Genomic DNA, 288,358 nt, shown 5'->3' with positions numbered 1-288,358 from the left:
ATAAGGAAATACTCAACCTTTCTAGTCAAAAATAGTGAGAGCTTCAAGCACTAATTAAATAAAATGTTAGGAAGAGTTCTTGCAGTTGCATCTATAGAGTATGTGTAAATTAAGAAATGGTCTGTATATTTTGGTAGATTTGCATATTTATTCCAATATTCGAAAAGTTTATATGTGACATCCATATTTTTTTTCAAAAAATAAACATTTTGCTCCTTCCATCTAACTTTGATAGAAAAGCTTCATCCAATACATGTAAAATGACTATTTTACCCTCATTTATGTTTTTTAAGTAAATTGTTTTTTCATTAACTTTATAAAGATACTGGTTACCACCACCACCTCACCCCACCACCCGACCACTCTCATTCTCTTTGGTCATCTTCTATTTCAATTAATAGTTAATTTTCACCCTTTATGTTTGTCATTAGTATTGGATCATGAATTACAATTCAAAAATAGATAATGATTTCGAAAAATATCAACAAATCCATAAAAAGTTTGCAATATAATCACATGGTTTCCCTCAAACATTATAGTGTAGTTCGATATGGAAGAAAAATTAAAGGCATTAGTGTTCTTAGGATCTTGGTTCTCATATAACTACATTTTTTTTAAGCATGATCTACAATCACCAAATATGTAATCGGAACCCTTCATCCAAAACGACGAAACAAACCTAAATAGATGAAATCCAAATCTTCAAAACAACAAATGATATCATACCTTCAAGATTTGGTGTTTGGTGGAAAGAAGTTAGTATTTGGTATGACATATATTAAAAAAACTAAATAAGAAATGGGTACCTATCCTCAACCCTAGAAATTATTTTGGATCCGACATTTTAACCAGTTTTGTAACACCGTAAATTTTCAAACAAAATTTTTGTTTAAAAATCACATTAATCGCATTAACATAAGTCAAAAAATCTCCAAAATCGAAATTTATCAAACACATGTCCATAATAACAAAATCCAGGATCCTTAAAAACATAACTCCATCTCGTGTGTACAATCAAGCCGACGCCTTCCCACAATCATGAGAAGTACCTGAAACACATAACACATAACCCGGTAAGCACGAAGCTTAGTGAGTTCCCCAAAATACCACACATATATCATTAGCCTCTCATGGCTATGCTCAAATAAGACCCTCCGGTCAATGTGTCTTAGTGGGACTCTCCGGTCCCACAACTCGGGTGGACCCTCTAGTCCTAACTCAGTAAACTCAATATAATACACAACATAAATCACAAAGACATAATGCAGGATATCACAATACTCAATATAAACACATAAGACCCTCCGATCATAGATAGATTACCACTCAAGGTAAGAATAGTGAGAAGACTCACCTCGTAAGAAAGCAAGGAAACCGACTACTCCTCGAACAGTCTAATCCCCGCCTATATGAAATAAGCATCTCTCATTAACACTTAAAGATCACAACCATAAATAAAATCATGCTAGATCCTCTTTAAGTCTTGGGATGGGTAAAAGACCATTTTATCCCTCCATGACCTCGATCACTCAAGTTTGACCAAACCCTAAAGTCAATAGAAGTAAACACTCGAGTCAACAACCCATGTTGACCCAACTCATCGAGTGCATCTATGCAAATCGTTGAGTCCCTTCGTTTCCTCGGAACCCTCAAGAACGTCCAACTCAACTCGCCGAGTTGACCTGTCAACTCGTCGATTTACTGCATGTTCCGACTCATCGGGACAAACCCTAATCGACTCGTCGAGTCGGCTGATCTACTCGTCGAGTCTCTTAAGTCAAATTCTCATTCAGACGTTTTATGGCAGAAATAATACCCCCATACTCTGGATCTATCTTCCTAAGACTCGATTATAATGTAAAGCTGCAAGCTTTACGTTCATGCATCGCATATTAGGCTCATAATGCCAATACAAGCTCCAACAACGGTTAGATGCATAAGATCTTGTCTCTAGCTCAATAAAGCTCGGGTCTTTGGACTCACAAGACCTCTTACAGTACAAACCTAAGGTTTCAACCTCAAGACATGCTCAAATGTGTCAATGACACAAAATGGATGGGAGAAAAACCTAAAAACTCCGTAAACCAAGATCTCATAAGGAAATGATCATGTTAGCATCTTTTTACCTCCAACTGAAGCAAATATCTGAAAATCTCTGGATCCAAAAGCCCCCTCTTGATCCAAGCCTTGGTGGTTTCCACTTCTCTTCCAAAAGTGCACTAAAATCACAATATTAGCTTCTCTCCCTCTCTTAGCTTAATATGGACGATTAGGGTTTCACACAGGGGAGTAGGGTGGCTGGTGAGGCGAAAATGAGGGGTTTAGGTCCTCTAAATAGGACCCAACCCCATAGAATTAGGGTTTCCTCACCCAACACCAACTCGCGGAGTTGGTCCCTCCGACTCGTCGAGTCAGTGATAAAACCGATGTGGCCAAATCCATCTCTACTCGACGAGTTAAGGCATCATTTCGTCGAGTTGCTCGAAAAATCTTAAAAATAATTATTTAAATAATATACCTGGCAATCAGGATGTTACAGGTTTGCAAATTGGATTGCCACTAAGAGTTTTAGACAACTGTTTTAAGAATGATACGAAAAGAAGGGCAGTGGGGGAGGGAATTTGCAAAACATAAGCTATATAAATTATTTCTCTTATAAAATGTTGATGACATTTGGTTTTGCTTAAAGGAAATCCAAAAGAAGATATAAAACGAGATGGTCATAAAATGAGATCTTTTATCAGTTAAGCCATACATGGTGACATACTCTAGATGAGTGGACAATCCCTAGAAGATCCTGATTCTGATGAAGTAGTATGCCATATTGGAATGAAAGGAAAGTAAGTTGCTTCACGCCCCTTTCACTTTATTAGTTTTTAGGCCATGTAGAAGGAGCTAACTCGACCATTTACTGAGCTCTTTTCAAAATGGTAAGACTTTCTTGCTATATGAGAATGAACTCATTTCAAATGCGAGTGGAAATCCTCCTTTTAATCCAATGCGCCAATATATGATTATAAAATGGGCAAAGCCTACAGACTTGTGAGTTCTCCCCTGTCAGCTTGCAGCTTTGTGTGACAACCCGAAATTCTATTCTGTACAAACAATAGCACTTCAATAGAAGTCAGAACAGTCGCAGTAAATTTTCATACTTTTCAGTATAAGTTTGAGTATTTCACGATTTACACTTAAGGAGATATCAGGAGAGTGGATGCACTAGGGTTTTGTGCAACTCTGTTATTCCAAAACTCTATGATATTAGAGTTCATTGCGTGAATTAAATATTTTCTGCCAAAAATCCCAGGACTATATATAGGATTCTGAGCCATATTTATTCATTAGTTACATTTCCAACTAGAGAAAAGTCGAATTCTCTCTCAAGCATCTTCGAAATTTCGTTCCAAAACGTGAGTACATCTATCTAGTTGTTTTATATAGCTTATTAAGTGCTTAGTAACATCGAAATCATACCAAAACAGCAAGACTTAAGAGTTTACCGCCCAAGAACACCTTGGACCGTAAACCCTTTTATAAAGGACAAATGAGTGCCTAGTCCTTTCCTCTTGATATGTAACTAGCTTAGACTCGTATCCTATTGTATATAGCACTAGAAAACATCCAAAAACACCAAGAGTAATGTGTTCATGGCCCAAGAAGTTCTTGGACCGTGAACTCCAAACTCAAGGGCCAAAGGGTGCCTTAATCACTCCTAAAGCCTTGGACACTAGCTTAGATTAGTTCCTAGTTAATTTAGGGACTTGTAATCACCAAAAACCCATCCTCATGAGAGATTACGGTTGTAATCTCTAAGGGAAATGGTCCCAGGGCCGTGAACTCCTCAAAGGAGTGTATTAATGCCCTAAACCCTTCCAAAGATTAAACCATCAAGTAGAATTGCTTCTAGGGATCATGTAACACTTCAAAACACCAAATAAACCTAAGCTTAGGAGCTTACGGCTGTAAACTCAAGAGTTTATGACCGTAAACTCCTTGTTGTAATGGCATTGAAGAGCAAACTCAAGAATGGGGTCCTTTGGAACCCTAAACCCACTAGCCTTGTCCTACAACTACTTAGATGCAATCCTTAGGGCTTATAAAACTTATATAAAGTGTTTATCATGTTCTAGGATGTCTTAACATTTTCAATTAGTAGTTTAAGACTAATTGGGTGCATATATGTGTGATTATATGTTCATTAGGATCATAGTGTGTGTACAAGTCCTCACTTGACACCTAACAATCCTACATCGTTCAGTTCATCCAAACCACCATTTTCAGGTAGTTCATACCCCTTAATCAATGTTTTAAATGATTTTAAATGCTTTAATAGGGGGGGGGGTAATACAAGTAGAAAATAGCATGTTGGTAAATCACTGATATGTATTTATATTAGTGTTTTCATCCAACAGATTTCACATACTTCAAAATATGATGCATGAAATGGTTTTCTATCTTTAAAATACCTTGGTAGCAAAAGTATTACGTTTGAAATGTTTATTAAAATGACATCAAGTCATTGTTAATTATTGTTCAAAACTCTTAGATGTCTTACAAAACCATTTTTACCTTCTTGAACAAAACTATATCGATACACTTATGTTCTTGTATATATGTATTGATGTTATAGTTTTCATCCTTCATTTAGTTTCCCACACTCTTGTGTAGCAAGGGTGTATAAACCTGCTTGCACAATCAATTACCTTGCAGTTAACTATTATAGGGATAGTTAAGAGATACAAAACATTATTCCTATTAGAAGGAATTACACCAGAGTCAGTTCATTCATAAGTCTATACTATACATTACATGTTACATGAATACGTCTACATCGATACGCTTACATGAATACATTTACATATATACATTTATTTGTATACACTTACATGGATACTTGTACCTAGAATCATTAGGATGATTTACTAGTACATTATGTGTAAATTGTTCTGCCTATCCTAGCTCAAAAGGATAAATGGACGGGACTAACCATTTCGGAACCCACCTGTTAGCAACAGAGGTAATGAACATCTACGGATGCCTACGGTTAATACTTATATTAGGAGTACCTTTACGAGACTAACCATTCCTTAAACCTACTGCTGGCTACAGAGGAAAATGAACAATCTACGGATGTTCAAGGTTATACCTTTCGGCAGTCGCGATGTCGAGTTGATCCTAATGCAAAAAGGACAACACCTACATGATTATATTTTTCCTATTACTTTATTTTGTGATATATTCACATAAACGATGAGTTAGACTAAGTACTGTTAGTAATAGTCAAAAAGAAGGAAAACTATCATTGTTATAGCAAAACATTCGGGTCTTGGTAGAAGGCTACATTTCATACTAGTAGGAAATATGGGATTTTCTAGGGTTTTCATACTTATATCAACTGTTTCATTCAAAGATTCACATGGCATTCATAACAGCTTTCCAAAATAAGACAATGACACTTAAATACTTATGAATTCACCAGCTTTACGCTGATACTCGCTTTCAAAATAACTTGTATTCTCAGGTCACCAGTAGACAGGTACGATGGCCAGGTTTGAGAAGACGGAGCATAGTCAAGACTCGTCTTTTATTTTGATTGCATATTTTGGTGTCTTATTATAATGAAAGAATACACATGTATTAAAACTTTACTTTTATTGCAATGGATGATGTTGTTGCTTGTTTACTACTTTACACTGTTGTGATACTGTACATGACGTCCTCCACCCCGGAATGTTTCCGCCGTTCTCGGTTTTGGGGTGTGACACTTTGTGAGAGCACATGAAGGGCTCTCCCTTTGTCCTTTTTGTCCCGAATAAAGGGATATGTAAATGGGAATGAGGAATGAGAGCATCCCTGTGCTTCCCTCTCGACTAAAGCCCTTGATAGCATGAATAGATTTAGGTTCAAGGATCAACGTGTCTCTGTTCTCTTCCAACGATAACAATCCTTAGAGTCGGATTCATTAGAATACGGGCATATGCAGCTGATGAACTTCGATTTTGATCAAATTCCCTTTGTAAGGACAATGAATCGGACTCAGAGTCTGATGGAGCACTCAATGGAGATATTCCTATTTGCTTTTCTCATTGGCCTTATTGAAGATGATTGATTTGAACGCGAGAGATAGAGGGAAGAGAGTAAGGTTTGCTCGTGGATGGCAAAGAACTCCTAGGTCCACACACATTCTAGAAAGATTCTCAACCAAGAACACCAGAATAAGGTTTTAATGACCTATGTCTTGTTTCTAGAGATGAATTAATGTACTTACCTTACCAGACTCATACATCTTCCCTGGTCCCTACTCATTGGAATGAGGAACGAAGGACTTTTAATGTTGTCCTAAGGCCAGCTTGGAGGGATTCCGATATCGATATGCTCTGCCACAATATACATATAAAAATGGATCAGATCATGTCCCGATACACTCGTCTTTTCTTTCTCCGTCTAGATGCCTAGAGAGGATGAAACTAAAAAGGTTTAGACTTGTTGTTCATTGTCTCGGTTCGGATCAGATTTGTCTGACTTCGGGGTTGGGAGAGATTGAATATCTTTTGTCATAAGATTAGATGGAGCTATTTATGGTGAAGAGGAATGAGATGAAAAGGTCCTGCATGGTTGTTCCAAACTTTAGTCTAATTCATTTCCGTCAGATGTTCTTTCGTTAGTTCGATGCCGATTAGTAACCATTGGTTCTTAAGAAAGAGGGATCACTAGTGTAGGTATGCTTGCAGTTAGATGTTCAATACCTGCTGTGCCCCAACAAAATTCAGGTGAATAAGCTTTTCTTTTCTTGGTTTTCCCCATCCTCAAAGTCAACCTTAGAGGGGATCTACCAATTTCTGACGTCGCTTCTCCAGATGGTGGTTCTAGTAAAGTGATAAATAAAACTTCTAGAAAGGCTCTAGAAGTTAGGTCAAATACGATAAGAGGTTGAAGATAGAAGAAGCAGGGTTCTAGTATAGGAACAAAGCCACTCGACCACAAGGTGCAAAGCCACTCGACTGTAAGGAGAGCGAGAGGTTCAATTTCAATATGGGAGGATGGAATGGTTTATTCGAATAGATATGACACCTTACACTTCGCATATAGGATGGTCGGAAAAGGGGGAATACGGTTATGTATAAACACATGGACTGAATCCCTAGTTCCTATAGATGATAGGTTAGTGGGAATTCTCTTTCAAGGCAGCCTGTTTAGGTTAAAAATTACACAAGTAAAACTCAACCAAATTATATGAGAGGCTGTGATGTTCAAGATAAAATAAGTACAAAACGATGATCAAAGTGACACAAGTGTTTTATGAGGAAAGCTCTTGATCCTTGCTAGGATCTTTGGCACAAAACATTGGGAGGTGATAATGATCACCTACATGAGTAATTTTGTTGATTAAGAATGGTTATTATCGAGATTAATGTGTAAATGTAGGTGTAGATATTGTAATTGAGCTAATCATGTTCGTTGTGTGTGTAATACAAGTGCTATATATAGTCTAATGCTAATAACAAGAATTCTGATAATTCTGGGATCCTCCAAGATCAGCTTATAGACGTTATTTGACTTGGTATTCCGGGTCTTTTGCATGGTCAAGATGATTCTTCATTGAGAATAAGTCTTTAGCTGACTATTTCTGCACATGTGAGAAAAATATAGAAGCATATAAACGTTATAAATGTTATGAAAATAATTGATAATAATCAGGATCCTGAAGTATGTTTAAGGATCCTGAGGTGTGAGGATCTTAAATGCAATTCTGGGATCCTGGCCCTAACAATTGCCACCAAATTATTCATGCGGAATATTTTGAAGTTAGTTTACCAATATTCAAAGGAATAATTTAAAATAGAAAAAGTGATAAGATTCGGAAGTTAACAGATATGGTAATCTGAATTTCAATGGTTAAATTTCTAGCCGTTGTAATAGGTCACATCAACCTTTTACCTCTTTGTGATCCCTGTATAAATAGAACACCCAGCCTTTTGGTTCTACCTTACTCTTTTAGCACTCAGTTCCAATGTTCATCAAATACTATTCGAATGTACTATTCTTGTTTCCTTTTCTTTTCGTCCCTATTTAGTTTCGACCATGACCAACAAAACAACTCGATGTCATGTAAACATCATTGCACACCCGACAATGATTTAACAGATCACAAGATCTTGTCCTATGAAGAAACTTGTACTGTAACACCCATAAAATTTACGCCAAATTTAAACTTTTAATACTAACAAAAGAGTCAAATAGTAATTGTTTTTACAAAACGTTTCCAATTCTTTTATCATCAGAGTGTCCCAAAATAGATCATGAGGATGAAGAGCGGTACAGTCATGCCTTCGCCTTCCATCGCTCTCCTGAAGTACCTGAAACAATAAACTGAAAACTGTAAGCCCAAGGGCTTAGTGAGCTACCCCAAAATACCAATACCACACTGGCAGAAGCCATAACCATAATGATCAATCAAACAACATACATACTGGGCCATCGGCCGGACTGGTCCGCCCTACTGGGCCTTCAGTCTATCTGAATCTATAACGAGCCTTCGGCATGACTGGTCCGCCGCGTGGGCCTATAGTCTCCCCGGACCGCTCAGAGGGTGTGTTGGCCTTCAGCACAAAGCAGGACCGCCTCAACCCATCCAACCAGCAACTAACCATGAACGCATACTATCATATACTGGCAAATACACATAGCAAACATATCTATCTCAATTACCATCAATCATAGAGTTTCACTTGTAACTAGAGCATTGACGTAACAGGTCACCATCATACCAATCCTTACGGATCATAAAATCATATCATGCTATCTATCCTGATTTCGATCTAACAGATTAGAATCGTATGCAGCATACTATGACAACCGATCCAACCGATCTCTAGCATAACAACTATCCTAAACAGGATGAATTCTAACATGGTAATCACATAACACCCATCCTAAACCAGGATGAATCTATCATGGCAATAACAAAACAACCATCCTAGACCAGGATGTGAATCATAAAGGGCCGACCTTGGTGCCATAGACTCTATCGATATAGTGAGGATAACTCACCTCACAAATGTCGATTGAAATGCAAACCCCAACTATCGGATCACTTAACACCGGCTCCACCACCTATAACCATAGCACAATATACTCATAAGTTCTTACTCTTATGAGACACCCCATAACCCCTTAGTAATTCCTGAGCAAGGTTAGAGTCCTCAGTCAAGGTCAACAGTCCATGTTGACCACAACTCGCCGAGTGCACTCGGCAACTCGCCGAGTCATCGGAGTGACTCATCGAGTTCCTTCGAATCCCAATCAATCCTTAAGGGCCACCCGTCGAGTTTCCTCCTTGCAACTCGACGGGTACACACGCATGCCTACCCAAGGGAAAAGCCATCCGACTCGCCGAGTTGTTTTTCAACTCGTCGAGTTTTATGGTGATCTTCATCGGACTCACCGAGTTGTTCATCCAACTCGCTGAGTTCAATGACCATCTTCATGTGACTCGCCAAGTTCACTCTTGCGACTCGCCGAGTCCATCCAGTCCTCTTTCCATACAAACTTGATTTGAGCCATGCAACGGCTCCAAATCACAGATCCAAGCTTCTAGGGCATACTTACTGTTGGGTCTATTAGATTACGTCATGGGCTCGGTCCTTAGCCCAGTTTTATTGCCGGTATTGGGCCTGTCCAACCATGCATATTTTTGTACTAGGGTTTAGTATATAAGTTGCATGCATGCAGGCTTAGAAGTTATCGCTTTCATTGTTTATTTTCTCTAAAGTTTTGTAAACCCTAGCTCGCCTCTACAGCGGAAGTTCTTCATCGAGCTCTGCTGAGGCGTGACTTTATTTTGAATCATAAGCATACGATAAGCATACATTTGATTCTATTCTATGTTCATTCTTTTACTGTTCTCGACTTGTTTGATTTCAATATTCATACCTATGAAAGATCTAATCGATCTAGCGATTAATCTCATCAACTGGTATCAGAGCAGGAGACTGTGTAATTCATACACATCTCTTCTGTCGAAGAAGTTATTAGGGTTTTTAATTCCGCATTGATTGATATTTATTAAGCTGTCACTCTATATTGAAGTATCTCATTAATTATTGATCTAACCCTAACAATATATTACAAGTCTGATCTTATACAGGTTATCGATCAAAAGTCTTTATAATGTCCATGGAGGATTCACAAACCAATCCGATCAATATTTCCAACAGCATAGGGTCAACAACAAGAATACCAATCTTGTATACACAAGACTATGAAGTTTCGACGCATCACTTTGAAGATTACGTGATTGGATCGGAGGATAATGGATACTTAATCTGGGAAGCGATTACTGCAGGCCCATTCGCTCACTCAAGCACATATAAGATTGTTAAAACACAGAAAGAGTACAATTAGCTTGTGAATGATGTCAAAGATATTCCTCAGAATGAGAAGGAGAAGTTTCAATGCAACATCAAGGCCTTGAGGATGATATGGTTTGCGCTGCAGTCGGATACGTTTCATTTAGTGAGTTCTTGTGCTACAGCTAAAGAGATCTGGGATAGATTGAAAGAATTATATTCCACTGACGAAGATTTGGAACATTCAATCCAAACTCTCTTGCTGTCTGAATTTGGTGACTTTAAGCAGAAGCCTGAAGAGAAACTTGTTCAACCTTTTGATCGCTTCAATCATCTTTTAAGTAAGATGATAAAGCATGGGATTGAAAGGAAAGTTATCGAACAAAAGGTTACTTTCATGAATGGCCTCAGACCCGAATGGATGGCTGTTGTGTCAACAGTTAAGGCTCATGAACAATTCAAGTCTTATTCTCTGGCAAAACTAGTGGGTATTTTGAAATCCCATGCGAGTGCGCTATCTAAGGAAACGAATGTGGTTTCCAGTTTGGGTCCTTTATCTCTTGTCTCTAAAGGAAAAAGTTCGGTTGAAGATTAAGAGGAATTGGATATTGCAAATTATGATCTAACCGGTGATGAATACGCCATGATGGTGATGGGTTTTGGTCATAAGACATCCTATGTGTTCATACAAACCCTAATGCTTGGATCTAGGTTTCTCTATTGTACATGCTTTGAATCCAAGACTATAAACCCTAATTCTAGCATATGGAAATCAATATTAACATATAATTAGGTTTATGATATTACCTTGATTGTTATGTAGGAATAACAATTCCAATTCCTCCTTGAATTGACTTTGGAAGGCTTAGAGTCACAAGTGTCACACCTCTAATGGTTCACAAACACCATAAGCAAGAGGATGAAGACGAGAGAGTATGGAGGCTGCCAAAACCGTGTGAAAACCCTAGAAGGTTGCTTATCCACGTTTTTGAGCCTTAAGGGTTCTATATATAGTGAGGCTATTAGGGTTATCTAACAAGGAAACCCTAATTTGGTTGCTTAAGCCCTAAGCAACCCATAGACTCCTTTAATCAAGCCCATGGACGATTTCCTTATGGGTTACCCCATAGAATTCGTCCACCTCTTGATTCAAGGCAATCCATGGCCCAACTTGCAATTATCCTATAATTACAATTCCAGTCCCTTAAGTTTAATTAATCTATTTTAGTCACAAAACTAATTACCAATTAATTATTGACTAATATTAATTAAACAATATGATTTCTCCTTCAATATATTATTCCCATAATATATTAATAAATGATATGTAATCCTTTCTCTCCATAATTCATCCTATCAAGTTGCTTTGGTGAAGGCAACCCAAAAGGACCATGCACCATCGGGTCAAGTACATACCAAAATAGTTATGGATTTAGACACTAATCCAACAGTCTCCCACTTGGATAAGTCTAATAACTATTCTGTGTATGACTTCAGATCCCGATCTGCAATCGTAGCTTTCCAAAGCCGCTGTCAACTCTGATCATATCAGATACGCGTGTCCTTAGATAAAGGATCATATATTCCTCCATTCTAGATATCATATGAGATATGATTTCAAATCATTCTCTTTGTACTATATCTCGATTTCCGATTTAGGACGACTGACTAATTGAACAAATCAAATTAGCCCTAGCCCGACCGAGCATTTACGTTTGTCATCACTAAACCATCGAGGGGCCCAAAGATATCGCTTTTATCCTACCTTGGATAAAAGGAACGGATAAACTTTGATACAATGCTTGCTTACCCTTACTAACCAAATCACACACAACAATATGTTTTATAACACCAAGTTACTAGTGCGTTTACATATTATCAATGTGCAACCGATTTGCAAGATACAACTCACACATCTCAGTTTCAAGAATATAAGATGTTATCGTCTCACCAATCACTCGTGGTACAATTCATGGAGTGATCCAAGTGAGCGTGGGTCTAATCCAATGCTCAAATCACATTCATAAGCACTCATGAACGTTGCAACAAACATTTGCTTATGTCTAATACTCTTTTAGACAATCCACACACCAATTCACGACAGTCTTCATTCATATCTACTTCCAACATATGAACGACTGTGGCCCGTTTGAATAATTCGATTATTCTTAATAAACTCAATTATTCTGGAAGTCAAAACATGCAAATGTGAAACACAAGAATAATACTAATCCCATATGGCCTCAACCCTTTGAGCATAAATAAAACACTTTTTATTTATCACCATATTGATTACTCATTATTTGTCGTTTCGGGTAATCAACTTCTTACTTGAATTACAACACTTGTCCCATGCTCCTAGCATGCACACAATGTTTACCTATGGTTCTTACTTTGTGAAATAGATCACATTGAACACATTTCCAATCATTCTCATTTCACAACTCCAAATCCATTTTTCATAAGTTTAAGAATGTCAAATTCTTGCCACTTATAGAATATGCTTGATTCTAACATTCCATGCAACTATCCTTTCGTAATGTCACTGCACCAAAGTCACAAAGACTATTGCCAATGATATTACAAAGTCCTCCATCGGAGATTGTTACAAGACAATTCCATAGACGTGATGTCTCTCACTCAAAGTACATTCTTTGAACATCCTTTTGCATAGAAGTTTCTAATCTAGTCATAGATTTCTCAATATTCATATCCCAATTTGAACACGCTTCCATATTTTCCATATGACAACTCATTCTTAATAGAATCTTATCTATTCGTAATGATGTCAATATGGTCCATCCGGTATGTAAACATTTCCATAATTTTCCAATACTATACTTCCAACTACTCACAAGTGACCAATCCTCGTCGAACTTTGGATCGTCCTTTGATAGTTGTTTAATTATTTTAGTCAAAACTGATTCTAGTCCTTTTTCCCTCTAAATGTGCTCGACATTTGGAAAATTTTAGAATGGTCAAACATTAAAGCATTTGCAATTGATCCTATACCCGAAGCGTATGGGACACGACGCATAATGTTTTATTTGCTATGTTCTCAAAATTCGAATTGTGAAGAGGGATGCCGTAATCATAATCGAAATTTTAAGAACACACTTTGTACCTTTGACTAAGTTTTATTAACATTTCTCAACCTAAACCTTTAGATTTGAAATGAAGCATAATATTCTCTCCCTTAATTATAGCAAAACAACTCTTCAACTATTGCGACTTTGCAAATTATGACTCTTGTTTTCTATAATTAATATTGCTAACCTTGCAATACTTTCCTTAATAATCATACAATCATAACTTTTATGCTCCCACTATCTTGATGATTATTATAAAACATAACATTTATGCTCCCACTAGCTTCGACATGTATTCATAAACATCTTAACTTTCAGAAAAACAATGCTTATTGAATTTCTTAAGTTCATGTTTCTAATACTTAGTGCTTTGATAATCTTTTATCAAGGCTTCTTGAACTTATACACATTTGCCTTCGATAGTTCATATGTGTGTCTAAACAATTAAGACTAATTGCCAAACCTCACAATTCAAATTATGGAAAGGGATGCCGTAACCATAATTGAATTCGAGAATGCAATTTTACAATCACTATCTTCTTAAAATCTGTCTTAGTGAAAGCATTTCCTCACAATCATTTTCATGAAGGAGGAAATCTTATGACACTTAGATTTAAACAGTGTATTTGTTCCTATCCATGTGAATTTGTCAAAACCAAAGTTTACGACAAATTCAAACTCTTATGGATCGAACTTTCTTGATCTCGATTTCTTGCCTTTATGGTAGCACAGCTGCCCACCATGTCTTCCAAGTAGTTAAGCAGCTCACCCTTTCCTATCAATGTACCTTTCATTGATTAAGGTGCTTTGCCTTTTATGCGTTCAAAATGAGAACTCATAGAACTCACATGCATAATTAACTCGATTGGATTGGCACAGAATCAAAATAATGTCAACACGATAGGTTGTAAACCTCAACTCGTGTGCTAGTGATGATCGATAAGGTTTATTTGATTTGTTCTTGAAACCTTTCAAGACCATTAAGACTCCTACTGACTCCTTGACATATAAGATTCTCTTGTCAAAAACCATTTCTTGACAAACAAATATTCAAGAGTTAGTGTAGCTTTTAACAAAACACTTCATAAATTGGTCCTAGTTGGTCTTTGTCTTATCCAAGACATCACAACTTTCCACATTTGATGAATGTTATAAACCTTTCTTAATACTTTTCACTAATTGTCACAATCTTAACTTGAAGACTTGTTATTGGAACGAAGTATGATTGACTTATTGATTTAACCATTTCATCAATTCTTGATTCCTCTTCTTAGACATATAATTATACTAAGACTCACTTAGAGGATCAATTGAGATATGGTTCTTAATCATTAAGACCTATCATAAGGCATAAAAGCTACTCTCCCTTCTTCTTAGAATGGAGAAACTTTTATCTTTCTGCCTACTTGATTCTTCTTATTCGTTCTGCTATTGATCTAAACCCTTTAATCAATTTAGAATTACATTTAATCTTGTAAGTATAATAATATTTACTAAGCTTTTAGTAAATCATGACGAATATCTTTGTTACTCTTATGGTGAACTTGATCAGCACACAACTTTGTGTACTCGATCTCCAAGTCCTTACTTGATACTTTGTCAATGAATTAGTCTAAATTTCCAAATATGAAATTTCTCATACATCGTGCAACCAAGTTGCATGATTCTAAATTTCTGTCCAATTGAAACTTGGGCGATGAGAAACTCTCCCTATTTGGTAAATTCTCGACTTTCCATAAATAACATAATAAGAACCAAATCCATTATTGCTAATAATACAAACATTTTAACATCAATTTTTCATACACGCCATTGTAAGGATAAATAAATAAAATTTAAAATCAAAATTTATTTTATTGCGGAAAAATTTGTCTTTACAATGCAACTCATTGAAAAACTTATGCTAATACATCTTTCTTAGGAATCTAATTCTAACTCTAAGTAGTAGCTCAAGAATCTAATCTTCGAGAAATGCGATCGAAATCTATTCCTTCGCGGTTAGATTCTGCTCACTTCTTCCCTTAAGCTTCCTTTATTTTCTTTGATTCTACAAAACATCAATTGTAATCTTATCACATTATGTATTCAGAATCTAGAATGAAGCTTAAGAGTTAGTCAATGGATTTTACCTAAATTAGAGCCATACGTTTCGACTCTCCCATCGCTTAGATCTCTTAGGTAAATAGGGCAGCTTTGTCTCCAATGCCCTTTCTCTTGGCAATAAAAGCAAATTGACTCTTTTGGAACATGACATGGAACTACTTCAGACATTGCCTTTCTCTTGTGATCAAACTTTTCGATCATAACATGTCTTTCGTTGCCATTGTCTATATCCATAGAGGTCTCGAAGGCAGATTCACCAATCAACTTTGCTTTTTCTATTGCGCCAAATCATTGCTGATTCAGCAGCAATAAGCATATAGGTGAGATCTATAAGGGTCACGTCGTAGTTCATCATATAGTACTCTCTTACGAACTCACTATATGAGTTAGGAAGTGACTGAAGAACCCAATTAACAGCCATTTCCTCACAAACAACAGATCCCTGCATTCTTAACCTATCAATGTGTGACTTCATCCCTAGGACGTGTGCACACACCGACTTTCCTTCTTTATGTTTACTTGCCAAAAGGGCTTGAGTGATCTTGAACTTTTCAAGCCTTTGAACTTGTGGGTTAGGGAGAATAATTGGAGGAGGAGGAGGAAGTGAAGCATGATTTCTTGTTCCTCGATCGAATCGTGGAATATCATCTTCATGTGGAATGCTTGTTCCACGGGATTCGGGAAGACCATAGTTGTCAAACTTTGACACCTACAAAGCGGGAGAAAACGAAATTCAAGTTAGTTGATAGATTGAGTCCTTAGTAAATCACCCAAATGAGATACTAAGGCTAGGACCCAACACAATATTCTACAACTCGGGAGAGGGGTGCCGTAACCCTAATTGCAGAATATTTGAAGGTAAGTGAATGTCGATTCACTAATTTCCACCACGAAAAACGAAAAAGAAATTTAAGTTTTAAATCTATGAAAACTCCTAGATCCTTTGAGATTCATTGAACTTTCAATGACATGTTTAAATCTTGATATGCCCCACTTGTTTGTGACTGGGATGCCGAGGATCACAAAGCGGGTGTGAATAACCATGCAAACTACATGGTGCCCTCACATGTTACAGTCACCTATTCAATGTGCCGGTAAACCACACACGCTCCACCGAACTATGACAAACATTGAGTCACCCTTTGCTACCTTTTCTTAGAACCATTTAGTGTGCCGGTAAACCACACACACTCCACTAACGTCTTTGCAAGGGCACAAAGTGTAATTTCATGGAATTGCATCAATTCACTTTTGCCTAAGTAACTAAGATTGGGAATTTTATGAAAACATTTTTAGTTACTTTAATAATTCATTATACTTTTAATGGAAGGTTTCGTCCTATCCTACCCGTTCGGCTAACGACCCTCCACTAGTCAAGAGTGGGGTGGGTAAGAGTGGATACCCATTCAATCGCCATTTTATAGGCAATTTCCTTAAACACCCCTTATAGACCAGCTTCGTGAATGAGGCCTACTAACGGTAAGACTGACTTTTACTCATACATATATATAATGTTAAACTTTTAATGTTATATATAGTATAGGGTGTATTTTATACTTTCAAAATACTAGGTGGTCTAATTTAAAAATTATACTTTTAATTCAATTAAATTTCAAACCAAAACTTTTATGGATTTATTAAACTTCTTTTAATTATACACCTTAATTAATTAATAAAACCATAAGGGTGTGATTTGAACTTTTTCAAAACTATACTAGAGTTTTAGAATTTAACATTCCTAATTAAACTTTTAATCAACTTTTAAATTCCAAAACTTGAGGACAAGTTTTGAAACATTTCAACACATTAGGGTTTAGAATTTAAATATATATCAAAATTAAACCATTCAATCAAAATTTAAATTCCAAAACTCGAGGGCAAGTTTTGAAACCTTTTTCAAAACATTAGTGTTTTAACTATTTAAATTTCAAAACAACAAAACTTTTGGGTTCAAATTTAAACTATAAAACCTAAAGGGGAAAATATGAAACATTTCATAACAACAAGGATCAAATAACAAATAATTCAAATTAACATTTAATCACATAATTATTCATATTTGATTTATTTAATGATTTCTTGCAAAACAATTTATCAATTTACTCAAAATAATTAATCAATTATCTTATAAGGAAACAATTAACTTATTAATTGATAAATATCTTCAATTAGATCAAAAATATAGTCATATATATCAAAAATCGGATTTATATTGATCTAATATGATAAGGTAACTATCCATAAGCAAAAACAGCAAGAAATCGCGAAATACCCTCCATCTGACGAGCTGACTCGTCGAGTCAGGCTTGGACTCGTCGAGTCTGCATGGACTCGGCGAGTCCAGCCTCCAGAATCCAAAAAAATCGAATTTTCCAGTTATACAATGCATCAATACAATTGAAACCAAGCTAGGCTCTAATACCACTGATGGGTTTTGGTCATAAGACATCCTATGTGTTCATACAAACCCTAATGCTTGGATCTAGGTTTCTCTATTGTACATGCTTTGAATCCAAGACTATAAACCCTAATTCTAGCATATGGAAATCAATATTAACATATAATTAGGTTTATGATATTACCTTGATTGTTATGTAGCAATAACAATTCCAATTCCTCCTTGAATTGACTTTGGAAGGCTTAGAGTCACAAGTGTCACTCCTCTAATGGTTCACAAACACCATAAGCAAGAGGATGAAGAGGAGAGAGTATGGAGGCTGCCAAAACCGTGTGAAAACCCTAGAAGGTTGCTTGTCCACGTTTTTGAGCCTTAAGGGTTCTATATATAGTGAGGCTATTAGGGTTATCTAACAAGGAAACCCTAATTTGGTTGCTTAAGCCCTAAGCAACCCATAGACTCCTTTAATCAAGCCCATGGACGATTTCCTTATGGGTTGCCCCATAGAATTCGTCCACCTCTTGATTCAAGGCAATCCATGGCCCAACTTGCAATTATCCTATAATTACAATTCCAGTCCCTTAAGTTTAATTAATCTCTTTTAGTCACAAAACTAATTACCAATTAATTATTGACTAATATTAATTAAACAATATGATTTCTCCTTCAATATATTATTCCCATAATATATTAATAAATGATATTTAATCCTTTCTCTCCATAATTCATCCTATCAAGTTGCTTTGGTGAAGGCAACCCAAAAGGACCATGCACCATCGGGTCAAGTACATACCAAAATAGTTATGGATTTAGACACTAATCCAACAGATGGTGTCCAATCCTAGAAAATTCATTATGAAGAAATTCCTAGCCAACAAGAACCGAAACTGGCAGGGTAGTTACAGCACCGAAAGGGTCAAGGAGGAACCGAAGATGGGGTGAAAGTCTGAAGAGTCAAAGAAGGAAGCAAAAGTTGGAGGAGACTCAGGATTCGACTGCCATTATTGTTGAGGCAAGAATCATTTTGCTAAAGACTGTATGCTGAGAAAGAAAGAAGAGAAGACAAACGAAGAAGATGAGGAAGCGAGCCTCCTGAGAAGACTGGAGGAAATAAAGAAAAGAAAGTCTGCTGCTAATAATACTACCAAGAATGCTTTAATTGTTCAGGATACAAACAACAGTGATGAATTTGGTGGTGTGGAGGTCTGGTCCACAGATTCTGAGGATGATGAAGTCAGGAAGCCCACTCATGGAAAGGCTATGCTGGCAAAAGAAGAACATACAACAGGAAGATGCTTTGTGGTGACCGAGGGTGTGTCCCAAATGAGAGGATACACAACCGATGGGGGAGTTGAAGATGAAGGGGAGCGAGAGGATAGGTGTTTTGCTGCCAAGCCTGTCAGTGCACAAATCAACGAATGTGATTAGTTGATCAAAAAGGTACAAAATATTCTTGCTTCTCTAAAAATTCCTGTTACTAATTATGAAAAGGAATTTAATAACTTAAAGTCAAAATTCTCGAGCATAAGTAGCAGTCTCACCCAAACCCATGTCACAAATTCTAACCTAACTAATCAAATCAGTAGGATTTCATCAAAGAGTGAGGAACGAAGGACGTGGATCAAGCAAAAGGAAAAGGAGTTAATTAGATCTAAGGATGATTCTATTTATTTGCAAAGAGACAATCATAAACTTCTTAAACAGCGAAATGTGTTTTGTTTAATTGCTAAGAGACTCTATTTTAACATCACTCAGTTGCATCTTGATTGTGAAATAGGAAAGAAGATACATTGCATGATTTTACCCTTCCTTGAATTAAAGGAGGAAGAAATCCAACTGTGAAAGCGTTGTATCTTTTGACGAAGTTTCTCCAGCGTATAAAATAGTTCTGGACAAAATTGAATCCTACATAAAGTCCAAAGACCACAAGGACATGCCCAAAAATCTGTTAGATGAAAATGATAGATTGAAATTGAGAACCGAAACTGTACAAAAATTTGACTCTTTGAATGCCAAGTTAAGTTCAGAAAATAAAATTGATGTTGAAAACACATCTGAACTTAATGAGGATGATGATCTGAGTGAAATCTCTATAGATGATTTGGTGGACTGTTCTGAATTTGCCAAAAGTGAACCTAAGTCACACAAGAACCTAATTTCTGAAAACTCCGTTGAGTTTGCTCGTTCGTCTACCGACAAAATCAAAGTTCTCAAAGCCAAAGCTGTTGTATACCAAAAGGTGCAAACTACTCCAAACCAAGTCTACATAGTACCGAGTGTCACTCCACAACAAACTGCAGAGTTAACAACTATGGTAGAAGAAGACAATGCTGGAGGATGTGACGAATTTTTCTGGTCGGCCCCAATAGACAATGATGATGAGACGAAGGGTCTTTCTCAGAAAACTTCATGGATAGTGAAAGGTAGATACATACCTGAACCACTAAATGAGCCTACAAAGTATGATATGCCGAGCACAAGTGGCACTAAACCCCCATTGGATGAACCGATGCAAACCACTAGTGATACCTCTCCAGCAAAAAGTGAATGCTGTGCTCATACTTCGAAAAGAAAGGCCAATAGTCACAGAAATCCAAAACAAGTGGCTGATAGAAAGCATCAAAGAAATCTGAGATACAAGAAGAATCTCTCAGAAAGAAAACATTTTTGGAATTCCCAAAATCCTGAATTTATAAGGATAGAAAGGAAGCACAAATCACAAGAAGACTCAAGGAACCAGAAGGGAAGTTTCGGTCCCACGTCGGGAATAAACGAAAAGAGCAGTTTCAGTCCTCACCACAATACCAATCGAAAGAATGGTTTCGGTCTCTCTTCTGAAAGGAGCCGAAAAGATGGTTTCGGTCCTTCAACCAATAGGAGCCGAAAGGGTGGTTTCGGTTCCTCGACTGAAAACAACTAAAAGGAGAGTTTCGGTCCTTCACCCAATAACAACCGAAAGAACGGTTTCGGCCCTTCACCCAATAACAATCGAAAGAACGGTTTCGGTCCTTCGTCTAACAACAACCGAAAGAACGGTTTCGGTCCTTCATCCAATAACAACCGAAAGGAGAGTTTCGGTCCTTCATCCCGTAGCAACCGAAATAGTGGTTTCGGTCCCCATCCATACAAGTCCAATCAGAAAAACAGGGATTCCAAAGTCGGTTCTAAATTCAACTCTTCCCATTCAAATTCTTGTCCTTCAAATACTTCAAAGGGAAAAGGAAAACTCTACCATGAAGATAACAATCTTCCAAAAAGAGAATCAAAAGAATACTAATGTCAACACCACAAACTCCAGTCCTACTAAATCAACTAAAATTAAAGTTTTCACCATTAAAAGAAAAGATGAAACAACTTTAGTTAAACGCGCATACATGGTTGATATTTCTCTTACTATTCCCTGTCCTGTAAAAGGCTCACAAGGACCCAAGAAACTTTGGGTTCCTAAATCTGCTTAATATTTTGCAGGTTATTCGTGACGAGCAGTTTGACAAAGAATGGTACATTGATAGTGGTTGCTCGCGTCACATGACAGGAAGGAAGGAGGAACTGAGGGAGTTTCATTCTCTCAAAGATGGTGGCATTGTAAAGTATGGCAACAACTCATTTGGAACAATCAAAGGCTATGGAATGATCACTAATGGCGATTTCTCTATAAGGAAAGTAGCTTACGTTGAAGGACTTCAACACAATCTCATCAGTGTATCACAGCTAGTGGTTGGCACTGGATTGAAAGTGTCATTCGACGTTGAAGGCTTAGAAATTGTTGAGAAGAGATCAAACAACATTCTTTTGATGTCAAAGTGAAAGGGGGAAATGTATCCTTTGAACCTCAACCCAATTCGAGGTAAACCAGCTGTGTGCTTACTCACAAAGGCTCACTCTGATGAAAGTTGGTTATGGCATAGAAGACTATCTCATCTGAACTTCAAGGATATCAACAAGTTGGTCTTGGGTGATCATGTTCGAGGTCTTCCTAAAATTTGATAAAGAACATCTTTGTGCAGCGTGTGAAATGGGAAAGCAGAGTAAGAAGATTCATCCTTCTATTATCAATACTAAGGTGATAGAACCATTGGATTTATTGCATATCGATCTATGTGGTCCATAGTCCATTGAAAGCATTGGGGGAAACAAATAAATTCTGGTTATTGTGGATGATCTCTCAAGATTTACATGGGTTTTCTTCCTCAATCAAAAGTCTGAAGCCACTCCAAAGCTTAAGCTCTTTATTAAACAGATAGAAACGCAACTAAGAAAGGTAGTTCGTAATGTGAGGAGCGACAATGGCCTGGAATTCAAGAACAAAGATTTTGAAGGTTTTCTTGCTGAAAAGGGGATGACTCACAATTTCTCAGCTCCTTATACTCCACAGCAAAATGGCGTTGTTGAAAGGAGAAACCGATCCTTGTGTGAAGCTGCTCGAACTATGCTATGCTTCACGTCCTTGCCTTTGTATTTCTGGGCTGATGCAATTGCTGTTGCATGTTATACTCAAAATAGATCATATTTGAATAAGCGGTTCTCCATTACCCCTTACGAGATCCTGAACCATCGAAAACCAAATGTGAAATTCTTTCATGTGTTTGGTTCAAGATGTTTCATTTTCAACTCCAGAGAGAATCGAAATAAGTTCGATGCAAAGGCTGATGAAGGAATTTTCTTAGGCTACTCTCTAAACTCCAAGGAGTATAGAGTTCTCAATAAACGCTCAAAGAAAATTGAAGAAACATACTATGTCACCTTTGAGGATAGTTATGTTAAAAGAATGAAATCAACAGAAGATGCATCGTAAGAGATCTTTCCAAAGAATGGTCAAGTTACTATCTCTATCTCGAATCTTTTCGACCAATTCATGCTCCTGTTTGATGAGCCTCAAAAGGCGATTGACTCTAAATCAACTACAAAAGAAAACAAAGTTGATAATCTAAAACAAGTTATCGACGACGCTGCTAAAAAGATGGCGGATGATCAATCCAAAGAAAACGAAAGAGCAGACACAAGAGAACCTTCAGGTGACCGTCCTAATGTCCAGGGGGAGGGTCCAACTCCTCATCACGATCAAGGATCTTCATTCCAGGGGGAGAACTCATCACCAAATACATCAAGCTCTACTGAAATTCCAACCAATGAAGGGGATACAAATGCTGGTCTTGAACAGGAGTCATTCTTCGAGGGGAAGAACACCAATGTCGGTGATGATGACATTCTGTCTGAACTAGAGGAAGAAATCAATGCTGAATTGGATTCTATCTATGATCCAAATTTTCCTCCACTTATCAAATGGACCAAAGATCATCCTCAAAGTCAAATTATCGGGGTATCTTCATAAACAGTATTAACTCGCTCTCAAATCAAAGCGAAACAGGCTGCACTCTTTTCAAAAGTTGAGTTTTGTATGTTCAATTCCTTCGTTTCCAAAGTTGAACCGAAGACTGTTAACTTAGCTCTTGATCATTCAGACTGGGTTCAAGCCATGCAGGATGAATTAAATGAGTTTGAAAGAAACAAGGTGTGGCATCTTATTCCAACTCCAAAGGATGTTTCGGTTGTCGGTCTCAAATGGGTATTCAGAAACAAGATGGACAAAGAAGGGAATGTCATTCGTAACAAAGCGAGGTTGGTGGTCAAAGGATATTGTCAGGAAGAGGGAATCGATTATGAAGAAACCTTCGCTCCTGTTGCAAGATTAGAGTCTGTTCGTATCTTTCTTGCATACGCCGCTCACAAGAACTTTGAAGTCTCTCAAATGGACGTCAAATGTGCCTTACTCAATGGCGAACTTGAAGAAACCGTATATGTTGAGTAACCTCCACGCTTCGTGAACGAGAAGTACCCCAATCATTGTTATATCCTTGAGAAAGTTGTATATGGCCTCAAACAGGCTCCCAGAGCATCGTATGAAACTCTCACTCGTTTCTTAAAAATGTCTAAATTCAAACAAGGTTCGGTTGAACCAACCTTCTTTCGTAAGCGATAAGGTAACCACCTTATGATAGTCCAAATTTATGTTGATGACATCATCTTTGGCTCCATGAATCCTAGCTTAACAGCTGAATTCAGAAAGTTGATGGAAACTAAATTTGAGATGAGCTCAATGGGTCCAATTAACTTCTTTCTTGGATTGAACATTAGACAGGGACCCGAAGGCATTTTTATTAATCAGGAAGCATATACCAAGACTTTATTAACCAAATTTGGGATGAAGGGAGACTCCAAAGTGAAAGTGCCTATGGCCTTTGGATCTAAACTTACACCCTCATTGGAGAAACCAGCAGCCGATATGACACTTTATCGACAAATGATTGGGTCTCTGATGTATCTTACAGCCAGTAGACCTGATATCGTGTTCTCCATCTGTTACTGTGCTTGATTTCAATTCAACCCACGCGAACCTCATCTTCATGCCGTGAAAAACATCTTTCGCTATCTGAAGCGAACCTCCTCTCTCGGTCTGTGGTATCTAGCCAACTCAGGATTCTTTGTTCAAGCATTTTCAGATGATGATTTAGGTGGCTGTGGAATAGATCGTAAAAGCACCACTGGAGGATGTCAATTTCTAAATGGTAAATTAGTCAGTTAGCAATCGAAGAAACAAACCTGTGTTTCGCTATCCACTGTAGAAGCTGAATATATTGCTGCAGCATCCTGCACATCTCAAGTCGTATGCATACAAAGTCAACTCAGGGATTACGGGCTAAACATGAAGAAAATCCCACTATATTGTGACTCTGAAAGCACAATTAGGATTTGTCACAACCCAGTGCAACATTTAAAGACCAAGCACATTGCACTGAGGTAGCATTTCATCAAAGATCACGTCGAAGACGATAACATAGAAATTCACTTCGTTAGAACGACTGATCAATTGGCAGACATATTCACGAAGGCCTTACCTGAAGCAAGCTTCAATAATATTCTACAAGGCCTAGGAATGATGCAAGCAGAATCTGTACCAAAATCGCCTTCACTTCCATAAACGTAACAAGCGAAATGGAGTGAACCGAAATGAACCGAACGTTCAGTCTATTTCGGGTTCAGTCTATTTCGGGTGAAGTTCGACCATGAACCGAAATGAACCGAACGTTTAGTCTATTTCGGGTTCGGTCCTTCTGAACTCGTTCGTTTTTTTACAAGGCATTTTGACTGTATTCCTTTGTGCATTTTTTAAATACTTCTTTTATATTTATAAAATCCAAAAATATTTTTTCTCTTTCGTTTAATTGGTCAATTCTCACAAAATACTAAAATATGTTTTTTATGTTTTCTGTTTATCTAATGTTCTTTTTTGTTTTGTATAAGTGTGATTCTAGATGGAGACATTAAGGCTGGTAAATGGTTTTCTTAGTTAGGAGTCCCTAGAAGCATGCTGTTGTATGTTGACTAAAGCCTCAAAATATTTTGAGTGAAGCCTTAATAACATTATATATACTAATCATGTTTTCCCAATCCAGGCTATCAAAATCACTCTAATCATGAGCTACCTTACTCTACTCAAATTGAGTTTAGAGTTTTCTGCTTGGTCCTTCTCTTCTTTAAAGTAGAGGTACATTCGCTTCTTATACCATCTCCATCATCTTTCTCCATTATAATTCGTTTCATCAATATAACCCCTGAGACTTTCAGTATTAACCACTGAGGTTTATGGTTATACCAAAACTGTGTTCATAATCTTAGTTTCATGCCACTATGTACTAAGTGAGACCCAAAGTTCAACACCACTAATGAATTGACGGTGAATTCAAATATTCAAGATCTTACTTGTTACCTAATGAAATCTCTTTTTTCTTTTGAGTGATCTTTATGAGCTTGCCTTTCACCAAGGCTTCTTTAACCCTAAAAGATCCAGTTTGATTTTTTTTTTTTGAGATTTCCTTACTTCCTTCGTCACTATAAAGTTTATCCTACCTACTTGTTCAACAGATCACAATGATCTCACAATTTCTTCATTCAATTTCGGTCTTATATAAAGTATCGAAATTATGAATTGAAGCTAAAGCCACCCTTTTCAAACTTCAAAAGATGCCTTTCAATACTTCTTAAAAAGTTATTGATCGTTATTCAATGGGAAACCAAGCAAGCACTTTAATGTCTCTCTTGACTTTGAAGGAAGTGATTTTTACACCCTATGCATGAAAATTTTTAATTTTCCAAACTCTAGTTCTGTTCAGATTAATCAATAAAGTGCTAAAGGCAACAGAGATTCAAACGCATTATGAAGAAATGCTTGGGATAAAGTGGAAGCTGACTCAGCGGCTATCAAAACGGTTTGTCAATTTGAAAAAGGGCATTTTATGGAATGACATGTAAAAAGGAAACGTCTTTTCTCTTTCCTGCGTCATCTTCGACATGCCAACTGTTCACCCATCAAGTCAGGCGCTATTTTTGAGATGATCCAAGATTTCAGCCGGATTTTTCTCTCTCTTCCTTGTACGTATAAAAGGAATTGGAACGGTACTCTCTCCACCTTTAGCACTTACCAATTTCTCTCAAAGAACACCGACGATTTTCTGCAACTGTTCATCATCTTCTCCAAGCTACTACAATGGCAGACTCGTCTTCAGTTCACAATACTTTAGTTCGTCAACCTCCTCTCACCCTCAAATCCCAACAGAACCTGATCATCGATCTGACCCCGTTCATTTATGAGCCATACATGATGTATGTGGTTGAGTGTCTCAAATACTCACCGCTCGTCGACGCGCTGACTAAAGTCGAAGTTGTTCCAGTGTCCTGCTTGTCTCTTGTCTACTCTACTGTCTTCTACGACAAGATTAGTGAACGAATTCACTTTGAACTCCACGATGAGAAGACCTCCATCTCTAAGAATCGATTCTGTGCCCTAATTGGTCTTTCTCAAGATCCATCTCTAGTAAACCCTGACTCCATTACAACTGGTCAATTGTTTTCTATGTTCTATCAGATGGGGTATACCGAAACCCTAACCACCATTACAAAGTTCAAGAAGTCCTGCCTTCCTCCTCAATGGAATGGCCTTTTTACGTTGTTGTTCAAGGGACTTTCTGAGCGAAGCGCTGGTTCAGATGGTGCAAGCAAGTCCTTCATGACGGTGTTGTATGGGCTGTACCATGGGATTGACCTAGATTATGGGTCTATTATTTGGCAACAGTTGGTTCAAAGCTTGGTCTCTTCATCCAGGCATTCTGAGATCTCATGTGGGTGTTTCTGGTCTCTCATCACCAATTGGGCAATGGACTGCCTTCGTGTTCCAATAATGGTGGATTCTTTGCTCTCATCCATTGCTACCTTTCATACAACAAAAATCATTGTCACTGATCCAACCAAGTTTTCTTTTATTGGATCCATTCCTGAAGCAATGCTCGGTCGTATCTCTGCGTCGAGTAACGTTCTCCAACAGTACAAGAAGCATCCATCGGTTGGCCCAAGAGAGCTTACGCCAGCTATGATTCGCTCTATTGAAGAGGCTGACAAGCCAGCCAAAAAAGGTAAGAAGCCTGAAACATAGAAGGAAGGCCCTACCATTAAACCAACTAAGGGGCAAATCCCCAAGAAGCGAAAGTCTGATAAGGCTGCAACTTCTCAGGCTCAACCGAAGAAGCAGAAGAAGCCTGCTAGGAGACTTATTCTTAAATCCTCAAGTGATTTGGATTCATAATATGTCCCTCCTAAGCACAAGAACGCTCCTCCTTCAGAATCTAAGAGCAAAAGCTCTGACGAAGAGGCTTCGGGCCGAGGTGATACTCGCTCCCCTACCCCATAAATTCTAGTTCGCTCTAATCCTCCTTCACCTCCACCTGTAACCATCCCAGTATCCATCCCTCCTATACCTCCCATTACCACCACCCAACCATTCACTACAATTCCTATCCCCACTCCCATTTTCACAGATACCACTACCACCACAAAACCTCACTTTACTGTTCCCAATCCACCTGTAACCGAACCACCTGTCACAACCGAACCTCCACCTACTTCAAAACCCTTATCTCCCACACAATCCACTAAACAACCCCTATTCTAGGCGGTGAGGACTTGGAATTTGATTCCACGTATTTAAGTCCTTACCGAGTGCAGAGCGATGATGACGACGATGAGCCTGTCACAAAGCGTCATCTCAAGTTAATAAATGAAAAGCTTGATCAACTGCTTTCATCCTCTTCCTCTGGTGCCTATTCTGAAGCTGCATTGAAGGCCTTGTTCTCCTCTGTCGTAACCGAACACAGTGCCACTTTATCTGCTACAACCAAAGCAATCGAAGCCTCTACTTCCCAATGTCAACAAGCCTCTCTTGCTGTTGATGCCTCTACTAAGGAGTGCAAGGAAGCGACCGCAAAAGTTGATAAACTAGTCTCCGAAGCTCATTTGTTTTTAGATTCCTTGCAGGCTGTTGCTGCTAAAAACGCTCAAACTATCAACGCTTCACTAGAGAACCTTCAAAGGTCTCTTCAATCTGAACGCTCAAACCTTGAAGCGGCACACCAAGCCATTGAAGAAGCCAACAAAACTCTGCATTCTAATGTCAATGACCGCTTAACTCAACTGAAGGCAGAGTTAGCTGTAGAGAATTTTATTATGGATGAGCTGGACAGACGTACCGCACAGCTTAAATTGCAAACCCACAAGCTACGTACTGCTAATGCTGAGATTAATGACCTCAAGTCAGAAAGGGAGGTCATTAGGAGTTCTGCTACAGATGTTCACTCCATCCTCCATCATCTCATTGAGGCTCATGATCCGATCATCACTATAACTGTCAGGCGTCATCTGGCAGACAAGCTTAGACCGACTTTGGACGTTCTTAGCCGTATCGAGGGTGTTCCGGTGACCGGGGTCCAACCGAAACAAGGGGGAGAGAAAGTGACAACTCAACCTCCTCCCTCTGAACCAAAACCATCTACTAAACCAAAGGGTAATGAAGCTTCGGTCAGCAATAAGGAGAAAAAGAAGAAGAAAATTAATGAGGACAACACAGACAATGAAGATGATGTCTATGCCAAGAATCCCAAAGAACCCTTCCATAAGGTTAAGACTTCTGAAAAAAGAAGTGGTAGAAAACATCAAGAAACAATAAGCTGAGCTAGAGCTGAAGAGAAAGGAGGCGGAGCTCCTAGAGAAGAAAAAGTCCATATTTCCTGTGTGGACCATAGACTCGCTTCAAAGATGTGCAATTGATGAGCCAAACAGTTTGATATGCCAATCACTCGAAAGGCATTTATCTTCCACTGCTTCAACTCGACTGCTGCTATTCCATCCCCAGACCCGAAGGTATATAGGGATCTTCTGGAGTTTTACTTGGAGTTTGCTCAACCCCAATACCTGACTTGGAGCTCAAAGAAAACTACCAATGTCAAGGTTATGAAGCCCTATTCAGCAGGGAAATTTATAAATGTCAAATTCAGGGTGACTCGAGGAACCGAAGGCTCAGTCTACCACTTTACCCTCGCTGATCTACCAAACCTTAATCCCCATGATTGGATACTCCTCAATAACATTCTTCTGTCGAATCCTCTGGAGTATTAGCCAATAATCGATCATGTCAAGTGTATGCTTGTTTGCTACACACATGAGGTAGCGAAGATGGACCAGGAGATTGCCTCTGCCATACACAAGCGAACAATGATCAAGACTATGGGCAGAGCTGGCAATGTCAATACCACGGTCAAAGGGAAAATCGATTCAAAGTATCACACAATTATGTTCCTCAGAGGCAAAGGTCAAAAATGCATGTTCGCTCTTGTTGACAAACACCTCTTCTCAACGTCTTGCATGGAGCACATCTTGGAGATCATTCAGAGGTGCGATCAGAATAGTGCTGCCGATAAGAAATTATTCACTGACATGCTGAGGTGGTACATACAGTTTAGACAGACACTTCTCGCTATAATTCCTCGTTTGTTTAAAGTCATAAAGACGGTGAAGCCTACTCAGTGGAAATAATCTCTCGCCTCATTTGACGCAAATGGGGAGATTGTTGGGTCTATTAGATTGCGTCATGGGCTCGGTCCTTATCCCAGTTTTATTGTCGGTATTGGGCCTGTCCAACCGTGCATATTTTTGTACTAGGGTTTAGTATATAAGCTGCATGCATGCAGACTTAGAATTTATCGCTTTCATTGTTTATTTTCTCTAAAGTTTTGTAAACCCTAGCTCGCCTCTATAACGGAAGTTCTGTTGGATAAGGTGTCTAAGTCCATAACTTATTTGGTATATACTTTACCCGACCCGGCATGGTCCATTTGGGTTGCATTTCACCCGAACAATTTATGGATAATTTTATGAGAGTTATACACATATGTTTATTAATATATTATAAGTTATAATATATTAATATGAGGTTATGTTATTTAATTAGTCTTAGTCTTAAATTAATTATGAATTAATTTAGAGATTAAAAGGAAGACTAATTAGATTATGGGCTATTGGTTTTATATGGTGTGGGCTAACACTCATTTGTTAATGGGCTAGGCTTGGATGGAAGTCCATGGATGATCCATGGAGCTTTTAACCCATGGATCCTTGGAAAAGGAAAGGTCATGGGTTATTAGGGTTTCACCCTAACCATGTACACTATATAAGCATGCTTATGGTGCATGAAATGGCAACTAGTGAACTAGTGTGTGTGCTTGTGTGTGGCCGAAATTAGTGTGTGTATACACTCTCTCAAAATTTTCCAAGTGTTTGTGGTGATTTGTGATTCCATTTGAGGCATTCACACTATTGGTGCTTGGCCCTCAAACTCCTCAAGAATCAAACTCATCAAAAAGGTATGTAATCTCTTCTAACTCTTTTATGTTGAAATGTTCCCCATGCCATGTTAGATAGGTTATGAACCTTGGAAAATTATTATTTTGCATGTATTTAGACAAACATAGATCCAAGGTTTATTAGGGTTGCATGCACACTTAGGAAGTGTTAGATTGCTCAAAACCCAACAGTGGTATCAGAGCCTAGGCTTGCTTGTTTGATACTTGATGCAAAATAGTTGAAAAAGTCGAAAAACTTGCTGCCTGCCTGATGAACTCGCCGAGTCCATGGGGGACTCGCCGAGTTCATGTGTATCTTCAACCTACTCGCTGAGTAGGTTCATGCACTCGACGAGTAGGAGCCACAGAGTGCAGATTTTCGACTTTTGCTGCTGGAAATGGACTAGAAACATTACCCTAAACTGTTTTGGTGTTTTAAAACTTGTTTTAGTTGGTGTAATGGTTGTTCTAATCCATTTACAATAGCATATATCAAAATTCCATGATTTTATGTGTTCATATAATTCTTGAAATTTTGATGATCATGTTCATGTTCTTATGAATTTAGAAGATGATAGGAATTATTTGCTGAATTGTTTAGAATTAATTCTTGATCATTTATGTGTTTTAATGGAGTCCATAATTTATCCTCAAGTTATGGATATCCAAAGGTCACTTTCTTTAACACACACATTTAAACACATAAGTTACATGAAAATGAAGAGTCTTCATTTTTATGAACCTTTAATTCATAAGTTATGAAATGAAAAGTTTTGGATAGTTACAAAACTTGCCCTCAAGTTTTGGAATTTGTAAAGTTTCACACACTTTAATAAACTTTAATTCCAACCCGTAGAGTTTTAATAGTTAAAATTCAACCCTTATACTATTTATAACATTAATGGTTAATTATTATATATATGTATAAGAATAAGTCGTTCTACCGTTAGTAGGCCTCATTCACGAAGCCGGTCTATAAGGTGGGTATAAGGTTGTTGCCTATAAAATGGCGACTTAATGGGTGTCCACTCTCACCCACCGCTTGCTTGACTGGTGGAGGGTCGTTAGCCGAACGGGTAGGAAAATGACTTTAAATCCTCATTAAAAGTATAATGATTATTATAAAGTAACTAAACCTTTTTAATTCCCAATCTTAGTTATTTTAGGAAAAATGTGAACATGGTGCTAGTCCATGGAATTCACACTTTGTACCTTACCAAGTCGTTGGTGGAGCGTGTGTGGTTAACCGGCACACTAACTTGGACTAGTAAGGATCACGAAGGGTGACTTAATGTTTTTCATAGATCAATGGAGCGTGTGTGGTTAACCGGCACATTGGTTAGGTGATAATATTAAGGGTACCAAGTGAATTAGCATGGTTATTCACACCTTGTTTTGTGATCCTCGGCATCCCAGTCACAAAACTTGAAGGGCAGAATCGAGATTGAAACATGCCATTGAAAAGTTCAATGAATCTCAAAAGAATCTAGGAATTTCAAGTCCAATTAAAACCTAATAATTCATTTTGTTTTTCATGGTGGAAATTGGTGAATCGTCATTCACCTACCTTTCAAATATATCATTACTTAGATTACGGCATCCCTCTTCTAAGTATAATATATTATGATTGGGTCCTAGCCTTAATATTACATTTGGGTGTCTTATTAAGGATTCTATATATCTAATCTAAACTTGCCTTCTTCTTTCAGATGTCTTCCAACACTAATGCTTCGGGCTCTAACCCAACTGGTTCTTTCTCTCTCATGAGTCTTTGTGGGAGGGTCATCTTTGATGGTTCCAACTTCATGGATTGGATTAGGAACATCAGGATGGTTACTCGTTATGAGGACAAGGAATATGTCCTCGATAAGGAGTTAAAAGAGCTTGATGATTCTACTGCTACTCCTGAGGAGATCGCTGAATTCAGGACACATGAGAGAGATGCTACTAAGGTGGCATATATCATGATGGCTACGATGACAGCCGAGCTCCAAAAGTCATATGAAGATTTCTACCCTTTTGAGATGCACCAAGACCTGATGGATACGTACCATCAGAGTGCTCGTCAGGAGCGGTATGAAATAATCTCCTCCATAATAACTACCCGCATGAAGGACGGTGATTCCATCATGGCTCACATGTAAAAGATGCAAAGGTATGTGGACCGTTTGCTGAAGCTGAATGTGAACATCCTTGAGGAGTTGGAAATTGACATCATTTTGCACTCCTTACCTTCTTGTTATGACCAATTTCGTATGACATATCATATGAACAAGGAGGAAGTTACCCTCAGCAAGCTTCAAGGACTCTTGAAGACCGCTGAAACCGGTCTTAAGGGCAAGGCGGTTGTTACCTCTACTACTCCTACTCCAACATCTACCCATGTTTTGGCTATCGGGCAAGGCAAAGGGAAAAAGAGGAAGCACCCTTCGAAGGGTACCAAGGGAAAGTCTCTTGAAGGCTCCTCATCGAAGACCAAGAGCGGTTCTGTCACTCCTTCTGCCATTCCCAAGGATTCTGAATGCTTTTATTGCCATGAAAAGGCACACTAGAAGCGAAACTGCCCTAAGTACTTGCAGGATCTAAAGGATGGGAAAGTGAAACCCACCCATGCAGGTATTTACACTATATTGTCTAATTACTCAACATATTCTAACTCTTGGGTGCTTGATACAGGATGTGGTATTCACATATGTTCTGATTTGCAGGGCCTAAGAAGAAGTGAGGATGTGGAGCACGGGAAGATAAACTTGATCATGGGGAACAGGAAGGCTTCACCTGTTTCCAAGATTGGAGTTTATACTTTGTTGCTTAATAATAGGTTGAAATTAGATTTGAATAAATGTGTGTACTCGTCTGAAATGGCAAGGAATATTATTTCTTTTCATGCTTTGTACAAACAAGGTTTTACCTTTTCGTTTGATAATGAATGTGGTGGTATTAATGCTTTCTTTAAAAATGTGTTTTATTTTAAAGCGTTACCTTGTGATGGTGTGTATGAAACTGTGTCGATTGTAGACAACATAGGAAATAATGTGTTGTATATTGATTCTTCTACTAGCCTAGATAAAGCATCATTGTGGCATTGTCTTGGACATGTAAACAAGAAACGCATAGGCCAACTCCAAAAGTGTGGAGTCTTGGAGCCATTCGACCTTAAATCGGATGATAGTTGTGAATCTTGTCTACTTGGAAAGTTGACAAAATCACCCTTCACTGGAACTTGTGAAAGGGGTGAGGATTTGTTGGACCTAATACATACTGATGTGTGTGGGCCATTCAAAACCGCCACAAGGGATGCTAATCGGTATTATGTGACTTTTATTGATGATTTTAGTAGATATGGGTATGTCTACTTAATCAAACATAAGTCAGAAACCTTTGAGAGGTTTAAGGAATTCAAACAGGAAGTAGAAAATCAATTGGGCAGGAACATTAAGATGCTTCGATCCGATCGAGGTGATGAGTATCTTAGTACCGAGTTCCTTGACTATCTTAAGGAGTGTGGGATTGTCTCACAATTGACTCCTCCCAGGACACCACAGCTGAATGGTGTAGCTGAGAGGCGTAATCGAACCTTGTTGGACATGGTTCGCTCTATGATGAGTCGAGTTTCGCTACCAATCTCTTTTTGGGGGTATGCCTTAGAGACTGCCGCCCATATCCTTAATCTAGTCCCTACAAAGAAGGTTACCAAAACACCTCATGAGATGTGGACTGGGAAGGTTCCCAATTTGAACCACATCAAGATTTGGGGCTGCGAGGCTTTCGTGAGGCGTGAGACTCATGATAAGCTCGAACCCCGAAGTGAAAGGTGTATTTTCATCGGCTACCCACAGAAATCCTTCGGTTACCTCTTCTACAGACCCAGTGAGAATGTGGCCTTTGTAGCGAGAAGAGGGGTCTTTCGTGAGAGAGAATTTATAAGCCAAGGAGACAGTGGGAGGCAAATTGATCTTGAAGAAATTCAAGAAGCAATTGGTGAGGGAACCTCAGACACTAGCAATCAACCTGAGAAGGAAACTCCTGTTGAGCAAGTTGACATCTCTGTACCTCCGAGGCGTTCCACACGGGTTAGGAACACACCTTCATTTTATTATGGCTTTCATATTACTACGGAAGGTGATACGTTTATCAGTGATAGTACACTGGTAAATTTGGATGAACCTAGTAGTGTTAAGGAAGCCATGGCAGGCCCGGAGTCTGCTAAATGGAAGGAGGCTATGGACAGCGAGATACAGTCCATGTATGAAAATCAAGTTTGGAACTTGGTTGACAATGTACCGGGCCGTAAAACAGTCGGGTGCAAATGGATCTTCAAGAAGAAGACCGACATGGAAGGAAAAGTGCATACTTATAAGGCTCGACTGGTTGCGAAGGGTTTTACTCAGACTCAGGGTATTGATTATGATGAAACCTTCTCGCCGGTAGCAAAGATTAAGTCCGTTAGGGTTATGCTAGCCATTGCAGCATTTCATGATTATGAAATATGGAAAATGGATGTCAAAACTGCTTTCCTTAATGGAAAGTTGGCTGAGGATGTGTACATGAATCAGCCAGAGGGTTTTGTCAGTGCAGAGCACCCTAATAGAGTATGCAAGCTTGATAAATCCATTTATGGATTAAAACAAGCATCTCGTAGCTGTAATCTTTGTTTTGATGAGAAGGTCAAGGAGTTTGGCTTCTCGAGAAGTGAAGATGAGTCTTGCGTATATGTCAGAGCTAATGGGAGTATAGTTAGCTTCTTGGTACTGTATGTGGATGACATACTACTTATAGGAAATGACATCCCAACCTTGCAGGAGGTTAAGTCCTGGCTAGAGAAGTGCTTTGCTATGAAGGACCTAGGGGAGGCTGCCTATATCCTAGGGATAAGGATATTAAGAGAAAGGAGTAAAAGACTAATTGGACTTAGTCAGAGTACCTACTTGGATAAGGTGTTGAAAAGGTTCAACACGCAGAATTCCAAGAAAGGAGATTTACCGATCCAAAGCAATGCCAAACTGAGTAAGTCTCAGAGTCCGAGTACAAATGCAGAGATAGCTGAGATGAGCCCATTACCGTATGCTTCCGCTGTTGGCTCGATCATGTATGCTATGACTTGTACCCGCCCTGATGTGGCATTTGCTTTGAGCATGGTCAGCAGGTATCAGGGAAACCCTGGCAAGGCTCATTGGACTGCGGTAAAGAACATTCTCAAGTATCTGCGGAGGACTAAGGATTGGATCCTTACCCTTGGTGGGAGTGATGACTTGAGAGTATTAGGGTATAGTGATGCTGGTTTTCAGACTGATAGGGATAACTTCCGCTCTCAGTCAGGCTGGGTCTTTACCTTAAATGGAGGGGCGATTTCTTGGAAGAGTTCCAAACAGGAGATGGTGGCTGATTCGACTTGTGAATCAGAGTATATAGCAGCGAGTGAAGCAGTGAAGGAGGCGATATAGCTAAAGAACATCATCGGAGACCTTGGAGTTGTACCAGCTATTAAGGAACCTATGGAGATTTTCTGTGACAACAATAGTGCGGTTGCCTTAGCCAAGGAACCAAGAGATCATGGCAGATCCCGACACATTGACAGAAAATATCACTTCATAAGACACAAGATTGAATAAGGACTCCTCGTGACAAGGAGGATATCGTCAGATGAGAATCCTGCAGATCCCCTTATGAAGGGACTGACGAGGGTTAAGCATTTTCAGCATGCGAGGCGCATCGGGCTGAGGGACGATATTAGTTTTACAGATTAGATAGTTTTCCTGAAACTTGTAAAATGTAATCGACGTTAGATGATGAATAAAATTTGTGATTTATTTATGACTAAAGTGTTACTATCATTGTCAATTATTTACTATTGTTTCAGTTTTGCATGTTTTGACTTCCAGAATAATTAATTTATTCAAACCTCCACAATCGGTCATACGTCAAAAGTAGGTATGAATCAAGATTGTCATGAATTGGGTTTGTAGATGGCTAAAGGTGTTTAGACATGGCAATGGTTGCTGCAACATTCACGAGTACTCATAAGTTATGATTATTGGTATAAACCCATGCTCACTTGTATCACTTCATGGAATTTATCTCGAGTGATCGTGAGACGATAATATCATATAAGTCTTCAAACCTAGAGATATGAGTTGTTACCTATGAGTTGGTTGTGTATTGATTGCACGTAAACGCATCAGTAACATGATGTTATAAAACGTGCCTTTGTGTACAATTCAACAAGTAGTAGAACAAGCATATGAGTCGAAGTTTATCTGTTCCTTCTAGAAATAGAAGCGATATCTGGGCCCCTCGATGATTTTGTGTTGACCCATGTACCGGGCCCGGTCAGAACTAAACTGATGTGTTCAGTAAAGTTCTCTGTCAAACAAATCGGAAATCGAGAAACAACTGCCAGGCAATAAGCAAGACATAGTTCCATGTGTTTGTCCGGCTGATATCATGAGAACAGAGGATTATATGATCACTTGTCTTAAAATGGCGCTTCATAGTTCAACAAAGTCTTCGAGAGCTACGATTGCTGGTTAGTTCCTGAAGTTATATAGGTAAATAGAGTTATTAGACTTATCCAAGTGGGAGTCTGTTGGATAAGGTGTCTAAGTCCATAACTTATTTGGTATATACTTGACCCGACCCGGCATGGTCCATTTGGGTGTTGCATTTCACCCGAACAATTTATGGATAATTTTATGAGAGTTATACACATATGTTTATTAATATATTATAAGTTATAATATATTAATATGAGGTTATATTAATTAATTAGTCTTAGTCTTAAATTAATTATGAATTAATTTAGAGATTAAAAGGAAGACTAATTAGATTATGGGCTATTGGTTTTATATGGTGTGGGCTAACACTCATTTGTTAATGGGCTACGCTTGGATGGAAGTCCATGGATGATCCATGGAGCTTTTAACCCATGGATCCTTGGAAAAGGAAAGGTCATGGGTTATTAGGGTATCACCCTAACCATGTACACTATATAAGCATGCTTATGGTGCATGAAATGGCAACTAGTGAACTAGTGTGTGTGCTTGTGTGTGGCCGAAATTAGTGTGTGTATACACTCTCTCAAAAATTTCCAAGTGTTTGTGGTGATTTGTGATTCCATTTGAGGCATTCACACTATTGGTGCTTGGCCCTCAAACTCCTCAAGAATCAAACTCATCAAAAAGGTATGTAATCTCTTCTAACTCTTTTATGTTGAAATGTTCCCCATGCCATGTTAGATAGGTTATGAACCTTGGAAAATTATTATTTTGCATGTATTTAGACAAACATAGATCCAAGGTTTATTAGGGTTGCATGCACACTTAGGAAGTGTTAGATTGCTCAAAACCCAACAAGTTCTTCATCGAGCTCTGCTGAGGCGTGACTTTATTTTGAATCATAAGCATACATTTGATTATATTCTGTGTTCATTCTTTTACTGTTCTTGACTTGTTTGATTTCAATATTCATACCTGTGAAAGATCTAATCGATCTAGAGATTAATCTCATGACTTACCATGTAAAGTTGCAAACTTTACATGCATGCATGGTTATAAAGGCTCCAAATGTCTATTTTAAGTTCTTAACGGAGCTTCTAGTCCAAGAGGGACTCCAACCACAATCAATACAACAAATTTATGACTCTAGCATCCAAGGAGGGTCCAGATCTGAAGTTACAACTTCAGATCTAGCCCATAGCTCAACATCCCAACTTGAAAATCCATAAAAAGCCCTAGAATCAACCAAAGGGAAGAAAAGGAAGTAAGAATGGTACTTTAATACCTTCAAACAATGCTAGCTGAGGAAAAAACCCACTTCCCACTCCTTTCTTGCTTCAATTTCCTTTGCACTCTTAGCTTCCTTCCTCTAAGATCCTCTTTCCAAAGCTTCAAACCCACACCAAAGTAGACACACACGAATTAGGGTTTCAAGGGATCTCAAAGACTATAAGGAGGCCCAAAGGAGGCTGAGGCTCCTTTAAATAAGGGTGCAAACCCTGGGATTTAGGGTTTCATCTGCCAACTCTTACTCGCCGAGTCCTAGTAGTGGACTCGCCGAGTAGGTCACTAAACGCGTGTTCTCACCCCGCTGCTACTCGACGAGTAGGTCGACCAACTCATCCAGTAGAGCATCATCCCTAAATTTTTAATTAATTAATACCTGAGGATCGGGGCATTACAATTCTACCCCACTTGAACTAGACTTCTCCCTCGAAGTCCGCTAAAGAAAACAATGTCGGGTAATGCTCGCGCATTTCTGCTTCCGGCTCCCACGTCCACTCGGATCCCCTCCATTATTCCCACCGCACCTTTACTAAAGGTATTTCCTTGTTCCGCAGAATCTTCTTCTTCTTTTCCAAGATAGCTACAGGCCTCTCCACATAGTTCAGGTGCTCATCGACCTGAATGTCATCCAACAATACCACTGCCTCCTGGTCCATGACACACTTTCGCAATTATGAAACATGAAATGTGCTGTGGATCCGGCTAAGTTCCTCTGGAAGCTCTAGCCTATAAGCCACCTTGCCAACCCTGGCAACAATCCTGAACAACCCGATGAATCGGGGACCCAATTTTCCCCTCTTCCCGAAACGGATCACACCCTTCCAGAGTGAGACCTTTAGGAGAACCATGTCACCCACCTGAAATTCCAACTCAGATCGGCGTCGATCGGCATAAATCTTCTGTCGACTCTGAGCGGTCTACAACCACTGCCTAATCTGCTGTATCATCTCGGTAGTTTGTAGAACTACCTCTGTCCGACCAATCACCCTGTGCCCAACCTCGCCCCAACAGACTGGGGTCCTACACATCCGCCCATACAACAGCTCGAAAGGCAGGGCGCCAACACTGGAATAATAGCTGTTATTGTAGGCAAACCCTACAAGCGGTAGGTGGGAATCCCAACTCCCACTGAAATCGATGACGCATGCCCTCAACATATCTTCGAGGGTCTGAATGGTCCGCTCACTCTGCCCATCAGTATGCAGATGGAACGCTGTACTAAAATGCATCCTTGTGCCTAGTTCCTCGTGGAACTTCTGCCAAAAACGGGAAGTGAATCGGACATCCCGATCATAAACTATGGAAACTGGAACCCCATGGCGAGAGACAATCTCGCGGACATATAGGTCGGACAACTTCTCCGCCGACGAACTCTCCCGTGTAGCTAGGAAATGGGCACTCTTGGTCAATCGATCCACGATGACCCATATAGCGTTGAAACCCTTTTCCGTCTTTGGCCACCTTGTGACGAAATCCATCGTAATCCGTTCCCATTTACACATGGGAATCTTCAGGGGCTGCAACTTACCATGCGGCCTCTGGTGCTCGGCCTTAACCATTCTGCAGGTCAAGCACCTTTCAACGTACCAAGCGATATCTCGCTTCATACCAGGCCACCAATAACTCAAACTCAAATCTTGGTACATCTTGGTAGCCCCCGGGTGAATAGAAAATCGAGACTTATGATTCTCCTCCATCACTGTCTGCCTAACTCCTCCGGTCATCGGAACCCAAACTCGACCATATCGGGTCAATAGCCTGCAACTGTCCTAAACAAACCGGGCGCTTTCTCCCTTAATCCTTTCCAATTTCCAGTTCTCCGGTTTCATACCCTCGATCTGAGCATCTCTGACAAAACCCACCAGCGGGGAATCCACTGCTATCCTCATACATCTGGCTGGGGTAGAAGACCCATCTAACTTGCGGCTCAGGGCGTCCGCGACCACATTCGCTTTACCAGGATGGTAAAGGATCTCACAATCATAGTTGTTGACTACATCCAGCAACCTGTGCTGCCTAATATTCAAGTTCGGCTGATCCATAATGTGCCACAAACTCTTGTGATCCGTGTATATCGTACAACGGACCCCGTACAGGTAGTGCCTCCAAATCTTGAGAGCGAAGACCATCGCTCCCAACTCAAGATGGTGTGTGGGGTATCTTGTCTCATGCGGCTTCAACTGCCGCGATGCATAAGCTATCACTCGCCCCCTCTGCATGAGGACTGCCCTAAGCCTGTGATGGACGCATCACAATATACCACGAAATCCTCCACTCCCTCAAGGAGTGTCAACACTGGCGCCTCGCATAACCGTTGCCAGAGGGTCTCACATGCCCTCTGCTGCTCCGGGCCCCACCAGAAATCCACTCCCTTCCTCGTTAGACGAGTGAGGGGTACAACTGTTAGGTTTTATACAAACAATCCTATGTGTGCATGCAACCCTAGTTGGATCTATGTTTTCACTATAAGACATACAACTTTATGAACACAAAATAAAACCCTGGCATGCTTCTATAATTTTCGAAAATTACATAGAAGTGTAGTAAACATACCTTTGTTGTTATATAGCAATAACAACTAGTTTCCTTGATCTCTTGAACTCTCTTGAACTCTTGAAAGCAAGCACCACAATTGTAGTGCCTCTAATGGCTCACAAACACCTTGAAGCAAGAAGGAAACAAAGAGAGAGAAGGGAATGATGCTAATTTCGGCCCTAGGGTTTCCTTGGAATCAAGTGGCCTTAAATTGAAGCATAGGGCATGTATTTATACTATAGGGTGCTAGGGTTTCAGTCAAAACCCTAATGGACAGCTTAGCCACCAAGCAGCCCAAGGAGCCTTATGGAATGAGGCCTTTGGACGAAAATATGATGATCCTTCATCATAATTTCGTTCCCCCTTAGTCCATTAGGTTTCCTAGCCCAAAACTCAACTATCACACATTTGACAGTTTATACCCTTTTATTTAATTAATCTCTTTTAGTCACCAAATTAATTCCTAATTAATTTATGACTAATACTAATTAAATAAATATGATTTCTCCTTTAATATATTATTCTTATAATATATTAATAAATCATAATATCTCCTCTCTCATATCAAATTACCTTGTCAAGTTGCTTTGGTGAAGGCAACCCAAAAGGACCATGCACACTCGGGTCAAGTATATACCAAATATGGTTACTGACTTAGACACTAATCCAACAGTCTCCCACTTGGATAAGTCTAGTAACTATATCTCACGTATAACTTCCGTACCCGATAGCAATCGTAGCTTTCAATAGCCGCTGTCAACTCTGACCAATAATCTGTCCTTCAGATAAGGGATCGTATAATCCTCTGTTCTAGATATCATGCTAACAATACTTATTGTCTAGCATTCTATTTCTTGATTTCTGATTTGTTCGACATAGAACTCAGTTGAACACATCAACTTTATCCTGACCGGGCCCGGCACATAAGTCAAACCAAATCATCAAGTGGCCGAGATATCGCTTTTATCCTCATAGAATAAAAGGAATAGAAAACGTTGACTAATATGCTTTTATCATTTACTAGTTAAACCACACACAATAATACGTTTTATAACATCAAGTTACAGATGCGTTTTCGCATTATCAATGTATAATCAACTAGTAAACAATAACCATATCTCTAGGTTTAAAGATTATATGATATTATCATCTTGCGATCACTTGTGATAACATTCATGAAGTAATACCAGCAAGTGTGGGTCTATTTCAATGCTCAATACAAATTTCATAAGCACTCATAAACTTTGCAGCAAACCTTTGCTATGTCTAAAACTTTTCAGACAATCTACAAACAAATTTATGACAATCTTCCTTCATATCTACTTCCAACATATGAGCGATTGTGAACTGTTCGAATAATCTTATTATTCAGGAAGTCAAAACATGCAAAATCGACACAATAGATAAATAATCAACACAAGATAGAAACTTTCTTATAAATAACACACCTTTATTTAATCATCATTTGTTGAATATGACATTATCTATTACAAGTTTTCTACCTATCTAATCTAAACTAATATCGTCCTTCAGCCCTACGCTCCTAGCGTGCTGCAAATGCTTGACCCTACTCAGTCCCTTTGTAAGGGGATCTGCTGGGTTATCTTCTGACGATACCCTCTTCACAACGAGGAGTCCCTCTTCTACCCGATGTCTAATAAAGTGGTATTTCCTGTCGATATGTCGAGATCTGCCATGATCCCTTGGTTCCTTGGTTAAGGCAACCGCTCCTTCATTATCACAGAAAATTTCCACGGGCTCTTTTATGGATGGCACAACTCCAAGGTCTCCAATGAAGTTCTTCAACCATATAGCCTCCTTTGACGCTTCGCTCGCCGCAATATACTCTGATTCGCACGTTGAATCAGCTACGGTCTCTTGCTTGGAACTTTTCCAAGTCACTGCTCCTCCATTTAGGGTAAAGACCCAGCCTGACTGCGATCGGAAGTTATCCCGATCCGTCTGAAAACTAGCATCACTGTACCCTCGTACCCTTAAGTCATCACTCCCACCGAGGACTAGAAACCATCCCTTGGTCCTCCGAAGGTACTTAAGAATATTCTTAACCGCAATCCAATGTGCCCTACCAGGATTCCCTTGATATCTGCTGACCATGCTTAAAGCGAAGGCCACATCAGGGCGAGTACAAGTCATAGCGTACATGATAGAGCCTACTGCGGAAGCGTAAGGTACTCGGCTCATATCAGCTATCTCTGTCTCTGTACTCGGGCTCTGAGTCTTACTCAGCTTGGTATTGCTTTGGATTGGCAACTCCCCTTTCTTGGAATTTTCCATACTAAAACGCTTTAGTACCTTTTCCAAGTATGTATCCTGACTGAGTCCTATCAGTCTCTTTTCCCTGTTTCTTACTATTCTTATTCCTAGAATATAAGCTGCTTCTCCGAGGTCCTTCATAGCGAAGCATTTCCCAAGCCAGGACTTGACTTCCTGCAAGGTTGGGACATCGTTTCCTATGAGTAGTATGTCGTCGACATACAATACGAGGAAGCTTACTATACTCCCACTGGCTTTGACATACACACAAGATTCATCTTCGCTTCGCAGAAAGCCAAACTCTTTAACCTTCTCGTCAAAACAAAGATTCCATCTGCGAGATGCTTGTTTCAATCCATAAATAGATTTCTCAAGCTTGCATACTCTATTCGGATGCTTCACATCGACAAAACCTTCTAGCTGATTCATATAGACATCCTCAGCCAACTTTCCATTAAGGAAAGCGGTTTTCACGTCCATCTGCCATATTTCATAATCATGAAACGCAGCTATGGCAAGCATCACCCTAATAGACTTTATCTTCGCAACTGGTGAGAAGGTCTCATCATAGTCAACTCCGGGAGTTTGAGTAAAGCCCTTCGCAACCAATCGCGCTTTATAAGTATGCACTTTCCCATCCATGTCCGTCTTCTTCTTGAAGATCCACTTGCACCCGACTGTCTTACGACCCGATACATTATCAACCAAATTCCAAACTTGGTTGTCGTACATGGACTGAATCTCGCTGTCCATAGCCTCTTTCCATTTTGCAGACTCCGGGCCTGCCATGGCTTCCTTATAGCTGCTAGGTTCATCCAAATTTACTAGTGTACTATCACTAATAAATGTATCCCCTTCAGTAGTAATATGAAAACCATAAAACTGGGGTGGAACGCTATCCCTAGTGGAACGTCGAAGAGGTAGGGACTCGTCAATAGGTTCAACAAGAGTTTCCTCCTCAAGTTGAGTGCCAGTGTCCGAGGTTCCTTCATCGCTTTGATCTTGAATTTCTTCAAGTTCAATTTGCCTCCCACTGTCTTCTTGGCTTATTAATTCCCTTTCTCGGAAAACCCCTCTTCTAGCAACGAAGACAACATTGTCACTCGGTCTATAGAAAAGGTAGCCAAAAGACTTCTGCGGATAGCCGATGAAATAACACTTCTCACTGCGAGGTTCTAGTTTGTCGTGAGTCTCTTGTCTTACGAAAGCCTCACAACCCCAAACCTTGATGTGTGCCAACGAGGGAGCCTTCCCTGTCCACATCTCGTGAGGAGTCTTGGAAACCTTCTTAGTGGGAACTAAGTTAAGTATATGGGCGGCAGTCTCTAAGGCATACCCCCAGAAAGCTATTGGTAGCGAAGTCCGACTCATCATAGAACGAACCATGTCCAACAAGGTCCGATTACGTCTCTCAGCCACACCATTCAATTGTGGCGTTCTCGGAGGCGTCAATTGCGAAACGATTCCACATTCTTTTAGATAGTCGTGAAACTCAAGACTTAGGTACTCTCCTCCTCGGTCTGACCGAAGCATCTTGATTTTCCTGCCCAGCTGATTCTCCACTTCATTCTTAAACTCTTTGAACTTTTCAAAGGTTTCCGACTTTTGCTTGATCAAGTAGATATATCCATATCTGCTATAATCATCTGTAAAAGTCACGTAGAAGCGGCAAGCATCCCTTGTGGTGGATCTAAAGGGCCCACACACATCGGTGTGTATGAGATCCAATAAACCCTCACCCCTTTCACAAGTGCCAGTAAAGGGTGACTTGGTCATCTTCCCAAGTAAACAAGACTCACACGTGTCATCGTCCCTAAGGTCGAATGACTCCAACACTCCATCCTTTTGGAGTTGGGCTATGCGTTTCTTGTTGACATTGCCAAGACGACAATGCCACAAGCATGCTTTGTCTAGACTAGTAGACGAATCAATATTCAAAACATTATTTCCAAAATTATCAACAATCATCACTGATTCATAAATCCCATTACAAGGTAATGCATTGAAATAAAAGACACCATTCAAATAAACATTAATAGAACCATTACTATTATCAAAAGAATATCTGAAACCTTGTCTAAACAACCCATGAAAAGAAATAATGTTTCTTGCCATATCTGGCGAATAACAGCAATTCTCTAAATCTATTCCTAACCCATTACTTAACACTAAAGAATAAACACCGACTTTGGTCACAGGCGACGATCTTCTGTTTCCCATAATCAGGTTCATCTTCCCATGCTCCATCTCCCTACTTCTTTTTAGGCCCTGCAAATCAGAACAAATGTGGTAACCACATCCTGTATCAAGAACCCATGAAGTAGCAAATGATGAGTTATTAGATTTAATAGAATACATACCTGCAAATGTGGGCTTGATCTTCCTATCTCTTATGTCCTGCAGATATTGTGGGCAGCTTCGCTTCCAGTGGCCCTTTTGGTGGCAATAGAAGCACTCTGCTTCTTTAAGATCGGAAGAGGGTTTAATGGGGCCTGCTTTGGTCCCACTTGATGACGAACCATCACGGGGTTTCCCCTTATGGTGGCTCTTACATGGAGCCTTCCTCTTTTTACCCTTTCCTTGACCTATCGCCATCACGGGAGCGGCCACAGCAGGCGACGGTGCAACGGATTTGTCTTTGAGGTTGCTCTCAGCAGTCCTTAAGAGTCCTTGGAGCTTGCTCAAGGAGACCTCCTCTTTGTTCATATGGTAGGTCATCCTAAACTGATTGTAGCAGGAGGGCAAGGAGTGGAGGATTATGTCAATAGCCAAATCCTCATCAAACTTAACATTAAGTTTGAGAAGACGATCAACATACCTCTGCATTTTCTGCAAATGAGAGGTTAGGGATTCTCCACTCCCCATCTTAGCGGTGATCATGCTAGTAATGATCTCATAGCGCTCTTGCCTCGCGCTCTGGTGATACCTGTCCAGCAAATCCTGATGCATTTCATATGGATACATGTCCTCATAGGACTTTTGGAGTTCGAGGTTCATGGTGGCCAGCATGATGCAGTGAACTTTCGTGGCATCATGCTCGTGGGCCTCAAAGGCGGCCAGTTCCTCAGGAGTAGCAACATCTGGGATGATCTTCTCAAGCTTTTCATCGAGGACATATTCTTTGTCCTCGTAGCGTGTGATCATGCGAATGTATCTCATCCACTCGTTGAAGTTTGAACCATCAAATGTCACTTTCTGACACAAGTTCATCAATGAGAATGACCCAGAAGCGTTGTTGTTGTTGTTGTTGTTAGCAGACATCTGAAAAAGAAAGGGACAAAGCTTGATTAGAAATGAATCCCTAATTAAACACCCAAATGAGAAATTAGGGCTAGGATCCAACAACATTATTTACAACTTAGAAAGGGATGCCGTACTCTAAAAGTAAATAACTTGAAGGTAAGTGAATGACGATTCACTAATTCTCACCATGAAAAACGAAAAAACAATTTAGGTTTTAAATGTATTGAAAACTCCTAGATCTTTGAGATTCATTGAACTTTTCAATGGCATGTTTAAATCTCGATATGCATTTCACATTTGCGACTGGGATGCCGAGGATCGCAAACAAATTTGTGAATAACCATGCGAATTAACGTGGTGCACTCAACGTCACTATCACCTAATCAATGTGCCGGTAAACCACACACGCTCCATTGATCTATGACAAACATCGAGTCACCCTTCGCTACCTATGTCATTCCCAAATTGATGTGCCGGTTAACCACACACGCTCCATCAACGTTTGACAAGGGTACGAAGTGTAATTCCATGGATTAGCATCATTTTCACATTTTACCCTAAAGTAACTAAGAGTGGGAATTTGTAAAACAATGTAGTTACTTTAATATTTCCATTATACTTTTAATGAGGAATTAAGTGCCCTATCCTATCCGTTTGGCTAACGACCCTCCACCAGTCAAGCAAGCGGTAGATGTGAGTGTACATCCATTAAGCGCCATTTTATAGGCAGCAACCTTATACCCACCTTATAGACCGGCTTCGTGAATGAGGCCTACTAGCGATAAGACTAGCTTATTCTTATACATATATAATAATTAATCTTATAATATCATAATTGTATAAGGGTGTATTTTAAAGCATTTCAAAATACTAGTATCTTAATGTGTATTTAAAATTTTCGAATATTAAGGCTATTTAATTTAAAAATTTTAAACACCAAGAAAACTTCGATTTAATAATTATCAAAATTAAACAATTAATTTGAACTATTAAATCTTTAAGGTTTATCATAAAATTAAATTATTAATTTAATTAATCCTTTTATCCCCTAGATTTTTTTAAATATATGGAAAGGATAATACAAGATCTTCAATTATCTAGTTTAAACAATTAAATGGATAATCATAAAGATAGCAATATCCAAATCCCTAAAATCTTGGGATCTTATCTTGGGGGGCAAGGGAATTTCGAAATCCCTAGGGTTTCATAACCCTAATTTCGAAATTTGGAGGCTAGGCAAAAAGAGTTTAAGAACCCTATAAAAAAAAATCGCCAACTAGGGTTTTGCAACCCTAATTTGCGAAAATCACCAAGCCTTAGGGTTTACTTGCCATAAACCCTAATATGTCAAATTCATAATATGCATCAAATCCAATTGAAAACAAAAAACCAATGGCTCTGATACCACTGTTAGGTTTTATACAAACAATCCTATGTGTGCATGCAACCCTAGTTGGATCTATGTTTTCACTATAAGACATACAACTTTATGAACACAAAATAAAACCCTGGCATGCTTCTATAATTTTCGAAAATTACATAGAAGTGTAGTAAACATACCTTTGTTGTTATATAGCAATAACAACTAGTTTCCTTGATCTCTTGAACTCTCTTGAACTCTTGAAAGCAAGCACCACAATTGTAGTGCCTCTAATGGCTCACAAACACCTTGAAGCAAGAAGGCAACAAAGAGAGAGAAGGGAATGATGCTAATTTCGGCCCTAGGGTTTCCTTGGAATCAAGTGGCCTTAAATTGAAGCATAGGGCATGTATTTATACTATAGGGTGCTAGGGTTTCAGTCAAAACCCTAATGGACAGCTTAGCCACCAAGCAGCCCAAGGAGCCTTATGGAATGAGGCCTTTGGACAAAAATATGATGATCCTTCATCATAATTTCGTTCCCCCTTAGTCCATTAGGTTTCCTAGCCCAAAACTCAACTATCACACATTTGACAGTTTATACCCTTTTATTTAATTAATCTCTTTTAGTCACCAAATTAATTCCTAATTAATTTATGACTAATACTAATTAAATAAATATGATTTCTCCTTTAATATATTATTCTTATAATATATTAATAAATCATAATATCTCCTCTCTCATATCAAATTACCTTGTCAAGTTGCTTTGGTGAAGGCAACCCAAAAGGACCATGCACACTCGGGTCAAGTATATACCAAATATGGTTACTGACTTAGACACTAATCCAACAGTACAACAACGTTGGAGAAATCACGAATAAATCTCCGATAATACCCTGCTAAGTCTAGAAAACTCCTTATGTCTGAGGGAGATTTTGGAGTCTCCCACTGCATAACCGCCTCCACCTTGGCCGGATCGACCAAAATCCCATCATGATTATCGAGATGTCCTAGGAACTGAACCTCCCGCAACAAGAACTCACACTTCGAGAACTTGGCGTAAAGCCGCTCTCGTCGCAGCACCTCCAACAACTCCCTGAGGTGCTCCTCATGCTGCTCTCGGGTCTTGGAATACACCAAGATATCATCTATAAACACAATGACTGAGCGATCGAGCATCGGTCTGCAGACTCAGTTCATCAGATCCATGAACACTGCTGGCGCGTTGGTGAGTCCTAATGGCATCACCACGAACTCATAATGACCATAACGAGTCCAGAACGTGGTCTTCTCCACATCTTCCTCCATCACCATGACCTGGTGGTAACCTGATCTCAAATCAATCTTTGAAAACCAAGATGCACCCTGCAGCTGGTCGAAAAGAACATCTATCCTTGGGAGCGGATAACGGTTCTTCACAAATAACTTATTCAACTCCTTATAGTCAATGCACATCCTGTGCGAACCATCATTCTTCCTGAAAAGGAGGATCGATGCTCCCCAGGGTGAGCTACTCGGACGAATAAACTGCTTACCCAACAGTTCCTGCAACTAAGATGACAACTCCTGCATCTCTGGCGGTGCCAAATGGTACGACGCCTTGGCGATAGGGGCCGCACCTGGCACTAGATCAATCCTAAGCTCAACCTGCCTCACCGGAGGCACTCCAGGTAACTCCTCTGGAAATACATCAGCAAACTCTCTAAACACAGGGACCTCTGAAACTGAGAGCTGCTCTCTAACCCGCGTATCTACCACATACGCCAAATAACCGGCACATCCATGCTGAATATACTGTTGAGCCCTGACTGTCGAACATAACCCTGATCCCGACCTGGTGCCCTCACCATATACCACCATTTCTCCCCCACTTGGGGTTTGAACCACCACCCGCTGTCCCTCCCAATTGATCATGGCGCCAAAACGGCTAAGCCAATCCATTCCTACAATCACGCATACATCCCCCATGGGGATAGGAATCAAATCTATCGGGAAAGACACCCCGGAAATCTCCAAATCGCATCCTCGATAGACCAAAGAAGCATAAACCCCGTGCTCGTTGGCGATCGAAACTCGCAACAGACACTCAAGATCATATATCAGCACACTGAACCCCCTAGAGAAGGTCTGAGACACGAACGAACGACTCGCCCTCGAGTCAAATAAAACCAAAGCAGGTAAAGAATTTACTAAGAACGTACCAACAACCACATCTGGTGCTGCCTTGGCTTCCTCGGCCGTGAGCTGGAAGGCACGACCCTGAGCCTTCAGAGGCTCCATCTTGACTGGCCTCCCATCTCCAATCCTCACAGTAGCCGACACAGAACCATGCGCCGGCTTGGCGGCGAGCTGCGGACAGTTGGTCTTCACATGACCAACCTGATAACAATGGTAACAAATCCTCATATCTGCTGGACGGGCATATTGACGGCAGTCCCTAGCATAGTGCCCCTCCTTGCCATATTTGTGGCACCACCTCCTGCTCGACAAACCCCTGAATGAGCCTTGCCACACTTTCCACAAGTGCGGCTCTGATGACCCCCGGACCGTGTATCAGCGGTCTTTGACCACTTAGGCGCCGGTTGAGACTGTGCCGGTGCCTGATGCTACTCCTTCAGCTGCAGATCAATCTCCAACTCACGCCGCCGCGCAGCTTCCTGTAGGTCCAGGAGGGTATCACATCGCTGAGTTGACACAAGTTGTCGAATATCAGTCGTGAGCATACTCAGATAACGAGTCATCTGAGACTGCTATGAAGCAAACTCCAAGAAAAACATAGCCCTCTCCGTGAACATATGGGTAATCTCTATCACAGACTCCCCATCCTATCTCAAGGTCAAAAACTCTTGAGCAAGCCACTCCCCTTCCATGCGCGGAACGTAGCGAGTGCGAAACACATCCCGAAACTGCTCCCAGGTAATAGCAGTCCTCTGATCATCAGTATACGACCCAGTCGTCAGCCTCCATCAGTCCTTCGCCCCAAGCCTCAGCAGGTTCAGGGCACACCTGACCTTCTGGTCAGCAGGGCATGAACTTGTGAAGAAACACCCCTCCACATCAGATAACCACCTCATAGCCCGAATAACATCCTGTGTACCATCAAATGTCAGGCGCTTCGTATTGTTGAAGTCTCGGTATTGGAAACCCTGTCGGCTCCTCCTCCTCCAACCCCTGCAGCAGTTACAGCCGAAGTGGCTGCAGCGGCAACAGTCTCTGCTAGAGTGCCATACCGCTCATCAAAATACTCAACCATCGCGGTCTTAATCGACCCAAACATCTCTGGTAGCTGCGCTCGAAACGCAGCAGCAATCTCATCGTGCATGATCTCCTGAATTCGGGCATCCAACTCCTCAGTCCCTATCTGAACCACAGGCTCAGGTGCTACCGGCACCTCCAATCCTCCTTCTCCTGACCCTGATCCTGATCCTGATCCTAATCCGGACCACGAAGCAACACGTCTCATCACCACCATACTCGTAGACACACTCAATGTCTCAGACAGATCATATAATGACGGAAGACCAATTACCCTCAATCCCTAGGGGTTGTGACTTCCTTGATATGTGTATGAGTCCTGTGCTTTTAGTAGTATGAGCCCTACTACCTTCCACACCTACCCATATTTGTCTCAAGTATCACCACAACGCCCTAAACTGTATTTAACATAATATGCGCTCAACACTCACTAACAAGGGACATCGCCTAACTAGTAACTGATCCTGCACTTCCGCACCACTCACACATCCATGAAACTTCCATCATCCCCTGCAGCACTATTGTACAATGGCTGCACATAGCGCTGGACTCGATAGACTTTCGAATATCCGATCCTACACTAAGGTCGAATCGGACATTCTCAGGCTATAAGATCTTGACTATCCACAGCCGTGGTGCATACACTAAACATCTACAGTTATGATGTCAATCCCATATACAAGAAACCCTAGGTTAATAGGTATCATACAATCAGGCCAATCTATCATCTGATTCCTGAAAATATGTAGCCTAACACTAGCATGATGTTCTAACATATTAGAATATCAAATAACTTTATGGTATTTTGGGGCTTACTTACAGGCTCTGACTGATCGTACCCTCTGCATCCTCCATCCTTTATTTTGAAAACCATTTTAAAAACTTATTTTCCAAAATTCTCCTTGGTTTGAGACTGGATTCACACGAGTGTTCCTCCAATTCACTCAAACAAAGGCTCTGATACCAACTTGTAATACCCATAAAATTTACGCCAAATTTAAACTTTTAATACCAAAAAAAGAGTCAAATAGTAATTTTTTTTTACAAAACGTTTCCAATTATTTTATCATCAGAGTGTCCCAAAATAGATCATGAGGATGAGGAGCGGTACGGTCACGCCTTCGCCTTCCCTCGCTCTCCTGAAGTACCTGAAACAATAAACTGAAAACTGTAAGCCTGAGGGCTTAGTAAGCAACCCCCAAAATACCAATGCCACACTAGCAGAAGCCATAGCCATAACGATCAATCATACAACATACATATTGGGCCATCGGCCAGACTGGTCTGCCCTACTGGGCCTTCAGTCTATCTGAATCTATAACAAGCCTTCGGCATGATTGGTCCGCCGTGTGGGCCTACGGTCTCGCCGGACCACTCAGAGGGTGTGTTGGCCTTCAGCACAAAGCATGACCGCCTTAACCCATCCAACCAGCAACTAACCATGTACGCATACGATCATATACTAGCACATACATATAGCAAACATATCTATCTCAATTACCATTAATCATAGAGTTTCACTTGTAACTAGAGCATTGACCTAACAGGTCACCATCATACCAATCCATACGGATCATAAAAGCATATCATGCTATCTATCCTGATTTCGATATAACAGATTAGAATCGTATGCAACATACTATGACAACCGATCCAACCGATCTCTAGCATAACAACCATCCTAAACAGGATGAATTCTAACATGGAAATCACATAACACCCATCCTAAACTAGGAAAAATCTATCTTGGCAATAACAAAGCAACCATCCTAGACCAGGATGTGAATCATAAAGGGTCGGCCTTAGTGCCGTAGACCCTATCGATATAGTGAGGATAACTCACCTCGCAGATGTCGATTGAAATGAAAACCCCAACTATTGGATTAATTGACATCGGCTCCACCACCTATAACCATAGCACAATATACTCATAAGTTCTTACTCTTATGAGACACCCCATAACCCCTTAGTAATTCCTGATCAAGGTCAGAGTCCTCAGTCAAGGTCAACAGTCCATGTTTGTCACACCCCCAAACCAGAATGGCGGAAACATTCGGGGGTGGATGACTTCACGTAATATCACAACCATTGAATATTGTAAAGAAAGTAACACAACCATCACATATATAATGAAAACGTATGTTGTTGCGTTATACATAATAGCAAAAGAATATTACAATGAAATGATAAATGTTCAATAATAAAACATCTTTAGTGTTTCCTTCTCCAAAAGCTGGTAGTTACCTGTATTACTGATTCCCTGAGAAATACAAGTGGTTTCGAAAAAGTGTCAACAATTAAGTTGGTGAGTTCATAAGTGTTTTGCATTGAAAAGTATGCCCTTTTTGATAGTAAATCGATGAACGAGGTTTTCAGAAAATCCAATATTTTCTATAAATGATTTGAAAAGTCTCCCGTGTTGGAGTGCATTAGTGTTTTCCATGCTTGAATAATAGTGATAACATTTCTATTAACAATAAAATGGAAAACTGAAATGCATGTATGAATCTCGTAAATCTAACTTGTTTCTATACTTTTATGTGAGTTTTATAACCATGCTAATGACATTGTTGGCCTGTAACAACGTTCTTCAGGCGTTGGAACTGTTATGACATTTGTCACCCCAGGCCTGCCGGCCTAGCTGTAGCTAACAGCTTAGGTGTGGGATTGTCAATCCCGTATAGATCTATACACAAGTATCACGCTCCCCCTACAAGGGATTATGGTATATAATACAGGACTTAATAATGCATACTCGAACGTACGTGAAGCTGTCTCACATTACTAGGTATAAACAGATTTACGATGATAAATGACTGTACTTCTTTTGAAAGCATTTCATTTGTCGAGATGTATATGTAAAATGTATGAATCACTTGAATACTATGCTCATTATAGTTTGTCAAAAGTATGTTCCCATTTAGTAATAACAACTTGGTGATATAATATCCCTTTAAAACATAAAGTTATTTTTGTATCAACACTCTATAAGAATGATATTATAAAAATAATACTTTGATTTGTAATGTACTTGTATTCCCCCCCTAAAACGTGAAAAGAATTGAAAAGTAGGGTTATGAACTCACTCGTTTCGAAGAGAGAGGCTAGGGTTGAGCAGAACTTCGTCCGCGGATGGTTGCGTCGTCGGGCTCTTCGGGGATCTCTGCAGCGTAAATCTTTCGTCGGGGCTCGAGTGCGGAAACCGAGGTCGTCGGGATAGCTTCTTATGCTTGGAAGTGTGTGAGAGTTACTGAGGATTTGAGAAAGGTGTGCAAAGACTCGAGCTCATGCCATCTATTTATAGTGCTGGAAAACCCCGTACGCGGCGCGTAATCTTGGAGTACGCGGGGCGTAATATGGCGTCATGGCTTACGACTCGGGTCTAGCTAAGCGTAGCTTGGGCGGGCCGATGGGACTCGACTCTGGGTCTAGTACGCGGGGCGTACTCCCAGAGTACGCGGGGCGTAATCCCTGCTTCCGACTTCTAAATTCCGTAACTTTCGCGTACGATCTCCGTTTTTCGCGTTCTTTATATCCACGCGTAGGTGAGATTATGCTCTACAATTTTCATTTAGACTCCGTCGGCTAGTTTTGACTTTATTTTTAATGATATATTTTTAATAGGCCGGGCCTCCTAAAGTTCGATAAAAATTCATAGGTTCTTTATTCGGCGTCGGTTTTCGTTTGTCTTTTTATTGTTTTATTACTACTGAGGAGATCTTCAACTTTCGTTTAGGTTGCGTTAGCTAAATAACACTCGATCTTCAATCCGAGTTTTTAGCCCTCTACTACCGTTACGAAACTTTGAAAATTCGTAACTTCTTCATACGATGTCCAATTTGGGCGGTCTTTTTATGCACGTTCACCTTTCAACGAGATCCACGACTTTTGTTTAGATACTTAAGGCTTAAAATGCATTTTATTGAGATTCTACTTTTTACGTCAAATAATGTTTTAACGTCGCGTCGTAAATATACGAGTGGTTATAATTTCTTCAATATAACCCGGTTTTGAGTGTTCTTTATGTTTTTGGAAACCTTGGCATGATATCTAATATTCGATGCATCCCAACTTAGATACTTGAACACTTTTATTTTCGAGGTTAATTTCGTTGTACTTAGCTTTCGAGCGTTACAATGCTTTTGGAAAAATATAGGGTTGTCACATCATCCCCCTGTTAAGGGAATTTCGTCCCGAAATTTACTCTAAGATAGCGTTTACAGTTTTGGAAAAAGATGCGGGTACTTTTGTTTCATCTGATCTTCGCGTTCCCAGGTGTATTCAGGTCCTCGCTTGGCGTTCCAGCGGACCTTTACAATGGGTATGCGGCTTTGTTTAGTCCTTTTGATTTCCCGATCCATGATCTCTACTGGTTCCTCCACAAACTGGAGGTTTTCATTTATTGCAATTTCGTCTAGAGGGACGACAAGGGTCTCGTCGGATAAGCACTTCTTCAGATTCGATACGTGAAAGGTGGGGTGTACGTTGTGGAGTTCCTGAGGTAGTCTAAGTTTGTAGGCCACTGGACCGATCCTGGCAAGGATCTCGAATGGTCCGATGTATCTAGGGTTCAGTTTTCCACGTCTTCCGAAGCGTATTAAGCCTTTCCAAGGTGAGACCTTGAGTAGGACATGGTCTCCAACTTGGAATTCCAAGGGTTTGCGTCTCTTATCTGCGTAACTCTTTTGTCTATCTCTTGATGCTTTTAGACGTTCTCGGATTTGAACAATTTTCTCCGTAGTCTCCCTTATGATTTCTGGTCCAGTGAGCGTGTTGTCAGTTGCTTGTCCTTTTGCTAGTTGCGTGTCCCCCACTTCGGCCCAGCACAAAGGTGACCTGCATTTGCGGCCATAAAGGGCTTCGAACGGGGCAGCCTTGATGCTGGTGTGGTAGCTATTGTTGTACGAGAACTCGACCAATGGTAGATGTGTGTCCCATGCTTTGCCAAAATCGATTACGCAAGCTCTCAGCATGTCTTCTAGGGTTTGTATAGTTCTCTCGCTCTGGCCGTCGGTTTGTGGGTGATAAGCGGTACTCATGTCTAGCCTTGTCCCCAAAGCTTTTTGTAACGACTGCCAGAACCTTGAGGTGAATCTACTATCTCGGTCCGAGATAATGGATATGGGCACACCATGCAGTCGTACAATTTCTCTGAGGTATGTCCTTGTTAACTTCTCCAATTTATCCGTCTCTTTGATCGGTAGGAAATGCGCTGACTTAGTTAACCTGTCGACAATTACCCAAATGGTGTCGAGTCCGCTTGTTGTCTTGGGTAATTTTGTTATGAAATCCATGGTTATCCGCTCCCACTTCCATTCAGGTATTTCTGGTTGTTGTAATAAACCCGAGGGCTTCTGATATTCCACCTTGACCTTGGCACATGTCAGGCATTTGCTTACGTAGGTAGCAATTTCGGCTTTCATGTTTTGCCACCAGTACATTTTCTTGAGATCGAGATACATCTTATCGGAGCCGGGATGTATGGAGTATCGTGTTTTATGGGCTTCGTCCATAACGATTTCTCTGAATCCACCAAACTTCGGTATCCAAATTCGATCCATGAAATAACGAATTCCGTTGTTCTTGGTCTCAAGGTTCTTATCCATTCCTCTTAGGGCTTCTCCTGTCACATTTTCGGATTTCAAGGCTTCTATTTGGGCTTCCTTGATTTGCGTGAACAAGTGTGAATGGATTGTCATAGTTAGGGATTTCACTCGGCGACCTGAGTACTCCTTCCGACTGAGTGCATCAGCCACTACATTAGCCTTTCCGGGGTGATATCGAATTTCGCATTCATAATCACTAAGTAGTTCTACCCATCGCCTCTGTCTCATGTTGAGTTCTTTCTGATTTAGGATATGTTGGAGGCTTTTATGATCAGTGAAGATGGTACATTTTGTGCCGTAGAGATAGTGTCTCCATATCTTCAGAGCGAAGACGACTGCTCCTAGCTCAAGATCATGCGTTGTGTAGTTCACTTCGTGCGTCTTTAGTTGCCTTGAGGCGTAGGCGATGACCTTCCCTCTTTGCATTAAGACACACCCAAGTCCTTGGTTTGATGCATCACAATAGACCACGAAGTCCTCCGTTCCCTCTGGCAAGGTTAGGATGGGCGCACTACATAAGGCTCGCTTTAGTGTTTGAAATGCACCGTCTTGTTTTTCTCCCCAGTCGAAGGTCACATTCTTCTGGGTTAGGGTGGTAAGTGGCTTGGCAATCTTTGAAAAGTTCGGTATGAATCTTCGGTAATACCCGGCGAGTCCCAAAAATTGCCGGATTTCTGTAGGGGTTCTTGGAGTAGTCCAATTATCTATTGCCTTTATCTTGGAAGGATCCACGTGTATTCCTTCTTTGCTTACAACATGTCCTAGGAAATCCACTTCCCGAATCCAAAATTCGCATTTGGAAAATTTTGCGTAAAGTTTCTCTGCCCTTAATGTTTCCAGTACTTGGCGGAGGTGTTTGCTGTGTTCTTCCTGGCTTCTTGAATAGATGAGTATATCATCTATGAACATGATCACGAACTTGTCCAGGAAAGGACGACATACTCGGTTCATCAAGTCCATGAACACTGCTGGAGCATTCGTCAATCCGAAGGGCATTACCACAAATTCGTAGTGACCATAACGTGTTCGGAAAGCCGTTTTGGGGATGTCTCCTTCCAGTACTCGTAGTTGGTGATAACCAGACCTTAGATCGATCTTTGAGAAGTAGCTTGCCCCCTGCAGTTGGTCGAATAGATCGTCTATGCGCGGTAAGGGATATCGGTTCTTGATCGTGAGTTTGTTTAGCTCCCGATAATCGATGCACATGCGAAAGGATCCGTCCTTCTTCTTCACAAATAGGAATGGCGCTCCCCATGGTGAGAAACTTGGTCTGATGAATCCCTTGCTCAGCAGCTCGTTTAATTGACTGGATAGTTCCTGCATCTCGGCTGGGGCTAAACGGTACGGCGACTTTGCTACAGGGGTAGCCCCGGGGATTAAGTCGATTCTGAACTCGACTTGACGTTCAGGTGGGATTCCTTGAAGATCTTCTGGGAAAATATCCGGGAAGTTGCAGACTTCCGGAATATCTTTAATGTTTTTCGATTCTCGTTTCTTGTCTACTACGTGGGCTAGAAAGGCATGATATTCCTTACGAAGATACTTTTGTGCTTTAATACAGGAAATGATTTGTAAACTTGAACTAGGTTTGTCGCCATAAATGACAAGAGTTTCACCGTTTGGCAGATTTAAGCGAACAGCCCTTTCGTGGCAAAGGATATCGGCATGGTGAAGGCTCAACCAGTCCATACCGATGATGACATCGAAACTTCTTATGGAAATGGGCATAAGATCGACTTGAAACAAGTGCTCGTTTAAATTTAGTGTGCACCCTACGTATAAATCGTTTGCGTGTTCTGTTTTACCGTTTGCCATTTCTACAGTGAATATTTTACTGAGTGGTTGGGGTTTTTTGAATAAGTAGGTGTTTGAATTTATGACTCACAAAACTTCTCTCCGCACCGCAGTCAAAAAGTATGCATGCATAAGTGTTGTTGAGTAGAAACGTACCCGTAACCACCGTGGGGTCCGCTATCGCTTCTCTCTGTCCTACTGCCAGCACTCTCCCCACACCGCCAATATTCCTTTCCTTGGGACAATCCCTCCTGAAGTGTCCAGTCTCTCCGCACCCATAACACGCCCGACTTATCCCAGTTCCAGGAACCTGAGTAATTGGTCGTGCCGGTGCTTTACAGAAACGGGTTGTGTGCCCTTTCCTGTCACAGTTCTTGCAGTGCATCTCGCGACAAATACCATGGTGATGGTAGTTGCACTTGCCGCACTTGGGCAGAATCCCTGCATATGGTTTTGTTGGTGCAGAGGTAGCAGGAGTTGTGGTGGGGGTAGTAGCAGCATGAACTGTAACCATTTGTTTCTTTGAAGGTTCTTGTGAAGTTTGCCCCTTCCTTTTGTTCCAAAATTTCTTCTTGTTGTTGTTGTTGGCATTGATTTCATTGTTGCTGTTCCCTTTGGTTGGTTCAGCCATAATCGCCGCGACTCCTTGACAGACACCATGATCAACAAGAGATTGCGCTAGTTCCTTGGCGCTGGCGAAAGTCAAGGGTCTGGAAGCTAGCACACTTCCTCGAAGTTGGGGTGATAGTCCCCAAATGTATCTCTCAACCTTCTGGCTCTCCAGGGTTAACATTCCTGGGCAAAGTGTTATTAAGTCACTGAACCTGTTGGTGTAGCCAGCTATGTCCGATCCTACCATCGAGAGGTTCCACAGTTCCTGTTCAAGCTTCTGAATCTCGCCTCTTGGACAGTATTCTCGAAGGAGCATTCTTTTCAGGTTTTCCCAACCCATGGAGTTTGCCACCACCAGGGTTAGTGTCTGGACGTGGCCGTTCCACCATGTCAGGGCGCGTTCAGAGAAAGTAAAAGCGGCGAACTTTACTTTGCTTTCTTCAGGACATGCACAGATTTCGAATACAGCTTCTGTTTTCTCTATCCATTGAGATAGAGCCAATACTCCCCCAGTCCCGCAAAAGGGAATAGGTTTTCCGTTGGTGAAGTCTTTGTAAGTGCATACCCCTGAACGGCTTTGACCTTGGCCATTTGTAAAACTGTTTGTTCCTCCCCCCGATCCGTTGTTGCTCATTTGAGCCATTGCTGCAGTTACAGCAGCGGTTACAGCAGTCTGGAACATAACGGTGTCCATAATTGGAGGAGGTGGTGGAGGTGGTGTTGAAGTTGAGTTTCTGCGTGTTGATCTACGAGGAGGCATGTTCTGGTAGAGAAAAATAAGAATGAATACTATAAGTTTCTAATGTTTTGACAATCGTGTGTTAGTTGTTATTTGTTTTGACTTTAGTTTATGGTTTCAAGGTAGGCATAGAAATTTAGAACTCGTAATTTTTGAGAGGTATATAATAAGAAATATTTCATATTCATTCATATAGGTCACACTTGAGGTGTGTTACATTACATATCTTGTTCGGGAAAAATTTGATCTTCCTAGAGATCTCCGATTGCAGATACTAAAGGGAAATAAGGGAAAAACTTTTATCCGAGATCCTAATCTATAACAAAATTGTTGGGCATCGAACAATCTCTACTTGCGGCGTTTGGAGCTAGACTCGGCATCCGACCGTTTGACTCCCATCAGTCGCCTCTCGAGATCTGCTTGTTGTTCCTTCATTCCTCTTATTTCTGCCAGAGCCACTATCATTTGGTTCTGAAGTGTTCCCGTGTAAATTTGGGTATTTTCATGTAGTCCTTCCAAACGGCGGATGTCAGCGGCGTTACCTTGGGTAGCAGCATTGATTTCACGGACTCTGGCTGCTTGTTGATCCGCCTGGTAGTTCTGGTTAGCTATAGCATTCACGACGACAGGAAGTGCTCGATCTGCTGAGCCTCCCCCACTGACGTTGTAAAAATCCCGACACATGCCGAATGGAGGGCGTACACCTTGTTGGCGGCTCCAGTAGTAGAGGTGGCTGCCCCAGATGGGGATGGGTCCCGGTTGATCTGGTCTGATTACGGGAGGATGAGGGATGGGAGGGTCGTACACTTCTGGCTCGGAGTCTGTCCCGCTAGAAATCTCCACGATCTCTTCGTCGACTTCGAACTCCTCTCCGACTTCGACTTCGAATTCTTCCTCGACCTCTTCTTCGATTTCCTCTGGGTCTTCCTCCGGGTCTTCTTCTATCCAACCGCCGTTGCCTTGGTTTGGGTAGTAGGGATCTCCTGGTAAATGGAACCCGGCCATTTGTCTGTACTAGGATAGATGTATGAGAACGTTATAAGAAAAGAAATTTCTATTTTAGCGACTTATTATTTTTAACTATAATTTTTATTGTACAACTATTTTTATTAATACTTCTATACTATTTCAACTTGGCGAAACTAGAACAATTTTGTATTTGGTAAGTTTTCGGCTTGTTGTCCACTACGACCATTCCTCGACGTACGTTGGTCAGATCCAGGATAAATATAGTTGATCAGGCTATATTTATTCTCGACATGATTACATACCCCGAGGCTCAATCGTAGTGTCGTAACTTGCCGCAATACTTTTTAGTAAAACTTGTTATGATACGAGATTTATGCATGCTTGTAAAAATGCATATCTTTAAAAGAAAGTATTTTGTTCATGAAAATGTTTCATCAGAGGGTTTTTGGTCCCCTTTGCATTTATAGTTTGTATATCGTATGTGGTTCGATATACTTAGTTCACTATAAACAATGCTCTGATACCAATCTGTCACACCCCCAAACCAGAATGGCGGAAACATTCGGGGGTGGATGACTTCACGTAGTATCACAACCATTGAATATTGTAAAGAAAGTAACACAACCATCACATATATAATGAAAACGTATGTTGTAGCGTTATACATAATAGCAAAAGAATATTACAATGAAATGATAAATGTTCAATAATAAAACATCTTTAGTGTTTCCTTCTCCAAAAGCTGGTAGTTACCTGTATTACTGATTCCCTGAGAAATACAAGTGGTTTCGAAAAAGTGTCAACAATTAAGTTGGTGAGTTCATAAGTGTTTTGCATTGAAAAGTATGCCCTTTTTGATAGTAAATCGATGAACGAGGTTTTCAGAAAATCCAATATTTTCTATAAATGATTTGAAAAGTCTCCCGTGTTGGAGTGCATTAGTGTTTTCCATGCTTGAATAATAGTGATAACATTTGTATTAACAATAAAATGGAAAACTGAAATGCATGTATGAATCTCGTAAATCTAACTTGTTTCTATACTTTTATGTGAGTTTTATAACCATGCTAATGACATTGTTGGCCTGTAACAACGTTCTTCAGGCGTTGGAACTGTTATGACATTTGTCACCCCAGGCCTGCCGGCCTAGCTGTAGCTAACAGCTTAGGTGTGGGATTGTCAATCCCGTATAGATCTATACACAAGTATCACGCTCCCCCTACAAGGGATTATGGTATATAATACAGGACTTAATAATGCATACTCGAACGTACGTGAAGCTGTCTCACATTACTAGGTATAAACAGATTTACGATGATAAATGACTGTACTTCTTTTGAAAGCATTTCATTTGTCGAGATGTATATGTAAAATGTATGAATCACTTGAATACTATGCTCATTATAGTTTGTCAAAAGTATGTTCCCATTTAGTAATAACAACTTGGTGATATAATATCCCTTTAAAACATAAAGTTATTTTTGTATCAACACTCTATAAGAATGATATTATAAAAATAATACTTTGATTTGTAATGTACTTGTATTCCCCCCCTAAAACGTGAAAAGAATTGAAAAGTAGGGGTATGAACTCACTCGTTTCGAAGAGAGAGGCTAGGGTTGAGCAGAACTTCGTCCGCGGATGGTTGCGTCGTCGGGCTCTTCGGGGATCTCTGCAGCGTAAATCTTTCGTCGGGGCTCGAGTGCGGAAACCGAGGTCGTCGAGATAGCTTCTTATGCTTGGAAGTGTGTGAGAGTTACTGAGGATTTGAGAAAGGTGTGCAAAGACTCGAGCTCATGCCATCTATTTATAGTGCTGGAAAACCCCGTACGCGGCGCGTAATCTTGGAGTACGCGGGGCGTAATATGGCGTCATGGCTTACGACTCGGGTCTAGCTAAGCGTAGCTTGGGCGGGCCGATGGGACTCGACTCTGGGTCTAGTACGCGGGGCGTACTCCCAGAGTACGCGGGGCGTAATCCCTGCTTCCGACTTCTAAATTCCGTAACTTTCGCGTACGATCTCCGTTTTTCGCGTTCTTTATATCCACGCGTAGGTGAGATTATGCTCTACAATTTTCATTTAGACTCCGTCGGCTAGTTTTGACTTTATTTTTAATGATATATTTTTAATAGGCCGGGCCTCCTAAAGTTCGATAAAAATTCATAGGTTCTTTATTCGGCGTCGGTTTTCGTTTGTCTTTTTATTGTTTTATTACTACTGAGGAGATCTTCAACTTTCGTTTAGGTTGCGTTAGCTAAATAACACTCGATCTTCAATCCGAGTTTTTAGCCCTCTACTACCGTTACGAAACTTTGAAAATTCGTAACTTCTTCATACGATGTCCAATTTGGGCGGTCTTTTTATGCACGTTCACCTTTCAACGAGATCCACGACTTTTGTTTAGATACTTAAGGCTTAAAATGCATTTTATTGATATTCTACTTTTTACGTCAAATAATGTTTTAACGTCGCGTCGTAAATATACGAGTGGTTATAATTTCTTCAATATAACCCGGTTTTGAGTGTTCTTTATGTTTTTGGAAACCTTGGCATGATATCTAATATTCGATGCATCCCAACTTAGATACTTGAACACTTTTATTTTCGAGGTTAATTTCGTTGTACTTAGCTTTCGAGCGTTACAATGCTTTTGGAAAAATATAGGGTTGTCACAATGTTGACCATAACTCGCCGAGTGCACTCGGCCACTCGCCGAGTCCATGGAGCACATTCCAACTCGCCGAGTCATCGGAGTGACTAATAGAGTTCCTTCGAATCCCAGTAAATCCTTAAGGGCCACCCGTCGAGTTTCCTCCTTGCAACTTGATGGGTACACACGCATGCTTACCCAAGGGAAAAGACATCCGACTCGCCGATTTTTTCTTCAACTCGTCGAGTTTTATGGTGATCTTCATCGGACTCGCCGAGTTGTTCATCCTACTCGCTGAGTTTAATGACCATCTTCATGTGACTCGCCGAGTTCAGTCTTGAGACATGCTGAGTCCATCCAGTCCTCTTTCCATACAGACTTGATTTGAGCCATGCAGCGGGTCCAAATCACAGATCCAAGCTTCTAGGGCATACTTACCACGTAAAGTTGCAAACTTTACGTGCATGCATGGTTATAAAGGCTCCAAATGTCTATTTTAAGTTCTTCATGGAGCTTCTAGTCCAAGAGGGACTCCAAACACAACCAATACGGCAACTTTATGACTCTTGCTTCCAAGGAGGGTCCAGATCTGAAGTCACAACTTTAGATCTAGCCCATAGCTCAACATCCCAACTTGAAAATCCATAAAAAGCCCTAGAATCAACCAAAGGGAAGAAAAGGAAGTAAGAATTGTACTTTGATACCTTCAAACGATGCTAGGTAAGGCAAAAACCTGCTTCCCACTCCTTTCTTGCTTCCATTTCCTTTGCACTCTTAGCTTCCTTCCTCCAAGATCCTCTTTCCCAAGCTTCAAACCCATACCAAAGCACACACACACACGAATTAGGGATTCAAGGGCTCTCAAAGAATGCAAGGACGCCCAAAGGAGGTTGAGGCTCCTTTAAATAGGGGTGCAAACCCCGGGATTTAGGGTTTCATTTGCCAGCTCCTGCTCGCCGAGTCCCAATAGTGGACTCGTCGAGTTGGTCACTAAACACGTGTTCTCACCCTGCTGGTACTCGACGAGTAGGTCAACCAACTCGTCGAGTAGAGCCTCATCCCTAAATTCTTAATTAATTAATACCTGAGGATCGGGGCGTTACATGTACCTTCACCAATGATGATATTGAGATGTTGAAGTCATCTAGAACTTTTCCTGCTGGCATCGCCTTTAGGGCTTTTGACGCTACGATTCAACCTGATTTCATTTCTTCTATTTGGGTGTGTCTTCCTGAGTGTGCTTTCACCATAGGGCTCTTTTATCACTTCTCTGAAATCAATTATGAATTATTCGAGATCACAAAAATCTCATATATTCAAGTCATGCAAACATTTTGGAGGATCCTCTATTGGATTGATAATTTGAATTGCTCTAGGGATCTTTTCGTTGGTCCAAATGAGCTAGCCTACGTTTACGGTCTAATAACTTTTGGTAACTCCCGCTTTTTGTTGAAGGTTAAAACTGATAGATTTCCTTGTGTTTTGAAGCATAATGACGGTGCTTATAAAGGAAAATATTTCTTCGTAAGACGTGACTTGATTCCTGATGGAAATCTTTTACTATAATCCTGGACAAAGAAGGGTAGTAATTCATATTTTTACATTAAGGATCCTGATATTCACTTTTCTTATCTTTTTTGATGTTTTACAGCTTTCAAGTTTTACGAGTTGGTTCCTCCCACTAAAGATATAGAAAACAGTATCAATTTTTTTTAAGAATTTCTAAATCAGAGAGGTCATTCAAGCTCAAACAATTCAAGCTTTAAGAGAGTTCGTCCACCACTGCCTCCATGTCAAAAGGTAAGGATCCAAACTTTTTTTTTCCTACGGAGGATCCTGGCCACTTATGATCTTTGTTGTTCATCCTAGTATCCAAGAGTACCCATTTTGGTGCCCACTTCACCCTTGATGACTTGGATACGACAATGTGAAGTGGTCAACTGGTGGTGAAGAAAGGGAAAACCATGCCTTCCATTCCTACATGAGAGCCTCTATAGATTTGACCATGAAGACTCCAGGATCCAAGAAGAGAAAAAATATAGGGTCCACTTCGTTGAGTTTGGAGAACCTTGGGGTGGAAGATGCACTCCGGAAGTTGGTTTCCTTCTCTTAGGCTACAAGAGAAAACATCCTTCTTCCATTTACATTTTTACTCTTTTCTATTTCTTATGTCTTTTTTATTTCAATTCTCGGACCACATCTCTACTGAGTTGACGATTCAGGTTGAAAGAGTCGAACAATCCGTCAAAGTGCAAGATAAAATTTGGAAGTAACCAACGGGGACCTCTTGAAGAAGGTGGATCCCTTGAGCAAGGATAAGGCTGAGATGGAACATGAGCATATCACGAAGATGGAAGAGGTGATTGCCAAGGCAAAGGCCAGTGCTATTGTGGCCGTCTGGGAAGCCAAGATCAAAATAGTTGAAGATGTGGCTAATGTAGGATCCCGGAACCTGGCAGGGTGGCGTGAAGCTCTTGCCCAACTAACTGGTGGACCTGTAAACACAAGTTAGGATCCTGAAGGGCAGCAACCGAAGGCAGGCGAGGAGGAGAAGATCCCAGGCGATGATTACCCGTCTCCGGTATAGGCCTGCAAGGAATTAGATTAAGTAGTTTTTGGTTTTAAGGGGTTTAATACAATATTATTATTTTCTTCTTTTGTGGGATTGGTGGCAACCCCCTTAAATTTTATGATTGTTTTATATTTCTATTTGTGTGCTTGATTGAATTGTGTGGTGGTAGCAGTAAGATTTCTAAGGATCCTTATAATTAGGATCTTAAGGAGTTTTGATTTAGCAAGAACCCTCAAGATCCGAATAACCTAAAAATAGTTAGTAATCCATTTAGGATCCCAAAATAGTTTAGATCCATCTAGGAGGATAAATCTTTGATCATCACATAAGAAATACAACTTTTGAGAAATAAGGATAGATAGAACGTGATCGTCCTGCGAGTTTGTGACCTTTAGGACTTACTTTAGGAGAAGCATAAAGTTATGATTCTTTTTGTTTCATAGGATCCTAAAGTATGTACATGGAAGGATCTTTGTTCATCAAGGAGGATTTTTGATTGGATTTAACTTAGTAAACTTTAGGGAGGATCCCTCCTTAGGAATCGATTGGAAACGACTCCAACTTGGAAAATAGATGAGGGAACTTTTGCAACATGACAATGCTACAAATCTTGCATATTTTATGGGGAATATCCCATCTTCAAGTAATGCGTTAGTATCATAATTCCTAAAAAGCCTTATGGGAAAATCCTAATTTTAAATTATACGCTAGTGCTATAAACTTTAGTAAATCAATGGATAAATCTCATTTTAAGGTAACACATAAACGCTACAAACCTCAGCAAATTATTGGGGAAAATCCCACCTGTGGGATAATATGAAAATGTGATAAACCTTAGGTACCTCCTGGGGAAGATCCTAGCTTGAATGTAACACCCAAAGTTTGGAAAGCCAAGAATAGAAAGAAAACCCCAAATTTTAAGGGGAGACTCGGCGAGTCCAAGGAGGGACTCGACGAGTCCGAGCGGGATCCGGGTTGAGGTGTAAGCGACCGACTCGGCGAGTCAGGCCTGAGCAAGGAAAACCCTAAATCCGGACTTGGAGCCTATTTAAACGTCTCATTCTCCTCCCTAGGGTTCCTTTACTACCTCTCTACCCCAGAAAACCAAACCGTAGCCGCCATATCCGTTTTTGAGCAAGATCTTGCCTTGAAGAGTGCACTAAAGCTTGGAGAAGGAAGAAAGGCCTTGGAGGTGCAAGAAGGAACTGTAGATTCGGGATTGAGAAGACATTTCAGACCAATTGGAGGTAATAAGTTGTTGCTTGGACTCCCTTTGCACCTAGATCTATTCTTATGTGTGAGTTTTGGACATTTTTGGCATGATAAGTAACCATTTCGAGTTAGAGGTCCAGATCTGAGGTTGCTACCTCAGATCCATGCTTGTTTTGGTCTAGAATCCCAAAAAGTATCAGCCCTTGGTATGTTGAAGAAGTATGTTGCCATAAACCCTAGTTTGAATGTGTTTTGAGCCTAGATCTCTTGACCTACACGTAAAATTTGCCACTTTACGTGGGGGATAGGCCTTAGAAGTATGGATCTATGAGTTGGAAGCCCTGTTTGGCTCGAAAAGCCACTGCATGGATTAAGGACTGGATAGACTCGGCGAGTCCTTCGAGTGGACTCGGAGAGTAGCTTGAAGATGAGGAGGAACTCGACGAGTGGGATGAATAGCTCGTCGAGTCGGATGAAGTTAAGCATGAACTCGGCGAGTTGGAAGAACAACTCGACGAGTTGGTTGAAGATTGCCTTCAACTCGGTGAGTCTATTAGTGGACTCGGCGAGTCAGGTCGCGAAACCCCAAACCCTTCGAGTTGAGACTCGAATCAGTGAGTCGGGTGGTGACTCAGTGAGTTGGTCAGGACAGGACTTGGAACTAGTTGGACTCGGCGAGTCATAGACTGACTCGGTGAGTCGAGTCGCGAATAGAAAGACCCTGAGCATACGAACTCGGCGAGTCATTAGGAGGACTCGGCGAGTAGGGTTGACCTGGAAGGTTGATTTTGACCAGGATTTTGACGTTGACCAGAGTTGACCTAGTTGACCTTTGGAGGTCGGTTGGACTAAGTGTTATATGGATATTGACAGCTCGGAGAGCTAGAGGAACATCGGTTCAGGAGATTGTCGAGTAGCAGCCAGAGGTTTATCAGCAGAGCTCAGCAATTCAGGTGAGTTTCCCTTCAGTAGGAACGGGTCTAAGGCCACAATGCCGGCCCGTTCAGCTAGCAGTAGTCTTCGGACTACGGTCTGATGTAGTAGTTAGTATGTTTGATGCCTTCGTGGCTCAGACAGGGTTTATGGTTTATAGTAGTTGATATGTTTATGCTATGTTCAGCCAGCTTCGGACTTCGGTCCGATGTAGGGGACAAGGTCCCAGTCAGCTTCGGACTTCGATCCGATGTCAGCTTTGGACTTCGGTCCGATGTAGGGGACAAGGTCCCAGTCAGCTTCGGACTTCGGTCCGATGTCAGCTTCGGACTTCGGTCTGATGTAGGGGACAAGGTCCCAATCAGCTTCGGACTTCGGTCCGATGTAGGGGACAAGGTCCCAGTCAGCTTCGGACTTCGGTCTGATGTAGGGGGCAAGGCCCCAGTTAGCCCGGACTTCGGTCCGATGCAGTGGGCAAGGCCAAGTATGTGCTTTATATGTTATTGTGTGGTATGTGGTAGATTGGGGGAGCTCACTAAGTTTCGTGCTTACGGTTTTCAGTTTTGGTTTCGGATACTCGGTTTTCAAAAGAGGAGCCCGGGAAGATTGCAGTGCACACACCATAGTCAGTTAGCCTGGGAACGTTTGACTCTGATAATGATGTTATGTTTTGATTTAATACTCTAGAAATTATGTTATGACTTATGATGCGATTTTTATAAATATGATTTTAGTAATGTTTTAAAAGAAATTTTTAGTCGTGATTTTTGGGTCGTTACAAGTTGGTATCAGAGCCTTGGTTTGAGGGATTCGGGCGCACTTCCGAGTGTGCCTGAACTCAAACTAAGGAAGTGGTATAGAGTTTTCAAAAGAAAAATCATAGTTACAAAAGGATTTTGAGAACAGAAAACAATTTTAGAAAAGTGTAAAGAAAAGAGTTTTAGAAAAAGCAGAAAGAGTTTTGAAAAGTGAAAGGGGTGTGGTGCATGCAATCAGCCGAGCTCAAGTAAGTACTCCCAATTTACCCATACAAGTTATATTATGAGTATCAGTATTAGTTCAGTTTCAGTTTCAGTTTCAGCTTCAATTTCAGTAGAACAGCATGCTAGAATAGGACTAAGGATCTAGGATGATGCCTTATGTGCCAGCTTTATGTTTTTCAGCTTGATAAGAATTTCATGCTAGTATTGAGTAGACAGCAGTAGGATAGCCTGTTTAGGTTATGCCTGGTAGCGCGAGCTTAGCATTGTATGCTAGTGCAGTTTCTTGTTATGAGAATAGTTTTGCCTGAGTATGTTTCCTTTATCCGAATGCTGCTTGCTTTGTGCTTTGTGGGATTCTAAGTGATGGGAGTTAGCCATTAGGTGAATACGTCACACCACATGTGATCAGGGTTGAATAATCTCAGAGTGCTGGATTTGGCCCTATTGCGCAGCTCTTGTTTGAGTCCAACCGTTGTAGGGACGAGACTTTTACTCGAAGGATTATCCGAGCCTCATTACATGTGATGGTATTCAGGTGGTGGCTAATTGGCATCCCAAGGAGACCTGCAGCAGCTGAGGACTGGTTTTAAGTGGAGTCAGAAGTTCCCTAGGGCAAGCCTAGGATGAGAGTAGCAGAGATCAGTATTAGTAGAAGTGATTTGGTGGAGTTGAGGTAACTCTTGAGGAAAGTACGGATAGATGTGGAAGGTAGTAGGGGCCCATACTACTGAAATCAGAGGATCCGTACTCGATTCAAGAGGGGCCAAGATGAAACCAGGGAATGGTGGAGTGAGTGAGAAATCCCTCAGCAGTAGTGTGTAAATTGACCAGAAATTGTTATATTTTCAGCATGGTGACGTTGTGCGAGATATCAGTTGGCAGTTTAGGTGCCAGGGAGGGATCTGGCTCAGGCTTTAGAGCCGGACAGCTTGATGATCAGATGAGGGATTTCATTTCCGCAGAGATCACGCGCAACATCATTGATCAGACTTCAATGATTTTCGGTTCGATTAGGGAGGCCATTGTGGAGCTCATGGACAATCATCTTGAGGCCTTTAAGGCCGGGATAGTTTCAGGACAGATTGGGGCACGTCTAGGTCCCGAATCTTATGGAGTTCAGGGATCTATCAGGGAGGGAGATCCCATTTCTAGTTTCTGCCATCAGGGGACAGGAGTGAGTAGGGCACCCTGTCTCCAAGAGAGACCTCTGTATGATTGGATAGTTGAGGAAGTTTCGCGAGCCATTCGCGAGGATCTGCCCGACATGGTCGTGAGGATCACTGATAGATTGATCGAGAGGCTCCAGGATCAGACAGCTGTTGTTCAGTCGGCGGGCAGGGAGTCAGAAAGGAAGAGGAAAGCGGATGAGACTCAGGTAGCCTCAGGTTCGGGTAAGAGGCCCAGGGGTTCGAATTTGAGGACGAGGAACTATCAGAACCGCAGTCGATGCGGGAAGTGCGGAAGGACGCACATGGGTGTGTGCAGGCGTAGAAATGGTGATGATTTGGGTTGTTTCGGATGCGGTCGAATGGGTCATATCAGCAGGGATTGTACTACTACCATTGCCCAGGAACTTGACCCGATATGTTGCCATTGCGGTCAGAGAGGCCACAAGAAGGCCAACTGTCCGAGTTTGTATATAGCAGGGCAGGTGCCAGCTCCTGCCCCTGGGACTTCGAAAGCCACCAGTGGACATCAGGGCCAGGCAAGGGCGCCTACGGCTCGAAGCCGAGTTTTCCGATAGATTTCAGCAGGGATTCGAGCAGCACTGAGTGATGGAGGTATGTATCTTTTGCTTTTCTGTCATCTATTATTGTGATATTATTGTTATGTTGCTGCATTGTTATCAGTAAGCTTAAGTGTGGAGGTATTATATTACCTACTAGTGGTCGAGTTTTATGCCATCTACATACCTTGGAATTTGAATGGTGAAATGGAGGTCGTTCCCTCTAGATTAGGTTACTTCGGATACAGTAACTGTACCATGTATGTGTAAGATGCAGTAGTGCTTTACTACTTGCGGAGGGCGTTAGTCGAGTAATGATCAGTTATATTCTCAGTTGTGATAGTTCAGAGTTTTTAGTGGAGTAGCTAGCGGTCAGTAAGAAAGTGGGTTGGGGTGGTGCACCCCAAACGCAGATTCTCGGGATGTAGTCCCTAAAGCAATTATAGTTAAGGATCGAAGGGTGCTCAGTTAGATAGCAGGAAGGGTGCGAATCTGGTAAGAGTTAGTTGGAGCGCTGGCAAGGATAAACGTCGGCGGACAACATATCGCCCTTTTAATGAAAGGAAGGTTGGAAATCCTTTCGACCAGTGAGCAGTAAGGATCTAGTCGAATCCAACTGGGGGAGAACCCTTCCTAGTATACAAGAATAAGAGCCACGTAGACTCAGAATGATTGCGCGGCCTCTGAAATGATTGTAGCACAGTGATCAATGGATTGAGGAGTTCAGATTTGGGAGTTCGAGGACCTTTCCAGCAGTTAGTTCATGTAATCGAGATGGTTAGAAGCTGGTTGAGAATCCAGGATTGGAGGACCACCTGTAGAGGCTCAAGTGAGTCGGAATGAGGATCTCGAGAACGGTTAGCAAGAGATGTCTTCGTATTGTAGCCAGTGGCAGAGTCAGCATGCAGGATTGCGTAGATTCAGGAGTTGGGAGTATGGAAACTTCCCAACAATAGCTTCTTGTATCCGGATTAGTTGACAGTTGGTTTAGGAACCAAGCCGAAGAGTTCCTCGACGAAGCACTAAGTATATCAAGGATATAAGATGTCGAGGATGATGCAGTATTCAAAGACTGAGGGCTGTTTTTGAGAAATCAGGATGAGGAATCACTAGCGGGACTAGGGATAGTCAGGATGTCCTCAGATAGTAGTAGTAGTGTTGTAAGTCTGCGGGGGTAGCCGTAGCATTCACTAGCAGTCAGATAGTAGTAGTAGTGTTGTAAGTCTGCGGGGGTAGCCATAGCATTCATTAGCAGTCAGGTAGTAGTAGTAGTGTTGTAAGTCTGTGGGGGTAGCCGTAGCATTCACTAGCAGTCAGGTAGTAGTAGTGTTGTAAGTCTGTGGGGGTAGCCGTAGCATTCACTAGCAGTTAGATAGTAGTAGTAGTGTTGTAAGTCTGCGGGGGTAGCCGTAGCATTCACTAGCAGTCAGATAGTAGTAGTAGTGTTGTAAGTCTGCGGGGGTAGCCGTAGCATTCACTAGCAGTCAGGTAGTAGTAGTAGTGTTGTAAGTCTGCGGGGGTAGCCGTAGCATTCACTAGCAGTCAGGTAGTAGTAGTGGTGTTGTAAGTCTGCGGGGGTAGCCGTAGCATTCACTAGCAGCCAGATAGTATTAGAGAGTTGTAAGTCTGAGGGTGTATCCGTGGCCTTTATCAGATTGGTAGGTAGCATGAGCGCGTTGTTGGACGCGGGAAAGTAGTAGTTCCCACCCGTTCGGGTGCAGCAGTGAGGATATGGGAATCCACGGGTTAGATTTCGGATTTCCCAAATGGTTCAGTTATGGCAATGTCAACAATTTGGCTATAGATCGTCACATCAATTATGAGGTCAGAGTAGCAGTGGACCGTTGGGGTTCATGTATGTTAAGGGCTACCGTCAGTCTGGGAGCCATCGTGTTGTTAGTCGTGGAATTGATGATGTCAGGAGGTGACGTATGGACCCGATCGGTTGGATCGGAAGGTTTTTAGAGCCACAGTGACAGGATAACTAGTGGAAACTAGTTCCAGAGAAAGATTTCGTCCAGAAGTCGTGGGAGCGACTAAGTGAGGAGTCCTTTGACTCCACAGTTGAGTTGGAACTCAGTGTTTCAGGCAGTTCAGTGTTTCAGGCAGCTCAGTGATTCAGTCAGTTCAGTGATTCAGGCAGCTCAGTGTTTCAGTCAGTTCAGTGATTCAGGCAGCTCAGTGTTTCAGTTAGTTCAGAGTTTCAGGCATGTTCAGTATTGCAGGTAGCTCAGTGTTTGGATAGTTTCAGAGTTTTGGACAATGTTAGTATTTGTGTTGGAATGCAAGTGCTGACGGTATAGTTGGTTGGTTTGGAAACGACAAATCCCTCTCAGCAGGATCAGTTGAGCCCTTCTGCCAAGTATAAGTGATATGTAAGGATAGCTAGGCAGGTATCTTATCTTTCAGGATGAAAGGCTCGAGTTAGTAGGAGTCTAGTAATCAAATGGGAGATAAGCATGCTGGTTCCAGCAGCATCGTTTCAGTATGAGTAACAGAGTGGACAGAACAGTTATAAATAGTCAAGGAATCTTGCGGAGTTGCTGGGAGCGACTAAGAGATTGCGATGGAGTGTAGTGACCGGTGGGAGTCCGGTAACTCAGATATCGGCAGATTAGTTAGACCTGGGTAGTCTCAGTGCATCCGGTAGGCGGATGAGGGGCAACAAGATTTTTCAGTCGGAGGAAGTAACGTTGAGGAAATTATGGAAAAGAGAAGGATTCAGTATGTACCTACCGTAGTGACCAGCACTACAAGTGGCTGGAGTGATGGGCAAGAAGGGGGTGTTAGATTTCCTAGGTAGAGAGTTGGAGGCAGCTCGCAGGACAGTTGGTCATAGCAAACTTCGAGGATGAAGTTTAGTTTGAGTGGGGGAGAGTTGTAACACCCAAAGTTTGGAAAGCCAAGAATAGAAAGAAAACCCCAAATTTTAAGGGGAGACTCGGCGAGTCCGAGCGGGATCCGGGTTGAGGTGTAAGCGACCGACTCGGCGAGTCAGGCTTGAGCAAGGAAAACCCTAAATTCGGACTTGGAGCCTATTTAAACGTCTCATTCTCCTCCCTAGGGTTCCTTTACTACCTCTCTACCCCAGAAAACCAAACCGTAGCCGCCATATCCGTTTTTGAGCTAGATCTTGCCTTGAAGAGTGCACTAAAGCTTGGAGAAGGAAGAAAGGCCTTGGAGGTGCAAGAAGGAACTGTAGATTCGGGATTGAGAAGACATTTCAGACCAATAGGAGGTAATAAGTTGTTGCTTGGACTCCCTTTGCACCTAGATCTATTCTTATGTGTGAGTTTTGGACATTTTTGGCATGATAAGTAACCATTCTTAGTTAGAGGTCCAGATCTGAGGTTGCTACCTCAGATCCATGCTTGTTTTGGTCTAGAATCCTCTAAAGTATCAGCCCTTGGTATGTTGAATAAGTATGTTGCCATAAACCCTAGTTTGAATGTGTTTTGAGCCTAGATCTCTTGACCTACACGTAAAGTTTGCCACTTTACGTGGGGGATAGGCCTTAGAAGTATGGATCTATGAGTTGGAAGCCCTGTTTGGCTCGAAAAGCCACTGCATGGATTAAGGACTGGATAGACTCGGCGAGTCCTTCGAGTGGACTCGGCGAGTAGCTTGAAGACGAGGAGGAACTCGACGAGTGGGATGAACAGCTCGTCGAGTCGGATGAAGTTAAGCATGAACTCGGCGAGTTGGAAGAACAACTCGACGAGTTGGTTGAAGATTGCCTTCGACTCGGTGAGTCTATTAGTGGACTCGGCGAGTCAGGCCGCGAAACCCCAAACCCTTCGAGTTGAGACTCGAATCAGTGAGCCGGGTGGTGACTCAGCGAGTTGGTCAGGACAGGACTTGGAACTAGTTAGACTCTGCGAGTCATAGACTGACTCGGCGAGTCGAGTCGCGAATAGAAAAACCCTAAGCATATGAACTCGGCGAGTCATTAGGAGGACTCGGCGAGTAGGGTTGACCTGGAAGGTTGATTTTGACCAGGATTTTGACCTTGACCAGAGTTGACCTAGTTGACCTTTGGAGGTCAGTTGGACTAAGTGTTATATGGATATTGACAGCTCGGAGAGCTAGAGGAACAGCGGTTCAGGAGATTGTCGAGTAGCAGCCAGAGGTTTATCAGCAGAGCTCAGCAGTTCAGGTGAGTTTCCCTTCAGTAGGAACGGGTCTAAGGCCACAATGCCGGCCCGTTCAGCTAGCAGTAGTCTTCGGACTACGGTCTGATGTAGTAGTTAGTATGTTTGATGCCTTCGTGGCTTAGACAAGGTTTATGTGTTTATGCTAGTTGATATGTTTATGCTATGTTCAGCCAGCTTCGGACTTCAGTCCGATGTAGGGGACAAGGTCCCAGTCAGCTTCGGACTTCGATCCGATGTCAGCTTCGGACTTCGGTCCGATGTAGGGGACAAGGTCCCAGTCAGCTTCGGACTTCGATCCGATGTCAGCTTCGGACTTCGGTCCAATGTAGGGGACAAGGTCCCAGTCAGCTTCGGACTTTGGTCCGATGTAGGGGCAAGGCCCCAGTTAGCCCGGACTTCGGTCCGATGCAGTGGGCAAGGCCTAGTATGTGCTTTATATGTTATTGTGTGGTATGTGGTAGATCGGGGGAGCTCACTAAGCTTCGTGCTTACGGTTTTCAGTTTTGGTTTCAGGTACTCGGTTTTAAAAAGAGGAGCCCGGGAAGATTGCAGTGCACACACCATAGTCAGTTAGCCTGGGAACGTTTGACTCTGATAATGATGTTATGTTTTGATTTAATACTCTAGAAATTATGTTATGACTTATGATGTGATTTTTATAAATATGATTTTAGTAATGTTTGAAAAGAAATTTTTAGTCGTGATTTTTGGGTCGTTACAGATAACATGGAAACGTTATAAACCTTGTGTATTTTTTTGGGGAAGATCCTAACTTAAGATAACATGAAAATGTTATAGACCTCATGTATTTTCTAGTGTAGATCCCAACTTGAGATAATATGAAAATATTATCAACCTTGTGTATTTTTTGGGGTAGATCTCAATATGAGATAACATGAAACTGTTATAAACCTTGTGTATTTTTTGGGGTAGATCCCAACTTCAGATAACATGAAAATGTTATAAACCTTGGGTTTTAACGTTAGGATCTAAAATTATGTTCAAAAATAAGAGGGTTGCCAATTCGTTGCAATGTGAAATCATCCCCTTATTCACATCCCATAGTTAGGTAACGTGCGTCCAGGCGAGGTGTAGAAACTCTAACTCGTATGAAAGATGTGATTAACTCTTTAAACCTTAGAGGGGATTAAGCACCCTTATTCTTAGGGGAGATGATCAGTCTCTATTTTTAGTTGTATTAAATATCATCGAACATATTAGCTACGGGACTCTCAAGTGTCAGGGTCATCAAATGTTAACATCCTTGTATGTCAGGATCCTTGTATATCAAGATCCTTGGGTCTTCAAGTGCTAAGATCTGTGTGTATCAGGATCCCTATGTATCGGGATCCTTGTATGTCAAGATCTGTCGATGTCAGGATCCTTGTGTTACATGATCCTTGTATTCCTGCGCACAACAAACATTCGCTAGGGATGGACGTTAGTCCAGCTAACGCCCCTCCGATGCTTATGTTAGTAATAGGATTTTAAGAGAGAAAATAGTAATAAAAATAAAGAGTAAAAGGTAAAGGGTATGTGTACCTTGAGTGTTTTGGAAATGACTACTCTTACTTACATAAAATAAGCTTTAAGATGTATATCAGTCCAGGATCTTGGCAAGACATCTCCATTCAGGGTAGCTAGCCAATATGCTCCCTTTCCTTTCCAACATGTATGGGATACGATTGTTTTGGTCAAAAATCGACTAGATGGATACCAACCAAATTGCATGAGAGGTTGTGGTGTTTTTATTAATGTAAATACGGAATCGAAATCAAAATAACATAGGAGCTTTACAAGGAAAGCCCTTGGTCCTTACTAGGATCTTCGACATAAAACCTTGGGGGGTGATAAGCATTACTTGCCTTTTATGATCTTATTCATTTGAGCATAAATTACAGAGAGGAGCTTGATAGTACGATTACAAATGATAAAGTGAGTCCAGATGAGTAAGGTGTCAGATAATTGTGCCCGTTGTGTGTGTTTTACATGGGTATTTATAGCCTAGGTTAAGTAACTAAATGTCTGATGTTTCCGGGATCCTGTTGAGCTGGTATTTACAACGTGCCTTGACTTGGTATTTCCGGGTCTTAAGCTTGGTTAGACTGATTCTTCGTTGTGAATGAGTCGTATGTTAACCATTTCTGCTCATGTGAGAAGCAAACAAGAAATATAGCCGTTAAACTTGTTAGGAAATAATAATGGCAATGTTTAGGATCCTGATGTATGTCCGGGATCCTAAGACTCCTTTAAGATCCAGGATCCTAGATAGGATTGAGGATCTTGGCCCTAACAATTGCCCCCAAATTATACCTGCAAAATATTTGAATTGATTTCAACTCTTTAAAGTGTATAATTTAATTAATTGGAAATAAAGGAATTGAAATTCAAACTCTAACGGATACAATTGTATCCGTTCAAAAGATATGATTATGCTGTCAAATCACTTTTCTATCCAAGGTTTGAGCTAAATTTCTTTATCTTTTCATCTTATTCTTCTTGTTTGTTGATTATAGGTAAAGATGCACTCCATTTTTGCTTGAGAATCCTTGATTTTCTGACGAGGACTTCATCGATCAATGGATCCCGTCTTATAAAGAGACCTGTTCTTTTGGTGATGATGACATTGAGTCCTTAAAGTTTGTCGGGGCTTTTTCTTCCAATTTTATTTTCAAGCCTTTTGATGCTAAGACCCAACCTGACTTCGTCCCTCCTACTCAGGTTTTGTCCCATCCAAACTATGCTCATGATCTGGAGGATCCTGCTTTATGTTGATCCATTGAATCAATCTAAGGATCTAGGCATAGGATATAGCTAAGATGGTCCATATTTGTGATCTCCAAATTTTTGGGTCTTGTCCTTTCCTGCTCAGAGCCAAAACAAGTAAATCACATCTAATTTTGAAATAAAAACAAAATGAAGGTTCTTAGAAAGAGAAATATTTCTTTATGAAACATGAATCCATCTTGTATGTGATCAATTTCTTTTTTTATTTGTTTTGATGCAACTTTGAAGCTCGAGGATCTCGTCCCAACTGTTGAAGATACCGCAGAGAGCATTGGGAGTTTTCTTGCTTCGCCTGAGATTAAAAGATCCTTTAGGTTCAAACAACCAAACTTTCAAGAGAGTGAATCTGCTATTCCCCCACGTTGAAATGTAAAGATCCTTTATATTTCTATTTTTCATTCTTCATGAAGGATCCTGAACCTGTTGAGTTCCTTTGTTATTTATAGGATGCAAGGCTACACACTCTAGTTCTTGGTTCACCCTTGTTGATATCGACTCCGCCATGTTCGCTGGCCAACTTGTGGTGAAGAAGGAGAAGACCTCATCTTCTCTTCCTCTAAAGAGAACCTTGATAAATTTGACTATCAATACTCCAGGATTCTGAAAGAGGAAATCAATTGAGACCTTGGATTTGGAGAGCCTTGGGGTGGACAAGGTGCTGAGGAAGCAACTCTCTTTTTACCAATCTATAAGGATCATTATGCTTTTTTTATGTTTGATTTTAATTCGCTTACCATGATGTTTTACAAGTTTCTTGATCATGTTTCTTGATCTACCGAAGATCTGAAGGATAAGCTTCACCAGGCGGAGAATGCACTAGAGACCAAGGAGTTGATTTCTGAGGTTAAGAGTAGTGTTTTTGTAACGACCCAATTTTCAAAAGAAAAGTTTCACTTTTGACTAATCAAATTACATTTTCATAAACCACAAAATCCAGATACAATTGTTTTTAAAACCCATATCAATTACGATTTTATTTCAAAACATCAGAGTATCCCATAAAATATCCGAGAGAGTGCACGCCGCGCCATCAAACCTTGCCCTTGCCCTTGGGCTCAAAAGTACCTAAAACAAAACAACAAACTGTAAGCTAATGCTTAGTGAGTTCCCCAGAGCATACCACACACATAATACACATATACACATATCATATCAACTATAAAATCTAAATGTACCACGTAAGCCATGCATATAACATATAGAGATGCTGTGGGCTCGTCCCCAAGGTCTTACTCTAGGATGCCATGGGCTCCCTCCATTGTCTTACACCTAAGTTCCATGGGCTCTTCCATGGTCTTTGATAGGAATGCCATGGGCTCTCCGCATGGTCCTACATCATGTTGCCATGGGCTCTCCACATGGTCTTTAGTAGGAATGCCATGGGCTCTCCACATGGTCTTACATCCAGGTGCCATGGGCTCTCCCATGGTCTTCAATACAAGCATACAACTAGCATACAATCCTAGCATGTAACCAACTACCATGTCTCATAATACAACTTCAGCTAGAGTATCACATAACATAAATGGGTCGGCCTTCGTGCCTTCGACCCATTGGTATGGTGAGGAGACTCACCTCTCACGAATGCTGAAATGACAAGCTAGAATCAAATATGTCCCATGTGCTGCTCCAACTCAGCTGCCTACAAGCATAAAAAGATTGACTTGTCATATTCCCGAAATTATCCTGAAAGTCAACACTGGTCAACCTTGGTCACAGTCAAGGTCAACAGTCCATGTTGACCTCAATTCGTCAAGTGCATCTAGCGACTCGTCGAGTTCCTACTGAGTCCAGAAAACCTGATCAATCCCTAGCCAAATCGTCGAGTTGTTTCATCAACTCACAAGTTTACTTGATATCTAGAAGGCGGGGAAACCCAATCTGACTCATCGAGTCCCCCTTCCTGCTTGCTTGTTGTGATGATACACTAAATGCAGGGACTCAAGGGCTTAGATCTGAAGCTCTAAGGTGTTTATAAGGATAAAGTTTCCAACTTTACCCTCTAGATACGTTCCAAATGCTCTAAGGCCCTTACCAAAGGTTGGAAAGCTCCAAAGCTTTGCCATCTGGTCCAAAACTCTAGGGATCTGAAATCCCTCCCTTCTAGAAGAGTTTCTAGTCCTCAAAATGTTCCAAATATGGAGGCTTTATGTACATGCATGTCTAATGCATGTCCTTAGGTCAAAATAGCCAAAAAGAGCGAAATATGCCCTAAAAACCCTTGCATTGTGTCCTCACTTGACCAAAGGATAAATCTAACCCACCTTGGGACCATTTTGCCCTGGAGATTCATAAATTTGAAATCTTTATGAACCCCATGTAGGAAATCAACAAGAAGGATAGGAAATGAATAGTAGACTCAAGATCTAGCCATATTCTAAGATAAAAATCGAATCTTGAAGACTACAGCAGTTCATAAGATGGTCAAGCTCTAGAGTGAGGGCTTGGTTTGCTGGATCTTCTCACTATCTCCTTCTTCTTAAGCTTTAAATGTCAATCTAGCTCACAAAATGAAAGAGAATGGGGATTAGGGTTAGCACAGTCGTTCTTAGGGTTTAGAGGCTGATGGAAGGTCAGCCTTAAGGCTCTTAAGGAGATTATATAGGGTGCAAACCCTAAAATTAGGGGTTTATGTTTACAGCGCCTACTCGTCGAATCTCCCTTCCAACTCGTCGAGTAGGGTGTAGATCCCGCGCCCTTGAATCCATGCACCAAAACCGTAAAATTAAGTAATTCAAGTAATATCTAGAACCGGTGTTACAAATATCCCCCACTTGAACTAGACTTCGTCCTCGAAGTCTGTTGATCCAAACAAATCTGGGTAGTGATCTTGCATCTCGTCCTCTGGCTCCCAGGTCCACTCGGAGTCCCTGAGGTGCTTCCATTGCACCTTCACCAAATTCACTTCCTTGTTACAAAGAACCTTAGCCTTCCTATCTAAGATGGCAACTGACCTATCGATGTAGTTTAGGCTCTCATCCACCTGAATGTCGTCCAACGAAATGTCTGTGGACTCGTCAGTCACACACTTCCTAAGCTGTGACACATGGAAGGTGTTGTGAATCTAGATAAGCTAATCTGGTAGATCCAAGCGGTATACCACCTTGCCCACCCGGGTCGTGATCCTGAACGGGCCTATATAACGGGGTCCTAGCTTTCTCTTCTTTCGAAACCTGATGACCCCTTTCCAGGGTGACACTTTCAGTAACACAAAATCCCCTACTTGGAACTGAAGATCCGATCGCCGCCGGTCAGCATAACTTTTCTGATGGCTCTGCGCGACCCGCAACCGGTCGCGCACATGCTGAATCAGTCAGGTTGTCTTGAGCACTACTTCAGTGCTCCCCATGACCCAGTGTCCAACCTTACCCCAACAGACCGGGGTTCTGCACCTATGTCCATACAACATTATAAATGGCGGTTGGTCGATATTGGCATGGTAACTATTGTTGTATGAAAACTCTGCCAACGGGAGGTATGTATCCCAACTCCCTCCAAAATCCAACATGCATGCTCGAAGCATGTCCTCCAGTGTCTGGATCATCCTCTCGCTCTGGCCATTGGTCCAGGGGTGATATGCCGTGCTAAAATGTAGATGAGTGCCCAGTTCCTATTGGAACTTCTTCCAGAACCTAGATGCAAACCGAACATACCTGTCAGAGACTACTAACACAGGTATCCTGTGTCTAGCCACCACCTCTCACACATAAATATCCTCCAACTTCTCAGCGGATATACTCTCAAAAATCAGAATGAAGTGGGCACTCTTCGTCAGTCTGTCCACGATCACCCATATGGTGTCCACGCCTCTCGTCGTCATCGGTAACTTCATGATGAAGTCCATAGTGATCTGTTCCCATTTCCACATGGAAAAGGGTACCGGATTTACCTTGCCATGAGGCTGATGATGCTCGACCTTGACCTTCCTACATGAAGGACCGCTCCACAAACTAGGCGATCTCCTGCTTTATATAGGGCCACCAATAACTCAGTCTCAAGTCTCTATACATTTTCATAGCCCCTGGATGTGTAGAGAATCTAGACTTGTGTGCCTCCTCTAATATCGTCTGTCTCACTCCTCCAGTCTCTGGTACCCACACTCGGCCACACTGTGTCAAAACAACACGACTATCGTTAACAAACAATGGATATTGTCCCCGAATCCACTCTATCTTACAATTCTCTTTCTTCACTCCCTCGACTTGGGCCTCCTTGATCATATCCAACAATGGAGAGATCAACGTCATCCTCATACAACTGTTCCCAATCGGGGACCTAGCCGTCTTGCGGCTCAAAGCATCGGCCACAAAGTTGGCCTTCCCGGGGTGGTATAGAATCTCACAATGATAGTCTTTCAGTACATCCAGCCATCTCCTCTGTCGCATGTTGAGGTTCTGCCGATCCATTAAATACTTCAAACTGTTGTGATCAGTATAGATGGTACACCGCACTCCATACAAGTAGTGCCTACAAATATTGATGGTAAATACCACTACCCCCAATTCCAAGTCGTAAGTGGGGTAATTCGCCTCGTGAGGCTTCAATTGACTTGAGTCATACTCTATCACATGCCCCCTCTGCATCAGTACCGTACATAACCCCAAAATCAATGCGTCACAGTACACCACCAGATCGTCTAACCCCTCGGTTAATACTAGGATCGGAGCCTCGCATAACCGTCGACTCAGGTTCTCAAAAGCCAACTGCTGATCCATACCTCATCGAAATGTCACATTCTTCTTGGTCAAGCAGGTCAAGGGCATGACAATCTTGGAGAAATACTAGATGAATCTCTGATAGTAGCCCGCTAAACCCAAGAAGCTATGAATCTCAGAAGCATTCTTCAGTACTTCCCACCTCATCACTAGCTCAACCTTGGCCGGATCAACCGAAATACCCTCCTGGTTGATGATGTGCCCTAAAAAATGCACCTCCCGCAACCAAAAATCACACTTGGAGAACTTGCCATACATCGTCTCCGCCCTCAGAGTCTCCAATACTTCCCTTAGGTGCTACTCATGCTACTCCTTGGTCTTAGAATAGATCAAAATATCATCAATGAAAACGATCACCGACCGATCCAATATCGGTCTGCACACACTGTTCATGAGATCAATGAACTCTGGCGGGGCATTGGTGAGCCCAAATGGCATCACCACAAACTCATTGTGCCCATACCGAGTCCTGAAGGCTGTCTTCAGTATGTCCTCGTCCTGAATCCTCATCTGATGGTATCTCGACCGGAGATCAATCTTGGAAAACCAAGACACACCCTGTAGCTAATCGAACAAATCATTGATCCTGGGTAAGGGATAACGGTTCTTCACCGTTAGTTTGTTCAACTCTTGGTAATAAATACACATCCTGTACGATCCATCCTTCTTTTTACAAATAGGATAGGAGCTCCCCATGGGAAATTGCTCGGACGGATAAACCCTCGGTTTAACAGCTCTTGGAGTTGCGTACATAGCTCCTGCATCTCGGACGGTGCTAGTCGGTATGGTTCCTTCGCTATTGGAGTGGCACCCGACACTAAATCAATTCGAAACTCCACTTGTCTTTCTAGAGGCACTCCCAGTAACTCCTCAGGAAAGACGTCCTGAAACTCCTACACGACCGACACACTACCCACATCCCTCTTGGTCTCAGCCCTCATATCCAAGATATATGCTAGAAATCCCGTACAACCCTACTGGAGAAACCTGCTAGCTCTCGCAGCTGAACAAAGGGTTGGCCCCTACGAGGCCCTTTCACCATGAATAACTAGTTCTCCCCCACTTGGGATTTGAACCCTGACTAGCTGGTGCTCACAATCGATCATGGCCCCCTTGGCCCCAAACCAGTTCTTTCTGATAATCACCTTCAGCCCTCACAATGGTATCGGGACTAGATCGACACAGAACCTCTCCCCCAGAACATTCAGAACGCAGTCCCAATACACCCTCGCTTCACTCACAGTGTGATCATTTGCAATCTCAACCTTAAGAGGGAAAACCAAAGTCCCTGGCGCATCCTTAAACTTCTTGCTAAATGAAAGAAATACGAATGATCAGGTAGCCCCCGAATCGAACAATGCGTGAGAAGACATACCATTGACCAAAAAGGTCCCTATTCAAGCATAATGTACACATAAGCAATGCAATTAAATAAATAAAGAGCAAGAAAATAAGTACATACTAGCCAGAATGTCAGGCGCTGCCTGAGCCTCCTTGGTAGTTAGCTGAAATGCGTGGCTCTTCACGGCTGGAGCATCCACCTTAGCAGGGTGGCCATCCGTGATTGTTAGTGTGGCAGGCGCATGCACCGCTATTGCTCCTCTCCCTCCCTGCAACTTCGAACAATCAGCCCACTTGTGGCCGGTCTGGTTGCATTGAAAAGAAATCAAGCTCTTCTTGGAGCAATCCCTGATCACGTGGCTGTCTGGCACCACCTGTAGCATCCCGAACCAATCGTCCGACAACCTCCATTGTGCGGTTTTCCGCAGTTGGCATACCGGCCTTGACCCTACAGGCCCCTACTAGATGATTCTGAGGTCTTAGGCTTTTTAGCCTGACCTACCTCTATCTGGGCCTGCTCCGGCTTCCGCTTGGTGCAAACGTCCAACTCCATCTCCCACTCACATGCCTTCTCCACCATCTCATTTTGGGTTTTACACCTTGTGAAGCTCACGAACTCACAAATGTCATCCCTCAGCTTGGAATGGTACCGTTTCCTCGCCATGTCCTTTTCGGTAGCATACTATGGAATCAACAATGCTTGTTCCCAAAACATGGCAGTGATCTCCACCATAGTCTTGATGGTCTGCTGCAAGTCATGAAAATCCCTCACTAGTCGTTGGACCTCAATCGGTGGTGCAAACTCCAAATCAAACTGTCTAACAAACTTGGCCCAAGTCATCTCAGCCACACCGACTGCTCCCACCTAGCTAGTCACCTCTCCCCACTAATCCCAGGCTCTATCTCTCAGCATGCATGAAGCCAAACCCACCTTTTCCATATCCGGGAAAGAACTCATGTGTTGGGCGTTCTCTATATCTGTCACTTAGTGTCGGATGACAATGGGGTCCCTGGCCCCGAAGAACTCCTGCACCCCACACACCTTGAACTCCCGAAATGAAGGATTTTGGGCCCCGACCTGGCCCGCAACAATCTCGGCTCTGAATGTTCCGAGCCTCTTCTCCATGATCTCCATCATACCCTCCTTGACCGTCCCAAAGATAATCAGGGTAGCATCAAGGATGCCCCTTGTAACCTCTGTTGCAATGAGCTCACGCAACCTCTCGTCAATGGGCTCGATAGTGTCGCCTGACCCAGACCTAGATCTTGACCCCAATCCTGATCCTCCTCCTCCAAATCATGTGACCATCATACTGAACTGTAATATCATACAATATAATGACCATGATATCAATAGAAGAGATCCTCCCACACCGGTCCTCCTTAGAGTTTCCAGGTCTATCATTTGTTCAGGTACAGGTCATGTGCTTTCAGTAGTGCGGGCCCAATACTACCTTTCACACTTACCTGTACCCTTCCCAAGGCTATACCTGATAACTCAAATTCGTTCTTAATTAAACCGTATCTCATATACTACTGCATAACTCAAATCCTAGGCTGTTCTAAGATGTTCTTGTTGGATTAATGTCTAAGTCCATAACTATATTTGGTATGTACTTGACCCGACCCGACATGGTCCATTTGGGTTGCACTTCACCAACACAATTTATATGGATAGTCTTTGGAGAATAGTATACTTATGGTTAATATAAATATATTATAAGTCCTAATATATTAATATGGAATCATATTATTTAATTAGTCTTGATCAAGAATTAATTTAGAATTAATTAAGTGATCAAAAGGAACTAATTAAATATGGAATCTTATATATATATATATATATATATATATATATATATATATATATATATATATATATATATATATATATATATATATATATATATGGAATGGGCCAAGTTCATTTAGGTTGGGCTAAGCTATCATGGATAGTCCATGGAGCTTTTAACCCATGGATCCTATGTAAATGAAAGCTCATGGGTATTACGGTTTACATGGATGTAACCCTAATCCTCCATAATATATAAAGGGGTCCTTGGCTAACAAAATTGGCTCTAGTGTATGGAAATAATAGTGGGCCGATTTTAGTGTGCATACATGTTCTCTCAAGTTCTTCCAAGGTGTTTTGGTGATTTTTGATTCCACTTGAGGCTTCCACACTATTGGGGCTAAGCTCTTAAAGCTTGAAGACATCAAGCTACACCAAAAGGTATGTCATCTAACTAGTCTTTGTAGTATAGTTGCCTCATATTATACTAGTTAGGATTAAAGCCTTGGAAAGTTCTTATTTGCATGTATAATAGAGAAAACATAGATCCAAGGTTTATAGGGTTGCATATACACCATAGGAGTGTTAGAATGCTCAAAAACCCAACAGTTCTCTACCCATATCAATCATAACAGTTTGCCTTATGCATGCAAATTATACACAGAAAAGGATCAATTAGACTTTCAAATAATCGACTCTACCCTAAGACCACAACCAAACAAGGAATAGAAAATAAGGCCAAATCAATCATTCTGAGGCCATAACACCCTAACCATATACAATTTAGGAAGCATACACATAACAAGGTTCTTACAATTATCATAATTCACATATTAGTATACATGGCTAACATATTGGGGAAAACACTTACTTGGCTCGGCTGATCACGCGCGTTGCACTCTCCTTTTTTCCGTACTTTAAGAGTTTTAACTATCATTTTATTTTTGAAAACAATTTACCATTTCCTCAGTTTGGGTCCCGATACCCCCGAGGGTGTGCCTGAATCCATCAAACCAAGGCTCTGATACCAACTTGTAACGACCCAATTTTCAAAAGAAAATTTTCATTTTTTACCAATCAAAATACATCTTCATAAACTACAAAATCCAGATATAATTGTTTTTAAAACCCATATCAATTACAATTTTTTTCAAAACGTCAGAGTGTCCCATAAAATATCCGAGAGAGTGCACGTTGCACCATCAAGCCTTGCCCTTGCCCTTGTGCTCAGAAGTACCTGAAACAAAACCACAAACAGTAAGCTAATACTTAGTGAGTTCCCCACAGCATACCACACACATAATCCACATATACACATACCATATCAGCTATAACATCTACATATACCATGGAAGCCATGCATATAACATATAGGGATGCCATGGGCTCGTCCCTAGGGTCTTACTACAGGATGCCATGGGCTCCCCACATGGTCTTACACCTAAGTGCCATGGGCTCTCCCATGGTCTTTGATAGGAATGGAATAGGCTCTCTGCATGGTCTTACATCATGTTGCCATGGGCTCTCCACATGGTCTTTAGTAGGAATGCCATGGGCTCTCCACATGGTCTTACATCTAGGTGCCATGGGCAATCGATCAATTTAATTAAAGATAGACTCGTTTCGCTAGCTTTTAGCACTGTTTGGGGTCTATTTGAGTGTTCTAAACCCAGTAAAATTAAGGTAGGAACCTAGAAATGGGATAACATAATGCATATCAAGCAAAATCGGGCCAAACACTCCAAAACATGGAGTGTGCGGCCGCACACTTGAGTGTACGGCCACACATAAGTGTGTGCGGCCGCACACCCATACCAGCCACACACTCTTGCCGATATATGCCATCCTTAGTCATTTTTTAACACTTTTCCCACTCCTTCAAAGCTGGAACATGTTTTTCTCTCAGGTACCATCCAAATCTTCATCTTGATCTTAATAAAAGTAAGTAATCCTTCCTTTGATTGTTGATACTTGAACTTAACTAGCTTTCTTCCCCACTTTGATCCATGAAAACACGTTTTCAATTTTAGATCTTCAAAAACACCAAGAATACCAAGAACACGTACTGAACTTGCTGGAGTTTAACCATACTTCTAAGCTTCTAGATTGTGTAAACACTTATCATAGCTTGTTATATGCAAAGAACACTTGAAGATATGATGGAAAAACGCCATTTCTCATAATCTTCAGGAGTGTACGACCACACACACCATGTGTACGGCCGCACACACCATGTGCAACCATACACACCCCTTTTAGATCCTAGAATGGCAATAAACTCTATATAAGGCTAGGACATGAAGTAGAAACCCTCATAGATGAGTCCTAAGGCCTTAAAATATGTTTCGACACACTTCATAGGGAGTGTGCGGCCGCACTCACTCCCTATCCGCACACCCTGGCCGTATACACACACAAAAATGGTGTATTTTGACCATACACTCCCTTGTATAGCCATATACCCCTTATATACAATCATATATGGTTGTAACAGTTCAATACAAGTGTTTACTAGTCCATAAGGTGGTCCCAATTCAATAATTAGTTGTTTCAAACACTAATTGTATACATACATATGTCGTTATATGGATAATAGGATTCGTTTGTGTTCAAGTCCGCAATTGACACACAACCTCCTAAACCGATCCTACCATCGCATCACTCACAACAGGTGAGTTCATACCCCTTAATTAACCTTTTAAATGTTTTTAAATTCTTTTATGGGAGTGGGGAGGGAATACAAGTTGAATCATATTAGTTATTATATCAATCAGATGTGATTAATAACTAGCATACAAATGGATTTACTATACTTTAAACTGTTTTGTCAACAAAACTACTTGAAAATGATTAGCAAACCCTTTTACATGTTAAACTCATTAGAAAACTTAGTTTTAGTTTCCAAATCTTTACTTTCAATTCTTTAAACTCTTATATTGTCAAATCATCCCTAATACATATATAATTATATAAGTAAGGTTTGAAGGACTTAGGACAGATAATACACTCTATTTCCTGTTCCTTATTTGGTTGTGGACTTACAGCACCCTATTATTTGTTCGAGTGTCGTTTGATCCTTAGTTATATATCGTGTATATACATATAGACATTAAAGCTTATTGTCTTATTTTAATACACTCAGATAATATTAAACTATAATAGGTATAGTTTAGAGGTATACTACTTATTATCTCTAGTACAAAGAAACATACAAAGAGTCAGTTGATACATGAGTCAATACATACTATAAACAATACATACACTCCACTATACAACTGAACATACTATAATGAGCGTCAGAAAGAACATACTACTCACTAGACAGAGAGAACATACACTAGTACATACTATTCATACACACTATACTAAAGAACTTACTATGATGAGAATCAGGGGAGACATACACTACACTAGTACATACACTACATACACACAATATCATAAATGTGAGGCACTACTTCAGGGCATGGCATCTCTATCATTGCTCGTCTTGTATCCAGAGTCTCCTGAAGGGAGAGCATGAATTCGTGTATAGATCTATACTGGACTGACCATCCTACACCTTGTTGCTAGCTATAGTGGGACCTGCAGGTCTTCGGGTGATGAATGTCATAACATCTTGACGTCTTCGAGCGTCGTGTTTCACTAGGTCGATCAACTATGGTTACAATTACACCACATTATACCTTAATTAACAATTGGTTTAAGGTAGTTAGTATAATAGTAATCATAATATTATTATACTATAGTACTTCATTATTTTACCCATTACATCTACCTTGTGACCTCCTCATATAAAGGGTAATGTAAACTATAGTTTTTACTAATGATACTCACATTTAGGAAAAATACTCACTTTTACAATGAAAAACCATACAGTACACCTGATGCCTTGGTAGAAGGCTGCTTTTAATGGAAAATATAGGATTTTGTAGGAGATACAAACAATTACTACAAACATTTTACATACTTTTACATTCAAACTCTTTCAAAAAATTTCATACAAATTATGACACTAAATACTTATAAACTCACCAGCTTTAATGCTGATAAACTCTTTCAAAATAACTTGTATTCTCAGGTCATCAGTAGACAGGTACCGTGGCCAACTTTTGAGGAGATAGAGCACGTAGAAGACTCATCGTTTATTTTGATTCATATTGTAGTGTCTTATAAACCACAAAACACACTTGTATTAAAATTATATTATTAATGCAATGGATGATGTTGTTTACTTGTTTACTATTGTTCTATGTTGTGTTACTGTACATGACGTCCTCCGCCCTAGAGCGTTTCCGCCGTTCTTGGTTTTGGGGTGTGACAGATTGGTATCAGAGCATTGTTTATAGTGAATTGAGTATATCAACCCATAAAAGATATACTAACTATAAACACAATGGGATTAAAATACTCTGACCAAGAATTTATATTTTTAAATAATAAAATATTTAACTAAGTATACATACCAGCATTCATACTAAAATCAGTGTCGCTAGGACAGAACAAAAGTATTACGATTGTTGAATATCACAAGTAGGCTTGGGGATGTATGGTCAGTTCTCGGAGTGGGATAGCCTGATCAGTTATGCTGGTCTGAGAAGTGATTAGCATATGCCTAGGAGTAATTGTGATATGGCAACAAGTCTAAAAACTTACCAATACTTCCACAATGATAGCATTAGAACAGAGCATAAACCTAAAATACTATAGGAGTATTTCGTGTCACAATAGTTACTTGGTTGAGAACTAAAGAGGTCCTTACTAAGTAGGTCAATAGTTGCTAAGTGGATACTCTAAGGTTATATGAGATTAAGGTGCCATAGACTTAGAATCTGTGATCTTTGCTTTACTTCCTGTTCCTTGTTTGGTTGTGGATTTGGAGTTAGGGTCGCTTATTCGAGGGTCTATCCTGTTTTGATTTCATATAACTAATATGCACTATACAAGTATTGAGGTAACTAGTAGGGATCATGTTATAACTATCTTAAGTAGTACGTCTATTTTAATAAGATTCTTATATCATTTTTCTCGCGTAGATATCATTGCTGGGTACCATCCTCCTGGGGACCTGTACTTCCTAAATCAAGGGAATGTCGGATGGCTTGAAGATGAGCCAGAAGATGAGCACCTCGTAGAAGGTTTTTCTGATGGTTCTGACGCCGAACCCGAAGTCAATAACCTACCTTCTGTGGCTCCTGTCACCCGAATCCTAACCTTCGTCCGGCTTTTCAAGGCCCGACGCCTGCATGAGTGGAATTCTTGGAAACATGGTGTGAAGAGCAAAATCAGCCCATGCCATTCAATGGAGACTGAAGTTTTTATGATCTGAGCAAAGAAGGCTCAATAGACAGGATTCTGCCAATCCTGGTCTGTAGAGTTGCCTGAAACGAAATCCAGGGCATGATAGCTCTCCATTGCATCACGGAGGTTGATGAAAATGCAAGAATGCATACCATTCGCACCTGCCATCTTGAAAATGCTCGGTAGAGGTCCACAGCAGACCACGAGGCCCTTCTACATGCACTAGCTAAGACTCGGGTTGAAGTCATAGAACTCTGAGTTCGCCAGAGAGTTTATGAAGGTCACCTTCTCGACATACAGCGTCAAATGCCAGACCTAAGGGTTCGCCCGAGGAATGCCCATCACCGGTAGAAGATGTCTGACTCATCTTTTCATTTGGTTTTAGGAATAGCTTTTCTTATCTAGGTTCTACGAAGCTCTTGTCTATAAAATATTCCTACCTTCCAAGTACTTTAGCTAGACTTCTAAAATTGTCAACCTTTTTCCTTTATGGTTTGATGTAAGACCTACTGATAGGTCATTTTTCCCGAACTTGTTACATTAATAATTCCAGTAGTATTGACAGTTATCTAATCTGTTGAAAAATCAGTACTCTTGTGTTTCTCTACTCTTCTATTGTGCCTCTATTTCAAAACATACACTCACTCAACTGTTGGACTATGGCAATTTAGCCCATGGATCACTCTCACTATTCTTCCAATTGATTCTTACTATGATGTTCATCTTTATAAACTAATAGTTGAAAGATGCCTCCTCACAAATCAGCAAGGCGTAATCCTCCACCTCCACCACCACCTCTTTCTAGTAATCGATACAGCAGCTCTGAATGTTGCAGTAGCTGCGGCAGTGGCAACTGCCATGGATCAGTATCGCTGCATTGGTGCCAATGTAAGTGGAACGCCGGTTCATTCTACTCAAGGTGAAATCCTTGTGCGCTCGAGAGAGTGCTCCTACAAGCACTTCACTAACTACTAGCCAAAGTCCTTCAAAGGGACTGGCAGAGTCATTGCCCTCTTGCAATGGTTCGAAAAGACGGAGTCGATCTTCGAGATTTGCTCTTGCCCTGCCGCGAGCAAAGTCAAATTTGTTGTGTGCACCTTCGAATAAAAAGCCCTTACATGGTGGAATATCCATGTCAAGTCACTAACTCTAGTAGTGGCAAATGACATGGGCTGGGAAACTCTGAAAGACCTCATGATCGAGCAATAGTACCCGAGGGGCGAAATCCAGAAGTTAGAACAGGAACTATGGAGCCTAACCATGAAGGGCTCCAACATAGTCTCTTATACCGCCAGATTTAGCGAACTGGTGTCCCTCTATCCCAACATGGTTCCCACTGAGGGAAAGAAAATCGAAAGGTACATCTGAGGGATGGTGCCTCCGTATCAGGGAAATCTCTTATCTTCAAACCCTACTACCTTCGACAGTGCCAAACGATTGGCACAGCGGCTCATCGATCATGGAGTCCAATCCTTATCATCGACAACAACCCTAGCCATCTCACAACACTCCAAAGCCGCTGACAACAAGCAAAAACTCTCGGATGACAAGAAGAAACATAAAGCTACGAAAAAGCAGGAGGTTGTGGCGGTTGATGCCATGATAGCACCTGACGCTACTGCTTCGGTGAAGCAGTACGCTGTAAACTTACCTAAGTGCAACAAATGCAACTTCCACCACAATGGACCTTGTCGGGAATGGCAGTGCTCCAACTACAACAAGAAGGGACACACTATCCGCTTCTGCAAATCCCAGGCAAGGACAATCAACCAGGTCCCTGGTGCTGGTGTGACTCAATCATGCTATGGATGTGGCGAAGTGGTCCACTATAAAAGGGACTGCCCCAAAGCAAGAAATGTTGGTGGAGCGAGAAGAGTTCTACCTATAGGCCACGGGGAAGCAGTTGCTAACCCTACGGTGGTGACTGTTATGTTTCTCCTTGAAAACTCTTATGCATGCATACTATTTGATAGTGGGGCAGAATGAAGCTTCGTAAACCAGGAATTTGCACGCTTACTTAAACAAAAACCACGCGCACATAAAGAACCATTCACTGCAGAAATGGCTAATGGGAAGACTGGGAGCACTAGTAGCATATACATAGGATGTACTCTAAATCTAGATAGCCATTCATTTCCAATCGACCTCATGCCGATCTCGATTAGAAGTTTCAATGTCATCATCGACATGGATTGGTTGAGTCTTCATCGTGCCGACATTATGTGTTACGAAAAGGCTGTACGCCTTAATCTTACCTCTACCGAAACTCTCATTATTTACGATGACAAACCCAACACAAGCCTTAGCATCGTATCAAGTGTTCAAGCTCAAAAGTACCTTTGTAAAAAATATCATGCATTCCTTGCACATGTAGTTGATACGATCCAAGAAACCAAAGAGCCGAAGAACATCCCCGTAGCACGCGACTTTCCCGACATCTTTCTAGAAGAACTACCAGGGTTACCTCCGCAACGACCAGTGGAGTTCCGAATCGACTTAGTTCCGGGAGCTACTTTAGGAGCCAAATCGCCCTATCGTCTAGCACCAGATGAGACGCAGGAACTGTCCGGTCAAGTTAATGAACTGCTCAGCAAGGGCTTTATAAGGCCAAGCTTCTCACCATGGGGAGTACCGGTCTCGTTTGTTAAGAAGAAAAATAGATCTTTCCGTATATGCATCGACTACAGAGATCTCAACAAGCTAACGGTTAAAAATCGTTACCCTCTGCCTCGCATAGACGATTTGTTTGACCAACTGCAAGGGGAGAATTACTTTTCAAAGATCAATTTGAGATCCGAGTATCACCAGTTGCGATTGTTGAAGGAGGATGTTCCGAAGACAGCCTTCTGAACTCGTTACGGACACTACTAGTTTGTAGTCATGCCATTCGGATTGACAAATGCGCCCACAGTATTCATAGATCTAATGAATAGGGTGTGTCGTCCTTACTTGGATCAGTTCGTCATTCTATTCATTGATGACATACTTATCTACTCTCGAAGTGAGGAGGAGCATAGTAAACACCTGCGGCTTATCTTGGAAACACTACGATCAGAGAAGCTCTACGCAAAGTTCTCGAAATGCGAATTTTGGATCCGAAGGGTCGAATTCTTAGGACACGTGGTTAGCGAAGAGGTAATCCTCGTGGACCCATCCAAAATCAAGGCCATTGAGAACTGGTAAGCACCGAAGACGCCTACCGAAATTCGTCAATGTCTAGGCCTCGGTGGCTACTACCGCAGATTCATATAGAACTTCTCCCAAATTGGGAAACATCTTACAACATTAACCCAAAAGGGCGTGGCCTTTGACTGGGAAGAGAAACAAGAAAAGGCATTCCAAACGCTAAAACGACCCTTGTGCACTGCACCGATACTCTCCCTTACCGACGGAATAAAAGACTTTGTAGTCTACTGCGATGCTTCAAATCAAGGGCTTGGATGTGTTCTGATGCAACGAGGTAAGGTCATCGCCTACGCTTCAAGACAGCTGAAGACACATGAAGTGAACTACACCATGAACGATCTTGAGCTAGGAGCAGTTGTGTTTGCTCTGAAGATCTGGAGGCACTACCTGTATAGTACAAAAAGCACGATCTTTATAGATCACAAAAGCCTGCAACACATCTTCAACTAGAAGGAACTCAATATGAGGCAACGACGATGGGTTGAGCTACTGAATGACTACAAATGCAAAATTCATTATCATCCGGGTAAAGCCAATGTAGTAGCAGACGCCCAAAGTTCGAAGGAATATTCTGGTTGAAGAGTTAAATCAATGAGTATGACTATCCATTTGCACCTGTCCACACAAATCAAAGAGGCTCAACTCGAGGCCTTGAAACCAGAAAATGTGGTAGGTGAATCCCTACGAGGGATGGAGAATAATTTGGAAGTCAAGGGTTGCGGAGCCTTATTCCTCATGGACCAGATCTAGATACCGAAGCACGGTGGCTTCATAGACTTGGTCATGACCGAGGCGCACAACACTAGATATTCTGTCCACCCGGGGTCAGATTAGATGTATCTGGATCTTAAAAAGCTATAATGGTGGCCTAACATGAAAGCAGAGATTGCTACCTTCGTGAGTAAATGCCTTACTTGCGCAAAGGTTAAGGTCGAATACAAGAAACCATCATGCTTACTTCAACAACCAGAAATATCGGAGTGGAAATGGGAGCGGATTACTATAGACTTCATAACCAAGTTGCCCAAGACGACGGGTGGACTTGATATCATTTGGGTCATCGTCGATAGATTTACCAAATCAGTGCATTTCTTACCAATCAAAGAGACTGAAAAAATGGAGAAACTTACAAGAACTTACATTAGGGAAATCATACGACTGCATGGTGTCCCTATATCCATTATCTCCGATAGAGATAGTAGGTTCACTTCGAGGTTCTGGCAGTCGCGACAAAGTTCCCTAGGAATGAGGCTGGGCATGAGTACAACCTACCATCTACAAACCGACGGGAAAACTGAGAGAACGATACACTGGAAGATATGCTGAGAGCCTATCTGATTGACTTTGGGAAGGCATGGGATACTCACTTACCCCTTGTCAAATTTTCCTATAACAACAGTTAGCACACGAGCATAAAGGGTGCTCCATTTGAAGCCCTCTATGGCTGGAAGTGCAGATCTCCTCTGTGTTGGGCTGAAGTGGGTGACACACAGTTAGCTAAAGGACGAGTTCCTGACAGCGCTCTCATAGGTCTGGAGATCATTCGGGAAACGACAGAGAAGATCATTCAGATTCGTGAATGATTGAAAGCCTCTAGAGACCGACAGAAAAGCTACGCAAACAAACGAAGGAAACCTTTGGAATTCCAGGTGGGAGACCGCCTTCTTTTGAAAGTCTCACCCTGGAAAGGCTTGATACGCTTCAGAAAGCGTAGAAAGTTAAATCAAAAATACATAGGGCCTTTCGAGATTCTTGCTAGGATCGGCCCCGTAGCTTACAAACTCAACCTACCCCGTGAGCTCAGTAACGTACATTATACATTCCACGTCTCGAACTTGAAAAAGTGTATGTCCGACGAGACTCTTGTAATCCTACTCTACGAGATCGAGATCAACAAGAGCCTCAACTTCGTGGAAGAACCTATAGAGATCATGGAGCGAGAGGTCAAGCAGACGAAGCACAGCCGCATCCAATTAGTGAAGGTTCGCTGGAACGCCAAGCGAGGACCGGAATTCACTTGGGAGCGTGAGGATCAAATGAAACTAAAATACCCTCATCTTTTCTCCTAGTTTTTGTAACTATTTATTGCTTAAACTCTAATTTCGGGACAGAATTCCCTCTAACGGGGGGATGATGTGACAATCCAAAATTTCCATCTTGTACAATAGATCAATTTAATCAAAGATAGACTTGTTTCACTAGCTTTTAGCACTGTTTGAGGTCTATTTGACTGTTCTAAACCCAATAAAATTTAGGTAGGAACCTAGAAATGGGATAACATAATGCATATCATGCAAAATCGGGCCAAACACTCCAAAACATGGAGTGTGCGGCCGCACACTTGAGTGTACGTCCACACACAGGTTTGTGGGGCCACACATCCATACCAGCCACACACTCTTGCCTATATATGCCATCCTTAGTCATTTTTGAACACTTTTCCCACTCCTTCAAAGCTGGAACACACTTTTCTCTCTAGTACCATCCAAATCTTCATCTTAATCTTCATAAAAGTATGTAATCCTTCCTTTGATTTGTTGATACATCAACTTAACTAGCCTTCTTCCCCACTTTGATCCACAAAAACACGTTTTCGGTGTTAGATCTTCAAAAACACCAAGAACACATACGAAACTTGTTGGAGTTTAACCATACTTCAAAGCTTCTAGATAGTGTAAAAACTTATCATAGGTAATATATGCCAAGAACACTTGAAGATATGCTGGAAAAATGCCATTTCTCATAATCTTCAGGAGTGTACGGCTACACACACCATGTGTATGGCCGCACGCAACATGTGCAACCATATACACCCCTTTTAGGTCCTAAAATGGAAATAAACTCTATATAAGGCTAGGACATGAAGTAGAAACCCTCCTAGATGAGTCCTAAGTGTTGAGAGATAAACTTAGAGACACACTTGAACAAACGTTAGAACAAGTATATTGCGGAAAAGTTAATCTCGAACGATCTAAAAGCTCAACAATAATATTTAGAGTTAGATGTTAGAGAGTTAATTGCAGAAAAAATAAAGAAATGTAAATGACAACAATTGCTATATCAAGTATACACTTAAGCTAATTTATAACGAGGAATGCATTCAAGCCAAGTTAATAAGTGAGATCAAACTTAGTGATTAAGTCACAAAAGACTTGCTCCGAAGAGAGATTGTAATCGATTATGAAAGTAAGAAGAGTGAGTAAGAGAGATTGAAGAGATAACTTCAGAGATGTGTATTAGAATTTGATGCTATCATTCTCAAGTTTACAAGAGAATGAGCTCTATTTATAGAGACTAACAAAGATCACTAGATTACATCTCTAAGAGTAGCCATGCAAGGCATATTGGACAATAGAGTGTATTACAAAAAGACAAAGTAAAGTAATCTAGTAAAGACTGTGGTAGATAGAAACTACGGTTGGTGACTGCTGATGAAGAGACTTGACTGCGGGGGTTTGTTGGCTGTGGTAGCTGAAGTTCAAGAGGGTCACTTTTTATGTTTCAACAATTTCCCCTAAGTGAGCTCTTTAACTTTTTGATCAATTATCAAGTTTAAGAAACTTGATCAGGATCCACCAAAACTTTATGATGTTCTCCAACCAGATGATTGTTCTTAAGATCTCGAACTTGACTTCTGCAATTGTGTGCTTTGATTTTTCCACAGCGTTTCGGCAGATGTCAAGTTGCTTCCTGGTGAGGCGATGCATGGCCGTCATAGGAATAAAATATTTTACATTAACGGTTTTCCTTTTGAGGATGACTCCAAGTTCAAGGTAGTTCGTTGCACCTAAGGATATTTCTTCATAGCCTTCGGTAGGCATTGGTGTGGGGTCAAATGGTGGCAGATCGACTTTCTTGGCAATGGTGGGGTAGATGTCTACGTCGATCTTGGCAAAGTCACAGACTGTTTCCTTTAAGAAAGTATTAGCCCTTTCAATTGCAATCTTCATCTTTGGGTGCTTCTCAGACTTATGTTGAAACACCTTATGGATGAGAAAGACTTCTTCTGGATTCATATAGGGAAAATCAGCCTGGGTGCGGACATAATCATGTTCCCTTCTGGTCAGAGTGTATTGGATGAAGTCAGCCTTCATGAACTTCCGGATTTTCTAGTTCTTGACTGCAGATGGTCTATCGTTGACTAAGTCTCTCAAATTCCATTGGCAGTCTTTTGGCGTCTGGAAGGCTGTGGTCGAACTGCTCAAATACAATGACGTATCTGGCATTAGGAGAGATTGGGACATCCCAGTAGCCATTTGAAGAGGGTTCCGCATAGGTGAGGTGGGGAGTGTAGTCATCATCAAGCTGTCTACGGTGAGGATTGATCCAAGAATTCATCAAGGACTCATCCATGATGGTATCAAAACTGCATAGTCTTCGAACTTCTTCAGCTAGTTTGGCTGCCTTCTAATATTTTTTCGTTTGGGTGGGTGCAGGAGAGTCATTTGAACTCGGAGACGACATGTACTCCACAAGGTTTTTGAAGTGAGGGGGAGTCTCTGGTTTCTCAGGAGTGTTTTCCTGTTGCACTGGTGAGTTATGAGTTGGAGTGTGATGAGATGGTTGCGGTGAAAGTTCTGATGTAGGAATTTTTTCTATAGTTATAGGGGAGTTTGATGTTGTGAGATGGAATGGTTGGAGTGATGGACTTCTTCTTCTTCACTTCCCCCTCTTGAGGAGTTCAGACCCGGAGCATCCTCAAGCCATTGACGAAGGCCATTAAGTCTGGCAAAAACTTCTCGGAATTCAGCTTTGAGGCATTCGGCCAATTGTTGATTGTTGGGGATGGTGGGATTGAAGAGTAGCCTATGGATATCCTTAGTGAGTTGAATGATTTTAGGACCATGGAAATTTGCAGACAAGGATCGCTGCAGGCGGTTGATTCTAGCATGAAGAACTAAGATTGCGGACTCATAAGCAGTGTGAGTCTCAGCAATCAGTTTTTCATTGTGGGAGGCTTGATCCGCAACGGCTGCTTGAAGATCTTTCTTGATTGCGGTTACCTTAGAGATGAGGTGTTCCACAATAGCCATGAATTCTTTGTGGTCAGCTTGACGATTATTGTCAAGGGACCGGATCCCCATTTCAACCTTTAGAGAGATACGCTCTGCAACCATTCTCTCACATGTTTCCAGGTGTTCAATCCTTTCTATTAGTGACTGCGGTCTAGGGATATCTTCTGGTTGTGGTTGAGTTGGCTTGACCGCAGCAAGGATTTGATCAACCTTGTCTTGAAGACTTAGAAATTCTTTCCTGGTAACAACATTCATCATCATCTTCTTCTTCTTCTTCTTCTTCTTCTTCTCTTTGGTTTTTGAAGTCGAATGATGAGAGCCACTGGATTCTTCTTCTTCATCGAACATCATGAGGTCTTCATCAGAAGGGGAGGGTTTGTTTACCTCTTGTAATTCATCATCATCAAAATCGGAGGTAGGAGCAGAGCTCCCTTCGATTTCGGGTCCTTCATCTTGTGATCCTTCAGCAGTGCGAGAGGGAGGAACTCTAGAAGTATGTTTGTCAATAGTTGCTTCCTGAGCCTTGTGGAAGGTTTCGACCATTTCGGACATCCAGTCTTGAACTTTCAGAATGGTGGCTATGGTATTGGCATTATTAATTGCATCTGCCCAATACTTAGCCACTGCTTGGATTTCTTGTTCCTTCAGCTGTTGTTGCTTGATTTGTTGATCCTTGCGTGCTTGGAATGCCCTTTAAAAAGCAACAAATTTTTTTACTTCAGCCTCATTGGAGGGTTGATACTTGCTCCATGAATCACTAGAGTTATCACCGTCAATTCCTTGAAATCGCACCAAGGTGTCCCTCGGGTTCACGGATCCTTGCACATTTGTGCTCACCGTGCCTAAACCACCTATTACAAATGTAAGCAGAGTAGGATTTCCTGAGCTTCCTTGGTCTGCTTGACTCGTGGTCAAGTTTGGTCTCGACTCAGTTCTGGCATAGGCGGAAGAAGTGCCCTGCGGTTGGGAAGGTGTTTGGGCGACATTTAAAAGGATGGAGTTCAACTCCTCAGGAGAAAAAAATGCATTCGGGAAGCCCTGGAGACTTTAGGGCGAGAACCAGTATTATCCTCTTGGAATTCAAATAGGAGGAGTCTCCTCGTTGCTGTCAATCAGACTCACTTTGTGAGTCTGAAAGGAAGAAGATGGTAGTTTCAAATGGATATGCGGGCATCCTAAGGACTACCGGAGCCCGTTGATAGGCTGAGGTATCAGTTCGGTCATGCATATGGCTAGAGGGATTGGTTTTGCGTTTCTTAAGGATTGAAATGGGTTTATCATCCTCATCTGAGTCACTGCTGGAGTCATGTTGGAGAGGTTCCACAATAGTGATTGTTGGTGGAGTTTTCCTTTTCTTGGAGGGCTTGGAAGCATCCTTTTTAGGTGTTCCTTGTTTCTTGGTGTTGCGGGGGCCATGAAGAGTAGAAACTTTGTGCTTACGTCTTTGGGAATGATAAATATTGGAAAGAGTTATGGAGGAAGGCAGTGCGGTGCCTTCAGGGTTAACGACTGTGGATGGAAGAGGCGGGGTAGGAAGGTATGGGTCAATACCTTCTGTAACCTCAATGTGGTCTGAGACATTAGCAGTCTCAAGAGCGAGGGTAGAAAGAATATGGACAGGAAGTCTACGGGTTGGGCCAAACACTTATTGATCAGATTAAGGATTGTACCTTTTGAGGTCCTTGGTGACGAAGAAGTTGATGTCACTGCATATGTCTATCCCTGCGTCCGCATGTAGGTCTGCAATGCAGTGGGACCAAAACCTAGCAAAGGTGAGTTCGGTTGGGTTCTCCCTTGGGCTCTCTTTGGGAATGTATTGTAGAAAATCGTCCCAAAGGATCTTTCCGTATTTTACATCGTGTCCTGTGAATATGCTCCATACCAATTCCAACCGTTTGAGACCCATGTTATCCGTGCCTCTGGTTCTGCCGAATAGACTGCGGATGACAAAGTGGCACACGAATTGCCAGACCGCAGGCAATTGGTTCTTCTTGAATTCGCCAATTCCTTTGATCTTTTTCTGATAACCCATCTGGTAGAGTGCCAAAGGAATGTCCGCCATTGATGGGGTGAAAATCTTGATGGAGGGATGAACAAGGAGGTTAATGGCGGTGAGGAACTTTTGTTTGGATAGAATGACCAAAGAATCATTGATTAGGTTTAGATGAACTTCTTGGGGGTTATCGAGTGGGCGATAGGCTGAGAAGGCACATTTGAAGAGGGTTGAAATTGGAACAACATCTGTGAAAGCATCGAATGGACCAAACAGAGGGTGATTTTTCAGGAATTTGATCATGAGTTTTGTGGGAGCATTGCAAAAAGGTTGTTCTTCAAATATGGCTCTGAAATTGCTTGAAGCAATTATGGGAGAGTCTGAACCAGTCGGGTTCACTGATCCAGAAGCCTTGGATTGTTTCTTCGAGAAAGCTTTGAAGAATGCAGAGGAAGGTTGAAGGTTTAGAGAGCGTAAAATTTTCTTTGTGGAGAAGAAAGGGGTTTTATAGTGACTTAATGGAGCGGGAAACATTTTTGACCTAAGTGAATTTGGGTAAAAAACGTTTGGGTTTATCTTTTGAATTTGCGTTTTTAATCTCAGCCACATATTGACAAAAGAGGGATGAAATCTGAATTTGGGATTAACCAGAAAAGGGCTCTGCATTTACTGAAATGTTAGATTTTGTATCACATTTGGTGAACGTGTGGTGGGGGAGAGATTAATCTGTTGGATAAAGGGGAAGTTGTAACAGATGTGATGGTTTGGGGTAATAGGAAAAGACATATTAAAAGGATTTCACTTGGAAAATCTTTATATTGTCGTCATACCTAAAATAGGTCTGGCACGAGGTTTAGAAAAAAAAAAAGAATGACGCAGTTTCTCAAAGGAATGTTTTTATTTAATGTTTTATTTAATGAAGAATCATTAAATAGCACACCATGTTTTTTTTTGTTTTTTCAAAAGAATGAACATTATGAAAATCAATTAATGTGACTGCGAATGGACACATCATTGCGGATGGCTCCTTTGCCATTGCGGATGACTGCAGTGGGAGAAACTGAGAAGAGCACTTGTATAAGAAGTTAGTAATAACAAACAAGAAAGACTCGTGAAAGATAAATACAATATATGGTTGTGGTACATAGACTGCGGTACATAGGATATACCAAAACGATCTATTATAAATGACTTTCAGTTAGGACCGCAACGGAGACCAAGAATGGTCTGCGGTACCTATTAATTCAAGAAGAATTGAGGGTCCGGATTCATCATCCCTAACATTTGTAAGAACACATTGAGTTTAGTAGAGTCAAGTGCTTTTGTAAATACATCAGCAATCTATTCATGAGTAGGGACAAAGATGAGTTCAATGTTACCTTTCAGAATGTAATCTTTTATGAAGTGATACCGTAGTTCAATATGTTTCGTCTAGGAGTGCTAAATAGGATTATGAGAAATCACTATGGCACTTTCAGAGTCACAATAGATTGGTATCCGCAACATTCTGTATCCGTAGTCTAACAGTTGTATCTTCATCCATAGAACTTGAGAACAACAGCTGGCTGCAACCACATATTCGGCTTCTGCGGTAGACAATGAAACACAACTTTGTTTTCTTGAGGACCAGATGACGAGTCTACCTTCCAAAAATTGACATCCACCAGAGGTACTTTTACGATCAAGTTTACATCCGGCATGATCCGCATCGGTAAATGCTTGAAGACTAAAATCATTCCTTGCGGGGTACCATAGACCAAGAGATTTGCTTCCTTTCAGGTATCAGAGAATTTGTTTGGCTGCGGTCATATGTGACACTTTTGGGTCAGCCTGATACCTTGCACATCCACCAGTTGCAAAGACAATGTCCGGTCGGCTTGCGGTGAGGTACATAAGAGAGCTAATGATACCTCTATAAGTCTTATGATCCACAGATTCGCCAGAGGGATCAACAGAGATCTTATAACCGAAGACCATAGGGACCTTAGCCGAGGAACAGTTATCCATAGAGTATTTCTTCAATAATTTAGTGGTGTATTTCTCTTGATGAATGAATATCCCTTGCTGAATTTGTTTGACTTGAAGACCTAAAAAGAAATTAATCTCTCTATTCATGATCATTTGGAATTTTTTGGTTATGAGCTTAGCTAATTCATCCACCATTCCTTGATCAATCGATCCGAAGATGATATCATCCACGTATATTTGTACAAGCATAAGGTGGTCACCATTTGGTTTTCTAAATAACCTGGGATCAATCACTCATCTTTTGTAACCTGAAGAGACTAGAAATTCAGAAAGAGTCTCATACCAAGCTCTTGGGGCTTGCTTCAGACCATAGACTGCCTTTTGAAGCTTGTAGCTGTGGTCAGGGAATTCAATACTTTCAAAGCCGTGAGATTGTTGAAGATAAACCTCTTCTTTCAATTCCCCATTGAGAAAATCACTCTTAACGTCCATTTGATGTACCTTGATATTTTTGTGGGCAACATATGCTAAAAAGATTCGAATGGCTTCCATTCGTGCCACCGGAGCATATGTTTCATCGTAGTCAACACCTTCAAGTTGATTGTACCCCTTTGCAACCAGTCTTGCCTTATTTCTAATAACCGAACCAGATTCATCTAACTTGATCTTGAACACCCATCTTGTTCCAACAATAGTATGGCCTTGCGATATGGGAACGAGTTGCCACACCTTGTTTCTTTTGAATTCTTCTAGTTCTTCTTGCATTGCAGAAATCCAATCAGGTTCCAATAATGCTTCTTTGATCGATCATGTCTCAACGGCGGACATAAATTTTGTGTAGTGACAATGATCAGATAAGTCCTTGGCAGATCAAGTCTGGATACCTGCGGATGGGTTACCAATAATTTGACCTGGTGGGTGGTCCTTCGTCCATACATGTAGACGAGGCATCAGATGATCAGCGGCTGCAGTAGTGGGAATGTCTTCAATATCAGAAGTTTCTACAGTTGGAGATGGAAGTTCCCCTTGGATTTGAGAACATCCTGCAGAGTCATCTTGGCTTGTTGGAACAAGAGTGAAATTTTCTTGATCCGTTTGGAGAGGTAACCCCTGGACTGCGGATGGGAGTTCCTCTGGAACCTGAGAAGGTTCCCTCTGGACTTCTGATGGGAGAGTGATGATCCTTGAATCGGCTCTAGTATCAATGTTCTCTATAAGTGCAACATACGAATCTAAAGATACGTTTGATGGTAATGATTTTATGCGGATAGGAACTTCAGCATCATCAAGTACTGGAACCTCGATGGTTGTTTCTTGATCCAGAGTAGAGCTTTCCACCTCAACTAGAGAGGTGAAAGTATTGAGAGATGGTAGTTCGGATAGATATGGACCAGAAACATCAGCGTGTTGTTATTGAGCGGCCGGTGACACAAGAACTTAGGATAGTTTCTCCATTTCAACAGGATCGAAAAGATCGTCATAATTAACTTCAACTAGATTTAAAGGACCTGAAGAAGCAGGAATGTCACTTTCCATGATTGCGGTGGTTTCAGTGGATGGAGGGGCGTTGCGGATGTAAGGGTCTTCAAAATTCACATCGAAGCTTTCAATGATTAGCCTTGTACGTCTGATGAGAAACCGTAACCAACCTTGTTCGTAGAGTAGCCAAGAAAGATTCCTTCATCAGACTTCGGAGCAAATTTGTTAAGCTGATCTCTCTTGTTGATCACAAAACATCTACACCTAAAGATATGAAAGAAGCGAAAATTTGGTTTTCGGTTGTTGAGGCCCTCATATGGTGTTTTACAGAGGCGTTTGCACACAATGCTTCGGTTTTGAACAAAGCATGCGGTTGCTACAGCTTCAGCCCAGAAGTAAAGAGGAAGGTGTGCGAAGTTGAGCATAGATCTGGCTGCTTCGACTAGTGTGCGGTTCCTTCTTTCTACTACTCCATTTTGTTGTGGTGTATAATTAGCTGAAAAGTTGTGAGTGATACCTTTAGACACCAAGAAGCTGTTGAGAGCATGATTAGTGAGCTCGGTTCCATTATCATTGTGGATACGTCTTACTGGCAGCTTGATCTGAAGTTCTATTTCTTTAATGAAGTTGATGAAAATGTGCGGTGTTTCAGATTTGAGTCTGAGGAAGAAGATCCATGTGAAGCGTGTGAAGTCATTTACTATAACCAGTATGTACTTTTTGTGATGGAGACTGGCTACAGTTGATGGACCGCAGAGATCAACATGCAGGAGCTCAAGTGGTTCATAAATTTAAGAGTCAATCACCATGGGATGAATTGCTTCGGATTGCTAAAGTTGAGAATAGGGAGTCCTCTGACCAGCTCTCCAGTGACCAAGGTGTTGATGTATCTGAAGTTGAGATGAGCGAGCTTGCGGTGCCACAGCCAGCTGACTTCGGATACAACTTTGGAAAGGAAACACAGTTGCGGTTTGCCAATGATCAGAGAGACATCCATAGGATACATGGTACCCTCGGATCGTGACTTGATCAACCAAATGCTCCTATCACTTGTCATTACATAACAAAATTGATCATCAAATTCAACTCGATGGCCTGCCTTACATAGTTGGCCAACACTTATGAGATTATGTTTAAGGCTTTCTACATAAGCAACCTTTTGAATTGAGAAGTTCCCCGTAGTGAGTACATCGTAACCTCGGATGATTCCATTTGCATTGTTGCCGAAAGTAACATTTCCACCGTTGCAAATTGGCCTGAAATCCCGAAGGTATTCTAACCTTCCGGTCATGTGCAAGGAGCAGGCACTGTCAATTAACCATTCATCTTCTTGTTCCTCCTTACACAAAGCTTGAGAATTACACGGTTAGTTTAGGCGTCCAAACTAGTTTGGAGCCTAGAACAACAGACGAGTTTCTGAGAGATACATGTACAGAGGTTACATGGACTGGTTTCGTGTCAACTTTTAAACCTAGTCCTGGGTGTTTGTGTAGTTTTGGAGTGTTGTGTGTTTTTGCAAAGTTACGAGGTTTCTGATTTTGGCAACTAAACTGACATTTATAGGTTGAGATTTTGTCTTTCGTTTTGACATCACGTTTGGTCAGCAATCTAAAGGATGAGTTGTTTGGCTTTTGACTAGTCTAAGGTTGAAAAGATCTATCATGAGTGTTGTTTGTTGTCTGAAACGTTGGTTTTGAAAAAGGTGATGTTTGAAAGTTGCGAGTGCAGCAACAAACAAAAGACCGCACTTGCGATTCCTCTGTTAACGTCTGGTGTGTTGAGCTGGTGGAAGTTACTAGCTGATTCGATGCCCAAGGGTGAAGCTAGTAAGATGTATTGGGAAGATTTTTTTGGTACAACTAAAATTGCAGTACTGCTCTGTGTAGGATCTTCTGGAAATCAACAATGAGTTCCAGAATTTAAAGAAAGGAAAGATCGGTGTTACTGAATACGCTGCTAATTTTATGGAAAAGGTGAAGCTTGTTCTTCATTTAGTTCCAACTGAACTCTCTAAGGTCAACAAGTTTGCCCTCGGATTACCAGCGGACTTTGGTCTGATGGTTAAGCAAGCAACCACTTTGAAAGCCACCATCTGGGCTGCTAAGAATGTTGAGGTTCAGATCAAAGAGAAGGGTCTAGAGAGGGCAGAAGTTGGTGAAAAGAGAAAATTTGAAGGAACTTCAGGTTCCAACATGAAAAGCAATTTTTCTAAGTCGAGGAAGTTTGGAGGAGGAGGAGGTGAAGTGAAATGGTGTGAGAAATGCACGAAAAAGCACTCTAGGAGATGTAGTGAGGAGGTGACTTGCTTAAAATGCGGAAAGACTGGGCATTATGCCAACGTGTTTCTGTCCGAAAAGAGGGTATGTTTTGAGTGCCATGAAGTAGGGCATGTTCATAAAGACTGTCCAAAGAGGAAGGATGCCGCAAAGCGCAATCTACAACCAAATCCAAAGGCGAGAGCCTTTCAGATGACACTTGAAGCTGCAAAAGAAGAAGTCGATGTCGCTTCAGGTACCTTTCTCGTAAACGAATTGCCTTCCCAAATTTTGTTTGATTCTAGAGCCAGTTACTCCTTTATATCGCATGAATTTGGTAGAAAGTTAGCTTTGCTTGTAGATAGGCTAGTTAATGCCTTATTAGTCGAGATTGCTAGTGGCAAGTATGTACCTGTTAGCCATCGTATGAAAAACATCCTCATTAACTTGGATGGGAATAAGTTCCACGAGGAATTATTGCCTATCGAGTTAAATGGATTTGAGATAGTTTTAGGAATGGGTTGGCTTAGCGCCAATGATGAAGAAATATTATGTAGAAAGAAGATAGTAAAAGTAAACCCACTAGGGAAAGAGTCGTTTATGGTGTATGGAGACAAACGCAGAGTAAATTCTGGAATCATTTCCCTAATGAAAGCCAGAAAGTGTTTGGCCAAGGGTTGTACATCATATCTAGCGTTCGTGATCGATGCTAAGATGGAAAAGAAGGAGGTGCAGAATATTCCGGTGGTGTGTGATTATCCGGAAGTCTTTCCCGAAGATCTTCCCGGATTGCCCCTTGATCGACAAGTAGAATTTCGTATCGACTTGTTACCAGGAACGACGCCGATAGCAAAAGCACCATATCGATTAGCACCAACAGAGATGAAAGAACTTATGACACAACTTCAGGAGTTATTGGACAAAGGTTTCATTCGACCTAGTTCATCGCCATGGGCAGCCCCTGTGTTATTTGTAAAGAAGAAAGACAGGAGCATGAGAATGTAAATCGATTACAGAGAGCTGAACAAAGTGACGATAAAGAACAAGTACCCATTGCCAAGGATCGATGACCTGTTCGACCAGTTACAGGGTTCGAGCTATTTTTCGAAGATCGATCTTAGGTCAGGATACCATCAACTAAAGGTGAGAGAGCATGATATCGAAAAGACTGCGTTTAGAACAAGATATGGACACTATGAATTTTTGGTTATGTCGTTCGGACTAACCAATGCCCCAACAACTTTCATGGATTTGATGAATAGGGTTTCTAAACCATTCCTAGATAAATCTGTGATAGTATTCATAGACGACATCTTGATTTATTCGAAAAGCAAGTAGGAGCATGAACAGCATCTGCGTGAAGTGCTAGAAGTCCTGAAAAAGGAGAAGCTGTATGCAAAGTTCCCCAAATGTGAATTTTGGATTCAAGAAGTCCAATTTTTAGGTCATGTGGTTAACCAAGAAGGAATAATGGTTGACCCAGCAAAGATTGAAGCTGTAATGAAATGGGAACAACCAAAAAGTCCTACGGAGATTCGAAGCTTTTTAGGATTAGCTGGATATTACGGAAGGTTTATCCAAGGCTTTTCTTCGATTGCTACTCCATTAACAACTTTGACCCACAAAGGAGCTACTTATGCTTGGAATGAGAAGCATAAGGAAGCCTTTGAGAAGTTTAAGAAGAGATTGTGTGAAGCACCGATTCTTTCGTTGCCTGAAGGAGTTGATGACTTTGCAGTTTATAGTGATGCATCTGGAGTTGGGTTAGGTTGTGTTCTAACCTAAAGGGATGAAGTGATAGCATATGCATCAAGGCAATTGAAGGAACATGAAAAGAACTATCCCACTCAGGATTTGGAGTTGGCAGCGGTAGTATTCGCCCTAAAGATATGGAGGCATTATCTTTATGGCACAAAGTGTAAACTTTTCACTGATCATAAGAGTCTTAAATATCTCTTTAATCCGAAGGAATTAAACATGAGGCAACGACACTGGCTAGAGTTACTCAAGGACTACGACTGTGAGATACTTTACCACCCTTTTAAAGCAAATGTTGTTGTTGATGCTCTCAGTCGGAAGGTAAACCTTGAAAAGAAAAGGCCAAGAGCGTTGAGAATTGAAGTTGTCTCGATAATTGTGGAAAGTATAAAGAAGGCTCAAGAGGAAGCTTTGGAGAAAAATGATCGAAAGGAAGAACGTTTGGGCAAAACGTTAGTCTTCGGTACAAACAATCTAGGGTTGAAGGTATTCCAAGATAGGATTTGGGTACCTAAGACGGGCGGAGTAAGAGATCTTCTGATGGAAGAAGCTCACAAGACCATGTACTCGATTCATCCCGGCAGTACAAAAATGTATAGGGATCTAAAACCCTATTATTGGTGGCCGGCGATGAAGCTCGATGTTGCTAAGTATGTGGCCGAGTGTGTAACTTGTGCTAGGGTTAAGGCACAACATCAGAAACCGTATGGGAGTTTAGAACCTTTACCCATACCCATGGGTAATTGGGAAGACATCACCATGGATTTTGTGACTAAACTGCCCAGAACAAGGAACGGTCACGACATGATTTGGGTGGTCGTTGATTGCTTCACTAAGAGTGTGCATTTCATAGCAGCCAAAGAGAAATGGTATATGGATAAACTTGTGAATTCTTACGTGAAGGAAATTATGAGGCTTCACGGTGTTCCACTAACGATTGTATCCGATCGTGATAGCCGTTTTACCTCAAGGTTTTGGAGGAGTCTACAAGAGGAATTGGGTACCAAGTTGTGTTTGAGTACAGCTTACCATCCGCAAACCGATGGTCAGAGCGAACGAACGATTCAAACATTGGAGGATATGTTGAGAGCATGTACCCTAGAATTCCAAGGTAACTGGGATGAACACTTACCTCTAGTAGAATTTCCCTATAATAATAGTTTCCACTCAAGAATTAAGATGGCACCTTATCACGCTTTGTATGGGGAAAAGTGTCGAACGCCATCATGTTGGCTAGAAGCTGGGGAAAAGCAGTTTATGGGACCTGAAATAGTCCATCAGACTACCGAAAAGTTGAAAGTGATAATGGAAAGGATGTTAGCTGCTCAAGATTGACAAAAGAGTTATGCTGACAAGAAAAGACAACCGATAACCTTTGAAGTTGGAGGTTCGGTTTTACTTAAAGTCTCGCCGTGGAAGGGACTTATAAGATCTGGTAAGAGAGGGAAGTTGAGTCCAAGGTTTATTGGACCATTTAAAGTTCTCCAGAGGATCGGGAATAAAGCTTACAAGCTAGAGTTACCGGAAGAACTGGAGGGTATTCATCACACCTTTCAAGTGTGTTACTTGAGAAAGTTCACGGGAGATGTGCCCAGCATAATTCCGATTTCTGAGTTAAGGTTGGTTGAAAACAAGAGGTTGATCGAAGAACCTGAGGCAATCGTTGACCGTAAGACTATGAAGTTGCGACGCAAGATGGTCGATTTAGTGCTTGTGCGCTGGAAACATATGAATGGACCAAATCTCACTTGGGAAACGGAGAGTGACATGATGAGTCGCTACCCGCAGTTGTTTGGTGATATGTGATTCCGGGGACGGAATCATCCTAAGGGGGAGATAATTGTAACGCTCATGTTTTTAGCCTAGGCATTTATATTGAGTTGATAGTCTAGGTTAACCTTTGTAACTCATTTTGAAGAAATGAAATGGAATTATGTGAATATTATATGAATTATGTGTTTTATGCTTAATTATTAGGGCTTAATTAATTAAAAAATAAAAATAAGCGTCAAAATTAAAGGGTAAGATAAGCCCAATATCTTTACATAAAGTTGTAGTGCTCGAAACAAGGATTTCGGGGATATAAAGAATACCAAAATCCGAGTTATAATGAAGAAGTTATGACCTGTCGAACTTTCGAGACAAAACCGGCACGGTGTTAAATGTCGTAAAAAGTGAGTTTTCGATAAACTACTTTTTAGCCTGAGTGATCTAAACAAAAGTCGTAGTATTCGTTAAACTGAGAAGTTCGATAAAAAGAACGCCCAAATCTGACTTCGTATGAGGAAGTTATGATTTTTCGAAGTTTCAGCTTAGTAGTAGACAGCTAAAAACTCGAATTTTAGATCGAGCGATTTTTAGCCTACACAACCTAAACGAGAATTGAAGGTCTCGTCATTAGGAGCACAACAGTAAAAAGTCTGATGAAAACGGACGTCGGATGAAGAAGTTATGAATTTTTAACGGATTTCCTGTCCCGGTCTGTTAAAAATAATAATATAAAATTCAAAGTCAAAATTAGCCGACGAAGTCTAAATGGAAGTTGTAGAGTGTAATTTTAGCTACTTGTGCATATAAAGAACGTAAAAACCGGAGCTCGTATGCGAATGTTATGGATTTTAGAAGTTTTGGTGCGAAAATTGAGAAAATTCGCATAGTCACATTTTGCCACGTCAGCTTTGTTGAAAGAGTGCCACATGTCCTGCTGACTCACCAAGTTGCTGAGTCACCAAGCTGCTGAGTCATGCGCAGCCACGTGTCGGATTCTGATTTGACCGAAGGGAGGTCCAATCCGAGGCTCGCATATGGACCAAACCTCGCACCACTAGCTCCGAGCCTCGCACATGGGTTACGACTCCACGATCCAATCAGCGAGTGCCACCGAGACCCTCGCACGTGCTGACCACCTGTGCACCGGAGCCGACTTCGAACACACTCTTTGGACCAATCACAAGAAGCCAGCAGCCCCTTCGCACATGCTACCCTCGTGCGAGCCACCCCCTGTGAAGCCTCTCAGCCGTTGGATAAGAAGCCTCTCATCCGTTGGATCAGGACTTCGGACCCTATAAATAGAAGGGTACCTGCGAAGGCTCTCGGTTACTTTTGGTGTTTTGTCATATTTAGCCCCTTTCTTCATATTTTCTTCATCTTAGAATCCCCCAAAGCCCCGGTATCGATTATAAGCCCCAGAATACGCCACGAAGTGCCCGAGAAGCCCGGAAAATTTATCTTTTCGGTTTCGAAGCCCGACTTTTGCAAAGCCTGGCTTCTCAATAAAACTCCCAGTTTTATTAGAAACGATCGTTTTAGGAAATGAATTGTTGCTCGATTATCACCAAATCAAGTGAGTGTATAGTCACTTTCATTTTACACATATATATGAAGTATTTACCTTATAATACGTGCTATGTGTAAATATATTAATTGTTTATTTGAGGTGACTGTTGTGTTGATGTTTTATACAAGTTTTAAACTGTATAAGTATTTTTATCTACAAATATGTTGGGTAGAACATGGGTAGAAAGTGATGTGTGATAAAATAAAATTGATGAGAGGCCTCGATGTGTTTTGAGATCCAGTCATCTAACGGAGTTTGAATGACGACCACGGACTTTCTAGACAGTCCAGTGGGAAACATTAGCAGGTCCGCAACCTGTAGGTGTTAATGAACTGAGAGTGTTCATTCGCTATACTCCATCCGCCTCATGGTTTCCTTTAGTACATGTATGGCTGAGGAAACCCCTTAGCAGTAGTGTCCATCCCGATGATATTCTTTAGGCTAGGTCCCTTGTGAAAAGTGTTTAGGGACGTAAAGTAAGGATAACGGGAACGGGTAATCAGGGTTATTGTTGATTAGTGAACTTAAAAAGTTTATTATTATTGTGGGTTGAAAACCCTATGTGCTCACCAGGCTCCCAAGCCTCACCCACTTAGATTTTTATGTTACAGGTAGTGGACCCCGAGCATAGTCGGAGGACGACGAGAGATTTTTGGATTATAAGTCAATAGTTGTAAATAACTGTTGAAAGGCTTATAATGTCTTGTTTATGCTTTTGATCTGTATCGGAACATGACATCCTGAGGTTTTGATATATATGGAAAATATATACCTTCTTAATGAAGGGTTTTGATAAACTTTTATCATATGTTGTTCGGGGACCAATTCCGCAACATCTTTTGAAAAGATTTCTCTGATTTTATTTTAAAAAGCATAAATTAAATCGGTCTTTTCTGGCCGAGAAATTAGGGGATGTCACAGTATAGGTGTACAACTATATTTTATTATGATCAGATCATATGAACTATTTAAATTGGGAGTAATATTTGATAGACTAAACACTTGGTGATCTAAAATGTGTAGGAACTAAACAAAATGCCTAGAAGAAGTTGCGCTCGTCTAAACCTGAACCAACAACCAGAACCACAACAACAACAACAACCACAACCACCACCACTAGAAACAAACCCTCCAACAAGTTCAGCAGAACTTGAAGAAATCATAGCTCAAAGAATCGCTGCAGCTCTAGCTAATGTCACAAGAGGAGGAGTTAGAAATGAAGGCAATGTAAGGACCGCCAGAATGTGTACCTACAAGGATTTTATGAATTGCAAACCTAAGAGCTTCCATGGAACGGTAGGGGTTGTTAGCATGACCCGGTGGATGTAAAAGACAGAATCAGTATTTCAAATAAGCTTCTGTCCGGACGAATGTAAGGTACGATTTGCTGCGTGTACATTCGCTGATGCAGCATTTACATGGTGGAACACCCATGTGAATACAACGGGTATTGATGCTGCCAATTCCATGCAATGGGAAGAGCTGAAGAGGATGCTAGTAGAGGAGTATTGTTCGAGGGAGGAAATACATAAGCTGGAACAAGAATTGTGGACCCTAACCATGAAGGGTTCAAAGATAAATGCTTATACCGCTAGATTCAATGATCTTGCGGTGATGTGTCCAGCACTTGTAATCCCAGAATACAAGAAGATTGAGCGATATATCTGGGGTCTAGCATCGCAAATCAAAGGAATGGTGATCACATCTGTAACAACCCAAAGTTGTTCATCACCGAAAACCCGTTCTACCCGAATAACTCGTCGGAAATCGAAATGTCCCGTCATCGTTTTTGGGCTTAGTTAACTAAAATTTTATATTTATTTTCGTTCAATGAGGGTCCAAATCGTTTAGGAACTCATGAATTTAGCCCAAAACATTTATTTCATAAATTTTAGAAATATCCTCGTCGGGTGACGAAAACTCAATCGGGTGCGACCCAAAGCATCGTTTAAGGCCGGTATCGGGTAGAATTCCACCGTGTCCAAGTTTTAGGGACTATATAAACATGTTTAAGCACTCATTTGAAGCTTTTTCCTTCTCTCTCTACTCTCTCTCTAACCTCTCTCCTAAATCCAAAGATTAAGTGTCCAAAAACTCAAATTTAAGGCTTCAAATCCTTAAGGTACCTTCCTAGCCTTAATCTATAGCATGTTTAGCTTCCAAATTAGACACTTAATCATGAAATTGGACAAGATATGTGAGTTTACGGCCCAGGAGGCAGCCTAGGCCGTAAACACCATTTTGAAGGGTTTTTAGCCCTTAAACTCCTTCCTAGACTAAATTGGACTTTAGAAATGGCTAAGGGACTTCAAGATATGGACTTAGAACACCTAAAACTATAATTTTGTGGACTTTGAAGGATTTTACGGCCAAGGCATAAGCTTGGGCCGTAAACTCATAAAAATGGTGTTTTTCATGTCTTTAAACCCTTCCAAATCACCTCTATGGCTTAGATATGAATTATAGGACTTTGATTCTTGCATTTGGACACTTGAAACATTTATTTTGAGGGACTTAGATGAGTTTACGGCCAAGGAGAGTTCTTGGGCCGTAAACTCCACAAAACATGGCATAAATCTTATTCTAAGGTGTTAGAAAGCCATCCAACACCACCAAAAGCCTTGGAATAAATCAAGGGACCAACCAAAAATACTTTGAGGGCCTAAAACACAACATTTATGGGGTTTCTAAGGGTTTACGGCCAAGACATGTTCTTGGGCCGTAAACTCCAAAATTTTTGGTGTTAGAATGCAAACTACACACCCCTAAGGCCCTTAGATGAATTTTAGAAGTCCTTTCATGCATGTTCTAGACCTTGAAACACCTTGGAACACCACACACAAGAGTTTACGGCCATGAAGGGGGTTTCATGGGCCGTAAACTCCATAAATTCCCCAAAAATCCCATGCAAACTCATGTTAGGCCTTGGATTAATTTTACCAATCACATGTGATTTGTTCTAGCACCATTTAGCATCATTTTCATAAGGATTAAGGAGTTTACGGCCAGGAGCCTATGCTAGGCCGTAAACTCCCCTAAATTAATCATTTTAGTGATTTTAATCCATTCCATGCATTTAGATCAAAGCCTATAATCATTTCCCATGTCCATGTAAGCCATTTAAGCCATTTAAACACCCAAAACCACACCCACATGAGTTTACGGCCGTAAACTCATGTATGTGTGTGTTTTGTGGTTGTAAACTCATTTAAAAGTTTACTCATGGGGAGTAAACTCAAGTCCCAAGTCCCTAGTGTCATTTCACATCCTTAAACGCCACCCGGGTCCTTCCAAACACTCATATCGGAGTGTTTTCGCGACTAGAAGCAATTGTCCCTATCCAACAATCAATCTAAGTCCTAATTAGATACAAATGTGTATCTTTACATTATAATTAGGAACCTCGTGTATTTACAAGCCCCGGATCCACTCTTAGCATCCAAATCGTCATACTTCTCGTCCGGTGAGTTCATACCCCTACGCCTTTTTCACTGTTTTTAACTGTTTTCAGGGGGGATTACAAGCAAACCAAAACTGTTTTCAAATCATAACATTTATGTGTTTCAAATAATATCTGGCAAACTTATAAACTCTTTTACTCCTTATGTATTATGTTGAGCATAAGGAAAGATTTATCAATTACAACTAAATGGATTTTAGTTAAGAAAATAACCAAACTAATCAAATTATTATGGGAATAATTTGGAGTTCTATGTTTCTCTTTTTATCATGTACTGATATCTGTATTAAGTTGTTAGATAAACTATGTCTGGTTCAGTTTATCTCTATATCATTCGAATGTTTTGCCAGATAGTCTCATTATGTGTATCTATTTTTCAATGTATCATGTCTTGAAATCTTTGTATGTATGGTATCGTATGAGAATCCTGTGAATAGTTTAATACTAGCTTGTGAGATAGTCACTACCCTTTATGGATGATCAAGTAAATCCTCTCCGGAAGTGTAACCAGAGTCTCCTGGAGGGAGAGCGGGGAATTTGTGAATAGATCTATTCGGGACTGACAATCCCACACCTTAACTGCTAGCTACAGTTAGGCGGGCACGCCAGGGGTGACAAATTCTGGATATCATTCGACGTCTGACTAACGTCAAGGAGGTCTCGTTGTCATATCAGTATGGTTACCCGACTCACAATACGTATTAATATAAACCTATTCACAACTAGGATCTGTTTAGAATCTATATCTTGTTCGGGATGGTAATCCCATGGTCTTGTAATCTATATCTCGTTCGGGATGGTAATCCCATGGTTTTATGTCTGTATCTCGTTCGGGATGATAATCCCATGATCTTGTGTCTACATTTCGTTCGGGATGATAATCCCATGGTTTTGAAACTAAATCTTACACGGGATGATAATCCCATTATTTTATCGAATTATCTTATATCTAGTTTCGGGGTAGTGATCCCATGGTTTATCAAGCTATTTTGTATCTACTTTCGGGATAGTGATCCCATGGTCTTTATTGAATTATCTTATAACTGGTTCGGGATGTAGCCCCAAGGATTTCAAAATACTTTTTACTTACAGTTCTTCTAAATTATAGTTTTGTGTATTAAACTATACTATGTGTTATCCAATCAATCTTACAATTAGGAAAATATGGGATTTTCCTGGGGTTAACTTATAACTTGTAATAGAACTGTAACGAAAGATAACTTAACTACTTTACATAAGAAAATATGGATTTTCTTGGATATCAAATCTTCTCAGAAAACTAAAGGAAATCGATACATTTTCACAAAACAAAACCGCTTATGAACTCACCAGCTTTATGCTGATTTTCAAACCGCTTGTATTCTCAGGTCCAAGTTAGACAGGTACCTGGCGATATCTTTTGGTGAAGACGGAGTACTCTGAAGACTCGTCTCTTTTGTTCATATGATATATGTATAACTTTGTACAATTTACTTTTGAACCAAATGTAAACTTTCAGATATATGTAATGTAATGGTTGTTTAGTGTGATTACTATGTACATTGGATTTGATACACAACATGGAGTCAACCCCGGGAACGTTTCCGCCTTTGGTTTTCGGGGTGTGACAACATCGAAGCCTACAATATATGACAGTGCAAGGGGTATAGCTCATCAGTTAACTAGTATAGAAATCCAAGTTGGATTTATAGTTGAGTCTCCCGAATCCGGAACGAACAAACGCAAATTTAATGGGAAGAATCCCATACAATCATCTGAGGAAAGACAAGATGTGACAAATAATTATGCAGCCACAACAACACTACCCACAAAACCACAATGGTATGAGGGAAAACTCCCAAAATGCACTCAGTGTAACCGTCACCATCTAGGTAATTGTTCATCGTGTAGTCAATGCAACCATCAGCACGCAGGTGACTGTTATATTTGCATGAAGTGCAAAAAGAAGGGACACACCGCCAATTTCTGTAGGAGCAAAACACCTACAACATAAAATCAAGGAACAAACACTGGAACAGGCTATGATGGAGGAAGAGCATGTTTTGAGTATGGTGAAATTGGACATATCAAGAAGGAATGACCAAAGTTAAGGAGTGAAGGAAGTTAGGTCGTTGTAGGTCAATTGTAATAGGAAGCAAGGAAGATATCTAGTACCCTTCGATGGTATCTACTTAAAAATAAATTTCGGGACGAAATTTTATCAACGGGGGGAGAACGTAACACTAGTCAAAAGTAGGTCAATAACAATAACATGTTATTATACCAATCATGTAATGTGATTTTGTTAAACTAGTAATGTAGTAAACTCACTATGTATTTCATGATAATTCTAATATAAATATGAACTTTCATACATACTTTATGGTATAAATCAAAGTATACGTCCATACGATTTAAAAAATATAGAGAACATCTAAATCTGATTTCGCATGAAGAAGTTGTGATAAACCGAACATTATAAATCTCTATAATAAGAGGAATTTAAAATAGACTTAGAATTAGCTATTTAAATCTAAAAGAGAGTTGTAATACTCGTAAATACCTATGCATGCATATAAAGAACGTCAAAATCGGAGTTCGTATGCAAAAGATATGGCATTCTGAAGATTTAGCTTTTAAAAACCCTACACTAGCTAATTCACGACGTGAGTTTTATGACACTCACGACATTCTGTCATAATTCGGAATCTAGAAGCTGCGAGAAGATAAGATCCAATTCACGACGTGAGTTTTATGACACTCACGACGTGAGGAGTCATACTGTCATAATTTAGAATCTAGACGCTGCGAGAGGATAGGATCTAAAATTCACGACGTGAGTTTTATGACACTCACGACGTGAGGAGTCACATAGCCACCTTTCGAAGCTAGGGACATAAATGGCAAGTCTACAGAGTGAATCATGAGACTCACGACATGAGTTTTATGACACTCACGACGTGAGTGTTATAAAATCTTACTATAAATAGAGGCTTCGACCCATTCACTTCCTTACACCATTTCCTTTCTCCTCTCTCACTTGCTGAAGCTCTCTTGCATCCCGAGCCCCGACGAACTCGTACCGCTGACCGTTTCTGCTTAGATTACATAAAATCACGATATTAAGGTGAGTTTCACGGCCCCACTTTCTAATATTTCGGGGGAAAACACATGCTAGCCATTGTATATATGTTATTATTATGTCTATATAATAATATATAGTTATAATAGTTGGGGTATAGTTGTTCTAAATATAATATTTTGAATATATACAACTATTATCAACTTATCGGTATGTTAATATATTAATCTTGATTTATACTTAGGATTCTATATATATTTTGTGTGCGATCTAGTTCCGAAGTTATATTCGAAAGTTTTATATGTTAAGTTATACAGTATGTTGCAATTAATAGTTTTATGTCAACATAAAACTAGATATGTTATATGTTGTTATTATTAGTTTTATGTCAAGATAAAACTAGAAACGTTATATGTTGTTATTATTGGTTTGATGTCAAGATAAAACCTGGTTTTACTTCAAGTTATAGTTGTTATACTGCCTTAATGTTATGAAATTAGGAGTAATGTTTAAAAGCATAGTCTAGTAACTTAGGCTTTTAGACATGAAAATGCTTTTGTTGTTAGAACTATAGAACGTCGTCAAAGTCTACCTGAGCTAATCTATGATTGGGGATCTTAGTGAAAGTCCTATGCCCTGTATTCGTTAATCCCGTGTGAGCGAGGAAGTCGTGTATAATTAGTATAGAGGTTGACCACCCCACTTGTGACTGTTAGCTACAGTCAACCAAAAACAAGTGATGAACTATCCTTTTATTTTTTATTGTTCCGGCGTCGATGAAACGTGCAGAAACTACCGCAAGGTGTAATCCTTGTACTACCGCAAGGTGTAATCCTTGTACCATCACAAGGTGTAATCCTTGTACTACCGCAAGGTGTAATCCTTGTACTACCGAAATTTGTAATCCTTGTAATAATAATAGGAGGTATATGACTAAGTCATACAATCGCAACTACAAACTCATGGTAGCACAACTTTAGAAGAATTACACTTTGTCGATATAAAAGTATGAATGTTATGTATAAGTTTCCCAAAGACTTATACTCTAAGTATAAGAATCTAGTAGGTATATTACTTAGATATTATGTAGACCACTATACCTATCCTACTTACTCGTATAGAATTGGAATAGATTTATACGTAACGGTTTTACTCGTATAGAAATGAAATAAGATTTATACGTAGCGGTTTTACTCGTATAGAATTGAACTAAGATTTATACGTAGCAAATTTTGTTTGTAAGGAATTACAAACACTTATATTTATAGTATATGAGACTTATAGGTAAATACTTATTTGGTAAGTAAACTTTTATACCTAGGATATATATACTAAACGTTGGAGAGTCAAAATAACACTTTCAAAACTATACTTTTGAACTTGAGAAAAAGTGTTATTTTTATATGGAGTCAAAACCTGAGAACTCACCAACTTTATGTTGACGTATTTTAAATTGCATGTGTTTTTAGGAAGTTGATAACTATGATACGAGAAATGACGTTACACTGCCCAGTGTTTCCGCCGACGAACGGGGTGTGACATGCATGCCGAATGTGGATCGTCGTCCGCCTTCTCCAGCCCGTACATGTAGCTGGGTCGCCCATTACGAGGGCGCTTCGTGAAAAGAGAGAGGTTAAAGGGTCTCATGCCTCCTCTTGATAGGGTAAGGTTCATTAACGATCTTCCCAATGCTTATATCCTTGATTGATCCCTCCTCATGAACCCCTTCTAGTTCCTCCTCGATCCATCTGTTGTCTGCCGTGGCAGGGTAGTAGGGGTCTTCGTGGCAAAATCCGGCCATGTCGTTTGTTCGAGAATAGAGGTACATAAAGAATTTAAGTGTACGGTTCTATGGTATCTTAAAATACCCATATACTATTTTAAAGCTTCCTTAACCCAACAACCAAACAAGGAACATGAGTTAACGAGATAGAAATGATCCTAAGTCTGTTAAAGCTTCCTTATACATAAATAACTATACGAACATGATTTAATAAGCTAAAGTTTTAAGATTTTTAAATGACAGCTCAGAGTTATTTCTAACATTTTAAAAAGGCTTTAATGTGACTGTAAAAGAGTTACCTAACTTAAGGTCATTGGGAGACATTTGGAAATCTACAGTTATTATTATAATCTTTAAAACATTAATAAATTCTTTCCGGTGTGATTTGTATCACAAATTGATTATTTAACACAATTTGATTGTGTTCAACTTATATTCCCCCCCCCCCCCCTAAAAGCATTTAAAATCATTTAAAAGGTATATTATAGGGGTATGAACTCACCTTTGGTGGATGTTTGGTTTGAAGACTTGAATAAGAGTGCTTTACACACGATTGATGTCTCGAATCACAAAAGGATCCTAATCATCATATAATGATACATATGAGCATGATATTAGTGTATAAAACAACTAACATGCTAGAATAGACAACCATTAGCCTAGGAAACACTTGGAAGAAAGTGCTACAATCACATGTGAGTGCATCAAAGATGTGTACGACCAAAAGGAAGGCTGTTCACGGCCATACAAGGTGTGTATGGTCGTACATTCATGGTAAAACATGCATAAGAGGGTGTTTGAACAATGGGGAAGCTAGTGGGTCTATTTCTCAACAAGAATATAAACTAAGTTCTCATTTTGGAGGGCCTTTAGGAGTGTTTTGAGGGGTGTATGGCCATGAAAGGGTGTACGACCGTACAATCCTTTTGTTCTTGTAAAATGGTTGTTTCTAGGGTGTTAAACAAGAGTTCCTAACGTATACTAAGCATATGGAAAGGATTCTTATGATTTTGAAGCTTGAAGAGGGTTCACGGCCACCAAGAACAAGTGTGTGTTCTTGGTGTTCTTGGTGAAATGGATGAAGACTTGAAGATATATCACAAAAAAGATGTTTTTATGGATGAATCATGAGATGATCATAAGACTAGGAAGGATATCAAGAAAGATGGAAGGAGTGTTTGGCCCAAACGAAATGAGATGATCATAACACTTCCTAGTCTTATGATCATCATCCTGGAGTTCCAAAGGTTTTCTCTTACTGAAGGCGTAGCCTTTCTAATTGGCTCTAGAAGTTCTAGGTCGTTTTCAGATTCTCACTATTACTTGGTAGTTTTCTCAAAGGGTTTATGGATCAGCAAATATGTTGTCTAACATTTGGCATCAAACAAGTTTCACGGCACCTACCTTAGTCCAGTGTAGAGAGGATATGCACTTTCAGCTAATGAGGGTTTTCGAACAAAGCAACTCCAAATGTCAGTATGGTAAAGGACTTGACTAGTTGGCAATTAGGTATCCCAAGCTTTACCAAGGTTAATCAAATGCATTCTCAACGTAATCCCTAATGGTTGTATAGTCCTATTATTTCGTCTGTCGTTTCGTGGATGGTAAGCTATGCTCCTGAATAGCCTAGCCCTCAGAGATTTTCTGAAGTGACTGCCAAGATCAGGAGGTGATTCTCTTATCTTGAATAGATATAATAGACATTTGAACACCGAGCAATCTAACTAATCTCTCGGACACATGTTCCATTAGCTTCTCTATTGTGTCCATTTCTTCAATTAGCAAGGAACATGTGGATTTAATCCATCGACAGTCACTCAAAATGATATCGTGTCCGGTTGTTGCCTTGGGAAACTTATCCATGAAGCCCCACGCAATCTGCTGCGTCTTCTACTTAAGTACTTTCGACCGTGGTGGTAATCCTATGGATCTCGGTATTCTAACTTTAACTTTGGTGTGCGCAAGTCACTTGACTACAAGGCAACAATACCCTTCCTCGCATGACGAGCTACTAATCTAACATCTTGAGGTCTAGACGTCTCTTGTCTAGATCTGGATGAACGGAGCATTTGAGTACTGTAAGATTCCTACATGGCTACCTCTCGGACGTCACTGAACTTCGGTGCCTAGGTCAAATCTATGTGGTATAAGATTCTGTCACCCCAGACCTCTTAACAACTCATTCATCCCTCCCCGGATATTACCTGACACATTTCTAGGTTCCTAGGCTCCCCGGTGATCCCTGAACTCATGTGAACAGATGTAACTGCAGGATCACAGTCAACAATTTGATTCTACGATCTGAGTTACTCTTTCCGATTAAGAGTGTCAGCTACTACATTGGCTCAACCGAGATGATAACGAATTTCGAATTCGTTGTTATTTAGTAGTTCAACTCATATTCGTTTTCTCATGTTCGAGCTTCTTACCAATGGGTATAAGACAAAGGTTTTTGCTTTATGATCCATGATAAAACTCTTACTAAGTTCATTCATCACTAGTTCGTGTATACAAGTTGTATATAATTGAGACTGACAAGATGTTCAGATCAATGGCTCCACCCCAAGTCCACAACCAAACAAGGAACATGAAATAGGGCGTAATCATGCATCTTAAATCTTATTGATCTAAATTATATACTACTCTTATGTAAACACTTGGAAGTAATAAGTTAATCCCATGAGTTTTTATTCTCTCATCACGAACTTGACCATACTGTACGGGGGTCTTTCTAGGGGATCTACTGGGTATGCCTCGGGTAGTTACCGTCTTCTAGGATATCTTTAGTGTTTTTTTTCGATTCAAGTCTATTGACTGCTGGATAGTTTAACAAGGCGTGGTACCCCCTATTGGGTACTTCTAAGGTTCGGATGCGAAGGACGACATGATGGTTCACATTAGGTTTTCCATGTAGATTCGAAAGAATTTTATTTGATGATTTACTAAGAGGAAGGTTCTTTTGTTTTACATAGCACTGGAAATTTTTTCATGGTAAGGACCAAGTCGGACCATGACTGACGACGATATTGGATATCTCTCAACATAATAGATATCGGAAAAATACGCAAGAAATGATTATCAGGACGATGTGCTTTATCTAGCGCATATGGTTCTAGTGCTTCTAGTTTCGTCCATGGTATCGCTACCGTGAACTTTTGAATCGGAAATAATGGGCATTAACAGTTTGAGGGTCCTGACTATTTGAAATAATGTACTTTTCTTGGAATGATTTCCATAAGGAATTTCTATAACTGCCTAGTATATACTAGTCATGTATAGTTAAGATTGGAAAGACTATTGACTGAGTGACTCCGCTCTAAATCAACAACCAAACAAGGTATAGGAAATGAGGCTGCATCAATCACTCGAGGTCTACTAATCTTAATTATAAATTGCCCTAACATATATACTAAGCCATCATAGCTTTACCTGAGGGGGATTTGAGTTCTATAACCGTGTTGTGCTCTTGTTTTAACGAGGGAGTAATTATAATCATAATAAGTTATTAATGTTTTTAATTGATCACTAAGGTTCAGAAGCGTACCAAAATTCTATTGGGATCCTTGAGGCCTCTTTTATGTTTTAGGGTTAAACTCCTCCCGCACCCTCGTCGCCTCTTTCTGTTGGACAGTCCCTGTTGCCATATCGTATTTCACCACAGAGATGGCATATTGGATTGATCCCAACATTGGTGGTTGGTGTGATAAACTCTACCGGGGTTTGCAGATGCGGGCGGTATGCCCCTTGATGCTGCATCTGACATAATATAGTTCTCGGCAGACCCCATAAAGATGGTACTTATACTTGTCGCAGTAGGGGAGGCTTCCTAAGTATGGTGTCATCAGTGTCGGAATAGGAGGGCTGATGTGGGTATTAACTGCCCCAGTCTGCTGCCCTTCGGAAGGTCCTTGAGCTGAAGTACTCCCCATTTCGTTCTAAAACCTTCTTTTCAGGATATTTTCTTTGAGTTCTGGAATGTCTTTACACACTAATGTTGGTTGATGCACCTGGCTATCGCAACGATCGGGATTACCGATAGTGTTTCCACTAACATTTGGGCTATTAGCATTCTGATAAGCATGACAACTGCTAAGGCTGTTGTAACTACAGCTTGAAAAGTAGCTGCATCTATCTTAAGAGTTGGTAGTTTGTTGGTGGGTTGATTATGTTTCTTCGGAGGCATGATTTTGCTATATGATGAGGAAAACAACCTTGTGAGCGACGATGGGTGGTTCTAGATGTATTTAAATAAATTAATTACCCAAATACATTTTCTGCGTTTTGATCTATGGTTATTTATGTTTCAACCCACATCCCTATGATGTCGTCCTAGTAAAATGGTGAAAGTAAGTTTATTGTAAAGGTCATAAAGTGGGTGCCGCTTGGACAAAGTTACCCTTAGATTAGGGAATATCACTCTCCGACTTCTAGAGGATTCAGGAAAAATTCAGAACGGAGACTACATAAGAAAGACTTATTAATTATTAGGAATAATTACTCTCAAATTGAGGTCTCACGATCTGATTTACTGATATTAGTCATGGCGAAGAAAGGCGATAAGGCTAACACATAACGCGAGTTGTGTAACCACTAACTCACATTGTTGTATTAATTATATTAGTTATTTAAGGTGACGCAATGGTGACAGAATCTCTTCTCATGTTTCATGTGGGGCCTCCCTCTATTCTCTGTTCTACTCTGGGCATGTTGTCCTACTTCCGATTCTGGCACTGATTCGCATTACTTCTTGATGGAGAGTTTGAATCTTGGGAGATCAAGCGAACTTCTCACCAATGTTCCTAAAAAGTTAAGGACACATGGTGATTTCTATAATTTCTTGATTGTTCATCGATCTCCTTTTCGGAAACCCTCTGAATGAACCTTTTCTGGACTTTCGTTGACTTCTCTGTTGATTGCTGAAGCGGCTACAACTATCTAAAGGGGTTTATACTAGAACGGGAATGTCTAAAGAGTCTTAAGAGGTAATTATAATATTTTATTGTGCGATCCTTATCGGGTCCTTCTAGAATTACATGGTGTATACAAATTATATATAACTCAGATCTAATAGACCTCCGAATATGTGATACTACTCTATATCCACATCTAAACAAGGAAAAGGAAGTAAAGCGAAACCACACATTCTGAGTCTATAAGATCTTTATTATATATACTCTTAGGAATAGACACCCTGTAATTATAGACTCACCAGTAAGGGTCTTTTTAGTTCTTACGTAAGATTATCTATGTTAGCTAAAATACTCCTATAGTATTTTAAATTATCTGCTTAATTCTAGAATTTTCTTGACACGTTTTTAGGTTTGTTGTCAACATAAAATACTCCTATAGTATTTTTAAACTTTATGTATGGCTCTAGCATTCCTATATGGTTGGTAAGTTTCAGACCTGTTGCAACACCACCTTCACTCCCAAATACATGTTGATCATATTTCAAATAAATATAGTTGATCAGGCTATATTTATCCCACATATGACTGCATAACTCTCCAGGTTTGATGGTAATGTCCAACATCTAAAAACTTTTTTCTTGTTCTTCTTGTGATACTTGTTCTAGTATGTATATATATATATATATATATATATATATATATATATATATATATATATATATATATTCTAGATGTACTTATACTCTTCTAAGATGTTATATTTTAAGATATAACTCTTGGTCAGAGTGTTTCTATCCCAATGTATTTATAGTTGTATATCTTATATTATTTGATATACTAAGTTCACTATAAACAATGCTCTGATACCAATATGTCACACACCCAAACTGAATTGGCGGAAACATTCGGGGGCATGGGACGTCATGTCAAGTATCACAAGACATGCAGTATAGTAAGCAAAGTACAACAATCATTCCATTAGTAGTGTATAAGTTTTTACATAAGTTCAAAGACTAAGTATTTAACATCAACAGAAGATAAATAAAGAGACAAAGGATGCAGCTCGGTACCAGGCTGACTTTGCAAAAACTCCTGGATTGTACCTTCCTACTGGATTCCTGAGAATACAAGTTATTTTGAAAGAGAGGATCAACATTTAATGCTGGTGAGTTCATAAGTATTTAGTTATAATTGCTTAGTTTTAACAAAATGACTGAGTTTACTCTACAAAGTCCTATACTACCATCTTTTACAACTGAAAAGTAGTTTTACTCCATAAAACCGTTTTGACAAAGCGTTATTGTACTTATGACCTATTTAAACATAATTTTAATCTTTCATAAAATGATAGGGTGTAAGATCCCCGTTTATTTTTAAAAGTAGTTTTAAATCCCTATAAAACCGTTCCATTATTTCTAGTTTTTAAATTCCCATAAAACCGATCCATTGATTGTGGAATATGATTAATGGAGTACTATTTATTAAGCATGCACTACCGATGCCAGCCCGCTCCTAATAACAATAAGATTATTATTATGGGTTACCGCGTGAAAAGTTTATAACCATCAATCTACACTACTGATGTAATGACTACCCTGTAAATTAAGATTATTAATTAGGGATATAATGTGATAAGGTTATAACCATGCTGATTGACGGCTGAAAAACACGATGACCTTCTGGCGTCAAAACTGTAGATGTGACATTTGTCACCCCTTGGCCTTGTTGGCTCGGACTATACCTAGTATTCAGGGTGTGGGAGTGTTTGTCCATTATAGATCTATACACACGATACCCTCTCTCCCTCCAGGAGACTCCGGTTACAAATGGGATAGAGCAAATGAACGGTTGTATCCTGAAGTAAGATTTCACATTTTTGGTTTATTAGCCTTAAGTAAAGATTGAATGTTATCCCTTTTCTTAATAAAGTGGTTTTAAACCTGATGAACTTATCTAGTAAAATAGGTATATCATTTGTGTCATAAATTATAACTATTATAATCTATATGTTTTATCTGATTAGAATGATAATTCATGAAAGTAACCCTCTGCTTAACAAGGAGCAAAGGTGACTATATTGGATTGAGGTAACTTTTCCGTTCCTATATATACACTAAATTTAACTAAGAAGGAACGGACCTTCAGACAGATAACTTCGCCATACATCCACATCCAAACAAGGAAAAAGAGGTAAGGCAACACATAAGTCCTAACATCTATAACTAAAGTTTAACTGGCAGTCGAATGATTGACCCTACCTTAAGCCAACAACCAAACAAGGAACAAGAGTTAAGGCGATAGCAATGATCCTAAGTCTGTTAAAGCTTCCTTATACATAAATACCTATACGAACATGATTTAATAAACTAAAGTTTTAATATTTTTAAATGACAACTCAAAGTTATTTCTAACATTTTAAAATCGTTTTAATGTGACTCTAAAAGAGTTACCTAACTTAAGGTCATTGGGAGACGTTTGGAAATCTACTGTTATTATTATAATCTTTAAAACATAAATAAAGTCTTTTCGTTGTGATTTGTATCACAAATAGATACTTTAACACAATTTGATTGTGTTCAACTTGTATCCCCCACCCCCTTTAAAATCATTTAAAAGGTATATTATTGGGGTATGAACTCACTATTTGTGGATGTTTGGTTTGAAGACTTGAATAAGAGTGCTTTACACACGAATGAAGTCTCGAAGCATTAAAGGATCCTAATCATCATATTATGATACATATGAGCATGATATTAGGGTATAAAACAACTAACATGCTAGAATAGACAACGCTTAGCCTAGGAAATACTTGGAAGAAAGTGCTAACATGCTAGAATAGACAACCCTTGGCCTAGAATAAACAAACCTTGGCCTCGGAAACACACGAATGAAGTGTCCTCATGTGTATATATATATATATATATATATATATATATATATATATATATATATATATATAATGGAGTGTACGACCACCCCGAGTGTATGGCCGTACAACCATGTGTACAGTTGTAAACTCCTCTTGAAGGAGTGTTTGGCCCGAACAAAATGCTATGAACTTAAATTACCCCTCCCTAAACTCTAACCTTGATTGAACTAGGCTTATAACACTCGAACAGACCCCAAACAATGCTAAAATGTAGCAGAAACGAGTTTGACTTGGAGTGATTTGAATGTTGTACAAGATAGAAATTTCGGGTTGTCACACAAAAGTGTACAGAGCCAAAAGTTAGAAGTGGCCGAAGTCAGATGTGTCCGGAGTTAGAAGTGTTCGGAGTCAGAAGTCAAAACTGTATTTTGTATTATAACTTTTCAATGGTACATTAGAAACATCAGAAAATATCACATTTCTCCTAAAATTCTAATACGATTTGAGATGAACTAGTTGACTTTTATTGACTTTGTTTGACCAAAAATTGATGGTTGTCACATATGACTTCAGATCTGGACATCTCATCGCCTCTTTAGACTTACAGTTGCAATCTTTATCTGAAACATCCCAAATATACAAACCAAAAATTTCGTTTTTAAATCATTATTAAAACCATAAATTTCATCATCAAGGAAACATCATAAACCATGTATCTCAAAAACATCATAACAACTTTCAAAGTATCAAAATATCATATCAAATATCAGAGTGAAATATCCTAGCCTTGAAAATTGTGGTGTGCGCCATGCGATCATCCCGAGCCCTTCCCTTTGCTAGCAAAAGTACCTAAAACCAAAACTGAAACTGTAACCACAAAGCTTAGTGAGCTCCCCCAAACTACCACATACCATACACATAACATATAACATGTAACCTAAACTTTGGGACACCGTCCAGCTGCATCAGGATGAAACCGACATCGGGTTACCCAACATCGGACTCCTTCCCGACATCAGGCTCACCCCGTCATCATACCACGTCTGGCATCGGGCCTCGCTCGGCATTGGCCTCACCCCGGCATCGAGCTTACCCCGACATACACACAACATGTCATATATCATAAACACATAAAAAAGCATATCACATACATCGGGCTTAACTCGGTATCAGACCGAAGCCCGGAACACATAATAACTAACATATAAGCTAACATGCATCGGGCTTTCCCTAGCATCGGTCCTAGGCCTGGAACACATAACACATAACATGCATGAATCACAAAGACATCAAGCATACCTATACACTTCTTGGGATCGCCCCGACATCGGACTGAAGTCCAGAAACATATAATCTACATTAGGCTAACCTAGTAATCAGACCGAAGTCTGGTATACACTAACATACATAAACAGGGCCTGCATTGGTGCCTTCAACCTGTTCTTACTGGAAAAAAATTCACCTCTCAAACTGGATGCGGGACTTGTGCGTAAGAAATCTTTGTTGGCTGCTCCCATGACTCCCCGACTAACTCTATACAATAATAAATAGTCAGAAAACTGAAAATCTATCTAAGGGTAAAATGACCATTTTACCCCTGGTCAAAGTCAATGATCTGGTCAAAGTCAACATCTTGAGTTAACCAACTCAGCGAGTCAACCTTTCAACTCATCGAGCTCTTAAACTCAAAAATCCTAAAATTATGACTCAACTCGCGGAGTCATTCCTCTGACTCGTCTAGTCCTATCGATCTGCTCGTAGTCGCGATTTGGCGAATCAACTCATCGAGTCCCTCTACAGACTCGGCGACTTCTACTATAAATTGTAACACGACATCACGACTCGACTCGTCGAGTTCCCCTATAGACTCGACGAGTCCCTCTGTCTGTTAGGCCATCTTAACAGATTAAGCCCATGTTCTCTAGATCCAAAGTCCATTTTTCACTTGTTCACTAGAAATGATCTTTCAAACGGTAAAGTTTCCAACTTTACCCATTGATAGCCTTTCTTGAAAGGTTTAGCTAAAACCCTAATTCTTTTAGGACATAGATCTTGTCCAAAAAACCTTATCATTCCAAACCAAAGCATGAAAAACTAGATCTAGGGCCAAGATACCAGTTAACCACGAAAAGGCTCGAGCTTGCTTTCACGAATGGCCTTTTAGCGCTAAAAAGGCCATATAAATGCTTAAAAACTTGCATGGGGCTTCCATAGTCATAAAGTTTGCACCTTTATGCCATGGAACCCTTCCTAGATCCCATATCTGAAATATAAGTCACTTGGGATGTCCAAATCCGAAAGTCCAAGGTTCTTGAACAAAAATCCTCATAAAAATAATGTAAATAGATCTAAGGAGAGAATGATCAAGTTAGAGACTTGATTACCAGAAAATGTAGAAAATGGAGTGTAGCTTCTGGATCTACTCCTTCCCTCTTGAGCTTTGTATCGTTTCTTCCTCCACAAGCTTCAAACTGCACAAAGATCACTCAAATTGGCTCACACACTCAAAGGTTTTGTGGATTAGGGTTTGGGGACAAGGATGTTGTAAATGAGACCAAGGGGTGGGGATTAAGATGCCTAAATAGGGTGCAAAACCCCGAAATTAGGGTTTCACTCTGACTGAGCTACTTGTCGATTCGAGGGCCTCAACTCATTAAGTACGTAGCTCAAACCCCGCGTATTGAATTCCCTCTACTCGACAAGTTAGAGCCACCAACTAGTCAAGTCCTGCTTTCAAAATATATAAATAAATGATTTAAATGCGTAACAGGAACTCGGTGTTACAATTCTCCCCCACTTGTCTTAAACTTTGCCCTTGAAGTCTGCTCCCTCATCTCTTCCTCGGGCTCCCATGTCCACTGTGAACCCTTACGGTGCCGCCACTACACCTTTATTAGCTCAACCCTCTTGTTCCTCAACTCCTTCGTCTTGCGATCCATAATCACCACAAGTCTCTCAATGTAATTCAGGCTATCATCAACCTGAGTATCCTCTGAGGGCACAACCGCCGTGTTATCCATTAAGCATTTTCATAGCTGAGAAACATGGAAAGTGTTGTGAATATGGATGAGCTTTGCATGAAGATCCAATCGGTACACCACCTTGCCCACCCTGGCTATGACCTTGAATGAGCCGATATACCTAGGGCCCAGCTTGCCCCGCTTTCAGAACTGGATGACACCCTTCCCATGGTGACACCTTCAGGAGGACCATGTCACCCTCCTAAAATTTCAAGTTCGAACGCCGCTTGTCGGCGTAGCTCTTTTTCCGACTCTAAGCAGTCTGGAGCCTGCGCCAGACTTGCTGGATCCGCTCTGTGGTCTTGAGTACTACCTCAGTACTCCCCATGACCCTCTGACTGACCTTTCCCTAATAGATTGGGATCCTACACTTCATCCCTTAGAGCATCTCGAAGGGAGGTCGGTCTATGCTGGCATGGTAATTGTTGTCATACGAAAATTCCGCTAACGGAAGATACATATCCCAATTGCCACCGAAATCCATTACACATGCACGAAGCATGTCCTCAAGAGTCTGAATCGTTCTCTCGCTCTGTCTGTCTGTCTGGGGGTAGAAAGCGGTGATGAAGTGGACACGAGTACCCATCTCGTCGTGGAACCGCTTCCAAAATCTTGAAGTATAACGGACATCTCGATCTTACACTGCCGAGACAGGCACTCCATGTCGTGCCACTATCTCTCGCACATAAATATCGGCTAACTTCTTGGCGGATATTCTCTCCAGGATCGGAATGAAGTGGGCACTCTTGGTCAACTGATCCACGATGACCCATATCGAATCAACCCCACATGCGATCCTGGGATGCTTAGTGATAAAATCCATAGTAATATTCTCCAACTTCCACACGGGGATGTCTAACGGCTAGATCTTCTTGTGAGGCCTCTGGTGCTCTGCGTTGACCTTCCTACAGGTCAGGCATTTCTCTACATATCAGGCTACATATCGCTTCATTCAGGGACACCAGTAATCAAGTTGAAGATCTCTGTACATCTTCGTTACCCCGGGATGGATGGAGAACCTAGACTTGTGGGCCTCATCTGTCAATATATGTTGTACTCCGCCCCCGTTCGGTACCCAGAACCTCCCATGTAGAGTCAACAATCCAAGGCTATCGTAATCAAAGGAGGCCACCTGGCCTAAGATCCGCTTGCACTTTCAGTGCTCCTCTTTCAGTCCTTCAACCTGCGCCTCTCGGATCTGCTCCAGCAATGGGGTAATCACTGTCATCCTCAGACAGATGTCTCGAATCGGGGCCACTACCGCCTTGCAGCTCAAGGCGCCAGCCAATACGTTGGCCTTGCCTGGGTGGTAAAGGATCTCACAATCATAGTCCTTCACCACATTTAACCACCGACGCTGCCTCATGTTCAGGTTTGGCTTGTCCATGAGGTACCTCGGACTCTTTTGGTCCATGTAAATGGTACAATGGACCTCGTAGAGGTAATGTAGCGAAATCTTGAGGGCGAATACCATTGCTCCCAGCTCTAAATCGTGTGTCGGATAGTTAGCCTCGTGAGGCTTCAACTGCCTCGAAGCATAAGCTATCACGTGACCTCACTGCATCAAAACCACACCAATGCCTGTGATCGAAGTGTCACAGTAGACTATGAAATCATCTACATCCTTTGGCAGAGTGAGAATCGGTGCCTCACATAATCGTTGCCTAAGCGTCTCGAAGGCTACCTGCAGCTCAGGCCCCCAGCAGAAAACCACAGACTTCTTGGTGATCAGTCGGGTCAAAGGAACGGCAACCTTGGAGAAGTCCCGGATGATTCTCCAGTAATAACCTGCTAGACCCAAGAAACTCCAAATATCAGTTGGAGACCTCAGAATCTCCCACTGCATCACGGCCTCTATCTTTTTCGGATCGACCAGAATACGCTTTTGGTTGACAAGATGCCCAAGAAATTGCACCTCGCACAACCAGAACTCACAATTGAAGAACTTCGCAAAAATTCTCTCCCTTCTTAGCGTCTCCAGCACATCCCTCAGGTGCTCCTCATGCTCCTCCTAAGTCTTGGAGTAAACTAAGATGTCATCAATGAAAGCTATTAGAGACCGATCCAACTTCAGTATGCACACGCGGTTCATGAGATCCATGAACGCGGCTGGAGCATTGGTGAGCCCAAACAGCATCACCACAAACTCATAATGACCATAGAGAGTCCTAAAAGATGTCTTCTACACATCATCATCCCTGACTCACATCTGGTGATACCTTGATCATAGATCAATCTTGGAGAACCAAGATGATCCCTAAAGTTGATCAAACAAATTATATATCCTTAGAAGTGGGTAACGGTTCTTCACCGAATCCTTGTTCAGCTCCCGGTAGTCTATACACATACAATGTGGCCCGTCGTTCTTCTTTACAAACAAGATCCAGGCTCCCCATGGCGAACTGCTCAGCCTGATAAAACCCTTGTCTAGAAGCTCTTGTAGCTGCGTAGACAACTCCTGCATCTCAGGAGGAGCCAACCGATATGGTGCATTGGCTATCGGAGCCGCACCAGGGACTAGGTCAATCCTAAACTCAACCTGTCTCTCCGGAGGTACCCCAAGTAAATCCTCCGGCAACACGTTCGGGTACTCTCGCACTACCAATACATCATCAATTGTCGCCTCACCCTTATCCCGGTTATCCATAACATAGGCGACGTATCATGCGCAACCCTGCTGAAGGTGGTGCCTCGCCCTCGCTGCTAAACAAAAAATTGGTCCGCATTGTGGCCTCTCACCTTGGATCACTATCCCTCCCCCACTAGGAGTGCAAACCCTCACTAGCTACTACTCGAATTAAATCACTGACGCATTGGGGATCAACCAATCTATACCTACTATAACATTATTCCCACACAGGGGAATAGGAACCATGTCTACTGAAAACTGCTTATCGAATAACTATAGTGTACATCGTCTGTGAACCCTCGTGACCCTAACGGTCCTGTCATCTACTATCTCCACATCCAGGGAAATCCAGCTCCCCTGGAGCTCCTACAAATTGCTTGCTGAGCGCGAACGACACAAAAGATCTGGTGGCACCTGAATCAAACAGTAGCAAAGCTGATATACCGTTCACTAAGAACGATCCTATAACGAAAACATGTAAACATAAGTAACAATCAATAATAATAAAGAGATAATAGAAAGATACATACCCATCACCACATCAGCAAGTGCTCGTGCCTCCTCTGCAGTAAGCTTAAAATCCTTGCTCCGCACCGTAGGTGCCTTATTCCGGCCCCGACGACGATCTGTAATCCTCAATGTGGCAGAAGAAGGTGATGCCACCTTCGCTACTGCTGCTAAACTTGGGCACATGGACCGCTTGTGTCCCCACGACGGTGGACTAAAGGAAATCAGATATGATGTTGTCATGGTGGTGGTAGTAGTTATGCAATCTCGGTGCACATGACCAGTCCGGCTGCACTTCTAGCAGCCTGAACTCCCCGCCTTGCACGGTCCCTCGTGCATCCTGCCGCATTTGCCACAACGACTGTGGCTCTGATGGATATAAAATATGTGATCTGATACCTTGGGGTTCTTGCCCGAACTCCCTGACTGAACCTCCTCAAGTTTCATCTTCCTCTTCATCTCTAAATCCAACTCCCTCTCTTGAGCCCTAGAAATCATGTCCTCTAGCATCTTGCAGCTGGAGCGGCTCACAAACTAGCGGATGTCACTCCGCAACATCTCATGATATCGAACCTTTTTCATCTCCTCGTCCACCACATACTGCAAAACAAGAAGGGCCCTCTCTCTAAACTTGGCGGTGATCTCCACCAATGTCTCTGTCGTCTTCTTAAGATCGTGAAACTCCCATGCATGTTGTTACACCTCTATCACAGGTGCAAACTCGGCCGTGAAACTGGCCGCAAAGTCACTCCAAGTCATGGCATTAAGTCATGCATCATCACCCATGGCATGTCCGACGTCCTCCCACCAGTCATGTGCATTGTCCTTCAGTAAACAAGACGCAAGTCGAACCTTGTCCCCTTCGGGACATCAGCTGGTGTGATACGCATTGGCGACATCTGCCAACCATCTAGTACTCGCAATGGGGTCTTGGCCCCTATGGTAATGTGGAGCTCCACAGGCTTTGAACTTCCTGAAAGTCAGCGTGTGCGACCCCATCATGGTCGCCACCTCAGTGCAGAAAGCACTCAACCTCTCGTCCGAAAGCTCTAAAATGCCCTCCTTGATTGTGCCGAAGATCACAAATAGTCTGATCCAAGATATTGTGCGTGATCTCAAAGGAGATGAACTCCTTAGTATGGTCGTCTAGCTGCATGGCTCCTGAGCCTGAGCCTAATCCTTCACCGGCGTCTGAACTGCCGATTGGTCTAGTGCGTAAAACCACCATTCTGAAAAACACATCATAACAACATCAGAACACTAATCATGTCTCGAGGGATCATATATACTACAAGTTTCCTAGATTCATCTCATCCTTCCTTGATTCAAGTATGGATCCTCTTCATTCAGTAGTACGGGCCCATACTACCTTCCATATCTATATGTATTGTCCTCAAGAACTGCCTTCACTTCACCAAGTCCCTTCTACTACTAATGCTTCACGCGCTCTCATCCTAGGCTTGCCCTAGGGTAATCACCATCCTACTCTCTGCCATTAGATGCAGAATAAGTCTCTACTATCTTCCCTTAACTACCTCGCGAATACTATTAGATATCACTAAGACTAGATAATTCTTCGAATGAGAGGTCATATCGTACAACGGTTAGACTCAAACGAGAGCTTCGAAATAAGGCTAAACCTAACCTTCTGAAATTATTTAGTTCTCACAATATGTAACTTAACATATTCGTTTACTACTTGGTAAAATACAACTAGAACTCCTAAAAGCACAAAGGAAGCACCATTTGAGCATCTAGTAAACATAATCGAACATATACTAATCTGGCCATCATACTAACTAATTTGTACTAGCATGCAGTTCATCAAGCTGATACACACATAACAGGTACATAAGGCATCCTTCCTAGATCCTTAGCCCTAATCTAGCATGTAGTTCTCATAGCATATCATATCATAATAACTTGTATGGATAGTTAGGTAGACTTAGTTGAGTTCGGATGATTGCATATACCACACCATTTGTTTCTTTTCAAAATTCTTTTTCTCTTTTCTAAACTCTTTTCAAAACTCTTTTTATGAAAATGGCTTTACTTTGAAAAATTTTATACCAAGTCCTGAGTTTGAGTCCAGACACACCCAAGAGTGTGCCTGAATCCCTCAAACCAAGACTCTGATACCAAGTTGAAATATCCCAAAAATACAGACCAAAAATTTCGTTTTTAAATCATTATTAAAACCATAAATATTATCATCAAGGAAACATCATAAACCATGTATCTCAAAAACATCATAACAACTATCAAAGTATCAAAATATCATATCAAATATCAGACTGAAAAATCACAACCTCGAAAATTATGGTGTATGTCATGCGATCATCCCGAGCCCTTCCCTTTGCTAGAAGAAGTACCTAAAACCAAAACTGAAACTATATGAACGAAGCTTAATGAGCTCCCCCAAACTACTACATACCATAAACATAACATATAACATGTAACATAAACTTTGGGACACCGCCCAGCTGCATCGGGATGAAACCGACATCGACTTACCTGTCATCAGACTCCTTCCCGGCATCAGACGACGTCTGGCATCGGACCTCGCCCGGCATCGGGCTTACCCTGGCATACACGTCATATCATATATCATAAACACATAACAAAAGCATATAACATACATCGGGCTTATCCCGGCATCGGACCAAAGCCCAGAACACATAACAACTAACATATAAGCTAACATGCATCGGGATTGCCCCAACTTTGGACCTAAGCCAGAAACACATAACACATAACATGCATGAATCACAAAGACATCAAGCATACCTATACACATCTCAGGACCGCCGCAGCATCGAACTGAAGTCCAAAAACACATAATCTACATCGGGCTAACCCCCGCATCGGAATGAAGTCCGGTATACACTAACATACATAAACGGGTCTACATTGGTGCCTTCGACTTGTTCCTACTGGAGAAAAACTCACTTCTCAAACTGGATGTTGGACTCATGCGTAAGAAATCTCTGCTAGTTGCTCCCACCACTCCTTGCTAACTCTATACAATAATACTAAGTCAGAAAACTGAAAATTTGTATAAGGGTAAAATGACCATTTTACCCCTGGTAAAAGTCAATGCTCCAGTCAAAGTCAACATTTTAAGTTGAACAACTCGCCGAGTCAACCTTTCAACTTGTCGAGCTCTTAAACTCAGAAACCCTGAAATCACGACTCAGCTCGCCAAGTCGTTCCTCCGACTCGTCGAGTCCTATCAAGCTGATCATAGTCGCGACTTGGTGAATTAACTCGCCGAGTACCTCTACCGACTCGTTGAGTTCTACCAATAACTAGAACGGGACAACACGACCCGACTCGTCGAATTCCCCTATGTACTCGACGAGTATGTCTGTCTGTTTGGCCATCTTAACAGATTAAGCCCATGTTCTTTAGATCCAAATTCCATTCTTCACTTGTTCACTGGAAATGATCTTTCTCAGGGTAAAGTTTCCAACTTTGCCTGTTGATAGCCTTTCTTGAAGGGTTTAGCTAAAACCCTAATTCTTTTAGGACATAGATCTTGTCCAAAAATCCTTAGTATTCCAAACCAAAGAATGAAAACCTAGATATACGGCCTAGATACTAGTTAACCAAAAAACGTCTCAAGCTTGGTTCCATGCATGGCCTTTTAGGGAAAAAAAAGGCCATATAAATGCTTAATAACTTGCATGGGGCTTCCTTGGTCATAAAGTTTGCACCTTTAGGCCATGGAACCCCTCCTAAATCCCATATCAGAAATAAAAGTCACTTGGGATGTCCAAATCCCAAAGACCAAGGTTCTTCAACAAAAATCTTCATAAAAAGGAAGTAAATAGATCTAAGAAAAGAATGATCAAGTTAGAAACTTTATTACAAGAAAATGTAGCAAATGGAGTGTAGCTTCTGGATCTACTCCTTCCCTCTTGATCCCTCTATCTTTTTCTTCCTCTACAAGCTTCAAAATGCACAACGATCACTCAAAATGGCTCACACACTCAAGGAAAGCTCTAGGGTTTCGTGGATTATGGTTTGGGGAAAAGGAGGTTGTAAATGAGGCCAAGGGGTGGGGATTAAGATGCTTAAATAGGGTGCAAAACCCAAAAATTAGGGTTTCACTCTTACCAAGCTACTCGTCAAGTCAGGGGCCTCGACTCGCCGAGTAGGTAGCTCAAACCCCGTGCATTCATTGCCCTCTACTAGACGAGTTAGGGCCACCAACTCGTCGAGTCTTGCTTTCAAATTAAATAACAAAATGAGTTAAATGCGTACCAGGAACCCGGTGTTACATTATCAAATCATGGCCTTCCTTCATGCCCTAAATCCCTTAAGAAGCTATGATTTAGTGTTTTAGCCCCCTTAATGCCATGCATGGAGGTAAAGTTTGTAACTTTACGTGGTATCTTTACCATAAGGGATCGGATCTATAGTTTGGGGCTTTGGACTCGCTGGAAAAGCGGTTGAATTTGTTAAGACTAGGAAAACTCAACGATTAAACTCGAGTTTCCCCAATTCTCTGGACAGTATGCGAACTCAACGAGTTGTCCTGTCAACTCGGCGAGTTGGCTAGGGGTTCTCCCGGTTTTCTGAGAACTGAAGGAACTCGACGAGTAAGCAAGTGCAATCGACCAGTTAGGTCAACATGAATTGTTGACCTTTACTGTTGACTTTGACTTTTACCATGGTTGACCAAGTTTCACCTTAAAGGTATCTTTGGTATTTTGGGATTTTGATGAAGTTAGTTGCATGGTGGTCGTAGGCAGTTGAGTTTGGAGTTGTGACTTAGGATTTGATATTACCAGTTCGAGATTCCTTGACAGGTGAGTCTCTTCACCATACCAATAGGTCAAAGGCACCAAAGCTATCCCATTATGTGATATGTGATATGTGATATGTGATATACTAGAGTTATGTGATTCGTGATATATGCTTGAAGTCTCTATGATATTTTCATGGGAGACCTCGGGGGGTTCTTGAGGCAGTCAGATATCAGACCATGTGGTGGTTCCCATGGCATTCCAAGCTAAGGCCATGTGGGGTTTCCATGGCATCGGTGTAAGACCTTGGAGGGTTTCCATGGCATCCTTATATGTTTGTAAGACCATGTGGGGGTTCCCATGGCAATGGGCTAAGACCATGTGGGGGTTCCCATGACACCCGGTGTAAGACCTTGGAGGGTTTCCATGGCATCCTTATTTGATTGTATGCATAGCTTATGTGGTATATGTAGTTGATATAGTTATTATAGGTAATTTCATTATATGGGTGGTGTGGGGTATGCTCTAGGGAGCTCACTAAGCATTAGATTACATTTTGTTGGTTGTTTCAGGTACTTCAGGATCTAAGGGCAAGAATCCGGCGTGATGGCGTGGCATACACTCTCTGGCGTTTTATTTGTGACACTCTGATATTATGAATAATTTATTTGATGTTATGGATTTTGAAAACAAATGTGAATAGAAATTTTATATCTTATGGAAATGATTTGATAATGAAAAAATTTTATTGGAAATTTGAGTTGTTACATTAATTGTTTTGATCTTTTAGATTGTGTCTGCATGTTTCACAAAAAATTATGGTCTTATATATATATATATATATATATATATATATATATATATATATATATATATATATATATATATATATATATATAGGAAAAAGTGAATATACCCTTAGGGTATATAAGCTTATGTACCCAAACTCACAATACTATGTTGTTTACATGCGGAAAAAAAAATTAATTCAAAATAACCATAAAATGACATCTGACAAATTGAATGAGAGTGTGACAATTGATAAAAAAAAAATCCTTCATTTATTAGAGTAGATATGCATTATAATTGTCCAATGTTATTATAATTCAACTTCTAACTTGATTACTTCCAAGATTTTTATAAATTTCACATTTATCTTCCTCTTACATAATTTTCATTTTCAACTATAATATATTTAGCGTATTAGGTGTTCGGCAAAAAGATGTGATGTAAGAGGAAGATAATTGTGATATTTCGAAAATTGTGAATGTAAATTAAGTTAAGGGTTGAAGTTTAAGAACAATATAATGAATATATCAAACAAAAGATACATTATGAACGATATATATATATATATATATATATATATATATATATATATATATATATATATATATATATATATATATATATATATATATATATATATATATATGGAGTGGTGCAAATGAGAACTCAAAAAGGTTAAGAACCTAAAAAAAAAATTAAAATGTTTTCACAAAGATACATTAGACAAATCAAACATTAAATTGTTGAATTTTGTGGAAGTTACAAGTTAGTATCACAGCCTTGGTCTGAGTGAATTGGAGGAACGCTGATGTGAATCCAGTCTCAAACTAAGGAAAATGATTTCAAATGATTTTCAAAATAAACAAGGAAGATGCGATGTATACGATCTGTCGGAGCCAGTAGGTAGACCCTAGCTTACCACACAATTATTTGAAATTATCTTATCTTATGATAGAACAACATGCTAGTAATAGGATAAGGATCTTCAAGAATCGTATGATAGAATTGCTTGATATGTGATACCTTATCTCTTGTAGAATTCGCTAAGTCACATATTGTGTGAGTTAAATGGCCTTTGGGTAAGGGGCCTGGTCCTGCTGCTCAACTCTTGTCTGAGTCCAACTGTTGCAGGATTGAATCTTTTAGCCTAAGATTGTTTATGTTGTGTAGTATGTGATAGGTTCATGTGATAGTTATCTGACACTAATCGACGGTCATGGGGCAGCTGGTGGTAGGATGAGTTATGTGCAGTCAGCCGACCGGTCGCGACATGTTTAGTCTTCCTCTACGGAGTGAGGATAGAGTTCATGAGTATGCTAGTGTGTATTCGAGATGTTGGGAGATAGCGATCGGAATTCTGTATGAGAATCCGTCTGATTTTATAATGTTTTAGTGCTAGTCGACTCCACTGCTCGAATATTGCATCCTTTGTGCTCTGTGGGACTCTTAAGTGATGTGAGTTAGTTGTTAAGTGAATATGTTAAGTTACATGTAATTAAGCTTGAATAGTCTTAGAGTGATGGGTTTGATACTATTGCGCAACTCTTGTTTGAGTCTTTTATTTAAAGGAATATTTGAGCTTTTTTACATATGATTGTGTTTTCGAAGTAGCTAACTGACATTATGAGGAGTTCTTCAGCAGCTGATGGCAGGGGAGATAGGGTTTCCTAGGAGAGCCTAGGAAGTATTTTAGTGTAATTATTCGTTGTTCAGAAGGTATCAGAAGTATTATTATGAGTAGGTGTTAGAGGACCTAGGATGATCATTGAGGAAAGTATGGATACATGTGGAAAGAAGGATTGGGCATGTGCTAATGGAAGCACATGATCCATACTTGAAATAGAGAAAGTTTTGGTGATTCTAAAGACCGTTCGGAAGAGATTAGCATGGTTTGATACTATCATTTGCGGTAGTAGCTCCGTATCTGTTGTTCTTACTTTATGGTTGCTCAGGCATGGGGATGGGTTTGTAATTATTTTACCCCGGTGGCGAAATTGGTTTGGTTTGATTGGTGCAAACCTAAAGGAGCTTGATGGTTTCGGAGTCTCGAGGGTTTTGCTCAAGTTCGCGCATTAAAGTCGTTGGACTCAAGGATAGATTGACCGTTATGATCAGTTTGGGGATTATAGTTGGAAGTACAATGGTTGATTGATGGTTTGGTATGTCACTATCAATAGCAACAATTTTTCACTTTTAGTCTTTTGGGTTTGGAGGAGGAGTGATCAATCTTATGAATTTCAGCGGTTGATGTAAAACCAGTATGGGGACCGTTGGTCCCGGTGTTTGGAGACAGAATGTCAGCGCGGTAGTGTATAGGTGGATTGACGTTGTATGGATGTTGGTGATGTGATCAAGGGTCTGTGTTCTTGGGCTATATGCAAGGGGTGGATGCTTTGGATCATATGTCAATATTGGTTTATGCTGTTGTGAAAGACCCTCACTTTCTTATTTCTGAAAGACCCAAACTTTCATACTTGACAATATAATTACTCCAAAACATGTTACTTGCATATTCATAAAAACGATATTTTACATTCATAAAGAGATTACAAATGATTGGATACAAACCGACTATTACAAAGTGTTATATATTAGACAACTACCCAGGATACTATACATTTAGACATACATGATACCTAATTACAAAAGTAATATTACAACTATTTTAAACCTTCCGACAGTATATGACTATACTGGTTACTTATCTCCTGCAAATTTGTTAAACATTGAGAGGGTATGTGGTGACGCTTAGTGAGTTCAATAATAGATACAATATAACGTTATGCCATATATATACTTCAATATGGCAGAAGCAAACAGGAACAAGGAACAACAAGGGCATATGTGAATCATGTGACAACTTTCCATATCAATCATTGATTTGATTCAAGGATATACAATCAATGAGACATAACGATTTCCATACAATCAATGAGACATAACGATTTCCATACTTGATATACATCAATAAAGCTTCGGCCCAGATGGCACAGAAGACATACACTTTCTGATTAAACATGTTGGTAGATTTCAGGCCTTCAGCCCTGTGTAACCTTCTGTCAATGCCATAGAATAGAAATCATTCTCTTACGGAGACATGTTCTACATGGCCAGAGGCTACATACCAGTACCAATGTGAATCTAAGTCCTTTCACTGATCACATGGTCAAAGGTATTTCTTTGCTATTAAAATAGTGAATAAAAAAAATGACATAGGAAAATAACCCGGAATAGTAACATTGAAAAGCACATAGCACATATAACACATAACATACAATTGTTACTATATACTAAACTCACCTTGAAATAATTCGGGGGTCAAAATAATAATTTGTGTAGCATCTCGGCTCTAAATATGACTTTATTCGTTGAAAACCGGGAGATTTATTGAAAAATCGGACTCTACGAAGGTAGAGCTTCAACACCAAAAAGATAAATTTTTCGGGTTTCTCGGGAACTTCGGGACGTATTTCGGGTGCTAAAATTGATATCGAGGCTTCGGGGGATGTCAAAATAGCAAAAATACGAAAAAGGGGGGTGAAAATGGCTAATTTCCCATTTTCCTCAGGAGGGTTCGCATCCCTCTTATTTATAAGAGGGGAAATCCGAAAGTCGACCGAGAAGGGACACGTGGCAGCGAGGGATTCAGACACAGGGCAGAAGCAGTGAAGGCCAACGAGGCTAGGATGCAGCAGCTGGCGTGCTTCCATGCGTGGAGTCATCAGCATCAGACTCGTCATCGGATGGGTCTTCGGCGCCGACAGATGCAAGCTTCTTAGTGGACCGAACTTCATTCTAATGGGGAGACAGGGTGACGAATTCGGACCAATCAGAGGGTGCCATGCGAGGCTGTGGTCCAATCAGAAGACGCCACATGGATCGAACACTATTCATGCGAAAATTATCGAAAAATGTGCCCAATCTTGTAAAATCCATAACTTTCTCATACGGACTCCGTTTTGACCTTCTTTATATGCACACGTAGAGAAAATTATGCTCTACAACTTTCGTTTAGACTTCGTCGGAAAATTTTGATTTTATTTTTATATTATTATTATTAACAGACCGGGACTGGTAAATCCGTTAAAAATTCATAACTTCTTCATCCGACGTCCGTTTTCGTCAAACTATTTACCGTTGTACTGCTAATGACGAGACCTTAGATTCTCATTTAGGTTATGTCGGCTAAAAATCACTCGATCAAAAATTCAAGTTTTTTAGTTGTCTACTACTAAGCTGAAACTTATAAAAATCAGAACTTCCTCATACGAAGTTAGATTTTGGCGTTCTTTTTATCAAAATTCTCGGTTTAATGAATACTACAAATTTCATTTAGATCACTAAGGCTAAAAAGTAGTTTATCAAAAACTCACTTTTTACGTCCTTCGACACCGTGCCGGTTTTGTCGCAGATCTTTGATTGGTCATAAGTTCTTCGTTATAACTCGGATTCTGACGAGGTTTTCGCCTAAGTGTTTCTAACGAGATTATCTAGAACTTTCAATAATAAAATTTTACTTATTTCAAATTTTATATTTTCGCTATATTTCACTATTTGGCTTTTAATTGGAATCTCTTGAGACTTCTAATATTTTATGAGTGATTCTAAACATAGTTTTACTTCATTTCTAGTAAAAACTATCCGTTTGAACTCAACACTCAATTTCACTTAATATTATTCTCTTTTATAATTTACAATACATGATTTCAAAATGTGTATGTTACAAATACCTCCTCATTTTGAGGATTGCGTCCCCGAAATCATAACGATTAAAATAAATGAGGATACTTCACTCTTATCTCATTCTAATTTTCCCAAGTATAATTTGAGCCTCGATGGTGCTTCCACTTGACAAGCACCAACTTCATTTCTTTATTACGTAGATTAGTCGTTCATTCGTTTACAGTCTCTTAAGGTTTTTCTACATATCTTAACTTATTATCTAATTTCTCTTAGGATAACGGAATCGTTTCATCATATACGCTCAAGCATTTGCATAGATAACTCACATGAAATACATCATGAATACCTGCCAAATCTTCAGGCAATTCCAAGCGGTATGCTTGTTTACCAATTTTCTGAATGATTTTGAAAGGACCAACAAATCTGAGACTTAGTTTTCATTTCTTTCTAAATCACACAGTTCCTTTCCATGTGGATACCTTCAGTATTACAAATTCACTCTCCTAGAATTCTATAGGTCATCTTCTCTTTTCTGCATGGAACTTTTGTCGATCCTGGTCCACTTTCATTCTTTCTCATACCAATTGAATCTTATCAGTGGTATCTCGAATCATTTCAGAGCTTCCAAGGATTTTCTGGCCAACATCTCGCCAACATAATGGCGTGCGGCATCTGTGCCTATATAAATCTTCATATGCTGGCATTTTGATTGAAGCATGGTAACTATTATTATACAAAAATTCTACAATATCAAGTACTTGTCCCAGCTACCACCGAATTCCAAGACACATGCACGAAGCATATCTTCTAATGTTTGGATAGTTCTCTCTGTCTGACCATCTGTATAGGGATGAAAAACTGTGCTGAGAGCAACTCGAGATCCCAATTCACGTTTCATACTTTCCCAAAAGTTAGAAATGAAGCGAGTATCATGATCGGAAATAATCTTTAGTGGCACACCATGTCTTGCGATGATTTCGTCTAAGTAAACTTGTGCGTATTTTTCCATTTGATCTGTTGTACATATGGCGAGAAAATATGCACTCTTAGTTAGCTGGTCGACAATTACCCAACTGCTATTATTCTATATAGCAGTCTCTGGCAATTAGAGTAGCACCAGGCATAACGTCAATTCGGAATTCTACTTGCCTATTCAGGGTAGTCCAGGCAATTCGTCGGTAAGATCATCAAGATTTTCATTAATAATGGAAACATCATTTACAATTTTCTTCCCTTCTCTTGAGATATCAACTGCATTAGCCGGATAAGTAGAATATCCCTTCGATATAAATTTACGAGTTTTTAAGAAAGAAGTTATTATTTTCAACGTAGACATAAATAGAATCCTCTTCTTCGATAGTGATGCATACTATCTCTTCGTAGCACAAGAGTTTTGCTTGGTTCTTTGACAACCAATCCATGCCGAGAATAATATCAAAGTTGGGCAATGTGATATTAGCAAGAAGATTATAACTTTCAATTCTTATAACATAATCTCTATAAACTTTATCAACAAGTAATGATATACTTCCTATGTTATTTATATGAAATGATTGGACAACCGCGTAACAAGCAATTCGAAAAGAATGTGCGGATTTATAAGGCACGAAAGAATCTGAGGCATCACAATCAAATAAGAAGTGAGCAGATCTAGAGTTTACGAGAAAATTACTAGTCATAACATTCGAGTCCTAACTTACTTCTTAAGTGGTAATCTAAAATGTACAATATTTAACTTTTGGTTTGCCAAACAATTGTCAAACCCTTCAAAGTTCTTAGCTACTAGCGGTGCTCAAACCTGTACCCGCTCATCATTCTCTATTGAGCATTCGATCCAAATCTTTGAGTTAAAACTCAATTCTCATTGCAGACTCCTGCTCCTTCTTGGTTTATAGACTAAACCCAAGATAAGGTCTTTACTTTTGCTATAACAACAACTCGAATGGTCATATTCTAATGACCTTTTATTTTATATTGCACAAGACACATAACGAACCAAACTCTTGTATTAGAATCAGATTGAATAAATCGAGCTGATGGAATAAAGAAAACAAAAAGAGTTTGATCAACATGTGGAGGCTTTGGAACAGAAAGAATAGCACCACGTATCTCTAATTCATGTTTTCGGACATACACATCTTTTAGCTTTTGGCACCTCCACCTTTTTAGTTGGAGTACTCTTTGATTGTCGTACGGAAACTTGACTCCCCATCATTTGACTAGTAAGAGTAGGGCAGAAACATTTCTTGTGGCCAGTAACACCACATAGCAAGTCACATCTCTGGATAATGATTGCTCAATTCTTTAATGAAGATCGTTATATTTCTATCGACCATCTCGACCGTCTCCTTCTTGACTGAAGTTTCGTCATTACTCAATACATGGCTTTCTAAACCAATCAACTTTATCTTTGTAGATTTATATTAATCGGACCCCACTCTTTATGACATTAAGATTTGAAAGATAATTATCTTCTTGGTCATTACCGAAACGAAGGTAACGACATACATGAATAAAACAGGATCATTTACTAGCTTCTTGGTAACCTTGTGACTTTTCCTGATCCAAGTATGAGTGTTATGCTTCCAGTAGTATAGGCCTCTACTACTATTCACACCTACTCATACTCGTCCCAAGTATTGTCTAGCAGTTTTCCAAGTCACCATTCAAACGTTTTCACAAAGCCACTTTTCACACCTGAGTGTGTTCAAAGAAGTACATACAACAATTTCTCCTAGACTTAGCTAGGGTTTTCGCGTTTCTATCAAACATATCTTGGATTACTTATACTCGCCTTCTATGATTCTTCTCACGCATATGATCGATCAAGCATATTCTAATACTTTCTCATAGGTCGATAGAATTTTACTTCCAATTCTTCATATAAATTCTTTCTCAGGTAGTGTCTACTCTATAAGACACACTATACCATAATTTATTCTAGCAGCATGGAGAAAAACAGTCTTTAACGACTTGCATCATCTTTTACTTATGTAATTCACCATGCACCTTTGTTCATTTCATTATCCTTCCATGTCATCGTTATTTTTGTATCTGAGTAAGTCTAAGCCTACTTCATAGGAGTCTATCCTAAGAAGTCTACATTATAGTTGTATCTCAGCAAGCTCTACTAGCTTCAACTTTGTTCTCTGTCATTCCTGACTACAACATCTCTTCTCATACAATACTATGAGTGTATTGCTTCTTCAACTAAGAATTCTACCTTACTTAAACAAGTAAGTTACTTAACCTTTTATTACTAAATGACTTAATTCACCATTCTAATCATGTATGTTAAAGTCGGATTAACACACAATGGAACTTTCATGAGGATGTGATAGAAGTCAATCATCACTCAGTATTATTAAATACTAAGTCTGAGCATCCTGTATAATGTTACTACTCGAACTGCATGCTACATCACAAATTCTTAGCCTATTGAGTCTGAAAACTTCATTACCCTTCCCTTTGATCTTCATTTAATTCTTCTAAATCTTGTACCACATTAATTTCAATATTGTCGAAGTATTTATCACCATATTCAGTTGTTTCGACTCTATAAACTTTCACTGCTTCAATCTGGACAACGGTGGAACAGCTTCATGGATTTGTACCAACACATTTATCTTACCCAAATGTGTTTCAAATGTACATCATTCTTCTAAAGATGTTATTATTTCATCAAATTTATACTTTGAATGTACAACACCATTCTATTGGTATTAATACACTATTTACGATTTCACTTGGTAAATATTATGTTATGATATTCCACGATCGTTTATTTATAAACTTATCGATGTCAACTATCATAAGTCTCTTTATCACTTTGAAAAGTTTCATGTAAATTCAATTACAAAAATTCTTAGAATTCTGAACATAAAATTTTCTAAACCAAGGTCGGCAACATACCTTAAACTTTCTTAAATAATAGCAATAAGGCAAGCCACCTAAGGTATACTATATTCATTTATCATTTAGCACATATTAGAATATAAGGCATATTTCCTCCTAATATTCTAGTTCTTGTTTCCATTTAGATATTCAACCTAAGTATACCAGATACACATCATATCATCTTCACTTAGCAATTCATGTTTAAGTCTAGATATTCTCAAAATTCATAGTTTACATAAAGTAATTCTCTAAAAATTTTGAAGTAACTTAATATCTTCGAATGCTAGGGTTTATCACTACCCAATACCCCACTTAAGTGTTTCCTATGATTTGTATCCATATATTTTCAATGATTCAGTTCATATATTGAACTTCCAATAGTTTAAGTCTAAATATCCATTTGTGGTATTTAGTTCACTTAAACCACTGCTCTAATACCATGATTGAAAGACCCTCACTTTTGTATTTCTAAAAGACCCAAACTTTCATACTTGACAATATAGTTACTCCAAAACATGCTACTTGCATATTCATAAAAACGATATTTTACATTGATAAAGAGATTACAAATGATTGGATACAAACTGACTATTACAAAGTGTTATATATTACACAACTAACCAGGATACTATACATTTATACATACATGATACCTAATTACAAAAGTAATATTACAACTATTTTAAACCTTCTGACAATATATGACTATACTGGTTACTTATCTCCTGCAAATTTGTTAAACATTGAGAGGGTAAGCGGTGAGGCTTAGTGAGTTCAATAATAGATACAATATAACGTTATGCCATATATATACTTCAATATGGCAGAAGCAAAGAGGAACAAGGAGCAACAAGGGCATATGTGAATCATGTGACAAATTTTCCATATCAATCATTGATTTGATTCAAAGATATACAATCAATAAGACATAACGATTTCCATACTTGATATACATCAATAAAGCATCGGCCCAAATGGCAGAGAAGACATACACTTTCTGATTAAACATGTTGGTAGATTTCAGGCTTTCAGCCCTGTGTAACCTTCTACCAATGCCATAGAATAGAAATCATTCTCTTACGGAGACATGTTCTACATGGCCAGAGGCTACATACCAGTACTAATGTGAATCTAAGTCCTTTCACTGATCACATGGTCAAAGGTATTTCTTTGCTATTGAAATAGCGAATAAAAAAATGACACAAGAAAATAACCCGGAATAGTAACACTGAAAAGCACATAGCACATATAACACATAAAATACAACAGTTCCTATGTATTAAACTCAACTTGAAATAATCTGGGGGTCAAAATAATAATTTGTGCAACATTTCGGCTCTAAATATGACTTTATTCGTTGAAAATCGAGAGATTTATTGAAAAACAGGGCTCTGCGAAGGTAGAGCTTCAAAACCGAAAAGATAAATTTTTCGGGCTTCTCGGGAACTTCGGGACGTATTTCGGGTGCTAAAATTGATATCGGGGCTTCGGGGGATGTCAAAATAGCAAAAATATGAAAAAGGGGGGTGAGAATGGTTAATTTCCCATTTTCCTCGGGAGGGTTCGCAACCCTCTTATTTATTGGAGGGGAAATCCGAAGGTCAGCCGAGAAGGGACACGCGGCAGCGAGGAGTTTAGACACGGGGCAGAAGCAGCGAAGGCCAACGAGGCTCGGATGCAGCATCTGGTGCGCTTCCATGCGAGGAGTCATTGGCTTTGGACGCGAGGAGTCATCAGCTTTAGACTCGTCATCGGCTGGGTCTTCGGCTCGGAGAGATGCAAGCTTCTTAGTGGACCGAACTTCGGTCTAATGGGGAGACAGGGTGACGACTTCGGACCAATCATAGGTTGCCATGTGAGGTTGTGGTCCAATCAGAAGAAGCCACGTGGATCGAACTGTATTCATGCGAAAATTATCGAAAAATGTGCCCAATCTTGTAAAATCCATAACTTTCTCATACGGACTCTGTTTTTGACGTTCTTTATATTCACGCGTAGAGAAAATTATTCTCTACAACTTTCGTTTGGACTTTATCGGAAAATTTTGAATTTATTTTTATATTATTATTTTTAACAGACCGGGACTGGTAAATCCGTTAAAAATTCATAACTTCTTCATCCGACGTCCGTTTTTGTCAGACTTTTTACCGTTGTACTGCTAATGACAAGACCTTTAATTCTCGTTTAGGTTATGTCGGCTAAAAATCACTTGATCTAAAATTCAAGTTTTTTAGCTGTCTGCTGCTAAGCTGAAACTTGTAAAAACCATAACTTCCTCATACGAAGTCAGATTTTGGCGTTCTTTTTATCAAAATTCTCGGTTTAACGAATACTACAAATTTCATTTAGATGACTAAGGCTAAAAGGTAGTTTATAAAAAAACTCACTTTTTACGTCATTCGGCACCGTGTCGGTTTTGTCGCGGATCTTCGATTGGTCGAAACTTCTTCGTTATAACTCGGATTTTGACGAGGTTTTCGCCTACGTGTTTCTAACGAGATTAACTACAACTTTCAATAATAACATTTTACTTATTTCAAATTTTATATTTTCTCTATATTTCACTATTTGGCTTTTAATCGGAATCTCATAAGACTTCCAATATTTTACGACTGATTCTAAACATAGTTTTACTTCATTTCTAGTAAAAACAATCTGTTAGAACTCAACACTCAGTTTCACATAATATTATTCTCTTTTATAATTTACAATACACGATTTCAAAACGTGTATGTTACATCTTGTTAGGGATCCCTAATGTTAAGTGGTTGTGATTGGGAAATTCGGAGATCTTCAGCTGCAATTCAGGCTTCTCTTGGAATTTTTTGATTCTCATATAGAAGATCATCATGTGTGTACTATTAATTTCGGGGATCATGGATGGTTATACCTAGTTAAGCGGGTTTGAGCTATAGTTAGTTTTAACACCAGTAGGTGGTAATTTGAACCCTGAGTGGTGGAGAACTAAGTATTCTACTTGGAGGATCATCGACCAGTTCCAATTTGTAGTATTAATGAATGGTTTTCAGGTATCCACGGTGCGAGTACGTGGGATCTCAATTCACGGTTTGGTCGAGGAAGGGGTATATGGTAGGTAGTGATCTTATGCATGGATGCAGGAGACACATGGGTTGTCGCCCATCAGGAAGTGGGTGAGCAAGGTGCTCGTTGCAGATATTGATTCCTTTTAGGGTGCCAATGAATAGATAAGGAACCATAAGGATTACACAGTTCGAATATCGGTGGCAGAGGGAAATTGTCGGCTAGGTGTAAGAATTAAGGAATCAATTTCAGAATTTGGTGCGTTCATCCCCGCAAGGGTTTTGGTTCATTTGATTTAATGTCATGAGTTCGCAATTATTGGTCACATCGTTCGTCATCCAGCAAAGGGTCTTTGAATGTTTTAAGTGTGGCAGTTCAAGTTCTTTGGATGCATCATCTTATAATCAGAATTAGTACGTTTTATATTCCTTTGCTCTCTGGGTATGCTTACCCTCAATTGCGGTGTGGAATTTTGGTTCATCGCAATCTTGGGTTGGGTGGCATTCAGGGTCATTTCAGAAGTCTTCTTGAGCCAGTTGTGTGTTGGTGCAACCTGTTCAGTCTCAATCATGTATGGAATTTTGTTTTGATCGATCACGAAGATGTCTTCTGTTAAAGATTGAGGTTCGTTGTTGGATAGAACTTTGGTAGTTTTGCCTTTCTGGATGAGGTTTTGGGTTCCTTAAGGATATATATATATATATATATATATATATATATATATATATATATATATTGTGTGTATGTGGGTTGGATAAGATAGCATTGGGGCTTGGATCAAATTATTCGCTTGGTTCTTCTAGTTGATAGCTTTGAAATTAGATCAAGGGTGCAACCATTTATCCTATTTTTGGGTCGTGTGTAACCATGATTTCTTTGGGTTTTGCATTGGTAGTAGCTTGTTATGTGAAGGAATTGGGTGTGGTATAGTCATGGAATTGTTATGCTCGGTTAGTGTTGAGATGGGTGTTGTTTAGATCCCTGCAAGGCAGTGGAAAGATGTCGAGAGTCATTTGGCGCGTGAAGTGGGTCGCGAGTGCCAAGCAAAATATGTAATGTCAAAAAGATCGGCGTTGTAGAGGGAGCATTCCATACATGTGTTGAGGGTTGGGTAAGGCATTCCAAACTCATGCTATGGACTCAGTCGCAATCTAGAGCTATGTTGTGGACCTTGTAAGGGTATACCAGGCATAGGTTGTGGGCCCATTGATCATAATTGTTGATTTCATTTTAGTGTGGTACTTTCGGTATTGGTGCATTGATGGAAGTCGGGAGTCTCATATTCAGTTGTTTTGGATAAAGGGAACAATTAAACTTCGTTGGTAGTATCGGTCGTATATCAGAAAATCTCTCCGGATGGTTACATTGTAACCCTGTTTTCTCACAAGCTGTTATCAGGGGTTGATTATCATGGTTGGGAACCGGTCATAAGGTCTCAAATCAAAAGTTCTTCGTTAGTGTATCAGGTGTTATGGTTTGCGGGGGTACACCTGAGTTGTTAAGGATTGGAGGTAAATGTCGAATTATTTGAATTCTCATCTTTGCTCATAGGAGTAGTGGTTGGAATGGTGTGTCGGGGAGTCACGGGTTAATTAAACGCTTTTGGTGCATCTTATGGAACTGGGATTAATGGAAAATTCACAATTGAAGTATTTGGGCTATATCACATAAGGAATTGCATTCCTGGTTTTAGAGCAAGGATATGTCTGTCATCAGTATGTGAGTTCTGCTTAGAATGGGTTCGATTAATGGAATCCATCGTATGTTAGGGTCTACTTTTATCAGGGATCTGGTAGGTGGTTGGGGGTATATGTTTTTAGGTATCTATAAAATCGTTTAGGCCGGATAAGTTGTTCATTTAGGATTGTGAAGTTGAATCTTTATGGGAACAATTTTTATTGGTTTTGACTGCCTTGGAGTCCATCATTTTTCAAGGCTTCCAAGTCTTAGATATAATGGTTGGATACTTGTTGGCTTAAGGGAGTTGAGATTCATTATTCATTAGGGCTCGTGATATCTTCTATTTTGGATTCAACATCAGTAAAGGTGGATTGTCACCAAAGCGTGGTGACTTCCCCAGTCATTTTTGGGATTCAGGGAGTCCATTCATGATCATTTAGTTCGGTAAAGGAGATAGTAAGGAAGGATCTCGAGGAAAAAATATAATTTAAGTGTGGGAGAGTTGTAACACCCATTAATTTAAGGAGCAATTTTTAGGAATGAATCACCTTTTGAGGATTTGACACGGTGTGTCCAGATATGATTAAATACAGCTTTTATTAAGGACAACATGACGTGTTGCCTCTTTGAACACAGCGTATTAATGGCTAGTGATGAAACCCTAATTTTCTGGGTTTTGCTCCCAATATAAAGGAATGTGAAGGGTAGGGTTTCTTCATCCTCAACCCCCATCAACCCCTTTAGCCCTGAAAGAAATCCTAATCATCCTTTCTTCCCATTTTGAGCTAGTTTGGTGTTTTTGGAGCTAAGGAAGGAAGAAGGTGCAAGAAGGAAGCAAAGATCCAGCAAGAAAGCCCCATATTCTTTAGTTTAGCACTCTTTTGGACCTTGGTAAGTGTCGAAGACTCGATTTTTATCATTCAAAGTTGTTAGATCTTGGGTTTTGTCCCTTTTGCTTCTTTTTTTTGAATGTTGAAGTGGTTAGATCTCATAAAGTTTGCAACTTTATGAATCTCCAGGTCAAGGTGAACTAGTAGTGTCTTGGATCTGTTTTATAATCAAATTTTGATCGCATGCATAGAGATTAGGTCATAAGTCCTCATTTTGACCTAATATGGGTTCAAGACATGCATTGGACATGTATGTCTATAAATCACAAACCTTTGGGATGGTTTTGGTGTTAGACTCACTTCTAGAAAGGATGGACTTCAGACTTTAAGGAGTAAGTGCTTATTGGTTAAGCCATTGTATTATTAAGCTTTATGGATTGGGTTTTGGACCTTCTTGGGTAGTTCCAATTGATAAAGTTGGAAACTTTATCCTTCTGGATCACATTTTGGTCTAGTGCTGAGCTTTGGTGCTCTTGGAATCAAAGAAAATGGTTTCATGTATTAAGTTGTTGGAACTTCGGCAAACATGTCGTGTTTCTAAGTCAACACGGCGTGTTGGTCGGGATCTTCTCGATTGTTTGGATACATGCGAAGCACAACGTGTTTCTAAGTTAACACGGCGTGTTGCGGTCAACATGGACTGTTGAGTTTGACCAAGTTTCACCTAAGGGGTATTTGAGGTATTTTAAGTGGTATCTAAGGATTGGTCACTGTTTGATGAATATGTGTTGGCCGAGCTGAGATTCGAAGTCGGGACCTCATTAGCTATGGATCAGATCGAGATGTGAGTTTTCCTCACTGTACTTTTGGATCGAAGGCACCAAGGCTGACCCTATGGATTGTTATCCTGGTTTATCGTATGATTGCATTCTACAGTGATCTGTTAGATCTATATCATGGTAGATAGGATGGTACTATGCCTAGTGATCTGTAGATTTGCCTATTTTCCTATTGACTGATTATATGTTAATCTGTTATATGTTGGGTTGAGGTTGTACTTATTGCAGCCAACAAATCCTGGGGTATTCTAGTTATGAGTTGAGGACCAGGTGGAATGCCATACTTATACTAAGGGCTCAGGTGCATTTTAGATACGAGTTGAGGACCAGGTGGTATGCCAGACTCGTACTGAGGACTTGAGGGTATTAGAGCATTCCATATATGAGTTGAGGGTCGGGTAGGACATGCTAGACTCATATTGAGGGCTTAGTAGCATTCTAGATACGAGATGAGCACTGGTTGGTATGCCAGACTCGTACTGAGGGATTAACATTTGTATTCTAACCTGATGACTGATCTATTGGACTAGGGAGCAAGCCAAACATAAGGTGTGGGCCCCGAGGGCAAGCCAGATGCGACATCCCCATTTTCACGGCCAGAAAAGACCGATTTTGTTTATGCTTTATAAAAATAAGAGTATCTCTTTTAATAAAAATGTTGAGGAATTTGTTCCCAGAAAAACATGATAAATACGTTATCAAAGCACTTCTGAAGAAATGTATTATATTCATTTTAAAACATTGAGGTGTCATCGTCAATACATAAACATAAGAATAAACAGAACTTACATTCATTATCACTAGTGATTTATATCTCCTTAATCTCTCAGTGTAATGTAACTTCATATCGACACCTGTGATACAAATGAACTGAGTGGGTCAGGTTGGGAAACCTGGTGAGTACATAGGGTTTTCAACCCACAATAATATAATTATTATATTTCATCATCAAACAATTATCCCAATTACCCATCCTCAATATCTTCTTTATTCTTAAGGGTCTACCGTAAGAATTATTTATCCTATATTCCTTCAAACCGAAGTCCATTGCTTCCAAGGTTTATACAATAGGCACTAAGTCTATAGTTGTCAATGCTCGTTCGTAAAGCACTAATTCCATAGCTGCTAAAGTTCATTCATCGAGTACTAAATCCATAGCTATCAGTGTTTATCTAATAGGTACTAAGTCCATAGCTACCAACGTTTTTCTAACAGGTACTAAGTCCATAGCTACCAACATTTATCCAATAGGCACTAAATCCATAGCTGCTGATGTTATTTATTAGGCACTAAGTCTATAGCTGCCAATGTTCACTCATATCATCTTTCATCTCTCATCATTCATCTACCCATGTTTTACCCAATATATTCGTAGATATAAAATACATATACAATTTAAATCATTTAAAACTTGTATAAAATTATTCATCCAGCATAGATAGCAAGTATACAGATAATATGCACACATAGCACGTAGTTTATATAAAATACTTCATATCTATGTGTAAGATGAAAATAAATATACACTCACTTGTTAAGGTGGTGATTCCAAACTCAGACAGCGCTTCGCTTCTATTAATTTATTTTCTTTCGACGAAACCTAGTATCATTACCACTAGAGTTTAGTCTAGTATTCACCGAGACTAATTAATAGTATAGCTATTATTACTATTATATAAGTGTTAAACAATACTCTTCACCCACTATGTACAGATAGGGGCCAAATATAAAACACCGGAGGCCAGGACCATTTTGGCATATAGCACTTCTGAAATTCAACAACCCTATGCGGCCCTTTAAACCATATTCCCCGTACTGCGAGTGATTAAAAAGATATTATAACGACACTTATATATAACTCATAATAATAGCCCAAATATTTATTATAAGTTTCTAATAACAATACTATATTTAAATAAAAGCTATATTTAAAATAGGGTAGGCGTATCTTACCTATGAGGAGGTTTAACTAGAAGTCGGGCTCTGCATGGACAGAACTTCCGAGCCGAAAGCTCTTTTTCTCAGAGTCATCGAGCGCTTCGGGGCTTTCTTCTAGCGCTAGGGGAGTTTTGGGAGGATAGAGAGCGTAGAGAGAGAAGGGTGGAGGTGTGAAGAAATGAGGGTAGAAGAGGTTGTATTTATAAGGTGAAATATGGCTGAAGTTGGTGCCACATATCACCATCTAGTGGCAAGCCTTGGGGAGAAAGCAATGGCCAAGATTGTGCCACGTCACCCCTTTTGCAACAGCACCCTGCCGACTTCTACACCCCATAACTTTCGCATATGAGCTCCATTTTCGACGTTCTTTATATCCATGAGTAGGTAAAAACAAGATCTACAACTTTCGTTTTGACTTCGTTGGCTAGTTCTTGACCGGTCATAAATTTAATAGTAGGAGGAGATTATACTGTTAAATGATTGTGTAAAATTCATAACTTCTACATACGGGCTCCGTCTTCGACTGTCTTTTTATCGTTACGCTACTAATAATGAGATATTAAACTCTCATTTAGGTTGCGTTGGCCAAAAAATGTTCGATCTAAAATTCGAATTACGGGTTATGCACTGCTAGGCCAAATCATAGAAATATCATAACTCCTCATATAAAGTCAGATTTGGGCGTTCTTTTTTTGCACGCTCTCAGTTTAATGTATACTACAACTTTTGTTTAGATCACTAAGGCTAAAAAGCACTCTATCGTAAATTCACTATTTACGTCGCGTAGTGTCGTGTCGGTTCCGTCACAAAACTTTGACGGGCCATAACTTCTTCGTTATAACTCAGATTTCGGCTTTCTTTATATGTACGGAATCCTTGTAACATACGCAACAACTTTTATTAAGACTATTCCTTCTAAATAATCTTCTATTAAAAAGGCATTTTCGACACTTATTGTCTATAAATTTACTAACCGAATCGGCAAGCGTTACACCAGACTTATGTTGTGGGCTCAGGAGCAAGCTAGATATGAGTCGTTGGCTCGATAGGCAAGCTAGACTTGTACTATGGGCTTAGGGGTAATCTAGTCTTTTAGTTGTGGACCGAGTACATGTTATTTGAAACACAGCTTACATTTTTGTTTTATGGTTTCAGGTATTTCAGTGGATCGTGGCAAGACGAATGCGTGACTGTACACATCGTCAGTTTTACAATTAATTTGATCTTGGGAGACTTTGATTTTAAATAATGTTTTGAAACAATGGTTTTGTAATATTTCTATTACACAAAAGGATTATTTTGAAAAGTTTTTAAATTATTGAATTTTATGGATGTTACATTCTTTGATTTAAATTTTGGACGGGAACTAATATAGTACACAAAGCTATTAATTTTTAGAATTATGTGTTAAAAAACATGTAAATTATGAGAAAAATACATGGGACATAACCAGCTATTCTTTTATTATTGTGCAGTATATATATATATATATATATATATATATATATATATATATATATATATATATATATATATATATATATATATATATATATCTTCTCTTCTAATAAAACAGTACCACAATGGCCACGTGGCATTACATTATCAACTCCAGCTTCAGCTTTCCCGTTCAAGAGTTCTAAGTGAATTTCCCACTTTGCCCTTCTATTCAAAAAATACTGTCAAATCGAAAAATAAAATCCGATAATTCAGTAAAAATGTAAGTCAGGAAATCAGGAATTTTGAAATTCGAATTTTCAATTATACCATATAAATGTGCAACAAATCTGGAAAAAAAATATGTGATAAATCTATTTATTCGAAAATTACAATAAACTAGAAAAATAATGTAATCAGGAAAATTTTAAATGCGGAAATCAGGAAATTTGAAATTTGAATTTTCAATCATACCATATAAATCTGCAACAAATTAGGAATATCAATCCCAAATAAGGTAATCAAATATCAATCCTAATAAATGAGGCAATCCAATATCAATCGAATATATATACACGTTTACATTACTGTTTACGTTCCTGTTTCAATCGAATATCAACTGGGTAAGCGACACTACATTGTTTTCTCTCTGTGTTTTCCTATATCAACTGTAAACTCATCGATTTTTTTTTTTGCGTTTCCAATCTGTTTTTCCTATATCCAGGGTATACTCATCGATTTTTAGTTGTGGATTGCATAATCAAGCAGGCCAGTTTACTTTTTCCACTTATTCATGTAGTCAAATATTACACAACAATATACTTTACAAATAATATCAACCCACTTTTGATTATTGAATTCTTTTTTATTAGCCTGTTAACCATGTTAACCATTAACCATTTTGATGAGTAGCAGCAATATACTTGACCTGGTTGATGTATTTATTTTTACTGTTTCCCCTTCATTATTGTTTCTTCAGTATGTACCTATATCACGACTTGTGGAATTAAAGTTCCATAGTATCTGTTTTCTTTTTATATGCTATAAATGCCTAAAATGCCCCTCCCACTGTTAATATACTCTTTAATTAAAACAAGTTTATGTTTTCTTTTTACATTATCAGTTAAATAGCAATGTACTTTCTTTTTGGTTGTTTGATTTTTTTTATTAGTTGATGATTATAAGTGTCAAAATTAATGTAAAAAATAAATTTTAAAGTTCCCTAGTATATGTTTTCTTTTTATATGCTATAAATGCCTAAAATACCCCTCCCACTATTAATATACTCTTTAATTAAAACAAGTTTATGTTTTCTTTTTACATTATCAGTTAAATAGGAATGTACTTTCTTTTTGGCTATTTGAATTTTTTTTAATTTAAACAATAAATTTTAAAGTTCAATTTACTGTTTCCCCTTATTTACCCCTAATTAACTTAAACACATGATAACAATGGATCTTTGTATCCATTAAAATCAAATAAATGGCATTGTAGTACCTTTTTGGTCACTACAAGAAAAAGACCCTTTTACGACGCGCAAAACACAGTGCTCCTTGATTTATGTTACGCATTAGAGAGCGACATTAAAAAAGTGTCATCTCTTCAAAAATTTTAAGGATTTAGGTCGCGCATTACTGAGTGCCCTTAAACTAGTGTCATATAAAAAAAAATTAAAAACACGGAGGGCACTATATCTTAAATGTGCGCCCTCTATAAGTGTCGTTTTATAATTTTAATGAGCGCGCCTTTAGTAGATACGGGGGAAAATGAAATCCCCAAAATTTTGAAAACCTGCCTTGTTCTTTTCTACCTTCAATCGATTCTCCCCTCTCCCTCCTCTCTCGTCCCCGATCTGCTTCTCCGCTGCTTGCTAATCTTCTCATTGGATCTCTGCTCGATCTCCTTCTTATCATTATCATCAAACAACACGTTCGCCGCCCCACCCTATCTATAACAAACCTCTCTATCTCTCTCTCTCTCTCTCTCTCTCTCTCTCTCTCTTCCATTACCCACCACAAATGGTTTTTCGAACACAAATCAGGGAAAACCTAGGTCGATTCTCTAGGTTTTAGCAACAAATTTGTGGACATCCATATACATATTGCGATTTCAAAGTCATCTTATGAAATCAACATTCCCTCAATTTCGATTTGATATAGGTAATACACGACCAACTACAAGTCTCTTTCTCTCTCTCTCTCTCTTTCTATCTCTCTCTCTCTCCTATATATATACATATACATATTGCATATGTGTTTTGATTTCTGATAATATCGATATAACACACAGACTAAAAACTGGTAACGGAGGTGAAAAATATTCTAGTTATGGAGCTTTATATCTTAGAAAGTTTACGGTAAAAGGTACTGACATCCATAAGGTTCGTGTATTTCCACATTCCTTTACTTAAAGTTGAATATTCGAAGCAATTTCTACCAATAACCCCTGTTTCTTGATTTTTCTTCTCCTTTCTCAATTGTTGGACCATCTCGGTTGTTGGACCAAGAGGTGTTGAGGAAGTTTTATAATTAAGAATGTGATACTTAGAGTGCTGGTGTGATTATATATATTTTACTAAGTGGGCTCCAGATAAGCCTCTTGATTCTGTTGTGGTATCTCTTGAATGTTGGGATCATTAACCCCCACCATATGCAATCTCCTTACCTTATCCATCTTTCCCAATCATATTTAATTAATAATATTTACCTTTTCCATTTTTCTCGTATCATATTTGTTTAAAGCCTAGTTTTTGTTTCGTAATTAAGATGATGACCAAAAGATGCATTATCCTCCTTCGACTCTTTGCAGGTAAGAGCAGTTGGATTCACTAAGCTCTGCAGTTAAGTCTTCTTTGAAGCCATGGAAGTGCAAAATGGAGATGAAAAATGAAAAAGAACCTGATTTCATACTTCAATTAGATCTTACTTCTGACATAATTTGAGAAGTTCTTTTGATTATCTTCTAGAATCCTCAGATATATAGAAGTAAGTTCTTCTTTATATGGTAGTTATTTGTCTACAATTTTTGAGTTTTCATTATTCTTGTTACCGATGATCAGTCTTTAATATTAGATACCTGATATATGTAATAGGCATGATCAGAAGCACTTTCCAGCTGGACATCAGAATAGCTGATAGGGGATCGACTATATAAGCATGTATTTGATTAATAGGGCTGGAGTTTTGTATTCTGGATACATTTTATTACAAGGTTAAATATATTTCCTTTGTATATATAATTTCAAATTGTTTAAATTATCCTAATGTAGTATTTCTTACGAAAGAACTAAACCCTACTTAAGAACAATTCAAACCTAGATAATCATCTATAAAATGTTTTGTATCTTTTGTGAGATAATTAATGAACTCGAATCCATGTTTTTATATTATTTTTCCCTTATATGAGATCCGGGAAAGCTGGAAAACTTTCTTTCTTAAACAGTCAAAAAAAGTGTAATGGTTTAATCACTATAGAAAATAGGAAAGTATCAAAAACAGTTTAAATGTTGAAAGCACACTAATGTATGTCTAGATTAAGTGTTGTATGAACAAAGCCTGTTTCTTTTTTGGACTAAATCAACCGTGTGAATAAGCATAAATTACAATTTTACCCTTGTTGTGTTGACTTGTAGATGGTTGGTGGATCAAGGAGACAATCACAGAAAAAGTGAAGTACAACAGAGAAGAATGTTGGTTAAAGTGTTTTACAACAATATGTTTCTGTGTAAGTGTGTAAGTATGTGCACCCTCATTGACAAAAATCTAAGAAACTGAAATAAGATCAAACAATGTCAATAAGTTCAGCTACATGGACAGTAAAAATGAGAGTTATTTTACATATTTTATATATAATACTTCACTTACTACTAGATATTTTTTACCCCACATAAATATTTATTCTACAACAATACTGTCTAAAAATACTGTTATTTGCTGTTTCTTGCAGGTCCATTCTGCAGCTACAATACTGGATAAAAACAATCTGGTGAAGTATGATAGAAAGTGGCTATTTTCATAGTCAAGACCTAGTGGTGTGTTTTGTAGAGTCATGAGCAAAACCTGCAAAAAAAAAAAAAAAAAAAAAAAAAAACGAGACATGAGGGATTAGGGGTATAAGGGTACAAGGGTCATTTTAACAAAAGAATTACCTTCATTGGTGGATACTTAGAGAATGGTGCATGCCCATGAGCGAGTTCAAGTGCTGTGATTCCAAATGACCAGATGTCTGCTCTGTTGATGCACAACACAATTCTTTAGTTCAGAGATCTTCAAGTGAAAGTAAGCACACGACATAAAAGTATAAATATATAGAAGTGTAAGTTACAAAAAAATTGTTCCAAAATGTTAATCTTATAATTTTAGTACTTATTTGAGGTATTGAGCTTTGCAGATTATTTTCACTGAGTGAGGAGTTCAAATATGTAACAGTAAGACAAGATGCGAAGATGGAACCTACAAAGCTTTTGGACCGTGTTTCTATTCCCATCAAGGAAAGTTTGGAAGAGCCCAGGGCAAATATCAATGTCCTAATCCAGGAATATATTTCTCAGTTAAAGCTTGAAGTACTTTCTTTGACATCTGAAATGGTGTTCATAACTCAGGTTAGTTTTATCTCTTACATATGTATCAATGCTTCTTTCTTTCTACTCCCATATTCCTATTTCTGAAATAATCTTTGAATTTTGTTTTGATGCAGCTTGGAGACAACATTGAGGAACTTCTCATGTCTGACAACGGGAGATAGCATATAACAACAAGAAACGGTGTTGGTGTCATGTGTTGCTGTTGCTACATTAAAGAACACAATTAATTAATAAACATATATCTCACATATAAAACAGTAAGAATTGCTTTTTGTTGTATTGTTTATATGTTTGTATCCTTGTTTTTTGTTTTTAGATGTCTGATAAAATGGGCTACATAATATTTAAGGGTATGGAAGGTCCTCTACTCTTGCATGACAAGGATGTGGTTTTTGAAATTCTTGAGACAGGTTGTTTCTTTGTGACACAAATCACCACCATATAATTGCATTTGATGACAATGGAAAAATATTAGATTATGTATGTAAGGAGTTCCATTTGTAATTCACATAGCATTTCAATTTTGAGCAGCTAAAAGCTTATGATAATAATATAAACATATATATTCTTTGTCAAAAGTGACTGCAAACTTGGGTAAATGGAAGAAAAAATAAATGAGGGGATGAGGGCATAGTTGGAAACAATCGGGACCTAATGGGCAAAAACTTTGTTAAGTCATTCTTTGTGTTTTAAGTAAAAGAAACACTCATATATAGGCAAATCCTATCAGATATTCAGAATTGAATTTTATAAATAAAGTTGCAATGATGAATAACTTTGAACTTATTGTTTTTTCCAGGCTAAAAAGAGAGATGTGGTTGGGTTACAGTAACAGGTAAAATCACAAGAACATGAAATTTGCATAAATTAGTAATTTATTTATTTATTTATTTATTTATTTATATATGTTTACTTACTTTGCTCCAGGTTTTTGTTAGAAAAGTTAATAAGCTTCATGGCAAGTACCTGGCATATGTAAATGACTGTTTCATGAACCATACTCTTTTCCACAAGGTTAGTATAGTAATTTCATCAAAATAAACCACTCCTGTCATTCAAAATTACTTGTTCTTACTTTTGAATGAATTCCCCTCTAGGCTTTTAAAGAGGCATTTGAAATATTCTGCGACAAGGGTGTTGCTGGAAGTTCAAGTGCAGAGTTACTTGCTACATTTTGTGATAATATTCTTAAAAATGGTGGAAGTGAGAAATTGAACGATGAAGCCGTTGAGGACACGCTTGAGAAGGTATGTTAAAATTTTGTTTGCTCAAAAGACGTAAATGCCCTCATCATCATCGAAAGTCTCCTGTGCAGCAAATGGTAAGCAGAAGTGATTGAGTTTTTGAACTAATTTGTAGGTAGTAAAGTTGCTTGCCTACATTAGTGATAAAGATCTATTTGCTGAATTTTACAGGTAAACCTTTTTCTGATTCCTTGTCTAATGAAGTCATATGTTTGTTGGTTTGTTTAATTTGGCTTTTTATAATATCTGACATGAAATTGACATTGTACTCTGGTTGTAGGAAAAAACTTGCTAGGAGGCCTTGTTTGTACTTTGTAAAATGTAGGATTGGGCCCTTGAGCTGGAAGAAGTCTTCATAGGTTTGATAAGTTTGTTCCATATAAAAATATAATCAAGAACAAGATTCTCCTTTAGCATGGTATTGTAGCTTCAAACCTTTTTTGTTAAGTTAGATCATTCATGCAAGATGAGAAGGGAATTACTGTCTTTTGCATGGATGTTAATGAAATCTATTGTTCTTAATAGGTTCTCGTTTGACAAATTGTGTTGGTATTTTAAGCCAAGGATTGCGAATAGCTCTCCCTGAAGCTCCTGCAACCGGCTACATGCATACCATTTTGATGGTTCAACTCTACTTGCTCGAGAATGAAGACAGGAAAACGTTGTAACCCCATATCCGAATATATTCTAATGTTGTTGGCACACAGAGAGTTGTTGGCACATAGTAAGCTAGATGATGCAATTGTATATAAATGAGTTCATTTTTTAATAACATTTACTCACTATTGGAATAATTATTTGTACTTGACATATTAGTGAAATGAATTATCTTTGTTATTTATGGTATTTTATTTTGTATTATGAGATTTTTAATGTATTATTTAATTTGAAAATTAGTAAATCTATAAATAAGATTTTTTTTAAACATTTAAAATTATGATATGCAAAAATGTGTGTCATCTTCATTTATGACATGGCCTTTCTTGACAGGGACTTTCTTGATACACATTGCGTGTCATTAACATGCGCGTCGTAAGGTTACGACACGCGAATGCGTGTCGTCTTCCTTTATGACAGGGCCTTCCTTGATACGCATTGTGTGTCGTATACGCGCGTCGTAAATGCGCGTCGTCTATAGACGACGCGCAAAAGCGCGTCGACTCTCTTTATGACAGGGCCTTCCTTGACGCGCATTTGCACGTCGTCTGAGCCTTTTACGACGCGCAATGAGCGTCGTAAAAGGTTGTTTTTCTAGTAGTGGGTTGATGTATGTATTTTTATTGTTTCCTGTTCATTGATGTTTCTCTTTAACTGTTTGCTTTTTTTTAATATAATTTTATTATATTTTTGTTGCTGATTATAAGTGTCAATTAAATAGCAATGTACTTTCTTTTTGGCTGTTTGATTTTTTTTTTTTTGTGATGATTATAATTGTCTAATTTAATGTAAAATGGTCATTAAATGAAGAAAATGAAAATAATATGAAATTTTATCCTTTTAATGCAGAAAATTTACAAAAATTACATTTTTACTACATAAAATTATAGAAAAAAATACGCTGTAGTTGTGGAAAATGAGACAAATTATTATTTAAATGTTTAAGTTGATAGGAAGTTTACCCTTTTAAAGCATGATTTTACAAAAATTACATTTTCATTAACGTGGTTCACCAAATGAAAACAGTTTTTGAAATCTTAAACACCACCAATTTATTAAAACTAATAAAAAAATAAGATAATTGCTAACTATTACTAAAGTGCACTATGCTTGTATAGTTATTTGTTTCCGTCTCTGATTATTAAGTGAGCACAATATAATTATGTCTTAAATGTAAAACATGTGTAAAAAACCAATGCTTTCTTCTGAACAAAATAGAGAGCCGATTATGAACAATAGACCTAACCATCTGTCAAATCAAACTGTAAAAAAGAATTTCATATTTTGGTGTTGGATAGTTCATTAAGGAGGAAGTGTATATTGGTGTTGGATTTTTATAATTTCACACTAGGTTTAATCTTGTGGAAACCACAGTTGAAAAGGAAAAACATTATTCATAATCAGAAATCACAATTACTAATCAAATATTCACAACAGAAATCGTTCTCACTTAAGATCTTTTAATCGTTCCTTCTTTTTCTACCAATCTTGGTTCATCAAACAGAAAAAGGACCCTTTTACCCATGTCCATAGAATACCCACAACTTCTAATTTTTAAAATATGAACTATAATATCAAAATACAATGTTGTAATAAGAAAAAAAGAAAAATTGGAAGTGGTTTAGAGTAGCCTACTTTCATTTTATTTCTTATTATAACATCGTACTTATAATTATTTTCTATTAGAGCATCTTGCTTTATAAAATATTGAGTAAATTAAAAAATGATCCATAAGGGTAGCAAAGTGAAACATCATTGAAACATGTATAATGTAATCATTAATTATATATTGCAAATAGAGCAGCCTACTTTCATTTCACGTCGTCATAGCGGAGAAGAAATACGAAATAAACATTCCATTTTTATTATTTTTACCGAAATTCATGCATGATTAACAACAATTTTTTTAATACTTTCAAAATTTTAAAACAAATTATGTTCCCTCCACGATATTTCAAAAACAAAAGTTCAAACCTAAATTAAAAGATTATAAAACCCTAACCTTATTTTAGGTAGTTTCCTCTGAATCCTCTTAGCTTTGACGATAGTAGCTCCATTTTTGCATTCTCGATTCATGTTGTACTCCCCAACTCCATACTATAAGTAAGCAATTCTTTACTTCTGAAAAATTGAAACTTTCAGTGAACTAAGAAGTCGATGTGTAGAATACGTTCGTCTCGGGTCCCCATTTTTCTGACCTTAACAGATCTGTGACCTTGTGAGTTTAAAAGACCGACATAAATAAATGAATAACCTTTAACCCAACTAATGGTTTTCGTTCTTGATTTCTATCTATAGAGAGAAGTGCGATTGTTTGCCTGTGTTTTTCCTTCAGACAAATATTTAAGCGTTGATGAGCACTTTCAAAAAACAATGTTTTATCTTCTAACTAAACAAAGATCCAGATTATACTCCATGTTTATGTAAATTTGCGTAAATGGTCCCTGTTTCATATTAATTGACAAATATCTATATATTACATTGTTAATCATTAACAAAAACTTATTTACGTTTTATTAACTACCATAAAATAAGTCTAATAAGATGTTTTACTATTTATAGTGATTATTGTTTAAATAGCCGCAAATAAGACATTAAATATTGGTTACAAAATATTTATACTGATATTTTTTATATTTTATGATACTTATTGTTACTTTTATATATATATATATATATATATATATATATATATATATATATATATATATATATATATAAATATAATTATAATATTATCATAAATTACCTTTAGTTGCATGGATAATTGGTTATCATGAATATTGTTTATATTTAATTACACATAAGAATTTAAAACGCGACCAAAAATTATTTATAGTGACACTGAAATTTTCTAATCTTGACTATCGATCGACAGCTATTAGTCACATATAAAAGTTTAAATTGTAATAAAAAAAAGTTACTCTTAATTTTTATCTTTTATCGTGCCTATAATAAAACATTTGGTCACACATTTATTTTATAGAATATAGATTTTTTTGTATTTAAATACTAATAATAATCGGAAATTAATGCATCGAATCAAATTCGGTACCGAACACAAGAAGTATATGCAAAAGTTAAAAGCAAGATAACTTTTATTATTTTATTAGAAGTGTTGTATAAATTTTATTGTTCATCTTGATATTTTGAATTTCATTAGATTAAATTGTAGATACAATAGAACAATACTAATATTTATTTCATGTTCAATCCTTATCATGTACTCTAATAACTCTAAAAAAAACTTAATAATTTCTACTTTAATAATAGAAAACATATATTTATTGTGTTGTGTTTACATCATATAAATATTAATTCTTTTTAATATAAATAGTATTTATTCATAGTTTCTTTTATCAATGGTATATGAATATTCAATAAATATAATTTGTATATTGAGGTATAAAAAAAATAAAAATTATTTAAAAGCAATCATATTACAAGAATTGACGGACTTATGGAATTATATAAAACAAATTGCACTTAAATATCATACCTTTTATTGCATATTATCTTATTTTATAAATTAATTGTTGTTATTCTTTCAGATTGCAGAGATATCATGAAGTCGTTTAATTCTAAAAATAATAGAAAATTAAATAGTTTTTATTTAGATAACAAAAATAACATTAATTTGTCGATGACATCAATCCATCAAACTTCAACCGCTACAAATTCTATTACTTCAGCTTACAACAATATGTTTTTTTATTTCAATTTACAAATTAAAAACTATAATTCTATTTTAATTTATCACCCGTGGATTTCCACGGGTATAAACCTAGTAGATATAATAAAATAATTTACTAGATAAACATTATATTTTAATGTTTGATCATTATAAACATAATAATTATATTTGTTATTTTTAACAATAGCAAAATAAATAGTAATAACAAAATTAAAAAAAAAAAAAACAGTCAAGGAAAATATATCAAAAAAAACTTAAAAAGATCGAAAACTTTGGAAAAATACTAAGATTTGGAACACTATCAATTTGGTTTGTATTTTTAAAACTATACTTTTAAATATCCTGTTAAAACACTTTTAGATTTGTCAAATAATAAAAAAAACATAAAAGAAAAATAAATTATAAAAAGAAAAGTCAACAACTGTTTTTAGAAAAAGTATATATATATATATATATATATATATATATATATATCCATTGCATGCATTTGCGACAAAGCCGATGACATTTAATAAAAAAAATATCATATTATAAAGTGGAGTATTGGAGTGTAAAATGATGATGACATACAAATACAAAAACATGATATTATAACACCTATTAGCCTAAAGACTATGTGTTCAAAGTATTTTATATAAATAACTATGCTTCCACATATATTTATGGAAAAATGGTCACTTTTTTAAATCTATGCTGATAAATAAGTTTTTTTTTTGCCATTTATTACGCTCATAGCTAATTTGTCAAATGTTATTTTGTGATTATTTTGAATTAATTTTTTTTCACATGTTATTTTATGAGTTTTCTATTTTATTAAATACCACAGAATATTTTAATATAATAATTATAATAAATATACAAATAAATAGATAAATTTATTTAATAAACTTACCTTTTAATTTCAATTTAAAAAATTAAAGATTATTAATTTCTTTTGTTTATTTATTTAAATTATTTGTTTAAATTTAAAAAATAAAAAACATTTTCATTATAATAGTTCATGACTTTTCTTATTTTCTTATAAATTCAAAGTTTTCAAATATTTAAACATTTATATTTAACTTTTTTAAAAAAATAAATAAATAACCCATATACAATATGGGTCTCATAACTAGAATGCTTATAAATATCCTTCAAATTAATAAGTATTATATAATGACTTTTCTCTTTTTCTTAATATTGCCCCAAAAAATTGTTAGTATTGTATAAGATTGATATAATGCTTACGTATCCCCATTATTTGATAATTTACACAGTAAAATAATTACTCTTCTCTTCCTATAAACACCAAAAAACAGATGTTTCTTTTAGTTTTTGGTTGTCTAGCTTTTCCAATGGTTAATGTACTTTGCTCTCTTATGTGTCTTTGGAATTATTTGCAACAATCATGTTTCATGTGATTGGGTTTTCATCTCAATTTTTAATTATTTTCATTGTTAAAGAAAAACGATTTATGATGAAACTTTTCATTCATTTTAATTGGTTTTATTATTTCACTTTGACAATTTTGATAATTAACAATGAAGTTGGTTTTTTAACTCGATATTTGTCTTCTTGTTCCCTAAGTGTCTATATCAATTCATCTTATTGTAAAATTTTCCACAATAATATAGTTCTTCGTGTAATATTTAGTCTTTAATTTATCTAAATATGATTTAAAGTACTTATTATATTTTTAAATTTAACTACTTTTTTTTCACATTTATGTACATTTTTTTCTCAGATTTATGTTATTTTCAAATGGTTTTTTGTTGAGAAAGAAACTTGTTTCTCGTCCATTCTAACCCCTTTTTATCTACTTTATATTTCAAGAACTCCAACGATAATAACTTTTATATGCATGTCAATATATATATATATATATATATATATATATATATATATATATATATATTGACATGCATATAAAAGTTATTATCGTTAGAGTTCTCGAAAAGTAATATATATATATATATATATATATATATATATATATATATATATATATATATATATATATATGACGTGCATATAAAAGTTATTATCGTTGGAGTTCTGGAAATGTAAAGTAGATAAAAAGGGGTTAGAATGGACGAGAAACAAGTTTATTCTCAACAAAAAATCATTTGAAAATAACAAAAATCTAAGAAACAATATACATAAATGTGAAAAAAAAAGTAGTTTAAATTTAAAAATGTAATAAGTACTTTAAATCATAATATACAGACTGAATATTACCTGAAGAACTGTATTATTGTGGAAAATTTTACAATAAGATGAATTGATATAGACACTTAGGGAACAAGAAGACAAATATTAAGTTAAAAAAACCATCTTCATTGTTAATTATAAATATTGTCAAAGTGAAATAATAAAACCAATTAAGATGAATAGAAAGTTTGATCATAATTTTTTATTCTTAACAATGAAAATAAATAAGAGCTAAGATGAAAAAACCAATCACATGAAACATGATTGTTGCAAATAATTCCAAAGACACATAAGAGAGCAAAGTACATTAACCATTGGAAAAGCTACACAACCAAAAACTAAAAGAAACATGTGTTTTTTGGTGTTTATAAGAAGAGAAGAGTAATTATTTTACTGTGTAAATTATCAAATAATGGGGATACGTAAGCATTATTTCACTCTTATACAATACTAACAATTTTTGGGGCAAGTTTAGGAAAAAGAGAAAAGTCATTATATAATACTTATAATTTCGAAGGATATTTATAAGCATTCTAGTTGTGATACTCATGTTGTATATCATGTTGTATATGAGTTAATTTAAAAAAAAAGTTAAATATAAAGGTTTAAATATTTGAAAACTTTGAATTTACAAGAAAATAAGAAAAATAATGAATTATTATAAGGAAAATATTTTTTTCCTTTTAAATTTAAACAGATAATTTAAATAAATAAACAAAAGAAACTATTAAGCTTTAATTTTAGAAATTAAAATTAAAATGTAAGTTTATTAATGAAATTGATAACTATTTATTACATTAAAATATTCTATAGAAGTTAATAAAATAGAAAACTCATAAAATGACTTGAGGGAAAAATTTAATTCAAAAAATTCATAAAATAACATTTGACAAATTAAATAGAAGTGTAATAAGTGGCAAAAAAAACATGTTTATTAGAGTAGATTTAGAAAAGTGATCATTTTCCATAAATATATGTGGAAGCATAGTTATTTATATAAACAACTTTAAACAAATAGTATGTAGGCTAATAGGTGTCATAATATCACATTTTTGTATATGATCATTATTTTACACTTTGGCACTCCACTCTATAATATGACATTTTTTTATCAAGTCATCTACTTTGTCGGAAATGAATGCATTGGATATATATATATATATATATATATATATATATATATATATATATATATATATATATATATATATATTTTTTCTTTTTCTAAAAGCATTTGTTGACTTTACTTTTTATAATATATTTTCTTTTATGTTTCTTTTATTATTTTATAAATATAAAAGTGTTTTAAAAAATATATCTAACAGTATAGTTTTAAGAATATTTACCAAATTGATATAGTTTCAAAATTTAATATTTTTCCAATGTTTTCATTTTTTTTTTTGAGTTTTTTTTAATATATTTCTCTTGACTGTTTTTTTTCTTTAACTTTAGTTATTACTATTTTTTTCTATTGTTAAAAATAACAAATACACTTATTATGTTTATAATGAACAAACATTAAAATACATTTTTCTTGTTATGTTTATCTAATAAATTATTATTATTATTATTATTATTATTATTATTATATATATATATATATATATATATATATATATATATATATATATATATATGTGTGTGTGTGTGTGTCACCCTAAAACCATGAACGGCAGAAACGTTCTGGGCGGAGGACGTCATGTACAGTATCACAACAATGAAAAGTAGTAAACAAACAACAACATCACCCATTGCATTAATAATATAATTTTAATACAGGTGTGTTCTGTCAAATTATGATAAACACTAAAGTATAAATCAAAATGAAAGATGAGTCTTGAACGAGCACCATCATCTCTAAACCTTGCATCAGTACCTGTCTATTGTTGACCTGAAGATACAAGTTATTTTGAAAGAGAGTATCAGCTTTAAAGTTGGTGAGATCAAAAGTATTTTAGTGTCTTAATTTGTATGTAAGTATTTGTATGTATGTGCAATGTAAGTATTTGTATGTATATGAACTATAAGTATTTGTAAGACTGTAATTGTAAGTATGAGTATGTAAAAGTTTTGAATAACCTAGAAAACCCTATGCTTCCTACTGAAAGTAGCCTTCTACCAAGGCATCTACTATCTATCTGTGTCTATTGTAAGAGTATGTATTTTCCCAAATCTAACTATTATTAACCAAAATATAGTATTTACATTACTGTGCATCGTGTGAATGTTCACGAAGTGAATGTAATGGAGAAATAATAATGTACTGTAGTTTTATAATAAGTGACTATTATTGTACTAAGGGGCTGTTTGTTTGCCTCTTAATTGAAGAATTAAGAGGCAAGCTCTTAAAAATTCAGATATAGGGTGTTTGATAGTATCTTATTTTTTGCCTCTTAAACTAAAAAATACCTCTTAATTTCTAAGACATGTGATTATATCAAAAAAAAAATAAAGGGACGCGTTTCCTATTTTGCCCAAAACGAATTCCCTATTTCACGATGCAGCCTCTTTTTCACACTCTACCGTCATCGATGCCTCTCCTCCACCCCCAATCTCTTGCAACTCCGATCACCTCTATTGCGCCACCGTCGGCTTCGCCTGCGCCGGCTTCGTCTACGCCGCCTTCGTCTCTGGCTCCAGTTGCATCGCCTCCGGCATCTTCTGCAGATATGCCCTTGATATTTCAGCCACACTTTCCCTCTTCTCTTGCAATACAAACGATGCTCCCTCACCCACTCCATCTCCAATCAGGAACCATCTGGCCGACTCTTTCGCCATCAGCGGGCCATCGCCTCCACCTGCCATTGCCACCACCGGAAGCAAATCCCTCCAGGTCCCTCATTGACAATACAACTCCCGGTAAGTTGTTTTTTTTTCTTGTAAAACTCGATTATTAAGGTTCAATCCCAATCCCAAAAAAGCATTCAATCACAATGGTGAAATTAAGCATTTTTGTGGATCGATACAGACTAATTTTAGCCTCAATTTGGTTGGTTTGCCTTTGATTGGTGTCGCTCTCTCCATCAATTTTTTTGGCTTGATTTTATCGTTCCCACCCCTTATGTTGTAGCCCCTACTCATCAAAGTTATTGTTATTTGTTAGGTTATATTTCAGTTTTGATCTGATGTGGTTTTTTGATTCAAATAAAATCAAAATTATAGCTTGATGGTTGATTTCCCCGTGGAGATGTTGCCCCTGGTCATGTAATTGGTTTTGGAGGTGGATTTGATAGTTGTTGCCTATTGTGTATTGTGTGTTTCAAGAGAAGTTATGGTGGTGGTGACTATGGTGCTGCATATGGGAACACTGGTTATGTTAATGTTGGTTCCTGGTGATAGAGTTTTTTCAATTATAGCATTTTGTAGTTATGTGTAGCTCGTGTTTGTCATAGTTGTATACTTATATGTGTTTTCATGAATTGGATTTTGTGGGGTGTTTATATTTGGATTTTATATACTGTTTACATATATATAATTATTTAAGAAGTTGTTAAATTATTTTATAAAACAAAAGTATTGAATTTAGCAAAAAAATAATATAGAAGGGTAAAATGGTCATTTTCATTATTCAGCACAGCAATTCAGAGGTTCCAACCAAATAGCTTGTTAAAAATTCAGTTCTTAAAAATTCAGATCCTCTTAGAAATTAAGACATCTTAATGTTTCAGATCTTAAAAATTCAGAACCTGCCAAATAGCCCCTAACTACCTTAAACCAAATGAAATTTAAAGTAACATGTGATCGGCCTGTATCCTGCTACCGACTCAATAGTAAAACAACGATGTAAGACGCCGTAAGAAATGACATTTGGCACTCGTAGACTTGCAAGTACCACTGTAGCGAGCAGCAAGGTGTAGGATAGTCAATCCAGTATAGATCTATACGCAAACTCATACGCTCCCCAATTAAGGAGATTCTGGACACAAAAACGGTCATGGCAGGTAGTTCCATGACCCGTTTAATGGCTCACATAACTGAATGTAATCTATATGAAATGTATGTGTAATGTATATGTAATGTATGTGCTAGCTGTATTGTGTGTTTTTCCTCTGTCTAGCATGTATGTTTGTTTCTCATCACTATGTATTATGTTTGTTTCTTATCACTATGTATTATGTTTGTTTCTCTATCTAGCATGTATAGACTCATGAATGAACTGAATCATGGTATGATTCCGCATTCTAGTAAACATATTAGTGTCCTACTAAACTACCCATATGGTAGCTTACTAGTAATATAATTGGTACGTATGAACATGGAAGTATACCCTTGCTACCCAAGGGTATTGAACTGACTAGAAGAACCTTTATGACTATATATGTACACATGATATATAACTAATAGTTAAACGACCTTCGGACGGATACCCGATACCCCACCAGACCACATCCCAACGGAGAAAAGGAAAGAAGGTGGGTTAGCCTTCCTAATCCCTTCAAACATTACTTATATAACTATACATATCTAGGCATGCAATTGAAAATATAAAAGCATAAATAAGTTTTGTAACATCTTTGAACATGATTACTATCTAAGAAAAGGTCGACTTGATGTCAACCTATAAAAATGAGTTGAAAGTATTTGTTTGATAAAACAGTTTAAGTATAAGGAAATATTTGTTTGAAACACAATTGTAAATAAGTTTGAAATGAAACATACAGTGTATAATGAACAGTTTAATAAGCAGTTTTAAACATATAAAACGTTTATGAAAATCATTTGAAGAAAACTGTTTGGTAAAACAACTAATGAGTAGTAAATCATTTGAATACTGCTTATTAATCACATGTGATTGATATAATAACTAGCATGATTCTATTTGTATCCCACCCATAAAAACATTTAAAACATTGATTAAGGGGTATGAACTCATCTTTAGTGAGTGGTACGGATGAACTGAAGATGTAGGATTGCTAGGTGTCAAGTGAAGTGTTGAACACACTCTATGATCCTAGTTAACATATAATATCACATATATGTATCTAATTAGTCTTTAAACAACTAATAAACAAGTTAAGACACCCTAGGACATGCTAAACACTTAATACAAGTGTTATAAGTCTCAAGGATTGTATCTAAGTATTGTAGGGAAAGGCTAGTGTGTTTGGGGTTCAAGGAAAAGTCCATCAGGGAGTTTACGGTTTTGTGGTCACTAGAAAAAGGGTTTACGGTCGTAAACCCTTGGGTTTATGGTTGTAAGCTCACCTCCTTTCTGACCATTTGTTGTTTGAAGCTTTAAGAGTCCCTAGAAGCTTTTCTACTTGATGTATGTGACCATGGAAGGAACTAGGGCACCATTTCACTCCTAAATGGAGTTTACAGTCCTATTACCATTTTCCTTTGAGTTTAATACTGTAAACTCCTAAGGTTTATGGTATTTGGGCGTTTTCAAGTCCTTAGCTCATCATGGTAATAGTCTAGGTTAGATTCTAGGCATAAGGAATAAATATGGGACATTTATACAACTTTTGGGGTGTTTACGATTTTGGGAGATCCCCAAACCGTAAACACATATAAATGAGTGTTTTCTTGTGATTTTTATGTGATAAATACATCAAGGAAGGATCTAGACTTGTTACAAAGGCTTTTGATGGACTAAAGCACCCTAAGGCACCTTAATTTGGTGTTGTTGGGTGATTTCCTTGATGTAAAGATGTATAGCAAGCTTTAAAAGACTCTATAATAGAAGTACTTACTATGTGGAAGATTGAAAGGAGCTAAAAGTCCAAGAACACTAGTGTGTGTTCTTGGTGAAAAGGAAGAATCAACCTTTTTGGAATTATTTCACGGTTAGAAGTGTTTTAAAACACTAGATCTAAGCATATAATCACTTAAGGAAGCTAGAAACACTTACTAGATTGAAGATCTTGAAAATCCTTTTGCATGATACTTGAGAGAGAATGGTTTTGGATCTTGAGAAGTTTTGGAAAAAGTGAAAATAATGACTAGATCTTCTATATATACTCTCAGATTTAGGGTTTTTGTCAGAAAATATTTTATTCAAGCAGTAAACTCTAATTTCTTAGAGTTTTAGAATAACTGTTGGATTAGTGTCTAAGGTTGTAACTATATTCGGTAAGTACTTGACCCGGTTGTGCATGGTCCTTTTGGGTTGCCTTCACCATAGCAACTTGACACAGTGATTTATATAGAGAGAAGAGATATTATTATTAATGTATTATAAGAATAATATGTTAAAGGAATAATAATATTATTTAATTAATATAAGTCATAAATTAATTAGGAATTAATTTGGTGACTTAAAGAGATTAATTGAATAAAGGGGCATAAACTGTCAAATGTGTGAAAGTTGTATTTTGAGCTAATAATCCTTATGGATATGGGTTGGACGATTTTAGGGATATGGATCACCTAGAAATCGTCCAAGGCCTTATCAAGAGGGGAATTGGATTTCTTGGAGGCTAAGTTATCCAATTAGGGTTTTAAGGTGAAACCCTAGGAGCTCACAGTATAAATAGACCCTTAGGGTTCAAGAAATCAGCCACTCCATGCTTGAGGAAACCCTAGAGCCGATTTCTCACCTCTCTCCCTCTCTCAAATCATCTTCTTGCCAGTTGGTGTTTGTAAGCCATTAGAAGAGTGACATTTGTGACTCTAAGCTCCAAGAAGAAGAAGGTTTTCAAGCAAGTAACTCAAGGTATTATTCTAGATCTGTTTTCATATGTTTTGATTATTAGTTTACATTAGATCTAGCCATGAAAGTCTTGGAGATATTGCATGTTCAATTAGAGAAACCTAGATCCAAGCTATAGGGTTGTATGTGCACATAGGAAAGTTCTTATGTCTAAAATCCATCAGTGGTATCATAGCCATGATTGGTTTCAATTGAATATGATGCTTAACTGTTTTGCTTGCTTAAAATCGTTTTTCTTCACCTCTTTTCAACCCAACTAGGCGAGTCAGTATTTGGACTGGGCGAGTTGGCCCTGCTCGGCGAGTCCAAAGCTTGACTCGGCGAGTCCGAGCGTCAGACAGAGGATAATTCGGGATTTTATTGCTGTTTTGTTTTGGATTGATACCTAAATCGTTTTATTATGTAAATGCAACGACCCAAAATTCAAGACTAAAAATTTCTTTTAATAAATATTACTTAAAGTAAAATCATCGTTTCAAAACATAAGCAGAGTATTAGTTTCCAAAAAACATGTTCGTTATCAGAGTAAACATTCCTAGGCTGTCTAAACTATGGTGTGTGCCATGCGATCACCCCAAGCTCTTCCCTCCGCTACCGGAAGTACCTGAAACCAAAACTGAAAACCGTAAGCACGAAGCTTAGTGAGTTCCCCACCCTACCACATACCATGCATAACCACATACTGCACATACTGGGCCACACCTGCTATCCTGGGCCTCGCCCCTACCTCGGGCCTCGCCTGCTACAACGACCCCGCCGCTCCAGGCCCCGCCTGGCTTCGAGCCCCGCTCGGATACAGATCTGTTTCACTTAGGCCTCGCCTGTCACAAGGCCTCACCCACTAACATATAATAGCACGTAAACATATCACATCACATCACATAATCTAAACACATACTAACGGATCTGGTCCTAAGGCCTCGCCTATCTCTGGGACCCGCCCTTGTCCTGCTACTGATGAGTCATGGAACCCCGTCCATACTCCTGTTGATAGTGAGGTACGGGCCCAACCCACCCTCACTTTTTCCCTAACTTGGGCCTCGCCCCTGCTCTGCTGCTACTGAGATGTGGAACACCATCCACACTCTGCTGTTGGTGAGATACGGTACCTCGCCCACACTCACCTCCCTACTAGGCACATACAAGTATCACACAGACAACAAGTATAAACTATCACATAAACCATTCCTTGGGCACCCGATCACTATCACTGGTCCTTGTCCCGAATATCATACTAGCATACTGTGCCTAGGGCTAACCCTCGGGTCTTCTACTCATAACTACATGGGCTGGCATTGTGGCCGTAGACCCATTCATACAAAGGGAAACTCACCTGCACTGGCTGAACTGGTTGATGAACCCACTAGCTGCTGCCCGGAAACTCTCTGAACTCCTGCTCCACTTGCTCCCCGAGCTACCAATATCGATACAACACTGAGTCAAACTGATCCCCGACAGACAACCAAGAGAACTCTGGTCAAAGTCAAAGTCCTGGTCAAAGTCAACCTTCCAGGTCAACCCTACTCGCCGAGTCACCTTATTGACTCGCCGAGTTCATATGTTCAGAGTCCTTTCCATTCGCGACTCGACTCGCCAAGTCAGTCCATGACTCGCCGAGTCCAACAATTTTCGAGTCATGACCTGTCCAACTCGCTGAGTCTTTATTCGACTCACTGATTCGAGTCTCAACTCGAAGGGTTCGAGGTTTCGCGACCTGACTCGCCGACTCCAAGAATAGACTCACTGAGTCCAAGACAACCTTCAACAAACTCGCCGAGTTGTTCTTCTAACTCGTCGAGTTCCTGCCCAACTTCATCCGACTCGATGAGTTGTTCATCCCACTCGTCGAGTTCCTCCAAATCTTCATGCTACTCGCCAAGTGCACTCAAAGGACTCGCCGAGTCCATTCAGATCTCCATACATGCAGAGGACTTTTGAGTCATGCATGGACTCCAAACTGTAGATCTACCCTTCCCAAGCCCATTCCTCACGTAAAGTTGCAAACTTTACGTATAGAGAAGGAGATCTAGGCAAAATACACCACAAACTAGGGTTTAAGGCAAGAAGGCTCCATAATCAGCTCAAGGGCAGATACTTTTTGGGACACTAGACCAAAACAAGCATGGATCTGAGGTAGCAACCTCAGATCTGGACTTCTAGCTCGAAATGGTTACTATTATGCCAAGAATGCCCAACACACACATAGATCTAGGTGCAAGGGAGTCCAAGGACTAGCTTATTACCTCCAAAAGCTCAGAAATGTCTTCCCAATCCCGGATCTACAGCCCCCTTCTTGCACTCTCAAGATTCTTCTTCTTTATCCAAGCTTAATGCACTCTTCAAGGCAATAAATGGCTCAATCAATGGATATAACGGCTAGGGTTGGTATCCAGGGCTAAAGAGGAAGTAAGGAACCCTAGGAAGAAGATGAAGACGTTTATATAGGCTCCAAGTCCCGAATTTAGGGTTTTCCACGCACATACCAGACTTGCCGAGTCACCTTGGCCGACTCGCCGAGTCGGTCACTTACTCCTCGACCCGGATCCCGCTCAGACTCGCCAAGTTCCTCCTTGGACTCGCCGAGTCGCCCCTTAAAATTAAGGTTTACTTTCCTTTCTTGGCCTTCAAAACTTTGGGTGTTACAACTCTCCCCCACTTAAACTAAACTTCGTCCTCGAATTTTTCCATGGTCCACCGCCTGCAATCTGCCTCCAATACCCCATCAATTATTCCAACACCAGCTGCCTACCTTCGCTGGTCTTCCACCCGGTCATTCTGGCTAGCATCAATCCTTGCGGATAATCATCTCGGGTTAGCTCTGACCCTGAACATTCAGGAAACACAACTTACTCAACCGACAATCCTTCTGGTACTCTCCGAGTACTGCAATTGAACCTATAGGGGTTCACCCCTTCTTTCCTCATGCAACTCCCTTGCCTTCCCAAGGCGATGCTCCAAAAACAACTATCTCCTCTGATACTGTGAAGATCCTATCTTCACCAATCCATTATTCTCGCTAAAACCAGTACGGGTCATCACCGCCAGTAACCACTGACACTCCTCTGATGTCATAACTTACCCGCGCTACTACTGACTGGAAATTTCTGCCATTCCTCATCTGCCTTCCAGATGAACTAAGACCACTCTGGTCCTTACCAACCTATCAATATCTGGATTACCGGCTCCCACCGGTAGCTAGTCCCAACACCACCACTAGTCGCTCCCAGCGACTTCCGAAGAAACTTCGACCACCTATAACTGCTCAATCTAATCTGCCACTCAGGCACTACAATCATGGGATCCCCGATCCCCTAACTTGACACTAAGGTCCCTACCAGGTCCCACCTGTGCTGCTAAAACTCACAGGCCTTGCCCACGGGTCCCACCCGCCTCTATCCTTCTAGTCCCACTAGTCTAATCACTCTCGCTCGGGCCTCGCCCACGGGTCTCACCCAACCATACTACTGAGCAACCCTGCTCTCAAGTCTCATCTACACTGCTAATCTCATACAGGCCTCGCCCACGGGTCTCACCCAACTATATCCTGGAGCGGCCTCTCCCAAGGTCTCACCTCCCTAGGGCTATACCGGCAAACTCCCTATCATTCTCATCCACTACCCATTCCTGATCCCTATTGGATCACTAGGAGATAGGGGCATCGCCCCAACTCCGCTAACGAAGCTACTAAGGAATGCTATGGCTTACCCGTAGTCTTACATCACCATCCATTGTTGACTGCTAGTGAACGCTACGGATGCCCCATAGTGTTACATCACTTTCTACCACTGACTGCTAATATGAAGGCACCCATGTGCCATTAGCTCTCAAGATCCCCATTCCGACTCCTTTGAGTCCTATAGGCGATCCACAACCTGAATTCCTAACCACGCACTAACCATTACTATCACACGTACTAGCTGATGGGGAGTTTCTCAAACTCCCAACCCTAAAATCCTCAATCCATCAAACGCTGAACTACTTCCTTCCCTTCTCAGAGGTCGCGCACTCATTCTGGGTCTGCATGCTCCTACCTTTGCACACCCGGAGGATTCTCCCCCACTTTGATCCTGCTTACCCCTTGTTACTCAATACTCAAAAAGAAATCCCAATCCTTGCTACCATTTCGTAATCAATCTGCTGAGGAACCCAAGCTTACCATAGCTAGGGATCTAACCAATCCATCTCTAACACTATACAACTCCGATCTAGCGAGACATACCAAGTCTCTCCCAAACATGCTACAGTTACTGCATCCTATGTAACCTTCTCCAATAGGGCACATCCCCTCACTACCATTCGAATATCCAAGGTATGCAGATGACATATAACTCGATCACAATCAAATGCTCAAAATAAAATACTCATACCGATAATGATGCAGAACCATAGCAATATAATCATGCACAAATAAAAGAACTGAAAACAGAAATCGCATACCTGCAACGTCCGGTGCTGATCGCGCCTCCAAGGTAGTCATCTGAAGAGCTCTGCCTCCTACCGCAGGCGCCTCTGCACGGCCCTGACGGCCGTATGTGATCCTCAATGTTGCAGGGGCAGGAGCCATCACCCGTCCTGCTGAAAACAAACTGGGGCACTGGGCCTTCTTGTGGCCCCGCTGGTTGCAGTGAAAACATAACAGGTCTGATCCCTGTGAGGTGGTAACAGTACAATCCCTGCTGAAATGACCAGTCCGACCGCACTTGAAACAGCCAGACTCACCACCGCTACCACTGTTGCACGTGCCCCCATGCGCCCTGCCACACTTCCCGCACCGGCTGGGGTCCTGATAATCCCTCGACCTCGAATCTGATCCCTTGGACCTTTTGCCCGAACCTGCAGCTACCTGAACCTCATCAGGCTTCCTCTTCCAAATCTGCTCCAAATCAATTTCCCTCTCTCTAGCCCGAGAAATCATATCTTCCAGCCTCTTACAGCTGGATCTGCTCACGAACTCCCTGGTGTCATCCCTCAACATCTCATGGTATCAGACCTTCTTCATCTCCTCATCCACGACATACTGCAGTACAAGAAGAGCCCTCTCCCTGAACTTGGCGGTGATCTCCGCCACAGTCTCAGTGGTCTGCGTCAAATCCTGAAACTCCCGTGCCAACTGCTGCACCTCAATAATCGGCGAAAACTCCGCCCTGAACCTGGCCGAGAAATCGCTCCAAGTCATCGCGTCCAGCGTGGCATCATCCCCCAAAGCATGACCAATCTCCTCCCACCAATCCCTCGCTCTGCCCTTCAGAAGACAGGAAGTGAGTTTGACCTTGTCCCCCTCAAGACACCGGCTCGTACGGAATGCGTTGGCAACATCAGCCAACCATCTGCTGCTAGCGATGGGGTCCCTAGCCCCATGATAATCTGGTGCCCCGCAAGCCCTGAACTCTCGAAAGGTCAAGGTACACGCTCCCAACAAAGTCATCATCTTGGTATGGAAGGCTCCCAACCTCTCATCCAAAATCTCCAGTATACCCTCCTTGACTGTGCCAAAGATCACAGGAGTCTGAGCTAGAATACTGCGCGTAACCTCAGCTGATATCAACTCTCTCATCTGCTCCTCGAGCTGCTCGGCCCCTGAACCCGAGCCCGATCCCTCTTCGGTGCCTGATCCGCCCGCTGGTCTCTCTCGCAACGTCACCATGCGGAAAATATACCACAACCACTATCAGAATACTCATCACTGATGCGAGACCAAACACACCCTACCAGGTTCCCGGTCTTGTCTCGGCCTTTCCCGAATGGAGTACGGATCCTCTGCTTTCAGTAGTGCGGGCCCATACTACCTTCCACATCTATCCGTACTTTCCTCATGAATTACTTTGACTCCACCAGGTCCCTTAACCACTACTGCTGCTCCCAACACTATCTCATCCTAGGCTTACCCTAGGGAAACCTCTGACTCAACTCAAACCAGTCCTCAGCTGTTGAAGGTCTCCTTGTGATGCCAATTAGCCATCACCTGGATACCATCCCATGTGACGAGGCTCAGATAATCCTTCAAGTAAAAGACTCGTTCCTACAACGATTGGACTCAAAACAAGAGCTGCAATAGGACCAAATCCAACACTCTGAGATTATTCAACCCTGATCACATGTGGCGTGTCATATCCACCTAATGGCTAACTCCCATCACTTAGAATCCCACAATGCACAATGCAAGCAACATTCGGACAAGGGAAAATCTAACCATAACATACTCAAGCAATCATACCCACATAGCAAGAATCTGAACTAGCATGCAACACAAACTCATAAACTCAGGCATAACCTAAACAGGCTATCCTACTACTGTCTAATCAGCACTATCATGCAGCTCAAAAGCACAAATAATAGGAACATAAGGCATCATCCCTAGATCCTTAGTCCTATTCTAGCATACTGTTCTATTATCTGATAATCATAACATAAACTTGTATGGGTATTTTGGGGGTACTTACTTGAGCTCGGCTGATTGCATGCACCACACCCCTTTTTCTCTTTTCAAAGTTCTTGTCTTTCTGAATTATTTTTTCTTTTCTAAAACTGTTTTCTTTCCCAAAACTCTCTTTTTACAAAACTGTCTTTTCATTTTGAAAACTTCTATACCCATTCCTCGGTTTGAGTTCAGACACACCCGAGAGCATGTCCGAATCCCTCAAACCAAGGCTCTGATACCAACTTGTCACGACCCAAAATTCAAGACTAAAAATTTCTTTTAATAAATATTACTTAAAGTAAAATCATCGTTTCAAAACATAAGCAGAGTATTAGTTTCCAAAATACATGTTCGTTATCAGAGTAAACATTCCCAAGCTGTCTAAACTATGGTGTGTGCCATGCGATCACCCCGAGCTCTTCCCTCCGCTACCGGAAGTACCTGAAACCAAAACTGAAAACCGTAAGCACGAAACTTAGTGAGTTCTTCACCCTACCACATATTGGGCCACGCCCGCTATCCTGGGCCTCGCCCCCTACCTCGGGCCTCGCCTGCAACAACGGCCCTGCCGCTCCAGGCCCCGCCTGGCTTCGAGCCCCGCTCGGATACAGATCTGTTTCACTTAGGCCTCGTCTGTCACAGGGCCTCGCCCATTAACATATAATAGCACGTAAACATATCACATCACATCACATAATCTAAACACATACTAACGGATCTGGTCCTAAGGCCTCACCTATCTCTGGGCCCCGCCCTTGTCCTGTTACTAATGAGTCGTGGAACCCTATCCATACTCCTGCTGATAGTGAGGTATGGGCCCAGCCCACCCTCACTCCTTCCCTAACTTGGGCCTCGCCCCTGCTCTGCTGCTACTGAGATGTGGAACACCATCCACACTCTGCTGTTGGTGAGATACGGGACCTCGCCCACACTCACCTCCCTACTAGGCACATACAAGTATCACACAGACAACAAGTATAAACTATCACATAAACCATTCCTTAGGCACCCGGCCTCTATCACTGGTCCTCGTCCCGAATATCATCCTACCATACTGTGCCTAGGGCTAACCCCCGGGTCTTCTACTCATAACTACATGGGCCGACATTGTGGCCGTAGACCCATTCATACAAAGCGAAACTCACCTACACTGGCTGAACTGGTTGATGAACCCACTAGCTACTGCCCGGCAACTCTCTGAACTCCTGCTCCACTCGCTCCTCGAGCTACCAATATTGATACAACACTGAGTCAAACTGACCCCCGATAGACAACCAAGACAACTCTGGTGAAAGTCAACCTTCCAGGTCAACCCTACTCACCGAGTCACCCTATTGACTCACCGAGTTCATATGTTCAGAGTCCTTTCCATTCGCGACTCGACTCGCCGAGTCAGTCCATGACTCGCCGAGTCCAACGATTTCCGAGTCCTGACCTGTCCAACTCGCTGAGTCTCCATTCGACTCACTGATTCGAGTCTCAACTCGAAGGGTTCGAGGTTTTGCGACCTGACTCGCCGAGTCCAAGAACAGAGTCACCGAGTCCAGGACAACCTTCAACAGACTCGCCGAGTTGTTCTTCCAACTCGCCGAGTTCCTGCCCAACTTCATCCGACTCGACGAGCTGTTCATCCCAGTCGTCGAGTTCCTCCAAATCTTCATGCTACTCGTCGAGTCCACTCAAAGGACTCGCCGAGTCCATTCAGATCTCCATACATGCAGAGGACTTTTGAGTCATGCATGGACTCCAAATTGTAGATCTACCCTTCCCAAGCCCATTCCTCACGTAAAGTTGCAAACTTTACGTATAGAGAAGGAGATCTAGGCAAAATACACCACAAACTAGGGTTTAAGGCAAGAAGGCTCCATAATCAGCTCAAAGGCAGATACTTTTTGGGACACTAGACCAAAACAAGCATGGATCTGAGGTAGCAACCTTAGATCTAGACTTCTAGCTCGAAATGGTTACTATTATGCCAAGAATGCCCAACACACACATAGATCTAGGTGCAAGGGAGTCCAAGGACTAGCTTATTACCTCCAAAAGCTTAGAAATGTCTTCCCAATCCCGGATCTACAGCCCCCTTCTTGCACTCTCAAGATTCTTCTTCTTTATCCAAGCTTAATGCACTCTTCAAGGCAATAAATGGCTCAATCAATGGATTTGACGGCTAGGGTTGGTATCCAGGGCTAAAGAGGCAGTAAGGAACCCTCGGAAGAAGATTAAGACGTTTATATAGGCTCCAAGTCCCGAATTTAGGGTTTTCCACGCACGGACCAGACTCGCCGAGTCACCTTGGCCGACTCGCCGAGTCGGTCACTTACTCCTCGACCCGGATCCCGCTCGGACTCGCTGAGTCACCCCTTAAAATTAAGATTTTCTTTCCTTTCTTGGCCTTCAAAACTTTGGGTGTTACAGTAAAAATCCGAATTTTACCTTAATTTAATGATTATCCTTGACATAAATATAGATAATTTCAAATCTTTTAAATATTGTTTATTTATGTGATAAATATGGACTATTTAAGATTATTTGGTAATTATCTAATGACTAAAATTAGATTAGGACAAATATAGATAATTATGAAATTAATTGTTTAATTTGAATTATTTGTTATTTGATCCCTATTGTTTTGAAAAGTTCAATTTCTATCCCAAACTTTTGAAATTTGAATTTTGTGATTAATAGTTTAATTTAGAAGAATTTAAACTTCAACCACTAGAGTTTTACATGTTTAAAATTCAATCCTATACTATTGTATTATTAAAGGCTTAATATATATATATATATATATATATATATATATATATATATATATATATATATATATATATATATATATATATATAAGTAAAATTAAAATGCTAGTATGACTGTTAGTAGGCCTCATTCACGAAGCCGGTCTATAAGGTGGGTATAACGTTGCTGCCTATAAAATGGAGCTTAATAGGTGTACACTCACACCCACCGCTTGCTTGACCGGTGGAGGGTCGTTAGCCGAATGGGTAGGATAGGGCAACTCTCTCTCCTCATTAATAAGTATAATGAACCTATAAAGTAACTAAACTATTTTATAAAATTCCCAATATTAGTTACTTTAGGAAAAGTGAATTGATGCAATTCCATGAAATTGCACTTTGGACCCTTGCTAAGAAGTTAGTGGAGCATGTGTGGTTTACCGGCACACTAATTGGTTCTAAGAAAAGCTGGCAAAGGGTGATTCATTGTTTATCATAGTTCGATGGAGCGTGTGTGGTTTATCGGCACATCGAATAGATCATTGTAACAATGAAGGCACCTTGTAGATTTGCATGGTAATTCACACCCGCTTTGTGATCCTCGGTATCCCAGTCACAAACTAGAGGGGCATATCGAGATTTAAACATGCCATTGAAGAGTTCAATGAATCTCTAAAATCTGGGAATTCTCAATAAAACTTAAGGTTATGTTTTCGTGGTGAAGAATTAGTGAATCGTCATTCACTTACCTCCAAATTATTTGCATGATTGGATTACGACATCCCTTTTCTAATATGTAAATAATGTTGTTGGGTCCTAGCCCTAATTTTTCATTTTGGGTGTTTAATTAGGGATCCAATTCTAATCAAACTTTGTCCTTTCTATTTGTAGATGTCAAACGCAAACAACGTTGCTCCCATTTCACGCTATGAGGACAAAGAGTATGTCCTCGACGAAAAGCTCGAGAAGGTCAACCCGGAAATCGCTACTCCCAAAGAGATGGCTGTCTTTGAGACACACGAACGTGATGCAACGAAAGTCCATTGCATCATGATAGCCACTATGAACCAAGAATTCCAAAAGTCCTATGAGGACATGTATCCATCTGAAATGCATCAAGACTTGATTGAGAGATACCACCAAAGCGCGAGGCAAGAGCGCTATGAGATCATCACCAACATGATCACCGCTAAGATGGGAAATGGAGAATCGTTGACTATGCACTTGCAAAAGATGCAACGATATGTTGATCGTCTTTGCAAGTTAAATGTTAACTTTGGGGAGGATTTGGCCATCGACATTGTTCTTCATTCCTTTCTTTCATGCTACAACCAATTTAGGATGACCTACCACATGAAAAAGGAAGCGGTCACCCTAAGAAAACTCCAAGGACTCCTAACGACTGCTGAGAGCAACCTAAAGGACAAGTATGTTGCACCAACTCCCACACCGACCGCTGCTCCTGTTTTGGCTATAGGGCAGGGAAGGGGCAAGAAGAGGAAGGCTCTGTCAAAGAGCCACCGCAATGGAAAGTCCCAATATGGTTCCTCTTTAGTGGGTCCAAGGTTGATCCCGCTAAGCGCAACCCTAACCCGAAGGAGGCAGAGTGCCATCATTTCCACACAATAGGGCATTGGAAGAGAAGTTGCCCGAAATATCTGCAAGCAATCAAGGATGGAAAGATCAAGCCATCTTTTGCAGGTATATACACAATTAAATCTAGTAATTCATCTCATACTATTTATTGGGTTCTTGATACAGGATGTGGTTACCACATTTGTTCTGATTTGCAGGGACTAAGAAGAGATAGAGATGTGGAGCAAGGAAGAATAAATCTAATCATGGGAAACAGAAGATCGTCGCCTGTCACCAAGATTGGAGTGTATTCCTTAGTGCTTAGTAATGGATTAAGTCTAGATTTAAATAATTGTTGCTACTCGCCAGATATGGCAAGAAACATCATTTCATTTCATGGTTTGTTTAGACAATGATTTAGATATTCGTTTAATAATATGAATGGTTCTATTTGTGCTTATCTAAATGGTGTTTTATACTTTGAAGCAATGCCTTGTAATGGAATCTATGAAACTGTTATGGTTGTAGATAACCTAGGAAATGATGTGTTGTGTATGGATTCTTCCAATAGTATGGATAAAGCATCTTTGTGGCATTGTCATCTTGGACATGTCAACAAGAAACGCATAGCCCAACTCCAAAAGGATGGAGTGTTGGAGTCATTCGACCTTAGGGAAGATGACACGTGCGAATCTTGTTTACTTCGAAAGATGAACAAGTCACCCTTCACTGGCACTTGTGAGAGGGGTGAGGGTTTATTGGATCTCATACATACTGATGTATGTGGCCCCTTTAGATCCACCACAAAGGATGGAAACCGCTTCTACATGACTTTCACCGATGATTATAGTAGATATGGGTATATTTACTTAATCAAGCACAAGTCTGAAACGTTTGAAAAGTTCAAAGAGTTCAAGAATGAAGTGGAGAATCAATTAGGCAGGAAAATCAAGATGCTTCGATCCGATCGAGGAGGAGAGTACCTAAGTCTTGAATTCCACGACTATCTCAAGGAATGCGGAATAGTTTTGCAATTAATGCGACCTAGGACACCGCAGTTAAATGGTGTGGCAGAAAGGCGCAATCAAACCTTGTTGGACATGGTTCGTTCTATGATGAGTCGTGCTTCACTACCTATTACATTTTGGGGGTATGCCTTAGAGACTGCCGCCCATATCCTTAACCGAGTCCCTACAAAGAAGGATGCAAAAAAACCTCACGAGATGTGGACAGGGAAGGCTCCGTCGTTGGCACATATCAAGGTTTGGGGTTGTGAAGTTTTCCTAAGACGAGAAACTCATGATAATCTCGAACCTCGTAGTGAGCGATGTATTTTCATCGGCTACCCGCAGAAATCCTTTGGATATCTCTTCTATAGACCGAGTGACAATGTTGTCTTCGTTGCGAGGAGAGGGGTTTTCCGAGAGAGAGAAATCATAAGCGAAGGAGACACTGGGAGGTAGATCAATCTTGAAGTGATTCAAGAGTCGAGTGATAAAGGAACCTCTACCGCTAGCGCTCAACCTGAGGAGGAAACTCCAGTTGAACCAATTGACGAGTCCTTACCTCTTAGACGTTCCGAAAGAGTTAGAGTTCAACCCCAGTTATATGGTTTTCATATTACTACCGAAGGGGACACGTATATTAGTGATAGTACACTAATAAATCTAGATGAACCTAATTGCTATAAGGAAGCCATGGCAGGCCCGGAGTCTGCAAAATGGAAAGAGGCGATGGACAGCGAGATTCAGTCCATGTATGACAACCAAGTTTGGAATTTGGTTGACAATGTGCCCGAACGTAAGACGGTTGGGTGCAAATGGATCTTCAAGAAGAAGACCGACATGGATGGGAATGTGCACACGTATAAGGCACGATTGGTGGCGAAGGGCTTTACTCAAACTCCCGGAGTTGACTATGATGAGACTTTCTCACCAGTTGCTAAGATAAAATCTATTAGGGTGATGCTAGCCATTGCCACATTTCATGATTATGAGATATGGCAAATGGATGTCAAGACCGCTTTCCTTAATGGGAAGTTTGATGAGGATGTTTACATGGCTCAACCAGAGGGTTTTGTCGATCTAAAGCATCCAAATAGAGTGTGCAAGCTTGAAAAGTCCATTTATGGACTTAAGCAAGCATCTTGCAGATGGAATCTTTGCTTTGATGATAAAGTCAAAGAGTTTGGATTTGTACGAAGCGAAGATGAATCATGTGTATATGTCAAAGCCAGTGGGAGCATAATTAGCTTTCTCGTTTTGTATGTCAATGACATACTGCTCATAGGAAACGACATCCCGACTCTGTAGGAGGTCAAGTCCTGGCTCGGGAAGTGCTTCGCTATGAAGGACCTCGGAGAGGCTTCCTATATTTTGGGAATAAGGATAGTGAGAGAAAGAAGTAAGAAACTAATTGGACTTAATCAGAATACTTACATAGATAAGGTACTAAAACGTTTTAGTATGGAAAACTCGAAAAAGGGAGAACTACCAATACAAAGTAATACCAAGTTGAGTAAGACTCAAAGTCCGAGTACCGAAGCCGAGATAGCTGAGATGAGCCGAGTACCTTATGCTTCCGCAGTTGGCTCAATCACGTATGCTATGACTTGTACTCGTCTTGATGTGGCCTTTGCTTTGAGCATGGTTAGTAGATATCAAGGGAATCCTGGTAGAGCGCATTGGATTGCGGTCAAGAACATCCTTAAGTACCTTCGGAGGACCAAGGAATGGTTTCTAGTCCTCGGAGGGAGTGATGACTTAAAGGTACGAGGGTATAGTGACGCCAGTTTCCAGACCGACAGGGACAACTACCGTTCGCAGTCGGGATGGGTCTTTACCCTTAATGGAGGAGCAGTAACTTGGAAAAGTTCCAAACAGGAAACTGTAGCTGATTCAACGTGCAATTCAGAGTACATTGCAGCGAGCGAAGCGTCAAAGGAGGCAATATGGTTGAAGAACCTCATTGGCGATCTTGTAGTTGTGCCTGCTATAAAGGAGCCCATGGAAATTTTATGTGATAATGAAGGAGCGGTTGCCTTGACCAAGGAACCGAGGGATCATGGTAGATCTCGGCATATCGACAGAAAATATCACTTTATTATACATCAAGTAGAACAAGGACACCTCGTGGTTAAGAGGATATCATCAGAATATAACCCAGCAGATCCGCTTACGAAGGGACTGAGCAGGGTTAAGCACTTGTAGCATGCTAGGAGTATTGGGCTGAAGGATGATATTAGTTTAGATTATATAGTTTTCGAAACATGTAATAGATAAATGTAATTGACATTTGATGATTAAATGAAGGAGTATTATTTATAAGTAAAGTTACTGTCTTATGTTAATTGTTTAGCTATTGTTTCACTTTGCATGTTTTGACTTCTAGAATAATTGAATTTATTAAGAATAATCGAATTATTCAAACTGTCCACAATCGTTCATATGTTGGAAGTAGATATGAATGAAGATTGTTATGAATTGGTGTGTAGATTGTCTAAATGGTATTAGACATAGCAAAGGTTTGCTGCAACATTCATGAGTGCTTATGAACAAGTTTTGAGCATTAGAATAAACCCGCGCTTGCTGGAATCACTTTGGAGTGATCGCAAGACGATAATATCATATGGTCTTAAAACCTAGATATATGGTTTATTATTTACTAATTGGTTGTACATTGATAATGCGAAACCGCATCAGTAAATTGATGTCATAAAACGCATTGTTGTGTATGGTTGATTAGTCGATAAGTAAATGCATATAAGTCGTAGTTTATCTGTTACTTTTATCCTAAGAGGGTAAAAGCGATATAACGGCCACTCGATGATTTGATTTGACTTATGTGTCAGGCCTGGTCAGGACTGAATTGATGTGTTCAATTAAGTTCTATGTCAAATGAATCTGAGATCGAGAAAATAGTTGCTGGACAATAAGTATGACAATGTTTCATGAAATTGTCTGCACGATATCAACACAGAGGACTGTACGATCCCTTATCTAAAGGACATGTTACTGATAAGATCAGAGTTGATAGCGTCTTTGAGAGCTACGATTGCTAATCGGATTGTGTTTGTGTTTATAGTTACTAGACTTATCCAAGTGGGAGACTGTTGGATTAGTGTCTAAGGCTGTAACTATATTTGGTAAGTACTTGACCCGGTTGTGCATGGTCCTTTTGGGTTGCCATCACCATAGCAACTTGACAAGGTGATTTATATAGAGAGAAGAGATATTATTATTAATGTATTAAAAGAATAATATGTTAAAGGAATAATAATATTATTTAATTAATATAAGTCATAAATTAATTAGGAATTAATTTGGTGACTTAAAGAGATTAATTGAATAAAGGGGCATAAACTGTCAAATGTGTGAAAGTTGTATTTTGAGCTAATAATCCTTATGGATATGGGTTGGATGATTTTAGGGATGTGGATCAACTAGAAATCGTCCAAGGCCTTATCAAGAGGGGAATTGGATTGCTTTGAGGCTAAGTTATCCAATTAGGGTTTTAAGGTGAAACCCTAGGAGCTCACAGTATAGATAGACCCTTAGGGTTCAAGAAATCGGCCACTCCATGCTTGAGGAAACCCTAGAGCCGATTTCTCACCTCTGTCCTTCTCTCAAATCATCTTCTTGCTAGTTGGTATTTGTAAGCCATTAGAGGAGTGACATTTGTGACTCTAAGCTCCAAGAAGAAGAAGGTTTTCAAGCAAGTAACTCAAGGTATTATTCTAGATCTGTTTTCATATGTCTTGATTATTATTTTACATTAGATCTAGCCATGAAAGTCTTTGATATATTGCATGTTCAATTAGAGAAACCTAGATCCAAGCTATAGGGTTGTATGTGCACATAGGAAAGTTCTTATGTCTAAAATCCATCAATAACTGCATTGCACAATAACCCTATTGCATCCTCTCTCCTGTTATCACTAAAGTGTGAAATCCTGAAATACTCAAACTTACTCTAAAAAGTCTGAAAATTGACAGCAACTGTTCTGACTTCTATTGACTTGATATGTTTGTACAAAATAGAAATTTCGGGTTGTCACATCATCCCCTCCTTAGAAGGAATTTCGTCCCGAAATTAGAATTTAAGCAAATAAGTAGTTACAAATAACTAAGTTAAAAGACGAGGATATTTCAGTTTCATCTGATCCTCACGCTCCCAAGTGAATTCCGGTCCTCGCTTGGCGTTCCAGCGAACCTTCACTATCGGGATACGACTTTGTTTCGTCTGCTTGACCTCTCGGTCCATGATCTCTATTGGTTCTTCCACGAAGTTGAGGCTCTCGTTGATCTCGATCTTGTTGAGTGGGATAACAAGAGTCTCGTCGGACATACACTTTTTCAAGTTCGATACGTGGAAGGTAGAATGTATGTTACTGAGCTCGCGGAGTAGGTCTAGTCTGTGGGATACAGGACCGATTCCGGTATTTATCTCGAAGGTCCTGACTATCTTGGATTTAGCTTTCCATGCGTTACGAAGCGTATTAAGCCATTCCCAGAGTGAGATTTCCAAAAGGATTTGGCCTCTCACTTGAAATTCCAAGGTTTTCTTCCTCTTTCTTGTCTTCCCAGTGAAGAGCCACTCCCTTTTGAGTCAAAGTCATAACATGTTTTGGTAATTTGCGAGGAGTTCTGAATGGATTACGATAGTAGGTCTGCAAGACTTAGAACTTGGTGAATTTCTGTCAGCGTTTTCGGTGCAGACAAATTCCCAACGGTTTTGATAAATTTACAGATTACTCAAAATTCCCATCACTAATAGTGTGTCTTAGAAATTTTGACTCTTAAATTCCAAAACTCGTGTTTAGAGAACTTCACGAAAAGTCACTCTGTGGGTAATGTTTCCATGAGTTCCTTCTTACTACGAGGGTAGCCAAGTAAGTCATTACAAGGAGAATGTCGAACTGATCCAAGTAAGATTGGCGTACCCTACCCATTAAGCTCATGAATACTATGGGTGTATTGGTCCTATCCGAGGGGTATTACCACAGACTCGAAGCATCCGCATCGAGTTTGGAAGGTAGTCTTCGGGACATCCTTCCCTAACACTCGAACTGCTGGTATTCGGATCTCAGTCCATTTTTGAAAGGTAAATCGTTCCTTGCGTTTGCTTAGCCCACACATTCATGCGAGGCAAAGATAATGATTTCTAATTGAAATCTTGACGAGGTCTTTGAAGACGAGGGACTTACGAAGCAATCCGTCTATCTTCTTGATGAATAAGACTGAAGTTCTCTAGGATGAGAAGCTTGGTCTTTCTATTCTAGTGCTGAGTAGTCTTTAAACTATCCGGACGGTTCTTGTATCTCCATGGGCGTTATACCGTAGGGCGATCTGTTTATAGAAGTTGTACTGGTCTCTAAGTTTGTTCACCTGACGATGCGATTACTCATAGTCTTGGGCAGTCTCCGTCCTGAAGTTCACGTTTAGAAGTCATACATGGTTCATCAATTTCAGTCTCGTGTATACGAGTCGTATATAATTAAGATTGAAAAGGTAGTCGAATAATTGATTCTTCTTTAAACTTACATCCCAACTAGGAAAAGAAGTTAAAGTGGAATCATCAATTCTAAACCTGTAGAACCTTGATTATATCACCCCTATGTATACATTCCTCAATGACAGATCAACCGTATGGATCTTTGGATTGAAGTTGACGTATTGTACGAGTGGTACTTCGGGGATTTTGTTCGGAAAGCAAAAGAACTATGAGGTACTCCATGCATGAGTACTTCGATGTCTGATATGACGGCTTCGCTGGAAAGGCGATTTCGAAGAATGAGACGTACGTATGATGCTGGTATTGGGTTGATCAAATTGAATCTAGTTGTATGATAATGTCGGAATCATAAGGAAACTTAAAGACATTAGATTTGAACATAAGGCGTTACAGACAAAACACAACCATGCAACCATCAACAGAGTTACAGTACTTTAGACTTACTACAAGACTATTGCTGCGAATAACGTATACTACAAAAGACAGGTATACGCAGCACGAGCATCCCTATACTGATGGGATCTCGCAAAAGATAAGACTCTAGTTGCACTAGTATTGGATGGTTTATAAGTATGTTACAATGAAACGCCTTAATTACATTAACGTGGGTCCGGAGTAGGTTCTCCCGCAGCTGTGATCCAGAGAATCTTCCCATCAGTGCCTGAGTTCTTTGCTATTGGGCAATCCTTCTTCAGGTGCCCAATTTCACCGCATTGGTGACATATATGGATAGCACCAACATTGGTGGTGGAAGTGAAGTGTCGAGTAGAAGTTATGGGGATACGGTTGCTTTCGTTGATCTTCTCTCTTTGACAATTTCAGTAATAGTGCCTTGCCTCACCACAATTATAGCAAACTAGGCTAGCTCCAGTGGTGGAGGTATTTCTACAGAAGCAAGTAATGTGTCCCATCTTGTTGCAATTGTTGCATTGCCTTGCTCGGCAAATTCCTGCATGGTGATAGTTGCACCTATCATACTTCGGGAGTGTTCCCTCATATCGTTTGACCAATGTTGTGATGGCAGGGGTTGCCACAGGTTGCTGTTGCATGGCCATCCTCTGAAATCGTTTGCGTTCCACCTTGGCTTCACGTTTTCTTTTCTTGAACTCTGAGTTGTTGTTTTGGGCGGTGGCGACTGTTACTATTTGTTGATTTCTCGGATCGTTACCACGATCGGGATTGTCAACCCCTTTTTCAGTTTTGTTTGCGTTGACAGTGCTGCGGTTTGCAAGGACAGCTGTTGTGACAACCCGAAATTTCCATCCTGTATAACATATCAGGTCAATAGAAGTTAGAATAGTTGCAGTAAATTTTCAGACTTTTGGTATAAGTTTGGAGTATTTTAGGAGAGAGGATGCACTAGGGTATCGTGCAACTCTATTATTCCAAAACTCTATGATATTAGAGTTCAATGCCTGAATAAAGTTATTTTCTGCCAAAAACCCCAGGAGTATATATAGGATTCTGAGCCATAATTATTCATTAGTTACATTTCCAACTAGAGAAAAGTCGAATTCTCTCTCAAGGATCTTCGGACTTTCGTCCCAGAAAGTGAGTACTTCTATCTAGTTGTATTATAGAGCTTCTTATGTGATTAATACACTAGAAATCATAGGAAAACATCAAGATTAAAGAGTTTACGGCCCAAGAAACATCTTGGACCGTAAACCCATCTTTAAGGGGCAAAGAGTGCCCTAGTCCATTTCTCTTGCAATGAAACTAGTTTAGACTTGTACCTTAATGTGTTTAGGACTAGAAAACACCCCTAGAACAACAAGAGTAAGGTGTTCACGGCCCAAGAAGTTCTTGGACCGTGAACTCCAAACAAAAGGGCCAAAGTGTGCTTTAAACTCTCCTAAAGCCTTGGACACTAGCCTAGATTAGTTCCTAGTCAAATTAGGGACTTGAAATCACCAAAAACACCCTTCCATGGGAGATTACGGCCGTAATCCCCAAGGGGTTGGGTCCCAGGGCCGTGAACTCCTCAAAGGAGTTAAAGGATGCCCTAAACTCTTCCAAAGACCTTGCCATTAAGTAGAATTGCTTCTTAGGGTCTTGTAAAGCCTCAAAACATTAAATGACCAAGTAAGTATGAGCTTACGGCTGTAAACTCATGAGTTTAGGACCGTAAACTCATTTGTTGGTTACATTAGGGCCGTGAACTCCATTAGGGAGTTTTCCTTGAACCCTGCACACAATAGCTTTTCCCTACAACACTTAGATGCAATCCTAGAGGCTAATAACACTTGTTAAAGGTGTTTAGCATGTCCTAGGGTGTCTTGAATTTGTTTATTAGTTGTTTATAGACTAATTTGTTACATATATGTGATATTATATTTTAACTAGGATCATAGAGTGTGTTCAAGACTTCACTTGACACCTAGCAGTCCTACATCTTCAGTTCATCTGTACCACTCACTACAGGTGAGTTCATACCCCTTAATCAATGTTTTAAACGTTTTTAAATGTTTTATGGGGGGGGGGGGTACAAGTAGAATCATGCTAGTTATTATATCAATCACATGTGATTAATAAGCAGCATTCAAATGATTTACTACATAGTAGTTGTTTTACCAAACAGTTTTCTTCACATGATTTTCATAAACGTTTTATATGTTTAAAACTCCTTATTAAACTGTTCATTTTACATTGTAGGTTTCATTTCAGACTCATTTACGATTGTGTTTCAAACAAATGTTTCTTTATACTTAGACTGTTTTATCAAACCAATACTTCAAACCCGTTTTATAGGCTGACATCATGTCGACCTTTTCTTAGATAATAATCATGTTCAAAGGTGTTACAAATCTTATTTTATGCTTTTATATTGTCAATTGCATGCCTATATATGTATAGTTATATAAGAAATGTTTAAAGGACTTAGGAAAGCTATCCGCCTTATTTCCTTTTCTCCATTGAGATGTGGTCTGGTGGGGTATCGGGTATTCGTCCGAAGGTCGTTTAAATATTAGTTATATATCATGTGTACATATATAGTCATAAAGGTTCTTCCAGTTCATTTGTGACAACCCGATATTTCAACTCTTTGTAATGACCTAAAAAGTCAAGTATTGTAACCACTTTTGAGTTAATGAAATTAACTTTGATAATAAAATGTCCAAAAAGTTTCTATTTAAATTCCTACTATGTTTAATGTCATTAAACCGTGATCGTACGTAAAAAGAATGCCCAAACCCGACTTCGTATATTGAAGTTATGATTTTTCCAAGTTCGGCATAGCAAGAGACAGCTAAAAACTCGAATCGGAGATCGAGCGACTTTTGGCCGGAATGACCTAAACGAGAATCGAAGGTCTCGACAATGGTAATTCGGCGGTAAAAAGTTTGGTGAAAACCGACGTCAGATAAAGAAGTTATGAATTTTTAGAGAAAATTCCTTAAACACGACATTTTAAAAACAAATAATAAAAATAATTTCGAAATTTGCCGACGGAATCTAAACGAAAGTTATAGAGCGTAGTCTCACCTACGCGTGGATATAAAGACCATTAAAAACGTAATTCGTATGAAGAAGATATGAATTTTAGAAGTTTATTAATTAAATTAAATATAAATTTAATTATAATTGTTTGGTATTATCCGAAGGGAGTCAGCAGATAGGGCCGAAGTACGCCCTGCATACCCTCGTATGCCCCGCGTACTCAAGGCCAAGGCCTCGGATCGTCCACGTCCCGACCTATGCGAAGCTACCCCTTGTCCCATCCGAAATCCGAGGCAATTGAGGACTCGGTCATGCATGACGTACGCGTACGCCCCGCGTACCGAGGCAGTTCCAGCCCCTATAAAAGGGATGTGAGGGTTCCGAAGAAAGGGCTCCATTTCTCTCCTTTCTTTTGCGTTCTTGCCTCGTTTTCCGTGCCCGTTCTAACCCGAAGCCTCGGTCATTTTGCTCAAGTCCCGAAGGTCGTTTTTACTCCCGAGATTCCCGAGAATCCCGAGAAAAATCCGTTTCCCGAGACGAAATTCTACCCGGTTTCCACCTCACTTTCTTCAAACTTTCAAGTGAGTTCATACCCCTTAATTAACCTTTTAAATGTTCTATAAATGCTTTTATATGCTTTCAAGGGGGGAATACAAGTAAAACACACGAGTATCATCGTGTGTTATATAAAGAATTTTTATATGCTTTTATTTAACCAAATCATATGTGATTTATAAACTTTATAGGGAACTCTCGTATATAAAATATGTTACAATAGCATTCTATCTTTTGAAATATAAATTGTTGTAATGCATGTATAAACTAAACATTTTCTTAGATTATATGTGTACTTGTCTATCTTAGGCTCTACAAAAATCTATACTTTCATAACAAGTGATTCCTTTTCTAGGTATTTCTAAACAAACGAGACACACTTTTAGAAAACTATAATAGGTATAGTTTTATGAGGATATTGCTAACTTTTACATACTAGAAACACGATTTTCAAGAAGTCACTTTCATATACAAGAACAAACGAACATTTTAACACGTAAATATGTTTTTATACCACGGTTTGTGAGACATTAACTTCACGTACGTTCGAGTACACATTTCAAGTCCTGTATTATATACCAGAATCCCTTGGAAGGGGAGCATGGTGTTTGTGTATAGATCTATACGGTCTTGACAACCCGCGCCTTGATTGTTAGCTACAGTCCACCATTTGGAGTGACAAATGTCATAACATTCCAACGCCTGAAGAACGTTGTGTATAGGCACTCCGAGTTAAGAGTATGGTTATAAAACTCACACGGGGTATTAAAAATACATTGATTTATGAGGTTTTCAAATACATTGGTTATTTTACACTTACATACATTTTTAGAAACAAACATTGGTCTTGAGAGAAGGCTACTTTTATACTAGTAGAAAATATAGGATTTTCTAGAATCAAACAAACAAGAACAAAACATTTCATTTCATACAAACATTGTCATTTAATACTTATGAAACTCACCAGCTTAAATGCTGATCTACTCTTTCAAAATTACTTGTATGTCCCAGGGATTCAGTAATGCCAGTTTAATCTCATATTTTGACATCATATTGTAATTGGTTTTGAACATGTAACTTTTGACAAATGTAGACTTTCAATTATATATATGATGGTTGTATTGCTTTCTTTACTATTTATTCATTTGTTACGTTACCACATGAAGTCATCCGCCCCCGAACGTTTCCGCCGTTCAGGTTTGGCGGTGTGACATCATTCAATACCCTTGGGTAGCAAGGGTATACGTCCATGTTCATACGTACCAGTTACATTACTAGAAAGCTACCATAGGGTTAGTTCAGGAAGATACTAGAACTATTACTAGAACACGATATCATAAAATGAGTCAGTTCATTCATGAGTCAATACTTGCTAGATAGAGAGAGAACACACATTACATCTAGTACACATAGTACATTACTATACATGCTAGATAGAGAGAGAACACACGTTACAGCTAGCACACGCAGAACATTACAGTACATTACTATACTATTACATAGATATGTTTACATGATTACATTTACATGAGTACATTTAAATGAGTACATTTACATAAACACGCTTGCATGAGTACGTTTACATAGATAATATATGATGAGTTATTATTACATTTTATATGTATAGATTATGTTATATAATCCTCATTCTTATCTTTACCTTGTGATACAATCACATAATCGACGAGATAGTTTGGATTTAATATCCTAGTACCAAAGGATATGTTGCGGGATTAACCATTCCTAGAATCTCTGTTAGCTACAGAGGTAAAAGCACATCCACGGATGTCAACGGTTGATACCATTACAGGTATACTTTAAGGGACTAACTATTCCTATACCCAGCTGTTAGCAACAAAGGTAAAGGTACACCTACAGATGTCTTTAGTTAACACTGTTAGTTACCCTAGTACCAAAGGGTAATACTTAGGTTATTTATATTATTACCTTTCTCTTGTGACTCATTCACATAACCGATGAGGTGAATTATATTTGAGTATCCCAGTACCAAAGGATACAATTTCTTATAATAATAATAATAGACTTAAGGTAGTTAGTACGGTTGTAGTTATTTGATATTACATCATAATAGTATTTCATTTTCCCATTACATTCACTTCGTGAACATTCACACGATGCACGGTAATGTAGAAACTACATTTTTGGCTAATGATAGTTGAGTTTCGGAAAATACACACTCTTATAGGAGACACACACAGATACTAGATGCCTTGGTAGAAGGCTACTCTCAGTAGGAAGCATAGGGCTTCCTAGGATCATTCAAAACATTTTCAGACTTACAGTTCATACACATACAAATACTTACATACAAATTAAGACACTAAAATACTAATGATCTCACCAGCTTTAAAGCTGATACTCTCTTTCAAAATAACTTGTATCCTCAGGTCAACATTAGACAGATATAGATACAAAGTTTAGAGAAGATGGAGCTCGTTCAAGACTCATCTTTCATTTAGTTTTATACTTTAGTGTATATTATAATTTGACAGAACACACTTGTATTAAAATTATATTATTAATGCAATGGATGATGTTGTTGCTTGTTTACTACTTTTCATTGTTGTGATACTGTACATGACATCCTCCGCCCCAGAACGTTTCCGCCGTTCATGGTTTTGGGGTGTGACAGCTGTCACGGCAGCTGTAACTGCGTCTTGGAAAGTAGCGACGTCCATAGGAAACGTAGGGGTTTCGTTGCTCGGTTGATTGTTTCTGGATGAAGACATGATTCTGTAATACGAAAGATAAGGATTTTGTGAGCGATCCTGGCTGACCCTATTTGTACCTCGATTGTTCAAGTAAAGAGTAAGAGTATGTTCTCGAAAGTTTCACCTACATCCCTATAATGCAGTCCTAGCACGGAATGGAAGTGTGTTCGTGAAGGTTTGACCTACATGTTGGGTTTTGAGCATTCTAACACTCCTAAGTGTACATGCAACCCTAAATACCTTGGATCTATGTTTTCTCTATTATACATGCAAATATGAACATCCAAGGTATTATCCTAATCTAGCATACAAAACTATCAATATAAAAAGATAGAATACATACCTCTTTGATGTAGAAAGTCTTCATGAAGCTTGAGTGCCTAGTGGCCCAAGTGTGACACCTCAAATAGTTCACATAACACCAAATACACTTGGAATAACTTGAGATAAATCCACAACTCATGAAATCGGCTAGCCCTTATTTTTACACACTCTAGTGGTCGATTTTGTCAAGAATAAGATCTTTATATAGTGTTACAATTAGGGTAAACCCTAATTGTCATGACTTTCCATTTCCTTGGATCCATGGGTTCAAATACACCATGGAGTATCAATGGACCATCCTATGGGTTTTAGCCCAACTTGATTATCCATGGAGCATTAGCCCACTATACAAGTATGGATGATTTACACAATCAACCCATATATTTAATTAGTCTTCTTTTGATCACTTAATTAATCCTAGATTAATTCTTGATCAATACTAATTAAATAATCTTATTATTCTTATTATTAATATACTAGAACTTATAATATATTAATAACCATAAGTGTCTTATTTCTCTCATTATAGTCTATCCAAGTGCATGATGCCATGCAACCCAAATGGACCATGCCGGGTCGGGTCAAGTCTTACCAATTATAGTTATAGACTTAGACATTAATCCAATAGTATCCCACTTGATAAGTCTAAAACTATTATTGCGTATGACTTCAGGAACCAACTGTCAATCGTAGCTCTCAAAAGCTTTTGTCGAACTCTGACCTTGTCGATGAACTCTGACCTTTGTCAATGACTTGTCCATTAGATAAGGGATCATATATTCCTCCATTCTAGATATCATATGGACCGAGACATGGATTATAATCATTCTCTATGTCCATTTGTTGTCTCCCAATTTCCGATTTATGACGACTGACTAATTGAACAAATCAAATCAGTCCTGGCCCGATCGAGCACTTCCATTTATCATCATCAAATCATCGAGGGGCCCACAGATATCGCTTTTATCCCGAAGGTAAAAGGAACGGATAAACTTCAACTCATATGGCTTGTTCTACTACTTGTTGAATCATACACAAAGTCATGTTTTATAGCACCGAGTTACCAAATGCGTTTTCGTGCAATCAATGTACAACCAACTCATAGTAACAAATCATATCTCTAGGTTTGAAGAATATAAGATATTATCGTCGCATGATCATTCGTGATAAAATCCATGAAGTGATTCCAATGAGCGCGGGTTGAATCCAATACTCAGAACTTATGAGCACTCATGAGTGTTGTAGCCCTTTGTCCACACCTTAGACCTCTACAAGCCAACCCATGCCAGTCTTAATTCATATCTACTTCCAACATATGACCGACTGTGGATGGTTTGAATAACTTAGTCATTCCGGAAGAATAACCTAGTTTATTCTGGAAGTCAAAACATGCAAAATGAAACACAATAATAATTGAATCCAATAAGGTATCAAAACCTATGAACATAAATAAAACACCTTTTATTTATCACCATATGATTACACATTATTCATTGTATACTGTTTCAGTTATCAACTTTATTCTTGAATTTAAAACAATAGTTGTCCCATGCTCCAAGCATGTACACTATGTTTTCTAAACACTAGTCATGCCATACACCAAGTATGCATACTATGTTTGTCTATGATCTTTACTTTGTGAACTAGATCCATTGAACATAACTTCAATGATTCTCTTTTCACACTCCCAAATCCTTACTGCAAGTACAAGAATTCCAAATTCATGTCATTTACTGAAATCTGTTAGATTCTAAACTTATATGCATTGATCCTCTTGTAATGATTATGCATAAAGTCAGAAAGACTTGACAACAATCATTACAGAGTATTCCAAAGGAGATCAGCTCCTTGGAAGCATCCTTCTTGCATTAAGCTTCCTAATCTTACAGAGATTGAATCATTTCTAACTTTGAAACATTTCCATATTCCATTTTGACTATCACTTCTGAACAGGAGTTGCCTCCTTACAGATTATGTCAATATGGTCCTTCCAAAATTATCACTATACTTCCAACTGTCCTTGAGCACCCAATCTCTGGTAAACCTTTGATTGTCCTCGACAATTGTTTAATCCTTTTAGTCATATCCAGTTCTAAACCTTTGCCCTTCTTAATGCCCCAGGCATTTGGAAAATTTTAGAAAGGAGGAATATAGCACATGTAATCAATCCTATATCCGAAGCATATGGGAATCGATTCATGATGTCTCACATAAAGACTAAACCAGTCTTTTGCTATAACATTTCCATTTCAATTTGCCAAGTTCTCATAATTCAGATTATGAAAAGGGATGCCGTAATCATAATCGAATTTTAGAACGCAAATAATGGACTCATATACAAAATTTCCTTATGGTGAGCCATTCCAACATGAAATTCATATATATCCTTGACTAAATGATTAAAACCTCACGATCAAAGCCTATAGATTTGAGATGAAGTATAATTTCCTCTCCGTTAATTATAGCAAAACAACTCTTTCCCAATTGAAACTTTTGTTTTCTATAATTAACATTTCTAACTTGCAATACTTATCATAATTATCATGCTCCCACTAACATGATGATTATTAGCATAACACTTATGCTCCCACTAGCTTTGACATGTACTAAGAAATCAGCTAACTTTCTTACCAAAGTTCAGATTTCTGATACTAGCTTGTTTTGATAAAACTTTATCAAAATCATACACCTTCCCTTAGATAGCACACTTGTGTGTCTAAACAATTATGAAGAGGGATGCTGTAATCATAATGGTTAAACCTTTTTGCCACTTCTCACAAGTCCAGGTTAGTGTGCCGGTAAACCACACAGGCTCCACTAACGACTTTGAGAATGCAAATATCACAATTTCTATCTAGCTAAAATCTACTTAGTGAAAGTGTTTCCTCACCATCATTTTCATGAATCAGAGAGAAACCTTATGACACTTAGATTTAATGATGTATGTGTTCTTATCCATGTGAATTGTCAAAACCATAGACACAAGACAAGGATAATGACAAATCCACACTCATATGGATTGAACTCAATCTTAATTTCTTGCCACCTGGCAGCTTAAGGGCCTGCCATTGCTACCAAGTTGTTGTGCAACTAATTGAGAACTCTAAGAACTCATACGCAAAGCCAACGTTAACTGGAATGGACACAGAATATGTCAACACGATAGGTTATAAACCTCAAGTCGTGTGCTAGTGAAGAACATCAGGTTTTATTCTTGATTAGTTCTTGAGACTTTCAAGACCTTTAAGACTCCCACTGTCCTCTTGACATATAAGACTTTCTTGTCAGTTATTCAAGAGATAGTGTGGATTCTAATCAAGACAAACACTTCACAAAATTGGCCTAATTTGGTCTTTGTTTTATCCAAAACATCACAACCTACGAATTTCAAATGTACAAGAGTAGAAATTTTTACTCTTACATTTGACAAATGTTTTAAACCTTCTTTAAGACATTTCACTCAAGTTACAATCTTAAAGTATGACTCTAAGACTTGTATTGGAACGAAGTATGACTCATCTTCTTGATTTCACCATTTCAACAATTCAAGTTCCTCTTCTTATTCATAAGAATACACTAAGATTTCCTTAGAGAACTAACTTTGATATGGTTTCTTAATCATTAAGATGATCACAAAAACTGATACTAAAGTACTTTCCCATCTCTTCAGATTTGAGAAACTTTTATCCTTCTGCCTAATTTGATTCTTCTTATTCGCTCTGCCATACATTGGAACCTTTTCCAATGTCTCAGAGTTACACTTAAGCTTGTAAGTATAATCATGTTTACTGAGCTTTAGTAAACTATGACGAATAGTCTTATCAATCTTTTATGGTGGACTTAATCAGTGCACAAGAATGTGTACTCGATCCCTTAGTCATTTACTTGACTCACACATCCATGTGACCGAGTAATTAGTCTTAATTTTTCCAATACTTGAAAGTTCTCATTCATCATGCTATACAACTTGCATGATTCCAAGTTCCGGTCCAATTGAAACTTGGGTGATGAGAATCTTTCCTTATTTGGTAAATTTAGACATTACCACAAATTAAAGAATCAATTTCGTATTTCCACTCTTGCTATTAATGGAATCATATAAGCAACAATTTTTCCTCAAATGCCATTGTAAGGATACGTTAAAATAAATAAAATCAAATTTTTTCTTTTATTTTAAAACTTTGCAAAAAAACTTACCCTTACAATCCATATGAAAACTTGTTGTTATCTATTCCTAAGCAATATCTCATAACTCCTAAGAAGTAGCTCAAGAATCCGATCTTCAAACTACGCGATAGAAATCCATCTACGCGATTAGATTCAACATATTCTTTCTTTAAGTTCCTTTACTTTTCTTTGATTCTTAAAACATCAACATGTGACCCAGTCACATCATGTAATAAGAATCTCATAATAGAAACTTAGCAGAATTAGATAGTGGACTTTACCTAAAGTAGTGTCAAACTTATTGACTTTAACACCCTTAGGTAAATTGGCAAATTCGCAACCAATGCCCCTTCCTTTGGCAATATAAACATATGGAACCTTTGGTAATGGTACACGGGACTGTCACAGACTTAGCTTTTCTCTTTACCATTTGATCAACCCAGTTGACTATGGCCGATCCCTTTCCACTGGGAAGAGAGAGCTTTACTAAATATCCAATGTCATCATTGTCAATGTCCATAAAGTTTTAGAAAGTTGATCTTATCAAATAGATAAGATCATTAAGGGTCTTGTCACAGTCTGTTTCATAGGTGTTCCAAAAGAACTTACTATGTGACTTAGAAAGTAGTTGAACCACCAACTTTCTCAAGACTTTGACACCCAACTCTCCCGACTTGTCAGTATGTGGCTACATCTCCAAGACGTGACCACACCTAGACCTTGCCTTGCCAATTGGGCTTGAGTGACCTTAAACTTTTCAAGAACTAGTGGGCTGGGGAGAATATTTGGAGGAGGTGAATGAAGTATGATTTCCAAGGGACATCATTTTCATTTAGGAAAGCTTGTTTCAAGAGATTTGGGAAGATCATAAATGTCTAAACCAGACATCTTTTAGGAGATATTCAAGATAGTTGATCTTAAGTCCTTAATATGACACCCAATATGAAATATTAAGGCTAGGACCCAACAAACTATTTTATAACTTAGAAGAGGTATGTCGTAATCCAAGCTATAAAATATTTGAAGGTAGGTGAATGACGATTCACCAATTTCCACCAAGATAAACGAAATGTATTATTAGGTTTTAATTGGTTTTTGAAACTCCTAGATCTTTGAGATTCATTGAACTGTTCAATGGCATGTTTCAATCTCAAGTGTGCCCTTCAGGTTTTGTGATTGGGATGCCGAGGATCACAAAACAAGGTGTGAAGTAACCATGCAAATTACTTGGTACCCTTAAGTGTTTACCCCTCAATCGATGTGCCGGTTAACCATACACGCTCCATCGATACTATGATAAACATTAAGTTACCCTTTACCTACCTTGTTAAATAAGAGTTAGTGTGCCGGTTAACCACACACGCTCCACTAACCGACTTAAACAAAGTGCAAAGTGTAATTTCATGGATTAGCACCTTATTCACATTTTCCTAAGTAACTAAGATTGGGTATTATTAAGAATTTAGTTACATAGTATTTATCATTAATACTTTTAATGAAGGGAGAATTCTAGTCCTGTCAAACCCGTTCGGCTAACGACCCTCTACCAATCAAGCAAGCGGTGGGTGAGAGTGGAAACCCATTAAGTTGCCATTTTATAGGCAACAACCTTATACCCACCTTATAGACCGGCTTCGTGAATGAGGCGTACTAGCGGTAAGATTGACTTTACTCTTATACATATATATTATTAACTTATAATATTATAAAGTATAAGGGTTGAATTTTAACTTTTAAAATTATAAGGGCTAACTTGGAACTAAAGTATCCATAAGAGAAAACTTTACAAATTCCAAAACTTGAGGGCAAGTTTTGAAACTATTCAAAAGTAATTAATTCCATAACTTATGTGTTTAAAGTAGTTTTAATCCAAAAACTCTTCAAGTTCCATTACTTGAGGACAAGTTATGGAAGACTTTAAACTAATAAAAGAATTCACTTTTCTTTATTTTATAACTTATGGAATTAATTAAGTTTACACTTTTTTTTTAATTTATTATTTAATGAAGAGACTCTTGGTCCTCCATAACTTGAGGACAAATTATGGAGTCATAACACCATTTAATTAGAACTAGACTCTTCATTTTTTAACCTTTGCCAACTTTTATGAGTTTTATGAAACTTAAATGTGACTTTTCATATAACTTAAGGACAAGTTATAAAAACACATTTTAGAATCAACTCTTAGATTATTTTGGATTGAAAACAACTAATTCACTCAACTTTTCTATTAATCTAAGCAACTCATAAGAACAAGATAATTCAAATCAAACTTTTTCATGTAATTAGTCTAAACCTCAAACTAATACAAAACGTGAATCCATTGACAATTATCTTTGAAATTGGATTAGCATGAACATTACCACATCAAAAACAAGTTTATAAGTTCAAAAACATCTTAGGGTAATGTTCCTAGTCCAATTCCAGCCAAAAAAGTCGAATTTATGCTGTCTGGGGGTCCAACTCGTCGAGTGCACGAACCAACTCGGCGAGTTGGATGCTTTTGGCCTTGGACTCGGCGAGTCCATTCATGGACTCGGCGAGTCTGCAGGGCAGACAGCATCAAAACTTGATTTTTCCAGCTTCTTTTGCAAGTATAACAAGAAAACAAGCCTAGGCTCTGATACCACTGTTGGGTTTTGAGCATTCTATCACTCCTAGTGTACATGCAACCCTAAATACCTTGGATCTATGTTTTCTCTATTATACATGCAAATATGAACTTCCAAGGTATTATCGTAATCTAGCATACAAAACTATCAATATAACAAGATAGAATACATACCTCTTTGATGTAGAAAGTCTTCATGAAGCTTGAGTGCCTAGTGCCCCAAGTGTGACACCTCAAATGGTTCACACAACACCAAATACACTTGGAATAACTTGAGAGAAATCCACAACTCATAAAATCGGCTAGCCCTTATTTTTACACACTCTAGTGGCCGATTTTGTCAAGAATAAGATCTTTATATAGTGTTACAATTAGGGTAAACCCTAATTGTCATGACTTTCCATTTCCTTGGATCCATGGGTTCAAATACACCATGGAGCATCCATGGACCATCCTATGGGTTGTAGCCCAACTTGATTATCCATGGAGCATTAGCCCACTATACAAGTATGGATGATTTACACAATCAACCCATATATTTAATTAGTCTTCTTTTGATCACTTAATTAATCCTAGATTAATTCTTGATCAATACTAATTAAATAATCTTATTATTCTTATTATTAATATACTAGAACTTATAATATATTAATAACCATAAGTGTCTTATTTCTCTCATTATAGTCTATCCAAGTGCATGATGCCATGCAACCCAAATGGACCATGCCGGGTCAGGTCAAGTCTTACCGATTATAGTTATGGACTTAGACATTAATCCAACACTACATTCCTATGATGCAGTCCTAGTAATGAGTGGAAGTAAGTTCGTAGTATGGTCTTATGACGCTTGACGTCTAAAATAGGATACCATCGGCTGGTAAATAACATGATCCAACCCTTAAAGAAGAATTGGGAATTATCCCTGAGCTAGAATACCCTAGTTCAGTAACTCAATTAGAGTGGGTTTCAAATAGACTCCCATGATAGCATGATGAAATTAATTGAATAAAGAATGACACAAAAGTTAGCCGACTATCAATATCTTTGATATTCACGACGTAAAAGTTCGGGAAAATGACCTTGTAACAGGTCTTACATCATATCCAGAGGAGATAGTTCTTGACATCATAAAGGCCTAACTAAAGTACTTAGAGTACAAGATAGTTTCATAGAGAATTCCACATCGGGCATAGACAGAAAACAACTCCTTTTAACAAGGAAAATAAAGTAAGGCATCTACTATTGGCGACAGTCATCCCTCTGGGGAACTCTCAACTCAGCCAGTTGGCGTTCCATATCAAGCAGGTGTCTTTTTTACACCTTCAGGCGTACTCGGAGTACTATGACATCGGCTCGTGATTCAGCCAGTGCTTGCAGGTAGGGCTTCATGGTCTATCTCATATCTCTCACGAGCATCTTCTAGACGAATGGTGCGGAGGGTATGCATTCTCGCATTGGCGACAACTTCTATGATCTGGTGTAGGGCTGTCCTGCCTTGAATCTCATTTCGGACCACTCTGCGGACCAGGATTAGCAAGTTTCTGTCTGTTGGGCCCTCATTGCTCAGGTCATAAAAGCTTCGGTCACCATTAAATGGCATGGGCTCCATGTTTCCAAGCATTCCACCCACTGAGGCATCGGGCCATGAAAAGTCGGACGAGGGTTAGGATTTGGAAAGGGAGCTGCCTGGGGTAGGTTCTCAACCTCGGGTTCGGAGATAGCACCATCCGAAAGGTCATCATCATGGTGATCATTTACAGGGATAGGATGATCATTCTCTGGTTCTTCTTCAAACCATCCAGCAATGACCTCATTTGGAATGTACGGATTGTCGTGGGGATGGAGTCCAGCCATGTTATCTACACGAGAATTGGGGTAAGAAAATAATTATTAGACGAACTATCTAGATAATTATTTAGAAAATCTTCATTAGTTACATCACTATTTGTGAAGTGCATACCAGTTATATGTAATCGAAACAGGATAGGCCTTCGAATAAGTGACCTTAACTCCAAATTCACGAAGAATAGGGGTAAAGCAAAATTTTCACAGATTCTAAATCTATAACATCCTAGTTACATATAGCTTTAGTGTATCCACTTAGCAACTATCAAATTAGTAATGAAGATCCCGTTTAGTTCTCAAGTATGAAGTACTTATAATAACACCAAATACCTCTATTGTATTTTAGGTTTATGTTCTATTGTTCTAATTGTGGTAGTGTTGGTAAGTTTTTAGACTTGTTGCAACCTCACAACCATCCTTAGTCACATGCTAGTCACTCCTCTGATAATGTAGTTGATCAGGCTACATCTTCCCAAGGTTAACCATATGTCTCTAAGTCTATTTATGTTGTCCAACAATCGTAATACTTTTGTTCTGTCCTAGTGACACTGATTTTAGTATGAATGCAGGTATGTATACTTAGTTAAATATTTTATTATTTAAAGTATAATCTCTTAATCAGAGTATTTTGATCCCGCTTGTGTTTATAGTTCGTATATCTTTTATGTGACAACCGTCAATTTCAGGTCAACTCAAAGTCAATTGAAGTCAACAAGACAAACCGTTCGACTCAATTTGCCCGTGGGTACTAGAGTTTATGTTATGTAATTTCTAAACAACTCGCTATTCTAATGAGAGATCATAAATCGAAAAGTACGTACATCTAGATCTCCTTAACCTAAAACTATGGTAAGTGACGAGCCAAACTGATAAAACAATGTTGCATACTCATCGGGAGTGTGTAAGATCCTTAAACAAGGCTTAACAGGGTTTACGGACCTTGCATTGTGTAGCCGGACACTCACATATGTCACACACGAAACCTCTCTCAATTGTTTTCACTCTATCTCTCTTTATCGAGAATCTCTCCCAAACCTCTCTAAGTATATGAAATCTCTCCTAAATCTCTCTTTGTATGAGAAATCTCTCCAAGAATATGAAATCTCTCCTAAATCTCTCTTTGTATGAGAAATCTCTCCAAGAATGTGAAATCTCTCCCAAATCTCTCTCAAAAGTTCTCGTGACTTTTTGAAGTCATTCGGGTCATTTCGACCCTTAACCGGGTCAAAAACCGCTTACAATTGGGTAAAAACGGATAAAATAGACTTAAGGACCCGAAACCCCTCTTAAGGAGCCGAACCCTCTTAAGGACCCGAAACCTCTCTTAGGAACCGAACTTCTCAGAAGCAAACTTGTCAGAAGCGAACTTGTCAGAAGCGAAGGCATCAGAAGCGAAATGAACTGAACCCCTTGGACCGAACCCGAAGGGTCCTCTCGGGCCCGAACCTCACACCAGGGGACCGAAGCCACCTTCGCCTTCGCCTCTTACACCCTGTTCGCTCCATTTCGCCTTCGGCTCAGCAATAGAAGGGACCGAACCACGGCCTAGGACCGAGAGGTCTCGCAGGAGGCTGATTTTCACCTGGTTTTCGACTAGTTTTGCGTTTTAGGCCCGTTTTTAATTGTTTTAACGCAGGATTTTCACCCAAAACTTTATTTTAACATATAAGGCCCCATATTTATTAAATATCCACGATTTTGGGGATAAACCTTATCCAAGAAGAGTGGGTGAAGTACAAGAGGTGGAGTGTTGACTTTTCTTTATTCTATGACACAAGCAACCACTCCCATACCCACTCCATGTCACTATTCACCATCAGCCCATACCTAGTCATTTCATGGTACTTTTCCCACCATTTCAGCCACACACTTGGTCAAGGGAAAGAAAAACCTTCCTCTCTCCTCACATTTCTTTCATTTCCTCTCATCCTTCCATCAAGAACAAACTTCATTTTCTCTCATTTTCTCTCTCTAAAATTCGAGATTCAAGGCTATACTCCAAGCTTTTCTTTTACTTTTGGTAAGTATTAACATCCTCCATATGATTATTTCACTTTCTTCTACTGAAATCATAGATATCTTACACAAACTCCATCCTATTGGTGTTAGATCTTCGAATCTTCAAACAATCTCCCAAAGTGTTCTTGAGTTCAACACTTCTTTTCTCCATCATCCATCTACTGAAATCACATAAGGTGAGTTCATACCCCTACATTTTCATGTTTGCTCAAGTTTTTAGGGGGGAATACAAGTTAAAACACCAAGAACATAACTAAACTTTTCTAACAGCTTTCATCAGAAAAGTTGGACTCCATTCACGGACTGTTTTGGACAACTTAAACATTTTAGTTTTCCAAACTGTATCATGTGCATATATTTCAAGTTCTTAGCTTTAAAATGACTACTTGCACATCTCCATACGATTTTTCTAAAATTTATGGTGATTTTTACAAAATAGTCTATCGTTTCAAGAACAAATCTGGACCAGTCTGTGAATATGAACATTTTAACACAGGTTAAAGACTTCCAAAAATCATGATAAAAATCATCAGTAAACTAGAAACATTTTAGGAACTTTCAGAATTTACGGATTCAGTTTTCAACTTCGTATGATTTTTCTATGACTTTTCTAAAGTAGCGCAAAAATGTTAAAAACTATTTAACAGCTTATAACTTTCATAACACTTTGTATTATGTTGAGCAAAGTGTATAACAATAAGTTCTAAATATTGAATGTGTTTCCTTGTTAGTTTATCATCATAAACTGAAACTTAGTCATGCATGATAAGATTATTCATTCATTTAGAACACATATATTAAGCTATAATAAGCATAGTTTATGGATTTATAACACTAATGTGTTTTCATAAAAGAGTTCTTATACATTACAAACGTTTTGGATAAACTATAATAGGTATAGTTTATGCATCATTGAGTTTTCAAACTTATTTATCAAAGGTTTTCAGTTTAGTTCACATAAATTTGTTAATGAATAAATTTGTGAGTCATTCGCTTCGGCTTACTTCCAAAGTAACCAATTCAAAAAGTCCTGTAAATTGTAACCAGAGTCTCCTGTAGGGAGAATGTGATAGTTGTGTATCGATCTATATTGGGTTTGACAAACCCACACCCGAGCTACTTGCAACAGCTAGACCGACAGGTCTGTGGTGACAAGTGTCATTTAACGGCGACGCCTGAAGAACGTCGCATTAACGAGGCCGTCTAAGTCAAGTATGGTTATGATAGCTCACATGTGGTATTAACAAATCATAAGATTTACGGTTTCTAACTTTAAATTAGCGAGTTATGTCGATTTAGCTCACTAAAATCACTTTAAGTATGGAAAAATACTTGTACGCCTTCATATCAAAAAGAGTTTTATGTCGATTCAAAATCACTTTTTATATCAATAATTACAGATATTGTTGTATATTTTCAGTCTTGGTATTTAAGACTACACATCATTCATTACAGGATTCTTCTCAAATTAAAAAGGGTTTTATGTCAATTTAAAACCACTTTTATATCTTTAAGTATGAAAAATACCTGTTCATTTTCGGTCCTGGTATTTAGGACCACATAACTTTTTAAAGGAAAATATTGGATTTTTCTTGGTGACACACGACACATTACAATGAACGGTTTCCAAACTCTTTATCTCAAGAACTTATGAACTCACCAACCTTTGTGTTGACACTTTTTCAAAACTACTTGTATTCTCAGGAATTCAGTGAAACAGGAAATCAACAGCGTTTTGAGGATAGGACGATAAATCGTCAAACAGATTATTTTGTCATAATAATGTAATTGATTTGAAATATGTGAACATATATATTGGTGAAACTTTTTCAATTATATTTATGATGGTTGTATTTACTTTGAGCACTATTATACACGTTGTTGTGATACTATACATGAAGTCCTCCACCCCCGGACGTTTCCGCCATCCTTGGTTTGGGGGTGTGACAGATTGGTATCAGAGTATTGTTTATAGTGAACTAAGTATATCGAACCACATAAGATATACAAACTATAAATGCATTGAGACTAAAGTCTCTGATTTAAAGTTTTCAAAACGATTATACTTTTAGAAATAAATAATTTCCTATTAAAAGTATACATGCATGCATACATACTAAGGTCAGCATCATTCTAGAACAAAACAAAAGTAATGATTGTTGGATATCACAGGTAAGCTCGGGGATGTATGGTTAGTCTTGGGAGTGGCGTAGCCTGATCAACTATACTGGTCCGAGGAGTGATTAGCACATGCCCAAGAATGGTTGTGATATGGCAACAAGTCTAAAAACTTACCAACACTACCACAATGAGAACATTAGAACCAAACATAAATTTTAAAATACTATAGGAGTATTTTGTAATATCATAACTTATATGAAAACTAAATAGATCCTTAATAATAGATCTATAGTCCCTAAGTGGATACCCTAAGGTTATATATAACTTAGAAATCATAGACTTAGAATTTCTAGTCATTGCCTTACTTCCTTTTCCTTGTTTGGATGTGGACTTAGGGTAGGATCACTTATTCGAAGGTTTATCATATCTTGTTATATGTAATTTGTATGCATTATGTCGTTATAGAAGTAACTAATAAGGATCAGCCCTATAAGTAATTAATTATAGAGTTAGACGCCTAGTAATCATCTCTTCCACTCCTATTCTCGCACGTACAACATAGCAAGATCCTACTTACCAGACGACCCCTACTTTCCCAATTTGAACCCGAGAAATGGTGAATGGTTATGAGAAGAATCAGAAGCGGAACTGGAGGTAATCAACCCTCCATGCATAGCAAGGGTTTTCGCGAACCGTTTTGGCTAAATCGAACCTGTGCCCTGTTGGGCAATCGTTATCGAGGGTTGAATGTCGACAGCAATGACAACAACCACCATGTGGAGACCAATGAGGGTGCTATGACCTCAACCACGGGGGACCGACTGACAGGCCCTCCCGGCGAAGACCCGGCGGATCGCGAACATCGGGGATTAAAACAGGAAGACTACAACCCGAGTTCAGAAAACTTCACGCTACTACAGACCCTACCATCTCACGTACCCGAGACTCAGAATTAGACTACTATTCCCGAGACCAACTCTCTTTTTAGGACCTTATCGCCGCTCATGAATAGGAAAGAGAGTAACAGGGTAGACACACGGCATTCAAAGAGAGGATGATTGCAGCCAAGCATCGATTGGGAAACCTACAAGATGCATCGACCTTGCCTCAGGCATCACAAGGGATGGATCGTCGTGAGTAGAGTTCATACCACTCACAAGACCTGGTAAATTAGGTTCATGAGTATGCGTTGGTGCTACTCTATTATAGGTAAACGCATGACACTGCAAATTAAGTGGTCATACTAATCGAGAGATCTAGTTACTATCAAAACTCATCCATGCACAGATGTGGGGTAGACCACCATCAAGGTCAAAATTTTCTCTGAAACCATAATTACTAGAGTCATATTAACAAGATGGGCTTAGGGTATACCTAACCGACTCGAAGGTCTATTTAGTCTTAATTATATAACTAAGAATACATCAATTGATCATAATAAGGACCTAGCTTAGGTCAAGTATAAGGTTTCACTTGGAGACAGAACTACTAAAATACATGAGTTTACCATATAAAGAATCTCGTTATGAATTGTTTTCAGAACACCCTTAACAACCGAATTACATTACAAATCGATATAAGATAAACTTAGTTAGAAAACTCGCGACGTATAGCCATTCTAAAAACTCATTATCGTCTCACCTTTAAACAATTTGTTGAGAAGTTCCTTCTTCATAGACCTATGGGGTGCGATCGTTTAGGCACTAATACACCGGGTCCCATCAAAACTCCTCAGCCAAGTGTGTTCGGACAAACATGATTCTAAGATGAGTAAAGCTTAACGCCCGTATGAAACCCACTCCTACCCACTGCTATAACTCCATCTCAGGAACGTTAGCGGAAACACTAGGAATAGTATAGTAATGTGCAAAAAATTTATATGCGTAAATATAAATCGTAAGGATGCACTTAAGATAATCATTTCCACTAACGAAGTCGTTTTTCATCGTGGAACAGAGTTATGTCTTCCCCAAGAGGCAACCAACCAACTAGCAAGGCGCCAACCATGCATATAGACTCTGCTACTTTTCAGGCTGCAGTCACGGCAGCCGTGACAGCTGTCGTGGCACAATTTAATACTAACAACGCCAGGAGAGATGGAAGCGGTATTGACAATACATATTGTGGTAACAATCAGGAACACCAACGGGTGTCTGCCAGCGAAAATACCTCAGGCCACAAACCTACAAACAAGAAGCGAAAGTTTTGGAACAAAAAGGAGCGTAACCAATCTCAAAGATCCGCTAAAGGACAGCAACCCATGGCCACCCCTACAATTACAATAGCATTGACGACACATGCCTCGGCATTATCCATGGGGTCTGCCACCCAAACGCCGGCCAGACCATATAAGGGATCACTCCCAAAGTGTAACCAATGTGGCTTCCATCATAATGGGGATTGTCGGGAGATGCACTATAAAAATTGCAACAGGAAAGGGCATACCGTCCGTTTCTGTAGGGCCCCGATTCAGTACATCGCCTCAACCCCCAATACCAAAGTAATTCCAGTGTGTTTCCTATGTGGCGAAACAGGACACTTCAAGAGAAACTGTCCAACTGAGAGGAATGATGGGGTGGCCAGAGGAGTGTGACAAACGAACCAACAATGGTAACAGGGAACCATATTAGGACTTTTGTAATGTTTCCAATGACAAAAACGTTTAAGTACCATATGTTTGTAATGAATTTGGTATGTTTGCTAAAATCACAGTCTTTCTACAAATAGTTAAAATACTCTCTCGTCAAATCTAACCAAAGACATTCATATATGACCTTAGGGTCATTACCTGTAAGATGTGATGACTTTGTACATACATCGGGGTTAATTATAATCAAAATACTGAAGTCTTGAAACAAATAATTCCATCTTGACTCCTATTCCATGTCTAGTAGTAGGAATTGAGTGGGGCCACCCACTTGACAATTTCACCAACATCAACTTACATACGACGTTCATATACCGCTCGATCGTAAGGACACCTGTCATGGATCATGGTATCAAGTATCATTACTGGCTATCGAAACACACCCACTACCACTTCTAGACACTATGGTATGAATCATCTAGAGTAATAATAATATAAAACAAAACGGAAAACCCTGAAAAGAAACACAAGATACTCTATCACTCTATTGATCTCTTCTTATGAATACAACTTAACACATGTTTTACTTAAAGAGATTCGGTTGTTACCATTTAGTTTCAATTAGTATAGTCCTCATCTTCCCGATTTAACGACTACAAAAGGACCCTTCACCTAATCCACCGAATATCAGAACCCTTGTCTCCCATAAACGCGTCCAACACGGAGCTCCGGGTCATCTCTCGCTGTGAAACTCCAAAAAACGCACCAGAGGAGTGTTATACTTCCCGAAACCTTATCGCAAGTATTTACAGGATACCTTCGGGAATGTCACGCATGCAACAGAGAAGGTTCAAGCACAAAATCTTGGGACGGATACGGTTAGTCTACCACCACTATGTGTATACACGAGGATAATGTATAATTAAGATTCTACGGACATTGGATGTGTGCTTCCGCCCTATTTCCTGTTCCATGTTTGGTTGTGGACTTGGGGCAGAGTCACCCATCCAACTGTCTTGCCAATCTTAAGCACATACGACCTATATGCGCAAGTTAATGATATATGGACCAGGTACGAGTCCTACCATGAACTTCGGGACAAGGTTGCCTAGGAGGACGAGTGAATTTCCTACCATCCGAAAAAGGCATAGTCGCGTAAGCCAAACCCACATGCTTCCTACCGAGCTACAAGAACTGTCAGGTCAAACCTGTCGAACTACTCAACAATGAAATTTAAGAACCAAGCTTCTCACCCTGGAGAGCTCCGGTCTTATTCTTCAAATAGAAAGACAAATTGCTCGAAGGTCCATCGACCTCAGAGGCCCCGACAATATCTCCAGTAGAAACCTTTACTATCTGCCTCGCATAGACGAATAGGCCGACCAACCGCAAGGAACGAGGTACCCTTCACGAATTGGACCTGAGATCCGAATATCACCAGTCGTGAGTATTAGAGAAGGATGTCTGAGGAGAATCCTCCAAGTTTGATGCGGACGATACAAGTTCGTAGTGATACCCCTCGGATAGGACCAACCCGCTCGCAGTCTTCATGAACTTAATGAATAGGGTAAGCCATTCTTACTGGGACCAATTCGTCATTGTCCTTGAAAATGACTTGCTTATCTATCCTAGTAGTAAGAAGAAAACCAAAAAGAGCAGCTACAACCAATCATGGGAACAATTCTATCAGAGAAGCCTTACCTGAAGTTCTCTAGATACGAGTTTTGGAATTGAGGAGTCGAATTCCTAAGACACATCATTATCGATGTGGAAATTCATAAGGACCCTTTCAATTAATCAAAACCATTGAGAAACAGTCAACACCAAAGGCATCAACAGGAATACGCCAAAATTCCGAGTCTCGCTGACCTACCGTCTTAGTTCCTTTAGAACTTCTCGTAAATTACGGAACCCCCTTACGACTTTGACCCTGAAGGGAGCAACCCTTGTCTGGGAAGAGAAGCAAGAAGGAGAAACCTTTAGAACTCCAGAATAAGAGACCAAATTCCTCTGGAAGCCTCACTCTGGGAAGGCTTAGTACGCTTCGAAAAGCGTGGAAAGCTAAAACCCCAGATAATTATGCCCTTCGAGATTCTTGTCAGAATCAGCCCTGTAACTCACAACTTCAATCTACCACCGCGAGCTTGGTAAAGTACATTCTGCCCGACACGTCTCGGACTTGCAGAAGTATCTATCCGACGAGACTCTTGTAATCCCCTCGACGAGATCGAGTTTCACAAGAGCCTCACCTTCGTGGAAGAACCGTAGTGACCATGGACCGAGAGGTCAGGTGGACGAAGCAACGTCGCTTCCCATTAATGAGAGTGCGCTGGAATACTAATTAAGGACCTTGAGTCACTTGATAGCGCGTAAATCAGTCGATTAGGAAGTATCCCCACTTCTTGGCTCGATTATTCATGCCTACTCCTTGCCTAAATTCAAATTTCGGGACAAAATTCCCTCTAACGGGGGGATGATGTGACAACCGTCAATTTCCGGTCAAGTCAAAGTCAACTGAAGTCAACAAATCAAACCGTTCGACTCAATTTTCCCGTGGGTACTAGAGTTTACGTTATGTAATTTCTAAACAACTCGCTATTCTAATGAGAGATCATAAATCGAAAAGTACGTACATCTAGATCTCCTTAACCTAAAACTGTGGTAAGTGATGAGCCAAACCGATAAAACAATGTTGCATACTCATCTGGAGTGTGTAAGATCCTTAAACAAGGCTTAACAGGGTTTACGGACCTTGCATTATGAAGCCGGACACTCACATTTGTCACACAGAAAACCTCTCTCAATCCTTTTCACTCTATCTCTCTTTATCGAGAATCTCTCCCAAACCTCTCCAAGTATGTGAAATCTTTCCCAAATCTCTCTTTGTATGAGAAATCTCTCCAAGAATGTGAAATCTCTCCTAAGTCTCTCTTTGTATGAGAAATCTCTCCAAGAATGTGAAATCTCTCCCAAATCTCTCTCAAAAGTTCCCGTAACTTTTTGAAGTCATTCGAGTCATTCTGACCCTTAACCGAGTCAAAAACCGCTTAAAACGGGGTAAAGACGGATAAAATAGACTTAAGGACCCGAAACCCCTCTTAAGGAGTCGAACCCTCTTAAGGACGCGAAACCCCTCTTAGGAACTGAACTTCTCAGAAGCGAACTTGTCAAAAGCGAACTTTTCAGAAGCGAAATGAACCAAACCCGAAGGGTCCTCTCAGGCCCGAACATCGCACCAGGGGACCGAAGCCACCTTCGCCTTCGCCTCTTACTCCCTGTTCGCTCCATTTTGCCTTCGGCTCGGCAACAGAAAAGACCGAACCTCGGCCTAGGACCGAGAGGTCTCGCAGGAGGCTGATTTTCACCCGGTTTTCGAATAGTTTTGCGTTTTAGGCCCGTTTTTAATTGTTTTAACGCGTGATTTTCACCCAAAACTTTATTTTAACATATAAGGCCCCATATTTATTAAATATCCATGATTTTGGGGATAAACCTTATCCAAGAAGAGTGGGTGAAGTACAAGAGGTGGAGTGTTGACTTTTCTTTATTCTATGACACAAGCAACCACTCCCATACCCACTCCATGTCACTATTCACCATCAGCCCATACCTAGTCATTTCATGGTATTTTTCCCACCATTTCAGCCACACACTTGGTCAAGGGTAAGAACAAACTTCATTTCCACTCATCCTTCTCTCTCCTCACTCCTCACATTTCTTTCATTTCCTCTCGTCCTTCCATCAAGAACAAACTTCATTTTCTCTCATTTTCTCTCTCTAAAATTCGAGATTCAAGGCTATACTCCAATCTTTTCTTCTACTTTTGGTAAGTATTAACATCCTCCATATGATTATTTCACTTCCTTCAACTCAAATCATAGATATCTTACACAAACTCCATCCTATTGGCGTTAGATCTTTGAATCTTCATGCAATCTCCCAAAGTGTTCTTGAGTTGAACACTTCTTTTCTCCGTCATCCATCTAGTGAAATCACAAAAGGTGAGTTCATACCCCTACATTTTCATGTTTTCTCAAGTTTTTAGGGGGGGGGGGGGGGGAATACAAGTTAAAACACCAAGAACATAACTAAACTTTTCTAACAGCTCTCATCAGAAACGTTTGACTCCATTCACAGACTGTTTTGGACAACTTAAACATTTTAGTTTTCAAAACTGTATTACGTCCAAATATTTAAAGTTCTTAGCTTTAAAATGACTACTTTCACATCTCCATAAGATTTTTCTACAATTTATGGTGATTTTTACAAAACAGTTTATCGTTTCAAGAACAAATCTGGACAAGTCTGTGAATATGAACATTTTAATACAGGTTAAAGACTTCCAAAAATCATGAGAAAAATCATGAGTAAACTAGACACACTTTAAGAGCTCTCAGAATTTACGGATTCAGTTTTCAACTTCGTATGATTTTTCTATGACTTTTCTAAAATAGTGCAGAACAGTTAAAAACTAGTTAACAGCTTATAACTTTCATAACACTTTGTATTATGTTGAGCAAAGTGTATAACAATAAGTTCTAAATATTGAATGTGTTTCCTTGTTAGTTTATCATCATAAACTGAAACTTAGTCATTCATGATAAGATTATTCATTCATTTAGAACACATATATTAAGCTATAGTAAGCATAGTTTATGGATTTATAACACTAATGTGTTTTCATAAAAGAGTTCTTATACATTACAAATGTTTTGGATAAACTATAATAGGTATAGTGTATGTATCATTTACTTTTCAAACTTATTTATCAAAGGTTTTCAGTTTAGTTCACGTAAATTTGTTAATGAATAAATCTGTGAGTCATTCGCTTCGGGTTACTTCCAAAGTAACCAATTCAAAAAGTCCTGTAAATTGTAACCAGAGTCTCTTGTAGGGAGAACGTGATAGTTGTGTATAGATTTATATTGGGTTTGACAAACCCACACCTGAGCTGCTTGCAACAGCTAGACCGGCAGGTCTGTGGTGACAAGTGTCATTTAAAGGCGATGCCTGAAGAACGTCGCATTACGAGGCCGTCTAAGTCAAGTATGGTTATGATAGCTCACATGTGGTATTAACAAATCATAAGATTTACGGGTTCTAACTTTAAATTAGCGAGTTATATCGATTTAGCTCACTGAAATCACTTTAAGTATGGAAAAATACTTGTATGCCTTCATATCAAAAAGGGTTTTATGTCGATTTAAAATTACTTTTTATATATCAATAATTACAGATATTACTGTATATTTTCAGTCTTGGTATTTAAGACTACACATCATTCATTACGGGATTCTTCTCAAATTAAAAAGGGTTTTATGTCAATTTAAAACCAGTTTTATATCTTTAAGTATGACAAATACTTATTCATTTTCGATCCTGGTATTTAGGACCACATAACTTTTTAAAGGAAAATATTGGATTTTTCTTGGTGACACACGACACATTACAAAGAACGGTTTCCAAACTCTTTATCTCAAGAACTTATGAACTCACCAACCTTTGTGTTGACACTTTTTCAAAACTACGTGTATTCTCAGGAATCCAGTGAAATAGGAAATCAACAGAGTTTTGAGGATGGGACGATAAATCGTCAAACATATTATTTTGTCATCATAATGTAATTGATTTGAAATATGTAAACATATACATTGGTGTAACTTTTTCAATTATATTTATGATGGTTGTATATACTTTGAGCACTATTGTACACGTTGTTGTGATACTATACATGAAGTCCTCCACCCCCGAACGTTTCCGCTATCCTTGGTTTAGGGGTGTGACATTTTATGGGTTGATCACTTAATTCACTATAAGCAATGCTCTGATACCATTCTGTCACACCCCAAAACCATGAACGGCGGAAACGTTCTGGGACGGAGGACGTCATGTACAGGATCACAACAACGAAAAGTAGTAAACAAGCAACAACATCATCCATTGCATTAATAATATAATTTTAATACAAGTATGTTCTATCAAATTATGATAAAGACTAAAGTATAAATCAAAAATGACAGATGAGTCTTGAACGAGCACCATCTTCTCTAAACCTTGCATCAGTACCTGTCTACTGTTGACCTGAAGATACAAGTTATTTTGAAAAGAGAGTATCAGCTTTAAAGCTAGTGAGATCATAAGTATTTTAGTGTCTTAATTTGTATGCAAGTATTTGTATGTATGTGAAATGTAAGTATTTGTATGTATATGAACTGTAAGTATTTGTAAGACTGTAATTGTAAGTATGAGTATGTAAAAGTTTTGAATAACCTAGAAAACCCTATGCTTCCTACTGAAAGTAGCCTTCTACCAAGGCATCTAGTATCTATCTGTTTCTATTGTAAGAGTGTGTATTTTCCCAAATCTAACTATTATTAACCAAAATATAGTATTTACATTACCGTGCATCGTGTGAATGTTCACAAAGTGAATGTAATGGGGAAATAATAATGTACTGTAGTTTTATAATAAGTGACTACTGTTGTACTAACTACCTTAAACCAAATGAAATTTAAAGTAACATGTGATCGGCCTGTATCCTGCTACCGAATCAATAGTAAAACGACGATGTAAGATGCCGTAAGAAATGATATTTGGCACCCGTAGACTTGCAAGTCCCACTGTAGCGAGCAACAAGGTGTAAGATAGTCACTCCAGTATAGATCTATATGCAAAATCATACGCTCCCCAATTAAGGAGATTCGGGACACAAAAACGAGCATGGCAGGTAGTGCCATGACCCGTTTAATGGCTCACATAACTGAGTGTAATGTATATGTAATGTATGTGCTAGCTGTATTGTGTGTTCTTCCTCTGTCTAGCATGTATGTTTGTTTCTCATCACTATGTATTATGTTTGTTTCTTATCACTATGTATTATGTTTGTTTCTCAATCTAGCATGTATAGACTCATGAATGAACTGACTCGTGGTATTATTCCGCATTCTAGTAAACGTATTAGTATCTTCCTAAACTACCCATATGGTAGCTTACTAGTAATATAACTGGTACGTATGAACATGGACGTATACCGTTGCTACCCAAGGGTATTGAACTGACTGGAAGAACCTTTATGACTATATATGTACACATGATATATAACTAATAGTTAAACATACCCCACCAGAAAAGGAAATAAGGCGGGTTAGCCTTCCTAAGCCCTTCAAACATTACTTATATAACTATACATATCTAGGCATGAAATTGACAATATAAAAGCATAAATAAGTTTTGTAACATCTTTGAACATGATTACTATCTAAGAACAGGTCGACTTGATGTCAGCCAATAAAAATGAGTTGAAAGTATTTGTTTGATAAAACAGTTTAAGTATAAGGAAACATTTGTTTGAAACACAATTGTAAATGAGTTTGAAATGAAACATACAGTGTATAATGAATACTTTAATAAGGAGTTTTAAACGTATAAAATGTTTATGAAAATCATTTGAGGAAAACTATTTGGTAAAACAGCTAATGCGTAGTAAATCATTTGAATGCTGCTTATTAATCACATGTGATTGATATAATAACTAGCATGATTCTACTTGTATCTGTTGGATAAGGTGTCTAAGTCCATAACTTATTTGGTACATACTTGACCCGACCCGGCATGGTCCATTTGGGTTGCACTTCACCCAAACGATTTATGGATAATTTTATGAGAATTGTATACTTACGATTTATTAATATATTATAAGTTATAATATATTAATATGAAGTCATGTTATTTAATTAGTTTTAGTCTTAAATTAATTATGAATTAATTTAGAGATTAAAAAGAAGACTGACTAAAATTATGGGCTATTATATTTTATATAGTGTGGGCTAATACTCATTTGTTAATGGGCTAAGCTAATATGGAAGTCCATGGATGGTCCATGGACCTTTTAACCCATGGATCCTTGGAAAGGAAAAGACATGGGTTATTAGGGTTTCACCCTAACCATGCACACTATATAAAGAAGCATATGATGCAAGAAATGAGACACTAGTAGTGTGAGACTTAGTGGTGGCCGATTCCACAAGAAAGTATACTACTCTCTCAAAGTTTTCCAAGTGTTTGTGGTGATTTGTGATTCCATTTGAGGCATTCACACTATTGGTGCTTGGCTCTCAAACTCCAAACAATCAACCATCATCAAAAGGTATGTATTTCTACTAGTACTTTTATGATTCATAATCCTTATGCTATGCTAGTTAGGAAGAAACCTTGGAAGTTATTATTTGCATGTATTTTAGAAGAACATAGATCCAAGGTTTATTAGGGTTGCATGCACACTTAGGAAGTGTTAGATTGCTAAAACCCCAACAGTGGTATCAGAGCCTAGGCTTTTTTTCTTGAATACTTGATGCAGATTGCTGAAAATCAAAGTTTATGTGCTGTCTGCACAGTAGACTCGTCGAGTCTATGAAGGGACTCGACGAGTCCAAGACAAAATTCATCCAACTCAGCGAGTTGGTTCATGCACTCGACGAGTTGGAACCCCAGACAGCATATCTTCGAGTTTTGGTGTTGGAATTGGTCTAGAATCATTACCTTAAACTGTTTTGGACTCATAAAACATGTTTTTGATGTGATAATGATGATGGTGGACCAATTTCAAAGTTATAATCAAAATTTCAAGTTTATATGTGTTCATATGATTCTTGAACTTGTTGATGTGAATGTTCATGTTCATATGAGTTTTGTTAGATCATAGGAATTATTTGCAAATTGTTTGTTAGTTAATTCTTGATCTTAATGTGTTTTAATGGAGTTCATAATTTGTCCTCAAGTTATGGAATTCCAAAAGTTTTTTCTTTTAAATGTTCTTTTTTAAGAAGTCATAAGTTACACTTTAGAGGAGTTTTTCTAATAAATGCTTTTATGGCCTTCATAACTTGTCCTCAAGTTATGGATTTCCAAGAGACTCTTCATTAAAAGTGTTAAACACTTAATTAAAACTCATAAGTTATGAATATCCAAAAGTTTATGAATTGTTCAAAACTTGCCCTCAAGTTTTGGAATTTGTAAAGTGTTTAAAACTTTTAATGAACAAGTCGTTTTACCGTTATAAGATTAATGGTTAATTATTATATATATGTATAAGAACAAGTCGTTTTACCGTTAGTAGGCCTCATTCACGAAGCCGGTCTATAAGGTGGGTATAAGGTTGTTGCCTATAAAATGGCAACTTAATGGGTGTCCACTCTCACCCACCGCTTGCTTGACTGGTGGAGGGTCGTTAGCCGAACGGGTAGGACAATGACTTTAAATCCTCATTAAAAGTATAATGATTATTATAAAGTAACTAAATATTTTTTATTTAATTCCCAATCTTAGTTACTTTAGGAAAAATGTGAATTTGGTGCTAGCCCATGGAATTCACACTTTGTACCTTACCAAGTCGTTGGTGGAGCGTGTGTGGTTAACCGGCACACTAACTTGGACTAGTAAGGATCACGAAGGGTGACTTAATGTTTGTCATAGATCAATGGAGCGTGTGTGGTTAACCGGCACATTGATTGGGTGATAATATTAAGGGTACCAAGTGAATTGGTATGGTTATTCACACCTTGTTTTGTGATCCTCGGCATCCCAGTCACAAAATTTGACAGGGCACACTCGAGATTGAAACATGCCATTGAAAAGTTCAATGAATCTCAAAAGATCTAGGAATTTCAAATCCAATTAAAACCTAATAAATTATTTCGTTTTTTTATGGTGGAAATTGGTGAATCGTCATTCGCCTACCTTCAAATATTTTATAGCTTGGATTACGGCATCCCTCTTCCAAATTATAAAATATTGTGTTGGGTCCTAGCCTTAATATTTCATATTGGGTGTTATATTAAGGACTTTGAATCAACTAACTTGATTTTATCCCATTATAGATGTCTGGTTCAGACAACTATGATCTTCCCAAATCTCTTGAAGATGGTGTCCCTCAACATCATGCTTCACTTCCTCCACCTCCTCCAATTATTCTCCCTCACCCACAAGTTCTTGAAAAGTTTAAAGTCACTCAATCCCTATTGGCAAGCATAGTCTATGTGTGCTCATATCTTGGAGATAAAGTCACATATTGACAAGCTGGGAGAGTTGGGTGTCAAACTCTTGTGAAAGTTGGATGTTCAATCACTTTCTTAGTAACATAGTGAGTCTCTTTGGGACTACTATGAGGCAGACTATGACATGACCCTTAATGATGTTATCCTTTTGCTTGGTATTGTGGAATCAGCAATGATTCGGAACACCAGTAAAGCAAATTTGATTAAAAGAACAACTTCCCAAGTCTACATGGACATTGACAATGGTAGCATTAGATATCTAGAAAAGGATTTCTCTTCCCAATGGAAAGGGATCGGCTATAGTCAACTCGGTTGACCAAATAGTAAAGAGAAAGGCAAATTCTGAGATAGTTTCATGTGCCATTACCAAAGGGTCCATGTGTTTTGTTGCCAAAGGAAGGGGCATTGGTTGTGAAGCTGTCCTATTCACCTGAAAGGTCATAAGGTTGATCAAGTCAAGAGGTTTGACTCTACTTCGGGTAAAGTCCACTGTCTATCTCTATTAAGTTCCTATTTGGAGATTCTTATTACATAATGTGAATGGGTCACATGCTGATGTTTTTAAGAATCAAAGAAAGATAGGAAGCTTAAAGTAAGTATATGTTGATTCTGATTGCAAAGGTGGGTTTCAATCACATGGTTCGGTAATCAGAATTTTGAGCTGTTGCTTAAGAGTTATAATATATTGCTTATGAATAGATAACAACAAGGTTTTCATGTGGATTGTAAGGATAAGTTTTTCCGCAAAGTTTTAAAATAAAAGAAAAAAGGGTTTTAATTTTATTTATTTTAAAAATATCCTTACAATGGCATCTATGGAACATTGTTGCTTATATGTTTCTAGTAATAGCAATATTGGAAAGTGGATTTGATTCTTTCATTTGTGGTAGTGTCTGAATTTACCAAATGAAGAAAGTTTTTCATCATCCAAGTTTCAATTGGATAGAAACTTGGAATCATACAAGTTGTATTGTATGATGAATGAGAATTTTCATCTTTGAAAATTAAGACTAATTCTTTGATCACATGTATATGTGAGTCAATTGAAGGACTAAGGAATTAGGTACACTGGGTGTGCGCTGGTCAAGGTCCACCACAAAGATTGATTTGTCATGATTTACTGAAGATTAGTAAATATGATTATAATTATAAGGTTAAGTATAATTCTGTAACATTGGAAAGGTTACAATGTATGACAAAACAAATGAGAAGAATCAAATTAGGCAGAAAGATAAAAGTTTATCAAATTTGAAAGGATGGGAGAGTACTTTAGTATCATATTTCATGATCATCTTAATGATTATGAAACCATATCACAAATTCATAATCTAAGGACGTCTTAGTGCATTGTTATTGCTAAGAAGAGAGGTCATGGATTGTTGGATTGGTTAAGATCGAGAAGATGAGTCATACTTCGTTCCAAAACAATTCTTAGAGTCATACTCCAAGATTGTAACATTGAGTGACATAAAGTAAGGTTTAAAACACTTATCAAATGTAGTGTAAAATGTTTCTACCATTGTACATTTGAGATTGGTAAGTTGTGATGTCTTGGATGAGACAAAGACCAACTAAGACCAATTGTGTGAAGTGTTAGTCTTGATAAGAATCCGCACTATCCCTTGAATATTTGTTTTGTCAAGGAATGGTTCTTGAATGGGGAAACTTATATGTTAAGGGGACAATGGGAGCCTTCAAGATCCTAAAAGAGTTTCAAGATTTAATCAAGAGTAAAACCTATAATTTATCACTAGAACACAACTTAAGGTTTGCAACCTATCATGTTGACATAATTCTTATTTCTGTACCTACTTCAAATAAGTTGAATTTGCATGTGAGTTATCAGAGTTCAACTTGGAAGCATTGGTTGGCCTTGTGCTACCAAGGTGACAAGAAACTAAGATTGAACAAGTTTAATCCATGTAAGGCTGAATTTGTCACTAACCTTATCTTATGATTATGGTTTTAACAAATTCACATGGATAGGAACTCATACACTATAAAATCTAAGTATCATAAGGTTTCTCTCTGATTCATGAAAATGATGGTGAGGAAACGCTTTCACTAAGTAGATATCAATTGTGTTATTTGCATTTTCAAAAGTCGTTAGTGGAGCGCGTGTGGTTCACCAGCACACTAACATGGACTTGTGAGAAATGGCAACGGTCTAAACAATTAAGACTATGATTACGGTATCCCTTTTCGTAGTTCTGAAAATTTTTTAGACACACATGTGAGCTATCTAAGAAAGGGTGTATGAATTTAAATTTCAGAAGTCCAACAGATTTCTGGAAATATGTCAGAGCTAGTGGTAGCATAAGTGTTATGCTGATGATCATCATGTTAGTGGGAGCATGATTATTACGTTTAGCGTAGCAAGTTAGCAATGTTAATTATAGAAAACAAAGTTTCAATTCATGAAGTTGCAGGGGTTGAAAAGTTGTTTTGCTATAATTAAGGGAGAGGAAATTATACTTCGTTTCAATTCTAAAGCTTAGATTGAGATTTTAATCATTTTTAGTCAAGAATATATATATATATATATATATATATATATATATATATATATATGAATTTTATGTTGGAATGGTTCAACTTGAAGAAATTCTATATATATTGCGTTTTCAAAATTCGATTATGATTACGGCATCCCTCTTCATAGTTAAATTTTGAAAACATGGAAAATAAAAAATATTGTAGCAAAAGACTGGTCTAGTATCATGCCTTTATGTCAAACATCATGAATCGTGTCCCATATGCTTCGGATATAGGATCGATTGCATGTGCTATAATATTCATCTTTTCTAAATTTTCCAAATGCTTAAGGCATTGAGAAGGGAAAAGTCTAGAACTGGATATGACTAAAGTGATTAAGCAATTGTCGAGGACAAATCTGAGGTTCGCCAAAGATTGGTTGCTCAGGGAAAGTTGGAAGTATGATGTAAGTTGTCGGAAAGGACCCTTTTGATATGTTCTGAAAAGAAGTAACTCTTGTTCGGAAGCGATAGTCAAAATGGGACTATGGAAATGTCTCCATTGGTGGAAGTTATTCAATCTATGTAAGATTAGAAAACCTTAATGCAAGAAGGATGTTCAAAGCAATGTACTTTGAATATGAGACTTCCGTTCCATAGAAGTTGACCTTCTTTGGAATACTCTGTAATGACTGGTGACAAGGTTTTGGTGACTTTGTGCATAATCATTACAAGAGGAACACTGCATAAAAGTTTAAAATCTAACAAATTTTTTGGTAGATGATAGGAATCGGGGATTCACATTTACAATATGGATTTGGGATTGTGAAATGAGTATCATTGGAATCGTGTTCAATTGATCTACATCACAATGTAAGGATCATAGACAAACATAGTGTGCATACTTGGAGTGTGGCATAACTATTGTTTAGAAAAACAAAGTGTACATGCTAGGAGCATGGGACAACTGTTGTTTTTTATTCAAGTCTTAAGTTGATTGTTTGAAACATTATACAATGAATAATGTGTAATCAATATGGTGATAAATAAAAGGTGGTTCTATTTATATTCAAAAGGGTTCTGAGACCATATTGGATTCGATTATTATTGTGTTTCACTTTTCATGTTTTGACTTCCAAAATAGCTAGGTTATTCTTTCCGATTGACTAAGTTATTTAAACACTCCACAGTCGTTCATATGTTGGAAGTAGGTATGAATCAAGATTGTCATGAATCAGTTTGTAGATGGCTAAATGGGTTTAGTCATAGCAATGGTTGCTACAACATTCATGAGTGCACATAAGTTATGAGTATTGGAATAAACCCACGCTCACTTGTATCACTTCATGGAATTTATCTCGAGTGATCGTGAGACGGTAATATCATATAAATCTTAAAACCTAGAGATATGAGGTGTTACCTATGAGTTGGTTGTGCATTGATTGCACATAAACGCATCAGTAACTTGATGTTATAAAACGTGCCTTTGTGTACAATTCAACAAGTAGTAGAACAAGCATATGAATCGAAGTTTATCTGTTCCTTCTAGAAATAGAAGCGATATCTGTGCCCCTCGATGATTTTGTTGTGACCTATGTACCGGCCGGTCAGAACTAAATTGATTTGTTCGATTAACTAAATTGAATGTGTTTCCTTGTTAGTTTATCATCATAAACTGAAACTTAGTCATTCATGATAAGATTATTCATTCATTTAGAACACATATATTAAGCTATAGTAAGCATAGTTTATGGATTTATAACACTAATGTGTTTTCATAAAACAGTTCTTATACATTACAAATGTTTTGGATAAACTATAATTTGTATAGTGTATGTATCATTTACTTTTCAAACTTATTTATCAAAGGTTTTTAGTTTAGTTCACGTAAATTTGTTAATGAATAAATTTGTGAGTCATTCGCTTCGGCTTACTTCCAAAGTAACCAATTCAAAAAGTCCTGTAAATTGTAACCAGAGTCTCCTGTAGGGAGAATGTGATAGTTGTGTATCGATCTATATTGGGTTTGACAAACCCACACCCGAGCTACTTGCAACAGCTAGACCGACAGGTCTGTGGTGACAAGTGTCATTTAACGGCGATGCCTGAAGAACGTCGCATTACGAGGCCGTCTAAGTCAAGTATGGTTATGATAGCTCACATGTGGTATTAACAAATCATAAGATTTACGGGTTCTAACTTTAAATTAGCGAGTTATATCGATTTAGCTCACTGAAATCACTTTAAGTATGGAAAAATACTTGTACGCCTTCATATCAAAAAGGGTTTTATGTCGATTTAAAATTACTTTTTATATATCAATAATTACAGATATTACTGTATATTTTCAGTCTTGGTATTTAAGACTACACATCATTCATTACGGGATTCTTCTCAAATTAAAAAGGGTTTTATGTCAATTTAAAACCAGTTTTATATCTTTAAGTATGACAAATACTTATTCATTTTCGATCCTGGTATTTAGGACCACATAACTTTTTAAAGGAAAATATTGGATTTTTCTTGGTGACACACGACACATTACAAAGAACGGTTTCCAAACTCTTTATCTCAAGAACTTATGAACTCACCAACCTTTGTGTTGACACTTTTTCAAAACTACGTGTATTCTCAGGAATCCAGTGAAATAGGAAATCAACAGAGTTTTGAGGATGGGACGATAAATCGTCAAACATATTATTTTGTCATCATAATGTAATTGATTTGAAATATGTAAACATATACATTGGTGTAACTTTTTCAATTATATTTATGATGGTTGTATATACTTTGAGCACTATTGTACACGTTGTTGTGATACTATACATGAAGTCCTCCACCCCCGAACGTTTCCGCTATCCTTGGTTTAGGGGTGTGACATTTTATGGGTTGATCACTTAATTCACTATAAGCAATGCTCTGATACCATTCTGTCACACCCCAAAACCATGAACGGCGGAAACGTTCTGGGACGGAGGACGTCATGTACAGGATCACAACAACGAAAAGTAGTAAACAAGCAACAACATCATCCATTGCATTAATAATATAATTTTAATACAAGTATGTTCTATCAAATTATGATAAAGACTAAAGTATAAATCAAAAATGACAGATGAGTCTTGAACGAGCACCATCTTCTCTAAACCTTGCATCAGTACCTGTCTACTGTTGACCTGAAGATACAAGTTATTTTGAAAAGAGAGTATCAGCTTTAAAGCTAGTGAGATCATAAGTATTTTAGTGTCTTAATTTGTATGCAAGTATTTGTATGTATGTGAAATGTAAGTATTTGTATGTATATGAACTGTAAGTATTTGTAAGACTGTAATTGTAAGTATGAGTATGTAAAAGTTTTGAATAACCTAGAAAACCCTATGCTTCCTACTGAAAGTAGCCTTCTACCAAGGCATCTAGTATCTATCTGTTTCTACTGTAAGAGTGTGTACACATGATATATAACTAATAGTTAAACATACCCCACCAGAAAAGGAAATAAGGCGGGTTAGCCTTCCTAAGCCCTTCAAACATTACTTATATAACTATACATATCTAGGCATGAAATTGACAATATAAAAGCATAAATAAGTTTTGTAACATCTTTGAACATGATTACTATCTAAGAACAGGTCGACTTGATGTCAGCCTATAAAAATGAGTTGAAAGTATTTGTTTGATAAAACAGTTTAAGTATAAGGAAACATTTGTTTGAAACACAATTGTAAATGAGTTTGAAATGAAACATACAGTGTATAATGAATACTTTAATAAGGAGTTTTAAACGTATAAATTGTTAATGAAAATCATTTGAAGAAAACTATTTGGTAAAACAACTAATGAGTAGTAAATCATTTGAATGCTGCTTATTAATCACATGTGATTGATATAATAACTAGCATGATTCTACTTGTATATGTTGGATAAGGTGTCTAAGTCCATAACTTATTTGGTACATACTTGACCCGACCCGACATGGTCCATTTGGGTTGCACTTCACCCAAACGATTTATGGATAATTTTATGAGAATTGTATACTTACGATTTATTAATATATTATAAGTTATAATATATTAATATGAAGTCATGTTATTTAATTAGTTTAAGTCATAAATTAATTATGAATTAATTTAGAGATTAAAAATAAGACTGATTAAAATTATGGGCTATTATATTTTATATAGTGTGGGCTAATACTCATTTGTTAATGGGCTAAGCTCATATGGAAGTCCATGGATGGTCCATGGAGCTTTTAACCCATGGATCCTTGGAAAGGAAAAGACATGGGTTATTAGGGTTTCACCCTAACCATGCACACTATATAAAGAAGCATATGATGCATGAAATGAGACACTAGTAGTGTGAAACTTAGTGGTGGCCGATTCCACAAGAAAGTATACTACTCTCTCAAAGTTTTCCAAGTGTTTGTGGTGATTTGTGATTCCATTTGAGGCATTCACACTATTGGTGCTTGGCTCTCAAACTCCAAATAATCAACCATCATCAAAAGGTATGTATTTCTACTAGTACTTTTATGATTCATAATCCTTATGCTATGCTAGTTAGGAAGAAACCTTGGAAGTTATTATTTGCATGTATTTTAGAAGAAAACATAGATCCAAGGTTTATTAGGGTTGCATGCACACTTAGGAAGTGTTAGATTGCTCAAAACCCAACAGTATCCCCCCCCCCCCATAAAAACATTTAAAACATTGATTAAGGGGTATGAACTCACCTGTAGTGAGTGGTACGGATGAACTGAAGATGTAGGATTGCTAGGTGTCAAGTGAAGTCTTGAACACACTCTATGATCCTAGTTAACATATAATATCACATATATGTATCCAATTAGTCTTTAAACAACTAATAAACAAGTCAAGACACCCCAGGACATGCTAAACACTTTAGACAAGTGTTATAAGTCTCAAGGATTGCATCTAAGTGTTGTAGGGAAAGGCTAGTGTGTTTGGGGTTCAAGGAAAACTCCATTAGGGAGTTTAAGGTTTTTTGGTCACTAGAAAAAGGGTTTACGGTCGTAAACCCTTAGGTTTACGGTCTTAAGCTCACCCCCTTTGTGACCATTTGTTGTTTGAAACTTTAAGAGTCCTTAGAAGCTTTTCTACCTGATGTATGTGACCATGGAAGGAACTAGGGCACCATTTCACTCCTAAATGGAGTTTATGGTCCTATTACCATTTTACTTTGAGTTTACTACCGTAAACTCCTAAGGTTTATGGTATTTGGGGGTTTTCAAGTCCTTAGCTCATCATGGTAATAGTCTAGGTTAGATTCTAAGCATAAGGAATAAATATGGGACATTTATACAACTTTTAGGGTGTTTACGGTTTTGGGAGATCCCCAAACTGTAAACACATATAAATGAGTGTTTTCTTGTGCTTTTTATGTGATAAACACATCAAGGAAGGATCTAGACTTGTTACAAAGGCTTTTGATGGACTAAAGCACCCTAAGGCTCCTTAACTTGGTGTTTACAGTTCAAGAACTTCTTGAACCATGAACACCTTGTTCTTGGTGTTCTTGGGTGATTTCCTTGATGTAAAGATGTATAGCAAGCTTTAAAAGACTCTGGGATAGAAGTACTTACTATATGGAAGCTTGAAAGGAGCTAAAAGTCCAAGAACACTAGTGTGTGTTCTTGGTGTTCTTGGTGAAAAGGAAGAATCAACCTTTTTGGAATGATTTCACGGTTAGAAGTGTTTTAAAACACTAGATCTAAGCATATAATCACTTAAGGAAGCTAGAAACACTTACTAGATTAAAGATCTTGAAAATCTTTTTGGATGATATTTGAGAGAGAATGGTTTTGGATCTTGAGAAGTTTTGGAAAAAGTGAAAATAATGACAAGATCTTCTATATATACTCTCAGATTTAGGGTTTTTGTCAGAAAATATTTTATTCAAGCAGTAAACTCTAATTTCTTAGAGTTTTGGAATAATTGGATTGCACAATAACCCTAGTGCATCCTCTCTCCTGTTATCACTAAAGTGTGAAATCCTGAAATACTCAAACTTACTCTAAAAAGTCTGAAAATTGATAGCAACTGTTCTGACTTCTATTGACTTAATATGTTTGTACAGAATAGAAATTTTGGGTTGTCACAATATATATATATATATATATATATATATATATATATATATATATATATATATATATATATATATATATCTTTACCATATTATTAAACATATTGTCTCTTTCTTGAAATTTAAGAGGTATATTTATTATAGCATAATGTACAATCTTATTAAGCTTATGATGAGCGTATCTCTATCTCTACGTATTGGATAAACTAAACCCTAGCCTCTTCAACACGACATCTGAGGTTGTCAAACCCACACCCTTTATCGCGTCTCTTCTAACTTGCTTCTGTTTCCAGGGTACCTTCGGTATCACCATCCTCGCTCACTCAAATGCTCTTCCTCCTAACCTGGATGATTCCTTCTAACCTAGATGATCGACGCCCTGCAACTCTATTTTTCTTTACCTATGTTTCTCTTTTTAAAACCTCAATCGCACATGGATCTAATGAACATCCAACTTTTAAAACCCTATGTAGCCACTACCATTGCCGCCCCCCTCTCTTGCCCCTCTCCTACCTTCTGTTATGATGAGAACTAGGACTGGCCTTACGGGAGTTCAGGCTGTGCCAGCGAACAGGACGTATTCTTTCTTAGGGGGCCATATGTTTATCCACATGTAATACTATCTGTATTCAATCATCGCCTAAATCTTTTAGGCTAATGAACCAGGAATCAGAATAAAAAAAAATTGGGAATTTGAAGTGCCGATCTGTTTCTCGATCATACGCGTGCAAAAAAATCAATGATGGCAACGATTTGTTGATTGTTTTCCTTGGTAACGGTGTTGTCTTCAAACTATTTGTCGATTCACATCCGACAACAATGTTCTTGTCTACGTGATAGTGTATGACAATTTGTAGATTCACACAGATCATTCATCTGTGTGACTAATCAGAGGATGTTTATGTTTAATTATTTATTGAAAAAAAAACATTTCATCTTCTAAAGCAACAGGGAATCCGATAAAGGTATGTATTCATTCATTGCCCATTATTTAATCTTCACTCTAGGGTGACTATTCTAAAGTTCATTGATTTGTTAAAAGTATAGTATCTTTTTTTTTGTCCAAATTTTCGGCTGTGCAATTTGCTGAAAATGCATGTGGTTGGTTATGTGGGGACTTGTGGTTCTTTCTGTTTGATGCCTAATCAGTTTTGTTTCATCGCCCAAATCAAAATTTAGGGTTTTTAGGTTGTGGGGTAAGTGTTTGTACTCCTTGGTTTTGTTTTTGTTTTGTTTTTATTTTGTTTTTTGTACTGTAACATCATGCCATCTTCCTGCTGGTATTCTTATGTCAATAAAAAGTTTTATTATTCAAAAGAACAATAATATTATACAAACACACAAATCAAAAGTAAGATAAACAATTAGAAGAAATCGGTGCTTCTTTTTTAGTACACTGCATGTTAATGATGATGGGTTTATAATCTGTTGATCAACTAAATGTTTATTCTACGGATTTTTTATATTCATATTAATTGACTTATTTATGTTTTCCATTTCCTTAATCCTTATAAAAATTTGTATCAAAACAAAGGATATTAAAGCTTAAAAATGATGTTACTTGGTTCAAGATTTGATATGAATTACTAATAAATGGAACATCTTCTAATCTTTATATTGTTGCTTGTAGGCACATATGCGTGGAGTTGGCTGGAATATTGCCAGACAAATAAAACAAAATAATTCCAAGACATTTTGGGTTAGCCATTAGAAATGATGAAAGACCTTTGGGCAATTATTTTGTATGCAACATATATAGTTAGTAAGTTGACTCGACTATAATAGCATTCTATTAGACTTTTGCATATGACTCAGCAACATACGACAGGTGCAACCTGATTATATTAGCAATTATAGTCCATTTTTAAATGTTTCTATAACATATTTTGGGGCCTTTTTTTACCAAATTGCTCAGGGCCTACAAAATCTCATGGCCGACCCTGATGAGAACCCTGATAGTCTCACAACCCAAACCGTCACCACCAGCGAAGAGGTGAGGAGAAGGACAATGCTAAGCCATCAATTTTTTATTCATCTCTTTCCTTCATTCCTCAGTCGTTATCGACGTTTACCTGGTAAGTTTTTCCAATATATTTTCTATTTGATTAAATTCTCACATATTGAGACCGGTAACACAAAGACAAAAAATATTGTAATTTCGTGTCATTAAAAATGATGCATTTATTTATTTATATGTTTGAAAGGATCTAGATGTATCAACATACATGATGTCAAACAATAATTTGTAGCTAATGCTTTAAACTAAATTGAGTTAAAAGTGCTTTAGATAAAAAGTTGTTGCATTCACTTTTTTACATGTTAAAATAGAATAAAATTTTTAAAAAATTATCTAGATCTAAGAAGATTCTTTGATAACTGGGATTCCTAGTTATTTTCTTAATGATAAATGATAACTAAGATTGTATATAAAACGAAGAATGAAGAACTTCTAAGTTTCTTACACTAGAAGTGTATGTTAATTAATCTTTTGTGTTCATAGCATTCTGTCAAGGTGATAATTAATAGATAAAGTTGGTTTGTGAAGGTATTTTAGTATGTTTCTCTTTGTTTAGATTACTAAAAGAAACTTTTTGTATATGTTGCAGGTAACAAGCCTCTCGACTCAACTCACCCCAGAAACACAAAAATACAAAGTTTGGACAGAAAATGAAGAGAAGGGTAAAATTGTCCAAATGCCGAATATTTATCATTATTTGTGTCTTTTTGGGTCCTGCTTGCGTTTGTGTGTGTAGTGAACAACCATTGTTTGAAGAGATTTTCTTACATATCCTTCAAATCAAAGACCTTGCATCTGATATGCCCACTTGGTATGGTTTTTTTTTTTCGAAAAAGGGCAATGTACTTTTTATTTTGGGTTTCCAGTCACCTGGTATGATTTTTAGCAAGAACGGGCAATGTAATTTGATTTTTTTTTTGTTTTCTATCACCTGGTATGATTGTAGTCAAAGGGAAATGTACTTTAACTTATTTTTATAAATTAATTTTAGTGTTCATAGTTTTAGGATTTACAAAATACATCCAACATGTTGGCAATGCAATATAAACATGTTTATTTTTCAGGGAATCTATTGTACACAGGGACTATTTATTTTAATTATTTTTAAAAGTTAGTCATTTTATTTCGGTCAACATTGTCTAGATAGGGACAATATATACATTTTTTTTAAACAGGGACCATTTTTGTTATTTTTTAAACACAAACCTTGTGTGTGTTATTTTTTTAATTATTTTTAAAAGTTAGTCATTTTATTTCGGTCAACATTGTCTAGATAGGGACAATATATACATTTTTTTAAACAGGGACCATTTTTGTTATTTTTTAAACACAAACCTTGTGTGTGTTATTTTTAATATGGAACCATTTATGTTAGTTTAAAATGGACAATTTTTGTTGATTTTTTTAAATAGAGACCATTTCAGTTAATATTATGTATACAAGGACCATTTATTCATTTTTCTAATACATGGACTATTTATGCTTTTTTTTTAACAGGGACTATTTCTATGTTTTTTTAAACACGGACCATTTATATGTTTTTTCACACATGAGTGGTTTCAATTAATTTTTTAAGTAGTTATAATTTTGTAAACATTCTTTTCACGTTTTGTCACTTCTATGACATTTTTCCATAATATGGTAACATACTATGATTTTATTATTTGATTTTCTGTTACTTGATATTGTTTTTTCATTGAAAGATCATTGTATTTGGTATGGTATTTACATGAAATAACATCCTACTTTAGAAAATTTTATGGAACACAACCAAATGATTGTACAAAAACAATCCAACTTATCTAAACGTACATTTATCTTTGAACAAACAAGTCAATTACATTCAAAGAAAAAATTTGAAATTAATTATTTTTATGTTAAATTATGGTTGTTGGTTTTCTTAATAAAATGAGTATAGGATAAATCAGTCAAAAGAAAATAATTTTTTGTTATTCAATGCAGTCATCTTACTTTTTTTATTGTCTTAACCGGTTTACAAAATTTTCTATTATGTTTGTTTCTTGTAAGTGTTTTGTCGAATGCTTTTATGTGTTTACAAAATTTCCTATATAGTTCACTTGAATTTATAATAAAAATTAGCAACATTTAAAAATAATTTATCAATGTACCTTATGTTTTATGTGTTTGTCATATTTATTTCAAATATTACATGTTTTTGGATATCTTATGTGGCAAAAGGGACTATTAAACAAAATGAACTATACCCATACCTACTCACCTACCCACCAACCCCCACACAATACACCCTACCCCATATGTCGAATGTTCTATGTGTCCGTCATGAGTTATTTTAAAATAACTAATCGCCTCTAGAAACAAATTTCTAAAAGAAATTATTTGCACCCGACGCTTGACGCGGGTAAACGGCTAGTATATATATATATATATATATATATATATATATATATATATATATATATATATATACATATATATATAGTACAATAATAAAAGAATAGTTGCTTATGTCACATGTCTTTTTCTCATAATTTACATTCTTTTAGCACATAATTCTAAATATTACATGTTTTGTGTATTATATTAGTCCCCCCCCCCCCCCCCCCCCCCGAATTTGAAATCAAAGAATGTAACATCCATCAAATTCAATAATTTAAAAAGTTATCAAAAAAACTCTTTTGTCTAATAGAAGTATTACAAAACCATTGTTCCAAAACATTATTTAAAATCAAAGTCTCCCAAAATCCAATTAATAGTAAAACCGAGGATGTGTACGGTCACACAATCGTCTTGCCAGGGTCCAATGAAGTATTTGAAACCATAAAACTAAACTGTAAGCACGAAGCTTAGTGTGTTTCCCACAAAATACCAACACGTGATCAAATAATGTATTAAAATAACAGCATGTACTCGGTCCACAATTAAAAGACTAGATTACCCCTAGAGCCCATAGTATGAGTCTGGCTTGCCTATCGGGCCCAGGACTCATATCTGGCTTGCTCCTAAGCCCATAGCATAAATTTGGCTTGCCATCGGGGCCCACAACTTATGTTTGGCTAGCTCCCAAGTCCAATCAGTCATCAGATTAGAATATAAATGTAAATCCCTCAATATGAGTGTGGCATACCAACCGGTCCTTAGCTCATATCTGGAATGCTATTGAGCACTCAGTACGAGTCTGGCATGCCCTACCCGACCCTCAACTTATATCTGGAATGCTCTAATACCCTTAAGCTTTTAGTACCAGTCTGGCATACCACCTGATCCTCAGTTTGTTTCTGGAATGCACCTGAACCGTCAGTATGAGTTTGGCATACCACCTGGTCCTCAACTCATAACCGGAATGACCTAAGGTTTTTTTCGCTACAACACAAAGAAGTACAACCTCAACCCAACATATAACAGATAAACATATAATCAGTTAATAGGAAAACAAGAAAATCTATAGATCACTAGGCATAATATCATCCTATCTACCAGGATAAAGATCTAACAGATCACTACTAAACGCAATCATACGATAAATCAGGATAACAATCCATAGGGTCGGACATGGTGCCTTCGACCTAAAAGTATAGTGAGGAAAACCTATATCTCGATCTGATGCATAGTTGATGAGGTACCGACTCTGAATCTCAATTCTATCCAACACCTATTCATCAAACAGTGACTAATCCTTAGATGTCACTAAAAATACCTCAAATACCCCTTAGGTGAAACTTGGTCAAACTCAACAATCAATGTTGACCGCAACACTTCGTGTTAACTTAAAAACACATCATGCTCTGCATATATCCAAACAGTCGGGAAGATCCCGGCCAACACGTCATGTTGACTTAGAAACACGACGTGTTTGTCGATGTTCCAATAGCTTAATACATTAAGCTATTTTCGTTGATTTCAAGAATACCAAAGCTCGGAACTAGACCAAAATGTGATCCAAAAGGATAAAGTTTCCAACTATATCCATTGGAAATGTTGAGTATGTGTGTTGCGTCATTGTGTTTATTTGTTTAGTCTGTTTTGTAACTGGGTTGGGCCTGTCGACCCATCTTTTATTATTAGGGTTATAGTATTTAAGATGCATGCATGCACCGTATTTTGTATCTTTGGAAATAGTATAGTAACCCTACATGCCTGTACAATAGCAATTGTTCATCGAGTTCTTCTGAGGCTGTGGCATATAATCATTAAGCACATTTTGATCTACTTGTCATGTTCATATTCTTTACTTGTTTGAATTTATTCGATCTATCTAGGATTCAATTGTAACAATTGGTATCAGAGCAGGAGATTGTATAATCTATACGCATCTCTTCTGTTGAAAGAAGCTTTTAGGGTTTCCGATATTTTTGGATCTTGTTTCAGCCTTCATCATCGTTTGTTCAACTGTTAACACTGATTTTGATCTTAATATTACCCTAATATTTTTTACACATCTGATTCATATAGGTTCAGTTCGATACACAAACATGTATTCAGAAGATTCTCACGTTAACTCGATAAATCTCTCAAGCAACATTGGATCCACAACCAGGATTCCTATCTTATTCCTAAGTGCATATGAAGTGTGGGCGTTGCATTTTGAAGACTACATCCTTGGCCTAGAAGACATTGGCTATCTGATCTGGGATGCCATCATTGTTGGGGCATTTGTTCATACTGGAACTAGAAGAGTAATTAAAATTCAGGTTGATTATAACAAGCTTCTTCTTGAAATGAAGGATGTTCCACAAGATGAGAAGGAAAATTTAATTAGCAACGTTAAGGCAATGAGGATTATTAGGTTTGCCTTACCCCCAGACACCTTTTGTTTGGTTAGTTCATATGATACAACAAAAGGTATCTGGGATAGGCTTAAGGAACTGAACTCTACTGACGATGATCTGGAGCACTCGACTCGAACTTTACTGCTTCAGAGTTTGGAGATTTTGTGCAAAAGCTTGAAGAAAGTTTAGATCAGACTTTCAATCGCTATAATCATCTTCTCAGCAGTATGATGATACGTAAGATTGGACATGAACAAATTGAGAAAAAATTCACGTTCATGAATGGTTTAAGTTCTGAATGGAAGGTTGTCATGTCTATGTTTAAAGCACATTAGAAGTTTAAGAACTACACGTTGGCTAAGCTTGTTGGTATCCTAAGGTCACATGAAGATGAAGTGACAAAAGAAGGGAAAATTGTTTCTGGAGTAGGTTCGCTGACACTTGTCGCTAAGGGTAAGAAGGATGCAGAAGATGATGATTCAGAGTTTGAGCTCTCCGAATATGAACTTTCTAAAGAAGAGTTCGCAATGATGGTGTCCAGCCTAAACATGTTTGCAAAGAAGAACTTCAACAGGAATAAGAAATGAAACTGGCAGGGAAGCTACAGCTCTGAGAAGGTAAAAGAGGAGAGTGCAAAAAGTTCTCAGAAAGAAAAAGACAAGAAGGAGAAGAAGCTCATAGGTGTAACACCGAAATTTTCAAAACAAAATTTTCATTTAAATTCGCTTATCTCTTTAACACTTTTCATAAAAATCTCATTTTTATTTAAATTACAATACATGATTCTTTTGATCAATCAATTGATAAACCAGGATCCTCAAAACAAACGCTTCCTCTGGTATGTACAATCGAGCCGGTGCCGTCCCATGATCCTGAGAAAACCTTAAACATATAACGCAAAACACTGTAAGCACGAAACTTAGTGAGTTCCCCAAAATACCACTCTAACACATATTAGCCACTCAAGGCTATAACTCTGTTAACCCTCTGGTCAGTGTGTCTCAGTGGGACCCTCCACTCCCAACACTCTGTGGACCCTCTGGCCCTAACTCTATGGACCCAAAGGTCCTAACTCTGATAACTCTGAATCATGCATATCGCATATCACAATAAATCTCATAAAATAAATAGCATACACACACAGTGGCACATAACTCTAAACCTAACTCTGTGGACCCTCTAGTCCTAGCTCTGTGGACCTTTCGGTCCTAACTCTGATACACACACAACATAAATCACATAGAAATAATGCAGTGCCACACATCGTATAGATACCGTACAATAACTCTGTCATATAACTCTGTTACCACTCTAGGTAAAGTATAGTGAGAAGACTCACCTCAAACGAAGTTAGATGAACTCTCGTGCTCAACGTCCCGACCTGGCCTCCTCGTATTATTCAAATAACATCCCCGATCAATACTCTCTCATTGTCTCAGCTCTAAAGATTGGGTAGAAGACCATTCTACCCTTCCATGGACTCTCTTAAGTCAATCTCGACCAAAACCCTAAAGTCAACGGAATTCAACGGTCAAACTTTGACCCGACTCGTCGAGTGCACATGGGCGACTCGGTGAGTCCATGCGTGTCTTCTGACTCTTCCAAGGCCTCACTCGACTCATCGAGTGAACCTTCCACTCGACGGGATTCCACTGGATTCGAATCGCGGGGCAACCCAACTCGACTCGTCGAGTCCAATTATGAACTCGGAGAGTTGCTTTCATGATCATACTCAAATGACCTTCTGAGGTCAGATATGTGCCTCTAATCCATAGATCCGACCTTTCCTAGCTCAATAAACACTTAAAGGTTCAAACATTACGTTCTTGCAACCCACATATAGCCATAAATGGATAAATAACCATTAAAATGATAACCTTAGCTCCAAATTCAAAAAGGACTGCATAAAGCTGGGGAATAGGGAGTCTCTGGACCTCTCAAGGTCCAGATCTGAAGATATAGACACAAGAGGGCATCACATAATCTAGATCTCTTAGCAAAAGAAGAGAAGAAACCCTAGATTCATGAAATCTATCACCCAAACGAAGATAGACATGAATCCTTACCTCTCACAGCAGCTCTGAATGAAATGATGGAAGATTTGAGTCCCACAGGACATCCTAGCTCGAAATCCATCCTTACCTTTGCTAAGACACACCAAAAGATGATGGATTAGCCCTCCTCTTGCACCACATGATTTCTCTCTACTCTCTAGGGTTTCTCAAGGTGTAATGGTCACAAATGAAGGCCTATAAGGACCTTTAAATAAGTCCCCAAACCAAAGAAATTAGGTTTTCTCTGCCCAACACGTACTCGGGGAGTCCCTCCTCTGACTCGTCGAGTCTACTCATTATATCCACATGAGAAACCCGACTCGACTCAGCGAGTTGGATCCTCAACTCGTCGAGTCTCTCCTTTAATCAAAAGATTAAAATACACAATAATAACCCTAAAAATCCGGTTGTTACAACTCTCCCCCACTTGAATTAGATTTCGCCCACGAAATCATTCCTCCGTACACAACTCTGGATACTGCTCACACATCTCTCGCTCCGGCTGCCAAGTCAGCTCGGACCCCTTCCGATGTTGCCACTGCACCTGCACCAGGGGCACTTCCTTGTTCCTCAAAACCTTGATCTTCCGATCCATAATCGCGATCGGTCTCTCAACATAGTTCAGGCTCGCATCCACCTGAATATCCCCTAATGTTACCATTGCCGACTCGTTGGCTATACACTTCCTCAGCTGCGGTATGTGAAAGGTGCCATGAATCTGGCCCAACTCTGCAGGTAGATCCAACCGGTAGGCTACCTAGCCTACCCTCGCAATCACCCGGAATGGGCCAATATATCGGGGTCCCAGCTTGCGCCTCTTCCTGAACCCGATCACTCCTTTCCATGGAGATACCTTCAGGAGTACGAAGTCACCGACCTGGAACTCGAGCTTTGACCGTCGCCTATCCGCATAACTCTTCTGATGGCTCTGGGCCATCAGCAACCTCTGTCTGACCTGCTGAATCTGCTCGGTCGCCTGAAGCACCATCTCTGTACTACCCATCACACGTTGCCCTACCTCTCCCCAGCAAATGGGAGTCCGACACCTCCTCCCATACAACAGCTCAAAGGGTAGCATAACAATGCTCGAATGATGGCTGTTCCTATAGGAAAACTCAGCCAAGGGTAAGTACGTGTCCCAATTCCCTCCGAAATCCAATACACCTGCCCGAAGCATGTCCTTGAGCGTTTGAATTGTTTGCTCGCTCTGTCCGTCAGTCTGTGGGTGGTAGGCGATATTAAAATGCAACCTCATGCTCAACTCCTCATGGAATTTCTTCCAGAATCTGGAAGTGAAACGTACATATTGATCTGAGACAATCGAGATCGGTACTCTGTGCCGCGATACCACCGCCCTTACGTACAACTCTGCCAGGCTCTCCGCAGAAGAGCTCTCACTGGCTTCCTCTTCGGATCAACTATCTCGGCCCTGTGACGCACAAGTCACAAAATTCTCAAATGAAAACTACAACCCAACCGAAAATCGACTTAGCCGTGACAGAGATGGAGACCCCAGTCTCGCCCCTGGTTCAACCACCAAGCTCCAAAAACTCAATACTAGGGCTACTCAAGCCTAAAACTCTTCTGCATCATACACTGATCGGAGAACACTCCATCATCACACTCTCTTGCCGTCTAGTGAGTACTATGGCTCCCCGCAACATCACGACAGCCTCTGACTAGTGAGAATTATGGCTTCCCGTAGCACCGCAACACCAACTGACTAGTGAGTACTACGGCTCCCCGTAGTACCACGACTCCCTCTCTCTAACTTGTGAGTACTACGGCTCCCCGTAGCATCACAACACCCTCTGACTAGTGAATACTACGGCTCCCCGTAGCTTCACCCCATACTCTCATTCTCATTACGATGCCACACTACGTCTACTAACTCATGCTCCGTAGACTATCATAGATAGCTACACACACTTGTCCCAAATATGCATCACAGACTCTGGCGGCAACCGCTATAACAAAATACATACCTCAGCGAAGATCCACTTTCTTAAATAATCCCTCTTGATGTCAATACCCGAAGGGCTCCCACTGGAACCGTAGATACATGATGCACCACTAGTCGTCTCAAACTCAAAATTCTAAATAACTCCGAAATTGGAATATTATACCCGGGTACCACAGAACATCACAATGTCCTGCCTCAACCACTGATCTCCTACCCTAGCACCATACAGATACAACAATACATTTCCTTCGAACCCCATAAATAATTCTTCATTTTACCCAATGCGCAATTTCAGTGTATCCAAACACTCAATTGGAATACAAAGAAAGCACTAACACTTCAGAAGACGCTGATGATCCTCCGAAACCCTTTCCCCTACTACTCAAAATCCAAGCATGAATACACATACCGGCCCGAGAGTTGGTTGCTCGATAATCTTCTATCCACCCCAAAAGGGGCATATACAATCCATACTTCGACCCAAAAGTTCTCAACTTCCCATACCATCGTTACGAGCCTTCCACTTGAAACGACCCTGACCACCACCAGATTCCTAACCATTGGCCACCTATCATGGAGACACCCATCCTTTCTCAGACACATACCACATGCATTGTCTCGCTCTGCACCTTTCCTTGATCACCAATGACCCTGGTCTCATGAATTCGAGATGCAGGTTTCTGTATCCAACCCCTAACAGATCTTGCATAAATCTCCGATTCCCTCAATAAAATACCCGGTTCTCCCCCACTTAGGTTTCGAACCATCACCAATTGACACATCAACACTCTACCCCACAGATGGTTTCGACCAGAACATCACACCTACGCTTGGAAGGTGCCACACAACGCCTAATGATCTCCCCACGTAGAGATCAAGAAACCTCAAATACCCTAAATCTCCGAAGAAATCCTTAGGAACTTCTTATCACGACTGCCTCTAGCCATTCAAAGTCTCATACCATCCCAATACTGAACATCCCAACTGTCCAGTACTATCACTGACTCTTAGACTGAAATAATAAATCATCATATTCCTCATCCTCGACTTCTCAACCCCCATTCCAACACGTGAATCATCACGAGAATAGGGACTCCACTACCATACTCAATACCCAACATAGACAGAAGAGCCACCGCTTTGATATACTCGACTGGATTACCTGTTGACACCGCTACCACACGCCCTACTATATTCAACTAGGGTGTAATGTGGTCCTTGACCATCTCAGTCCCCACTGACTACCTGCTCATGGTAGATCATTCCCTTACGGCAGACATGCTGCCTGATACTCTGATGGAAAAATCGTCATCAATGTCCACCCGTAGGGTTTACTCCAAAACCCAAAAATTGAAATCTCACGCCTCTCCTACTTCCCATAGGAAACATAAATAGCACCCAACAAGTCACAGAAGGTGACATCTCCTCTATCGGTTGATTGCTCACTCAAACTGCAATCCCCCATAAATGCCTTCTCTACTAATCCCTGAGTCTTCTGACTACATCTGACATTTTACCAAAATACTCTGAAATGTTCTCGACCTCCCTCTCAAGGGATTCCTCTTCGGACTCAAACATGGCCCTCAGGCCTAAAACCCCATCGCGTCCAAATTCAACCAATCAATCCTCACCGGACAACCGGAGAATCACAAGCATCATTTGCTAAGAATCATGGTACTCATCCCATGTCATTTCTTCTCAATCTGCTACAATATATGGTACTCGAACCATAACATCACTCTTCAATCTGCTCCGATGCATGGTACTCAAACCATAACATCACTCCTCAATCTGCTGTGATGCATGGTATACGAACCATAACATCACTTCCTCAATCTGCTCTGATGTATGGTACTCGAACCATAACATCACTCCTCAATCTGCTCTGATGTATGGTACTCGAACCATAACATCACTCCTCAATCTGCTCCGATGTATGGTACTCGAACCATAACATCACTTCCTCAATCTGCTCCGATGTATGGTACTCGAACCATAACATCACTCCTCAATCTGCTCTGATGTATGGTACTCGAACCATAACATCACTCCTCAATCTACTCCAATGTATGGTACTCGAACCATAACATCACTTCCTCAATCTGCTACTTAGGACCTCCATAATACTCCCTGTATTGAGTATGGGTCTTCTGCTTTCAGTAGTACGGGCCCATACTACTTGCCACATCTACCCATATTTTCTACACGGACCATTCCAAAGCTCCGAAGTAGCTACTCGACCTTCTCGTTCACTAATTCCGCCACGCTTTCTCGCTCCTCAGCGAAATGCTCTACTCTGCCAGCGTACCCATCTGGCTAAGGTTACTCCCTAGGCTCTTCTTGGTCCTCCCACTTTTCTGCCATCAACTGCTGAAGAGCTCCTAATGATGCAAACCATCTACCTCCTGAATGTTGTCATATTCACTTGGTAGCTGACTCCCATCATTGAGAGTTCCACAAAGCACGAAGCAAGTAGCATTCAGACATCGAAGAATACATAGAACTCACTCTGGGTGATAACTCCGCTTGCTCTGTTCATTCTCAAAAGTACCACTGAACTCTTCAACTCTACCCCTCGCGGGTTCTAACTATTCTTTCGGTAAGCACCACAATACTCATCTAGGCGTCTCTCGTAGATTACTCCTCTACTCAAATCCCCTGAAAGGATTCCAACTGAATACTCTCCCTCGTACTCAAAAGCACATCACATATAACAGCAACTCCTAGGCTAAGGCATTACAAATCAGGCCACTCTAGTCCTAAGATATGAAATACCTAGCCTGTCACTAGCATGCATAATATCTCTTAATATGTATCATAAATATCTCATAATACAAAGTAAGGGTATTTTGGGAAATCACCGTTCGGGCTCTGGCTGATTGTACACACTGCTCTTTCTTGTTTTCTCATTGGACTCTTATTCACTTTTATAAAATCATTTCTTTGAAAACTCTTCTTACTTCCTCAGTTTGAGTCCAGATGTACCCAAAGGTGCATCCAAATCCCTCAAACCAAGGCTTCGATACCAACTTGTAACACCGAAATTTTCAAAACAAAATTTTCATTTAAAATCGCTTATCTCTTTAACACTTCTCATAAAAATCTCATTTTTATTTAAATTACAATACATGACTCTTTTTATCAATTAATTGATAAACCAGGATCCTCAAAACAAACGCTTTCTTTGGTGTGTACAATCGAGCCGGTGTCGTTCTGTGATCCTGAGAAAACCTGAAACATATAATGAAAAACACTGTAAGAATGAAGCTTAGTGAGTTCCCCAAAATACCACTCTAACACATATTAGCCACTCAAGGCTATAACTCTGTTAACCCTCTGGTCAGTGTGTCTCAGTGGGACCCTCCAGTCCCAACACTCTGTGGACCCCCTAGCCCTAACTCTATGGACCCAAAGGTCCTAACTCTGATAACTCTGAATCATGCATACCGCATAACACAATAAATCTCATAAAATAAATAGCATACAAATACACTGGCACATAACTTTAAACCTAACTCTGTGGACCCTTTGGTCTTAGCTCTGTGGACCTTCCGGTCCTAACTCTGATACACACAGCATCAATCACATAGAAATAATGCAGTGCTACACATCGCATAGATAGCATACAATAACTCTATCACATAACTTTGTTACCACTCTAGGTAAAGTATACTGAGAAGACTCACCTCAAATGAAGTCGGATGAACTCTCGTGCTCAACGTCCCGACCTGGCCTCCTCGTAATATTCAATAACATCCCCGATCAATACTCTCTCATTGTCTCAGCTCTAAAGATTGGGTAGAAGACCATTCTACCCTTCCCTGAACTCTCTCTTAAGTCAGTCTCGACCAAAACCCTAAAGTCAACGGAAGTCAACGGTCAAAATTTGACCTGACTCGTCGAGAGCACATGGGCGACTCGGCGAGTCCATGTGTGTCTTCTGACTCTTCCAAGGCCTCACTCGACTCGTCGAGTGAACCTTCCACTCGACGGGTTTTCACTAGATTCATGATCATACTCAAACGACCTTCTGAGATCAGATCTGTTCATCTAATCCATAGATTCGACCTTTCCAAACTCAATAAACACTTAAAGGTTCAAACTTTACGTTCTTGCAACCCACATATAGCCATAAATGGATAAGTAACCCTTAAAATGATAACCTTAGCTCCAAATTCAAAAAGGACTACATAATGCTAGGGAATAGGGACTCTCTGGACCTCTCAAGGTCCAGATCTGAAGATATAGACACAATAGGGCATCACATACTCTAGATCTCTTACCAAAAGAAGAGAAGAAACCCTAGATTCATGAAATCTATCACCCAAACAAAGATGGACATGAATCCTTACCTCTGACAGCAGCTCTGAATGAAATGATGGAAGATTTGAGTCCCACAGGACATCCTAGCTTGAAATCCATCCTTCCCTTTGCTAAGACATACCAAAAGATGATGGATTATCCCTCCTCTTGCACCACATGCTTTCTCTCTACTCTCTAGGGTTTCTCAGGGTGTAATGGCCGCAAATGAAGGCCAAAAAGACCTTTAAATAAGTCCCCAAACCCAAGAAATTAGGGTTTCTCTGCCCAGCACGTACTAGATGAGTCCTTCCTCGGACTCGTCGAGTCCACTCATTAAATTTGCGTGAGAAACCCGACTCGACTCGACGAGTTGGATCCTCAACTCATCGAGTCTCTCCTTTTATCAAAAGATTAAACTACACAATAATAACGCTAAAAATCCGGATGTTACAATAGGTGACTCTGGCTATGATTGTAACTAATGTCATGGCAATAACCACCTAGCCAAGGAGTGCATGTTGCAAAGGTTGAACGAGAAGAAGGAAGGAGAAGACAATGAAACATACCATCTCCGAAAGCTCGATGAGATAAAGAAGAAAAAGAATGTTGATAACTCTATTATCACTTTCATTGTGCAGGAAAACGATGTTGAAGATGAATTTGGCAGGGTTAAAGTCTAGTTCATTAATTCCGAAGATGAGGAGGTTCGCAGTCCTACTTTCATGGAAGAAGTTTCGTAGCGAAGGAAGGAGATTTGCAGTCTGGCGGTAGATACTTGATGGTGACGAATGATGTGTCAGCACTAATAGGATATGTTACCAATGGTGATAGTGCTTCTGACAGCTGCTTCGCTTCAAAAACTATTCCTGAACAAATAAGCTAGTGCGAGCAGGTCATCAACAAGGTAAACTCCATTCTCGAATCTCTAAATATACCCATATCTCGTTATGAAACTAAATTAAATGACTTAAGATACACTTTTTCAAGTTTTAGTGACAGTTCAAAAAGAACTCATTTAACAAGCTCTAACTTAACCGATCAAATCAGCAAGGTTTCGTAAAAGAGTGAGGAAAGACGCAGATGGATAGAGAAGATAGAGTATGATCTATCTAAGTCTAAGGATGAGTCGATTTATTTACATATGGATAATTTGAGTCTTTTAAAACAGTGTAATATTTTTTGTTTGATTGCCAAAAGACTTTATTTCCATATCACTCAATTACATCTTAATTATGAAATTGGAAAGAAGATCCACAAGATGATCTTACCTTTTCTTGAGTTGAAAGAAGATGAAATCGACGCAGATTGTTACAAGTGCTAATCCATCGTTTCTTCAGACGAAACTTTAGACGTACAAAGTAGGACTAGACAAAATTAAATCATTCATAAAGTCCAAAGATCACAAAAACATGCTTAAACAACTTTTAGATGAAAAAGACAAAGAGAAAATTTAAACTGAAACTGTTCAGAAATTTGACTCACTAAACACCAAGTTAAATTCAGAAAATAAACTCAATGCTGAAAATGTTTCTGAATTTGGCGATGAAAGTGATATGAGTGAAATATTTGTAGAGGATGACGTTGACTGTTCGGAATTTGTTAAAAGCGAAACTGGAACTACGAAAGTCTTAATTTCTGAAAATTCAATTGAGTTTTCACGTATTTCTAAAAACAAACATGAAATTTTAAAAGTCAAAGCAATTGTTTTTCCTCAAGTCCAAACTGTTTCTAACCAATTTTTTTGCAACTAAAGGACTGGACAAAAACCAAACATCTGAATTAACGTCCATGGTCGATGTTGAAAACAAAGATCGATGTGATGAGTACTTCTGGTCTTCTCCGATCGATAATGCAGATGAAAACAAAGGTCTATCTAAAATGACCTCGTGGAGAACAAAGGGCAGATATGTAGCAGAACCCCTAAACAAAGTCAATTCGAGCTATGAAAAGGAAAGTCCAAGTGGAACTATGAGTGTTCCAAATGATACATCGTCAGTTCGGACCGAAACCCTACCAGAAAGCCAAGACCTAGGGCCAGTATTCACAAATCCTCAGAGCAGTTTGTAGCTCAAAAACACCAAAGGAATGCTGGATATAACAAGAATATTATGGAAAGAAAGCAGTTCAAGCAATCTAGGAATCCAAATTTCGTGCATAAAGAAAAGGTCAATTCAAATGCCAAAGTTTTGCCCCTAAGGTCTCGCATCAAAAGGTTTCTCAAAAACCATCTTTTCAAAATCATGTGAAACCCGTACAGAAAACCAACTCTCGCCTCTTTTCTAACAAGAGTGTTTCACATTCAGTCAAGGTTTCGCAAGACGTTAAAGGCAAAGGAAAGATGGTTTCGAAGTCTAAAGTTCCTCTGAAAAGATTCGAAGTTAATCTTAAGCAAGTTGACAAACAGGCAGTTAAACAGCAAATCCAAAATAAAAAAAAAAAAGAAACCATCCACCAAGGATGCGAACTTAAATGATAATAGGATTACTGTTTTTAAAATAAAAAAGAAAGATAAAACAACCATAATAAAATGAACATATCTGTTTGATCCTTCTATTTCTTTTCCTATGAAAAAACTCACAAGGGTCCAAACAACTTTGGGTTCCTAAATTTGCTTAACTTTTGCAGGTAATACGTGACGAGCAGTTTGACTCAGAATGGTACATCGATATTGGCATCTCGTATTACATGATAGGTAGGAAGGAGGAATTATGAGCATACAGATACCTGAAAGACGGTGGAAGAGTGAAGTTCGGAATTAAATCACTTGGAGAGATTAAAGGTTATGAGATGATCACTAACGGATTCGCGAAGTGGCATATGTAGAGGGACTGCAACACGATCTTATAAGTGTTTCGCAGTTAGTTGTTGGCACTGGATTGAAGGTTTCATTTGATGACGAAGGGATAGAAATCATTAATAAAAAGACAAAGTCATCGCTTCTAAAGTCAAAGCGCAAAGGAAAAATGTACCCACTGAACATGAATCCTATCCGAGGGAATCCTACCATTTGCCTGCTGACGAAAGTACCTACAGATGATAGTTGGCTATGGCATCGAAGACTTCTGCACCTCAATTTCAAAGATATCAACAAGCTTGTTCTTGGTGATCACATGCCAGGACTTCCTATCTTAAAATACGACAAGGATCCTCTATGTGATGCATGTGAAATGGGGAAGCAAAGCAGGAAGGGTCATCCAGCTATAGTGAATACGAAAGTTATTGAGCGACTTGAACTTTTGCGCATCGACCTTTGTTGTCCTTCTGCGATTGAAAGTATTGGTGGTAATAAGTATATTCTCGTTATTGTAGATGATTTTTCTCATTTCAGTTGGGTGTAATTTCTTAAGCATAAATACGAAGCCACTCTAAAGCTAAAAGACTTCATAAAGCAGATTGAGTTACAATTGTGAAAGCTGGAATTCAAAAACCAAGTGATTGAAAAATTTCTAACTGCGAAAGGGGTATCACATAACTTTTCTGCTCCTTATACTCCACAACAGAACAAGGTCGTTGAAAAGCGAAACCGCTCATTGTGTGAAGTTACGAGAACCATGCTTTCTTATGCGAATACACATGCTTCACCCAAAACTGTTCAATCCTCAACAAGCGAATTTTTATAACACCTTGTGAAATCATAAATAAACAAAAACCTAAGGTAAAGTTTTTCCATGTGTTTGGTTCCAAGTGTTTCATCTTCAACTCTAAAGAACAAAGGAACAAATTTAATGTGAAAGCTGACGAAGGTATCTTTTTGGGATACTCGCTGAGCTCCAAAGCATATAGGGTTCTCAACAAAAGGTCCAAAAGGATTGAAGAAACCTACTACATCACATTCGATGATAATTATTTAAAGAGGTTTCAGAAATTTGATAGTCAAACAAAGGAGATCTTTCCACAAGCACATGCAACAACAATTCCTCTCTCTACACTCTACGAAGAATTTTTGAATCTTTTCGATGAACCAGAAAAAGCAATTTTGTCTGAGTCGAAAGGAGCTGACAACAAAGTCGACGAATTGAAGAAAATCATTGATGATGCTAAAAAAGAAATGGAACAGGAGAATCCCACTCCGGAGGACCATGAAGGTCCATCACAATCTTCAGACGCGAACGTTCCATTGCAGGGGAGTGTTCTTCAACCTCCTCTCATAATATACCTATTCAAGGGGGAGAACAAAAACCCTGATGTCAGTTTAGAACCACCTTTCCCAAGGGAGAATCCGGATGTACGATCAGAATTTGAAGAAATGAATGTGGAATTGGATCCATCATATGATCCAAACTACCCTCCATTAGCTAAATGTACCAAAGATCATCCGAAAACTCATGTCATTGGAGATTCATCATCAGCCGTTCTTACGAGAGCTCAACAAAAGGCAAAGCGAACTACACTATTCTCTAAAGTGGAATTTTGCATGTTTAATTCGTTCATTTCCAAGATCGAACATAAAAATGTTCAAATTGCTCTTGATCATTCTGATTGGATGCAAGAAATGCAGAAGGAGCTTAATGAGTTTGAACGAAATAAGGTCTGGAGACTTATTCCCACCCTAAAAGATGCATCTGTTTTTGGTCTCAAATGGGTATTTCGCAACAAGTTAGACAAAGAAGGCAACATCATACGAAAAAAGGCACAACTGGTTGTCAAGGGGTATTGCTAGGAAGAAGGCATCGACTATGAAGAAACTTTCGCATCAGTTGCAAGGTTGGAATATGTTCGTATCTTCTTGGCTTATGCAGCGCACAAGAATATTGAAGTATACCTGATGGATGTCAAATGTGCATTTTCAAATGGGGAACTTGAAGGGACAGTGTATGTGGAACAACCACCATCCCAACCACTGCTATATTCTGGACAAAGCGGTCTATGGTCTGAAACAAGCTCCAAGAGCCTGGTATGAAACTCTTACTCTTTTTTTTTGAAACAGGCTAAGTTTAAACAAAGTTCGGTCGACCCAACCTTCTTTCGCAAGAAAGCAAGTGACCACTTGATGATCATCCAAATCTACGTTGATGACATCATTTTCGAATCAATGAACCGAAGCTTAACTATTGAGTTCCAAAAATTGATGGAAACGAAGTTTGAGATGAGCTCCATGGGTCCGATTAACTTTTTCCTTGGCTTGAACATAAGGCGAAGTCAGGAAGGAATCTTCATAAATTAGGAAGCTTATACGAAGACCTTGCTTGCTAAGTTTGGAATGGTGGGAGACTCAAAGGTGAAGGTTCCAATGACATTTGGAACGAAACTAACTCTATCCTTAGAAAAAACTGATGTAGATATGACACTTTATCGTCAAATAATAGGTTCACTAATGTATCTAACTGTTAGTCAACTAGATATCATGTTTCCCTAATCAATCCCAAAAGCGGGGAATCCAATGATATCCTCATACACGATACCCCACCTAAACACCCAGCCGACTTGGGGCTCAAGGAATCCGCTACCACATTTGCTTTACCCAGATGGTAAAGGATCTCACAGTCATAATCCTTAACTACATCCAGCCACCTGTGTTGTCTCATGTTCAGGTTCAACTGATCCATGATATGCCTCAACATCTTTTGATTCGTGTAGATAGTACAACGGACCCTATAAAGATAGTGCTTCTAAATCTTGAGGGCAAAAACCACTGCCCCCAACTCCAGATCATGTGTGAGATATCATGTTTCATGCGGCTTCAGTTGTCGCAAAGCATAATCTATCACCTGTCCTATCTACATGAGGACCGCCCCTAAACCAGTGATGGATACATCACAGAACACCACAAAATCCTCCATTCCCTTCGGGAGGGTTAAGACCAGAACCTCGCATAATCTCTACTGAAGGGTCTCAAATGTCGATTGCTGCTCTAGGCCCCATCGTAAATCCACCTCTTTCATCGTCAGACAAGTGAGGGGTACTGTAATCTTGGATAAATCCTTAATAAATCTCTGATAGTACCTTGCTTGACCAAAAAAGCTCCTAATATCAGAGGGAGATTTCTGAACTTCCTACTGCATCACCGCCTCAATTTTAGCGGGGTCGACCAAAATCCTATCCTGGTTCACGAGGTGTCCAAAGAACTAAACCTCTCATAACCAAAACTCTCACTTTGAGAACTTGGCATATAGTTGCTCTCGCCTCAAAACCCCCAGAAGCTCACGAATATGATCCTCAGGTTGCTCATTGGTCTTGGAATACACCCAGATATAATCAATAAACACTATAACAGAGCGATCGAGCATCGGCCTGCAAACCCGATTCATGAAGTCCATACACACCGCAGGCGCATTTGTGAGCCCAAATGGCATCACCACGAACTCGTAATGCCCATATTGAGTCAGGAACACAGTATTCTCCATGTCCTCCGCCCTAATCCTGATTTGATGATACCCAGACCTCAGATCTCTCTTGGTGAACCAAGATGCACCCTGCAACTGATCAAAGAGGACGTCAATCGGCAAGAGCGGTTAATGGTTATTCACCATCAACATGTTCAACTCTCGATAATCAATGCACATCCGGTGTGAACCATCCTTCTTCTTGACGAACAAAACTCGCGCTCCACACAGAGAACTACTTGATCTATTGAACTGCTTGCCTAGCAGTTCCTCCAGTTGAGATGACAACTCCTACATCTCAAGTAGTGCCAAGTGGTATGGCACCTTGGCAATAGGGGCCACATATGGCATGAGGTCAATCCTAAACTCGACCTGCCTCTCGGGGGGCACTCCAGGTAACTCCTCCGAAAAAACATCTACAAATTCCCTCACTACCGAGACCTCTAAAATAGAAATCTGATACCCAATACACGTATCCACTACATAAGCCAAGTAGCCCGCATACCCATGTTGAATATATTGACGAGCCCTGGTTGCTGAACAAAACCCTAAACCCCTCCTGGTGCCCTCTCCATAGATAACAAGTTCTCCCCTACTTGGTGTTCGAACTACCACGCACTGGCCCTCACAATTAGTTATAGCACCAAAACAGCTCAGCCAATCTATCCCCACAATCATGCAAACATCCCCTATGGGGATAGGGATCAAATCAATCAAATAAGGCACCCCAAAGATCTCCAGAATACAACACCGATACATTGATGATGAAGAAACCTCATTTCCGTTGGCGATAGAAACTCGGAGTGGACACTGCAACTCCCCAACGAGAATATTAAATCCCCTACTGAAAGATCATGACACAAAGGACCGAATCGCACTCGAATCAAACAACACTAGAGCAGACAATGAGTTTACTAGGAACGTACCTAATAGAGGTACATAAATAAGCATAGCATAACACATAAATAACAACATAATAAATAGAAACATACCAGTCACAACATCTGAAGCTGCTCTGGCCTCCTCCGCAGTGAGATGGAAATCGCGACCTTGAGCCCTCAGGGCTCAGCCCTCCTCTGGTTCCTATCCGTGATCCTCAAAGTAGTTGGTATGGGAACCTACGCCAGGGTGATGGCGAGCAAAGGACATTTGACCTTCACATGGCTAACCTAATCACAATGATAGCAAATCTTGATATTCAGAGCAGGGACCAACTGGCGGTAATCTTTTACATAGTGCCCCTCCTGCCACATTTGTGGCACACACCTCCTGACCGAAAAGCCCCGTCATGAAACTTACCGCACTTACCTACAAGTGCGGCCTTACTAACCCGCAGATCTAGAATTAGCAGCCTTGAACCGCTTTAGTGCCGGCTATAACTATGTCCTAGCCAGTCTATGCTCCCCCGTCTAAAGCTCTATCTCAATCCCACGCCGCCTGGCAGCCTCCTACATCTCCAACAAAGAGTCATATCGTTAGGTGGAAACAAACTACATAATATCCTTCTTGAGCATGCTCAAGTAACGGGTCATCTTAGCCTGCTTCGAAGCAAACTCAGGGCAAAACATGGCCATTTCAATAAACATACTGGTGATCTTCGTCACCGACTCCTTCCCCTGCCTCAGGTCCAAGAACTCCTAGGCCAACCTCTCGCGCTCAACCTGCAGCACATATCGAGTATGGAACATCTCTGTGAAATGCACCCAAGATACCGCATCCCTCTATTCAGCAGAATACGATCTTCTAACAAGTCTCCACCAATCCTTCACTCCGAACCTCAGGAGGTTCAGAGCGCACCTGACCTTCTGGTCAGTTAGGCAAGAGTAGGTGAAAAAGTATCCTTCAATATCATATAGCCACCTCATGGATATGATCGAGTCCTGAACTCCATCTAAAGTAAGGGGATTCATATTGTCGAAGTCCCGATATTGAAAAACCCGACGCGATCCAAGCCCTACATCTGCAATGGTTGCGGTGGCTGCAACAGTGGCAGCCTTAGACAAAGCAAAATAACGCTCATAAAAGTACTCAATCAAGGCGATCTTAATAGACCAAAACATCTCTGGAAACTGAGCTCGGAAGTGAGAAACCACTTCCTCTTGTAGGATCTCCCTGATCGTGTCATCCAACGCAGCTGACCCACCCTGACATCCAGCTCCCAATCCCAATCCGGATCCAGCCTCAAATCACCATGTACTCACCATAATAAAAATAAACCAAGCGAATATCGGATAATATGTATATCATTTCAGGGTAACCAACTCCTAACAAATCCCTAGGGGTTGTGACTTCTCTGTTACGTGTACTGTAACATCCCGAGTTCAGGAGTGCAAGTTCAGGGTTCAAAGTGAAAATATGGTTAGTCAACTCGGCGAGTCCATGGGTGGACTCGGCGAGTAGGGTCGCGATTCTGGTCTCGTGATAAGTAGCCAACTCAGCGAGTCGGTGGCTGGACTCGGCGAGCTGGTGCTGTGTGGAGAAAACCCTAATCCCAGGGATTGAGCCGTATACAAAGAACATAATACCCTCTCCCCAGCCTCTTTGCTCTCCCTTGAAGTCCAGAAACCCTAATATTCGTGTGTGAGAGAATTAGAGAGCATTTGGATCTTGAAGGAGTGTTTGTTGAAGAAATCTTTGAAGATTAAGAGGCTTGGAGCAAGGGGCTTTGCAAGGTTTTGGCTTATTCTTCTGTTGGAGTCTTCTTTGGAGGTAAGGATTTGTTGCTTGAGCTGTTATCCATCTAGATCTATCATTTGTGGGATTTTTGGGAATTTATGTAGTGCTATCTTGAGTTTAGAGGTTGGATCTGAGGTTGCTACCTCAGATCTAGAGTAGTGATGATCCAAAAGAGCATAAAGTCCTTGTTCAAGAGCTGTTGATGAAGCCTTTTAGTCCCAAACCTTAGCCAAGAGTGTATTATGCTTAGATCTCCTTGGATTCACGTAAAGTTTGCTATTTTACGTGATGGATGGCTTGTATAAGAGTAGATCTATGGATTTGAGACTCTGCATGGCTTGGAAAGCCTCTGTATGGGTTAAGAGCTAGTGGTACTCGGCGAGTCACATGGGTGTACTCGGCAAGTTGCATGAAGATGGGTAGCAACTCGACGAGTTGGAAGAACAACTCGGCGAATTGGTTAAAGATAGCCTTGGACTTGGCGAGTCTGGTCGTGAGGTCCTAACCTTTTCTGGTTAAGCTATGAATCGGTGAGTCAAGGGATGACTCAGTGAGTTGAGTACGGTTAGACTCAGAGTTGTGGGACTCGGCGAGTCTTGCGGTGACTCGGCGAGTTGAGTCGTGTTATGGGAGTTTCAGAGCATGGGGACTCGACGAGTCAGCGGGGTGACTCGGCGAGTAGAGTCAATCAGGAGGGTTGACTTTGACTGAGGACTTTGACTTTGACCAAGAGTTGACCAGTTGACTTCCAGTGGTATTTTGGTAATTATGGGTATTTATTGAGTTCAGTCTTTTGGAATTGATCAGTGGTGGAGTTCGTGTCGGAGGTTGAAGCAGCGTGATCTTATACTTTTCAGTCAGCAGTTGCGACCCGAGTTATCCTCACTATATCAACAGGGTCTAAGGCACCAAGGTCGACCCTTTATCGGATTGTAATTCGGGTATTGTTGTTATGTTGTTGCTTTGCTATGTTTGCATCATGGTAGTTGGGATGGTATATGCTAGTGACCGGTTAAGTCGGTATCCTTGTTATGATGAGGTTATGTTATGTGATCTGCTAGATCGGTTTGATTGGATGTGGATGTTATACGATTATATGTTTATGTACACATGGTTGTTGGATTGGGGTTGGGTTGAGGTGGGTCCTGCTTTGTGTTGTAGGCCAACATACCCAGGGCGGACCGGTTATCCAGAAGGCCCAGCGAGCGGTCCGGATAGGCTGTAGGCCCCAAGAGGGCGGACCAGACGTGTCGAGGCTCGGAGAGTGGACCAGGCCGACTGAAGGCCTGGTGTGGGCGGACCAGACATACTGTAGACTCAGAGAGTGGACCAGGTGGATTGAAGGTCCGGTGCGGGCGGACCAATCACACTATAGACTCGATGTATATGGCTAGACTCGGAGGGTGGACCAGGTGGACTAAAGGCCCGGTACGGCGGACCAGTCACACAGTAGACCCGAAGTGCATGGTTGTTCTATGTTCTATTATGATATGACATGTTATGTGTATGGTATATGTGGTTGGTATTTTGGGGGTATCTCACTAAGCTTTCGGGCTTACAGTTGTGGTTTAAATGTTTTCAGGTTCTTCACGAGACCGTGGCAAGGAAAAGGCGTGATCGTACTGCTCCTCATGTTTATGTTTTATGATATGGTTCTGGGGAATACTCTGATAATAAAACTATTGAAAACCTTTTTGTAATAACTTTATGGATGAGGATTGTTTTTGAAAAGTTTTAAATTGGTTGAAATTTTTAGAGTGTTACATGTACGGGTCCTATGCTTTCAGTAGTACGGGCCTATACTACCTTCCACATCTACTTGTATTTGTCTCAGAGGATCATCACAACACTGTAACAATACAACCTAGCAAAATCATATACTCCATCCCTACTCATCCATGAAACTTTCACCAACCCTGCTAAACATCTCGAAACTGGCCGGTTGGCCCCATACAACTCATCCATGAAACTTTCACCAACCCTGCAGCACTCATGTGTGCTAGTCATACATAACACTGGACCCTATAGACAGTCAAATATCTGATCCTACCCTAAGCCCTTCATTAAACAAGAACATGAAATAAGGTCAAACCAAACATTCCCAGGCTATAGAATCTTAGTTATGCACAACCATGATGCCTACACTAAGCAACAACAGTAATGATGTAAATTCCATTAGAGAAGAACCCTAGGCTATCAAGCATCATATAATCAGGCAATTCTATCATGGAAATCCTAGAGATCCGTAGCCTATCACTAGCATACTATTATAACATATCACAATATCAAATAACAATGTGGTATTTTGGGGTCTACTTACTGGCTCCAGCTGATCATACACTTTGCACCCTCTTGCTTATTTTGAAAACCAATTTTATTTAAAAAAAAAATTAAAAATCTTTTCCTTTCTTTGATACTGGATTCACACAATTATTCCTCTATTTCACTCAAACCAAGGCTCTGATACCAAGTTGTAACATCCATAAAATTCATGAAAAGTTTAAACTTTTCAAACAATTCCACAACCCATCATTGTTTACAAAATAGTTTTCAATACATGTTTATTATCAGAGTTTTCTCAAAATCATAAAACAAAACATGAGGAAATGCATGATCATGCATTTGCCTTCCCGCGATCATTTGAGGTACCTAGAACATAACCCAAAACTGTAAGCCAAAACCTTACCGAGTTCCCCCAAAAATACCAACACAACACATAACCAAAATAATAACAATAAACATCATGCATACAGAGCCTTCAGCCTGACTGGAACACCCCACCAGCCTGCAGTCCACCTAGTACGCTCATAGAACCTAAAGCATGACTGGAATGCCACACCGGGCCTTCAGCCTATATGGAATGTTCTCCGGGATTTTGGCCTGACTGGTACGCCGTACTGGCCTTATGTCTATCCGAGAAGCCCTTGGTCTATTAGCCTTCAGTACAAAGCAGGACCACCTCAACCCAACCACACATACACAGTGTCGACACCTATATATAACAGATAATCATATAGTTAATCATCCAACAATAAGCAAACAAATCTTACAGATTACTAAGCATAAAATCTTCTTATCTACCAGGATATACATCTAACAGATCATTACAATACTCTCTGGTAGCCGGCTTGCTAAAATCCCGATGCTATCACAACAAAATAATCATCCAATTAATAATTGGATAAAAATATAAGCTAATATTCCATTATTAGGGTAAATGGCCATTTTACCCTTTCCTTAGTTAGCTAAGACCCAAGTCTAAATCTTAATCCAAAAGGCCCAAGCACTAAATAATCATCTAAGGCCTATAAATGGTCTAATTTTCCAAATTGGGCCTAACTCCTACTTGGGCCTTACCCTAAGGTCCAAGCCCTGACGTGGCCCAAAACATCAACACTCCGATGGTCCAATAAGAACCCAAGCGTATAAGCCCAAAAAATGTAGCCCAAACATGAAGCCCAAAATCGCAAAGCCCACTGACTGAGTATGCGGGGCGTACCTAGACGTATGCTAAGCATACTCACATTGAGCCATGTACGTTGCACGTACAGGCTTGTACGCCCAATGTACTCTCTTGTTAAGCCATTATTCCCATTAAGCTCTTAATACCTTAAGATAAAGTCCCAAAATGAAGATTTCACTTCCTTGAGTTGGAGTAACGCGTAAACTAGCTAACTTTACATTCATGCATTGCTAACTGAACCTATTAAGCTTAGAAATGACTTAATAAATGGCTTAATGCATGCATGATGACTAATCCCCTATAAAGTTGGCACCTTTATGCTTGGGAAGCCTCTAACAAGTTTAGATCTAATGAAATGATCCCTTCAAATTGTCCCAAACCATCAATCCATAAAAAAAGGACCAAAAGTGTGCCAAATCAAACCATAAAGAAAACTAGACATTGAAAGTTCAAGGTTTGAACTTGATATCTTAGGAAGCTTGCAATGTGATGAAGAGTTCTGGATCTTAAGTCTCCCAGCAAGCTATGAAATTCACTCTCTTCAAGGTTCTTCAAAGATGGACCAAATTAACACAAATTTCTCTTCAAGAGCTCAAAGATGAAAAACCTGAGGCTAAGGGGAAGTTTAGGGTTTTATGGAGGTTTAGGGAGAAGAAATGAGACCAACCCTAAAGATTAAGGATGAATATGTAGAGTGAAACACCCTTATTTATGATTTCTAGAAGTCACACCTATGTCCATCGTACATAAGTGTATGCCTATTGTACGCACCCGGTGTCCCTATCCGTCTAAAGCTAGTACGCTAAGCATATCGAGTGGTACGCCCCGCTTACCGGCTTCTTAGCTAGTACGTTAAGCGTACGGAGTGGTACACCCCGCATACTACTCCAAGGGCTAAAAATGAAATTTGAAATAATGAAGGGAAAAAGTGAACATACCAAGATCGGGGTGTTATAATTCTCCCCCACTTGAATCAAACTTCGTCCACGAAGTCTACTGTGGTGAACAACTCGGGGTAATGCTCTCGCATCTCAGCTCCCGAATCCCAAGTCTACTCGGAGCCCCTCTGGTGTTGTCTTTGCACCTTTACCAAGGGTATTTCCTTCTTACATCATACATTTGTCTTCCTTTCCAGAATAGCCACTGGCTTGTCAACATAGTTCAGGTGCTCATCGACCTGAATATCATCAAAGGAAACCACCGCATCCTCATCTAATAGGCACTTTCACATCTACGAAACGTGGAAAGTGATGTGAATCTGAATGAGTTCCTCTGGAAGGTCCAATATGTAAGCAACTTTGGCAACCCTGGCAACTACTGCGAGCAGACCAATATATTAGGGTCCTAATTTCCCCTCTTCTTGAAGCGTATCACACCTTTCCAAGGTGAGACCTTCAGTAGTACCATACCAAAGGCATGACCGTACACATCCTCGGTTTTACAACTAATTGGATATTAGGAGACTTTGATTTTAAATTGTAACACCCCGATCTTGGTATGTTCACTTTTTCCCTTTATTAATTCAAGTTTCATTTTTTGACCTTGGAGTAGTATGCAGGGCATACCACTTGGTACGCTTACAGTACTAGCTGAGAAGCCAATACGCAGGGCGTACCACTTGGTACGTTTAGCATACTAGATTGAGATAGATCGGGACACCGGTGCGTCCGCTGGGTGTACACTTATGTATGTTGGGTGTACACGTGACTTCTAGAATCCCTAAAACGGGGATGTTGCACCATATATATATATATATATATATATATATATATATATATATATATATATATATATATATATATATATATATATATATATATTCATCCTTAATCTTTAGGGTTGGTCTAATTTCTTGTCCCTAAATCTTCAGAAAACCCTTAACATCCCATTAGGCTCCATTTTTGCATCTTTGAGTTCTTGAAGAGAAATTTGTGTTAATTTGGTCCATCTTTGAAGAACCTTGAAGTGAGTGAAGTTCATAGCTTGGTGGGAGACTTGAGATCCAGAACTATTCATTACATTGCAAGCTTCCTAAGGTATCAAGTTCAAACCTTGACTTGTCAATCACTAGTTTTCTTTATGGGTTAATTTGGCACAATTTTGGTCCCTTTTTATGGAGTGATGGTTTGGGACAATTTGAAGGGATCATTTCATTAGATTTGAACTTGTTAGAGGCTTCTCCTGCATAAAGGTGCCAACTTTACGGGGGATTAGTCATCATACATATATTAAGCCATTTATCAAGTCTAGCATACCAACTAGTCCTCAACTCGTATCTAGAATGCTACTGAGCCCTCATTATGAGTATTTCATTCTCTACCCAGCGCTCAACTCATATATGGAATTCTCTAACACCCTCAAGCTCTTAGTACGAGTCTGTCATACCACCTGGTCCTTAGCTCGTATCTGGATTCCACCTGAGCCCTAAATATGAATCTGGCATACCACCAGGTCCTCAACTTATAACTAGAATGCCCCACGGTTTGTTGGGTACAACATGAAGCAGTACAACCTCAACCCAACATATAACAGATAAACTTATAATCAATCAACAGGAAAACATGCAGATCTACAGATCACTAGGCATAACATCATCCTATCTACTAGGATACATATCTAACAGATCACTATTGAACACAATCATACGATAAACCAGGATAATAATCCATAATGCCAACCTTGGTGCCTTCGACCCAAAATTACAATGACGAAAACTCAACTCTCGATCTGATCCATAGCTAATGAGGTCTCGACCCTGAATCTCAGCTCCAGCCAACAACTATTCATCGAATAGTGACAAATCCTTATATACCACTCAAAATACCTCAAATACCCCTTAGGTCAAGCTTGGTCAAAGTTAAAAGTCAAAGTCAACAGTCCATGTTGACCCCAAAATATCGTGTTGAATTAGAAACATACTGTGTTGTGCCTATATCCGAACAGTTGGGAAGAACCCAACCGACACGCCATGTTGACTTAGAAACACGTTGTGTTTGCTGAAGTTGCAACAACTTAATACATTAAGCCATTTTCTTTGATTCCAAGAGCTCCAAATCTCGGATATATACCAAAATGTGATCCAGGAGGATAAAGTTTCCAACTTTATCCATTGGAACTACCCAATAAGGTCCAAAACGCAATCCATAAAGCTTAATAATGCAAGGGCTTGACCAATAAGCAATTAATCCTTAAAGTCTGAAGTCCATCCTTTCCAGAAGTGAGTCTAACACCAAAATTATCCCAAAGGTTGGTGCTTTATAGACATACATGTCCAATGCATTTATTGAACCCATATTAGATTAAAATGAGGACTTATGACCTAATCTCTATGCATGGCAACAAAGCTTGATTATAAACCCGATCCAAGACATAACTAGGTCACCTTTACCTGGAGATTCATAAAATTGCAAACTTTATCAGATCTAACCACTTCAAAATTCAAGAACATAAATAAAAAGGGACAAAACCCAAGATCTAACAACTTTGAATGAAAAAAATTGAGTCTTGGACATTTACAAAGGTCCAGAAGAGTGTCAAACTAAAGAATGGGGGCTTGCTTGTTGGATCTTTGCTTCCTTCTTCCAACTTCTTCCTTCCTTAGCACCAAAAACACAAAACTAGATCAAAATAGGTAGAAAAGATTATTAGGGTTTCTTTCAGGGCTTGAGGGGCTTATGGGGGCAGAGGGTGAACAAACCCTAGCCTCCACATTCCTTTAAATGGGTAGCAAAGCCCGGGAGATTAGGGTTTAATCACCGGCCATCAACACACCATGTTCCAAGAGGCAACACGCTATGTTGTACTTAATAAAAGCCGTGTTTCCTCATATATGGACACGTTGTGTTGGTGCCTCCAACATGTTGTGTCAAATCCTCAAAAGGTGATTCATTCCCAAAATTGCTACTTAAATTTTCGGGTGTTATAAAGAAATTTGGTAAATAAGGTAATTAGGAGGATATAATACGTTAATTAATCAATGAATATGCTTCAAACAATTAAAGACCTAACCATATACGTTAATCCAAACATTTTGTTGATTGGTAAACATATTTTATTCAAATTAAAAAAAAAAAAAAAAAAAAAAAAAAAAAAAAAAAAAAAACATAATCCTATCCTTATACCATATACATTTCGGAAAAAAAAACAGGAAAGTATCTTTTAAAAATACTAAAAATTAGCGAATCTCAACAGTTAAGGGAGACATTTTCCTATTTACCTTATTTAGCTATTCCTCGGTTTAATTCCTTATTTTATGTACGTGAACCCCAACATTCAAAAGCATACAACACTACTTTTCTTTCTCATCTTCATCACAACAAGTTCAATAATTTTGCAATACATACTAAAAAGAAACCAAGTTAGTTCATATTCAAAGGATGGATGAAAAGACCAAAATTATTTCGATTTTTAACTGTAACTACAATTTGTATGTATGTTACTCTGTCTAGGGTTGTTAAATGTTCTCCATAGTTTCATGTTTCTGAAATACTCTCGGTCCAAATGAGAAAAAACTCTATTTCTTCCAACCTCAACCTTTGTTCTTGCTAATCTCATTATGTTTTTCTGCCTTTTATTTGTTTAAACTTACAACGAATAGCAACATACTTTTGTTTTTCTACATTTTTTTTTGTTTTATTATACTAAAAAGTACAAATTTTGAAGAGTATTTTTTGACACATATACATTTGTCCAAAAGTATGATGCTATTAAATGTATTGTGTTTCTAAGTGTGTATTGATATATGGTCCCTATTTTGGACAAATTTAAAGCAATGGTTCCTTTTTTAACTATTTACCAGAATGGTCCTGATTTCACAGCTTTACACATTTGGTCCATCTTATAAATAATTACATGAATAGTCTTTCTTTTTAGGAAAAATAACATATTTTGTCCCTTTTTGTTGTATTTAAAATAATGTTGATGTTTGGTTCATAAATTCAAAACTGTGAATAGCATCCTATTGTAGACTTATATGTGGGGTGTTTATTTGTGACTGTTGTTTCTGTATGAGTAATGGCAGAAGGTTCATTTTTTGTTATCTTTGAACCTTTGGTGTTTGAATATTATTGAAAAATGGTACATGCCAGCATCATGAAGCATAAAATGTTATTACTGTAATAGTATTGGTCCTTTACTAAATACATTTTTTGTTTGTAACTATTGTTGTTGTATGAGCAGGGGCATAATGGTCATTCACCAAAATTACTGAATTCAATATAATTGAATTGAAGACATTAAATACATGCAGATAATATACTTTTCTGGTTGTTTCCATCCCTGCGTTTTAGGCATGTTATTTGTTAGACAAATAATCACATTAATATAAAATGTATTTCTTCCATATTTGTCATTATCTTGTATTTAAAAAAAGTGACGCATAATATATATTTTCGGATTTAACGTAATTTCAAAATATTGTAACCATATCTTTTGTGCTTAATTTGTTCCTTTAGTTAGAAAAGATTGTGATTTCCATTAATTAAATGATTACATAATCACTAGATTGTATAATATAAATCATCAAACCTATAAATTGTAAATTAAATTGGGCATCAATTGTTTCACGCAATCTTCTTTTCTTGTATCATAATCAAACCCATAGATACAAATATAACTATAATCTTTTCTACTTTTCTCCTTTTCAATCTGTAATCGTTTATATTGTTAATGTTTTTTTTTTCTTTCATCTACTCATGTGTATGAAACATGTTGTTTCATAATCACAAGTACAAACTTTAGCTTAATCTTTTTCATCTTTATTTCTTTTCGATGTGTACTCTTTATAAATATGTTTTTTTTTTTTTTTTTTTTTTTTGCATTTTTCATATTATTGAAAAAAAAAAATTTAAAAACAATGATGTAATGAATTCGTATTGTAGCTTGATTGTTTTCATTAACAGAGTTGTAAAAAATGATTGTTATGTCTATAAATATATTATAAAACTTATTGTCATAATCATCTAATTATTTATTTTAAGTTATGTGTTCTTAACTTTAAATGAACATCATTGTTTTCAGTTTTTTCCCTATTTTTTTTTTTAATTTCTAATAGAATAAAAAATAATTAAAGACACATGGGCATAATGATAAATTCTTTTTGTTTGGGACCATTACTATAACTTTTTTGACAATTTGTCTTTCTAAAATTTCTTTGTTGTGTCATATATTCCATCCTGCTAACATTAACCTTAAAATATGTAAATTTTTTAGTTAGGCATTGTACTTTCCAGTTACAACAATGTACTTTAAATGTGAATTTGTTCATATTTTGACAATTTACGTAATCTTAATTATTTATGTCGAGTTAAATGAACATCACTGTTTTCATTTTTTTAATATGAATTATTTATTACTTTAAATGTTCTTTAGTAGGTCATTAATACGATAGTTTTCTGGAAAAAAAATTGTTTTTAGCATTGAACTCTGTAAAAAAGTACACAAATAGCATCTTACCTTTGAATAATTAAAAATCAAAGTAAAAAATAGTTAATAAATAAATAATAATAACTAGGGAAGTTGCCCACGCTCCGCATTGATCAGAAAGGGTTTGTTTTTTGTTTCATTGTATAAACGGAATACAGTTATTGCAACCAAACATGTAATGGAATGAAATCTTGGATTACAATCATGCTATAATTCATGAACCAAAGAAACCCTAGACGCATAAAAGGACAGATGAATATAAATCAAACTTTACTTTCTTATCACATGTTCCAGTTAGTTGATGGAGAGTGAATCCAACAATATCAGCCCATGTTGGACAATCAACAAGATAGATAAAATACATTAGACAAACTACATCTGGAGTTAATAGGAACAACATGATCTGCAGCCATAGTAGTTGGTGCGATCATTTTTAACAACAGATCATTTGTGTTCATTTTTAAATTGTGTTTATTAGGCAAACTTATGGTAAAACTTAAAAGACTCAAAGGAACTCACCATTTTCCTTTTAACCTCTTCAATCTCCTTTAGATCTAATAAATTTACCTTCTCCTTATTATATCTTTCCTTGTACCCAGGTTCACCCAATTTTATTTGTGAAAAAAAATAAGGAAAAGTTAAAATGGTTTAATATGTAACAAAAAAACATATATTAGAAGTCTATATGAATTTCGTATAAACAGAAAACCCCAATGACTTCATCAGCTTGTTCGCCTCTTACAACATGAACATAATGAAAATCCCAGTTAGTTTCCATATCATTTGGCATGGTATCTGAATAACAAAACTAAGAAATAAAGGAAAACTTAAGTACAACAAATATGGTAAAATTATATTGTGTGATTACTAAATACACAAACTACATAACATAATTGTCAAGATTCAAATAATATATGCAATAGTCGATCTTGATACACTTTTGAATCAAGTTCTTTCCCAGGTAAGTGTATTCCCAATCATATAAACTGAACCATTTAATCACACAGGGGCAGAAAATGAAAAAGAACACAAGGTAAATTACGTATACTTTGCTAATAACACCAATAGTTGTTGTACCTATATTTAACAGAAAAAAACTAAAATCATTTTCCATGTAAACATCATAAAACCAAAAGGTTTTTTTATTACTCAGAAAAGCTTTTATGACATTTCATGAGATTTTGTCAACAACTTATTTCAGATTAACCACTTATTGCAATGATTTAATTATTTTTGATTTTACATTTTTACCTCCTTCATCAACAACACCAACATCAGGCTAATTCTCAAACAAATGAGCCTACCCTGTCTCCAATAACATTTTTTTGAGATCTATCTACACATACCCCAAAAAAGTAATATCAATCTCGTGTGACTTCATTTCATAACAGACATACACATACCTGTTCGGGAGATACAATCGAAAGTTTTATTTGGAGATTAAGTGATGAAGATGTAGAGAGTTCATTGAGTTGAAGGGTGGCGAATTTCTGAATGGCGGAATCAACTGTTGAAGCCATGAATTAGGAAATTGTGAGTAAAAAATAAACCTTATCTAGGGCACCGCAAGATATCAGGTGGTTTCTTCATCGCCAAAGGACCCACATCAATCAAAACCTGAAATTAACCTTTTTGAATAGCTTCTTCTCAAGAAACTTGAGCTTCCTCATCTTCTTCTCGACTTACACTGAGTAGTGGAGCACAATAAGTGGAGGCAATAGAGAATTGGGTCTTATCTATTTTATTTGTTTTTTTTTAAGGAAAAATGTTTACAGTGTCCGACCATATCTAGTGTGCGACCAGATCTCTGCAGTAGAAGAGGTGGATGAGACATCTGCGGTCCGAAAAAAAAACTTTTTGTTTTTTTAAGATCTGCGGACTACTAAAATAAACTTATTTTTTTAAACTTCAAAGTAATTTTTTAATATTTTTATGACTTTGTTTTAAATAATTAACGAATCTAGATTAACTTTTATGTATTATTGTATAAAAAATAAAAATAAAAATAGTATGAATTAACGTATATATTTGATAAAAACCAACAACTTTGGTTGCAAAGTTATGATTTTTTTTTTCATATTTATATAAACAACTTCAACGACTATTAATTTAATAAATATTTATTTATAATTTTGTCAAAAACATCATGTTTGTATCGTCGAAGGTTTTTTTTTAAGTTTTGTAATTTTTTTTCAAATTGTTTATCATTAATAAAGTTTGAAAAAATATAAATTAAAAAAAAAACTTGAAAAAGTAAAGATATATATGTTTTTTTAGGCTAGAAGATGTCTAAAGATGCTAGAAGACTTTTATCCACATCTGCGTCAAGAAGAAGGCGCACATACATTTTTATGTCTGCAGTCTTCAAAAAAACAAACAGTCTGCGAAGGCTAATGTCTGCACGTGGTATGCGCGGCGCAAACAAAAGAGGCCACGCAGATCTACAGACGAAAAACAAACACTACCTAAGATGTGAGTGTGGAGCAACATAGCAAAAAAGATGAAGAAAGGGTGTTCTACATATGGAAATCGATGCAAGAAGCGGTGAAGAGGCGGAGTGGGTGGAAAAGCTATGGAATCAAGATAATAGGCTTGGGATAGTGGAAAAAATCGAGAAGTAAACTAACTCCAGTTATAGAAGTTAACCCATGAACAATACCTGTGGTTAGGTACTGTTCCTAAGGGAACAAGAAATTAATACATATATATAATGATATCTAATGAGATTTATTCCAACCAACAGGATCCAAGTCACCAATTTTGTAACAACGTAAATTTCCAAAATAATTTTTCACATTTTATAAAAACATAATTCCTTCATTATTCATAAAAGCATCATTGTTTAAAACTCAATTCATGACATATATCAATCCCAAGATCTCATAACATAAAAATCTCGTGTGTGTACTGATCACGCCGGCGCCTTTCCGCGATCCTCACTAGTAACTGAAACACATAACACAAAACACTGTAAACACAAAGCTTAGTGAGTTCCCCAAAATACCACATATAACACATATTAGCCACTCGAGGCTATAACTCTGTGGGTCCGTGCTCCTAAACTCTGTGAACCCTCAGGTTCTAACTCTGCAAACATGCACAGCATAAATCACATAGAAGAATGCAGTGCAACACATAACACATATATAGCATACAAACACTGTATCACATAACTCTATTTACCTACTCAAGGTAAAGTATAGTGAGAAGACTCATCTCGGGTATCTCAGTAAATCTCTGACTCGGTAAACTCTGGTCTAGCCCCTGCCTAATCACATGAAATAAATACTCTAATTAATACAACCCTTAGGGCTAGGCTAATCTCTTCCTCTCAATACGTACTCTAGGAAGGGTAAAAGACTATCCTACCCTTCCAATGACCCTAAGGTCCAAACATTGACTAATCCTAAAAGTCAACGAAGTCAACGGTCAAATGTTGACCAAACTCGCCGAGTGCGCAACTGTGACTTGGCGAGTCCACACATGCTCTTCACTCTCCTAGTCCTCATTTGACTCACTGAGTCCACCTCAACTCTGCAAATCATCTTGATCTCAACTGTGGAATGTCTCGACCCAACTCGCCGAGTCCGGCTCCTGACTCGGCGAGTACCATCGTGCACTATGTCTGCTAGATTCCCTCTGACTCACCGAGTCGCTTCCCCAACTCAGTGAGTCACCAACTGTGTGATTATCGGGAAAACCCTCGTCCTACTCGCCGAGTTGGCTATTGGACTCGGCGAGTCCATGCCATGCTCAAGCTGAACTGACCTCTTGAGGTCAGATCCGCTCCTCTAACCCATAGATCTAGCTTCCCAAAGCATTATAATCACGTCAAGCTAACATCTTGGGGTACATGCAAAGGCTCAAAGTCCTTATTTGAAGATATGGCCTCTAAAATGACATCCTAAGTTCCTAACCTCCATTAATACCCATAAAGCTCAAGGGAAAAGGGTCTCTGGACCTCTTTGGGTCCAGATCTACAACACCAGCACGAGAAGGGACCAATTACTCCAAATAACCATCCTCTAATGGGGCTAAAAAGCCCTAACTCTAAGATTTACACCATAAACTGAAGAAGGGGTTGAATGAATACCTCAAAATGAAGTCTCTGAGCCCTGGAATCACTAGATCAGCACCCTCTTCAGCCTCCTCTTGTCTTGGTCCTCTTCTATTTTCAAAAACACCAACAAAGATCAAGAAATAGCTTCTTTTCTCTCACAAACGCCCTAGCTCACTTAGGGTTTCTCTCTGGGGTCTGGTAGCCGCAGATGACGGCCATAAGGCCCTTTAAATAGGCCCCAAACCTGAGGAATTAGGGTTTCATTAAACAGTGTGGACTCGCCGAGTCCAGCCGTCCACCCGGATAATGATTCGCGTCTCTACTCGGCGAGTCTACGCATCAATTCGCCGAGTTCTTCCACAAAACTAGAAATTAAATCGAATAAATATAATACCTGAAATTCCGGATGTTACAAATTCGTTAATTGTACCCATATAACTACACAACATTAAGACTCCTCAATAAGATTTAGCAATGTACTTTTCTTTTATATTTATTATAGCATTTCAATTTATTTTTTTAATGCCATGAATTACTTTCATTTATTTTTTTTACTTATAGTCTTTTCTTATTAAGAAGTGATACATTAATTGAAATATGCTTACAGCAAAAACAAAACAATTCTTATGTTCGTCTTTCTTTTAAAAAAAATCCAATATTATTAGAATAACTCCAAGGTAGATTTTGCATGAAATTATCCAAACTAAGATTGAAAAATAATCCACACCCTCATTATTTTTGTGATAAGCATATTTTAATTAATATATTAAAAGTACAATGTTGTGATAAGAATTGAAGGTTTTATGGTATAATTTAAACAAAAGAACTATTAATAATTTTTTAGATTGAAAGTGTTCAAAAGAAAAAGCATTGTCACATCATTGAATTACTTGACTACCATGAGACCTAGACCACCTGTTAACCTTCACCCAATCAGCTGCTTTTAGTTGTTGGACAACCATACATCACTCGTATAATTGCCCGCTATATTCCACCCAAAACTAGTTTCACAACCCTTTCAACCACCATCGTTTCATCATCACTCATACCAACCAATTTAGACATCTAACAAGTTTTAAAAACACAAACGTAACTACTATACAAAAGTAAACCCAACAAATTGAATTTTAACAGTTAAACAAAATCCAAGAGTAAATGGAATGATAAAAAAATGAACCCTAATATTTTCTATAACATGTTATGTTTATTTTGTTGTTAATGTCATACTATTGCAAATGATAAAAAACCTAAGTGGTGAAGAACTAAATTATATATATATATATATATATATATATATATATATATATATATATATATATATATATATATATATATAGTAGAAACATACTCTATTGATGTTATCCTATTGCAAAAACCTGAATTTCATCAAAACCAAACGAGTTGGAACAAGAACAACTTGACTAGCTAAACACAAAAACAATCAAACACACACATATCAAATATCATCATAGGTTGAAGAATCATAACTATAATATGTCATATAAACACACAAACACATAGTGACATAGAGACACAAAGAAAGTAGAAAGATGGGGAGGCTTCTTACCTAAATACTAACCGACAGGTGGCAACTACAATTGAAAGAAGGGTAGGCTTCGATCATCAGCTTCCTATTTGATTTATGAACAAAATTTCTAAATGGTTGACTCGATCATGTCAAAGATGAAGTTGTAGTCGTCGAAGGTGAGGTTGATAAGCGACGACACTGAAGAGTCGACGCATAAAGAATCGACGAGACAAGGAAATCACTAAGAGCATTGAGTGTGGGAAACAAGGTGCAACACCAAGTTGTACCACCTCACATGTCACCTAAGCAAATGGTGTTATGACACCAAGTGGAGAAATGAGCAACAAGATACAATACCAACTTTTTGAAAATAAATATTTTGATTTTTGTTATGTTTTTTACTATTTCGTTTTTTATTTTTACTTTTTTTTGGCTTTCATTTTTTTTCTTTTTGTGTTTTTTTAATAACTAATATATTTTTTATAAAACATACAATTTAAAAAAAAAAGACATAATATTTAAAATCTAAAATTCCGATTACAATTAAAAAAACATAATTTTAAACCTAAATTAATAACTAAAATACCATTCAAATTACTACTAAAACCACACCAATCCTAATTAACCCAAATATTTTTTCCTAATTTGTTCCTTCATCGCTTGTAGCATCGCTAGATCAGCAGGCGTTATACCCTCCTCGCTTGTCCGAAGAATTGACAACTGATGTGTCATTAGTTCCCTCTCTTTTTGTTCCTGCTTCTCCCGTGTCTGCCTTTCCAGGAACTCCAAATGACGACGTTTCAACTCCTTTTTTCTTTTATTAATAAATTGTGCTCGTCGAATTTGGCTCTCATTTCCGCCGCATCTTTTGCTCTCGTCTCCACCTCCTCCGCATGCCTTGCAGCGCGCTTCGCTTTGTCGCATCCAGGCGGTCGTCGTGGTGGGGATATCTCTTGGATATCATCCGGGATCTCATCGTCATCGGCGTTTAGTTCGATGTTAGTCCGTGCATCCGACACGTCAACCGAGCTAGAATTGCAAGACCTTTTGGATTGAACCTCCGACAATGTAGGCGTTTTATTCCACTTTGGATCCGCTCACAACAATTCCCATGATTTTTCAAAGTCGAAAACATGACCCATTTCGACCCGATATTGTTCCTTAGCCGATTTGAACAAATCGAAGTCGTTGGTTCCGCTTTGTTGTTGCACCTCAAGCCGGTTGTAAATACCATTGAATTTGCTGCACCGCTTAGTTATCATACCCCATTTGCTGCTCAACATGTCATTGTTGCGATACAAATTTTTCTTTAAAATAGCGTGAAACTAGTCGAGCACCGGCCCCTAATAAGCTCCTTTTTTTCATTCCATTTCTGCGAAGTTCGTTTTTTGAAGTAGCACACCAAGCCGCCGTCAAAGCGTATTCCTCCTCCGGTGTCCACCATTATGGAACGTATGCATTTTCTGTTTCTACCGCTATTGATTTCCCTTTTGATTTTCCTTTCCCTTTCCATTTCTTACTACTTCCCGCTTCCACTTGAACTGATGGTTGTGTTGTAGGCGATGGTTGGTTTGTTGTTTGTTACATCGAACCAAAAGTAGAGAAAAGATTTAGTTGTAAATTTTGGTTTTGACCAAATTGATTTTGTTGAACATAAGGTGAGTTGGGAAATTGCAGTGGCGGTGAAGCGGGATTGAAAGCGGCACCTTGGTATGAGATTTGTGGTGAACTTTGAGACGATAAAAGGTTGAAATAATTTTCATACCCCGCAAATCCGAGAGGCGAGTTTGTGTTTGGGTTTGATGATGGAGGGGGGGGGGGGGGTGTTTGGGTTTTGCTCCATTTTTTGAAATTTTAATGAAAAATGTGTATAAGATATAGAGAGAATGAGAGAAAGGTATATAAAAATTTGAAATAAAGTATATATATATATATATATATATATATATATATATATATATATATATATATATATATATATATATATACCAGTAAAAAAGTAATTTTTTTTTTGAATTCGACCGTTATCAAACGGTCTAAATGACAACGGGTAATTTTTTTGCGTTACATTTCATTTCCATGGCAACGAGAACCGGACGACGAGATGCAACGGGTTGGGGGGGGGGGGACGGTGTTCCCCCCGTTACGACGGCGTCGAGGACCGCCACGTCATCCTCGCCGCTCCTCGTCGAGGCCCATACCGTTCGCTCTAAATCGGTGACCTAATTTCGTGTTTCCTCTTTCCCAATATAGTCCGGTTTCCTTATGAATCAAATAATAAGTACTCAGTTTACATAAACTACCCTATACTATGGAATAATATTGATTTTTGTCGTTTTTTTTGAAAAACCAAATTGCTAAAGGGGCTAAAATGTCTTTTATTTTATATTTGATTATTTAACTTTTTTATTTAATATATAAAATATAAAATATATTGTTTAATTAATTAATTAATACAATTCCATTTATGAAATGATTTTTGATCCAATTCTGCATACCATTGTACTATAAAGTATATTGATATGTATGAAATACAATCATCATTTGTTATGTATGTGTGGCTATTTCTCAATTATAACATCTTATTTTCATAGAGTCTATATAATCTTCTTGTGGTTGATACTAACTTTCATAAAGTATATATGATCTTATGTCGATTCTAAAATTATCAACGTGTAATGGGTTAATAATTATTATTTTTTACTATAAATGTTAATTTGTTTTTATAACCATGGTTCCCAAGGGTTATAACGCCGTAAGATATATATTAGACTAGGATGTAGAGTGGAGTGTCCATAAAAACACTATTCATTTTTTTCCTTCACCTTAAAAAGTTTGTGGGTATCATACCACACTTTACCATTTTTTTAATTAAGAAAATGTAATTTAAAGAAAAGAAAAAACACTTCATTAATGTAACGTACCCAAAATAGTGATAAAGTCTTTTCATTTTTAAAATAATCAATCTCATACATCATATGTCTCAGAACAACCATGAAAAAATCTATCAATAACATCAGAGTAAAAATAAACATGATTGCATAAACATAAGGGGGGATGCGGTGTCATCACGCTTATCCCTTCTCTTTCGTAATGGAAGTACATGAAACCATAAACATAAATTGTAAGAACAAACCTTAATGAGCTTCCCAAAGGTACCACGTACAACAAAAACATGAACAAATATATCAACATGGGGTTGTATCGGTCCGTGTCAACCCCCGGGTCCGTATCAACCCTGATTCCATAAGAACTTCGAGCCCAGATTGGCTCCTTGCATATAACATACAAGAATAACACGATATGCCATATAAACACATACATCCTACATATAAAAATTAGTATACCGGCATTGGTTCCTATTACCCATCAGTGTGCTGAGAAGGCTCACCTAGCATAGAAGAATGCTAGGTGATTACTCCAGCTCAACTAGTCTAAATGCAAAAACAAATTCTTAGTTGGGCAAAAGACCATTTTACCCCTTCCAAGTCCAACCCTCACAGATGACTAAAAGTCAAAAAGTCAAAAGTCAAATCCTAGTTGACTTACACATGGTGTACCACACATCTACACATGACGTAGAACACCATGTTATTTATGGGCTTAAAATAGGCTATGATGAGCGTAACCTAAGTTATGCACATCATAACCAGTAATTCTTCAATATCCCACTTTAAGGTCTTAACTCATTAAGAACTTACATCCCAACCTCAAATCTGGCCTAAAAGGCACTCTAATCCATAAAGTCTCCAACTTTATGCCTTTGAATTGCACAAGAGAGATCAAGTCTAAAACCCTAGCTTATAATATCATCTAAAACCCCATAACTCTTGCATGGATGAGTACAATGGACCAAGCTTGCGTTTTTGTGTCACCAAACACTCAAAAATGTCTGAAAGGACAAATCAAGTGGTTAGCATTAGAACATACTCATTAGACCAAGGTTTTGGGACAAAAAGGTCATCAGTTGTAACCTAACAAGATCTAGTAAAGCATATCTAAAGATTTGAACTTTATACCTACTATAGATGAACAATGATGTGTAGATTTTAGATCCAAGAGCTTGAGTGCACCACCACTTCTCCAATGATCCGCCTTTACCACCAAGAACACCAAAATATCACTCAAAAGCTTCAAAAATCACACTCAAGGATTAGGGTATCGAGATGGGGGTTGGTCATAAGAAGGTCCAAGCGGAGTTAATGCCCTTAAATAAGGGTCACAACCCTGGATTTTAAGGTTTTGGGACCAGCATGAGTATGCCCTACGTACTCCATACATACGCTACTGCATACTCAGCAAAACTCGCGATCCCTTTTATAACTTATGCCCGGCATACGCTCCATGTACACCTAACGTATGGACCTATTTTGAAAGAAATATTATTGTTGAGTGGAAAATGAAGATACCTTGAAACAGGTGTTATAGTTAATTTAATTAAAACAATGACATACCTAAAAATGAAAAATTAAAAAAAAAACTACCTAAAAATGACAATTTTTAAATAAAACCACTAAATGTAATATATTTTTTCATGATGTCTGATCTAGCCTCAAAACCATATCGGCTTGTATCCGGTGAGGTGATCGAATGATTTTGTAAAAAAATCCATATCCCAACTTCATTGCTTTTGCTCTCAAGCTCATCGCTTGTCCACTCTTGCTCTATTTTTCTCTTCCAACTTCTCATTTTCAAAACTCAAACAATCTCCAAATCTAAATTATAAATTTACAAATTACTAGCAACTCTATGTATTCCATCTTATCTTCCCGTTGCCGATGTATTTGAAGATGAGGCTCTCTTTTTCACCTTATCTCAACCTATAGGTCGAATTACCTCTTCAAGTTCGAGCTCATCCACTTCGTTTAAATCAACCCAAAAATGTGCATTCGATGAAGTAGTGTAACTGGTCTTGGAAACTTTGGTTCTTTTGAACCACCTTCTTCGCTACCAAAATCTTTTAATTGTTTCGGGGACCTGGATAAATACCTACAAATATGGAGAAACTTGAACAACTTCTTATTATTTTCAACAAAAAAAATTTAAGGGTCGTCTCTAAATTTTGTTCGTCACCATCGCTGCTTTTCCATTGACTTACCAAATTGTTGTAAATTTTGTTGAATTTTGTGAAATATTTGTTTATCTTGCAAAACTTGCAAGTACAATAATATTTAGTGTGATATTCACCACGATCCATCACCATAAGAAATCGCTCCTTAATGTGTTGCCAAAAATGGTCGTAATTTTGCAAGTTACCTTTTTGGGATCCTCGGAAATATCAACTCACGATTGCGATAAAAACAACTATTTGTCCGGTTGTCATTGTAGAGACGCCAAACTCTCTTTTCGAACCAATGCTTTTCCATTTCCTCATATTTTGGGGTTGGATAGTTCAGGTCGGGTTTTTCTAAACAATTTGGGGTTCAGGCTCGGCTATCTATTTGGGTTCAGGTTGAGTTTCCCGGAAAAAATTGACTTCCAGTGTGGGAACGTATTTTAGGATGGGGGGAAATTTTGAAACATGGTTGGGCTACGAGGTTGGATCGTATAATATTGTTGTAGTATTTTTTTTTTGAGAATTTTTTTGGGTTGGGCTTGGGTTCGGGGAAAATTTGTAGATGGATGCATTTGTGTTCGCTAAATTAATAACTCAAACGGCCGAACATTTGCATGCGATTTACTAGGAACAGTATATTGAGGGTTGTTTGGATTCATTTTTGGAATGCAAAACCTTTCAAAGATGGTATGAATTTATTTTGTGTGAAAAAGATAATAGAGAGTAGTGTATTTATAGTGTTTTTTTTAAATAAAATAAAAAATAAAAATTCGCATCTTGCTGTTTGCCAACGGCTACAAACGATCAATTTTCCAAATGGAGCATGCGGTTAATCGATGGCATGAGGCATATATACCACATATTTATTTTGGGGGTCAGTAAGGTTTTTTCCCCATACTACGGTGCCACCTCAAATACTGCAATGTAGGGTATTGTACACACCGAGAGGTCATATGTTTTATGAAACTATAGAAACTATAAGGTGATTCGCGCTAAGGCGGTCCGATTTGTTTTCATATTTGCATATTTCAGTGTTTCTCTAACACCCAATTTTCACATTCTAATAGAATTCAATATACACCATTGTTTATCAAATTCGAAGTAGAGATATAAAATTTTTAGCCCAAATGATCATTATAAACATGTAGGAAAAGTCAATAAGATTTTCGTAGATATATAGAACACTCTAATATAACTTCGTATGGAGAAGTTATGATTATTCGAAAAAAATTCGTTCAGCCTTATATGACAAAGCGCGTCGTAAAATACAAATCGAAAATAGATTACTTATTAGCCTTAGTGACCTAAACAAAAGTCATAGTTTTTGTAAAATCAAGAGAGTGCATATGAAGAACACCAAAATCTGACTTCATATGAGCAACTAATTTTAGAAGTTTCATGGCAGTAATGTGTGACACAGAAACCAAAATTAAGATTTGTCAATTGTTAGGAAAAACAATCTAAACGAGAGTTGAAGATCCTATCGATATGATTTCGTCAATATAAAGACAGTCGAGAATGAATGTCTTATAAAAGAGATTTGATGTTTAAACGAAGTTTAGCAGTCTAAGCCTTCTAAAATACTCCCTCCGTCCTAAAATACTTGCCACAGAAAAAAAACACTCAGATTAAAAAAACATTAATTATCATTAACTTTATTAAATGAAATGACAATTGTACCATTTTGTTGCAATTAATTTCATCCTTTTGTTGAATTTAATTCAATAGCAGGTTAACTAATAATGAGAGTATTTTGGTAAAATGATATATATTTTAGAATTAGGATATTACTTTGAGACAAAACAAAAAGGAAATATGGACTACTAATATGGGACGGATGGAGTAATAAATTAAAAATAAAGTGAAAATTTGCCGACAAAGTCTAAACAAAAGTTATAGATCTCGCCGATGCCTACGCATGGACATAAAGAACGCCGGAAACAGAGCTCGTATGAAGAAGATACGGAAATTTGAAAATCTTAAATCCACGCACATGCGGATTGCGCAGCTTCTAGAAGCCGAAACATAGACCAACGAATAGACGACACGTAGAACCCTCCGGAACCACCCAAGTGCGTGGTGCACCTATAGGAGGTGTTCGGTGTACCTCCGTCCAACTATAAATACCCCCACTAAATTCCTTCATTTTCCATACAAAGTCATTCTCTTTTCCCTCTGAGTTCTTTCCCTCCGTTTGGCCAAATTTTCCCTAGTTTTAGAGTGTTTTCGCGAGGCTTTGGAATATCTAATAGGCCGACAAGAACGAAACTTTCGGTATCAGGGTTATGTCCGCAACTTTTTCCAGTTTTTGCTATAACTCTTTGTAAGTTAAGTTATGTTTACTAGGCTTTTATGGTAACTTATAATTATGTTTACAACTGTTATTAAGAACCTATGAGCTATATTATTTATTAATCCCAGTTAAAAGATACCAATTAATCTACTTACTGGAGATGTGTCTAGAATGGTCATGTTGGCTTGGTTGTTGGATTTCGAAAAAGCAATATGTCGAAATGATCATGCCTCCCATTTGTCCTGGTTGATCCTTATTTGATAGAACTCTCAGTATTCATTGGTATTAGTGAAATATCTAGCCTTCGCTACCAGATTGCCATAAGTATTACCTCACTATTCATTGGTATTATAGGTTAATACTCGTTAGCAGCATGTTTGCCAGTGGGATCGTCCATATAATTGTGAACCGTTTTTGTAATTGTCCAGGTGAGTTTCCTCACTATATTGTGTATTACAATACATATCCATATGTGTTAGGTTGTAAGAGCTAGTAGATTATAGTTGATAGTATAGTTCCTCGATGCTTAATATTAGTGTGCTTAAAGTGAGTAGTATAATAGAAAATGTAACCTCTATATGCCTATATTAGTAAAGCCTAAAGTGTAGTCTATATATTTTTAATATGATTATGTATGTTGGGCAGGGCCCCTTAGGTTTATTGGGATGGGCCCATTATGTAGTTTGGAGGGGCCCATTTATATGGTCGTTGAGCGGGGCACATTTATATGCTTATTGGTCGAAGCCTTATATATATATATATATATATAATGGTATACGTTATTTTGGAAAAACTCACTAAGTCTTGTGCTTATGTAGTTGAATAAAAATGTTTTCCAAGTATTTTAGTGTTGAAACTTTTATAGCAAAACTTTGAAAAGTTGATGAACGGACGAAAGTGGTAAAGTATTGAAAATTTTATGGGAAACTTTAAAGAATAGAAAGTATTCACAAGGTGTTATGTGATTTAATTGTGTATATAATTATCTATATTTAAGCAAATCAATAGAAATGGTTGCAAAAGTAGTCCATGATTATAAAAAATTATATAATCCATGTGTGTGAAATAGTTAAAAAATGCTCCCTAGCTAATAGAGATTTTATAAACATGATCATGTGTTTCACAAAAATCGAGAAATAATTCATGATTAAGAAAATATATAAAAATGGTCATTATGTTTTACACAATCATAAGAATCACCCTTATTTACTAGCTAATTTATAATTGGTGTTGAAAATATAGAATTAAGAGTAAATTACACGATTTGTCCCTTTTCCAAGTGCCAAATTGCACGTTTAGTTCCTAATCTCAAAATTTAACTCGGATCATCCCTCGTATAATTAAAAGTTGCATGTTTCGTCCTTGACAGACATGAGATGACTATAATACCATTTTCTATTTATTTTTCATTTGTTTATTATTTTTTATTTCTTTTTATTAAAAACAACACCCCTACTTGTAACGCATGATTCTTGGTACACATTTAATTATGATTTATTCATTTTTGAAGAGTTATTCGACGAGTTGGGAGCCCCAGACTCGTCGAGTAGAAACGAGATTGGACGCGAGATTTAAGTCGCCTACTCGACGAGTCGAGAGCCTCGACTCGACGAGTAGGGCTGTCAGGATGAAACCCTAATTTCGGGATTTTGCACCCTATTTAAGCATTCTAATCCCCACTTGTTAGCCTCCTTTCTAGCCTCCAAGTCCTAAACCCTAGTTTCAGAAACCCTAATCCATTTGTGAGCTTGTGAGCCATTTTTGAGTGATCTTTGTGGGTTATTGAAGCCTGTGGAAGAAGAAGGAGCTAAAGGACTGAAGGGGAATATAATATATCCAGAGACTTCTGTCCATCCTCATCATTTTCTGGAAATCAAGCCTCTAACTAGGCTAGTAGTTTCTTAGATCTTCTTATTTTCACTTTATTGGGTTTTGGATCCAAGAAGCTTGAATCCTTTGGATATGGACGTCCTAAGCAAGGATCCCTTCAGATCTGGAATCATTAACGGTTGTGATGGCATAAAGGTGCAAACTTTATGCCATTGGAGCCCCCATGCTAGCTTTATGAAGTTATTTTGTCCTTTTAAGCCCCAAAAGGCCATGCATGGAAGGAAAGTTAGGAACTTAACGTTTTCAAATGATGTTTAAGGCCTAGATCTGTGTTAGTATGCTTTAGTTTGGAATATTATGGCTTTTGGACCAAAATCTATGTCTTAGAGAACAAGGGTTTTAGCTAAACCCATTAAGAAGGACTATTAGTGGGTAAAGTTGGAAACTTTAGCCTTAAAAGGGCATTTCCAGAATATAGATAAAGTATGGAGCTTAGATCTGAAGAGTAGTGATTTAATCCGTTAAGATGGCCCAAACAGACTGAGGAACTCGACGAGTCCAGAGAGGGACTCGACGAGTTGAGTCGTTTTGTCTCGATTTTGTACAAGGTAGGACTCGGCGAGTCTGTGAAGGAACTTGATGAGTTGATTTGCTAAATCACGACTATGAGTAGCCAGGGAACCCGGCGAGTCAGGGGGGTGACTCGATGAGTTTGATCGCGATTTCATGGTTTTTGATTTATAGACTCGACGGGTTGATAAGTCAACTTGGCGAGTGGAGTCAACCTAGGACATTGACTTTGACCAGGATGTTGACTTTGACCAGGGGTAAAATAGTCATTTTACCCTAAGAAGAATTTCAGTCTCTGACTAAGTGGTATTATGGTAATGATAGTCGGGGAGTCGTTAGAGCAGCTGTTAGAGATTCCCCACGCGAGACTTCACAGATATCTTATGAGGTAAGTTTCCTTCAGTAGGAACGGGTCGAAGTCACCAATGCTGGCTCGTGTAGAGTAGCTAAGTGTGGGTTGGGTCCGTATCTTTGAATTTTTTATGATAGTAGCTAAGTGTGGGCTGGGCCATATCTTAGAACTGTTTACAATTAGTATCTAAGTATGGGCAGGGCCAATATGTTAGTATTATCTCAGTATGTTTATGAACTGGTATAGTATAGATATACTTGGTGTCTGCGTGATACTTGTATGTATGTTTAGTTAGAAGAGTGTGTGCGCAGGCCCATATCTCCCCGATAGCAGAGCGTGGGCGAGGTCCATACCTCCTAGCCAGCTGAGTGTGGGTGAGGCCCGTATCTCCTAGTTAGCAGAGGATGGGTGAGGCCCGTATCTCTGAGATAGCTGAGTGTGGGTAAAGCCCACATCTCATAGTTAGTCGAGTGTGGGTGGGGGCCCATATCTCCTTGAGTGTGGGCGAGGCCCGTATCTCCTAGCTGCTTGTTATATGTTATGTATGGTATGCGGTAGTTTGGGGAGACTCACTAAGCTTCGTGCTTGCAGTTTTCATTTTTGGTTTCAGGTACTTCTGGTAGTAAAAAGAAGGGCTCGGGATGATTGCAGTGCACACACTATTTGTTAAGCCTGGGATGTTTAGACTCTGATATTTTGAAACGTGATTTGGATATAGTATTTAATTATGATGGTTTAAGATACATGACTTATGATCTTTATTATGATGTTGATGAATTTTGGCTTTCTTAAATGATTTTAAAAAACATAATTTTTGGACCGCATTTTTGGGATGTTTCACTACTGCTCCTTACCCTATACTCGCATCCACCACCAACATTCTATTACTTTTTTCTATCCTCGTGAAGAAGAACCACGAATAGTGTACGGTGGAACCACCATCACCATCATCATAATCTCCGGCGAGATGTTTGTAGAGGATTTCTGGATCTGAAGGATCGCCATCATCCCCTCTCCGATGGAACCATCAACGACTCCATAACTATCATTGATGGAACCACCAAATCTGGAATCTACATCAGACTAGTCTCCAAAGAATGACCCAACTATAGTCTCCTCCATAAAAAAACCCTGAAACATCTTTTCCAATCACTCCTCCACCACCGAGAATAATCGTTAAAACACCTACAATTACTGTAGCAAAAATCGAAACCACAACCTAATGAAGAATTTGTCGTCAATATGGTGATGGTGGATTGATTTTCTGAAATCAATTTCTACTTCTTTAATGAACGATCTCGGTAAGCCTAAAATCGATTTTCTGAGTAACTTCTCATTCTCTCTATTTCAGCAAATCGAGTTCTTGATTTATTGTTTTATCCATTTCCGTGTTGCAACTGATTTTAGGGTTCCAGGTGACCTCATTTGGACTAAATCGCACAAGATAATTTTCTTATTTTTTTGGATTTGGTGTCTAAGCCATTAACTATAACTATGATGTACTTGACCCGACAGTAGCATGGACTTTTTGGGTTGCCTTCACCAGTGCAATTTGAGAGGATGGACTTTTGAGAATATGGTTATTTATGATTTATTAATATATTACAAGTATAATATATTAATATATGAAATCATATTATTTAATTAGTATTGATCAAGAATTAATTTGGAATTGCTTTTGTGGTCAAAAGAGACTAATTAAATATATGGGGATTAATTATGTAAATCAATGATTCTTGTAGTGTGAGCCAATGATCCATGATTATTTAGATGGGTAAACCAATAAGTTAACCCATGGATAGTCCATGGAGGTTAAACCCATGGAGCATAAGAATGTGAAAATTCATGGAGCATTAGGGTTTACAAAGTGTAACCCTAGCATTTGCCACACTATAAATAGAACCCTCATGAGCCAAACTCGGTTACATCATCTTTTGAGATAAGTAACTTATTCTCTAAAGCCTCCTCTTGGATATTGGTGTTTGTGAACCATTAGAGACATCACACTTGAGGTGCTCAAGCTTTCAAAGGTCAAGAACTCTACCCTACTCAAGAGGTAAGTATCCAAAATAAGTTTTTATTATATAGCGTCAATTGTATGCTATCTAGGGTGAATGCTTTTGAAAAACAAAATGCATGTATAATTAGAGAAAACATAGTGTTGGATTAGGTGTCTAAGCCCATAACTATAATTGGTATGTACTTGACCCGAGAGTAGCTTGGTACATTTGGGTTGCATGGCACCAGAACAATTTGTAAGGATGGACTTTTGAGTAAAGTAAATTCATGATATATTAATATATTATAAGTTCTAATATATTAATATTAAATCATATTATTTAATTAGTATTGATCAAGAATTTATTTGGAATTAATTTTGTGATCAAAAGAGACTAATTAAATATAAGGGGTTGATTAGGTAAAATCATTCATTCTTATGGTGTGGGCCAATTATCCATGATTCCTTAGGTTGGGCTAAACCCATGTGACAACCCATGTATGATCCATGGAGGTTTAAACCCATGGAGCCTAAGGAATATGGAAGGTCTTTCACATTAGGGTTTACATGGTGTAACCCTAGTTTTGCCACACTATATAAGAAACCTATTAGCTCCTAAAGCTGGCAGCCTAGTACTCTTGGAATATCTATAGCCGGTTTTAGATTGTATGTATTCTCTCTTAAGTCCTCCATTGTTGGTGGTGTTGTATGATTCCATTTGAGGTGCAACACTTAGGGAACTAAGTTCTTAAAGGCCAAACTCAAGAAGTTCTAGAAGCTACAACTCAATAGGTAACTCTGTAACTCATTTCTATGTTGTTTATATCATTTGTATGTTAGTTGTAGGCTTAAAGCTTTGGAAACAATATTACATGTATAATAAAAGAAAACATAGATCCAAAGCTTTTAGGGTTGTATGTGAACCATAGGATGTTGTAGTATACTAAAACCCAACAGTGGTATCAGAGCCTAGGGTTGTTTTCCATTATACTTGATGCTTATTGTTTTTTAAAGCTGGAAATTTCATTTCTGCATGCCCACCATGACGTGGCAATATTTACCACGACGTGGTGATGTATCTGTGTGCAAGATTTTCAATTTTTTTGGCCAAATTGGATTAGGGTCATTACCCCAAACTGTTTTTTGAACCATGCAATCTGTTTTTTGATATGGTAATGATCATGCTTGTCCAATTACAATATAATTGTCATAGTTTCAAGATTTGTATTAGTTTATATGATAGACAAATTTCTTGGAAATAGTTGATGTGAATTATCTTGACTTATGA

Source organism: Lactuca sativa, chromosome 1 (assembly GCF_002870075.4).
Source record: "Lactuca sativa cultivar Salinas chromosome 1, Lsat_Salinas_v11, whole genome shotgun sequence".
Classification (NCBI taxonomy): domain Eukaryota; kingdom Viridiplantae; phylum Streptophyta; class Magnoliopsida; order Asterales; family Asteraceae; genus Lactuca; species Lactuca sativa.
This window is presented reverse-complemented; position numbering follows the sequence as displayed.